The 284,370-nt window shown below is 45.0% G+C and overlaps 7 protein-coding genes and 1 long non-coding RNA gene across 12 annotated transcripts; 3 read left to right on the forward strand and 5 right to left on the reverse strand.

Annotated features, from left to right (window-relative positions):
- Positions 1–16,985: 16,985 nt before the first annotated feature.
- Positions 16,986–21,040, reverse strand: LOC309329375. The gene is made up of 3 exons (XR_014151098.1): positions 20,932–21,040; positions 19,887–20,176; positions 16,986–17,065 (listed from the first exon to the last, which is right to left on the reverse strand). It is a non-coding gene; the product is annotated as an uncharacterized lncRNA (long non-coding RNA).
- A 259-nt stretch (positions 21,041–21,299) lies between these two features.
- Positions 21,300–61,254, forward strand: RAB40C (RAB40C, member RAS oncogene family). The gene is made up of 7 exons (XM_081840043.1): positions 21,300–21,459; positions 24,585–24,938; positions 50,656–50,716; positions 54,290–54,350; positions 55,120–55,197; positions 56,127–56,349; positions 59,622–61,254. Exons 2-7 carry the CDS (start codon positions 24,785–24,787, stop codon positions 59,900–59,902), a joined length of 858 nt encoding a protein of 285 aa, XP_081696169.1. The 5' UTR covers positions 21,300–21,459; positions 24,585–24,784; the 3' UTR covers positions 59,903–61,254.
- Positions 61,255–78,940: 17,686 nt separating this feature from the next.
- Positions 78,941–89,213, forward strand: WFIKKN1 (WAP, follistatin/kazal, immunoglobulin, kunitz and netrin domain containing 1). The gene is made up of 2 exons (XM_081839791.1): positions 78,941–79,985; positions 87,305–89,213. The coding sequence occupies exons 1-2, from the start codon at positions 79,737–79,739 to the stop codon at positions 88,796–88,798; spliced, it is 1,743 nt and encodes a 580-aa protein (XP_081695917.1). The 5' UTR covers positions 78,941–79,736; the 3' UTR covers positions 88,799–89,213.
- Positions 89,214–90,207: 994 nt separating this feature from the next.
- Positions 90,208–103,372, reverse strand: METTL26 (methyltransferase like 26). Its single transcript, XM_081840108.1, has 6 exons — positions 102,907–103,372; positions 100,059–100,221; positions 96,379–96,438; positions 95,008–95,075; positions 93,918–93,996; positions 90,208–91,984 (listed from the first exon to the last, which is right to left on the reverse strand). The coding sequence occupies exons 1-6, from the start codon at positions 103,110–103,112 to the stop codon at positions 91,937–91,939; spliced, it is 624 nt and encodes a 207-aa protein (XP_081696234.1). The 5' UTR covers positions 103,113–103,372; the 3' UTR covers positions 90,208–91,936.
- A 7,211-nt stretch (positions 103,373–110,583) lies between these two features.
- MCRIP2 (MAPK regulated corepressor interacting protein 2) lies at positions 110,584–118,882 on the forward strand. Of its 2 annotated transcripts, XM_081840093.1 has the most exons (5): positions 110,584–111,041; positions 111,433–111,526; positions 116,193–116,320; positions 117,276–117,377; positions 118,421–118,882. In XM_081840093.1, exons 1-5 carry the CDS (start codon positions 110,987–110,989, stop codon positions 118,489–118,491), a joined length of 450 nt encoding a protein of 149 aa, XP_081696219.1. In that variant the 5' UTR covers positions 110,584–110,986; the 3' UTR covers positions 118,492–118,882. The 2 variants fall into 2 exon arrangements, with proteins under 2 accessions (XP_081696219.1, XP_081696218.1); XM_081840092.1 differs by lacking the exons at positions 110,584–111,041; positions 111,433–111,526 and adding an exon at positions 112,030–112,423.
- Positions 118,883–119,960: 1,078 nt separating this feature from the next.
- ABCA3 (ATP binding cassette subfamily A member 3) lies at positions 119,961–193,899 on the reverse strand. 2 transcript variants are annotated; one of them, XM_081839503.1, is made up of 31 exons: positions 193,765–193,899; positions 170,506–170,599; positions 166,534–166,792; positions 166,073–166,200; positions 165,340–165,505; positions 160,621–160,880; positions 159,842–159,958; positions 159,567–159,687; positions 154,846–155,019; positions 150,369–150,550; positions 148,545–148,691; positions 148,305–148,434; positions 147,552–147,706; positions 146,846–147,001; positions 146,126–146,336; positions 144,564–144,714; positions 144,034–144,132; positions 143,045–143,237; positions 141,616–141,919; positions 140,613–140,886; positions 139,054–139,258; positions 137,690–137,909; positions 135,769–135,927; positions 134,329–134,501; positions 133,893–134,027; positions 132,715–132,909; positions 131,736–131,923; positions 131,132–131,302; positions 130,636–130,823; positions 129,472–129,545; positions 119,961–126,661 (listed from the first exon to the last, which is right to left on the reverse strand). In XM_081839503.1, exons 2-31 carry the CDS (start codon positions 170,557–170,559, stop codon positions 126,530–126,532), a joined length of 5,121 nt encoding a protein of 1,706 aa, XP_081695629.1. In that variant the 5' UTR covers positions 170,560–170,599; positions 193,765–193,899; the 3' UTR covers positions 119,961–126,529. The 2 variants fall into 2 exon arrangements, with proteins under 2 accessions (XP_081695629.1, XP_081695630.1); XM_081839504.1 differs by lacking the exon at positions 193,765–193,899 and adding an exon at positions 189,141–189,261.
- Positions 193,900–202,344: 8,445 nt separating this feature from the next.
- Positions 202,345–217,764, reverse strand: VRK3 (VRK serine/threonine kinase 3). 2 transcript variants are annotated; one of them, XM_081840507.1, is made up of 14 exons: positions 217,493–217,764; positions 215,807–215,934; positions 214,033–214,179; positions 213,566–213,712; positions 212,821–212,873; positions 211,760–211,826; positions 210,732–210,816; positions 210,067–210,169; positions 208,569–208,661; positions 207,952–208,084; positions 206,372–206,492; positions 205,553–205,611; positions 203,337–203,485; positions 202,345–202,825 (listed from the first exon to the last, which is right to left on the reverse strand). In XM_081840507.1, the coding sequence occupies exons 1-13, from the start codon at positions 217,594–217,596 to the stop codon at positions 203,337–203,339; spliced, it is 1,389 nt and encodes a 462-aa protein (XP_081696633.1). In that variant the 5' UTR covers positions 217,597–217,764; the 3' UTR covers positions 202,345–202,825. The 2 variants fall into 2 exon arrangements, with proteins under 2 accessions (XP_081696633.1, XP_081696634.1); XM_081840508.1 differs by lacking the exon at positions 217,493–217,764 and adding an exon at positions 216,767–217,222.
- Positions 217,765–220,092: 2,328 nt separating this feature from the next.
- CCNF (cyclin F) lies at positions 220,093–245,355 on the reverse strand. 2 transcript variants are annotated; one of them, XM_081839711.1, is made up of 18 exons: positions 245,164–245,355; positions 243,149–243,329; positions 241,562–241,716; positions 239,717–239,823; positions 238,386–238,453; positions 236,767–236,960; positions 234,383–234,436; positions 233,479–233,583; positions 232,741–232,818; positions 231,844–231,995; positions 229,758–229,922; positions 228,034–228,157; positions 226,366–226,546; positions 225,935–226,022; positions 224,638–224,737; positions 223,098–223,222; positions 222,244–222,413; positions 220,093–221,854 (listed from the first exon to the last, which is right to left on the reverse strand). In XM_081839711.1, the coding sequence occupies exons 3-18, from the start codon at positions 241,664–241,666 to the stop codon at positions 221,418–221,420; spliced, it is 2,253 nt and encodes a 750-aa protein (XP_081695837.1). In that variant the 5' UTR covers positions 241,667–241,716; positions 243,149–243,329; positions 245,164–245,355; the 3' UTR covers positions 220,093–221,417. The 2 variants fall into 2 exon arrangements, with proteins under 2 accessions (XP_081695837.1, XP_081695836.1); XM_081839710.1 differs by lacking the exon at positions 243,149–243,329.
- Between the last annotated feature and the right edge of the window lie 39,015 nt (positions 245,356–284,370).

The raw sequence follows: 284,370 nt of genomic DNA on the forward strand, positions 1-284,370 counted from the left end.
AGCACTCTAGAACTCTTAAGGGGGAGAAGACGTGCAGCCTGATCTTCTCTGCCTGTGTTGTCTTCTGCCAAGCCTTGGAGAACGCCCAGGAACTCTTGCCCTGGCCTGGCATTGCCAAAACAGGACTTTACTTCTCTGTTAGGATACTGCTGCCAATAAAAATGATTTATCTGAGCCTTTCTTGCAAAACTATGTTAGTGCTTCACTTAAAAGCAACAAAACCGCATCTTAAGCAATGATTATGGTCTAGAATCCCTACCGTAAGTAGAAATACACCACTACTACTACTCTTGCTCAAGCGCCATGTGATGTTGTCAGCAGGAAATATCTCCCTCCTTAAGTTACATAGAAAGACTCTGCTTGTGGTTTCTGGGGTTTGCCTTCTAATGCAGTCCAACTGTTTGACTCAGTCCTCCAACCAAAGGCATGAGCCTTGATATAGTGTCACCCATGTGTGCTCACTTCTATTCTGCTAGCATAAACAGGGGCCCCCGACCACCATCCTTTGCTGCCCCAGTTGATGCTGCTCTGGATTCCCAACGGATGGGCTTGTTCTCTAAGATTGCAGTTCCAAAGTGACAGTGGTAAAAAGGTAAAGGTAAAGTGGTAGAGCATCTGTTTTGTATGCAGAAGGCTCCAGGCTCAATCCTGTGCATCTCTGTTGCCAGTTAGTGTAAATCAGTGGTTTTCAATCATTGTGCCATGAATGATTGTCAGGGGTACCACGGGCAACGCTGGCCTCTGTCCTTCTTTCCTTCCCTCCCTCCTCTGATGCCCTCTTGCATCTCTGCCTCCCAAACGCTTGTGCAACTGTTTGTTGCAGAAGCTCTGGGGCTGGCCAGGGGGAGCTTCCCAGGCCCCTGTGGGACAGTGTGAGGGGGCACCTCTTTTGGGGGCAGGGGGGAAGCTCAGAGACCAGGAGCAGCAGCTGCAGCTGCCCAGAGGACTTCCAAGGAGAGGGGAGAGGAGACTGAGGGAACACTCCACAAGGGAGGACGTTTGAAAAAGGGTGAGAGGCTGGCAGCTCTGCAGGCAAGGGGTGACATAACTGGGCTGCTGAGCCCCACAGGGGTGCTGCAGAAAGAATGTTGTTGGTCAAGAGAGCCGTGGACTCAAAAAGGTTGAAAACCTCTGGTGTAAACTCTGAGCTAAATGGACCAAAGGTCTGACTCAGTATAAGGCAGCTTCCTAAGAGCATCTATCCTTGTTTTTATATTTGGCTTTACATTGTTTCTTTGAGACTTTTTTCTGAAAATGATAAAATTATTATTATTAAGCAATATTAGTGGTCTGCAGTAGTTTGAAATTCCTCGTTCAGATAGCAAACTGCTTTCTATTGGTGCTGGGCCAGTGTCATGCTTTGTTTATCTTGAAAATCCACTGCAGCATCAAAATGATTTAATCTTCCTCGTCACTGGAAATACAGAGGGATTAGATCATGCAGTACGGTCCACTGAATGAGAAAGGACTCTATACCTGCCTCTCGTTCCTCCCCTTCCCCATGCTGCTTCTGCTGCTTTCAGTCTGGATTGGATTCAAACCGCTTAAACCATCTGGTGAGTCAGGGTTGCAAACCATCTGATCTCATGAGCTTTCTGTTTGTCTTGCTTATGTGTGCCAGCTGGCATGTGCTTTGGGGGGAGTGTAGATGAAGATTTCCAACATTTATTTCTGCTGGGTCTCAAGAGCAGCTTTTGTAGGCCTTTACCAAACTGAGTCTGACATGGGTGGATCAGGCCAACAAGTTGGTATTGCGTGGACAAATGGGTGGCATTAATAGCATCATCACCATTTTCCTTTCATTTTTTAAATATACGAATGAGAGGCAGGAGAGGGAGAAGTAGAATGGAGGAGGAAGTGTGATGACAGGAGAAAACAAAGAGAGAGAGAGAGGTGGGCATATCTGGTCAGAAATTTCAAAAAGGGGATTCCAGGTTCTGATCACAACATCTGAAACATTTGCTGCCATGTTGGTGTTTCTGAGGATGCCTTGAGACTCAGTGTGGATGCCCAGGAGCCAATGGAGTTCCTCTCGAATGTATGGAGAACATTCTGAAGATCTTAGCTGACCTGTTCCCTAGCTAACTAACCCCAGCGCTCCACATTTTCAGTAATAAACTATGAAGAGTTGCAAATGTCCATGCCAGTAACCAAAGAAATGTTTAACTGGTGATTATGGTTACAAATGTTGGATGACTCTACAAAAGTACTTCTCTAGTCTTATTGGCCTGAATGGAAACTCGCATTGTGATTCATATATACAAAGGGCTAGAAAGGCATTTGAGTCTGTATTTGTTTTAAAGCTGAGGTCATAAAGCGATACTCAGTGAACAAGACTAAACATAGATGGCCAATGCAACTTCAAAGTACACAACTGAAAAGCCAACCAAGCATGCAGATTTGTCACAGCATGTGGCAACCGAATGCTTTGGATTCCAACTCCCATCAGCCCCAGCCATAAAGGGAGTGGAGGGCACCAGGATGGGGAGGGCTACCCTATGTAGAATATTAGATCAAAGAGTCTCCATACCAACCAGCTGTATTCTGATTCACAAAATCCCCTCTGATTTTTTTGGCTTCCACTCCAAACATAGTCACCTTGCTTTTGATATGCTTGCCTTGATTTGCCAGGAAAGGATTTTAAGTTCATCAGGTCAAGTCCTCAATTGGGAAATAGACTTCTACTTACTAAAAATGCATGGATGAATTGGTACATACTGTTATGGACTATTACAGTGGTTCTCCTGGGAGTGGGGAAGCTATGGTGCTCCAGATGCTGTTGTATTCCATCAGCCCAAGCCAGCATTTCCAATGGTTGGGGATAACAAGAGTTGTAATTTCAGCAACAGCTGGCAGGGCACGGGCTCCCTATCAGTCTTGACCCTGGGATCAATGAACTAGAGCAGGCACGTCCAACAAGTAGATTGTAATCTACTGGTAGATCACTGGACGTTTGTGGTAGATCACTGGCAGATCACTGGCTCCCCCTAAAGAAGCTCAACAAGTTTGGCTCCCATATAAAAAGCTCAACAACTTTGACCTGAACCCAAAAAAGGGGGTAGATCACTGCCAGTCTGTAACGCCATGAGTAGATCGCAGTCTCTTGGGAGTTGGCCACCCGTGAACTAGAGGACTGGATCCAAAGGCAAACAGCATCCCAGTCCAGCCATAGAAGCAAGTCCACAAGATGAGCTTGTAGTACCTGTGCCCCTCCTACCTAAAAATGTGAAATTGCCATTCCCTGACTCAGAAGCCTCCTTCGCAGAAGCCCTAGGACAATTCTGCTCAACTGGAGTAAAAAAAAATATATGCCAGAGTGGACTGTTCCTTATGAGTCACCTTTCAGGAAAGGTGGAGATTACCATTGAGATAGTTCTTCTGCTCCTATATAAGGCTCAGCCAAAGGCTATCTGATGCTGAAGCAGCATTACAGTTTTGTTCTCCTATAGTGCAGCCTGAGCCCTACTTGGATGTCAGGGTTGCATCATAACACCATCCCTACCTCAAGGGTCAGTGTCCTCAAGTGAGAGGTCAGCCCCCATAATGAAGGGGACAGTGGTAAGCGTTTGTTTCTTCTATTGATCAGCTGTTTCCCAACTTTCTTCCATCATGGAACTCAGGGTAGTATGCAGAGGTTTCCCAGGGGGCTTCCCATATAGGTGGTTGCTTTGCAGACACCTTCCAAGGTGGTGATGGTTTTATTTCAATTAGGAATGAATTGCTTCCTGCGAAGGGGAAGGAATGTAGCTCAGTGGTAGAGCATCTAATCTGCCTTGTGTGCAAAAGGTCCCTTGTTCAATCCCCAGCATCTCCAAGCAGGGTTGGGAATCACAGAATTGTAGAATTGTAGAGTTGGAAGGGACCACAAAGATCATCTAGTGCAACCCCCTGCAATGCAGGAACCCACAACCTTGAGATTAAGAGTCTCATGCTCTACTGACTGAGCCATGTCCCTTGTCTGAAACCCAGAAGATCTGCTTCCAAACAGTGAGGTAAACAGACCAGTGGTCTGGCTTGGTATAAGGCAGCTTCCTATGTTCCTATATTTGATTATTCTCCCTTTTAGAAGCCTATGTAGTGGTTAGAGTGTTGCACTAGGACTTGGGAGACCACGGTTCAATTCCCTACTCAGCCATGAAACTCATTGGGTGAGCTTTGGCCAGTCACTCTCTCTCATAATGCTGGAACTCATGAATATCCAATGAATGTTGGGAAATTCAGGACAGATAAAAGAAAGCACTTCTTCATGTAGCCCATAGTTAAACTATGGAGCTTACTTCCACAGGAGACAGTGATGGACAAATTCACGGAGAAGGCTATCAGCAGCTACTAGCCATGGCAGAGGCATCTGACTACCAGTTGTTAGGAAATGATGAGGGAGAGGGCAGAGTGTTCTTGTGCTTGGGTCCTGCTTGAAGGTGTCCCAGAAGCATCTGCCACAGTGAGAGCAGCACACTGGACAAGATGAGCCATTGGCCTGATCCTGAATTCTCTTCTTATGCTCTTACGTTATGTTCTTCTAGAGTGCTATGATGTATCAAAGGATCTCTCCAATGGGGCTGGGTGGTTGCTTTTTAAGTGTCAGTCAATTTTACATCTGATTGCCTTGTTGGATGCTGAGCTGCCAAGCGCAGGGGAAAGTTTCACATGTGAACAAATTGAGTGTTTGTTTTAAAACACCACTCTTTCTCTACTTGTAGCCGAGACTTCCTTCCTGGCCTGGCGTCGCTTTAAAAAATCTGCCCGGCTTTTAAACAGTTTGCTGAACAGCTCCAGCCTAGCAGGCAGAACAGGCTAGGGTTCATTGTCCTAACATGTTATCATAACAGCAGCTGCGGGGGGTGGGGGATGGACCATGCCTGTCCGTTCCTAGCTGGATGCTCTGCAAAACTCTCATTGCATAAACAAGGCTAAAGAGGGTTAAGATCAACATTGCCTTTAAGAGAAAAAAGTGCAACCTGGAAAAGATCTTTGCACATCCCAAATCTGATTGCATTGCCTACTGTTTCTTGCAATTGCATCTTTCATATGCCATTTAGTTTGGCTGTGAACCATGTGATCAGAGTCTGCCAGAGCAATTCTACCACAAGAAACCAAATTGACAAGATCCATCCATCCCTAATCTCCAGTGTAAAGGATCTCGGTTGCTAAGGCAAGACACTTGTCTCTTCTGGAGATCAGGGTAAATGGGCTGGTGGCGTAGGAAGTTTCTCGGATTCAGCCATTGGTCATCCAGGATGGAAGCATCCTGTTCAAATACCCTACTAGTTTCAGTGAATGGTGGTTTTCACATAGAATGCTTTGCTTTCCCTAAAGAGAGGGGATTTCTATAAGCAAGTGCATGTGCAGAAATCCCTGGAAAGCTCACCAGCTTTATCAAAGCTGGGTGGATTAAAGCTACACATTCTCTCTTCCTCACCCCCTGGCCTCCCCCCCCCTTATTTCCCAGACTGCACCCCCCCCCCCCCGTGCCTGTAATTTCCTTTCTCTATCTTGCTTTCCCTGCACCCCTCTAATATCAGAGAGAGTATTATCTGTTGTGGTCTTTTAATCTACAATCCCTCCAATCCCCCGAGAAGGCAATTGGCAGGAGGGGTAATGTGAAAGAGAGGGAGCAGCAGAAGCGCCAGAGGATCCCAACTAGGCAGCTGCTGCTGCTTCGTTTCTCTTTTGTCAATACTGTGATGAGCCGATGCTGTTTTAAATAAGATGTTTTGGACCTTATCCAGAGAAGCATTAGTTGGGCTAAGGACTAGCAACCCAATACAAGTCTGTGTAGGACAATGGTGTGGCTACAGACTTATTTATTTTATATATTAGGTTTATATCCCACCTTTCCTCCAAATAACTCCTTCACCTGTCCTTACAAAACAACCCTGTGAGGTAGGTTAGGATGAGATACAGTGATTTGCACCAGGTTACCCAGGGAGCTTCGTGGCTGAGTGGGGATTCAAACCCTGGTCATGGCCCAACACTTACACCACACCGGCTATCCAGTGTTACCTACCAAGTACATGAAAAGACAAGAAAATAAAATGGTCAGGGAGAACAGTGGGACAGACTCTTCTGCCCAGAGCAATACTGCAGGATGGAGTAAGATGCCTCAAACTGGTCGGTGGTTAATTTAGCTCAGTACTGTTTGCAGCTGCTCGCCAAGCTTTCAAGTAGGTGGATTTTCCCAGGTTTACCTGGAGATGCCAGGGATTGAACCTGGGACCTTCTGTATGCAAGGCAGATGCTCTGCCACTGAGCTAGGGCCGTTCCCCACCCACATGCTATGTGAAGTGGTCCTGGTGCTGGTAATTGTTAAGCTGCCCCGGATCTCTAGGAGAGCACAAAGATGCATCTCAACAAAGAAGTGAGTTTGAAGTCAACACTGGTCCTTTCCAGTTATACAACATCTTGGGCCTTTTCACATCTAGAAATGATAGGCGCTGTTTCTCTAGGGGATATTTTGTTTATTCTGAGAGAAGGGTGGGGAAAACACTTCTCAGAATAGAAAAGGCCGTGGGAGAGAGTGCACGTGCCAACAGCTCCTCTTAGAGGCTGGGAAGTGGGGGAAACTTATGTCCTTTGGTTAATAGAGAAAGGACCTCTCCTGACCTTTGCTCTGCTGCCATCCTCCTCCTCCAAGGCTCTGCAAAAAAAATGAGTGAAGGCAGCATCCAAAAAGTCAGCTTCTGCAGTTTCTCTGTCTCCCTCTGATCACATGTAGTTGAGACCTCTCTCAGGACCATTAGAGCAGGGGTGAGGAAGCAGTGACCCTCCAGATGTTGCTTGACTATAGCTCCCATCATTCTTGGCCCTTGGCCATGCTGGCTGGGACTCATGGGAGTTGGGAGTCCAACAACATCTGGGGGACCACAAGTTCCCCATTTCTGTGTGAGAGAGAAACCAAGGTTGTCTTCCAAAATGAAGAGAGTGGCAGCTGTAAAAATGGTGAATTCCATGTTAGAAATGGTTATGAAATGGGTTGAAAATAAAAACACTGATATCACAAGAACCTGAGAACATCAGAAGAGCCTGCTGGGTCAGGCCAATGGCCCATCTAGTCCAGCATCCTGTGGGAAACTAGGAAGCAGGATTTGAGCACAAGAGCACTCTCTTCTCTGGCAGTTTCCAGCAACCGGTATTCAAAAGCATTGTCTCCTCCAGCTGTGGGCACAGAGCATAGTCATCATGGCTAGTAGCCCTCAGTAGCCCTCGCATCCATGAATTTGTCTGATCCTCTTTTAAAGCCATCCAGGTTGGTGGCCAGCACTCTGGCCTGTGGGAGTGAGTTCCATAGTTTTAACTATGCATTGCATTAAAAAGTCATTCCTTTTGGATGTCCACAAGTTCTAGTGTTATGATAAAAACTTTTCTTTATACACTTCTCCATGCCATGCCTAATTTTATAAACTTCTAGCATGTCAGCTCTCACCTTTTCTCTGAACTCAAAAGTCCCATGATGCAACTATGACAACTTGATAATCATACAAATCTGTGGTGTGACCTCACTTGGCATACTGTCTAAAGTTCCAGCTGCTGCATCACACAAAAGTTACTGTAGAGCTGGAAAAGTTTCAGAAAGGGGCAAGCAAAATGATCAAATGGCTGGAACAAACACACCCCCACCCCATGAGGAAAGGAACTTTTTAGAGGGTGAGGGGACAAGATAGAGGTGTATTAAAAAACTATGCACATGATGGAGAAATATTAGAACTTAGGAGCCACCCAATGAAGTTGAATGGTAGAAGATTCAGGACAGATAAAAGAAAGGACATCACACAGCCTATCGAATCCGCTTCCACATGAAGCAGTGATGGCTACCAGCCTGGGTAGTTTTAAAAGAGGATTAGACAAATTCATGAAGAAGAGGGCTATCCATAGCTACTGTCAAATAACCACTGTTGGAGGCAGTCAGTATGCCTCTGAATAGAAGTTGCTGGGGATTGCAGGTATAGAGAATATTGCCCAGTGAAGTGGGGCAGCTGGGGCTCTGTTGCTTTTCCAGCTTCCCAACACTGTGGGTCACTGCCTCTTACTGAGAGGAGGAAGGCTGAGGTACAGGGACCTCAGCGTGGTGCACTGTGTAGCAGCAGAACCAGCCTGATGCTCCTTCTGTCATGCAGTAGGCTGATCTTCCTGTGCTCCATCCCTCCCCTTCTGGTAAGTGGCAGTGACCCGCCATGTTGGGAAGTCAGGAGAGCAAGCGAGCCCTTGCCACACTGCCTCACCAGCCACCAATGAAGGAAGGTGCTCTTTTGCTTGTGTCCTGTTTGCTAGTTTCCCACAGGCATCTGCTTGGCCACAGTGGGGACATGATGCTAGGCTAGATGGACCTTTGGTCTGACCCATCAGGACTCTTATGCTCTTAAGACACCCACATGTTAAGTCCTCCTCTAATCCCCAATTATGGAGAATTGTATTTAATGGCATGACATCACCCTGCAAGGAGTCTCCCTGCCAGCCAGAGAGAAGGGACAGGGAAGCCCGCAGTACGATGGCATCACATTGTGCCTGGAGAAAGGAGCCATCTGGCCCCAAACACATTTGCTGTTAATATCTTGGTGAAATAAACAACCTAATTGCTTTGCTGAGAAGAGAGGTTTGCCTCGTTCCCAGCAATCGGAAGCTCCCATTGGTAACAAGTGACCTCAGTTTCTTGGGGTCAAGCAAGCACCTCCCTTGAGTCGTAACATAAATCATGGATGCTTTGGAAATTGTCAGGAGAGAGACCAGCTGCTTGACCTGGAAGAGGCACCCAATAAAGCTGAAATCTGCAAGGATCAAGATAAAGGAAGTCTTTCTCACACTGCCTCTGACTGACGCTAGGAGAGAGAGATGTACTGTACAGAATGAATTTGGTCCTGGACAAACCCCCTATGGAGGCACCAACAGAATAATCAGCAATGTCTGCCAGGTGGAAAGGAAAGGAAGGATGGTTCAACTGAGCCACACTGTTGTGGCAAAATGACATTGGGAAGCCTATGCCACCCCAAACATGGAAAACTGGATACAAGACCTCCTGCAACTAGCAGCTCATAAGAAAATTCTGCTCCATAAAGGACATAAAAAGTCAAGCTTCCATGGGATTTGGAACATGTTTTTGAACTTTTCACTGAGTAATGCCCACAACCAGGAGACAGAACATATTAGTTGAATACTACCCTTAAGTTGCAAGGGAGAGTGGCTTGTTGCTTTCAGTCTTTCTTCTCACTCCCTCCTCAATTTAGTGTGGTTTTAAATATGTATAGGTACTTCCAGATATCTGGAGTTTTAGATCAGGTGCCAGTCATTAATTTTCCAGGATTTTATGAATTCAGGGGCAGGGAGTGGATTGTCCCCAGTGCAGAAGGTCCTACGTTATTTTTGTTGTTGTTTTTCTCAGCAATTTTCAAGTGGTATGTGGAAAGAAAAGTTTAGCAACCACTGGTCTGCGTTGACAGGCAGTGACACTCTAGGATTTCAGGCAGGGACTCTATCTAGCCCTACAGGGATTGAACCTGTGACCTTCTGATGCTCTGCCACTAAGCTATGGACCTCTCCCTTTGCCTTTCAAGCAAGCAGCTTGAACAAGAGTCCAATCTGGCCGCCCTGAAATCTGCAGCCAATGTCTGACTATATATATGCATTATTCCTCCCTGGGCTATAAGTCAGTTCTCCAGCTCTGATTTCCATCCGGCCTTTTGCTGTTCTCTGCTTTCCTTTGTTTCTCCCCCTCCTTTGAGTTTTCCCAGCAGCAATGGCAGCAAATAAAAGAATTTTTTGACGTGTATGAAATATTAATAACTGATGCTCGGAGCAGTCTTTGCCTTGTGTTGCGCTGCACCTTTCTCCTCTTGGGAGCTGGACGCACTTGGCAAGGCAACTTCAAGGATGCCGAAGCAAAGGGGCTCATAATGGGTGGTGTTTGGAGTGCAGCTGCTGTTCCCTGGGAGCATCAAATACATACGACCACTAGTGACCGGGGCTCGTGGGGTCTGGGAGCCCAACAGCAAGTGAAGCAAAAGCCAATGAGAGGCAGAGGCAACTCATTCTGGTTAGCTCCCCTATAAGGAAAGGCTGCAGCAATTTGGACTTGTCATTTTAGAGAAAAGGCAAGTAAGAGGTGACATGGAAGAAGTTTATAAAGTGATACATGGCATAGAGACAACGGATAGAGAATGGTTTTTTTCTCTTTCTTTCATTAACCTAGAACTCGGTGAAGCCGAATTGTGGAAGATTCAGGACAGACAAAAAGGACATTTTTTTTTACATAGCACGTAGCTGAACTATGCTAGAGGCAGGGATGGCCACCAACTTGATTGGCTTTAAAAGAGGATATTGGACAAATTCATGGAGGAGAAGGCCATCAATGGCTATTAGCCACAATGGCTATGCTCTGCTTCCACGGTTAGAGGCAGTAATGCTTCTAAATACCAGTTGCTGGAAGCCACAGGAGGGGAAAGCACTGTTGCGCTTGGGTCCTGCATCTGGTTGGCAAAACATCTGCATCTGTGAAAACAGGATGCTGGATGAGTTGGGTCACTGGCCTGATCCCACAGGCTCTAAAGTGCTCTTCTTGTCCCCATCATCCTCTCTGCTGAGTTCTACAAGGGTGAAGCTGAGACTAGGAGATAGAAGGCAGTTCCACCCCCTGGATTGGTTGCAAACAGGAAGGTAGGCTGATGGGTGCTGGTTAAGGGAAGGCAATGGTTGGTGGGGCAGTACCCCATTTGCCCTAATACACAACTTTCCACTGCTTACTACCAAAGCCAAACATATGAACAAGGATGTGCGCTTAGCTGGTAAAACCAAGCTTGCCTTTAGGATAGGGATGTTTGCATTTAAAGGGAAAATCTACCAAATCCACACTTTTTGAAACAATATGCAAACTGAAACACAGCCAGCCTTTGAAATTCACACACCTCCGAATTTTGCAATTCAGTTTACCAGGCCAAGTAATGTGTACCCTCCCCGCCCCTAAAAAAAAGTGTGGAAAAATGCATATATTTGTGAAAATAACATACAAGAACTGTGTTCTACTAGGAGAAACTGTTTGCCAAAATGTGCATGTTAGTCAAAACTGCATACAAAAATATGTTTATTAGGAGAAATTTCATAAATCGCTGGGGAAATATGGAGAGCTGAATTTAAGATTAGGAAAATTAGAAACCTGGAAAACTAAAACTGATGGATGTGTCCATCTTTCCTCCAGGACCAGCCTTACTATGCAGCTGTTATGCAGGGCTGCAGATCCCCAACTTTCAGTTTCCATGTTTTTGTGTGTATATTTAAGGGTGCAGTTTTGATGTTTTTGAGCACGTCATTTTGACTTCTTGCTTTAAATAGCCATGGATTCCCCAAAAGGATCCTGAGAACTGTAATTTGTTAAGTTCTCTGAGGGTTATTAAGACGCAACCCACCACATTTCCCTCACAAAGCTACAGTTCCCTGGGAAAAGGGATTGATTGTTAAACCACTCTGGAAATTGCAGCTCTGAGAGGTGAATAGGGGGTCTCTTCACAACTCTCAGCATCCTTAACAAACTGTGGCTCCCAGGATTCTTTCAGGGACTGCTTAAAGTGGTATGATACTCTTTAAATGTATAGTGCATATGGGACCACACACACACACATAAGTAAAGAAGGTGGTGTAAAGTGGTTAGCCTATCAAACTAGGACAGTGCCTCTCAGTCTAGCCTACCTCACAAGGTTGATTAAATGAGGAGGGGGAGAACCATGTACACAACCCTGAGCTCCTTGGAGAAAAACGGAGATTTTAATGCAATAAATACATACCATTTTCAATACGAATATTTCCATAGAATATGTCTCTGTGTGTATAAATATATATGATGAGAAAGGCCTTTTCTGGCTGTAATCTTGACCTCTTAACATATATCCTTCATCTAAGCATCATCTTGTCTCAGTGTCAGAGCAAAAGCACTAATAACAAGGGGGGGCAGAATGGAGCTGGCAGCAAAATAGGAGATATATAGGATATCTATCTATCATCTATCTATCTATCTATCTATCATCTATATCTATCATCTATATCTATCATCTATCATCTATATATCATCTCCCTGGGAATGCAGCCCATTTATTAACATCTACATGGAGACCTGACTCAATAGTCAATCTTTATCATATGACGCACACACAAATCAACATGCCTTGGTCCGTATCCTCGAGAAGAGGCAACAGCAGAGGTTGCATTTCAAAAAGCTGGGAGTGAATTTTTGAGTGGGCTGGGTTATAAGTATTTCATGAGCTGCCAGGTCACTTCTCTGGTGCACTATTAATAATTCACTCTTGCAATGCTCTATTTAGCATCTAAAATTATCCCTTCCTTTCGACAGTGCAGAACTAACAAAGCCCCGGGCCGCCTCTCCTGGCGTTTCTCTGTTTTCCACAGCCGCCTCCTTTTCATTTCCAGACTCCTCAGCTACTGTTTGGCTTAGAAAAAGCCAGGCTCGGGAGGGAGCAGAAGAGTCCCTGCAGCGAAACGACATGCCTGGTGGAAGGATGCTTTAACAATCAAAAGAGCCTGTCCTTCCCTGATTCAGAGGGTGGCAGGAGGAGGAGCGCGATTCATTTGGGAGCAATTGAAAAACGGGGGACCAAATGGAGCCCATTGGTTGATAGTGTTTGATTGGCGAGAGTAGCCAATGGATATGAAGGGGGTTTGCTTTAATTACCTCGTTCATCACATTCATAGGAAGCTGCCTAATACTGAGTCAGACCACTGGGTCTATCTAACTCGATCTTGTCAATACTGACTGGCAGTGGTTCTCTTTAGGGTGAGTCAGATGATAAGTCTCTCCCAGTCCTACCTGAAGATGCCAGGGATTGAAACTGGGATGTTCTGCTATTGAGCTAAATAGCTCAATATTCCCCTAAAACCAAAGCAAGGTTCCAGTCCTCATGAGTCTGAATTAAGGACAGGTTTAATTATAAATACAGGAAGTCAGATCCTGGGGTTCATCAAGCTCAGTCCTGTCCACAAAGACTAGCAACAGCTGTCTGGGATTTCGGCAATGAAACATTCCCAACTCTACCTGGCGACACTGGAGACTCAACCTGGGATCTTCTGAATGCAAAACAGATGTTCCGCCACTGAGCTACAACTCCTTCTCTGAAGAATCTGGCCTTGCTCATTTCCTCTTCCTTTCCTTCTCTCTTTCTCTATATCCAATGCACAGGGAACTGTCCCTGGTTAAGGGACAAACAAGTAAAATGGATCCTGTGGTGCTTGAGAAGATCAATTCCTAAACCTTCCAAGAGAAATCTCTGTAGCTGGAGCTCAGCAGCGTCTGGAGACAAAGGCTCACCCCTGCTCAGCTCCTATCGGTGACAAATCCACGCCACAGACAATGGTTTCTGGGCTAATCCTTTTATAGCTGCACAACCACTAATTAAGACTCCAAAGCCAGCCTGCCTTGCCATATTGAACAATGACGCTGTTCTAAAAGGCTCCTCTTGCCAGGAAGGCAAGAGAGGCCGCAGAAGTTTGGGAACTGGCTCCCTCTGGCACGCCCCCCCCCTCATCAGTATGCTGCACAGGGCCATTTTACTTGTCAGTTTGGGTGCTGGGATGTGGGCGGCGGATGAGGAGGGTTGTTAGTAGCTTTGGTTTTCGCTGAGGCGGAAGCGTTCCCGTAAAAGAGAGGGGAAGCATTCTGGCCGCTGCTGCATTAATGGACATTAATATGAGGGACCAGGCCTAAAGGGTTTCCTGTCACAGGGAGGAGGGTGTGCATTGCACAGATTCATGGCACTCAAACTTTCACCGCACAGTTTGACTCCAGCCAACTCCTAGCAGATCCTTCTGCAGTGTCGCGGCAGTCTGCACGGTCAAGAAACAAGGCTGATTGCAGGTGATCATTCCTGTAGCTTCTCCCTTTCATCACTGCAGGGGAAATAGTCCTCACCCACCAATGCTCCCTTATGGTATATTCTATCACCACCTGCTAGCAATGCCTTCTGCATTCTGCAAAGCCCTCTCAGGGCTTGAACAAGACATTTTGGCCTGGGAAGTAACGCAGTTCTGGAGGAAAAGGTTGCCAGTTCACTCCAGAATATTAACTGTTGAGATCTGTCATGTCTGTTGCAAGGCAGAATATGGAAAGCTCACAAGTAATTAAAGGAATGGTGATATAAAAATTAAGAGGGGCATAAATGGTAGGAGCTGAGTAGCAGAACTTGGCAGTTGCAGCATCTAAGTTCATAAACACATTAAGAGGCTTTTTCTAATAACAAGGAATCCACAGTGGAAGAGTTATGGGTTTTGGGAGATCTGGTTCATGGAATCAGGAGTACTTCCAGGCTCCCCCTTGCCTAGCAGGTTTATCTGGCTGGGTGACTGTTCATTTTGGTTCCTCTCTGTTTCTTATTTTTTCAGTCTTAAATTCAGTTCTCCACATTTCTGCGTCAGTTTGCAATTAAAAAATCATCAGCAACTCTCTCCTAATATATCCATTGCAATTTTGCGTAATATGCATTTTTCACAAAGCAGTTTTCCTCAATATAATACCAGTTTATGTTATTTTCATTTATATGCATGCTTTACCCCAGTATGTACACCTTACTTGGAGGCAGAACTCCATTGCAAAATTCAAGGAAGTGCAAATTTCAAAGGAGGGATGTTTCCATTCATGTATTGTTTCACAAAGCAGAAGTTGGATGGCTATCTGTCATGTATGCTTTAGCTGAATTTCCTGCACTACAGGGGGTTGGACTACATGACCCCCAAGGTCCCTTCCACCTCTGCAAGCCTATGATTCCATGATTTTATGTGAACTAAATCAAATTTCTCTCCCATGTCCTTTAATCAGAAGTGGATAATCACTATGAATTTCTATTCAAAATGTCCTGGAGTGCTGGTAGAGCATCACTCTGCGGCACTGGCAATATTTTAAATAGCAGTTTGCATCTGTCTGCCACCCAACAATTGGGGTGGTGGCAGTGCCAATCAGGCTGGCCAAGTCACTGGGGCTCCAGGAAGCTGCATAGAGTCACTTTCAGTCAAGATGCAATGATCACCTATTCCATGATCAGCTGGGTGCCTGTGAGCCAGGGATGGGAAACAACCTCAGGCCCAGGTGCCAGGTGCCAGATGCATCCCTCCAAGCCTACCTGGCCCTTGGGACCCTCCCCAGACCACCCCATCCCCAGGTGGTCCTGCTTCCCAGCCTCCCCAAGTGTTTTTGCCTGGCTGCAATGAGTCCTCGAACTCTGATCAAGTTTCTTGTTCAACTGGATGGAGGATAGGGAAGAGTGCGTGTATACAAACTAGCCTGCTTTAGAAAAGCAAAATTTACATGCATTGCTCTGCCCTCTTTTACCTTTGACTCCACCTACTCCTGGCATGTGGTCCCCAGAGGGTGCCTAGAAAGGAATGTCACCCTCCAGGTGAAAATGGTTCCCAATGTCTGCTATATTCATGGGAAATGACTGCCAAGGGCACCGGGTAGCTGCAGAGTATTATGCCTGAATTCGGTCTAGCAGCCAGGCTGGGCTTCATGATGAGGCGGCAGTCACCAAAACAAGACTGTAGGAAGCCGTTCAAGCATTGCTTTTGCCAGATAGGGTTTAACCCCCCGGAAAGCAGACCCCCCCCCTTCAGTCCTCTTGGCTGAATGTAGGATCTCAGCCTCCCCTTTTTTCACAATAACTCTCCTCGCTTCCCAGCAAAGAGGCACAATAGCTGTATCGCCTGGGCTCCTGGCCTGGCTGGGCTCATTTGCATCTCAATATTTGGCCTGTTCTTTCCTCGCTCACCAATTTCACAGCAAGCCTGTTGTTTTAGCTGCTTTGGGAACAGCGTCTGTCCATCCGGTGCTCAGGAAGGCGTTGTGCCTTGGGTGAGCCTTTGCAGCAGCAATGAACTAGGGGGGAGTTGTGGTCCGTCAGATTCAAGACTTCACAGGGGTGGGTGAGAGAGGGGTAGCACATCATGGTCCCCATGTCATAAGGATGTACGGCATACCCTCTAACATTCCTCAGATGACAATAGGGACATTTCTCACTCCCCACAACTGACCCTCCTTAACCCCCCCCCCCAATTTTTGTGCGGCCCCCAGCAGAATATTTGTTATCAGAAGAAGGGTGAGTGCCACCACCACTTCACTAATGGGACACAGCACACATGTCCTCCACCATCCTGAGAAAACCCCTTTATCCCAATTTTATTTTATTCTTAGGTAGATTTACAAAAAGAAATACACACCAATAAATAAAATTTAGAAAGGGGCAAGAATAGACACGGATACACAAAGTATCTTTTTTCACATCAAGACTCCTTGCACTCTGCTCCACTCCCCCATTCTTCCCAACCAAGGCAACTGTGCTCTCTGCCTGCACCTCAGAGCCAGTGCGTGACATGGGGCTAGGCCTCAGCAGCAGCATCCTCTCCTCCTCCTTGCCCACTCTCCAGCAGCCACCATGAGCTCCCCAAGGGAGGATGCCAGCAGCGGCCATGGAGAGGCAACAGGATGTTGCCTTGCCACCGCCATCGCTCGGGACAAGCACTGGTTCATCCATCTCCCTGAGCTTGGTTGCGTCAGCACTGGCAGGGGAAATGGAGACATTCCAGGATCAAATCAGGGGTTGGCTTTTGTAATTCCAGGACTGTCCCTGGAAAATCAGGACACTTGGAGGGTATGGTATGGGGGACATAAAGGCCAAGATGCAGCATGTGAAAAGACTCCAGGAAGTTGTTGTTGCTTTTAAAAGTGAATGTGTTATAGGGCTTTTTTTGAGGAGCATTTAGAACCACCCTTTTGGTGGCCTGGTGAGAGCAGAGAGGCCAGAAGGGTCACATTTGGCCCTGGGCCGGAGGTTCCCAACCCCTGTTTCATACATCAAGTGCCCATGTGCCATGATATATTCTGTATTTGAAAGGCTGTCCAGTCCAAGCTGGCGGACTTTAAAGATAAGAGGGGAGGGGTTCAGGGGCCTTGAATTGCCCATGGCAGACTAAGCAGGTGCACAGGTCACCTGGTCATATTTGCCACTTCCCTGCATAGGCAGATTTAAGGGAGCGCGACCAGTTCACTTGCACTGGATGCAGAGCCAAGAGGGTCCTGCAGGGGGTGCTGCAACAACAACAAACAACGGAAGGTGAGTGGCAGGGGGCACCAAATTTTGGTGTCACATAGGGTGCCATTGAAATTTTAAAGCCCAAAGCCCATCACTGTTCCCTGCTGTATCACTGAGTTGTATAAAAGTGCTGGTCCTACTCAGAATAGACCTACTGAAACTAACAGACATGCCTATCCCAGGAGTCATTAATTTCAAATGTTATTTTAGGCAGCAAAGGAGGATGGACTTACTGCGAATTTCAGTTGCACTGAATCCAATGGAACATATTTCCAAGTAGGGATGGGGGATAAATTTAATTCAGTTCACATTTAAAGGCAAACCTACTTGATTTGAACTTTCCAAAACAATAAGCAAACTGAAACATAGCCATCCTTCAAGATTCACACTTCCCAGGATTTTGTAATGCAGTTCCCCAGCTGAGTAATGTGTGCAAAAATCCATATACTCTGGGAAAGTGCATAAATGTGCATAAATGAATGTATTAGTGAAAATAACTTACAAAATGCATTATATTAGGGGAAAGTGTTTTGCAAAAATGTGCAGATTTGAATAAATCGGCTCTAAGTTGCTAATAAAATCACAAACTGATGTGGCAGTATGGAGGACTGAACTTAAAATTGGGGGAGAAACAGAGAGAAGCCATAATGGACTGATTTGCACATCCTTATTTCTAAGTGTCTGTGGTTAGGATGAGGTTAGTGTGCCACCGCCAACCAGCAGGGGGCACTTGGTCCTTTTCTAATTCATCAGTACAAAAAGATGTGCCATGACTAAACCATGAATGGATTAACCACAATGCCAACTAAGCTCTAGAGCTGACCTCCCAGACAAACTGAAGCCCCTGCTGGGGCATCAGTGTATGGGCTGGCCTGGATAATATTTTCCCCCAGTCTGGCCCACATGCTCCATGCAGAGAGCTCACATTCTTATGCCAGTCGGGATCAGCAAAACACAACACCACTTGATCAATTTTCTTAATATAGTCTAATAATCAACCACGTCGTTTTGGCCTAGGCACATTGAATGCTGTGCAAATAAGCCATATTAGAACACTAGGCGTATGGGGATGTTGCAGATGGGACAGGTAAGGTGGGAGAGCAAGTGTGTGTCTCTGTAGGAAAGAGCTGGAGCTCAGCGAGCACCTAGTGCGCATGCAAGCCGCGTTGGTATCTCCAAGTAGAGCTGGGACAAACTCCAGTCTAGAACAGGAGAGACTAGAGCCACTGCCAGCCAACATAGTAGATGAGTGGTATGAGGACAATTTTCAGTCTGAAGGTATCTTTCCATTGTGGACAACCTTCTAGGGCCCAAAGGGTGGGTGGGGCCAGATGCAAAAAGGAGCAGAGCAATGGAAGAGCCCTGCTGGATCAGGACCATGGCCCACCCAGTCCAACATCTTGTTCTTACAGTGGCTAACCAGATGGCCATGGGAAATCCACAAGCAGGATCTGAGCGCAACAGCACTCTCTTCACTAGTGATTCCCATCAACTGGTATTCAGAGGCATACTGTCTTTGACAGTGGAGGGAGGAAACATAGCCTCCTTATCCTCAGTGAATTTCTCTAACACTCTTTCTTTTGTCTGCCCTGAATCTTCCAACATTCAGTTTCATTGGATGTCCACGAGTACTAGTGTTATGAGAGAGGGAGAAAAATTACCCAATGACAACTTGACATTTTTGATGCTTTTATTATTCAGGGAATTGGCTGTGTTTATTTCCAAGGGATGTCACATCTACATTTTGATTACTCCTACTCAATGAATAATATCCTTAAAATAATCATGCAATAATATCCTTACGCTGTAGAATGTTGTTGCTGTGCAAAGGTAATGATTACCTTTTTAAGGTCAAATAACACTTTCAGTTTCCTGCTCAATACCTTCCTTTGCTCTCTACCTTGCCTGAATGTAATACTTAACCAGCCTTGAGAGATGTTAAGGTTTTGCAGGGTATGGACCTATCCAGATTGATGTTTTATTGCAGTGGTATTCTGCAACATGTTCTTGTAACCCCAACAGTGCATTAATGATGGGTTTATTCTGCTTTACAGTGGTACTTCAGGTTACAGGTGCTTCAGGTTACAGACACTTCAGGTTACAGACTCCGCTAACCCAGAAATTGTACCTCGGGTTAAGAACTTTGCTTCAGGATGAGAACAGAAATCACGTGGCAGCGGCGTGGTGGCAGCCGGAGGCCTCATTAGCTAAAGTGGTGCTTCAGGTTAAGAACAGTTTCAGGTTAAGAACGGACCTCCGGAACGAATTAAGTTCTTAACCCGAGGTACCACTGTAGTTTGTTCTGTGATGCTTCCCTAACGCTATACCATATTATTGCTATCCAGAGGGCCTGCAGAGCAACAGACGTGGGACAAAAATAAACCAGATCTGTGGTATAAAAAGTTACAGGATTTCCAGTTATGGCATATGCACTGATCAGAACTGAAGCCCTCAAACTTTTGCAGATGCAAGCAGTATTGAAAGCGGGATTATCTATTACCATCCCAATAACATTATGGAAACATAATGAATACAGAATTAAAAAGATTTCTGATGAGCCTCTGTCACTGACATTTTTAAGATCTGCTTGTGCTGCTTGACAGTCTTGCTGTGTGTCTTTTTAAAACGGTTTCTGTTGTCTAATTTGTTGTTCATGCTGCATTTGTTTTTTTTATTAGGTTTGGATTGTATTTTACTCTTTTCACAGAAAGCCACCACAAGGAGTCTGCTTATGGCGAAGCAAATACATGTTGTAAACAAATAACCAACAACACTTAATAGAATTCAGGGATAAATTGTTATCAAAGCCTTTCTAACCTCAGCTTATGATATCTCTGATGTTCCATGGAGCAGTGCAATGCGAAACAAGGATCCCCTCTATTGTGTCTGTTGAGCCCTTGGATGAGCTGCAATAAAGGACAATCCTTTTTACATGAAGGATGGCTTTTGAAATAAGGGACATCTGGCAACCCAACTGGGGAATCTCCCCTGCTGTAATAATCATCTCTTGTCCAGGCGGTGTTGTTGCAAACCGTAAATGAGGGTCTCTGCTCATCTTGAGAGTCCAGGGCTGCATGTAATCTATTCCCACCTCCTTTTGATTCTACCTTTTAAAAAAACCCAAACAGTTCTTTCAGATTTTTGATGTGTCATAAGTATAAGATAAAAGCAAATAATAAAAATAACAAGCCATCAGCGTTATTTATTTAGGAGAGTGATTCACCTAATGCTTTGAAATATAATTGATTGACCAGCTGGGGCACTGCTTGGAATGAATTCCAGAGGGGTAGCAGTGGCAGTCTGCTGCAATTAAAAGGTGGGGGGAGCCTGATTTGTCAAATATTATGCACAGTTACTGGGAAGTAAGCTCAGTGGAGCGTCTCTCTGAAAATTAGCCCCATTGATCAGTGGGACTTGCACCTAAGTCAACATGCAGAATTGATTTGCACTGGCAGGCTGCTGCAATCCTATGAATAAACCCTACTGCACATACACAGAATACTGTAGTTTACTTTGGAGCACCGGAAGTTGGGTGGGACCTTAAAGAATTCACACAGCTGCACTGTCTTTACACGTTTCCTCAGAAGTAAGCCCCACTGGATTCAATGGGGCTTTCTCCCAGGCAAGCAACCATGGTAGGACGGATCGCCACCACAGTGTGTCATAAGCTTTTGTGCATCCCGTCGGCTGCCTAGTAAATATAATAATAATAAATGAAGAAATGCTTCATTACTGATGACGAGAGCTCTGCACTTCCAAGAAACCAATGCCGCAATGGATCTCGTTAGTCTTTTAAAGTGCCCAGTCTTATTTCTATTCCCTATAAAACACGGTTCGCCCTCGCATATAAACTCTCACTCACTCTCTGTCTCTGACAGAGTACTGTATAGCCAAATCCCAATCCAGGCAAGAGTAGGCAGGTGATCGGCGCGTCCTTTCCCTCACGCGCCGGCACCACAACTCCCAGTGAGCTTTGCGCTAACTCGGGCGCTGCCGTCAGTGAACGGAGCCGGCGCGTTGCGTGTCGGGACATGTAGTCGTTTGTGGATTTTTTCCTCCTCGCGTTAAAGGTCTCGAAGGCAAAGTGAGAGGAGGCTTTTTCGGATGCCCCCTCGTGATAGGCCGCGCCAACTTGACGGGGCGGGAAGAAGGAAGCCTATATAATAGGGAAGAAGGTGGACTGACGTACGGGAGAGCCTATGGTGTGCCGGCAGTGTCGCTGGGCGGGCGGACCGTGAGGGGGAGGCCTGTGGCGCTTGTCTTCTTGTCCCGAGCTTGAAAGGAGGTGGAAACAGCAGCAGCGGCGGTGGCGGTGGCGGTGGCGACGTTCGTCGTTGGAGACGCAACCTGAGGCGAGTCCCTTCAGCGGCGGGACAACCGAAGGAAGAAGGTGAGTGTCCGGAACGGCGAAGGCGGCCGTCCTGGGCCTCCTTCGCTCGCTTCCTCCCGCCTCAGAATTTTACCTCAGAAGGACGACGACGCCCCTATTTCGAGCGGAGGGTTATGTTTTGTTCCCGCTCCCCGGCATATCCACACCTCGGAGGACTGCCGTGTCCCTCCTGGCGCCCAGCCCCTCCACCGCATTGAACACCCCCCCCTCCCGGCTCAGTTTTTTGAGGCCTGCTTCCTCCGTAATGGTTTCCAAAAGTGTTTGTTTTCTATACTGGTTCTCTTCTTCATAACCTCTCTCACTCACGCACACGTATTCTTTCTTCCTTAAAAAAAACCCCCAACAACAACTTGGCACCCTTGACACGCGTCGAGGGGGATCCACACATGCACACTCATACTTCTCTGGAAGGGAAGGGCGTGCGCTACCTTCCCATGTGTTGACTTGTTTGTTTCTTTCAGTAGAACCACGCACCTCTGAACTTGGCACGCTTGACTGGCGCATGTGCCCCCTTCCTCCTCCTCCTCCTCCTCCTCCTCCTCCTCCTCCTCTGGGAGGGATGGTGGTGCCTTGTTTGCTGCTCCAGTGTTATTTATCTTGCCCTTGTATTTAAGGACTAGCCTGGTAGCCATAGGTGGCTGGCAATTGTGTGCTGGGGAGCCCTACTCAAGTGAGCAGAGTTGGTGGAGAAGAGATGGGAAAGCACCCAGCATAGAAACTAAGAGGGGTGTCATAGGAAGTCCCCTTCTCTGTCCCCTGGTCTGTGTCCCTCCTTTGCCTGAGTGGGCAAGAAAAACAAAATAGTAGGCTAGTAATTTTTACAAGGCTGCTTTATCTTTACTTCTCCTGCATGCAGAATGTTTATGGCTTGATTTGATTTGCAGGGGTTGCTAAAAGTGCAAACGGTCACTTGTGAGGAAGTCATGAAATGCTTCTTTTCTTTCTTCCTCCCCAAACTGAGCCCAGTGGATTGTGCATAAGTGCTAAATCTGTTTATCTTTACTGCAAGAGTCTTCTGCCTTAAAAAAAAAGAAAGTTGAAGTACACTAGATAATGGGAGGAGAGAGGGAAAGTTCTGTCTTGTGGTTATAGAAGCTGGGTTGGCTGCCTCAGAGTTGCAAGTCATTGCTTGATGTTAACAGCTGTCAAGCAGTGGAAATGGGTGTGTGAATGCTCTTGAAGAGAGAAAGATATAGGAACCCCAGAAAAGTGGTGTGGGGTAGTATAATGGCCAATGCTGTGATTCTTAAACCCACTGGGAGTAAGCCCCATTGAATTCAGTAGAACTGAATAGCCAGTTAGGATTGCACTGTAAGAGGCTGAGCCGTGAGTTAAGTCCTTGGTTTGAATCTTGCCTCTGTCATAAACTTGCTAAGTGGCCTTTGATCAGCATGGCACTGTCTTGCCTCCTAGCTTCCCCTACTCCACCTGCATTATGGAGGTTTATAACACTTAACATACCTTTGGGGATTGTTGTAAGGATTAAAACTATATAGTACATGAAGCACTTTGCATGCTTGAAAGAACTATTCAGATATTAAATATTTTTATTAAGTCCCCTATTCCCCACACTTGTTTCTGTTGCTTGTGTTGACCCTTTGGTGAGGCACCGTTTAATCTAGTTTCTATAATTACCATCCTTTAGACCCTTATCTGGATGTGCCTGCCCCCTTGTCAAAATCTTGTTATTTTTCACTGGGCCACTAGATTAGTACTACCAGTACCAGCACAGAACAGAATTCTCAGCTTGCCCATAAATATACATAAGATATTGCAGGAAGGGGGAAACCTGTTCTTTAGGCACCCTTTTCCTGATCAATAACAGGAGTTCAAATACTAGTATGCTGCCACAATCTCCTCTTCCATCAGCTCTTAGTCCCACATCCTTTACTACCCCACACTTCCTCTTGTAGACTCAGATATGTCTTCTGTTCTGTAGTCTGGTGTCCTGGACTTCAGCTTTGGTGCGGCATTCCTTTCTTTGCACACTTTCCAATCTCTGTGGCTTTGTGCTTTTGTCTATACCTTGGTGTGTGTGTGTGTGTGTGTGTGTGTGTGTGTGTGCCTTCCTCCTTCCCCATTTTTTTGGACCCCTCCCTTGCATGATACATACAAGTTCACACCCTTGTTAATTTAATGTTAAACTACCTCCCATTTCTTCAGTGGCTGACATGGAATATAATCTTACAATTTGCAAGCCTGTACAGAAACTCTGAGAACAATTAACAAGTTTACCATGTTACAAAAACAGGTCACTAGAGTGTATTGGTGTAATCTGATTAATACAGACTGTTTACCCCTTTATAATCCACTTCTTTGGGAAGCATCTTGCTCTAACCTAAGTGGGTACTATGAATGGATTACAAAGGAAGAAAGACTATTATGTTTCCAAGAGACAGGAGTTGGGAAATTGACAATGGAATGAAAATATGGATATTACAAGAGTGTCTTACGAATTCTAATTGCCCACCAATGATCTGGGAAGTTAAATCTTACATACCTGATTTCTTTCTTAATATGTGTAATCTTGTCAGGATTCTTGAGATGTGAGTGTATGGACTAGAAAAGACACTGAAAAAAGTGTAGGAAGCTTAAGATCAACGGTGTGTTTCTGTGTATACAAATTACAGTTAGATATTGAAGAGGAACTCAATCTATTGTTCCTGGCTCAATCTCTTCCTTTACCAGTGAGTGACTATACTTGTACCCCAATCTCCCCCACCTTTAGTAACCTTCAGATGTTTTAAACACCATCTCCCTTCAACCCCAGCCAATGTGGGCAGTAGTCAGGAATGATGGGCGTTGTAATCCAACAACATCTAGAGGTCACCAGGTTAGAGAAGCCTGCTATACCCAGTAGGTTTCATTACACAGTATATATCAGAGGCAGCCCCTTTCATGCTATGTGAATCAATCGCCAATAAGGTGTTTTGTACAGGTGCTGGCCACCTCCCCACCCCCCAAATTGGGTGTCTGTGAGGAGAAATAGTATGGCCATTGCACTTATGTTAGTGTTTGGCAGCTCAGAAAATTTTGAACTGTGCATTTTCTGCCTGATAGTTCAGGAGTATGGAATGGAAACAAAGTAAGTAGGCCATCTTTCCCCACCCCGCCTTCCCTTTCAGGACCCAGCACATTTTGACAGAAGATTATTCACAAAAGATGGAGAGCCTGCTGTGAGAAGAATCATTCATCTCTCCTTTGTGCCTGCCTGTGGAAGGACAGTTTTACACTAATTCTCCCAAGATTGCCTCTGAAAGTTTGGTATCGTGTGCATCTTTCAGTCTGGCTGTGTGTTTAGTATGCGGATTCTACCTCTTCACTAATGAGAGGGAGAATGGGAACCCAGGGCAGCCCTGTGAAGAGCTATGATTATCTGCTCAAGTTCTTGTTGGTTGGTGACAGTGATGTCGGCAAAGGAGAAATCCTGGAGAGCCTTCAAGATGGAGCATCTGAATCACCTTACGCATACAGTAATGGTAAGCAATCTTAATAAAAGCACTCTAGCCAATATCTTGCATTAATTGGGGTGTATTCCTCATTTGTAGGATGTAGTATTGTCTTGCTGTTTATGCAGTTTGGTCTCCATAACCTGAAAAATAACACTTTGCATAAAATAGCTAGAATAAATAATTTAAAAAACCTAACTAGCCTAGATCTTTCATGTTATTTGCTTTGCTGGATCTTGGTGTGGTGTTGTATTTTAGGGTATGTGTGTTGGAAAAGTTCAAATCAGCAGTGTCACATTAATGTGAAGGTTGTGACTTGGTTTCTGAAATCGCCTTGCAAATCTGCCTCCCAGTGTTGTGCTGTGGGAAATGATTCGATTACTGTTTTGGTGTACTTTGAAGTGTTGACTTAGAATTGCAAATCCTGCAGTGCTAAAAAGGTGGCTCAGAAGCACACAGCACTTTGTGTTGTTCAGACTTCAGGTGGTGGGAAAGAGAATCAAACCGTACTCTGTAGGACAATGGTTGGAGGTCCAGTTTAAAACCTGATTACATTTTAAAGTGTGTGCCATGGAACAAGTTAATTAGCTCAAAATTCATACCATTTCTGACTTGAGCAGGAGGAGTACATATTTAAATCTGACTCTTTTGCATAAAGTCTTAAAAAAATTTAAAGCCTCACAAGCCATTAACAGTTAACTAAGAGACAAGATGTAGCATTCCTGTATATTCTTCTGCTTCTTTGGATAGTAGTTAACATGTAACTCTGCCTGGCAGTGACTGTGTCCTGTAGTGATTTTTCAGTCTGTCAGAGCTCTAGCCATCTTAAACTCTGAATGACTGCCTGGGGGGCTTGACAGCAGAAAGGAAGCATCCGCACCAGCTCTACTCCCAGGGCTTCAGCACTTGGCACATGACACCTACACTGAAAGCAACTGGATGTGAAGCTCAAAGTATACAGTGTGGAAGCAGACCTGCTTAAATGGGGCTGCCCCCAAGGAGTAGGGATGTCTCATGTTTTAGTAAAATGGGTTTACAGAAAGCTGACTATTCTGTGCTTTCTGCTTTTGCTACCTTCTAGAATCTCTTCTTCACTGCCCCTCCCCCAATGCGTTCCACTTGCCAAGCTCACTTCTAATATTGTGAGCTTAGCTGAAGAGAAAAATAGCTGAAAAGGACAGGTCAGAAAATTGGGGAAGTAGGCATCAGTAGTTGACACCTCTCATGCATGTACCTGCTTTGCTGGGGGCGGTGTGTGTGTGTGTGTGTGTGTGTGTGTGTGAAGGATTATCCAATACTAGAGGTGACTAGGACAGACCTAGGTTTTAACTAGCCAGCCTACTGTCATCACATGTTTTAATCTGGTGACGGTTTGACTTCCAGCTGCTCAGAGTCCTTGCTGGCCACAAAAATGTACTGTTCCAGTGGCTGCTTTAGCTGCTGTAGGTAGAAGTGGTTGCATGAGAAGAGGCATGACTATGTAGAGCTGTGTTCAGGAGTCAGCTGGGGAATGAACAAAATACTTGATGCCACTGACAAAAAACTTATTTAGGGAGCGTAAATGACATGTTATTTCTCAAATATAGATAACATCTAAGTAAAAACCTCTAGTGACGCTTCAGAATAGCATTTTATGTAGATCTTACAAAATCAGAATCAACTAAAAAAAAAAAAAACTAATTACAGCAGTCTAGACAAGAACTTTTGTCCACAGACAGTTTTTCCGTGTCATGTGGCCAAGCCAGTAAAGCGAGATGAGTGCCGCAACCCCAGAGTCGTCCATGACTGGACTTTACAGTCAGGGGTCCCTTTACCTTTACCTTAGGCAAGAACTTAAAGATCTGAAATGGAACAGCAGCAGTCTTAACATTCTGGAAGATCAAAAGCCTTTCAGAACAAAATCATTTTTGCAGGCTTCCAAAATAAAAGGTGTCAGTACAACATTTCATACTTGCTCCTTTCTTATCCTCTGTTGAAACTGAAACACATTTTGGCTCTGGTATCAACCCGGAAGCTGTCTGCAGATCAACGCCGGCTCCCTCGGCCTATAGAGCGAGATGAGCGCGCAACCCCAGAGTCATCCGCAACTGGACCTAATGGTCAGGGGTACCTTTACCTTTATCAGGATGTACTTAAGTTCTTTCAGACGTGATAACCACCAACTTAGAAGGCTTTTAAAAAGGATTAGACAAATTAATGGAGGATAATGCTAGTCATGATGGCTATATGCTACTTCCAGGATCAGAGGTTCCCTAGCTCTTACCAGCCACTGGGAAAAGCAGCAGGAGAAGGCTTTTTATCCTTGTGTCTTACTTATGAGTTTTTGATAGGCATGTGCTCAATTACTGTGGGAAACGGGATGCTGCACTGGACAGGGCTTTAGTTTGATCCAGCAGGGCTCTTCTTATGTTCATAGCTGCTATTTACTTTACAGTTAGCCTTTATCTGTGGTCATTGCTGCTAGGTTTTTGAACTGGCAGCAATAGTGCTGCACCCGAAGTACAAAATTTAAACATACCAAGGCTCTTGGCCAAAACCTAGAAATATCTGAACACATTCTATTTAAACAGATGTTCTGTCGTGCTGTCCATTCCTCGCCTTTAATGCAATTTTATTTACAACATTAAATCACCCAGACCCGAACCAATTCTAGAGGCCGTTGCTTAAGAATCAGCTGAGGCCTGCTACATGAAATGGCTCATCATAATGTTGATACCATCAGTTTTGTAAAAGCTGTTGCTCTTTTGCAAGTATTGCTGTAATTTGGAGAAGAAATATTGCAACACTTGACTTGCATCACTTGGCACTAGAGCATCTACATTAGTTTTGACATTTCATGAAGGCCTAGAAAGTTGTTGCAGAGGAATACAAAACTTGATCCCTCCAACCTCCCCCTTCTCCTCCTCCTTTCCCCCTCTCTCCCTCCCGGCAGTGTGCAAGTATTATCTCCTATTTGGATCAGATGTCTAAAGGGCATAGGCTGAATGGTTCATATGTAAATCTCATTCCATTAACAGCCAGCTCCTCCATAATGAAGGTCTTCCAGCTGGTGTCTTCAAAACTATTCTGGTGAACCATTGCAAATGTGTCTTTCAATTGCAAGTAGTTGGGTTGTGAGGAGGAGCAACATGATGTATCATAAACCTTCACGTTTGAACTCTATTTGTTATCCAGCTACTTATGTTAGGTGCTTGTCCTTATCATACACCTGATGATATGTCCTATTGCCTCTATTCAGTGTGCATGGTGTAGGAATGAGTGCTATAAAATCATCTTCCTCTTCTATCTGTTGATTGACAACAGCCACAAATGGCAGTGCAGCTGCATGACCAATAGCTAAGTATTTGCAAAGAAACACAGAGCTGGGATCTTTATTATTATTATTATTATTATTATTATTATTATTATTATTAATTCAGTTTCTTACCTATTCTTCACCTCAGTCTCCCAGAGTGGGTTCAGTTTGAAACAATTGCAATCATTCATACATATAAAAAAAAATGTTTGGGGGTACATACATACATTATATAGATATAGTGTCAAAGACCAGGTTAAAGAAATGCATCTATTGTCCTTTCACATTTGCAGGCTTCAAAATGCTTCACTTCCTCATAATCAGTGTTAGCTGCTGTTCCAGGAACATAGCAAGCTGCTTTTTCCTCTTAGGCCATTGGAGAATCTAGCTCACCATTGTCTACACTGACTGGCAGCTACTCTCTGTGATTTTATACGAGGGTCTTCCCCAGCCCTACCTGGCGATACTAGGGATTGAACTGAGGCCTACTGCATACAAAGCATGTGCTCCACAACTGAGCAGTGGCATATCCCAAATCAGAATGGTTAAAGTGTGATTACATAAATCGTGATTCTGTTCTTCCTGTATCGGTACATGTAAATTAATGTTTTCCAGAGTAAATGTAGATAAACTATTCCAGAGTTACAGATAGGTAGCCGTGTTGGTCTGCCATAGTCAAAACAAAACAAATTCCTTCCAGTAGCACCTTAAAGACCAACTAAGTCAGTTCTTGGTATGAGCTTTCGTGTGCATGCACACTTCTTCAGATACACTGAAAGTCACGGTGACTTCTGTTTCAGTGTATCTGAAGAAGTGTGCATGCACACGAAAGCTCATACCAAGAACTGACTTAGTTGGTCTTTAAGGTGCTACTGGAAGGAATTTGTTTTGTTTTTATTCCAGAGTTGTTTAAGTGGTCTGATTTGTGGATTCTGTTGCCTTGATCGTTGCTCTCCCTAAAATCCCTTTATGTGAGAATGCAGTGTAAATAGTCTTTAAGCCTTCAGGATCTGGTAAACTCAGAGAAGGCCATTTATGCAGCTCTGGGGGAACATGAGCTATATCAGTGCAACTAAGTTTAATATTGTGTTGACATGTTGAAGTTTGAAACTGTTATCCTCAGTTGTGAAAAAGTTCTAAAAAGTTTAGAATAATCAATGGGGGGTCATGAGTATTGAAGGTTAACTGTTCTTTTTTTTGTTTCTTGGTTTTGACCCTGTTGAATTTCCCCATCCCCTCTTCATGTGTCAGCATGTAACTTGCAGAGATCAGTTTATTACTTAAAGATAAAAGATAAAGAGGGCATTTCATGTCAGAGGCATCATGTCTGAGAAGGCTCCCTCTCCTGAAGGTGTGGGCCTTATATGATGAATAAATGACTCATGCAAGCTCAGATGGAAGAATATCATTCTCCAAGCCCTTATTGGTAACTTGCAGGACTAACCCAGTGGTTTAAAATATTTTTTCTGGCCTTTATAAATTCAAGGTTTTAAAATGGAAGACAGGTAAAGCAGGAGATTCATTCCAAGTTCATTGGACAAAGTTCCAACAATCAGCTGCTGCCTCTTGGAGCTTGTTTTTTCCCTTCATTCCCCCTGCTGCCTTTCCCTTTTGTAAGCAGTACCCCATTAATATGATAAATACTTTTAAAAGACACTTTAGATACATGAGTAGGCAGACTAATATTTACCCTTTGAGTGCTTTGAAGAAGTGTCATTTTGTCTTTTTAGACACCCTTTTATGAAGCTAATACCAAGGATATTTTGACACTTTAACACGTGATGAGATGGGACAAAAGATTGTAAATAAAGCCATGTTGTCTATATTTTCAAATAGGGGCAAAATGAATCAACAGGGATTCAGTGGAACATCATAGAGCACACTACTAAAAGCTTTTAGCAATTGGATGGTGGTGTTCTACACCAAGTCTGGAAGAATTTCTTTGGCTGCCCGCTCTTCCAAGCCAAATAACAGTTGGGGATCCAAATACCTGAAGGAACACCTCTCCCTGTATTAATCTGCCTATGCCTTAAGAGCTCCAGAGGAAGCTTTTCTTCGCATTCCATTGTTAGGGGAAGTGTTCTCTGTGGTGGCACATCACTATACAGGCATGGCAGACACCAGTGTTCAAATTTTCTTAGTTGGGCATCTTAAAGTTTTCTTTGTGTTTGCTTCAGCTCCCTTTTGTTTTGTTTTTTTATAAGCTTTGTTCTGTTTCTTTCTGTTTTTGTCTATAAGTTGGTGGCTTAATTTTGTGCTGAACCCACCCTGGGGGATATTTATATGAAGGCAGTTCTTCTCCAATTCTAATAGCAGTCTCTCCAAGGAAATGTTTATCTATGGTTTAGCTTGGATAGCTTTCACATAATAGCTAAAGAATCTGGAGTTCACACCAGATTTCTGTGTCTTGCTTCTCTTGAATTGCTTTTTACTACCTTTGTGCTATTCTGTCAAGGCCTCTTACTCAGAAGCAGCATTCCTTTAGAATAATATGTACCCAATTCTCCATTTTATCGTTCCTCCATCACACTCAAGCTAACTCCTAATGTTTTATGAGAACACTATAAAGGGAATTTAGCTTAACCTCAGGTGGTCCTCTGAGGTTAATTTGAGGAGTGGCCCATTGGTTCAAGGGCAAGCAGTTATCTCTACATGAGGATAAGCTGTTGACTTCTGCAAATATTTTATAATCCTTGGGGCATATAATGACTCTTTCAGTGTGCAGCTGTTTTCAGACATCTAGTGATTTTTTGTTTTAAACAAACCTCTGCATATAATACAAGGGTATGAACAGAATTTAGTTGTGATGGCTTTACCACCCATGATGTGGGGATACCAGTGCACATCTCAGCTGAACTGATATTGGGTTTGAGTGGCCCTGGTAAGCTTATCTGAGGGCAGGCAACTGTGCACGAAACAGCTGGGGGAGCAGCTACCATTTTCATTTCCCACAATTCCACCAAAGCATCATTGCTAGACTATAATAAGCTTTTATCTGCTGTCAACTTGTGAATTCCAAAGTAATCTGACAGTGCACAAGCATCTTGGACCTAAGTAGGAGACAAGCCCCCACAGTAATTCCTTGGAAATGTAAAAATATTTACACTGATCCAGAAGATATTAAATGTCTTGGGAAATAGAGTGGTTAGTTATGCCCACTGCCCCAAAGTTAATGGATTAAATAACAGTGTTCTTACCTCTTTACTAGTATTGATTTGTTGTGCTTTTCTGCATAAAACATATCAGAACCTGGATTATTGAAACTAGAGGCTTCCAAAATGCATTTTCTTCCATGTTATCACTTTAGCTGACTACAAAATTGTGTTGAAATTAAAATAAAACTTATCCTTGAAGAGGGCAACCAATAAAGGAATAATAGACATACCTTGTCAATTAGAGAAAATTAAATGCATTGTTGTAATGTGACAGGTTTTATTATTAGTCACTAACTTTGAAAATGCTGCATTTTGTAGGACTGCAGTTTCAATATCTCTTGTGTTTAAGACTGTGGATATCTACAGTCAGCTTCAGACTTCTATAATCTGGCTTTCCTACATGTCTTTTCTTTAATGGCACTTTTCTTTCTAGTGATAAGCGTGAAATTCCGCTTGCAAGAGGTTTTTGCAGGCAGTGTAAAACTCTTTTCAGAAAGCTGCATAGATACCAGAGTACACTGATGTGTATTGTCCTTTGCAGCCTCAGTTTGAGGTTCAAAGGTAAACCCTGTACATGTTTTCCTCCCCACAGAAATTGTACTCCTTTGCTGTTCACTTTCAAAGAATGGTAGGTGAGCAGACTGTAAAGCCACTTGCCCCAGCCACATGCTGTCAGGAAGATATCTGAGCAAAGTGCTGTTAGCTTCCTCAAATAAAAATGTTAAGGCCTGAAAAATATCTCTGCCCACTTCTTTCCCATTTCCCCCCTCCATCTTCACATCTTTGTCATGCAGCTTAGAGCATGTAGCTGTTAGGAAGGGAAGGATTAAATGGTCTTTGTCCCAATTGCCTGGAATATAAAATGCACACAACAGGCTGTAAATTGTGTTCATTACCCCAAGCAGCCATGATCCCCATGTGAACTCCTGTGAGGCATACAATTGCTGAACAGGGATCGAGGAGCCTCAGGGAACATTATGTAAGGAGGCAGCCCAGATGGGCTGTTTTTAACCTCTCTTTTTCTTGCTGTCATGTACTGTGAAGAAGCTCACTGTTACAGACACACTAAAAGAACTTGAGCTACTTAACTGGAAGTTTTGAGGTGTCCCCTATGTACTCTAATGGTGTACTCTGGAGCAGGTAGCTAAAGAATATTTGGCCCAGCTAGCTTACTACATGTGTCCAGGGAATGAGGTGGTGAAGTTCATCACTATAGCCGTCTTGAATGGGGTACATCTGTTTGGTGCAGGGGTAGAAAAACATTGAGATCCCTCCCCTTGTGCTGCAAAGAAACTTCTGTGGCAAGGTAATTAAAGTACTTGAAATAGGTTGGTGCCTCTTTATTGACATTTCTTTTGGTGTGAAGTTGGTAAGCTATCAAGTTACTTCATATATCCAATCAACTAGTTCTTTAGCAACAAAACCTCTTCACTCTTCTGGGTCTTCTCTATGCAACCATGAACTTCACTAATCAAAGATAATATCCTGTTATTGTTCAATTTGACTATTACTGTGGATTATACCTTCCAGGATGAATGGCAGAGGGCAGGGTAGGTAGGTAGGTATGTTTACTCCTTCATGTGACTCATGCCTCTATTGTCAAATCATAGCTACCCCCAAATTCACATGAATCTGTCTCAGAACAGCTGATTATGTAAATTATATAAGCAATTGAGTTAGTGGCAGGCTCTTACAACTTTGGTTTTATGCAGAGTAAACTTGGTTATGTATCTCTCAATGTGTGTACACACACAGACAAATAAATGTTTCTCACTTTCCACATGCACGCCCTCCCCCCCAACTCTTCCTCTACAGTGGTACCTCGGTTGTAAAATGTAATCCGTTCCGGAAAACCGTTCGTTCGACTTCCGAAACATCTGACAACCAAGGTGCAATGGGCGGTCGGCAAATTCCATTGAAAAAATGGAGAAACATGCCTCGAAGCCGTTCAACTTCTGAGGCACGTTCGAAAACAGAAGCATTCACTTCCGGATTTTTGGTGTTCAGGTTCTGATTCATTTGGCTTCCAAACTGCTTGAAAACCAAGGTTCCACTGTATAGCTTTTGCCATCCTAATTAAGCTGTATTGTTCATGTTTTCTTACTGGTAATGTATGCTAGTGTCAAAATCTTTGAAAATGAAACACCAATAATCTGTTTCAGCTGAACTGGTGCTCCAACTATGTTCAAATACATTGCTTAGGAACTGAAGGAAGGAAGCTTTTGTGGTTCTGTTAAGAATTGGATATAGAGTCACTATTCATTAGCATCTGTTGAGGCAGGAGTGCCCACCCATGCACATACTTTGTAGTGTTTCTCTCAGTGTTAAGACACATCTTGCTGTAATGTCTTATAGTTTGAAGTGCACAACAGACCTTTCTTCATACCCAGTTCCATACTCAATTCTGGATGGCGGTATTGATCTTCAAGCCTTACTCAAGTTTCTGAGCTGTGTTGGCTGGCCAGCCTCTGAAGAGTGTCTGAATTATTGGGTGCACATTATTGATGAAAGAACTCACTTGCTTTTGTAACAAGTCTAGTATGCAACACAGTATGGTCAAGATGCTGCTGTGCCATAAACGTCAATATTTATCAGCTTTTAAGGATAGGTAGCCGTGTTGGTCTGCCATGGTCAAAACAAAATAAAAAAATTCCTTCCAGTAGCACCTTAAAGACCAACTGAGTTAGTTCTAGGTATGAGCTTTCGTGTGCATGCACACTTCTTCAGATACACTGAAACAGAAGTCACCGGACCTTTCTATATAGTGAGAAGGTGGGGAGGGGTATTACTCAGAAGGGTGGTGGGAATGGGTGATTGGCAGATAGCTGCGATGAGCCTGTTGACGACTCTTAACGACTGCAATAGGTCTAACAGGAAAAAGCAAGGGGTGAGAAGGTGAAAAATGGCTTTGTCATGTATAATGAGATAAGAATCCAATGTCTTTATTCAAACCAGGTCTCTCCATAGTTTTAAGTTTGGTGATAAGTTGAAATTATTAAGTTTGGTGATAAATTGCAACTTATCACCAAACTTAAAACTATGGAGAGACCTGGTTTGAATAAAGACATTGGATTCTTATCTCATTATACATGACAAAGCCATTTTTCACCTTCTCACCCCTTGCTTTTTCCTGTTAGACCTATTGCAGTCGTTAAGAGTCGTCAACAGGCTCATCGCAGCTATCTGCCAATCACCCATTCCCACCACCCTTCTGAGTAATACCCCTCCCCACCTTCTCACTATATAGAAAGGTCCGGTGACTTCTGTTTCAGTGTATCTGAAGAAGTGTGCATGCACACGAAAGCTCATACCTAGAACTAACTCAGTTGGTCTTTAAGGTGCTACTGGAAGGAATTTTTTTATTTTGTTTTTATCAGCTTTTAAATAATCCTTCCTTCAAAATTCATGGCAACAAACAAATAAGAAATTATACACACACAGGGAGAGAGAGAGATGTTTGTATGCAGTTAAACACTGAAACATTATTTAAATTTGGTGGATTGGTATTTTTTAAACTAAAATTGCTAGCAACTGATGGCCTTCACACTCTGGCAGAAGGGGTGGGGCAGGTCTCTCTAGGCAGGAAATTCCAAAGTCTGGGTATGCACACTCAAAAAGACTCTGCTCTAGTCCTAATCAACCATGATTTTGGAACACATAAAAATACAGTGGTACCTTGGTTTATGAACTTAATTCATTCCAGAAGTCCGTTCTTAAACTGAAACCATTCTTAAATCAAGGCATTCTTTCCCTAATGAGGCCTCCCACTGCCGGTGCCCTTCTACCGTTCGGCTTCTGTTCGTACACCAAGGTAAAGTTCGTAGACCGGGACACTACATCCGGTTTTGCAGAGTTCATAAACCGAATAGTTCATAAACAGGGCTGTTCTTAAACCAAGGTACCACTGTACCCAGCTACCTACTTGGCCATGGGTTATAACTGCAGACATCTCTGAACAGAAACACAGGGTTCAGGAGAAAGCATGAAGTCATAACAGCCTGTAGTCTGTTCCATTAGTTGTGGAGAGGAGGGAGTTCCTTGTCTGACACAGTGCTCTGTAAAGCTTCTGGAACAGGCCTCCATCGCCTTCCAGAAGACAACTGCTTCACACCTGGTGTTTTTACCTGGCTGGAATGTGTCCTTGAAATCTCAGGATGGCTGTTGCGTGCCATGATGGAGTACAGAGAGATGTGTCAGTGTATGTAGGTACTACCCTACATTACAAAAGTAAAGCTTACATTTGTTGCCCTGGGCACACTTGCTTCTGACCCTGCCTGCCACTGGCATGTGACCCATAGAACATTTCCCAGAAGGGAGTGCAACCCTTGGGCTGAAAAAGGTTCCCCATATTTAGATACTTGAAAAAAATATTTGAGAGTATCTGACAAGCTAGCTGGTGGGTGTTCTCTCTTGATGAGTGATATGCCTGCTCAGTGCTACTCCAGTGTGTGTTCCTTATTCCCAGTTGTTGTTCTTTAAGTAAAATTACCCTAACCAGCAAAGGAAAAATGTAAGGAAATGGATAAGAGGGGGGATAAATAAGCAACCAGTATTCATTTGGTTTCATTTTGCAGTCCATGGAACCTCATGAAGACAAAAGCTAACCACAGGCAAAATTACTAAACCATCCTTGAGTGTTGTGATTAGAAACTTTGAATCATCCTTAAACACCTCTCTATTAAAGTGGCAAGTCTATGCATTTCAGACTCCCTGTAGCAGCAGAGGATGCTGCTTCCTGTTGTTCCAAGCAAATCCTGTTTCAAGTACCGTGGGGAACAAACATCCTTTTACAGCCCATATGTTGCTGTATTCATTTCCTTGTAGAATACAATCATTATGTAGGATAATGTTTTCCAAATAGTAGTTGTCTGAAGTATGGTATCAGAGTAATATGTCGAAGTTTTCTATTGAAATATTGATCTGATGCTTCAAACTTCTTATCCTTGTCTCTCTATATTAGTGCAGAGTGCAGAGAAGTATATATCTAGATAAGGGTTGGTGCCTTCAGTAAGCCTTTGTGGAATGCATAGTTTATTAAATGTAAATGATAGCTTTCATACTCCAATCTTGTCTATATAATAAAACAAATCCAATATATAAGTAATAACAGTACTAGAGTATAATTTATAGACTTACTCAAATTCATGAATATGCCTTCTGGTCATAAGATGGATCTTTTAATTATGCATCTACTTTATTTGGCTCCTTTACTTCTTTATAACTCACCCTTCTGTAAGAATAAGGAGGCTTAATGATGAAAATAAACAGCATCAAAAACAAAAATAAAACCACCATACAAAATACAGCAAAGCAATAACAAGCACGACATTATAGAAATGGTGTCACTCCTACTACTACCTGGCCTGCCAGAACAAATAGATTGTAAACTGCCTCTTGAATGAATTTAGTGTGGGACTATGACTGCTGTCCTTGTAGACTAAGGATTGTGAACATAATATGAGTGATGCTGAAAGAAGGAAGAGTAGCAGAATCCCTTCCTATCTACCTGATCCCGAAACTATTCCACAGTTGGTTTGAGGCTGTCCTGAAGAACCTAACGAGCCGTGCTGGATCACACCAAAAGGCCTGTTTAGTCAAACGTCTTGTTGAAACAGGTACTTGTGGAAAGCCTGCAACAGCATTCTCCCCATGTGTTTTCCAGCAGCAGGTAAACACAGTGCTAGTAGCCATTGATATACAATTGTTTTCATGTATTTGAGGATTACCCTTAAAATTATCCAGTGTAGAGGCTAATCTTGGGGGAAAGTTACAATTCAGATTCAAGTTCTTCAATAACTTTCAGATGGATGCCATTCAGATCCGGTTATTTGTCAATTCTTAATTTGTCAGTAAGGCGTAGAATTTCAACTCTTGGCAGTGCTTAACAACACAAACTCACCAACAGCATACAATTCAATAAGGCAAACTTAACCCAACAACTCCCCCCACAATGCACAAACAAATCTCACTGCAGCCAACCAAAGACAATCAACAACACTCTAGACCACTCTGACCTCTCTCACCACTAAGGAAACATAACAAGCGAATAGAAAGAGAACCTACCCAAGTAACACTGACACAAAACCCCCACACATACACTAAAAGAACATAAGCTTTACCACCACCCCCTCTCTTCTGCCCTCCCTTTTCTTCCCAACCCTATACTGCATATAACACCAATGTCTCAAAATAAATGTAACTGATCTGTAGAAAGAAACAATACATATGCTTTTATAAACGAGGAAAATCTTTAATAATTTTTTTTAAAAAAACAACAACATTGGCAATGCTATTTTCCCCAGTTCCTCCGAATTGCTCCCTGATAAATTTAATTCTGGTGCTGGGATCTGCTCTACATCTTATGCTGTAAAGGCAGATGCAAAGAATCTGTTCATGGCAATCCTCTTTTCCTCCTTTAGCATACCTTTGACTACTTATTTGTCCAATCAGCTTCCATGCTTCTAATGTATTTAAAGTTAGTGTTATTTGCTCTTTGTTTTTAGTGATGTGCATCTCAATTTCTTTTTTTGCACCCCTTATTGCATTTGCTTGCATTTCTTTTGCCAAAATTTGTCTTCCTTTTTGCTCTCCTCATTTTCTTGTCTCTCATAGCTTCCTTGCCTCTACTTGTTAACCATTCTGGCATCCTCTTAGCTCTGGTTGTACCCTTTCCATCAGCAGGTATAAGGGAAGAAATAAGAACCACAAAAATGAACATGGCATGAGTTTGTATTACCTCTTGTAAAATTTGGTGGTGGATAAACACAAAAATCATTGCTAATACTGTACTCGAGTCGCTAGAAACACTTCTATTTAGAACTAGATGAAATTATCAAACAAAGACAAGGCACCTTATATCATAACACCAGACTAGCCACCTTATCAGTACACAACTAATAATAGGATCATAGTTGCAAAGTTGAGTAGCTTAGATCTCAAATTCTTTATGTATAGATCCAAAGCACTAGATATACTTCAGCCAATAAATACCAGGGGGGAAAATGATATTAGCACGGTGTATTTTGGGGTGTGTGTGTGTGATGGTGGCTATCACTATATCTTATGAGTCTCTGGTCTAATCTAGCAAGCTGTTCCCATATTGTACCAGCATGGCATGTGGCATGTGACTCTGATGTGAGTGTACATTAGTTATATGCCCCACCTTTCACCTTAAGAAGCTCAAAGTGGTGTGCATAACACAGTTATCTGTGCAACAGTTGATGCAATACAACAGTTCAAGAAAGTTGATGAGAGTAGAAAAGCTGACCTAGCAGGCAAAGGGTTGGTCTAGAATGTATTTGCATGGAGTGCTTTATGTGAGTATCATTCAAAAATGTTTATTCCGCTATCTGTAGTCTGAAATAGTAATCTATTCTAGACTTCATTCCAATCTAATTCTTCTGCATGGGTAGATCCACTTAAACACCTATCTGTTAGCCTGTGCTTATTTAACTTTATACTGTGAGATTTGTAGAGCTAGTAGTCAACATACTCTTGCACTTGATCTGCTTTTTGTCCACTCTTTCCCGCCTCCCGGTTCTAGTCAAATACTATCCAGCTTGTGGATCACAAAACAATTGTTGTTTGTTTATTTATTTAAATGATCTATAAGCTGCCCTTCATAAAGTAAACAATCTCAGGGCAGGGTACATTGAAACTAATGAAACATATTCTGAGATAAAACATGTTTTCTCCCTCCAGCCATTTGCCTTTTTTCATTTCTATAACTGCATGGTGGTTGTCTGTGGGCATTCCACATATATAGTGATAACTGAAACGTCCCTTAGGCTGTATCTTCAGGTTTCTGATGAGTGAATGTGTGTGTGTCAAGTGATAAGGAAATACTGACAGCTGTTTCTGTACGTCACTTGGGTCAGCTGGTTTGTATGATCTTACATGTTGGTGGTTTATATAACAAAATTTTAGAGATGAGGAAAACAAAGTTAACAAATTGCCTACTATTGATCTTTTCTCACATTTAAGTGGCTTTAAAATAAATGAATATTTAATGTATTTTTGTTGCTTTTGTTATCTACTCATGCTGGCTTATGTTATGGTAGACTGAAAAGGTACCTTTCTGAAATACTCATGCTGTCTGAGAGCCAGTGTGGTGTAGTGGTTAAGAGCGGTAGTCTCGTAATCTGGGGAACCAGGTTCGCGCCTCCGCTCCTCCACATGCAGCTGCTGGGTGACCTTGGGCCAGTCACACTTCTCTGAAGTCTCTCAGCCCCACTCACCTCACAGAGGGTTTGTTGTGGGGGAGGAAGGGAAAGGAGAATGTTAGCCGCTTTGAGACTCCTTCGGGTAGTGATAAAGCGGGATATCAAATTCAAACTCTTCTTCTCTTCTTCTTAAGTCCACATTGTGTCTAAGGGAAGGCACATATGTTAAATTTGTGTTAACACATATGTATGCTTCTTGGGAAACGGGGATTGCCTGCAGCTGCTTGTCAAGCTTGCAGTCAGTGGCAAATGTAAGTTTGCTGCCATGTAATGTATGCATTGACTTATGTAGCTGTTTTTGTAAGAATATATTTAAGGAACTCAAAGTACAGTAGCTTATAACCACTTATGTTGATGTGTTGTTCAGAACTTTGTGTATTCAGGTATATGGCCCACAACAAATACAGTGCTGTGGTCTCTAAAATACCTAAAATGGGTCAAAGAAACATCAACTTGCTTAGAGGACTCTTCAGCAAATATTCTGTTACTTCTCCTGTGCCTTATGCAAGTCTACAGATTGCTGACATCCTAAGCATTCACATCTACCAATGTTGTTTTGTAAGGTCGTCGATATTTCAGTGAGCTCTAGTTATGGCCAAACTATATCTTCTTATGAAATGAAGCTGTGGTCCATCAGCTGTTGCTTCCTCCTCCTCTTACAATACAAAACAAACCATTATATGAAAGTAAAGCTGCTGTTAATGTCCCTGTGATGACAGGATTTATTGTGAGGCAAGAATCCTAGTGCATTAGCACTTTTCTCTAGAGGCTGTTGTGGATGAGCCTCTTGGCTTATTCTCTGCCATCTGCAAGTCCCAAATTCAATCCCAGATCTGCCTCCAGGGTCCTGGAACAGTGCACCTTCTGGTCTGATTATGTCTGGTATTTGAACAGCAATCTGCTGATTTTAAAAAGCCAGATTTATTTGTGTCTACCTAAATGACTAATTCAAAAGAACTACAGTAGTGGCTCGCAAGACGAAATTAATCCATTCCGTGAGGCTCTTCGTATAGCGGTTTTTTCGTCTTGCGAAGCAAGCCCATTGACAGCTTAGCGGATTAGCGCTATTAGCGGTTTAGCAGCTTTTAGTGGATCAGCTGATAAGCGGCTTAGGGCTTAGGAAAAGGGGGGGGAAGGGGAAAAACCCCGCAGGAACTCGCAAGACATTTTCGTCTTGCGAAGCAAGCCCATAGGGAAATTCGTTTTGTGAAGCGCCTCCAAAACGGAAAACCCTTTCATCTAGCGGGTTTTCCGTCTTGTGAGGCGTTCGTCTTGCGGGGCACCACTGTAATTCTAATAGTCTTTTCATAACTCCTGGTGGTGTATCTTGTTGTAGGGGCTTTGTCAGACAATGTCACAAGTCTACCCCTGTTACTGCAAATGCACATTTTCATTATCTAAAATGCTCTGAGTAGGGTTTTTTGTTTGTAATTATGGGGTATGACTACTTTAATACTTTAACAATCACAACATCTGCTAGTGAAAATAAGATTACAAATAAATGTAAACATCCCAAACCACTAGCAAATAAAGTACTAGACCCCAGTGACTTTCCCTAATAGAAAACTTTTGTAGCCCCTTCTGGAAGCTATAGGAAAGGTGTTCTGGCAGATCTTTGGGAAGTCATTTAACAGCCCCAAGGATGAAATAACTCATCCAATGATGGGACCTGAAACAAGGCACTAAATTCTGATTTTAATTATATAGGAGGCTGGTACTTACAGGGAGAAGCAGTCCCATACATCTTTCTTCTATGGCGATCACTCATAGCCAAGTAAGATTGTCTTCCATGAAAACAGTCTTAACAGTGAGTCCGTAAGTGACTGTGGAAGCCAATTCTGATAATAATTACTTTTCACTTACAATCCAAAAATAACCTCATTATAACAATACCAATTTATAATAGAATTACTAATACCAATTGTTCAAATACTGAATTATATATAGTGGTACCTTGGGTTAAGAACTTAATTCGTTCTGGAGGTCCGTTCTTAACCGGAAACTGTTCTTAGCCTGAAGCACCACTTTAGCTAATGGGGCCTCCCGCTGCTGCCGCTGCCGCCGCGCAATTTCTTTTCTCATCCTGAAGCAAACTTCTTAACCCGAGGTAATATTTCTGGGTTAGCGGAGTCTGTAACCTGAAGCGTATGTAACCTGAAGCGTATGTAACCCGAGGTACCACTGTAATTTAGATAAGGTGGTTTGATGGTTTTCTTTATTTCTGCGTTCCAAAATCTTGTTGTTGTTGTTTAGTCGTTTAGTTGTTTCCGACTCTTCTTGACCCCATGGACCAGAGCACGCCAGGCCTTCCTGTCTTCCACTGCCTCCCGCAGTTTGGTCAAACTCATGCTGGTAGCTTCAAGAACACTATCCAACCATCTCGTCCTCTGTCGTCCCCTTCTCCTTGTGCCCTCCATCTTTCCCAACATCAGGGTCTTTTCCAGGGAGTCTTCTCTTCTCATGAGGTGGCCAAAGTCTTGGAGCCTCAGCTTCAGGATCTGTCCTTCCAGTGAGCACTCAGGGCTGATTTCCTTAAGAATGGATAGGTTTGATCCCACTGTGAATGGTTCATTTTGAGAGCCATTGTAAACAGTCCCATAAATATGTGGGTCCAAGGGTATGAAGAGTTAGATTCTAACAATCAGCTGCTTGTCAGGGCTTGCAGGGGTGAAAACAAGTCACCTGATGTCATTGTGATGCCAGGCGATTGACAGATATCTTCGCACCCTGTCAGTTGACCTGCAAGCGGGGAGGGACTTTGAACTGATCCCAGAAGCTGGTATTCAGGATAATCATAGTGGGGTTGGTTGCATATGCTCCTGCCACTCTCCATGCTCTAGGAGATGAACATTTTGTACTAGCTGAAGTTTCTAAAGGCAGCCCATGTGGAACACATTACCATAATTCAGAGCTTTCCAAACTGTGTGTCGTGACACATTAGTGTGTTGGCTGCAGTGTCTGGGTGTGTCGTGCAATATGTGACCATATATCTTATAAGGGGTTAGTTTTACCTCTGGTTTGCTAGTAAAACTGAATTACTGTGTTGCTAAATGATGCATATCTAAAATGTGTGTCACCAACATGAGAAGTTTGGAAAGCTCTGCTATAGTTGGTCTAAGAAGTTAGAAGAATTGGAGTTTGAGGAAAGTTATTCCTTCTTCAATAATGGAGTGTAGTCTACAGCTGTTACCTGTTCTTGTCACGGGCATCTTCTGCCTCTACTTCAGGTGTGTCTTATAGTCCAACAGGGCATACAGGCAATGAAACAGTTCTAATGAGCTAATATCAGGTTTATCATTCTCTTGCTGGATCACTGTTTACTGTCTTTGGTTTTTTTATATTGTGTATAAACTCCTTTAGCCTTCACAAGACAGCATAATAGCTGGATCTATTATTTTCCCAATGTGGGAGCTTCCTGTGCAAATAGTGCCTCTGTTTTGCCTCATATGTAATGCAGCCTTTGAAACACAGTGTTGTTAATTGTCAACAGATTGAGCAAAGTACAATGTAAACAGATCATAAGAACAACTTTGAGATGGGCAGCTGCAGGTGACCATTTTCCTTTTTCCTTATATAGATACAACTGAAAGCTTGCCAAGAATTGAGATTATTACTTGACTACAGCAAACATAGGTGTAGGGCCTGGTAAATACAATAACTTTAAGAGTTGCTGGGTGTATTTGCGCATGAACAGATTCACAACATTGTGCTTATGACTTTTGCTTTAGTTGTGCTAAAACTTGGTAAATAATAATATGTATAAAGAGCTTAAAGGGCCCCAAAGTCTTAATAAACTAACTCCTCTTTAATTGCAAATTCAGTATGACTAGAGAAGCAGAGTTGGAATGTGGGCTAAGCTGAAAACAGCTCAGACCGGTTTTCTGTGCCTTGCCAATGCAGCAGTTCCAGCAGGATATGGACAATATCATTGGTGTTCAATGCAGTGCCTGCATTCCTACCTTGCCCTCTAGATATGTAGTTACCAAACAGAGTTTCATACTTGGTGGATAACTAAGGCCCAATTCTGACTTTAATTTCTTGGTATCCTTTTGGGACAGACACAGAGAAACAGAGAATTGCTACAGGCATGAGAGTTCCTCATGCTCCAGCAGTGATTAGACACACAAATCTTGGTCCACTAGATTCAGAACAGGCAAAAAAGGAAGTGTGAAATAACACATTCACTACTATATGATGTGTTGATGGCCACTAACTTGAATCCTTATTTAAAGGGTTATAAACAAATGATTGAGGAGACCTTTGTTGACAACTTTTAACCATGATCATTAAATGATACTTGCATGTTCATAGACAATATTCCACTGAAAACTAATTGCTTGAAAGGGAAGGGATAACTGCTTTCAAGTCCTGATTGATGGATTTCCAGCGGCATCTGGCCATTGTCAGCACAGTGAAATCCATTAAACTTCATTACTGGATGGGCCCCATTATATTACTGAATCAGGCAACCTGCTGGAGGGTGTAAAGCCAGGGCCGCCATGCTACAGCACAGGGCTCTGCTCCTTGCCAGCTTTCTTTCTACCATGTGCACACGAAACCACAACTGCAGACCATCTTCTGCCTTCCAACTTGGTCAGAGAACCCTTCCACAATCAACCATGGAACGCAGTGCCTCATGGTTATTGTCATCTTAGCATGGCAGCTGAATATGAGCTGTAGGAGTGGAGACAGCAGTGACACCTGCTGGACCCTAGACTCCCCATTCAGTGAAGGCTCAAATCCAGCAGGAAGAAATCCAGCAGATGATGCTCTTGTGATCATGACTTATAAACAAGGATGTTGCAATAATGTTTAGCGGAGGAGTTTGATGGGGATGCCCAGAGTGCTGTCTTACAGTGTGACCTGAAACACCTGTGCTATGTTTGTCTTCCTGACTGAGAACATGGAAAACTACACCTGCAGCAAGTGCAAACTGGTTGCCTTGCTGGAAGAGAAGATATAGCAACTTGAGGCCCTCCTATCCACACTTCATGCTATCGGGCAAGATGAAGAAATTCTTGCTAGACCAGAGTGTACTGTCCTGGAACAGAGATGCAGGTAGAGTGCCCTTAGGGGGGAGGAAGATCTCCCAATGCAGGAGACAAACCCCAGGAGGAACAAAAAAGCAGGACTGTCGGGAGCTATGCCATGTCAAGGGTCTGGAAACAAAACCTTATGAGGAACTGTTGAGGAAGTTGGGTATGTTTAGCCTGGAAAAGAGGAGACTGAAAGAAGATATGATAGCCATCTTCAAATATCTAAAGAGCTGTTACATGGAAGATGGAGCAAGCTTGTTTTCTGCTCCAGAGGCTAGGTCCCTAATCAATGGCTTCAAGTTACAAGAAAGGAGATTCTGACTAAACCTAAGTAAGAACTAAGGGTTGTTTGACAGTGGAACAGACTCCCTCGGTAGGTGGTGGATTCTCCTTCCTTGGAGGTTTTTAAGTAGAGGTTGGATGGCCGTCATGCATATTTAGTTCGAGATTCCTGCATTGCAGGCGGTTAGACTAGATGACATTCAGGCTCTCTTCCAACTCTACAATGATATGATTCTATTATTATGGTTTAGCATTATAATAAAAACTTAATATTTTTCAAGGCCAGGGTTCAAATCCCTACCCATTGGATGACCTCGGGCCAGTTACTGTTTCAGCCAAACCTACCTCACAGGATTGTTGTGAGAATGGAATTCGGAGGGGGAGAACCATGTACACCATCTTTTGTTCCTTGGAGGAAAAGAAGAATATAGATGTAAGAAATAAACATTTGCAACCATAGCTTACAAAGAAATATGTTTTTCCATTTGTCTCTGTTGCTAGTTAACAACTTATCAGGCCCAGGGCTTTTTCATTTAGCACAACCTGCAACATTAAAACAACTTTTATCATACTATTATATCTTGTTAGTCTCTTTCTCTGTGCCTTGTTTTGTGCTCTCTCCTAATTTTTTGTCTTTTACTCTCTCTCCCCTTCTACCCATCTCTTAAATGATCGTGGATCTGCTGCAGTGACCCATATTCAGATGGAGCAAAGCCCCACTGTGTCTTCCACATAGCTAGACACATTAAACCACATTTGTGTAATTTCCTGCCACTGAATTGAGCCTGGCATGTCAGACATGAAGCCAATTTGGCCTAGTGGGTAGAGAGCTGGACTAGAACCTGGGAGACCAGAATTCAAATTCCGACTCCATCATGAAGCTCAGCCTAGCCTACAAGGTTGTTGGGTTGAAACTGAGAATGGGGGAACAGTATACGTTGCCTAAAGCCTCATTGAAGGAAAAGTGGGATATAAATGTAATAGTAAATAAATGGTAAAATGGTAAACTTTTTTGTTTTCATGCCTGAGACTGCAACATTTTCAGGCATTTTATAGGCTACAATTGCATGGCTAGTGGCTTGCATTTTATGTTAGAGTGTCATGTTGGGTAGACCTGCTATAAGCAATAGAATCAAACTGGTTTGTACATTGTCTACCAACAGAGCATATCCATGTGACTGATTGCTTCAACTTCAGTTTTTAATTTCATAGTTTGATCCAATGGTCTTTCTCACCGAAAACTCTTTAATTTGTAAATTCATAATGTCCAGCCCAGGGAGATGTGACCGGCACATAAACTAGAAACAGAGTAAATAAGAAATCAAAAATGTAGCAGTATAGTGAAATAAAGTAACACAACTCCTAATAAGATCAATCAACAGACTGGTGCTTCTCAGTATGCATATAAAAATATGGATATTCACAGTTTGTTTGCTGAAGAAAACACCAACATTTCCCTACAACAGTTGTAAAGATGGGAGTTTAAGGAGAGGCATTTAAAGCACTCAGGTATTTAAAGGCTGACTTTCAGCAGTATCCCAAAAGCCTCTGTGCAATAGTGCCACCCAGTGGCACAAACATGTCAGTTTCTGCCTTATTCATTTGAAAGTTTGTTCCGTGTTATGTAACATATACATGGTTGGGGCAGTTGAGCTGTGCTCCACCTCATGAACTTGTCTGAACAAGCCTGATGATTTCAAAAGTGAAATACTTGCTGCTGAAATGAGTTCCTTTTTGTGATACGATTCCTTATGAGACATTGTAATCAACTGTTTATAAAAGCTGAAAAGTGTGAGTGTTCTGGAATGCAAAGCAGAAGCAGAGGCTGGTTGCATCATTGACCCTGAAGGAAATATGTCTAGTGTAACTGTGAAGGAGTTGCACTGACGGCCTTAATATTTTAAGATCAAGTAGTGATGTTGCTGCCAGCCTGAGATTTGGATTACGGAAGCGTTGCATTCATGGACAGTCCAGCACTGTGAAGATTTACCTAAATAGGAAGGAAAGCCTTTCACACTGACTGGAACCTTTCCTTATATTTGCATAGGGTCAAACTATAAATTATGTTAATTGTATCATTGCAATTCTCATCTACTTTTTCACATTTAAAGAGAAGATGCAAGGGGGTGGGGTTGGAACCATGGCACACAATGAGGGGATTTAGCTCTTCCCCTCATACCCCAAGGTATTGATTTCCCCAAGCTGCTAATAGGTTTGGAGAAAGGAAGCTTCATTTGGCACTAAAGGAAAGCTTTCACAATTAGCACCATGTCTGGCTTGGCCAATGATATCACTATGAATTAAGTCGGCCCAAATAGTGACTGAAATACCATGAATTAAAAAGCAGCCAACCTGAAGGCCTAAAACTATTCCTTCCTAGGAAACTGAAATATTTGTTCAGCTTTGGGCTGGGCAGCTGCTTAGGAATTGGCAATAAATATTTTCTCTCTCTGCCAGGGCAAAGAACTGTGCTACCTTTCTATTGGTACATAAGGTAGCTACAGCAATGTATCTTCCAACGTGGGGGAGGTTGAATAAGGTTGCCCCATTTTTGTGACTTGTTGGGTTACTTCTGGGTGTGGTTGCACACATATTGAAGCGTAATCAGTTGCTACCTGTATATTAAAGACAGCTTTAAAGTGTACAATTACAAAAATAACAGAGTGGGCCCTGAAGATATACCGTACTTTTCTGTGTATAAGACGGGTTTTTTTTACTGGAAAATTATGTTTAAAATAGGGGGTCGTCTTATACATGGGTAGTGCCCAGGGGGGACATGGGATTGGTTGATGGCGCGAGCCAGAGATGGTCTGCAGGGTGTTATTGGTGTCTGCAGCAAGGGATGCTGTTGAGTGGGTGTCGCTGTGGCAATTGGGCAGGCAATAGGCTGCTTCTGCTGGTGAGGGGACAAACGCTAGGAGGCTGTTGCAACATGTGCGAGTGTTAGCGTCGGCCATGTGGGTGAGTGATTTTTGGCAACACCTCCCCTAAAAAAAGCTCAAGAACTCTCTGCAATCCTCCACAAAAAAAGCTCCACAACTCTGGGCAATCTCCCCCCATTTTCTTAATTTTTAGTCCTCAAAAATTGGGGTCATCTTATACATGGGGGCATGTTATACATGGAAAAGTACGGTACATCTCAGATTGAGCCTGAGGATTTTTAATCAATGGCTGTAAGTTGCTTTTTTTCTATAAACAAAAGTAGTCAGGTTGTCTTGTCAAACAGGGTTTTAATAGAAATGACAACATAAAACAAAATCTTTATTTTACATTCTAAGAATATATGGGAACTATTGTAAGTCGTGTGAGAGTTTGCCAATGCAGGCGTGCAACTTAAAGGCTATTCTTTGGAAATAAATATTTTAACATGTTTATTGGGGGATACTTTGGTAGGCTAAGTGCCCAGAATGTTCCAGAAGCATAGACTGCTCCTGGGCTGAACAGGAAGCAAATTTTCATTAACAGTTGGCAATCTGTAACTCAGGGTTGGCAGCCTGTGGCTAGATGACGACATGTGCCCTTAGCCTACTTTCATGTGACTGGAGCAGTGGGGAAGGGGATTATCAAAAGAGAAATGGCCTTGCCTACTTTCAGCTGTGGTTCCACCCACCACTGGCTTGTGTCCATCAACAGATTGCAACCCCCACCCTTGTTATAACTTATTTTGAGATCTGAGCTAGCTGTAGATACTAGATCAGGGGTAGCCAACATGGTGTTTCCCCAGATATTGTTTGACCTCATCTCCAGCCAGTGTAAGCTATGGTCAGGGAAGATGGGAGGTGTGGTTCCACTGCAGCTGGAGGGCACTACACTGGTAACTTGCGCACTAGATAGTTGGAGGATATTAAAACAGGAGTGTGTCGCCAACTATACTGGCGAGACACAGGACAGAGTTTTCTGGAGTTAGGGCTGCATCCCAGTAGTACTTGGTTGGCTGGCATCCATCTGTCTCTAGACAATGGAGGAGTGCGCCTTTGGGGATGAAGTCTAACCTTTGGAGAGTTACAGCATGTTTTGTTGCAGCTGGGGCAGATGAAGATAGCCAGTTCACTTTCCTTGAAAGAATTTTTCCTCCATGATTCATGCTTTACAGAGAAAATGATATTTTTTAGTGTGGGGTGTATTTGGATCAAGTTAAAGAAATCATATGTAAAAATTAGTTTTTGAAGCAAGCTGTTGAAAAGTTTACTATATATTTCAAAGTCAGACTTCTTATACTTAAAGTCTTCAGTTCTTATGCTACCTGATAGGTTTGAAAGCATGTGTCCCTGGAAACAGTGAATCAGATGGGATTTCTTTCTTAAATTAAAGGAAGTGGTGCTTGATCTCATGTGGGGCAGGACCAATTGCCAGCAGTCAGCTTCCTGTTTGAAGTTTGTTAACAATGGACTAATTAATATGCAGATTAAATCATTGGGAGGAACAGGAAGAAAAGTGACCAGCTGAGACCTTATTAGTGCAATATCCAGGTCTCCAAGGATATTGACACAGATGCGTGGCAGGGAAATGAAATCTCTGTGTCAACACAATTGAATATGTATGAAGTATTTTGGTATACTTGCTAATAACAAAGCTGCCTAGTTAGAAATAGAACTCATTGACCTGGCATTTGACATACCAATAGTGCTGTCAAGTTATTGTTAAGATGGCAGCAACATGACTATATAGTATGAATTGTTTTTGAGAGTTGATTGCTACCTTTTGATGGTGGATATGGCTGTGGCGGGAAGGTAAATAGCATTTCCATGCGCTCCAGCACTCATCACGATGTCCTGTTGTGCCAGAAGTAGTTTAGTCATGCTGGCCATGTGACCCGGAAAGCTGTCTGTGGACAAACACTGGCTTCCTCAGCCTGAAAAGAGAGATGAGCACTGCACCCCATAATCACCTTTGACTGGACTTAGCCATTCAGGGATCCTTACCTTTACCTTATGGTTGTATGTCCTTTTGCTTGCATACCAAGACTGTAATGCAAAGCTGTAATGTGCAGATCTTGGCCACAATTAGATGCATCCTCTGAAATTAAGCTTCAAAATGCAGATATCAGACTCTGTTGAGGTCCATGTCCCAATGATCCACCAACAGGTTCTCTGGTCAGTTGCCGCTGCTAGCTAAAAATCTAAATTTTTTTGGGTGGCATTCAACTAATGAGTAGACCCACTGAAATGAATGAACATGATTGAGTTAGGTCCATTAATTTCAGTGGGTCTAGTCTGAATGTAACATACCTGAATGCCACTCCTGGCCTTCACATTTCAGTAATAATACCTAGACAAAATACACTGTACTCAAAGTGAGGGTACAAATCTTAAGTGGATGAATTCAACATCAAGTTGAGGGGGGAAATGTAAACAGTTGGTAGGGTGTTGTTTTTTACAATCAAGTGGTATATAAATTTTGTTGTTGTAGTTTTTTAATTTAACGTTATGCTAAATATGGTGAAGAAATTGTATTTAACTAGAAGTAGGTCAGTTTGACAAACAACTCTTGGTTCCTCATTCCTCACAGCTAACTTTTTTGTGTTGTAAGAGACCTAAATATCCTTGCTACCAGATAAATGATAATTGTCTGTTTACTGCTTTTCTGAGTTGCTTGTTTTGTATATTAAAACTTACTATGCTACCACCACAAGCATCATTCCTCCAAACACTTGGTGTTGTGACAGCTTTTTCTGGTTATGAACACTTACATGTCACTGAAATAGTGCCGTTATGCCTGGTTTTTGTGTAATCACACTTCCTTTGTTATTATTTACAGGAATTGACTATAAGACCACAACAATCCTGTTAGATGGCAGACGAGTCAAACTGGAGCTCTGGTAAGGTTGCATTGCTGAAATCTTCCCAAAGTATTAAGAGTACCTACATGACCTTAAGCCAAGAAAGAACTTGGGTTCATCAATATAATGTTCTTGCAAGCTTAGAAGTGTCTGCCTGGGCTTATCTGGAGACGTTCATAGATACCTATTTCATTTAATTATATTATAGCATGTAGATTACATTTTTCCTTATCCCATCCTTCTCTTGTATGGCCTGGCTTCACCAGCTCGGCTTCACAAGACCATCTCCTCCCTCTTCCTTCTACTGCTGCTACATGCTGAAAAGAAAACAAGGGGCTTACAGCATACAACAGGCATAGGCAAACTCGGCCCTCCAGATGTTTTGGGACTACAGCTCCCATCATCCCTGACCACTGTTCCTGTTAGGTAGGGATGATGGGAGTTGTAGTCCCAAAACATCTGGAGGGCTGAGTTTGCCTATGCCTGGCATACAACATAATTTAACCTTGCATACAGATTTACAATGTGAATGGAAGACATATGAAGAAAAACAAGGAAGTAAAGGAGGACAGTAGGAGAAGATATGCTAAGTCACTTTTCCCACCTTCAGTTTGTGTGTGTTTGGGCAGATTTTATTTTTTGCCATATTTTTTGCCCTGTGGCCTAAGGACAGTTTACCTTTAAATGTGTACATCTGGTCCTGCATGAAAGCATTTTCAAAACAGTCCTGGTTCCTACTTAGTGTTCATTCTAAGAGCATTGGTTTTTGGCCACTTATGGAAATGGCCTCTTGCACAAGGAGGATGGTGTGTGAACTTAGTCACAAAGTCTCTACCACAAGAGCATCCAGTGTGGTCCCCACTAGATGTTGTTGAGCAGCATCAGCCCCAGCCAGCGTAGTCTATGGTTGAGGATGACTAGAATTGTAATCCATTGCCCTGGTCTACCATAATGATTACCACTCTCTCCCTCACATTATGCTGTTTGCAACAGGATAGATGGAACAAGCTTCTAGTTTGTGTAGTGACGGGTGTATAAGAAAAGTGCCAGCAAAAATCTGACCCTTTAGATATTTAGTAATGCCTCAATTGCACCAAAAATCTGATCTCCCTGGGAAATCTGATGCAGGGGAATGAGGGTGGTGAGGCTTCCAGCTGTTTGTCATGCACCCCTCCCAGGTCATTGGACACAGCAGAGACCAACAAACTGCAACGTGTTCTGTGACTAACCTGACCGCAGCTTGCACTTATGTAGGCACTTGCTTAGGTCAGCACAGCACTCCTCATAGCATCACAGATGTCTGGTGATGCCCCTTGGTGTGCTGTAATGTTTAAATAGATGAGAAGGCATGGCTTAAATCTACACACAAGCTCTGAGGCAGCTGGTGTCCTTAACACACCCTATGTTTGTTTACTACAGAACACGTTGTACTCCTAAACAGAGTTGTAAGAATTCCTCAGTGTAATATCAGCCTCTGGAGTAGCCATTGAATGCTGAACTCAAACATATCTTCTCCAGCCAAAATTTTTCCTTTGTTTGTTTTCATAGCAGCTTTTTAAATGAAGAGCTAAGAATTCTCTCTACATCTAGGCAGTACTGAAGGACTGCTTCCAACACTTTTCTTTTATGTGTATGTGGAAGTTGGGTGACAGAGAGAGTTCACCAACTTGCCATATTCATTAAAGATAGCCTTGCAGGTCCATTTTTGTGGGTTAATAATGTTTTCTGAACCCACACTCCCATCCATACCAATCATTTGTAGCACTTCTTAAATCTTCAAGAGAATATGTTCTCACTCACCTAACAAAAAGTTAACTGAACTTTAGACAGGCCTATGCAGTTTTTTTTAAAAAAAAAACAAAAACGTGAACATTTTAATGATTGTTCTGTAGTGCTCCTAATGGAGGGATTTCTTATTTTGCTGCAGACTCCCTAATGCTTTCTGAAAGGGTGGTATATAAATACTTTTATAAATAAATAAATTCGCATTTGACAGCAACTTGTAATCACTGTAGATCAGTACATAAAAGGCTCTTGGCAGGAAGCACATCTGGCATAACTTTTTCTAAAAAATGTGTAAATGCAGAGAGAACAATGAGAGGGGCAGGCAAACTTTTCACTGGAGGAGGTTTCTAAAGCTGAGGTGTCCTGGTGAAAAAAGCCTTCATCTTTGCACCCCACCCACCTAACCACCAAAGGCGAGACAGAGTTCAGCCATTATCTTAGAATGGGCAGTTTTGAATGAGAGGGTGTGTTTTGTTGTTGTCTAGGTTGTTGTTGTCACTAAAAAGGGGGGTTGGTGCTAGTAACTTGACAAAGGCCTCCTGGTGAAACCATGACAGTTAGAACTTGAGCCCTGGTCTCTCTCATCTAACTCTCTCTAGTGGAACATATTGACGATCCTCACGTTGAACAGTCAAATCCTGTCTCCAGTGGTAGGAAGCTGGAACATAATACCAATGAGCATCTAGTCCATCTATAGCAGGGACAGCCAACTTCCAAGAGACTGTGATCTACTCACACAATTAAAAACTAGCAGTGATCTACCTCTTTTTTTGGGGGGGGGGTTCAGGTGAAAGTTGTTGAGCTTATTTTAGGGAGAAAAATCCCATGGGGGGGGGGCAGGTCGAAGAAATAAATAAAAATAGGAGCTCACCAAAAGATTGTTAATGAAACGGTCAGCCTCACAGCGAGAGCTCCGTCTTACAGTATAATGATCTAGAGGGCAGGGCGAGGGGACAGGGCTGGATGGAGGAGCCCACGATCTACCAAAACATCGCAGGAATCGAACAGTAGATCATGGTCGACCTGTTGGACATCCCATGTCTATAGTATATGTATGTAGCATGTATGTCTCTACGTACCCATTTATAGGTCATAGGAAGTGGGAACGGCTATGATGAATTTGCACACAAAGGCTGGAGGGCTTGCAAAATGGATTTTACATACATAGTCATTGTCTTTGAAGCATTCAAAGTGAGGGCAGCTGGTGTTGAGCAGGACCTGGAAGTGTCTGCTGTAGCTTCTGTTGTGGTTGAATTCTGCCAGTAGCAGCCTCCAAGAACTGAAAACAATGAGCTGCATCAGTAGATAAAATGGGAGTAATGAACTTGAACCCAACTTGAGAGTATGGATGTTCTGGATTGATAAACAGAGCTGCAAAAATTTTTTTAGTTCTCAGATGCTAACATGTAATCTATATTCCTGAATAACCAGTCATTTGGGATATCTTTTGTATGTGTACTTGCATGGAAAAGATAATATGCACTCTTACTAATGTTTATTAACATGTATGGTAAAATTTTCTTGTGTATATTCTTCTGCAGGAAATATATTTGTGGGTACACAAGACTGGGATAAGTTAGAATGTTCTTTTTAGGCGTGGAGTATGAGAGTGCACTCTACACAAATCCATATGTGAAGCACAGCATTTTGGGGAGAAAAATAATGACTTTTGTACAATATCCTCTTGTATAGTATGTAGTTCCAGTTTTAACCAACAGATCACTGAATGGAATGGTTTTGTTATTCGCTAAGGATTCAATGAAAGGGTTGGGAAGGTGGAATGGGAAGGTCTGAAAGCCATCTACTTTTTTCCCTCCTTCATTGTAGGGACACATCGGGCCAAGGGAGGTTCTGTACAATTTTTCGGTCATATTCCAGGGGAGCTCAGGTGAGTACAGTCAGCAGTGCTGCTTAGCTTCTGTTACTTGACTCCAGGCAAAGGTGCCACCTGCAGTCATTGCTTATCAGTTTCTTAATGTCTGGAAGTGAGCCAGGGAGAACCATTGATTGTGTTTGGGGCAGCCCTAACAATGCATCCATATTGGTTTAGGCCAAGGATGGTGTCCTCCAATTCCCATCAGCCTCAGTCAACATAGTCAATGGGCTGATGGGAGTTGTAGACAAAAACATCTGGAGGGCACCATGTTGGCTACTCCTGGCTTAGGCTACAGAATGATGGCTGTGCTGAAACTAGAGTCTTGCCATGAGGAAAAAAGCATTTCTATTTCTCTTCCACTATTTCTTCCACTTCAGACTGGGAATTCTACTTGTGGCCTGGGTCCTAATTTATCTCTGAAAACATCCAGCTTTTTGAAACATCCCTCTTGTATTTCTTTACACACACACACACACACACACACACACACCCAAAAAACTTTGTTATATTCTATAGGTCAGGCGTGGGGTTGGAGGGAGCCTTCAGTAGCCTGGTAAAAGAATGGTTCTCAGAATTCCTAATCATATGACTAGAAATGGGTAGAATACTTTGAAAACCTTACAGTAGAAGTGAATTACACGGCAAAAAGGCAGGAAAAGAACACACAGTTGGGTGTGAAGTCACCATTGACCAACTTTAGGAGAATACCTTCTGCAAGTAAGCAACTTGGAATTTTTTGTTTTTGTTTTAATTTGAACATTTGGTGTTCTCTTTCATACAGGGAATCCTCTTGGTCTACGACATTACCAATCGCTGGTCTTTTGATGGAATAGACAGATGGATCAAGGAAATTGATGAGGTAAGAATGGCAAAGACTGCATTAGACTTCCATAAACTTGGTCTTTTTATCTTTGTTCATCATCTACAAATCTGGTTCAGGGAGTGTCAGAATTTTTGGTTTCCTGTTGGGACCTTATACTGTATTGAAGCAAACTGTCAGTTAGGTACTATTGCATCCTGCTGCAGGCTGAAATGCTTCTATAACCTTCTATTGAGACCAAACACCTAAGTAAAAATCCCTGCACTAAGAAAACTCATATCCAGGTGGAGTCTAGGTTAGAATCTTTCTCCTTTGACAGGTGTTAGTCACATGGGATCATTATAATGAGAGGTTATGGGTTGCAGCCTCACCTGCTTGTCAAAGTTAGCCCATGGAGGGGTGGGAAGATTTTGGGATTCTGCTCCCAAACAGATCCACTTCCCAGTCCTGCCCAAGTGCACAAATTCTCTTATGTGCAGGGATTTTTATATGGCAGAGCAATTATTAATATAAACTCTGGCCTGTAGTCTGGAGTAGGATAGCCCAGACACAGGTTTACTACTTCAAAAAGGCCTAACATAGTTATCAGAAAATGTTATCTGTTAATTGCCAAGCATTAAGAGGAAAATATGTTAGTACACTTAACACTAGAATGTAGAAGGGATGGAAGGTGTGGGCAGATACTGGGATTTGCCAAGCTTAAACCAGTTTCTAGTACCCATTTCCTCCTTGGAATGCCAGCAGTGTACTAGACTTTGCCTTCTCTAGATGCCAGCTTCTTCTATTGGACCCTGTGCCACGTCCAGGTTAGGAGCACAGAACCCGGCCTGAAAAATGAAAGCACAGCATTGTCTTGTAAATGAGAAGTGCCAAATAGGTATTTTGCTCCCCAAAGGAAAAGGATTGGAACATGAGCTTGGGCTGGCATGGAAGTGCGTATGTTCAGTGATTTGTTTTTCTCTCTAAAGCATGCTCCTGGTGTGCCCCGCATCTTGGTTGGGAACCGGCTTCATCTGGCCTTTAAACGGCAAGTGCCAACAGAGCAAGCCCGCTCCTATGCAGAGAAAAATTGCATGACGTTCTTTGAGGTCAGCCCATTGTGCAACTTCAACGTTATTGAGTCCTTCACGGAGCTGTCTCGTATTGTGCTAATGAGGCATGGCATGGAGAAGATCTGGAGGCCCAACAGAGGTGAGCAAGCACCCACACCATTGTTCCTGCCATGCATTAAAACAGGAATAGATGTTCCAGTTGTCAGTCTTCCTTCTAAGATTTGGTCTTTGGTACACATGGCATTTCCACTATTGCTCTTAGAATTTAGCTACGGTAATTTGCCTCAATGTCATGTGTGACGTCTGTCATGTAAGTTACTGTGACTTAGCTTGCTTAATGATGATTTGCTCATATTAGTACGAATAGGGGAAATCTCACTCTGCAAAAACAATGAAACATCTGAAACAGACCTTATTTAGATATGAAACAAAAATGGGGCTCTATGTGCCTTGAGTCTTCTCCTCTAGAGACAATACCTGCCTATCTTCTTCTTCACTGAGCCCTGTAAATTTATTGAACTTGCTTTATGCCCCAACAAACCACCCTGACTTGGGGTTCTCTCCATTGGTGTCATTATCCTCCTTGTATATAGAAAAGAAACTGATTAAAAATAGCTTTTTGCATGCAGCACTGAACCAACTAGGCCAGTTTTTATATCTCCCATAGCTGTGAAAATAGGATTGAAAAGGCTTGGATGTTGCAGGCTTGATCTTTTTATTAGAGTATCAACTTTCCCACTCCAGATTTGATTTCTTAAACAAACTTTATAGCATAAGCTAGCCATCATTCAGTGAGTTGTTAATTTTCAGTTTTATCAGTTGACACTAAAATTTCTTGTTTTCTTGAGACCTCTATTTGACCTCTCTCAAAGCAGTTCAGTCATGGGAATCTGTCCAGCATCTTCCATGGTAGTGACCACTGCAACTAATGTATTCAGCTTGTTTGGATCACAGACTTCTGGTCCCCCCGTGCTGACTTTGGGGGTCTTAATATAGAACATGTGTGATATATTGTTCCATCCTTGTCAATCATTCCCAGCAGCTTGATGTTTGAAGAGGCATTGTGGACAAGGGAATATGAAGAGCAGCCTTACACTGAGCCATTCAAACAGCACTTGACAAAGCCAGCTTCCTGCTTTCCCTGTGGGGTGCAGTTTTCCTTGTTGTCAGAAGATGGCATGCTATCATTTCTGTGGTGGAGGGATTCTTTGACTCTGTCATAGCTGACCTGCTCAGTTTCAAAAGAGCTCCCCTTCCACTCTCACATGCAAGGCTGGCAGATAGTTCAGCTTGCAAAAGTCTTCTTTGTCCTCAGCCCTAAGGGCAACTGAAACAAAAGGAAAGTCAAGAGGGCAGAGGTTCTCATCCTAGTCTCCACTAGGAGAAGAGATTGCTGCTAGCTCACATGTATACAGGTATTCTGAGATGCCTGGTAACAGGAGCACAGATGGGGAGGATAGTAACTTCAAGCACTGCTTCACAGCTGACAAGCACAGAAGTCTGGTTTAGTGTACTTACTTTTTTTGGTAATATCTGTTCAAGTCAGCCTGAGATTTGTGGACTGAGGTTTCATAGCAGATTTCAGTAGCTTTTCCAGCTGCATCCAAGTGAGCGATTAGTTGCTCTGACCCTTTTGGCTCCCTGTGTGAAACTTTCCTGGTGACCTGAACTGTGTCAGGCCCTCAAGTAACAGAACTAGAATGCCTTCCTCTCTTCTCCCCCACCTCCCCCAGCAGTGACCTCATCAAAGCAAATTTGCCCCACCCCAGAGTAGTTGTTCTGCTTTGCAAAGCAGATGTTACAAGATTTTGCACACTGCTTAGAAAGAAACATGGGGCCACAGGTTCTCATGGGTGTGAGTGAGTTTGCTCATAGGGTCTCAGTCCAGTTGTGGGAAGGGATCAGAGTTCAGGGCTGTTTGCCTCAGGTTGCCAGGGCTTGTATACTTGTCAAATCGGAATGTGCTCTGTTCTGAGGCATGCAGCATGTCTGCTCACCTCTAGACCAAGCCTGTCCTCCCTCATTGAATTTTCAGGCAGGGAAGCCCTCTTCCAATTTTAATTGCAGTCTCGAGGGCTTTGTCTGGAAGGGAATTTATATGCAGTGTGTCTTCTGCAGACATGACTTAGCCAGCCAGTCGGCTTTCCCGCCAGCCAGTTGTGGGGAGGCATTAATTACTTTGACAATGGCCCAAGAAACCTGATTAACACACAAGAATATGATTTGGGAGAAGATGCGGGTTCATTCCCAGCTCTAAAATTCTGTTGGGCATGTCACTAATTCTCTAGCTTCAGTTTCTTGTCTGGAATGTAGAGAGAAAGAGAGAGAAAGAACTCTGCCTCCCTAGAAGAGTTGTTATTGAATACTGAAACACATATTAGAGGCTATAGGAATGTAGCCATATAAACTGATCAAACAGCCTAAACTCAGTGTTCTGTGCAAAACCTGGGGCTTCTGCTTCCCAATGCTATACTTGGTGTTACTTGGGGCTGCAGAGCCTTGCATAGCTATTGGGATAGTACGGAGTTCAATATATTAAATGTTTTGAAAATAAAAGCATGTTTCTAGTCCTCATAGTTGTCAGGAACCATCTTATGGGGAAATTAGCAGTGCCAGCTGGACTGGACTGTTGAACCAGGCAGCTTTGCTTGATGGCATGACTTGATGGTGTCCACTGTGCTGGAAATAGCGCACAAGTCAAGCTTTGTACTTCTGGCCAGTTTGGTTGGTTCCCTGTGTAAACTGATGTCACAATAAGTTCTGGTGTGTGCTATCGCAGGGTGAGGAGAAGTATGTGTGTCAAGAGCTGCACTTTCAGGTTATGCAGCTGAACCCCTACATAAAGATGTCTATCTAATGAATGGGTATATATGATTTTATGCTAAATATTCAAAAAATGTTCAAGGTGGATTACAAACATGAAAAACAATTCCAATTGATAACTAAGATAAAACCAGGTAAAACAAATTCAGGGGCTGAAGTGAATTAACCAGATCCTGATATTGGAGAAGGGGCTGAAGGATGTCCCTGTGGTGTTGCACTTCTTGAAGTGTTAATTTAGATAGATTGTGGGTTGACTTATTCAGTGGAGCACTTACAAAAGGAAACTGGTAACCAGAAGTGGGGATACACTGATCTCTTGGGCTATTTCCCCTGCAAAGAATGTATGAAAATGTAGCTTGCTGCAGGCATACCTTTAAAACTACAGGATTTGGGATTTATAGGCTCAGCTCATCCATATACAGGTCCACGATGCTAGCTGAGACTGGGGAAGTGCCTGACACCTGAAGAACTAAACATTTGTTCATGGAAAATGGTATACTCGCACCAGAGCAAATGATACAAGAACTGTCCCAATTGTACATCCTTTCTAATCCTGTATTTCTTTTTTATTGCCTCCCACATCCACAGTGTTCAGCCTGCAAGACCTCTGCTGCCGTGCCATTGTTTCCTGCACGCCCGTCCACCTTATAGACAAGCTGCCCCTTCCCGTCACCATCAAGAGCCACTTGAAGTCTTTCTCCATGGCTAATGGCATGAACGCAGTGATGATGCACGGCCGCTCATACTCCTTGGCCAGTAGCGGAGGCGGGAGCAGCAGCAAAGGCAACAGCTTGAAGCGCTCCAAGTCTATCCGTCCGCCACAGAGCCCACCACAGAACTGCTCGCGTAACAACTGCAAGATCTCTTAGCAAGTCGGTGCTGGGGAGTGTCTCCTCCAGCCACGCCCGCCCACTCGCTGATGTACAGATGTTTACACACACGTAACCCATTCCACTGGGGTCTCTCCTGATGTTCCTCTGTGTCTCTGGCAACAGTGCCTACAGGATTGGCATGGGGCTTGTGGGCTGACGTGAGGTTGGCAGGATCCCACATGGCAAGGGGGTGCTGAGGCAGCCTTCCCAGAATGCAGTAGGTGTGCCCCTCGCCCTGCTCTGAGGGGCAACTGCATGGCTGCCTCAAGGGAATGACTCTCTTCCTCCTGCGAGGGAGGAGATGGGACTCTGTGCTGCAACTTTAACCTTGGGCTCCCAAGTGGACTGCTGGTGCTACAGTGAACATGACTCTTTTTTTAAAAAAAGGGGGTGAGGAGGCAGGAATTATAGCAACTTCAACCCAGATGGAGTTCTGCCTTTACCCAACAGAAATACCATGATTGGCTGGGGATCCTTAGAAAGCAGGCTGCTTGACATTTTCACTTATTTATAAATATAAAGAGATTCTCACTACTTTTTTCTTCTTCTTAGTTCTCCTCCATTCCTGCCTTTTTTTTTTTAAGAGAAGGACATCAGGGGGGAAATGTTGTGCCGCCTTGTAAATAGAAGTACTGAGCCTTGAACCCTAGGGCTAATTGAAGTAGGAGGGGGGTTGATGGGGGTCAAGGAGCAAAATGATCAAACACTCTGAGAATTGTATAAGACTCACAGGGTTGCTGTCATTTTTTTTTTTATTATTCTGTTTGTGAAAGGAGGTAGGGATTTGTTCCTCCCTTTTCTTTTTGACTTAAATTTTCCAGACATTCCTGGTAACAAGTGCATGGCTTAAATGGACAGCAAGGGCAGGGTTTTGAATCACACTGCTGTGTTTGTGGGGATGGGGTGGGGGGGGGGAGAATGAGGGTGGGGGAGTCCTGACTACATCTGGAATTGGTTAATGACTGATCAAGCCATCCCTGCCTCCCAGGAGGCTTAAGGCAAAAGGTTAGACTGTACCAAATCTCAAAAAGATCATGGCGGGGGGGGGGGGAGACGATCATCAGTAAATGCTGCTCTTTTATGGCTGTTCATAATTACTGGGTTGTGTGAGGCATGGGGAGATCTGGGGCTCCTGAACAAAACCTCTCCTGCAGCATGTTGTCTGGCTGAGCAGAAATCCTCGCATGTTATTGCGCTTTTGCTTTTGTAGTCAGCTGCTTGCTTTTGATGCTCTCTAGCCCTGTGGTGTTGTCAATCCTGTTCATACAGCTCCTCTGAACTACAGAGTTGCTCAGGGAGCCCAAACGGTCTTAGAAATCCAGGGCACACCTCCCCACCCATCCCACCCCGGTTAACACCTTTTCACTTTTCAAAAATCAATATAGTCACCAGAATTGTACACAGATAGTAAAAGCCTCTCTTATAGCATGCATAAGAGTATTAAGATTGGTGGGGTAAGGTGGGAGAGGTGGAATACTGAGAAACAAATTAGTTGCAGCTTCCGTGGCTCTTTCCTTTGTGCACTGCCCTGCTCTCTGTTCACTTAGAGTACCCTGTGCTGCCACAAATGCACATTGGGCTGTTGCTTTAGCTTTGGCTGGAGTTGAAAGTAAGCTCATTGGATGTTTGGGGAATATCTTCCAGCCTGTCTCAAGCTAAAAGGAGAGGCTGGTTTGATGGGAAATGAAGCAGAAGTGTGCACACCCTCTGCACACTTCTGCTTCATTTCCCATCAAACTACACTCACCTGTTGGCTTTATTGATAGAGCCTATGAATTGCATTCTGGAATCTTTGATTTATTCACCTCCTTCACCACCTAGTTCCCCCCCTCTCTCTCCCCCCCCTGCCAAATTTATCTATCTCTCCCTGGTGAATGTCTCCACCCAGGTGGCTTTCCTCAATACCACCCACCATCCTGCCCAGGACTGGCCACTTAACCTTATTGCAGATTGGAAAGGGTAGTATGATGCTGCTGGTTGTTTGTCATGCAGCTGACTAACCCATTCTGTTCAGGAACTTTGAGAGGAGCCTAGCTGGCAGAGCTGCAGCTTATTGGCTGCTCCAAGATGGCTTGGCACGAGGGGTGAGCCAAGCCCCGCTGCTGGCATGAGCTCAAAGAGGGCGGCGGGGACAGGTCAAGGGCAGGGGAAAGCCTTTAGCGGCATCTCATCGGGCTGTGAACAAAGCCAGAGCCAAATCCAGGGCAGGAGCATGGAAGCTTGGAGATTTACAGGGCATGTCGGCACAGCCACGACCACCTGTTGCCGCTTGCTCTAAATGGAGTGGGAGACAATCACTGACTCAACAGCCTGGCATTCTGGGGATGTGCAGTGAACAGGTGATCTAGGAGGCAGCCTGGACACAGCCATCTTTCCACCCTTGGTTTTAAAATAGCTACTTCCCAAAAGAGCTATAGAATGTGCATTGTTTTTCTGAAGAATTGCAGGGAGTGCCCCCCCCCATGCACCCACCCCTGCTTGGTAGGCTGTAAATCCTCCTTATTGTGTCTCCAGCATCTGATATCACTTGTACATAATCTGCTGAGACAGGGTGGCCATGGAGCTTTTCTTACCAGAGTAGAAGAGTTCAACTACCTGCACTTGTTCTTTCTTACTTGTACATGCATAATTTTCAGTCTCACCTAAATGCCTGTCTTTAATTTTCCCTTCTTTTTTTTTAAATCATGGCAAATTCTGTGGAATGAGACTCTTTGGAATGTCTGTCAATCAAAGCTGAACTTGTACCTTATTTTATTAATGTTCAACTCAAAGAATGTGATCTGATATCAAACACTAGAAACTAGCTGCTCTCCCACACACGTACCATTCCTCTGTTTTTAATTCCTTTGTACAGTAAACGTTGTTAAACTGATGGTTTTTATATAAATTAAAAAAAAATTATCTTGTTTTAAAACCACCCTGCAGGCTCTGGAAGTTGTCATTGACAAGCAAGTGAGCTCTTTAAAGGGGTGTTGCTGAAGGACAGTGGGAGGGCAGCAGAGAAGTGGGGGAGGCTGGGCAGGATGGATTTAAGGGGATTAAGGGGGCTTGTGGCTCTGGGATATTCCCAGGAGGAATGGTGGAAAGCACTTGCTAACTGCCTCATTTGAAATGAACAGGCATTTGGCCATGGACTGAAGGCTTGGATCAAAGCGGAATGCTTTCTTCACACTTGCATGACTTGAGAGAATCTCTATTCTGTGCCAAGGGCATGGATGTTTGCACACCAGCCCATGGATCCCTTCTGGAGTCTTTAACCGTGCTTATTTTAATTTTTTAAAGAAAAGAACTTGTTAGCATTGCAAAAAAATAAATAGATCTGGCCTTGGTACAATTTGATGGAATTCAGACAATGAAATCCTGGCTTAAGAAACCAGGATACTTAAACACACCATGTGTCCACTTCATATACAGCTCATGTACACTACATATACATGAGCAAGGAAACGAGCCAGGAAGCCGCTGTTAACCATGGTTTCCCATTATGTCCAAACCAGGAAACAGTGATTAATGGCTTCCAATCAAGGGTATGATGCCATGGTTTAAAATTTGGCTTATGAATCCTGACTTGTTTAGAAAGCAATTATGCACAGTTCCCAGGGTTCATGCAATGAAAAGCATGTCTAACTGCAGTTATACACTTTACTCTTTTCCTATGAGTGATGGGGCTGCATGCGTGCTGGTGCACAAAGCTCATGCATTTCCATGCATATTAGGATTTGCGCATCTGAAGATTTTACATTACACGTTACATTACAGTAATTGCTCTACGTTGGAAAAAGGCAAGAAAATGCGTTTAAAAGCGCTTAAAAGATTCTTCACTTTTATTATGTGTGCATCCCACCTTCTCTCTGGGAACACAAGGCAGCAATACATGGCATTACAAGTTATTTCCCATTCTGGCCTGGGCCAGCCCCAGACTGACTTTGTTTCAGCAAGGTCGCTACCTCGTGGACCTTCAGACTGTTGCCTGCTCCTTATCAACTGTACCTCTGAAACTGAGTAAAACACATGTCTGATACAGAGTAGACACTACAAGCCTTCAAAACTACAAACTACAAGCTTTTGATATTGTGGTTTTAAAGCCTCTCTGCCCCCCATTACAAATGTGCTTTTCTGCTGCTGGGGAAAGATTCAAAATGATGGGGGGAGGTACACAGAACAGAGTAATATAGCACATTCATTTGAATGCCTTTCAAGATTAAGGTTTAAATCCACCCAGCATTCCTGCCTATGTAGTTATGTACTGGTTAGAGCCACGGTTACAGCATTCACCCATGAGAGGAAGAAGAACCCAATCCGTAGATGTATTGTATAGCAGAGTGGCTAAGCCTTAAATTGCGTCCAGTGGAGGCCTGAATCAAGTTCCACTCCACCGCAGACCTCCCCATCATCTATAACACTGAGCAATAACAGCAACCTACCTTTCTGAATTGAACTCCTTTCCACAAGTTTCATGCATGTGAAATAAATGAAAACACTTTTTAAAGAAGCTGAGTATGGGCATGTTTCCTTCTTGTAATCCACTCTGGAACTTCAAAAAGTGGCCAGGTTATGTTCCAGATCTTAAGAAATTAGCCTTCAGTTCTGCACCCATTTTGCTAATTTCTAGTATGGAGCATATTGGAAAACATAATGACCCAATTTTGTGTGTACTGCTAAATGGTTTAGTGTTACATGCATGAGCCTGGGGCTACTAACAAAGGAGAACAGGGTGGGTATAAGCCCTGGCTCACTCATGTAGCACTAATACATAGTTTAGCACTGTCTCTAAAATAGCCAAAACAAGCTGCTTAAATTGGCATCCTAGGTTGCATTCAAGTTTCTCCACACTGCCGTTTGAAAGAGTGCATCAGGGACTGCCTACTCTAAAAAAATGAATATTGATGTATTCTTTCTTTTTTCAGTCTTTCCAACAGGTATGAAAGCAGCATTTTCTCTTTTTCTTCTCACCATGTCTGACCCTCCAAGTGTCCCTATTTTCCAGGGGTAGTCCTAGATTTACAGAAGCCATCCAGGTTTCTGATTTGATCCCAGAATGTCCCACTTTTCCTTAGGACGTCCCTATTTTCATCAGAGAATTGTTGGGAGGGTATGGAGTTATGCGAACCCCGAGCCAAGGAGATAAGTAACTATACAACCTTTAAAAGACATATGAAGGCAGCCCTGTATAGGAAAGTTTTTTTAATGTTTAATGGGCAGCATATAAATAATAAAATTTTTATGGAATAGGACGCCCCTATTTTCACTGGAGAAATGTTGGAGGGTATGCCATGTAAGCTGGGCTCAAAAGGAGAGCAAGGCAGAGACACTGTGCTTCGTTCCATTGCTGCTGCACATCAGTGGTACAGCGCATGCCTTAACACAAAACAATTGCCCTAGTAAAATCCATGTAGGGCTGCAGCTCTGGAGAGCAGCTATCAGTCAGTGTTAGACAACATGGAGCATTGAATTCTGAATTTATTGTTATTCACATTTTATACTGTATCTTAAGCTGTTTTTTGTTGCATCAATTAAGTGTTTTAAATTTGTTGTTAGCCGCCCTGAGCCCAGTTTTCTGAACCGGGAAGGTATTACAGTGGTACCTCGGGTTAAGTACTTAATTCGTTCTGGAAGTCTGTTCTTAACCTGAAACTGTTCTTAACCTGAAGCACCATTTTAGCTAATGGGGCCTCCTGCTGCCGCCATGCCGCCGGAGCACAATTTCTGTTCTCATCCTGAAGCAAAGTTCTTAACCCATGGTAATATTTCTGGGTTAGTGGAGTCTGTAACCTGAAGCGTCTGTAACCTGAAGCGTATGTAACCCGAGGTACCACTGTATTATTACTAGATGGAAGGTCTTCAGGCAGGGGTCAGCAAACTTTTTCAGCAGGGGGCCAGTCCACTGTCCCTCAGACCTTGTGGGGGGCTGGACTATATTTTGAAGGGGAAAAAAGAACAAATTCCTATGCCCCACAAAGAACCCAGAGATGCATATTAAATAAAAGCACACATTCTACTCGTGTAAAAATCCGGACCGTCCGTGGGTCGGATTTAGAAGTCAATTGGGCTGGATCCAGGCCCTGGGCCTTAGTTTCCCTACCCATGTCTTAAGGCATTCTCCATTGCTACTAACTTAAGCTGCTCTTCAGTAGTTTTAAGTGGTGGTAAAGGGCAGAATGATAGGGAAGAGTAAGCAAACAAGTGCATTAATGCTCCCCTTGCGGCTTCAGGAAGTACCCTGCACACCCTCGCCCCACGGAGCCTAATCAAAGGAGCTGGTGTGATTTCAGGTGGGTTTGGGAAACAAACAGTCGGAGCAGATGACGCTCTCCTTGTGCAGGACGTTCTGTTTTCTGTACAGATGTCCTCTCTATGTAAGGGGGTGTGGGGAGAGATTTGAAGCAAAACTTAACCATTGCATGCCTTGGTCGCCTCTTCCTCCTTCAAGCACTCCTTAACTGTAGCTGCTGAGAATGGGCTTCTGGATATTTTTTTTACATTGAAATCCTCCCAACAAATCGGACAATACAAATGTCTGCTTGATCTGGTTATTTGCAAAGCTCATTTTAAGGGGAGAAACGTGTTCAACTATCCCCAGGCGATTCTTATCTTTCAAATGCACCGAGAACTGTTGTACCATTTTTGGTTTTTTTCTTCAAGATCCAAGAAGATGCCCAATGGTGATAGTTTGGGTGTTGCTGGTTTTGGGGCTGCTTTCAGTTGATCTATAAAATGTATGTGTATAAACTGCAGTGCTTTGCGGGGCTTTTTAAAACAGAGAATCCCTGTCAATTCTGCAAAGAAGCTGTAGATGTTTCAAAAGCTTACACTGAAAATAAATTGGGTAAGAACTGGCTCATGGAATAATCACTGAATCATGCCTGCTGAACTGTCCTCTGCTCGTATTTTAGTGCATTATCACGTAATTATACATCATGCTAGTGTGCATTTGCCCCTTGAGAGACAGACTTGTAAAAACAGATCCTGAGTCTGGCCTGGCTGTCACTCAGGAATACTACAGCCCATAAAATCTCACGGCAGGAGAAATTGCTTCCCTTCTGCCAATTACAGTTTTTGTACTTTTATTCTCTCTCATCACTTGGAGCAACTGCAGTAGTTAAAAACTGAATTGCTCCTGTATTATTATTATTATTATTATTATTATTATTATTATTATTATTATTATTATACAAACATCTCTCTTTTTATATACCTACATTTGAAGGATTTATCTAATGTTCAGCAATGAGTTGACATGTTGTAAGTGAATGACATCATAGGAAATAGATATAAGGAAAGAATTATATAAACGGGACCCACTCAGCTGCGGGCTGTTGTCACTCTTACAAAGTTCATTTGAGTGTGGGGCTGGAGGGGGCATTTTTGCCAGCATGAAGCAAGAAAGAGGTATAGGGAGCATGGATTAGCTGGTTGCCTCTGTCTTCATGATGTATCCTCTCACAAGAGCAATTTTACAGCTAAAAGCCTAAATCCTTGTCTGTCTGTCTGTCTGTCTGTTTGTTTGTTTGCAATGGGTCACAGACTGATCCTGAAGTGGCAAAAAAGGGAGGGATGGCTCCTGTTTTAATATTAAGCACCATTTAAACATTATTTAATGCATGCTATTATTATTTTGCAATAGCAGACATGATCATGCTGCATTAGAAGAGACTTGCAATTGAAAAATGGGTGTAAGGTAAAGACAGAAAGGGTAAGAAAATGGGAAAACAGGGGTAAATAGGAAAAATATTTTATTATGTCAATTACACTCAGTTTCTGTTCTTGGGTGCTTCCAGACCTGAAGTTTATTGTGGAATCAGTACTGCTTACACCCACAAGCTTTTTGCAGTGCCCACACAATGTCGTTGCTGTCAGAATGTCTGCCCATGCTGCTGATCCGCCCCCCCCCCCAGCTAACCCAAATTTCTCCTTACTACAGAAAATTCAGTGTGCAAACACCCGTTTATACAGCTGAAGTTGTTGGCGGTGTTAGAAGCTTGTTAGCACATTGTGGGGGGATTGTTGGGGGCAGTGCCTACTTCCATTTGCTCCCTATCTGAGCATTACTTAGCCATGTTTCCAGTGGCCCCCAATACCCTTATCTGCACTGATTAACACCTGCCAAAGACACCCCCCAATTGTGGAAGATATTCTCTCAAAAACTCTACAAGGTAGAAGTGGGGGAGATGGTAATCACAGTAATCACGTTTGTCAAATGTTAAATCGATACAGACATCTTGCAAAAGGCCTCTGTTGTCACTGCTGCACTATTCTGCACTACCTCAGCATTAAAACAATTTTAAAAACCCAAATATCAATGTATACTGTAGCATCCCACCAAAAAAACCAACCCACAAGCCTCCATTTTGCCCCTTGTGATACAGGAAAACTGACTGGATAAGGCTGGTAACATTTGTTTGTGTGTATTTCATGGGGATTTTTAAATGGTTTAAAAGGTGAGTGTGTGAAGTACGGAAATACTATTTTCTATTGTTTGTGTTGCACACAGGTAATTGGGCTGTGGGGCTGTGGGGAGAGAGAATCATGGAAGAGATGTTCAAAAACTGCAACCCCAAACCAGCCTACATACATTCTGTCATGCTTTGTTCACAGGTCTGGTCAGTAAGTGGGGGAATAGCAATGAATATTATGCTTGGAACCTGCGGAAACCTAACATGCAAAATGCATGCGCAGGGGAAAGAATTCATCTGGACCTAAGATTCCTCACCCTTGATCTATAGGAACTATAGGAAGCTGCTATTGGCCCATCTAGCTCAGTATTGTCTACACTGACTGGCAGCAGCTCTCCCAGCCCTGCCTGGAAGACACCAGGAATTGAACCTGGTACCTTCTGCATGCAAAGCAGTTGCTCTACCACTGAGCTTACAGCCTTTCCTCCATACTTCCTTTAAATATATTTTTTCTGCTGAGATTATAATCTTGTGCTCTGAATGTTTAGAGTAAAAGTACAGGTTCGATCTAACTGAGTGGCTGGGGTATTTATTATTATTATTATTATTATTATTATTACTACTACTACTGTCACAGCAGATATGACTGTGCTGCATCTCATTCCCAAGCTCTCCTGTGGTGCCTCGAATGATGCAGGTGATGTGATGTCAGTAATCCTGAGAGTTTTTCCTGCCCTAAATGCCACCAACAATGGTGGGGGAATCTGGCAGTACAGTGATTTGTTTGTTTATTTATTTATTTGTATGTTTATAATACGGCGGGGGGGCATTTTTGTTTGTTTGTTACGATGCTTTGTGGTTTTGGTTTTTGTGGACAGAAGTACCAAATATTATATGGGATAAGTACAGGCTATGATCTCTCAAGAAACTCTAAAATTACTTTTGATACTTCGTCCTGAAGCCATTAGTACTGATTTTCAGCTATCATACTGCTAACAGCAGCAAAATAGTGTATTGCACAAAAATGGAAAAAGAAAGATCCCCTACCATAACTGATTGTTTAAGGAAAACTTGGCAATCTGTGTTAATGATAAAACTTACAAATGAGAGAAACACAATACATAATGATCAAGAAAACAAAATTAATGAGAGGCAGGCCTTGTTTTTACATTTCTGGAGTGACAAAGTATATGTCAACATTTTCTCTTTTAATTTATTCATGGTGCTATGGAGTTTTGGTTATGTTGTCCTGCTTCCCTCTTCATATACCATTTCTTTGTTTTTTTATTTTCTATTTCACATGTTTTTTCTTTGTTTCTGTTGCATGAGAAGCCAGGCTGTTAATGGTTTTTGCTACATATGGTTACAACAATTTAATATTACTAAAATTTAAAAGGAGAGGAGCAGGAAGAGCCCTGCTGGATCAGGCCAAAGACCCATCTGGTCCTTCTTCCTGTTCTCACAGTGGCTGCCCAGGTGCTTGTCGGAAGCTTGCAAGTGGGACCTGAGTACAAGAGCAATTTCCCCTCCTGCAGTTTCAGCAACTGGTATTCACTGCCTCCAACAGTATTTGTCTAATACTGTATTTGTCTAATCGCTGCCCCCCCACCCACCCAAGAAAGAGTCCTAGCCCCAGTTATATGCATTTTGAGCTGGGCTGTCCCAGACACTGTTGGGCCTGAGGGTGTGTGTGTGTGTGTGTGTGTGGATATGGATGTGCTCTCCTTAGTCTCTCTTGTTGTTCCTCCTCTGAGAAAGAGGACAAGCATCCTGGGTCAAAGGGTCACGGCAGAGGTCGTCGGAGCACCTCTGGATCAAACACCAGAGGCAATAACTTCCTGTGGTTGGTGGGCCCCTTTCTCTCTCTCTCTCTCTCTCTCTCCACCCCACCCACCCCACCCACCCGCCCTGCTCCATTCCTCCAGCGCGGCCTGTCTCAGCTCCCTTGATCCTGCGCTCTCGCTTTTGATCTCTGTGGCATGGGTGTGAGGCATCTAAGGATTGCTTGTGAAACGCAGGCGTGGGGCAGGGGGAGCGTCCAACTGCACTGCTGCTGCTGCTGCTGCTCCTCTGTTAAAAGGCCCTGTTCCTCCTTTCTCTCTGGACACAGTTTCTTCCCTCTGTTTATGAAGTTTTTTTACACCAGTGGAAGAGACCACAGGGGAGATTTTGATGGATTGTAGAGAAGGAAGGTGTTTGATGTGAGCTAGGCTTTGCCTGGGAAATCCTCTTCCCGTCCCCCATTCTATTAATTTGTAACTAATATCCTCCTATTACAGTGGTACCTCAGGTTAAGTACTTAATTCATTCCAGAGGTCCGTTCTTAACCTGAAACTGTTCTTAACCTGAAGCACCACTTTAGCTAATGGGGCCTTCCTGATGCTGCCGTGCCACCGGAGCACGATTTCAGTTCTCATCCTGAAGCAAAGTTCTTAACCCGAGGTACTATTTCTGGGTTAGCAGAGTCTGTAACCTGAAACATCTGTAACATGAAGCATACGTAACCTGAGGTACCACTGTATATGGGGCCCATTGGGCTGACACCACTCAACTTTGCAAGTCTGCAATTTCAGGTCCTCCTCTCAAATTGCTGTATTTCTCCCTTCCTCCTCCTCCTCCTCCTCTACCCCCCCAGAGCCCAAAGCAGGTGGTCTCTAAACATGTTCAGAGTGTCTCTCACCACTAAGAAGCTTGATGAAGACAAACCAAGCACCTTTCTCACAAATCCGTGTGGTTTTTTGCTTAGGGAAGTTCTCAACAGTAATTTTAGTCTGGCTTACCCATCGCTAATGTATTCAGCTTCCAGCCTGAGAGCTATGATTCTGGCAAAATCCTCCTTTTCTTTGCACTCAGGAGTGCGTGTGTTTGAAAAACTCTCTTGAGCAGGAATCGGGAACCAATAGCCCGCCAGATGCCGTCACTCCAACTCCCATCAGCCCCAGCCAGCATTGTCAATAGTCAGGAGCGATGAGAGTTGTGGTCCAAAATACTTGCAGGGCACCAAGTTGGCAAAGGCTGCTTTCTGCTCCCAAAGCCTTCTACTTGGGTTTTACGCTGCCATAGCTATCTGTATGTTGTCAGGGACAGATTGAGGGGCAGGCGACTCAGGTGCCCGCCTTGGCTGCCAAACTCGGGGGAATCCTATCAAGGACTCTCTGGTCAACTATTTACTCAACAGCTGAAACAAAAATAGTACAAACCTTTGTTTGACCCACAAGGGCAGCATTGCATTAATGCTTTGTGTGTTTTTTGATTCGTGGGAAAATTTACGATGTGGCTGCCTGCTCGACAAACTCTGTGTGTGTGTGTGTGTGTGTGTGTGTGTGTGTGTGTAAGAGAGAGAGAGAGAGAGAGAGAGAGAGAGAGAGAGATTTGCACACTAGGATCTCATCATCTTAAATGACAGGGATAAGCCACTTGCACAAATCATGCATCCAAGCCTGAAAATGCAATTTTAAAAAATGAAAGAGTTCAAAAAGTTGTACGAATGATGGAGTGTGTGCATGTGCAAGATGCATCTCACCTGGGCCATCATTTGCTCTATGGCTGGTCCTGTATGCTCTGTCTCTGCACAAGAACAGAATATGCTATTGGGTGTCATATTAAGGTCCCCAAGAATCTCTGCTCTTCCTTGATTAAGAAGTCAAGTTTCTAGCTCTTATTGTTCATGTGTGTGCACACATTAGTGCTTTCTGGCAAAATCTCAGAAGCTCAGAGGGATTGCTGAATCAGATCAGGGAGTGGGGTTTCAGTGGCTTAAAGCTCTGCTCTCTGCTTCTCCTCTATCTCTTGCAGAAGCAGAACAAATGATGAAAAATGCTTTTAAAAGGAAAGGGAAACGAATGCAGCTGTGCAAATTTGGATGTTGAGTGACAACAATGCATTGGTGACACATAAGGTGGCCCTTTTTGCTCTGGCGGCAAAAAAGATCAGGAAGAAGGAATTGGATAAAATAGCCATCAACTGTAAGGGGGATTCAGAGGACTTAGTTGCCACTCAGTAGTGTAGACGCGGCGGCATCCCTGTTACTGGATATCTTGCACTGCCTCTCTACTGCTTTTATTTGCAGGTGGCTGAATTATATTTTAAACCAATTGGGATTGTATAGAATTGTCATGGCCTTTGACTAGTACAATAAACTTATTTTGAGGTGTGTAAATTAAATAAATTTGTGTAATTAATGCATGTCATGGAATATGGGCTCAGGCTTCCAATTGTCCCTTTTTTTCACAGAATGCATTCAAGACACACTTTGCACTAGGGCTGTCCCTATTACAGTGGTACCTTGGGTTAAGTACTTTATTCGTTCCGGAGGTCCGTTCTTAACCTGAAACTGTTCTTAACCTGAAGTACCGCTTTAGCTAATGGGGCCTCCTGCTGCCACCACGCCGCTGGAGCATGATTTCTGTTCTCATCCTGAAGCAAAGTTCTTAACCCGAGGTACTATTTCTGGGTTAGCGGAGTGTGTAACCTGAAGCGTATGTAACCTGAAGTGTATGTAACCCAAGGTACCACTGTAAAGGTAAAGGTAAAGGGACCCCTGACCATTAGGTCAAGTCGTGACCGACTCTGGGGTTGCGGCACTCATCTCGCTTTATTGGCTGAGGGAGCCGGCGTCCAGCTTCCGGGTCATGTGGCCAACAAGACTAAGCCACTTCTGGCAAACCAGAGCAATGCATAGAAACGCCGTTTACTTTCCCGCTGGAGCGGTACCTATTTATCTACTTGCACTTTGATGTGCTTTTGAACTGCTAGATTGGCAGGAGCAGGGACCGAGCAACGGGAGCTCACCCCGTCGTGGGGATTCGAACCGCTGACCTTCTGATCAGCAAGTCCTAGGCTCTGTGGTTTAACCCACAGTGCCACCCATGTTCCACTGTACTACTATACTACCACTGTACAACTCCAGAAAAAGAAGCTGTAGTCAGAATGAACCTGCAAGTGTGGATGCATGCATGCACAATCACCCCCAGTGTTTGCTGGCAGTGAGGCTTTTGTGTGCAATCCTCCAGTCTGGTCCCATTAACAGGAGGACATTGGTGCTTTCCATAAGCCACTTCTTTAAACAGGAGACTCCTGGAACAAAAATCATTCTCTGGCCCTCTGCAGCTGAGACGGGGGGGGGGGGGGAGAGAGAGGCATCAACTTTGCAATGGAGCAAAGCTGAATCTCCAACCAGCAGGTACGTTGAAGCTGTTTTGTTGGCTGATAACTCTTCCTAGCAACAGACAGCACACACACTTCTCCCTGGGGATTTATTTTAGCTCTACCAACTGTTATATGTAGTGCTAGACTTTCTTTTTCTTTTTCCATCACAGCTCTTTAGAAGCTTAACAGCAGCCAACAACAGGCTTTCCCAGGCAGCTCTGTCCCCAATCCCTTAGCAGGCTATATTGCTACTTTCCCAGGGGTCTGGAAGGAACCCAGCTGTAAATATGACGCCTTTGATTTAAATTAGCAGCAGCTCTCTTGATGAGAGACAGACAGACATATGCTATATGTCGTTACAAGGATGTCCCACTTTTCCTGCAAGCAGCTCAAGGTGGCATATGAAGTTCTTCCCATTTTATCTTCACAACAACCCTGTGAGCTGCTTTAGGCTGAGAGATGTTGCCTGGCCCCAAGTTGCCCAGTGAGTTGCAATTTGAACCCTGGTCCTTTTCCAGTTTACTCCTATTAGCTAAATTCATGGAGGTACGACTATCAATGGCTGTCAACCATATTCCTGTGTGCACGCCAATCTCTGAGTGCCGAGAAATTTCAGGGGTGCTGGCGTATACCTCAGACTTGGTTTCCTTAGAATGGAAGTCACTGGAAAAGGCAGCGTCTTTGTGATTATGTGGTTTTATTTACACACAAATATATAAGCCGAGCATAAGATGGAAGGGCTCACACAGCACATCAACCAGATCTTGCTCCCCCACCCCTCAGGTTTTGGGAGTGAGATGGTCCCAAAATCATAGTCTTGGAATCGGCATGGAGAGCAAGTCAAGTTGTTCTCCAGCCAGGTGAGAGAAGGGAAGACCTGCACCCTTTGGAAAGCATCACTAGCTAGTCATTCCTATGGCAACACATATGTACTCGGCCAACTCTTTAGTCATGCAAATGGGACTTGGTTAGGGCCATTAAGAAAACAGACTGGTGTGACCATTTCAGCAGGTTTCTCCTTCTGCTGGCTTGAAGTGGCCCCAAAGATGACACCCAAACTAGTCCTCCCAGCCTGTAACGATGTCCAATCCCCAAGTTCAGAGGCACAAACTGAAGAGCAGGCTGTAGATTATAGGCCCGGCTTGTGTGCTTGCCAGAGGCATCTGACTGGTTACTGATGGAAAGGCGATGCTACTAGCTGGACCATTGGGACAATCCATTCAGCAGGGTCCATCTAATAGCCTTGGCATAACTCAGTAGCATCGCATCTGTCTTGCATGGAGAAGATCCCAGGTTCAATCCCTGGGCATCTCTCTTCAGGCAGAGCTGGGCAAGACCCTGGATAGCGGCTGCCAGTCAGTGTAGAAAGTACTGAGCTAAAATAGATCCGATGGTTTGACTCAGTGTAAGGCAAATTAATTCCTATGTTTATATGATGGTTTTTGGTTATTGATTGCGCATTGTGATTAAGTTGATTGTGTCAGCTTTTATGTAGTAGGAAGAGTTAGAGGTGCGCTCTTTTTTGTATTTATAGATAATATTTTTGCTGTTTTTATTTTAAATTTTGTATATTTTATGTATTTTTTTTGTAAGCTGCCTTGAGTCTTCTTTTTTTGAGATGGTGCCTGCAAAAGATATTCCCAGGGTAGAATTTCCCCCGTGAAACCCTCCTGACCCCTTCCTTGGAGGCATTTTGGGTGCATAGTTTTCGCAAAGCTCTTGGACAATGCTGCAGTTCATCACAGTCTCTTACATTTTCTGGTCCCTTAGCTATGAATTTCAGGAGGTGGGAACAGGGTGATTTGGTGAAACCTGGGGAGAGTAAACATGGAATTTGCTTATTTAATTAAGGACTTCCCTAATTCCCACCCCCTTAATAATCTAAGCACTGGAATGCTAGGCTGGTTAATGTATTTATCCAGGCTAAGTTAGTTGAAATTAACTTCCACTTATATACATGAGATAAGTTAAACATCTCTAGGGATGAGGAAGAAATTCAATTCAGTTTGCATTTAAAGGTGAATCTACCAAATTCTCATGTTCTGAAACAATGTATGGTCAGAGTAATGTATAAGAAAATGCACATTGAGGGGGTAAAGTGTGCATAAGAATACATATATTAGTAAAAAAAGAAAATACAGAAGTGCAATACACTGTGGAAATAGCATTGCAAAAATGTGCATAATAGGCAACATTGCATTAAAAATTTGTTAATTGGGAGAAATTTGCAGTAAAACGTCAATGAATTTTCATGAGCATTAAAAATCTTGTGTGTTTGTGAATGTGCAAATTGATGCAAAGTGCTGGGAACTGAATTTAAGACTGGGAAAATGGGAAACTGGGTGAACTAGAATTGACAGTGCCTTCCTTCTTTAGCCATGATTAACTTGGAACTAATTTCTAAATGAACGACTCGGATGCGTTTTAAGTCTGAATACACAGCCCCAGATTGAAAGATGGAGTAAAATTGTTGAAGACAGGGGGTACTGCCAACTTGAAGAAAACTTAGTTGATTAATTGTATGGTTTTTAGTTGATTGATCAAATGAGGGGCGGAACTAGGCTTTATTTCACCTCAAAGACCCTGTTTGGCAAAAAAGAAACCCCAAAAAACCCCAACCACACATTTGTGTACAGACATACACAGGCTGGGAGCTTCAATGGCACCCTTCTGGAGGTTTCACCTGAAGCAAAAAAAAAAAAAAAACCAGCAAAAAAATCCACATAGGAGTAGAGAAATACCAAGGAAGTTGGCTTGGGTTTTCTTTGTTTTTGGATCATGTGTCAACCCTGTTGCAATGTGACACCATTTTAGAAGAGGCATCCTGCTGTGTGTGTGTGTGTGTGTGTGTGTGTGTGTGTGTGAATGAGAGAGAGAAAATGACTCTCCTAAGAAGGTGCCTGCTACTCACATTTTTGTCAGTTCATGAATAAAAATCATAAACAAAAAACGGTGTTACAATTACAGTGAGCTCAGCAGCAGAACGGTAGAGCTTTGCATGCAGAAAGTCCTAGATTTCATTTCAGGCATCTCCAGTTACGGCTGGGAGAGACTGACTCCCTGAGACCTTGGAGATCCTTTGCCAGTTAGTTGACAATACTGAGCTAGGTGGACCAGCGGCCAGACTCAACATAAGGCAGCTTCCTATGATCCTAACAGGGGATAAGAGCCTTGCTGCATCAGGCCATCTATGTATGCCTATCTAGTCCAGCATTCTGATAGGAGCACAATAGCTCTCTTGACCCCCAGGAACTGGTATTTTACCTCTCCTACTGGAGGTGATAGCCTTGTCCTCCATGAATTTATCTGACCGCCCTGTAAAGTTGTCCGTCCTGAATCCCCCAGCCTTCAACTCAATCAGGTGACCATGAGTTCTTGTATAAACGAGAGAGACAGATCCGATAAATAGTTCAACCCTAGTCATAAACAAAGCTGTCTTGTCATTCTTTTAAAAGGCCTTCAGTTTGAAACACCCTTGTTGTGGCTAAGAAGAACAGTACATGCCGGGTTTAAGCTACGCTGAGGTGCCTGTGGTTGGCTGTTAAAAGCCGAATCAGAAAGTCTTGTGGGTGAAGCGGCAGCGGGAGATGTTGCTATCAAAAGGCAGCCAAGGTAAAAGTGAGTTTTGCGGCAACCCTTTTCTGGCAATGGCCTTGCAAAGCTCACTACTCCTGTGCTGCCCTAACCTGTGGTGAAGGGTGCTATGACAGGTAATCTCAGTCTCATGTGTCTAGCTGGGATGTTCATCAAAGAGTCAAATGCCCATGACTACGCGCATACAGTCGTACCTTGGTTTTCGAACAGCTTAGTTCTCGAACGTTTTGGCTCCCAAACGCCGCAAACCTGGAAGTGAGTGTTCCAGTTTGTGAATGTATTTTGGAAGCCGAATATCCGATGCAGCTTCCCATTGAGTACAGGAAGCTCCTGTAGCCAATCGGAAGCCACGTCTTGGTTTTATAATGTTTTTGGAAGTCGAACGGACTTCCAGAACAGATTCTGTTTGAGAACCAAGGTACGACTGTACAGTGTTTAAAGCACATGACGTCCATCCTCCCCAAGAATCCTGAGAACTGTAGTTTTTGATGCATGCTGAGAGTTGTAGCTGGGTGGAAGAGTTTTGCTTGCAGTTCATGGCTAGCCAGAGAGAAGCACTCTGTACATGCTCAGGTGAACTTCCTGCTCTGAATACTGGAGAGTGGACCCCTGGCATTTAAACAAATTTCTAGGTGAGTAAGTTCCAGTACTGAATCCTGACCTAGATTTACACTTCATGATCCCCAGCAAAGTAGATGAACTTTTTCACATAAATCGGCTGTGACTTGCACAGCCTGGCTTAGCACCGGAAACAGAACTTTGTTGCAAATGTGTTGCTAGGATGATTAACAGACATGCTTAGCATAGCGATTCAGTCCCAGCCAGCATGCTCAGTAGTCAGGGATGATGGCAGCTGTAGTCCAAAAACATCTGGAGGGCTGCAAGTTTCTCACCCCTGCTTTAAACTAAAGATGAGCTGAAATGAAGGGAGGGCATCTGGTTTGCATGCTGCTGCAGGTCAGTGTAGACAATACTGTGCTAGATGGACTAACTTGGTCTTGGAGTAAGGCAGATTCTTATGTTCCTATCCCAACTTTTTACTGGCTCCCTTGGCCAGTAAAGCGAGATGAGCACCGCAACCCCAGAGTTGGTCACGACTGGACCTAATGGTCAGGGGTCCCTTTACCTTTACCTTAGGCCTCGATACAGGCCCATCTAGAGAGCCAGTGTGGTGTAGTGGTTAGTGTGTTAGACTAGGACCTGGGGGCCTGGGTTCGAATCCCAACAGAGCCATGGAGCTTGCCGAGTTACCTTGGGTCAGTTCCAGTCTGTCTGCCTAACCTACCTCAAGCGTTGCCACAAAGGATGGAACGGGGAAATGCAGAGAACGATCTTAACCACCTTGAACTCTTTGGAGGAATGATGGGATATATATGTACAGAAAAATAAAATACAGAGTGATTCCCAGCTATCCATGCTGGGCCTCTTCTAGTAGGCTTTCAAACTTCCATTCCAGCCTCTTTGATCCTATATCACCTGCCGTCACCTCAGCCCACCTGCCTCTTGCTGCGGCTACAGATTACGGCTGCCGCAGTGGCTCACCTTTTAAAGGAAAGAGAGGCAATTTGAGTCCAAGTCTCCAAAATGCCCTATGGAAGAGGTCTGGGCTTGCCCGGGCCCTTGGAGGCCTGGTATGGTCAGCATCGCTGCCAGTGGCCAAGAGGCCTTTGGGATGTTCTCTCATTCTGAAAGAATTCCCCCCACTTGGTGGGTCTCGGTGGTGTCTGTCTCTCGGTTTTGGAAGGCTCTGCAGCTCCCTCTCTCTCTCTTCTCCCCCCACCCCCCTTTGATCTCCTCCGAGTGTTTGCCCAGTCGATCAACCCAGACAGGGTTAGCGTCTGAGGTCAGTCGCTTTTCCATTCCAAACTCCCAGCCCATCGGTGAGAGGGGAGGAGATTCCGGTTACACCCCCCTCCTCGCCTCTCTTTTTCTGCTCACCCCAGACACACACCCGGGAGCTGCTTTATAACTCTGTTCCTCCCTGACCCAGGAACTTAATTTCCCTGTTGATGTGCTCGCTCGCTCTTTCTCTTTCCCCAAGGTTGTTCACCAAGCCATCTTCCTTTCCTAGAGAACCTTCTTCCCCATAGCCTCTGGCCTGCTGGCTCCAAAAGATCCAGCACTTTGCCATTTGCCCCTGGGCCTGGATTTTATTATTTTTATTTAAAAAAAGAAACTGGAAGAGAAGGCATTGAGTGAAGAGAAGAAGAGGAGGAGCAGGAGGGCAAACCCCACAACTGGATGAAGTTCGAGGGAAGAGACTGGGAGCCCCATTTGCTGATGAAACATGGACCTTTCCCTCTCGACGGCTGCACTTTAAGTGATGCTGCTTTTGGGAAGGCCTCGTGTCTGGCTGCTGGTGGCAGAAGGCAGAATGGACACTGGGGCGTCCAGGACAGGCGATAAAATGAGGAGTGTGTGCTGGGGGGTGTAAGAGCGGAGGGGAGGGGAAAAAAGAAGAGCTTTCTTTGGTTTCTTGTTATTTCCCCCTCCTCCTCCCTTCCCTTCACCTTCCTCTCCCCACTCTCTTTCTCTCTCTCCCCCCCCCCCCGCAGCCTCCTTGCAAATGTGATTGTTTTGTCTATCACACAAGGCAAAAGTGGAAGACTCTTCCTGGGTTTTGGGGGTGGGGGAACACACACAAAAAAAGGAAGGAGGCGCAGCAGTGGCTGGCAAGAGCTTGGTGGCGCGGCTGGATGCCTTTTTGGACTTTCCTCGGGAAGGGCTCGAAGCGAGAGGGCGGCCAGCGACGGCTCGGAGGGGAGCAGCACCTTCGCGACCCCATGCTGCCTTCACTCATCCTGTCTCTGCTGTCTCTCCTGGCAGAAGGGGCCAGCCTGCAGCCAATCAGGATGAGCCACCTAGGGGTGTGCCCCAACCAGCTGAACCCCAACCTGTGGGTGGATGCGCAGAGCACCTGCGAGAGGGAGTGCCAGGCCGATCAGGTGAGTCGGGGACGCTGTAGGTGAGCTCTCTCGCCCACCCGCTTTGCGAGAGCTTCGGCGCGCAGTTCCGGGCCTAGCCAGCAGGGGGTGGTGCTGTGTTCCCCTCGGGTGAAATGCCCTTCTATGGCAAAAGAGTAATAGCTCAGCCCGGGAGGTCGCATCGCTCAAGGGTTTGTCACCGAGGGAGGCTTAGGAAGGTGCCTCATCTGAAAAGCGCAGGAGTGGCTCCCCTGCATTCGGGATCTCTCGGGATTCAACCTGGGACCAGCTGCATGTAAAGGAGATGCTCTGCCCTTGAGCCACAGCCCTTCCCTGGTTTGTAGGCAGAAGGTCTGAGGGTCAGCCCCTGGCGTTTCCAGTTAAAACAGTCCCCGATAGGCATCGTCCATTCCCAGCTCTGCTGAGACCACTGCCAGTCAGAGTGGACACTGCTGTCCTAGACAGACCAATGACCTGACACAGCATCAGGCAGCTTTATATGTGCAATAAACTTTATGGTGCAGCTGAGAATCTGGCTTCCCTCGAGTTTTTTCGTTTTTGTTTTTTAAGACCTTCTGTTAAGAGGTCTGGAAAGAACCCTACCTGAGACACAAGAGAGTCTTGATAGACCCAGTGGTCTGACTCAGAATTCAGCAGCTTCCTGTGTTTCTTCTCCCTGCCAGCAAGGGCAAAGGGACGGTGCCTGCATTTACTCAGCACTCTGTACATGCTCAAAGGATCTATTTTATTTGCTTCTCTGGATGCTTCAGAGATACTGCAGATTGTTAGGCTAATAAGCCTACACCATTTTAGGATTATTTTTCCATTTCTTTTCAGAAGCTACACACCTTCCCTCTTTTGCATAAAACTCAAAACATCAATGTGCCTATGTATAAAAGTTGCCGCTGTAATCAATTCTCCCTCCATTTGTTTTGGGTGTGTGTGTGTGTGTGTGTGTGTGTGTTTTGCGCACCTTCTCTCATGCGCAATTCCCAGATGCAGGATGTCCTTTAGTCTAGATGGGTCACAGAAATAGGGGAGTCCAATCAAGACATTGGGGCAAGTAGTACCCCCTCTTCACCTAACGATATGTTGTGCCCCTGGAGCAGTACAGGGGAACTGACTCCTGAAGTGGTGACAGGTGTTTGGGTGCCAGTAAGGATGGCAGAATGGGAGAGAGAAACAGTTCTGACCCATGGGGCACAATCAACCACAGAACTCTTGTGTGCAATGAAACTCGCAGGAGCTTTGGATGAGCGCAAATGATATTTGCACAAGAGAACTCCCCAGTGCTAATCTGTCATGGCTCAGTGACAGGGCACATATTTGCACACCAAAGAACTCTGGTTCACTTCTCCAACATCTTCAAGTTGGGCTGGGAAATTATCCTGTATGGGAGCCTGGGAGCCGGTTTTAGACAAAGCTGAGCTAGATGGATCAATGGTCTGAGTAAGGCAGCTTTTGGTGTACCTCTGAGAAGGAGATAATATCTTGGGTCATCATTGAGCAAATGCTGCATTTCCAAGGGGGTCGGCAGTGGAGGAGCCAATGCTCGTGAATGTGTGCATGAATACATTCCAGTTTGGGAAACTGTAACATTTTGCTCAGCCTTAGGACTAAGCCGAAAGGCTGGTTCACATTGTCCCTTTTTCTCCTCCATGTGGACAGCCAGGGTCATAGGAACTTCTGCACCTTATCTGTATGCAGCCTGCAGTGTGCATGGGTGCCTGCGAGCATGATAGTAGGTATATGCATAGCTCAGAATGAGCCAGGCGGCTGAAGGAGAAAAGGAAGTTGCTTTGTAAACCACACAGTCCAAGGGCAGTATCAAACGGTACTCCATCAAGTGTGGAAGTTGCTACACTGTGCCTCATTCCCACACTCCTGAGACATGTGGAAGAAGCCAACATTGTGACTCTTTCTCACACTTGCATTGCCCCAGGACAGGTGGCGCTGGCATGGCAAGTAGACATATCACTGGTGTTGTTAGAACAGCACTGGTGGGCATAGTGCCAGTGCCCCTTGGGACTGGTGGGGTGGAGAGCAGAGAGGCGAATGGTAGGTGGAGCATGAGGCAATGACAGGCAGTGCCAAATAATTCTCTCATGCACCCCACCCCACCCCATCCTCTCCTCTGCTGAGTTTTACAAGGGCAATACTGAGACTCAGGAAGCTGATAGGCAGTACGACCCCCTAGATTGGTTCTAAGTAAGAAGAACAGTGGAAAAGAGGCGACTGAGAGGAGATATGATCGCCATCTTCCAATATCTTAAGGGCTGTCACATGGAGGATGGAGCAAGCCTGTTTTGTCCTGCTCTAGAGGGACATGAACTTCAAGTTACAAGAAAGGAGATTCCGACTAAACATCGGGAAGAACTTTCTGACAGTAAGAGCAGTTTGATAGTGGAGTGGACTCTCCTTCCTCTGAAGTTTTTAAGCGGAAGTTAGATGGCCATTTGTCATGGATGCTTTTGTTGAGATTCTTGCATTGCAGGGGGTTGGACTAGATGACCCTCAGGGTCCCTTCCAACTCTACAATTATCTGATTCAAAGAAGGCAGGCAAGTTGGGTGGGCAGACATAGGTTGGTGAGGCAGTTCCCTGTTCTCCCTAATGGAGCTGTACCCATTCATGTGAATGGTGCAGTCACCACTGACAGATGGGAATGGTAATTGCTGCTGAGGGAATGGAAGCCCCTACATCACTTCCATGGGGAGAATTCCATGCATCGTCATCATTTTCATTATTACATTTGAAACCATTAAGGAGCTCAAGGCAGCACACATGCTTTCTTGCTCCTCCTCCCACCCACCCTTATCCTCACAACAATCCTGTGAGGGAGGCTAGACAGACAGAGAGAGAGAGAGACTGAGACTCAAGGGTCACCCAGTCAGCTGAGTGAGGATTTAAACCTGCATCTCCCCACTCCTAATATGACACAGTATAAACCATCACATAGGAAACAATACACAATATGTTTCCATGTAGGAAAGTCTTTCTTGTGTGAAGTGGTCCTTCCTTCCTTGGGAGGTACAAGCGGTTGCTAGGAAACCAGAATAGGATCCTCCCTGACTCTGGCTTTAACACCCACCCTCAAATACTTGGTTAAGCCCCATCCTCTGCTTTTGCCATCCATCTCTCTTATCAGTCCCCCGCATAACTGGAAATTTATATATTTGCATATGTGATGGCAACTGGAGGAGGAGAAAGAGAGGGCAGAGGGTGAAGAAAGAGCTGTGAGTGGAGGGAGGACCTTCTTCCCAACCTTTGGACCTCCTGGGAAACTCAGCAAACCTGCTGTACCTGGAACTGGGTGTGGAGAGTACAGTTGAATGGGACACAGTTGTGGGTAGCCAGAGAAGGTGCCACCCACCTGCCTACAGAAAGCAAGTCTAGAGTGAGAGACTAGGGTGATGTCTGCTGTATCCAGGAACTCTACTCCCTGTAATACATTTGTGGATGATCTGAGAGTTTGTTTGGACCCTGGGTGAGAACCTGGAGGCTGAGAGGGAGGGCGTGTCAGAAGGAAAATGAACTGATTTTAAAAATATATTAGTAACTTTCTATTAATTTTTATATGCAGCTGTTTATTTTTGTAATATTTTGATTAAGTTGTCTGTTGTGGCTTCAGTTTTCTATAAACCGCTTAGAAATATTTTTTAACATATTAAGCGGTATAGAAATCAGTCAATCAGCTTTGTCAAATTGTGGCTGTGCTACCTCGTTTTTGTCTGGGAAGGGAGTTGAAAAATTCTTTCCAATTAACCCCTCCCTTCCTCTCACTCCCTTGTGTGAGAGACCGTCCAAAAAAAATCTTTTTTACTCAAAGTGGTAAACTGGTTCCCCCATCCCCACCCCAGTCAGGATCAATTTCAGTCAAGCAACTTCTTATGTGATAAGGAAGCAGCAATGCCCCCCCCTGCCCCCCCCCCCGTAAGAGCACAAGTACCTCAGACGTAAAATTGTACCTCACAGCTTAGAGCATGGTTGGGGCTTGTGGTCCTCCAAACGTTGTTGAACGACACCTCCCATCAGCCCATCATGACCAATGTGGCCAATGGTCTGGGATGATCGGAGATGGATTCTGACAACACCTGGAGGGCCACAGGTTCCCCAGGCCAAAGCCATATCTAGAGGAGCACAAATGGTTCAGTTGCACTAGGTGCAGAGCTTCTGGGGCAGGTGCCGCAACTATGAAATGCAACAGGAGGCAAAGGGGCAGATTTTGGCGTTGCACAAGGCACCACTGAAGTTTGAGGTTCCAAGGTCCTCCACTGCCCAGGCCTGGTTAAGGGAACTGAAGGGTCAATAGAGCCAGAGCCAACTGAATTAAACTGCAAGCAGAGCCACTAATTCTGGTTTAGTCCCCCTCTTCCTCCTCCTCCTCCCTGTTGAGTTCTACAGTGACAACACTGAGACTCAGGAAGGAAGAGGAAGATGACAGGCCGGACATCTCCCAGGACTGGTTGCAATAAGAATGCAGGCAGGTGGCTTCAGGCAAGCTCAGATTGATGTGCCACATTCACCCTTATGGACCAGCCTGCACTGTAGATGTGTGTATTAGAGGCAGGTTGCTTGACAGCGGCATATATAGGAAGACTTTGGGATGCTGCTTCTGCGAGGTCACAACCATAGCTGTCAACGTTTCCCTTTTTTTAAGGGAAATTCCCTTATTCTGAATAGGATTCCTCACAAGAAAAGGGAAAAGACAGCTGTGGTCACAACCCAGAGGAGGCCCGTAGGCCCCATCTGCACTATGTGCTTAAATCACTATCACTGATTTTTAAACATGACTTTTAAACAGTCATGGCTGTTTAAGGTGGTTATGCTGCTGCTGTAATTGCACCGAGGAGATGGGCTGCTATGTATTTAGACACAGGGGCAGAGCACAGGTGAAGCAGCCTACTACCGGGGCATCCATTTTGTTCTCCCTCACACACGAGTTGATTCACAAGGTTAAAAAAAGAAAAAGGTCCTTTCCGCAAAAGCTGGGAGTTCGCCAGGAGATGCTTCTCCTGTCTGAGCCTCTCCTGAGCTCTCTCTGCCTCCCTTTTTTGCTTCAATGGGATGCCAGAGGGAGGTGCTGACAGCCCTAGACAAGCCATGCTGTCTCATCTGGAGATGGGTGGCATTCTCTGGACCACAGACTTCCCTCCCTTCGAGCCAAATAATTCATCCCTGAACCTGCTCTAGTTCTCACTGAGGTGTTAAAAGGTTGTTGGGGGGAAACCGAAGGGGCCTCAATATTCGAATTTTTTTAATCCCCCTTGTGTGTGGAGGTTTACTCCATCAAGGCCCTTTCCTTCCTTGCTTGTTTCAAGGAGTTTGTGGTTTAGGCCGCAATCCTAAAGCAAGATGAATGTCAGCTGAGGGGCCAATAGATGCTGCTTAACTGCTGCTCTGCCAACAGAGGGAGGCTCCCACGCAGAAAGGCACTTAACATCACTGGCACACCTACAGAAAACCCTCAGAAGCTGCCTTATACTGAATCAGGCCCATTGGTCCATTTAGCTCGGTAATTTCTACATTGGCTGGCAGTGGCTCTTCAGCCTTTCAGGCAAGGATCTTCCCCAGCAGCACTTGGGAGAGGCCAGAATTTGAACCTGGGACCTTCTGCACGCAAAGCAGATGTTGAGCTATGACTGAGATACTATGGTCTTCCCGCAAAAGCATAATAAGCTGCCTTATACTGAATCCATCCAGCTCAGTAATGTTGACACTGACTGGCAGCCGCTCTCCAGGGGTTCCAGGCAGGGGACATTCCCAGTCCTAACCTGGAGGTGCTGGGGATCGAACCTGGGAGCTTCTACAGGGGTGGATGTATCCGTGGTAGTGCGTATATGTGTGGAAACAGGGCACTTTGGGGGCAAATGTGAATCAGCAAGACCTCTTTGTTGACCTTCATGCTCCCACAAGGGGCCCTCAAGTATGCCAGTCCTGCAGCTGGTGTAACTAATTCCCTCCCATTTACCACAACTTGTATGGGAGAAGCGGAATGTGGGGGTTAAGAAAAATCATGGCCACAATTTAGAGAAGGAAAAGGCACCGCAACACCACTCTGGCTGCAGTGAGCCAGCAAGGTTTTGAAAACCACCATAGAAGTGTCCCCTCAGCACCAGCATAGAATTAATTTATTTGCCCAGGTTTCTCCTGACCCATGAAATTGGGCCCTGGTTTATGTGTATGAAGCCGCTGAATCTGTTTTATTTGCTTTTTATGTTTGTTTTATTGATTTTAAGCTGTACAGTACATTAATTGTTGTTTTTTGTTAGGCTGTTTTAATGGGAGCTGATTTCATTTTGCACTTAGTGTGCACTCACTGCTTACACACACACACACACACACACACACACACACACATATATATATAGTGGTTTAGAATAAAGGCTTCCAGAATAAAAGTAAGATACAAAACCACACATAACTGATTAATAAGAAGCCAGCCAAACCACCACCCAGCCCCCAAATACAAAAATCCAGCTAAAACTCACCAGCTGTCCAATAAAACAACAGGATTACTCTGCTAAATAGTTGCAGGGGTTTTTGTTGTTAAACTTCTGGTTGTGAACTATTTGTTAATGTGATTTAATTGTTATAGGAGACACCATTTCTTGCATATTTTGTTATTTCCGTGGAGTGGGAACTGCCTTGAGAATAGCTGCAGTTCCGTAATAGAGCATCTGCTTTGTATGCAGAAGGTCTCAGATTCAATCCCTGGCAGGGCTGGGATAGTTCCCTGTCTGAAATCCTTGTCTGAACTAGTTGGGCTGAAGTTGGACTCCAGTATAAGGCAGCTTCCTATATGCATATTTATTTCTTGAATTTAAATTCATATCCCACCTTCCTCCCTAAGGGTGGCAAACAGTTACACAACTTAAAAACAAAGCAGAAACATTCTTAAAATGTTAAAACTTACAATTGAAAACATTCTAAAAGCAATAGCAGTTAAAAGCATACTTCCATCCAGCTATCATATAATTGTAAAGTCGGAAGGGATCACGAGGATCTAGTCCAACCCCCTGCAATGCAGGAATCTTTTGCCCAATGTGGCACTCAAACCCAAGACCCTGAGATTAGAGTCTCATGCTCTGCCAATTTAGCTATTTTATCTCAGGATTACCAGGAACAGTATTCTTCAGCTACCAGATATGCTTGTGTGAACAGGTGTGTTTTAAAATTCTTCCCAAAAGTTAATGGGTGGAGACAGGCTCACCTCACAACAGAGGGCATTCCACAACTGGGGAACCACCACCGAAAAGGCCCTGTCACACCTAGTTTGATGGGGGAAACGATGCCTATTCACTCAAATCTAAAAGTTCTGCTCCTCCTCCTCCTCTGCAGGACTGCGAAGGCTTTGAGAAATGCTGCACCAACGTCTGTGGCCTGCGGAGCTGCGTGGCAGCCCGCTATGCGGACGGAAGCCTCTCCTCGCTGGAGCTGGTGCAAGAGGCCACATGCGAGAGCTTTGTGTGCACGCAACAGGGCTCGGACTGTGACATCTGGGATGGGCAGCCCGTCTGCAAGTGCAAGGACAGGTGCGAGAAGGAACCCAACTTCACCTGCGCCTCCGACGGACTCACCTACTACAACAAGTGCTACATGGACGCCGAGGCCTGCATCCGGGGTATCAGCCTGGCTGTGGTGCCGTGCAAGTACATTTTCACCTGGCCCAACACCAGCCCGGTGCCGATGGAGACCACGGCTCACCCGACGCCCGGCGCAGGCACTGAGCTGCCCATACCGCCAGCCCTCTACAACAACCCCTTCCATCAGTTGGTTTACGTGGGGGGCACGGTCAGCTTTCACTGCGATGTGAGTGGGCGGCCGCGCCCCGACATCACGTGGGAGAAGCAGAGCGACCACCAGGAAAACTTCATCATGCGGCCCGACCAGATGTATGGCAACGTGGTCGTGACCAACATTGGCCAGCTGGTCATCTACAACGCCCAGCCGGAGGATGCCGGGATCTACACTTGCACAGCCAGGAACTCTGCCGGCCTCCTGCGGGCAGACTTCCCGCTGTCTGTTGTCAAGAGAGAGCACTCCAGAGGGGAGCCGAAGGCATCCAGCCCTCCTCAGCTCCCGCCCGGTGAGTGCCTGAAGGAGCCTGACAAGCAGGAATGCGAGGCCTACCAAGTCCGCTGGCATTTTGACTCCAAGAGAGGCTTGTGCACCACTTTCCGCTATGGCGGTTGTGGGGCTAACCAGAACCACTTCGATACCTACGAAGAGTGCCAACTGGCCTGTGTCAATAACGCCGTCAACCTCTGCACTCTCCCCATTGTGCAGGGCCCCTGTAAGAACTGGGAACCCCGCTGGGCCTACAACCACCTGATGAAGCAGTGCCACTCCTTCATCTACGGCGGCTGCGAGGGCAATGAGAACAACTTTGATGGCAAGGAGAGCTGCGAGGATGTCTGCCCCTTCCCCAAGACGCTGCAGTGCAAAGCCTGCCGTCTGAAGAGCAAGATGGTGCCCAGCCTCTGCCGCAGCGACTTCGCCATCGTGGGACGGCTGATGGAGATCATCGAGGACCAGGATTCTGGCATTGCCCGCTTTGCCCTGGATGACATCCTCAAGGACGAGAAGATGGGCCTCAAATTCTTCAACATCAAGTACCTGGAGGTGACCTTGACAGATATGGACTGGAACTGCCCCTGCCCCAACATGACCACCGAGGACGGGCCCCTCATCATCATGGGCGAGGTGCAGGAAGGCATGGCGGTCCTCGACCCCAACAGCTACGTCCGGGCCGCCAATGATAAGCGGGTCAAGAAGATCCACGAACTGCTGGAGAAGAAGACGTGCGAACTTCTCAACCGGTTCCAGGACTAGCATGGGCGGCAGTGACAGCTGCTGCTTGTCTGTGGCAGAGAAGGGAAGGCAGATGAAGGCTGACGTTCCTTTCCCCGAGACTCTGCTCTCCTTTTCTTGTGCTGTGCTGCAGCTATGCAAGGACTGGGTTGGAGACTGGCAGGAAAAATCTGGCGCTCCTGGAAAGCCCATGAGCCTCCAAGTGGGTCCAGAGTGCAGAGGGGCGAATCCTTATTCCATGCCACCTCCACGGACCTGCCTCTCATTTTTAGATGTTTTCAGTTATTATCACTACTGTTTCAATGAGCTCCATTATTGCTTGTAACTACCTATTGTCTGTTTTTGTGTGTGAGAGAGAGCTGTAATTTATCTGCGCCTGTGACATCCCTCCAGCCCAGCCTATGTGGAATTAATAATAATAATAACGAAAAGGAAATCCTGTGTTCCTTATACACTGGAGGTTGTTCTCTACCAGCCCCTTTCTTTCCTGTTGTAAATGCAAATTCTGCTTTTAGCCCAGCATTACTAGCTAAAAAGGTCATGAGGACTAGCCTCCCATCAAATAATGGCAAAGGGGAGGGGGAGAAACAGGCTTACTGTAGCTGCATGCGGGTGGGGAGCAGAGTTTGCAAAATGTGAGAGGGACCTTCCTAAGGAAGGAAGAACAACTGCTAAGGGAGAAACAGAAAATGACAACCACCTGTCCCAAATGTGGCTTTGGCATTGATTTGCAGTGCTCATGTGGCTATTCCACTTTTGGACTTGTTCTTAAGCCCAGGATGGGGAAATTGCCCTCCGCATGGCCCGGGATGGTGGATGTTGTAGTTCAGCAGCATCAAAGGACTGAAGGATCCCCAGCCTGTCTTAAAGCAATATTGTGGGCCTACAGCAGTGCTAGCCAAAGCAGAATTGCCTCACAGTCACAAGCAATCCTATGCAGAGCCACACTTATTTGGATAATCAGTTTGGGGTTATTTTGCTGTGTGCAGCAATGGACGGAAAAACAACCACTTAAAGTCTGCATGAACCCTTTCTGGTTCTACTGTGGGAGGGAAAATGCTTCTGATGACTGCCTGATGCTGGAAGCTCAAGAGCGGAGAGTGCTCTTGCTCTCAGGTCCTGTTTGAGTCTCCCTGCCTGGGCAACTGTCAGAACAGGATACTGGACTAGGTGGGTCATTTGCCTGATCCAGTAGGCTCTTATATTCAGAGATGGATTCTGGATCAAATTTTATCTTCTCAGGTTACATATTGCAAGGTTTACTCTTTTGTTATGTAAGCTGCTCTGAACATTATTATAACAGAAAAGTGGGGGTACAAATATTTAATCTAAACTTTGGCTTTGCTTGTCATCAACCTAGACTACGTAGGAGAGTAAAGCTCTGGTACTTCAATCGAGTACAGTAAATGAATACATTTCTCACAAAGCAATACCCAAGCAATATATTTATTTGCACTCAAATGCAGCAGAGTCCACACAGTATTACATCCACACATATCTCCCTGGCAAAGTTCTTCCTCCTTGCTATTCCCACAAGCTCAGCCCTTAGCTATACATTGTTGCTGCTCTAGTGGCTGATCACCACTAGAGGGAGCTATTACTTCATACAGATTTTTTTAAAAGATGTGCTGGAGTGATTTGCTACCTCTTTTGAGGAACACTTGGAACAGGCAAAGAGGGGGGAAATTACTCAGCTGAAGACATGTTAAAGCTGCTAGACTGTAAGCTAACCTACAGGTGCAGGTGGGTATGATGTTATTGGGGTGGTAGCGTTTCAGAATACAGGTGTGGAATTACATTATTGAATACCCAGTATTTTAACAACTTTGTTAAAACTCTCTTGAATTCAGAAAACGAAACTCTTGGGGGGAAAGGCTAGCATAGTGCCATTTCCCTTCACATCCTAGTTTTCCCTGGGTAGGGAGATTTTGAAGGGGGGGGGATTCAATTGTGCAACCCACACCTGCAGTCCCAAATGGTACAGACCCAGCAATCTCATAACATGCCATTTATCTGGATGTGTCTGGTGTTGTATTGTCAGAATTCATGTGATGTAAAATCCTAATCATGAGTGCAGAGGAGGAATCTGCAGGACTACATATTGCCAAAAAAAAATATATAACAAAGTCTCCCCCACAGCCACCCTTTCATAAGCAGAGTAATGAGGCTGATGAGATTTTGCCCAGGGAGATGGCTAACCTGTGGCCCTCCAGATGATGCTGGGGCTGATGGGAGTTGGAGTCCAACAACCACTGAAGGGCCAACGAGTTCCCATTCTCCTTTACTGGGTGGGTTGTTGGCACATTGTGGCATTGACTTTTGCTCTAAGGAGCATGGGAAGAAAAGGAACACAGCAGAATTTGGAGGGCGGGGTGGGAAGAAGGAGGAAAGGAAAATAGTCCCAGCCTCTTCCAATAGGAGGACTGTAAAGAGTACTAGTCATCAAATCCATCTAGCTCTGCATGATAGCCTCCAGTTACTTGGGGGAGTGTCATTCTGAGCTTTCCTTTCTCCCATATTATGTAATATTTTCTACTCTGAAATCCCCTCTTAACCCAAAAGTCACAGTTACAGGGTCAAAAGACATTGAGGTCTCCATCAAAGAAGGCCTGAAAACAAAGCCTTCACTGAAGCAGGCAAAAGGTAATAATCATGCACAAGAGACAAAGGTGGTTTGAGATGGGTACATGGATGCCCATGTCTAACCCACAATGTCGAAACCAGCAGCAAATACCAAAATCAAAGCATGAATGGGCTAGCTGGAGGACCGGCAGGCCCTCCAGATGTGCTTGGGCTCACAGTTCCCTCCATCCCTGCCTCCTCCCCTGGCCATGCTGCCTGGGGGCCAATGGGAATTGGGAGTCCAAGCACATCTGGGAGGACTGCAGCTCCTCCATCCCTGTGCCAGCTCAACACTGGCCAGAAACATTTGGGCAAAGCTCCATTCTCTGTAAAGGCTTTTCTCTCCTGATGCAGATCTTCATACAGGACATCATTCCCATCTCACCAAGAGCTATTTTCACCCAGGAGCTGAAGAAGCTACTAGAAACCTGGTGGGCTTGAGCACGACAGACACAGAGCAAATTTGGCGATGGCAGATGACACTTTGACCATCCTTAGTGGTCCCTTCTCCTTGGCAGAGAAAGTGGGTGGGCTGGCTTAGTGTTTGCGGAAAACAAGACACTTGTTGTTTGCAGGCATGTCGACCTGGAAGCAGAAAATCCTGAGGTTACTTGAGATACTTGGCAGCCACATTATACGGACGCAGGCACACAGTTCAACCAAAGACACCATTAGGCCTCTTCAGGTGTCTCCCCCTCCAAGCCAGATTCTCATTGCAGGGGGTGGGGAGAGTGAGGGGCACATTTCCTAGACCAGTGTTCCCCAACCTTGGGTCTCCAGCTGTTTTTCGACTACAGTTCCCATCATTCCTGACCACTGGTCTTGCTAGCTAGGGATGATGGGAGTTGTAGTCCAAAAACAGCTGGAGACCCAAGGTTGGGAAACACTGTCCTAGACCCTCTTCCTCCCTTGTACGACTTTCTCCTCTCCTGCAACTCTCCACATGTTGGAGGCTGAACTTCTGCACTGGCAAACCTGCCCTGCTCCTGTAGACAATGACAATAGTTCGGTGGTAGGGCATCTACCTGGCATGCAGAAGGTCCCACACTCAATCCCTAGCATCTCTGGGCATCCCTGGCACAGAACCATTTCTGACATTCTGGAGAACCAGTCAAGTGCAGGCAATATAGAACTGGGTGTACTAATGGTCTGACTCAATATAAGGCAGTTCCTTAAGCTCTCCATGCAACTCAGAACCCTGGAGGGTCAGGAACCTAAACTGCTTGGAGAGCCCAGCATGTGTGGGAAACCTCTGGAAGAGGCTGTTGTAGGGTGGTGGAACCGGTGCAGTGATACTGGGTGCCACACTGCAGGGCCGCCAGAACAATGCTGAAGAATGGAAGGTGGGGACATCGAATTTTAGTGCTGCACTGGAATTTAAGAGCCCAAAGTCTGCAACCCCCTTTAGCCATCCAGCTGTTGAAGAACTATACAACTCCCACCGCCCCTGGTCATTGGCCATGCTTGCTGGGGCTGATGGGAGTTGTAGTCCAGTAACATCTGGAGGGCCAACGGTTCCTCACACCTGACCCACAAGAATGTCTAATACACTGCTTCAGAACATTACAAGATGAGCCCTGCTGGATCCGACCAAAGGCCCATCCAGCCCTGCATTCTCACCATGGCGAACCAGAAGACTGCCAGGAGAACTTCAGCTACACACTCCCTCCAGCTGCTGTTCCCAGCAACTGATTCCCAGTGGAGGGAGAACACAGCCATGGTGTTTTCATAGTGAAGGCACTCGCCAAGAGACAAATTTGCTCCTCCCAAATCTATTTGCAATACGTATTTCCCCCTCCCTCACCCACAGACATCCTGCTGCCATTCGCGGGGGTGTGCTACTCCACACCTGGCCAACAACACTTCAGTGGTGGGAGAAACCAGCTGGGGAACCCCAAAGGAACTCCCAGGGGAAGAAGGCTCAGAGCCAAGGGGTTGGTGGTGGGATGAAAAAGAGTAGTCAGAGGCAGAAGAAGGAGCAAACTGGGAGGAGGTGTCGGAAGATGGAGGGGCAACAGGGTTTGGTTAGCAGGAAGAGGCTGTGGCAGAGAGCAGTCCAGAAGAGAGGAGAGGGGCCAAGAAGCAGAGATGAGTCAGGCTAGTGAAGAAGTCAGGGTGTCACCTGCTCCTGCTGAGACCAGATCCCCTCCCCACTGGTCTCCCAGAACCAGAATAGGGAGGAGCTTGGGAAGGACCCTGGGGAGGAGGAGATTTAGAGAGCTGTGGAAGGCAGGGGCCTTCAGTTATCGCAACTGCCTCATTAGGGCAAGATCTATTGGGAAGAGTTGCTGTGATTATTACGCCTTAGTCTTCTAAGGAGAACTTGCTTCCTTGAATAAAGAGTCAACTTTACTGATGCCGTGTGACTTATGCTCCTGACACCCATCCCTGACAGGTGCCCATCTTCCCAGATCCTTGAGCCACACTAGCCGGAGCTAATAGGAGCCAAACAACAGTTGTGGGGCAGCACACTCCCCCTTCCCCAAAACCTATTCTTTAGGTTCCTATGACCACCTACCATCCTCTCCAACCACATCCTATTGATCTCAGCAAGCTGCTGCAGCAAAGCGGTGTCCCGAAGGCCCCAGGCTGGGTTTCTGTGGTTGGGAGTGGGGTGAGAAGAGAGAGAATGAAGTCAATCACTGCATTTAAGAAGTGCTTCCATACAGAGAGCAACACTGCTGCCTCCACATGAGGGTTTCCTATCCACACATGTCAGAAACCTGCTTGAGGTGATGTCTACAATGGCTTAACAATCATTCCCTCTTCCCAGGGAACTCTGGGAATTGTAGCTCTGCGTGTGTGGCTAACGATGGCCTGAATTGGGCCATGTCTGTGCTTTATATTCCAAGCAGTGTTATACCGCTTTAGCAGTCATGACTTCCCCAAGTGTGGCCAGGAGACCCCAACTTCCCTCACAGAGCTACAGTTGTCAAGAGTGGTGTAACTGTCAATCCCTCTTCCCAGGGAACTCTGGGAACTGTAGTTCTGTGAGGGGAATGGGGGCCTCCTAACAATGCTCAATGAACTACAATCTTGAGGATGCTTAGTGGTAAGCCATGACTGTTTAAAGTGGTATAAGAGTGCTTTGAATGGATGGTGCAGATGTCAACCAAGTAAAACTCAGGAGTAGAGCCACACTACTCTTCCTTGTTTTATATACTGTTCAATCAAAAATAAATAAATCTCTAAGCCATTTGCATAAAATGGTATAAAATAAACATTTAAAAATAGCAAAGATAACCCCAAAACATAAATAAAACCATCCAAATATACATAAAAAAACCAACAGATCTTTGAGCCTGATAAAATTACATGTCTGGCTAGACTTGCTAAAACAAAAACAGAAAAGGGTTGTTGTTGGTTTTTTTTACCAAGCATCAGCCATAGTGTTTAATATCAGCAGGCAGGGAGTTCCTAATGGTACCAACTGCCATGCTAAAAGTGAAGACTCCTTGCAGTTGCAGAATGAACATTATGCAGGACTTTTGAAAGTGCCTTTTCTGCAGATGGAAACAGCCGAGAGGGCACGGTAAACTAGTTCCAAAGCTGCTGAGGGCTTTATATGCTATGAGTAACTCCTTTGATTTGGCCTAGCTCCTCCTTACCTCTGCCTCAAGTAGGAATCAAAGTCCACGTTGCTCTGTGGGTAGATGCAGCCATTCACAGCATAAGGCTTGGGGTGGAATCAGGCAGGGGGAAAACACACCAAACAGTTTAAGACAAAGTGATATCAAACAATCAAATAATTTTTAAAAAGTGTTTTGTTTTTTTAAAAAAATCAAATAATGTGTGGGTTCTTTGTCCTGCCACCCCTTAACTCAGAACTGGAAAAAAAACTAAGAATTGAAACAGCTAAGTTCCTCTTAATGAAGCTTTCAGAAGTTACGGGGGGCTTAGATTACAGAAAGCTTAAAAAAAATCAACAGCAACCGGTTACTTCAAAGTTGCCAGTGTTAGAAAATGCACCTTGGATTTTCCGCAGAGCCAAGGGTTGCCACTAGGGGGGGACATGGCATACTGTTGGCAACGAATGCGACCAACTTCAAAAAAAAACCAAAAACCCAAGACCGAAGCAAAACATCACATGAATCTCTATACACAGAATCACTAGGCTGTTGCAAAGGACAGTGGCGTAGCGTGGGTTGTCAGCACCCGGGGCAAGGCAAGTGATTTGCGCCCCCTAACCCGTGGATTTGCGCCCCCTAACCCGTGGATTTGCCCTAACCCCAGAAGTTGCGCCCGGTGCGGCCGGCCCCCCCTGCACCCCCCACGCTACGCCACTGGCAAAGGATAAACCTGCAGCCCTCAAGAGGTGGTTACTTCAGCTGCCCTCATTCTTAGCCAGAGTGACCAATGGCCAAGGATGTTGGGAGTTGTGGTCCAGTTACATCTGGATTGGCACAGGTTCTGCACCACCACCAGAGGCCCAAGAACAGCAGCTTTGCGTTCTGGTTACTTTAGAGCAGCCTTCCCTGAGCTGGTGCCGTCCAGATGTTTCAGCCTACAATTTATACTCCAAAACATCTGGAGGGTGCCAGATTGAGGGAAGGCTGTCCTAAGGAGACATTATCTAAAGGAGTACAGGGTCCTTGTACCATCACGCCCAGGGTCAAAACTAGATGTGGCATTAAAAGCACCTTTTGGGGGGGGGGAATTCAAGGGTTTTTTAAAAGAAGTAAATATAATTTCCCCCGCTCCTTTTTAAGTCCTGAGAAAAATCCTTCCTCTGCTGCTACTTGCAAATGGAAGGAAATTTCCCAGTGCATTAGCTGTATGTAGCCAAATTCATACAACAGAGGGAGAATTTAGCAAGTTGGGAGGAACTGCAAGTTTTGCACAATGTTTTTTGTTTTCTTTAACTGCTATCTGGAGCTGATGGGAGTTGTAGTCCAAAATATTTAGAGGCCACCCCCTTGACAAAGGCTGCTTCAGCAAAAGCAGCATCTAGATTACAAGGATCCTGACTGACAGCTTACCCCGTATGTGACCATCACTGCTTTAGGCTTTAACAGCTTTCCTGCTCCTCTGAACAAACCCTGTGGTTGGGGGCGGGGGAGGCAGGGAATAATTAAACAAAATGCAAAGGAAATAGGTTAACAAGCACATTTGGAAAGAGCGGATTTCATGAGAATCACAAAGCATTTGCAGGATATGTATAAAAATTAGCAAGAAAGTGACAACTGATCTTTCCAGTAGGATTTTTCCTGTGTATCTAAATTCTGTTTCTTGCAGATTCCTTACGGAATAGTAAAAGAAAACAATGTAAGTTTTGCAAAATTGTGATTGGTTTCCAGAGCAAGAGGCACCTTAGACTACCTCCTTCTCCATAGATGCAGTTGGTCAACAATGGGAAATGGACTTTTATGTAGACTCAAGGGTGCTTCCTCTAAGCATGTGCAGAGTGCATTTCTTTCACTGTTGGATCAGTTTATTTGTAGGAATGCACGCAGGTCCCGCTTTCTGAACATTCAACGTGTGAACATTCACTTATCCAAACACAGGGAATTAGTACTCAAACCTTCCTATACACACCACAGATTCAGATATCAAAACAAAACATTTCTTTTTTATTTCCTTGTTTGCCTTTTACTGGTTGGCTGAGGAACAGAGGGAAGAAGGGAGGGATTGGACAAAATCAGAGAGCTTTTTTATATATTTTTTGCTTTCGGGGGTCAAAATTCTGTGGGCAGGAGCACATTATAAATTTCCCCACAGGAATCAATGGAAATTATCAACTCATTATGCAAACACTCTCATAACTAATAATTTCTAGGAAACGCATTGTTTTCAGTAAACGAGACCTGCGTGTACTTCTAACCTGCCAAATCACTGAAAAAGGTCTCATGGCAGTGTAATAATAAATTTGTTAAACCACCATAAAATTACAAAATCATAAGATACAGGAGATATGACCAACACTGAATCAAATTAATTCTCTAAAATCACTTGGGAAAACAGAAGCATTTTCTGCAGGCAGCAAAATATCAGAATTGTTAGTGTTGGTCTGATTTCAAAGGGAATGGCATTCCAAAGGCCTGGTGCCGCTGTACTAAAAGCCTCAGCTGGCCGTATGGTGCACCATTTGTAGGTGTATAAGCAACTGGGAGCAACACACTAGATTTCTGCTATTGGTGAAGCCGGTTCCCTAAATTAGCAAACAGCCCAGGAAAGGTTGTTAGCTAGAAGTACATCCGACCAAGAACCACAAGATGGCGCTTGCATTAGCTACACAGAGACCACTCAAATCCAAAAGCAAGGAAAGTGTAACTGCCTTCATTGCAACTCGCTGATGGGAAGCTGGAGAAGGCGCATCCAATCAGGGCAGCAGCAGAGACTAAGGGTTAAAGCCCCCAACTCAACCTTCTCCCAGTCCAGCTCACTCCCCTCTGTTTGCAATGACTATTTGTTTTTGAAAAATCTTGAATCCCATAGCTGACCATTTGGGCTGCAAAAAGTCCAGGAGTTGGTAGGAACTCTTGGGTTGAAGATTAAGCAAAAATACAAAAACAAAAGTGGGAACTGATAGGACTAATACCCTTAACTCCACAGAACACATTCCCCGTTCCATTATTCCAATGAGCAAACTAAGGTTTGTCTCCTTCCTTCCAGTTTCTGTTTGGGCCCTTAACATGCAGCCTGCTGAAGAACCCAAACAAACCTGAAAGCTTGCTTTCTCTCACAGACCATTTGATATGAAGGGATTACTCTACTGTTATTTTGGCTTTCATCCCCTCTCAAATGGATCATTTTAGCATATTCTGAGAATTTTCAAATCAACCATCTAAATCAGGGGTAGTCAACCTTTTTATACCTACAGCCCACTAACGCATCTTTCTTGATGGTAAAATTTCCTTACCGCCCACCAATGCTCAATGGAAGGAGGATTCAGCTTGTGCCGTAGAACCCCCTACTGCCCACCTAGAATCCTGAAACACCCACTAGTGGGCGGTAGGGACCAAGTTGACAACCCCTGGTCTAAATGGATGTTGCTTCATTTAAAAGCAGATGGTTAAAATCTTATCTTTTGGGGGGGAGGGAATTAAGTGCCACCGTTCTTGGCGCTGTCTATGATTATATGAACAAGGCTTGGTAACATAAGTAACTAGAGACTACAAGGTTCTGCTACTAGCACACAGCTAAACATGCATCTACTACTACTTCTTAGTGCAACACACACTTACTGACTTTAAAAGGAATTAAAAATCACTTTTTTCTTCCAGTTTATAAGCGTTTCCTGACTTAATGGCCTGTTGTTGCTTACCAGTAGAAACCAGTTAAGGAATTTACTTAGGTATGATTTGGACCTACTGCCAGGAAGAAGAAGAAGAAGAAGAGTTTGGATTTGATATCCCGCCTTTCACTCCCTTTAAGGAGTCTCAAAGCAGCTAACATTCTCCTTTCCCTTCCTCCCCCACAACAAACACTCTGTGAGGTGAGCGGGGCTGAGAGACTTCAGAGAAGTGTGACTGGCCCAAGGTCACTCAGCAGCTGCAGGTGGAGGAGCGGAGATGCGAACCTGGTTCACCAGATTACGAGACTACCGCTCTTAACCACTACACCACACTGGCTCTCAGTGTGGAAGCTTCTAAGATGTCAAATCAAAACAGTTAGTGTCATCTTTCCCCAACCTGCAGAATTGGATTTAGGGTTGTGCAGGTGGTTCCCCTGCACAGGGCATTGAGCCAAGGAGCCATAAAATTGAGAAGATCCATACTTGAGAAGATCCAATTGACCCCTGCAAACCTCATACCCGCTTCCAGATGTTGCTGGACCACAACTCCCACCACCCCTGAGCAGTGGCAATGCTGGATGGCGCTGATGGGAGTTGGAGTTCAGCAGCATTTGGAGAGCCAGTGTTGGGCCAGGTACTTGGTCCAGCAAGCATTTGGCTCAGGTGGTGCTTGGCAGTCTGATTCTACAGGTGGGCGGGGTCAAAGGCAAAGGTGGGTGGAGTCATTAATGTAAATTTTACCTTTGTACAGCTGACTACTTTCTTCATTCACACCCCACTTTTTCTCTCTTGATCAGGCAGGCAAAAGGCATTATCCAAATTGCCCCAATAGAAATGGACAGAAAAAAGTTCCCCGTTCCCACTATATGCACTTACCTGGGAGTAAGAGGTGAAGACACTCCTTTTTACCTTCTGGCACCCTAGATGGATATTTTAGGGCCTTACCTTCTTCCTGTGATTGCGTTTTAAATTTTAATAAATTGCTTTCTTTTGCCACATATAACATTACAAACTTAAAAGAGATACAGAAATGAACAATGGCTTGCCTGTTTGGTGCCATATGGTCCACAACTTTAAAAAGAAAATGATACAGAGTGGACAAATGGTTATTGCAGAGACATAAATCCAATGCTACAAATAATATTATGATTCCATGGAAGCGCAACGGAGCGGTCGTTAATAAGTCCTGGGATGCAATCAAATTCACATAAAATCACACTTTGCAAGAACTTCCTGTAGCACCACATTTCAAACTGTTTTTGCATGGTGTTTCTGTTGTTCTAACCCGCCCTGGCACCTTAGGGTGAAGGTTGGGTAAATAAATCAGAATAATATGAAGTCCCATTCAGCTCAGTGGGCTTGACTTCCCAGCAGACACAGTACAGGCTTTCACTGCCAAGCGGGCTGACAGGAGCGTGGCCTCACCTCCGTGCAGCTCATGTCCGAGATATGAATCATGTTGATGTTGACAATGAGGTCCAGAGAGTCCGGGCGGAAGCCGCCCCACGTCTCCCAGCTGCGCGATGCATCCAAGTAAATGGGTGGTTTGACATTCGGGAGGCGGTACGCCCTGATAAATTCAGAAATGCTAGAAAGAGAAGGAAGAGAGCCAGACTGCAGATGGGGCAAGGGTCAATGGTAGAGCCGGCACCAGCAGTTTGCTCTCAGTAGGGACAGGGGTGCCATGAGGGTACAAGTCCAGGGCCCTTCTCAGCAGGAGAGCCTCCAGGCAAAGCAGGGATGGATGATCTCATGTATGAGACGCCTATTGCCATTTAAAGAGGAGGCCTTGCACCAGTCCATTAACTGCACAGTCTGAATGTGGGAACATAGGAAGCAACTTTTGGTCCACCAAGCTCAGTATTTTCTACAAACTTTGGCAGCAGCTCTTTGGGGGTTTCATGCAGCCCTACCTGGAGATGCCGGCGACTGAACCTGGGGCCTTCTGCATGCAAGGCAGATAATCCTGACACTGAGCTAAAGGCCCATTCCTAAAATGGCTTCATTGCACCACCGAACCAAGCAGTTGAAAGCATAAAGCAAATCCAGCCGATAAATGAAGTGCAAAGGAGGTTGGTTGTGTTACCAGCAAAGCTGCTGAAGAGTTCAGAAGAACCCTTCCAATTAATCAATTAAACCTGCGTAAATTGTGCATGGGGGGAAATGACCCACAGCCTTCCTAAAAAAGGGGAAAAGCAGCAAATGTTGCCCTTAAAGAGGGGCTTCTCGCAGACAGAATGCCTCTTCCCAGATCACACTTGCCATCCACAGCTTTTATAAACACTTTTAAAATGAAAAGTACTCAGGCCTCTACCAAGGGCCACTGCGAGGCTGTCTCTCGCCCCCCCACACACACACTAGAAAGGGGAGGCTAACCTGTCCTCATCCATTGGCCAATTAAGCAGCAGCTCCTCTCCCTATCCTGTTTCCCTTTTATAGCATGTCTTTCAGAGTGTTAGCTTAATATATGAATGTTCTTAGGACATTTTAGGTGCCAATGGAAACTTTGATTTCAGTGGAAAGAGCAAGTTGTTTGGGGGGTTTTGGGGGGGGGCTGTTTCTGGATCAGAACTGCAGTGGGAATGAAGTAGTAAGGCCCCTGTACCCATCAACGCATCCTGCCAGGAACCCAATTCAGATCCTGTGACTATAATTTACTTTAATTAACAACAACAAAAAGTGCCAACCACTAAAGCAATTGCTAAATACACAAGTGATGTAGTATTAGTTTGGTACTAAATTCAAAGAATTATAGGCCTGACACTAAACTATGGTCTGCGCTATCCCCTAAACTAGGGGCTGGGCTGACTTCAGCCATGCGTGGTATACTTTCCTCGCCAGCCCCACCTGCCCCAAGGATATGTTTCAGATTTGCAAAACCAGAATGAATACTGAGATTTGCTGAAGAGTTAACGTGTAACAGAGCAGTGCTCAGTGATCCTGTATTTAGAGGCATAGGAGGTTCTTTGCTGGACCTGGTCAAGGTCCACTTAGACCAGCCTTCGTAGCAAGAATCAGAGCAACCAACTAACCATGAAGCTGGCCAATCATTATGGACAAGCTCACTTTCAAGTACAATTTAAGGGATACTTTTTAAATACTGCTTTACATTATTTTGCCCTCCCTTAACTGTCACCTAGGAACAGCCATTCGACCAGGCTTTTGGATTTGCTTCCATCCCTGCTGGCCATTTTTAGAACAGCAGCTTCAAAAGCTGGAGCTTGAGTTTGCTTTTTTCCTCCTCCTTCCCCACTCTTTTTTCCTTGCGTGTTATCTCTTTTTTGGTATCTGTTTTATTTTGTTTTGTAAACCTGAAGGGAAAAAAGAAAGAAACCTTCAAGATGCTCTTTCAGTTAAAGACCAGTTAAAGATGCTTAGAAGAAGAAGAAGAAAAAACAAGCAAACAAATACAATAACGCTCACTACACGGGGTTGTCTTTAAAGGCAGCTCAAAAACACCATTTGGTACAGAACACAGCTGCCAGGGTGAAGGTAGGAGCTAGAGACCAGACTTATTATGCCAATCCTGTATCGCTTACATTGGGTGCCAGTTTGTTTCCAGGTTCGGTTTTAAGGCACCCTTAATTTAAATCCCTTTAAATAAATACAAATGAAATATTTTATACTGACCACAGCCCTAAAACCATTAATTTCCAGCATTAGTCTTACAGGCGGGCAAAGGCTAATAAGACATTTATTTCTTAACTATTGTCTATAATACAGAGAAGATTCTGTAAGTCCATTCTGCGGGGTGGGGGAGCGACAGAGAAAGAGAGAGACCGGAAAGCCATAGTGCCATCCTCTTATGGATGCAATAACTTCACCAAGGGTGGGGAACTGCTGATCCCTTTCCCCCTAAGCAAGCCCACCTGCTGTCAATCTGCTGGTGTCATTGGGTGACGTCAGCTCATGGGCGGGGTAGTGGTGGCGGTGGGGCTCAGTCCCGCCGGGCATGGCTGCTTCGCCAGTGTGTTTCCTGCACGGAACTCACGGACAGAGCAGACTCCCGCCCCCGCCAGCCAGCTGTGAAAAGTGGGTGGGAGGAGCAACACCCACCAGCCACATGGCATAGGCCGTGCATTCAATGTATATGGTGCACATGAGGCCTGAAGCGCGTCAAGAACACGTTTCAGACGACACCCAGGATGCAGGGAGGGTCCTCCTCGTGTCCAGACTGGACCGGCGGGGAATCCCGTGCAAGTCCACTCCGACGATCCATCCGAACAGCCTCCCAGGTCCGCCCCAGCAGCGAGGCTCTTACGCCTCGCCTTACCTCTCGATGCATTTCGGATCCACATCCGAGGGCTGCCAGAGGACGTTGGGCATCATTTGGGCAAAGTGGGCGGCGTGCTGCCCGGAGCCTGAAGCCACTTCCAGCACCTGGACTTGCGGCTGGCAGGGGTTCACGTAGTCCCGGAGGACTCTCAGGATAGGCTCCTTGTTCCTCTCCCCCGCCGCTGCTACGAACGCGGCACTCATCCTGCAAAAGAGGGGTGAGGGGGTCCTTGGAAGGGACTTGCCGCTTGCAGAGCAGACGGAGAGCCGCAGGGCGCCTTGCAACAGTTTGGCTGCAGGATCCGCCTGGGTGCCCCTTGCAAGCAGCCTGCAAGGACTTTCCTTCTCGTCCTCTAGGTCTACCTTTAAGGAGGCTCGCACCCCCGCACCCAAGGATTGCAGGCTGGGAATTTTGTCCTCAGAGCTGCTGGGAGGGAGGGAGGGAGGGAAGGAGATCGAGGAAGTTAAATGAAGCCACAAAGCAAAAGACTACGATTCCCAGAATGCAGCGCGCGGGGGGGGGAGCGTGGCTATTGGTTCCACTTCTGCCCCTCCTCCTGGTATAGATGGTTTTGTAAGTGGGTGCTTGGAAAGTCCGGAAACCAGGTTTCTGGGGGGATCTTGATTTTCAAACGATAGGAAGCGCGGGCTTCTTGAATGTGTGTTTGGACTTAGCAAATAAACCATAGATTTACTCCCTAGTAAGTACCTGCGCTGCTGTAGCTAATTCATGCCTTACAGGTTCCTTTGAAATTTCGGCTGCAAAAAAGAAAAGGGATATTTCAAGGTGCCAGTCCGCAGGGCTCTTTATTCCTTTTTGCTGCAGTAGCCGGTGAACTGGTGTACTCCTCTGAGACATTGTTGTTAATAATAAAAACAATTTATATTATTAAGTTTTATTGTGTTGAAAGACTTCATCTTCATTGTCTAAATTATAATACAACTACCCTATAAGATAGGTTTGTATTATCCTTTACAAATACTCTAAAGAACTAAATTGTATTGGAAAACAGGTTATTCTGGATGTAATGAATAGGGGGTGAGCCCTGAATACAGATAGCTTTTTCCCGTTCGTGTATACTCGAAAGTAATGCCCTTCTTCTGGGTTTAAGTGGGGGTTCTTCCCAGCTAAAGATGCACGTAGAATTACAGCTTTAAAATCATGAAGCGGATATAGACGCAAAGCAGGCGCGTGACACAAAGGAGGAGAAGCGGGAAACTGTTATCACGAGTTTGCGCATGCAAATATTATATACTTATAGTGCTTGCGAAGTAAAACGAAACCAAAAACAACAAAAAAAAATCCTGCGCCGCCCGGGAATCGAACCCGGGTCGCAAGAATGGGAATCTTGCATGATACCACTACACCAGCGGCGCGGTTAGGAATTTCTTGCTCTGGGGGTTCCTATCAAGCCGTAAGAGGGAGCCACCTATAGGTACGCAATGGTAAGTATCTTGTAATTTTCTCATTAGTTTCATGAAAAAATAACATGCTCCTGACTTTTCAGTGTTTTTTTTATTTTCTACCCAAAAAAAGGGCAAATAACAAAATGTAACTTTTTTCTGAGTTTGCAAACATTTAAAACTTACTTTGTTAATGCCAATGTAGATAAAGTCCATCATTATTAAACCCCATATTTTTCAGGGGGAAGGACGGTGGAAGGAAGTATAAGTTATGTCAGACTTGTTGTTATACCCATTTTGCTGAAGGGACCATCCTGGAATGTCTTAGTATTATTATTAAATGTCTGTATCCCTTCCTTCCTCCCAAAGGAGCCCAGGGCAGCAAAACTATACAGCTTAAAATAATACATACTTTAAACAATTCAGACTCTCCTAAACTTTTAAAAACTATTATGTTGTTAGCTGTTGTGGCTAACGTCATAGGCCAGTGGTTTTCAAACTTTCGTTTTCTGGGCCACAGTTTTGGAATAAAAAATTGCTTGCATCACGCCAAATGTTTTATCGGTAAGAAATACATTGGAAAAGAAAAAGAAAAAACTAGCAGTGCTTGAGAACACAGAACACAACTATTTTATAATTTGATCATGGGGCATCCAGAAAGTATAAAACAATGCAGCTACATAAGAAATGAATTATTCCCAAAATATAGTTATAAACAAGCCTCTTACATATGTACCTTACAAACTAAGAGATGTGAGCTTGCTTTTTCCAGGTAACCTCATTTATACTGGGTCTGATTTGAGACAAACAAGCTCTCATCTCCTCATCAACACAAATAAGACTTTCTCTTTTCCGATCTTTAAAATTTGTTGGAATTGAAAATCCCCGCTCACAACAATATGCTGTGGAGAATCATAGTAGAGTAGCCAATGCTCTTGAAGAGAGGCGCAGATAATGTTTCTGATGGTATATCCAAAAAGATTTATTTTGAAACTATAGGATAGTACATTGAAATGTTTAAATGTTTCTTTGACTGTCCTTGAATCTTCCTGCCACACTTGCCATCCTCTCCTGCCACATCCTTTGAGAACCACTGGCCTATGCACTTGGCTTCAAACGCCAGCAGTGGGAGAGCACTGGAGCCAGAATGAAAAGTAATGTGTGCACAGCCATAATCTCTCAACTGGACAACCCTGCAACTTAGAAGATTGTCGCCTATAATGTAGGACACTTGTTTGTGTCCCCCTGCTCCCAGAAGGGTGGAACTCTTGGATTAATTTTGCATCCGTATGAATAGGGGGCCCGATACATAAGAAAGATGATCTGCCCACAACTTACGAAAGCTTCCGCATACCTTGGGATAATCTGTAAACTGTTTTCACCTATGGCCCAGACATTGGTAAATCCAGCTCTGAATCCACTTCATTCATGTAAACAAGCTCAGCTTCTAGGAGGACATGGACCTTGGAACATTTCCAGCTACTGGTGCAATTATATAATTTTTAAAGCACCACCAACATTGCTCTCTGATGTGAATCCAGCAGACCCTCAAAAATCCATGCTGTAAGAATTGGTGTTTCATGAGAATTGGGGTGCTACTGCAAGCACACACACCCCTGTTGTCATTATGAAATGTTGAAGGGTCTGTACTGTACTGGGATTTCCCTTTTCCCCAATTGCTCAAGGGTCAGAGTAGACATCTTTGCATCAAAATGCAAGTTCCCATTTCCATTTACTCCACATCCAGCAGGCTCCCATGGCTAAATTTTGAAGCCACATTCGCACAAACTTAGCCACAATCCATATTGATCCTGTAGATTCTTGACAAATACTGCTGTCTTTTTCTCAAACCAACTCCAATCCGGTTAGAAAAGCAGATGCAGGGTAATATGAACATTTGAGCCAGCTGCTTGGCACAATGCACGTTTAGCTGAATAGGTATGCAAAGATGACAGCTTTGTGGATAGATTTTGTTTGGGAGGGGGGAGCTGTAGGGGCAGGGAAACCAAAAAGGCCAGCCTTCTCAGTAGAAGACCTCCTCAGCTGCTTTCTGATGAGATGAAACTTTGTGCAAATGTGGCTTGAAACACAGCTGTAAGAAGGGATGACAACGTGATAGCTCAGTCAGTAGAATACTATATGAGATTCTATATCTCTGGGTTGTAGGTTTGAGCCCCATCTCGGGCTAAAGATTGCTGCATTGCGGGGGGGGGGGGGTGTCCCTTCCAGCTCTACAATTCTATGGCTCTAGGACTTTGCTGTGTCTTAAGTCCAGGGCCATCTTTAGCAGATGCAGCACCGGGGTGCAAATATCTGCCCAGCGCCCCCAAATTACAATGGATAATGGGGGAGAAGCTGCGCACTGCCAGCCATGGGGGGGGGGCGCAGCTTCCATCCTAAGCCTCTGCAGGGATCGCTCTCCTCCCGTAGAGGTTTGGGAGGCAAGCTGCATGCCCGCCAGCCATATGGTTGAGGGGGCGCAGCTGGCAAGCATGCAGGGAAAGGGGAGGCCACCAGCAAAACCGTGCAGCTCTCCCCCTCATTGTGGTGCCCCTGAGAGGCCCGCACCCTGGCGCAACGCACCACTAAGCCCTATGGGAAAGACGGCTCTGCTTAAGTCACTAATGTGGACATAACTTAACATGCAGCTTTTGTTATATTATTATTAGGATTGTAGCAGGAAGGGAGGTGAAACGTTTGCAGTTCCAAGGGGGAAACCACCCTTTAAAAAAAACACAAAACAAAAAAAAACTGCCACTTGTTTTTGAGTGGGTGTGCAGGGGAGTCACTGCATCTCGGCCAAAGTGGGGGGGGGCACTTCTTCTCAATGCAAAATACTGTACCAGTTTCAGAAGAGTTTCCCCAGCGCTGCAGAAGGGGAAGAAAGGCTTAAAATCCCACTACATATGGTCTTGTGAATTACCAGCCCTTCCCAGCTGTCGCAATCTACATTTTAAATATATATTATTTATTAATTAATTAGTTAATTAAAAACTGCTTGTGAGGTGCAAAGAGGCATCCATCTAATTTAACTTCTTCTGTAGTTTGGCCTCGAGTGCTCGTTAGGTAGGCTGGATTTGAATAGTAGTCAATTGACTAGAGGGCATGCAATGCAACAGAGGGAGGAAGGTGGCACCTTTCACCTACAAACAGACAAAGTCACCCTTGCAACACTGCCGACCTTTGGCTAGCTAGAGCAGGAATTCCCAAGGTCATCTCTGAACTTGGCTCACCTTGGAGCACATGGAGAAAGGTGAAGGCAAGGCAGAGCCCACTGGCTTTCCCATGAAGCACTTCTCTTAATATACATAGGAATATAAGAAGATGCATGATACTGGCTGAGTCATACTATTGGTCCATCAAGCTCTGTATTGTCCACACTGACTGGCAGCAGCTTTCTGGGATTTCAGGCAGGGTTCTCTCTCCCAGCCATACCCTGGAGAGGCGGGGGCCTGAACCTGGGACCTTCTGCACACAGAAGCAGCTGCTCCGACAGTGAGCATCTGCCATCCTTCTTGAAGGATCTCAGACTGCAGGAAACAGCAGCACAAAAGTCTAACAGGTTTTATTTCCAGCTTTGGTGAGAGTAGAATCCTCTTCAGCAGAAGCGCCTTTGGCAGAAAATGCAGGAGGGGGAAAATCATAATATTTTGACGAAGCATTGAATTTGATTAATCGTGTTTTTCCTTTCATTTATGTATTGCTTCCTACAAAACATCATGAAGCAGTTTTACAATAAAACTGCAAAACCATAAAGCAATGTCATGTATCAAAACAATGAAAATTATTTCACATATTCACAGAGTGAGATAAAAAAAAAAATCACTTCAAAGGTTTGCTGAAAAGGAAGGTATTCAACAGGCACCAGACAGCAGAGACTGCGCTTGTCTGGTATATAATGGGAGGGAATTCCAAAGATATGTTCTGCTGCACTAAAAGCTGGTTCCTGTATCATAGGAAAGGTATCTCCTAATGAGATGATGTCTGCAGAATGCTCTCTCCTGTAGAGCTCAGTGATAAGCTGGCTATATTTTGTTAAATTTATATGCAGCTTTTTGGCCCAAAGACTCCCCAAACAGTAAACTGGTGGTGTAGCAAGAGAGGATAGTGTGGCAGGAAGATTCAAGGACACTCAAAGAAACATTTAAACATTCCAGTGTAATATTGTATACTATAGTATCAATTGCTTTTTTTAATTTGCAGAATATGGATAGAGATATTTTCAAAATGAGAACAAGAACATAAAGTGATCACAACTAGGATTGCCATTCAAACAGAGTTTGAATACAGAATTGCCATTCAAACAGAGTGCTGGAAAAGACTAATTTATAATTATATTTTGGGAATGGTTCTTCAAGAGCATCCTACAGTTCTCCATGACATATTGCTGTGAACAGGGTTTTTCAACAAATATGAAAGGTCAGAAAAGAGAAGGGCTTCTTTGTGTTGGTGAGGAGTTGAGAGATTGCTCGTTTCAACTTAGACAAAATATAAATGAGATTACCCAACAAAAGCAACCTCACAGCTCTCCCTGAGTTTGTATACGTACGGAGGGCACACATGTACATATTACAGAGTGTGAAATACTGTTGCTTTCCTGCTATTGTCATCATTATCACAAATAGGATGCAACAAAATATTGCATGTCCTGAATTCCAGCCACTCCATTCCACTCTCCTCTCCCGTTTCTTTTATTCTCCCCTGAACACAATCAGGCAGCATTCCATGGTCTCCAAACATTTTCAGCCCTCCCTGTCTGTTTTTGAGTCCCTCCTGTTCTACATTCCCCACGGCTGTTGTGTTTTGTGCTTCTGTGAATCATGGGAAGCTGCCTGCTACTGAGTCATACTGCTAATCTATTTAGCTCAGTATTGTCTGCACTGACAAGCAGCAGCTCTCCAGAGTTTCAGGCTGAGGATATTCCCAGCCCTACCTGGAGAAGCCAGGGATTGAACCGGGGCCTTCTGCATGCAAACCACTGAGTTACTGCTCCCCCCACTGCAGGCCAGCTGATGCCTCCCATTTTGTGTTTGTGTGTGGTTCCATATTTTGGCAACATAAGGAATGGCACTCACAGCCTGAACATCAGAAACAGAGCGAATTTTTTATTATTATTTTATGTTAAGAATACACAAAAAGCAAGCTGGTCTATGGGACCGTATTGCTTGACCCAGCAGGCTCGTTCTTAAGATGTTTTCACTGCACACAGGAACATTAAAGATTGATCAGGAAATAGGAAGAAATGTCTGCTGATTGGCACATGCATAAACATCCCTTGATTTCTCTGCATTCAAAACAAAACAAATTCCTTCCAGTAGCACCTTAAAGACCAACTAAGTCAGTTCTTGGTATGAGCTTTCGTGTGCATGCACACTTCTTCAGATACACACTTCTCTGCATTCAGTTCCTCTACTCCAGCCTGGCTAGTAGAGCCAGCTCACACATTTGGCCCTGAATCAGCAAGTAGAATAACTGCTCTCTCTTCTCTAGGCATGGGGCAGAATAAGGGGGTAAAACAGAGCACAACGCTTAGGAACAGAATGAAATTTTTAAATCCTCCTTTCCATTAAAGATAAATTAAAAACATAGCCATCTGTGACACTTTAAAGACAAACGCTTTTATTATGTGTCCCACAATCCACTTCATCAGATGTATGACGTGTTATCCCAGTTATCCCATCAGTGTATACCTGCAACTCAAGATAACACTTACCTGAATCTGCTAAAGTGGACTGTAAGACCTGAAAGCATATGTCATAACAAATGTGTTAAGTCTTGTAAGGTGCCACAAGACTCCTTGCGTTTTTTGCTGCAATAGTTCACACAGGAGGTTACTCTCCTTAAGAGCAGATATCTAGTATGTGTGGGTGTACTGGACTACAGCCCTGATGTGGTAGTTTTCTCCTTGCAGGGAATTATTTACATAATGAAACATCCCAGATATTATTCCTGGGCAGCTGCCATGAAGCGGTCCAGCCCACTTTTATGCAGCTCAGGATTGCTGTTGGGGTGCCGAGAATCCCAGAAACCTGCTGCACTCGCGTGCTCGTGTGAATCAAGCCCAAGAGAGCCAAGAGAGTAGCCTAGCGGCGCACCTTCTCCCGCAGTTTCAAAGCCTGCTGTGCAATTGCGCAACGCATGAAAAGGGACCTCTGACTTCGAAAAGTTCTTGCACCGTCATCGGCAGACCTCCAGGCTGAGCCAAGCGCCTCGCTGCGCCTTTAAGAGGCGCGATGGGCGGGAGGGCGTGTTGCAGGCATGCCTCCTTCGCTCGCGCTCCCACTCGCCTAGTTAAAGGAGAACCGCGCCGCGTCCAGCTGCCGCCGCCGCCGAGAAGTTAAAGTCAAAGGCAAGCCGGGAAGACTTTGCCATTGCAACAGGCGGCAGCAGCAGCAAAAACAACACAACAACACCTGGGAAGGTTTGCAGGGGAACCACCATCAGCGCAACGTGGGGGAGAAAGGAGAGCGCACAGAGGCATCTTATTATGATTATGTATTATTGCTTTTGTTAAAAAAACACCTTGCCATGTAAAGTTGTGTGTGCAGGACACACACTTTTTTATTTTTAAAAACTAAACTATTCTAGTTGGGCGCGCGCGTGCGGCAGATCGGCCCCCCCCTTTCCCTGCCTTGACCCACATTTCATTCATCTGGTGCTGCTTGGAGACGCAGATGATGTACACCATCACTAAGGGACCTAGCAAGTTAGCCACCCAACGGAGGACAGGTAAGGACGGGACAAGGAGGTGGGCGTTTATGTGTGGGGATGAATCTGCATGTGCGTAAGTGCCTCCTCTCTCGCCCCCCCCCCCGCTGCCAACCTGGTTGTGCTTTGAGAGGGAGGGAGGAGGGAGCAGGACCCTCCGGTATCCTCCCCAGCCCGTGCCTCTGGGAAACTTCCTTCCTTCCTTTGCAAAATTGATCCGTGTGTGTGTGTGTGTGTGTGTGTGTGTGTGTGTGTGTTGGGGGGGGACGTATTCCTTCCTTTAAGCTTCGATCATTCAGCTCTCCCTCCAGGCCTGATGGGGCTCCTCTGGGCGGGAGGCCGCGCTGCCCTGGCCCTGCTCGATCGCAGCCCCCCACCCCTTAAGGATGTTGCCTCGATTTCCCCCGCGCAGGTCCCACGCAGCAGGTGGAGAGCAAACTGGCCGACCTGAAATGCCGCCGGCGGCAGCAGCAGCAGCAACAGTTCAGCGAGTGGCCTCTGTCAAGGTGAGCGAAGGCGGCCCTGGGGTTCCCCCTACCCACGCGCAGCCAGGGACGGGACCGCGGAGCCGCGTCCCAATGGCCGCCTGGGCAGCGGTGGTGGAAATCCTGCCCGGGCGGCCGGAGAGGACGATCCGGAGCGGCGGTGACCTTGCGCGCCGCGTGCGAGGCGATCTCCTTAATGCGGCGCCTCCTCCTCCTGCTGCTGCTGCTGGGCCCTTCCAGTGACAGCCGTCCTGGGGAGGAGGAGGGGTGTGCGTAATCGCTGCCATCCCGCCTGGGCCGACTTGCTTGGGGAGGGGGCGTGAGTGGGGGGGAGGCATCGCTGCGGCATGCAGCCCTCCGGTGTTTGGGGCGGGGGGGGGAGACGGGGGAGGGAGGTGACCTTGTGCAAAGGTTACCGGGGTTGTCCTTGCCCCATGGCTCCCACGTGGAGGGCGGGCTGCTTTCGTAGGGAACGAGTAAGAGGCGAGTCGGGGGGGTGGGCCTGTGCGGGTGGGAGTGGGCGCAGGGCCCGCTGGGTGCAGCAGGGAGGCCAATGGCACGTGCGCGCGCGTGTTGGGCTGCGAGGGGATCTCCTTCGCCACGGCGGGGGTGTTTGGAGGCGACGTCATTGGAGCTGGAGAAGGGGGCGCGCGCGCGTGTTTCCAGATCGATCGCGAGCCCGTGCCCAGCGGGCGACCTTTCCCCTGGAAAGCGCCGAGGAAGCGGACACACCCCCTTGCAAGGGGGCGGGGCCAAGGAGGGGGTCCCAAAGACGGGGCGGGGCCAAGCCCAGCGGGACCCCCTTCGGAGTTGGTGCCGGCGCAGGAATCTGGAGCGGAGGAGATCCTTGTCTCTTCCATCCTTGACCCCTCGGAGGCAAAACGTCCTAGGAAACCGCGGAAGTGGTGCGCTCGCGAGGTTTTGTAGAACCGATCTTGTGAGCCCTTAATGTTAAAGCTAGCTCATCTTCACTCTCTGTTTCTATTTATCCTGTTGGCTATTGCATTTAGCTCACACCCTTCCTCCAAGGGGCTCAAGGTGGCAAATTTGTATTTTTATCCCCCCTCCCCTATCATAATTAAATTTGTTACTCACCCTCATGGGTGTAGCCAGGGTTGGGGGGGCAGAACCAACGTGATTTGGTCAGTTAGATAAGTATTTCTATTGTCTTGCTTGATGGGGGGGGCAGCTGCCCACCTCTGCCCCCCACCCCTTGGCTATATCCATGCTCATCCTTCACTGGAAAGTTATCGTCACAGCAACCCTCTGAGCTTTATGAGGAGCAAGGATTTGAGGAACAGAGGGTGAGGCTCTGAAGTTGTGGTCTGGCACTCCAACCACTAGAGAACTCTGCCTCTATTAGCCTGCTGGGTGGCGTCCTCTTTTACTGTTGAAATTTAACCCAGATGGAACTCCTCAGAGCCAGGACTTTCCTGCTACACACACACACACACACACACACACACACACGTCTTGGATCTTCTTAGAAAGCCCTGGAAATTTGATTTTTAAATGGATAGTGTTAATTTGTGAGTTTCGATCCATCAAAAATTGGGTGAAGTCATGTCAAAGTCACATTTTGGTCTGCCATCTTGATTCAGAATGGCGCCTGGTGTCCAAATGTTGGCAAAGACATCACCCCCACACTGGGAACCCTCATGCCAAGTTTGGTGACAGTATCTTGAGAGGCAGCCCAACCTACAGAAAACAGAGAAACTGTTTCCCAAATATATAGTAGCCAGCAAGATGGATAGATAGATCGAGCTTGCATTACTCTGTCAAGGAACACTGATAGTGTATACAGGAGTTGAGGCAGGGAATATCTCCCCGCCTTACCAGGCAATGCCCAGGATTGAACCCACAACCAAGGATTGAACCCACATGCCAAGCAGATGCTCTGCCACTGAGCTTGGGCCCTTTCTTCATTTCAGTTATCCTCCTTGTTGATTGCATTTCATAATGCAGGTAGCAGCAACATTAACAACTCACAACAAAATAGGCTCTTATTTTTGTTTATTTTTTAAAGTAAAGGGATCTGTGTCATTTGGCCAACATGCCTGGTCCGATAGATCCATTTCACCGATAACCGTAGCTATTCAGAGTGCATAGCCTGTGAGCTGAGGAGAGAGACTGGCAACTTTGAGACTGGCATAATCCTGTACCATAGGAAATGGGGATGAAGGGGTGTGTCTTGGCAGCCCTGTTGCTTTCCCCAGCTCACCTGACATGGTCCACTTGGCTTGCACAAGTGTGTGCTTGTTAATTCTGGATTAATTATTTTGATGATGCAAAATACACTAACATGGGGTTAGAATCCTTGCTCCATACCTAAACGTATGTTGAAATAGTAGGATGAGATGGGGGAATAATCCTTACTCTTTCCCAAAAGTGTGATCACCTATCCCTGGAAGTTTTCCTGACACACGTTTATTCCACTGTTCACAAATGGAGCATGAGTCCAAATCTGTATTTGCCCTCGGTGAAGACTGGTTCATTAGGGCAAATGGGACCCTGCCTCCATCAAGATCAGTCTGCTTTTGGCCACCCCCACCTGCCTGCCTCCGTACTTACAACCAGTCCAGGGGGAGGTCCTGCCTGCCAGCTCCTTCCTCTTTAGTCTCAATGTTGCCCTTGTAGAACTTAGCGAGGAGGTGGAGAATGGGGACCAAACCAGAATGATTCATCTCCGCCTCTCATTGGCTCTTGCTCCCCCTACTGTTGGGCTCCCTGACTTTTGCCCTAGGAGCCCCAGTGGGCACCAGCCTTCCCTGTTCCCCATGCACCTAACATTTGGGAGAGATAGTGAACTGGGCATGGAAGGAAAAGCAAGGAACGTGGCAATTGCTCCATTTTTGGGGACAGCTGGATTTGGCCTGGGGACAATCAGGTCACGGTTGCAGTCTCCTGATCTAGAGAACTAATGGATTTGGAAGATGTTCAGCATTGCATCCTTGATACAGTACATTCTTGAACACAAAGACAGCTCTTTCTTTAAAAAAATTAAATTAACGAGTTTCCTTGTATGACATTCTGGGTTTTTTGTATGAGCTGGGGGAAACTTGGGTGGCCTCCAGACTATTAGGATTTTGCAGCAGGGATTCAGTTGCAGGCCATAAGTTTAAGGTTTGCTCAATTAAAGCACTGCAAAGTCCTATTTTTATAAACAGGCTTTTTGCAGTCAGGAAAGTGATGGGGAAATGCATTGAAAAGTGTGGGGTGAACAAATGCCTAATGGGAAGACCTAAACCACTGTACAAGCAAAGTGGGCTGAATGGCCGTTGCCATATAACCACCCCAAAAGCAAATGAGAATAGACAGTCAATAAAGACTGGATGTAGTTTGACCACTGCATAAGCTTTGTGGAAGCAGATCAGGATGAAAACATAATAAATGGGTTATGTGGAGGAGCCTGGCAAATTCCTTATTTTGTCACATTGTTAAGGTTCCCTTATCAAATCAACTGCAGTTTCAGGATACAATGGGCACCACATGGCTCTCCCCACTTCCCCTTCCATTCTCACAACAACTCTGTAAGGTAGGTCAGGCCAAGAGACTATTCCCAGCAAGGGGAAGTTTGAACCCTGGTCTGCCAGCTCCTAGTCCAGGATTCAAGACACTACATGCCCTTGGCACACCTATTTGTTCCTTGTTTCAAATCTTCAATGCCCTGCTTTACATACACAATTTATCCCTGTAAAATCTGCAAGCAGCGATCTGTAGATCTTTGATTTATTCATGCTGGATGAGCAGATTGCCCTATTTTTTCCTCAGCAGCTGAGTGGATAGTTGAGTATAATAGCTCATGACAGGAACCCCACCCCCACCCCAATCCAGCACCGCCTTGAGCCCAATGCCCGGGGCAACCACCAGGGTTCCCATAGAAATCTATTCTGCGGCTGATCTTTTTGAAGAATTTATAACTTACCCACCTCTGCCCATAGCTAAGATGCTCTGATTGCCCTCGAGCAAGTATTACGGTAGGTGCGAGGCCAGGTTTTGCTTTGTAAGCCCAGCAGTTTACTGAACAATAAAACCATTTTTATTGGGCACCTGAGATGGAGTGTTATAAACGTATTGTGCGTTGCCTTCCCTCACCATGGGCAGGTTGCAGGGCTGCTGTTCTCAGCAACAGCCTTACAGGAGGTGTCAAATCCTTCTGTGCCTTATTTGGGCAGTGGACAAAGATAGACATAATCTCTCCTAGCTGGGGAGAAAGAAAATACTGCAGAGCAGGGAAGCACCACAAACAGGTTCCCCCTCCAAGGGAGGCACAGGGAGTGGCGACAAGCGGCAAGGGCCATTCTCGTCGTGGCTTCCCCTTCTGTGGAATGCTCTCCCCAGTGAGGTCCACCTGGCACCTTCACTGACATCTTTTTAACACCAGGCCTTTTGACAGACTGAGATGATGTTGGTTTGTTATTAGCATCCTGCCAAGATTCCTGTGGGGATTGTTTGTTCTGATTTTATTGCATTATGTACTTAGATTTATGTCTTTAATGTGTCAGTCACTTGGAGACATAACAAGTCTAATAATAATAATAATAATAATAATGAACGAATGTAGTATTTGAGGTGTGTCTGGTTTCCTCACTGTACATCTTTTGGCAAATGCTTTGCTTTGAAAGGTTGAATAATAACAACCATGATGACTGTGGACGAATAACATTCTCTGCCTCTGTTTTGGCAGCCCAGCTCCAAAGCTCGTGTTCAACAGGGTAAATGGCAAGAGACCCCCACTCATGACCCCCCCTACATTGGCCACAGAGGAAAACTACACCGTGGCACATGAAGAAAATGTTCGGTTTGTGTATGAAGGTAGGTGAGCTGCTCTGTTGAGCCCAGGAACAAGGTTTTTAACCTGTGTTTGTTTTCCTTACAGCTTGGATGGAGATGCTTCTGTCTAGGCAGTGGTTGGATTAATTTCACAGGGCCCTCAGCGACACCTGTCTCACCAGTCAATGTGGGCTGTCTGTTGCTCTATGGATTGTAAGGGTTCGTCTACCCTTCTTTTCCTGTACCTAGAAAGCATGTGTCTGCCCCACGACGTTCCCTGGGAAAACCCACTCTTTACCACTGAATCGGAGCAAATGTTAATTCGCGGGAAACCAGATTGGTGTTTGATCTGATTCAGTGGTAGAGAGCAGGTTTCCCCAGAGGAAAGTGGCATGACAAGCGGAAGTCTGGATGACTCCTGGGATAAGAAAACGAGCCGGCAGATGTTAGTGAAGGTCAGTCCATTAGGTCAAGTGGGGCACTGCTCCCAGCCTGCTTCCAGCCAGCCTCTACCTCCTGTTTCCTTCTTTCCAACTGGTCCAGAGGGTGGCACTGGCTGTAAGTCTCCTCCTGCTTAGATTCAATGTTGCCTTTGTAAAACTCAGCGGGAAGGATGGGGACAAATCTAGAATTAGTTGGCTATGCCTGCCTGTTATTAGCTCCATCTACTTTTGGGCTAATGCCCTCCCAGTCCTAATGGGTATTAGCCACCACTGTCTGACATCACTGTGACATCATGTGATTGGCAGGTGAGCAGCCCCACCCACCTGTCAAACTTGATCTACAGGCAAAGGGTGATAAGGATCTGGCCCATAGGCTGGATCTAGTTCCCCACAGAAAGCTACGTAGTCTTTGGCCTGCAAAGCGGCCAAAGCCGCCTTCAGGAAAGGCGTCAGCAGCTCAAGTTCTTGTCAGCCAGAAAATGGGGCCTCCATGAGGTTTGCTGCTTTGGAGTGTCCTTCTCTCCTCATGTGCCCTCCTCTCTCCTACCCTCCAGCCTGGCAACAGGTGCAGCAGCAGCTGGATGGCGTCCAGCAAGGGGACAGCAGATCTGGTCCAGTGCAATACACAGAAAAGACACCTGGCCCTGAATTGAAAGGTAAGTAAGTGCGTGCGGCCTGCCTTCAAGGAGTGGCATGGAATCAAGTGCCGTGGGATACACAAGAGATGTCAGCCAGATCCTCAGAACCAAGAGGCAACCTTTAAAGCCCCTAGATTCTTCCCCGGCTCAGATTAAAAAATCCAAGCTGGAAAATAATTCTCAGCTATCTTCCCTTGCCCGCACACTGTCCCCCATTCCATGATACTTAGAAGAGCCATTGTTTAGTGGTAAAATGCCAAATTTGCATCTATATTCTAGTGAATCCCTACTCAGTTCACTAGGACATATTGCAAGGAGACCCCCTGGTCCACTTCCAGAACCACAGTTCCCAGACTTCCCTGTGAACAGGGATTGGGTGTTAAACAAACATCCCCTCTGGAAATGATTACCAGGATTATTGCACCTCTTTACCCTGGTCTTTGCACTATTATAAAAATCCCTCCAGGCTGGAGAGGCCCTCAGTCTCCTGTTTCTAGCATAGTAATTGGGTTGTTGGTTACAAAATAAGTTCCTTCTTTCTGTGGGCAGGTTGTGTTCTACAGCATTTTTATGTATATACAGTCATACCTTGGAAGTCAAACGGAATCCGTTCTGGAAGTCCGTTTGAATTTCAAAACGTTCGAAAACAAAATCGCAGCTTCTGATTGGCTGCAGGAAGCTCCTACAGCCAATCAGAAGCCGTGGAAGCCCTGTTCGGGTTCCGAAGGAACGTTCGCAAACCGGAACTGTCACTTCTGGGTTTGCGGCGTTTGGGAGCCAAAACATCAAAGTTCCAGGGTGTTCAACAACCAAGGTATGACTGAACTTTTACTTTACTTTATATTGGTTTTAATTTCTATGGCCATTTTAAGTTTGACTCTTGTAAACAAAAGAAACTAAGTTATTTGAGAAGCTGTAGTTTTGATATTTTCTTAGCCTACACTTTTTGAGAAACTGTAGTTTTGATATTTTCTTAGCCTAATCCTTCAGATTTTGCAGGCAGAATTTTGTTCTGCGCGTGCTCTTAAATGGACCCAATCCTCTCTCTCTCTCTTTTTCAGATTTTGTGCCCATAGACCTTGAGGACTGGTGGGCCCAACAGTTCCTGGCAAAAATCGAGAACGGATCTTAACAAGGGGTTATGCAGAAAGCTTAAAACAAAAAAGTTTTAAATTTACCGTAAGGAAAATATGCACCCGTCCAAGCAAAGAGAAAAGAGAGAGAAAATGGGGAACCCCTTGGCAGTCCCCCACCCTGGAGCCCACTTTTGGGGGCAGGAAGGAGAGTGATCGACAGCGAACTGCTTCCTTAGAAGCTCTGGATTTTTTTTCCACCGGAAGATTCAGACAGACTGAATGTCTGGAAGTGCCATGGCAACGTGGGTTTGGGGGGGAGGCTTAGGGGAGGGTCTGGCAACCCTGTCCTACTCCCACTTGGAGCTGGCACCCTCTGGAAAGCCAGCGCTGCCCTGTAAAGCCAAGACTGCATTCTCAATAAAAGCACCAATGTGCCAGTGGAACAAGGCCATGTTGCGTGGGGAGGAATTATGGCTGGGAGCGGGCCAAGGACGCCACTCCTGCAAAAAAGGAAACGATTACAAAAGCCTTTGCTGGTGGTGTTCTGCTGGCTGGCAGATCAAGGGCAGGGGGGAGCTGGTGGCGCAGGGGAATTCAGGTTTGCTTTTGCCTCAGCTGCTAAGTGTTGCGCTGCCGTTTGGTCAAGGCAGGGATGTAGAATCGTGTAGTCCAACCCCCTTGCAATGCAGGAATATGCAGCTGTCCCACACAGGGGATTGAACCTGCAACCTTGGCGTTATCAGCACCATGTTCTAACCAACTGAGCTACCTCTTCTGACAGTATTGTTGCTTTTCACTCTGTACGTCATCCAACTCCCCTCCCCCCCATGCATGTTGGGAGGTAATACAAGTGCTTAGGCAGGAACAACACAGAGTGCAAAGTCCTGCTCTTGCTTCAAGTTTTAGCTTAGGGGAGGATAGTTTCTATGTTCTTGGGTACAGTGGTACCTCGGGTTAAGTACTTAATTCATTCCGGAGATCCGTTCTTAACCTGAAGCACCACTTTAGCTAATGGGACCTCCCACCGCTGCTGCGCCACCGGAGCACGATTTCTGTTCTCATCCTGAAGCAAAGTTCTTAACCCGAGGTATTATTTCTGGGTTAGTGGTGCCTGTAACCTGAAGCGTATGTAACCCGAGGTACCACTGTATTGTTCTATTTAGGAACATCAGGGTTTCCTAGCTGGATCAGGCCAAGGACCCATTTAGCCCACCACCCTGTTCTCACAGTGGCCCACCAGATGCCTCAAGCAGCATTTGAGCACAAGAGAGTTCTCACCTTCTGTTGGTTTCCAATAACTGGTACTCAGAGGCATTCCTGCCTCCAAACTGTGGCAGCAGAGCAGAGCTATGATTCTCACAGAGCAGCAGCTGATGCCATGTAGTTATGCACAGCACACACAGAGACACACACCTGCTAAGTATGTTACACTCTCTGGGATGTCGGTGTGTATGCATGTGCTTGCACACACACAGATACATACCCCCCCCCCCATCTACCATGACAGGGGGAAAATGCAGAGTCATTATTTTGAAAATCCAGTTTATTTTTTGAGATGGGGGAAAATGTCACCACTACAACTGACTGCAGTACATAAGAGCCATTGAAGAGCAGATGGACACACACTCACATGTCTGAGACATGGACTAATCCTGCACCCCTCCCTTTCAGAAGTCCCTGTATCCTCCTTAGTGTTTAAAAATGTATTTTCATAGGCAGGCGCGCACACACACACACACAAAACCCAATACAAATAAAAAGTGAAATATTGGGGGGAGGGGAATCAGAAAAGGGGCACATACATTGGGAGGATGCAATACCTAATGGGTGGCTTTCGTAGTTTTGATTAGTGCTCAGTTTGCCACTGTCGTCATGTGACCAAAAGCAGCAAGAGGCGATCTCCGCTGGTTCTGTTTGCCTTTACAGCAAAAACATTTCAGTACGTTGTGTTTGGGGGGTTGGTGCAACAACAGACCTGAGAAATTTCAGAGCACAAACTGGATCCATAAACACACACACATACAATTGTGCAAAAATGCAGTGACTTGTGCAAGACGAAGGGATTTGCTGTGTAAGTCAAAGTACTGAAAACAACAAAACTGTGACTATTTTACACTCTCGAGACATCTAAAGCAGTGGTTGTCAAAACTCCTGATCCTCAGGGAACCAGTCTGCTTGCATGGAAGCCTCACCATTGCCCCTGTGAAGTAACTGAGTGCATACCTGGGAACATAGTGGGGACACCCCCCCACCCTCTGCTTCACTTATTTATTTCAGGGTTCTGCTGCCATTCACATCAACTGCGATGTGCAGGGGCAGAACCAATGAAATAAAAAAGGGAGAAACACCTCAAAGTCCTCTGTGGTAGCACAGGGATATTGCTAATAGCAGGTGAGCCACCTTCCAAGGAAGCCTGTTGGCCATTAGTGATCTCACTGAGGAAGGCCTACTGAATAAGGTTCCTCAAGAAACCCAGAGAGGTTTATAAAACCACAGATCTAGATCCCATGTGGATGGACAAGCAGGGGGGGGGTCCCAGGGGAGGGGAACAGCTGCAGAGTTTAGTGTATGGTAAAGCAAAAAGTGGACCAAGCAAGAGTGAACCCACCCCCTCCATAAAAGGTACATTCCACATAACACTTGAAGACTTGCACCAGTTAGATGCACCAGCTCCCTGGCAAATATCCACTGTTTATAGAGGACCTGGTGGGTGACTGCCACATGCTTATAAATAGTGGTGGTTGCAGCCCTTTGGGGCTGGTAGGGCAGAAGGCAGGGAGCCCAACAGTAGGGGGAGCCAAAGGACAGGCATTCTAGTTTTGTCCGCTTCCTCCTCTTTGCAGAGTTCTAGAAGGGCCAACACTGCGACAGAGGAGTAGGAGGAAGCTGGCAGGCTGTGCCACCTTGCTGGGCTGGATGAAGTAAGAAGGCTGGCAGCTGGAGCTTGGCAGAAGTTGACGAGGCAGCGCCCAGTATGCCCAAATGAAGCAACCTCTGCTGTTGCCTAGAAAGGCCAGTGTTGAGTGTCTGTAAAAACCTGAAGCAGTTCTGAAAGTGGATCAGCCCTTATTAAGAGCAAAGGCTGTTCTCCAATCTGCTTGAAGCAGATCAGAGTTTCCCTTTGGCTTTGCAACTCTTTTGTTCGCCAGAAAGCACCTGGGGGTGTGTGCAAAAAAAGGCCCAGGGGCCCAGGAGGGAAGGAAGGCAACGGAGCAAAGAAGCACCTGCACAGTCCTCTACTGGCTCTCCCTGCAAAAGGGGAGCTGCTTCTCCACCAATGAACCTTGCAAACTTCAGCTAAGGCCTGCACCAAGTAATGAGCAGCTGAACCTGGTGTTGGCTCTGTCTAGGTTAGGTGAGGTGGCTGCTGCTTCTGGTATATTTTTAATGCTTCCAAGGACGGTGGAGTGGGGGATAAGACAGGCGGACTGAGCATCTCCATGTCAAGAGAGGCCACAACAACCCCATACATTTAAAGAGCATGGCTTTCCCCCAAAGGATCTGGGGAACAGCAGTTGCTGGGAATTGGAGCTCCATGAGGATTAAACTACAGCTCCCAGGATTCCTGGAGGGAAGCAATGCATTTTAAAACGTATGTTGTGCATGCAAGCCATGGCTTGTGCAGGAGAACCTCTTGGTGGACTGTGCCTGGGTTCACTAGGAGGAGTGGCACCTTAGGCTGGCCTTGGCCAAACTGGACGGAATGTGATTGAACACGGAAAATAGAGACAAAGCACTGGAAACGGACAAAAAAAGGACACCACTAATACACTCTTAAAAAGGAAGACAACAAGGAACATGCACCACCTGAAATAAGTAGTTTGAAGCGCCTTTCTTGAGTGGGTGGCTTTGTAAGCCAAAGGCAGGGGTGGTGATAGAAAGGACCGACTAGCTCCCCCCTCCACCCCATTTGCTCACAGACATCATAGGATTGGGTTTCTGCCACATGGAAGAGGCTAAGCAAACGATGCACACAATGCACAGAACTCTTGGATGCACCTAGGGCAGTTCGACTTGTGCCCGGGGGTGACCCAAAGGCACCCCTTGGAAAATGCATAGTTGGGTTATTCTGAAGAGCCCCGGTGGCCAACCTGATGCAGGGAAGTGCTCTACCCACACCGTGATAATCTCACCCCTGTTTCTGCACCTTTCCCAGTACTAGAATAGCCTTTTGTGGGACGCAGCAACCAGAACTCTTATTTAAATAATAACAGAATTATAAAATTGTACAGTTGGAAGGGACCCCAAGAGTCATCCAGTCCAAACCCCTGCAATGCAGGAAATCTCAACTAAAGCATCCATGACAGATGGCCCTCCAACCTCTGTTTAAAATTGTGGCCACATGACATCACAGTTATTAAAAGGGCCATGAGAAGTTTTGAAAACAACAATCCACAATGCCACACACAAGGCTGTTGAGTGGCAAAATTAGCCCTCTGTCTTCCAACTCTTTAAGCAATGTGATACAATCACAACCAGGGATGTTGGTCTGCAGATACACACTTTCTAGAGCACAGACCATCTTCATACTGGTCCTACAGTGCAACCCGTTGACAAACAACTACAAGCACAAAGTAACCCCAGAATAAAGTACTGGCTCCTCCCTCTTTTCCACCTCCAGAAACCTGATCGCTTCCACTCCAGGATCAGCTAACCAGTATGCAGATGGCTAGCTCCTCAAAGATTGGCAATACACACGTCCATATCAAGAGGGGTCCAATTCTCCTTGGCCTGAAGAACCCATTCAGGCAGCTGTCAGTTTTTAAGCCAACTGAAGGCAAGTGCACAACTGCCTTAAGTAGTGTAGTTTGAAGGAGTACTTTTCTGGCACCAAACATGATTAGGAATCATGGCCATCGCCTCCATGGAATTCCCTGTATAAGAAGAACGGGGGCAGATGGACCACTGTGTGCCTAAAAGACCCAGATTCTGCTCCAATGACAGGCATAGCTAACACATCTAGATGTATTACATCAATGTGCCTACGTTTGGCTATTTCATTCCACTTCTGCTAAGCCATGTGCAGGGACGAATTATGAAGAGCACTAGAAACATCACCCCCTCAGAACTGGGGGGCCTGCATAGCCCGTCACACGTCTTCTGGTATTTCAATTGCATTTCCAAGCTTATTTCTGGAGCACTAAGGGATCAAAATGTTGTTTTATGGTAATGCAAATTAAGGATTCTGCAGATGTGGAATTCTCTTCCAGATATCAAATTTTACTCGGCTGCAGGTGCAAGGAAATGCATGAATCCAACAAGGACTAGCCAATGGCTAAGGGTTGGTGGCCAGGAATTATCTCCTTGCTAGAGGGCCTGGGAATGAAGAACTAGGCCACTTCCTGCCTGATCTGCTGACAATCTCCGAGTCTCATTAAAACCTTGAGCACTGCAACTGCCACCATTGCCTTGGCAAAAATAGGATGCATTAAAGGAGGGGCAAAATGGAAGGGTTTGTTGTTGTTTTTTTGCTGGGTTCCCCTCTGCCCAACTTGGAGCTGCAGATTTGGGTGGGTTTTGTTTTTTTGGTGATCTAGCAAGCAGCATACAGAGGGCTCAGTGCAGAGCAGATGCTTAGTTAGCAGGTGCTGTTCAAGTCTTGACAGGTGCATGCAGTTAGGCCCACATTTATCTAAGGCAGGATTTTTTTAAAAAAATTGCCGGGATGGGCACTTGGGCTGCAGCACACCTGGCCCTACAAAACGCTAGTCTCCAGAGTTCCCCATTTGGACAAGCAGAATAACCCCTTGCTAGGACCCTTCACTCTGTTCCTTAATCTTTCCTCAATGCAATACAAAAGGCAGGTTTTAACATGGTGATTTCTATAAGGCGCCCCCATGTGGGGAAAGCAAGGGAAAACCACAATAATGTCTGCTAAGACATGGTGGGATTTCTCTCATTTTTTCCCCCAAGGGGAATGTGCTAACTCACCCTAACAGAGGTGATAAGGCTGTCATGGGGAGCCTGTCTTCCTAATGTTCTTGGGCTGCAGCTCCCATCACCTCCTGCCTGCATGGCCAACGGTTTTGGGATGATGGGAACTGGGGTCGATGAGGCATTTGGAGAGTCTCAGGATTCCCCTGCCCTGCATTGGGAACATCCTTCATTCTGGGGAACCAAGGGCTAAGCTGGCCCTAAGTGGGAACACATCCTGGTCATTTGTTGAGACAAAAGCAGCACTACAACAGAACATATCCTACAGTGCAGGTGAGCACCTTGGCAGCTGCAGGTGCGCACCTTGAAACTGGGCGTGAACTTCCTCTTCACTCCAACTTCTTGGAGGGATTCAAAAGCCCTGGTTCCAGCAGAGCACCTTAATATAAGTTGCCGCCTGTCACCAACACCTTCACGGCCTATTCTTTCCAGATTTCAGAGGAGGAGGAGGACACGGAGATGCTTCCACCTGACAACAGCCTCCGCTTCTGCAAGGCTGACTTGGCTGCTACAAACCCCAAAAGTGCAGAACAATGTCCCCACCTGGGTCCAGAATCAAGCCGTAACAGAGCACATGATTAGTTGGTCCTGGAGCATACACAGGCAAAATGCCAGGCTGCCAAGTGGTAGTTCCACTTCTTTGCAATTGGCTAGGATTTCATACAGCAGAGAACTCTCCCATGATCCGTGGCTGATGGAAGCTTTTGGCTAGTTCTCTAAATCAGCTCTCTTCAGCCTTTGGTCCCCAGATGGTGCTGGACTCTGCCTCCCACCATCCCTAGCCAGCTTAACTAATGGTTAGGGATCATAGATTTGAAGAATTGTAGAGTTGGAAGGAACCCAAAGGGTCATCGAGTTACAACTCAATCATCCCTGACAGATGACCATCCAACCTCTGTTTAAAAACCTCCAGAGAAAGAGAGCCCAGCACCTTCTGAAGTAGCTGAATAAGCTCTTACTGCCAGAAAGTTCTTAGTCAGAATCTCTTTTTTTGTAATTTGGATCCATTGGTTCGGGTTCTACCCTCTGGAGCAGGAGAAAACAAGCTTGCTCCCTCTTCCACGTGGCAGCCCTTTAGATATTTGAAGGTGGCTGTCATATCTCCTCTCCCTTTCCTCTTATCCTGGCTAAACCTACCCACAACCTCTCACAACCGTTCCTCGTAAGGCTTGGTATCTTTATCATCTTGGCTGTCCTTCTCTACTCATCTTCCAGCTTGCTCATATCCCTGCAGGTGATAGGAAGCATAAGCAAACAACATCTGGGGATGACCAAAGGTTGAAGAACATTGCTCTAAACTACAGCAAAACCACCTCGAAGGAGATTCTCTATGAACATTTAAGGTTAGTGACATGGATGAAGGAATGTGCAAGGGTGGTGCCCGTGGGATTCCTACTATGCTAAACTCAGCCTCACAGTTGTCTGAAAAGCAAAATGCATTATCTCCCCCCCGCCCCGGCACCTTGTGGAAAATAAATAAATGATCCCAGATCTGATGGGAACCCCAGAGTGAGGTGGGGACCGTGACCGGTTGCATGCTGCCCTCCTCGTCTCGCTCCACCTGAGGAAAGCGAGTGGCGAAAAGGAAGTCGGGCTGGACGGATACGCCACACGGGGGACGTTTTGTTTCCTCATACAGACATGGGCTGCAGACAGACAGACGTGTGCGTTGCCAGTGCCTCATTTGCAGAGGCACACTGGGCCAATGACATAGATGTTGACCCAGTGGAAGTCCTGGAGGAGAGGATGCAAAAGACAGGGTCCACCAGTCATCCCAGCACCAGGAGTGCATTACCTGCGTGGTGGTGCAACACTGTCCTCTCTGGTTGGCTTAAAGGCGGAGGGAGAGCTAGTTAAGACCCACAGGCTGGCTGTGCTGCCTTGAGATGCAGCCCTTTGCTGCTCTTTCCCATGCCTCGCCGCATGCAGACGTACACCATGACACACACGCACACGCACACATCATGCATGCTCTTCCTCTTGATCCCGGCACTGTGGAGAGCAGGAGATCTCGCCTGCCCCCCCCCCCGCTTCGTTGAGAATGTCTGTCCTTTTGATGCATTGTTGAAGACATGGCTGATAATATAAATTACTGTCTCTATATATACTATGTATAGGCAGCAGGGTCAGTCCGTGCGGAGCAGGCAGAGGGGCTCCGCCTCATTTCCCTTGATCCTCTGTGTAGTGCTGGAAACGGGTGAAGCTCATGAAGACTTGCTCCAAGGAGATTTGGCTGACGGAATAATCCTCCACGCAGTACTTCTCTTTGGCTTTCTCTAGTGCCCCGAACACCTGGGAGAAAGGAGACAGCAAAATCTTGGTGAGAGGCTGAGGAGGGAAGCACCTTCCTTCAAGCAGCGCTTTTGAAAGGTTTGTAAGAGGCCTTGGGTTGCTTTTCCAAGATCTTCCCTTCTCCCCAAGAACAAGCCAGCACCTCCTCTTACTATAATCTATTCTTACTGTAACATCCATAATATGGTAGGGGATGTTTTATCCCATGTTGGTGGCCTTTCACCTGATTCCCTGGTGGCTTGCTGGAATGCGGAGTTAACCAGAACTATCAACTGTCTGGCTCCAAAGCGCCCTCTCCAACTGCATGGAGCCTGGATAGCCCCGTGGTTTTGTCCAGGGCTTAGGGTGATGAAACAATTGCTGAGATGGCTAGAGTGCTGGTGGTGGAAAACTCATTCTGAATCGGACCAGACACAGATTAGAGCACAATGTCAAGCCTACCAAGTGGCGATAGCGACAGTGAAAAGGACCTTCTTCACTGCCTCTATTGCATCTGCAGAAAACAGCAGCAGGAGACTCTTTTAGGTGGTTTGCAATCTAATGGAACCACCTTTGCCATCAGGGCCCGAAAAGGACCCCAAGATCTCCTGCAATTATTTTGCAAATAAAGTCGCTCAGATTCGGAAGGAGGTAGAGAGCAGGGCTGGGGTGGGAGAGTGCTAGAGTCCTGTCTAGTCAAGTTGCGTGGGATCAATTCCAATCTGTTACCTCTGAGGATGTGGACAGGCTGCTTGGACAAGTGAAACCTATCCTTGCCCCTCCTGGCTCATAAAAGAGAGCCAGGAATGGCTGGGTGATGGGCTCTGTGGGGTGGTGAATGCTTCCCTCTGTGAGGGAGCCTTCCCAGACCCACTGAAAGAGGCGTTCATTAAACCGCTTCTTAAAAAAACATCTTTGGACCCGGCCAATATGGCCAACTATCGCCCAGTCTCAAATCTTCCATTCTTGGGCAAGGTGATTGAGTGGGTGGTTACTGAACAACTCCAGGCACGCCTGGAAGATGTAGACCATTTGGACCCCTTCCAGTCGGGATTCAGGCCTCATCATGGGAATGAAACTGCTTTGGTTGCACTGGTTGATGATCTCCGGCGGGCTAGGGACAAAGGTGAAAGCTGGTTCCTAGTTCTGCTGGATCTCTCAGTGGCCTTTGATATCATCAACCATAAAATCCTTCTGGACTGTCTAGAGTAGCTGGGAGCTGGGGGCACTGTTATACAGTGGTTCCACTCCTTCCTCCTGGGCCGTGTCCAGAAAGTGGTGATGGGGGATGAGTGTTCAGACCCCTGGGCTCTCAATTGTGGGGTGCCTCAGGGTTCTGTCCTCTCCCCCATGCTTTTTAACGTATATATGAAACTGCTGGGAGAGATCATCAGGGGGTTTGGGCTGGGTGTTCATCAGTATGCGGACGATACCCAACTCTACCTTTCTTTTAAATCAGAACCAGTGAAGGCAGTGAAGGTCCTGTGTGAGTGTTTGGCTGGAGGATGGATAGTGGCTAACAGATTGAGGCTGAATCCTGACAAGACAGAAGAACTGTTTTGGGGGGACAGGGGGTGGGCTAGTGTGGAGGACTCCCTGGTCCTGAATGGGGTAACTGTGCCCCTGAAGAACCAGGTGTGCAGCCTGGGAGTCATTTTGGACTCACAGCTGTCCATGGAGGCGCAGTTCAATTCCATGTCAGCTCCATTTGGTACACAGGCTGAGACCCTACCTGCCAGTAGACTGTCTCGTCAGAGTGGTGCATGCTCTAGTTATCCCCCGCTTGGACTACTGCAATGCACTCTACATGGGGCTACCTTTGAAGGTGACCTGGAAACTCCACAACTAATCCAGAATGCGGCAGTGAGACTGGTGACTGGGAGTGGCCACCAAGACCATATAACACTGGTCCTGAAAGACCTACATTGGCTCCCAGTACGTTTCCAAGCACAATTCAAAGTGTTGGTGCTGACCTTTAAAGCCCTAAACAGTATCGGCCCAGTATACCTGAAGGAGCGTCTCCACCCCCATCGTTCTGTTCTGACACTGAGGTCCAGCTCCAAGGGTCTTCTGTTGGTTCCCTCACTGTGAGAAGTGAAGCTATAGGGAACCAGGCAGAGGGCTTTCTCAGCAGTGGTGCCTACCCTGTGGAATGCCATCCCATCAGATGTCATGGAAAGTTTTTAATGTTTGATTCTATTTTTAATATTCTATTGGGAGCCGCCCAGAGTGGCTGGGAAAACCCAGCCAGATGGGCAGGGTATGTATGTATGTATAAATAAAGAGATAGATAGACGATAGATAGATAGATAGATAGATAGATAGATAGATAGATAGATAGATAGATAGTATTATTATTAATCACCTACCCTTCACCCAGGGTGGGTGACAACGAAAGCAACTTAGAATCACAGAAATTTTAAGAAATTGAGACCTAATAATATTCATCTCATAGAATCATAGAGTTGGAAGAGACCACAAGGGCCATCGAGTCCAACCCCCTGCCAAGCAGAAATCTCAAGTGTCAAAAGCCAGGAGCTGTATAATGAAGGACTCCCACAACTTAGGGGCTGCTACAGAGAATGCTATCTCCTGCACCACCACCCCAAGCTCAAGAGGGCAGAGGAAAATGCTTCTGGCCCTCAGAAGTTTTTCCAGGTGGAAATGTGGCCCTCGGGCTGCAAAAGCTTCCCCACCTTTGGTCTAGCAACCCTGCCCCCCCCCAAGGACCCCTGAAAATTATCATGAATGGACAATAAGGAGGACATTTAGGTGGGCCTTCAGAGATGGCCACTGCTCAAGCCCACCAGCAGATTCCCTTCAGCCCTTACCTGTGCCCAGCTGAGGTTCTTGTTGGTGAGGTGATAATGGACCATGCTCTGATGTTCATGCTTCAGGATGCTCCCTGGAAGAGGAGAAGCAGAGATATATAGCCAGCATAATAACACCAGAAAATTCCTGCTGGGATCGGGCCAATGGCCCATGCAGTCCCACATCTTGTTTTCACAGTGGCTAAGCTGATGACTCGATGGAAAGCCAGCAGGAAGGACCTGTTCAGAGCAGCACTCTGGCCACCTGTGATTCCCAGCCACTGGCATTCAAGCTGCTTGGTGGTGAGGAGGAGAGGAGCTACAGACAAGTGTAGCTAAGATGCTGAGCTACAAATCAGGAAGCCTCTGCTTCAGGCTGCCATTCATTCCCCAAGTGGCCTTTGGAGACAGAAACAATGCCCCCCCCCCCATCCTGCAATCTCCCAGCTTAAGCTTTCCAACCCCAAATATGAAGGTAAAACAGACCAGCCTTATAGGGTTGTCATAAAGATTTACAAGATAGATAAATAATAAATAAATAAATAAACAAACAAAGTCGATTTCACGTGATGAGTGCTTTTAACTCTCAAAAGCCCTAAGTGAATCCTAAGGATCATAAACAAAGCAATAACGTTTGATCAATTAATTATACAAAACTGATTCAAAAACATTTAAACAGCTAAAAAGATTCTCCCAATTATTCAGGAGGCAGATTTTTAAATATTTAGTTTAATATAAAGCACATACAAACTGCTTACACACACACACACACACACAGTAGTTCCATCTGAAAATGAGCAATTAATCCATGTTCAATCATTTATTTAATACCATATGCTTAAGCATTCTTTACTGCATTTGCTATTTATATATTGTAAAGCTTTATTAAAAATGGATGGAGGCATCTCCCCTTCTCTCACACAATAGAAAGAATGCCCTCTTCTAAGGCAATGTTGGTATGAGACAACACGCATGTGTTTCATCTTGCTTCAGAATCACTTAAGTCACATGCAAATGTATGCAAATACATACGCAAATTCAAACACATTTGTATAGTAAAATTTGTACAAAGTCAACTGATTGTTTAACTAAAACTCCTTTGACTACATAAAAAAAGAGAATTGTTTAATTTCCCGGCACCCTAATTATTATGATTTAGGTCCTCATGAGCTTGTCTGTACGTACCTGGGAAAGTCTTCTCCACAAATGTTTTGAAGGCCTGAAGGTTGTCCTCATCATCGCTGTGGGTTTTTGCCAGCAGGGTGTACCCACTGCCAAATTTGCTCTTCAGGTGCTGTGGGCTCCCCAGGCATTTGAACTGCCCATTCACCATGATGGCCAGCCGGGTGCACAAAGCTTCACATTCTTCCATGCTGTTGAAAGGAGACAAGGATATAAATACTTATAGTCACTATTTTTTAAAAAAAGAAAACCCAAAAAGTAACTCAAACCAAATTATGTTAAAACGAACATACAAGCCATGGAACATGCAGTGGTCGTGCAAACATGCATACAGATTTGGGGAAGATGTGCTAGAGGAGATTTCTGAAATAATAGGTGTACTGGAGCCCAAAGTGTCTTTCATTAATTTTCAGTGGGTTGAATAAGCACTGCCCCTTTTCTCCCTCGATACCCCTTCCCTTCTCACCATGCTAGTGCAGGCTAAGAAAATGGTCCCAACCTGTGTGAAGTGATAATGATGGACTTCCCGCACTCCCGCGTCCTGGCAACTGCATCCCACAGTAGGCGCCTGGCAACAGGATCCATGCCGGTGGAGGGCTCATCCAGGAAGATGACAGGGGGGCCACCAATCAGGGCTATCCCCGCGCTCAGTTTCCGCTTGTTGCCACCGCTGTGGAAGGAGAAGGTATCAATGGACTTTGCCTGCTACAAAGCCATCAAGGGATCGTTCTGCCCTGGCTGCCTTCACCCACGATTTACCCATTAACAATGGACTTGGGTCGAGACACTAAATGAATCTTTGAATCGGCAGCTAGGATTACCCCTTCTCTCTTTTTTTTTAACGAGCAGCTGCGTGAGGAGGAACAGGGGGTGGGAGGCAAGCAACTCTTGTCCCGGGGGGGGGGGGGACACATTCCCTCGAGAAGTTCTCCTGCACAAGCCTCTCTGAAACGAACAGGAACTGCACAAGAGCGAGAGGAAAGCTCTCCAGCTCAAACTGGGGTGGGTCAACCTGGTGCCTGTACAACTGTGTGGTGAGGACTCTCTGGACTGGACCCACGGCAGGGGGCTGAGCTTTGGAAGCCAGCATCTCTCTGCCTCACCTGTAAGTCCTGATGAGCTTGTTCGCATGTGGCTCTAAGAGCAGGCCTCGGAGCATGTTCTCCACACAGCTGCCAATGTAGCGCTCGGGGATTCCTCGCAGCCGGGCGTACATGCTCAAGGTCTCCCTCCCGGTCATGTGATCCAAAAGGGCATCAAACTGAGGGCAGTAGCCAATCCGCTGCTGGACCTGAATGTAAACGATAGACCAAAGTCAACAGAATTGCCCGAGAACCTCCCTATTGATGGTTTCAGTGCCCTACCAAACTCAAAACAGCCACTTCTGGACCTGCCCTTGATGAAGGTCATCCAGGCTGTTCTAGTTTGCTTCTGTTAATCTGAGCTTCGAAGAGAGAAGCCCTGAATGTGAAACAGGGAGGCCACAGAGCCTGGCACCCACCAGCGACTATAGGGTTGGTTCCAGGGTTTGGAGGGGGTGCAGGTCTGGTGACAAATAAAACTAAGGAATCCAGTTTGTTTGTATAAAGCAGAAGGAGCTGCAGAACAGAACAACAACTTGGAAAAAACGACTGGACAAATTCATGGAGGATAAGACTTATCAATGGTTTCTAGCCATGGTGGCCTTGTTCTGCTTTCACTGTCGGAGGCAATATGCCTCTAAATACCAGTTTCCAGGGATCACAAGTAGGGAGAGTGCTAATGCGCTCATTGTATTTATTTATCTATGTATCGCATTTACATACTACCTCCCCCCCAACTCAAGGTGGCATACATGGCCTTGCCCTCCTCATTTGACAACCCTGTGAGGTAGGTTAGCCTGAGAGGCCGTGACTCTCACCCAGTGAGCTTCATGGCAGAGTTGAGATTCTAGCCCATCTCTCTAACCCACACTGGCTCTCTCATGCAAGGCTTGTGGTTTCCCAGAGACATCTCAGAGGCCACTTTGACGACAGGATGCTGAATTGAGACAAGGTCTTTAGCCTGATCCAGCAGGGCTCTTCCTACTGTTTCAACCCTTACCTTTTTGATGTTGGCCAGGATGCTGTGGCCATCCACATAGGCATCTCCCGATGTGATGCTCTCATCCCCTGTCAGCATCTTGAAGGTGGTGGTCTTCCCTGCCCCGTTGAAGCCAAGAAGCCCGAAACACTCCCCTTTGTTGACTGCCAAGGATATTCTGTCCACAGCCAGGCATGAGTCCCTGTTGCTGTACACCTGGAAGAGCAAAACAAACAGACAAACTGCTGGGTTGCAAGATGGCTCCTCCTCATTCCTCCCAAAGAAGTGATGCCATAACTTGTGTGACTGGTGCCCACTGGGACTGGAAGGGTGGAAGGCAGGGAGACCAACAGCAGGTGGAGCCAGAGTAACAGGAAGAGCCACCCCTTGATTGGAAGAAGCTGGGTGGGGAAGTGGTGGGAGGTGGCTGAAGGCATATTGAAGTTGGTGGGGCAGTGCCCCAATTGCCCTAGTGGACCAATCTCTACTGGTATCTCTCCACTTGGAAATGGGACTTCCTCCAGAAGTTGGGAGGACAAGACAGCAAACAATCATCTCACATTGCCTCCAACTGGGAGTATAAATAAATGAGAATAGTGGTCATGTTGTGGTTGTTGGAGCCTGGCTAGTCTTACAGCCTTGAAAATGGTCTGATTTGGTCACATCTACACCATACCTTTAAAGCACATTTAACACGCATGGTGTTGGGCTTTTTCACTGACAGGACCAGTGTTGCAGAATGCCCTCCCTGTTCAAGAGGCCCCCATTGGTATTGGGATTCTGCCGGGTCCTGAATACACACATTTCAGGAAAACATTCCTCTGAATTTGAACTTCCTGACTTAATTGTTGTAGTTGTTTTAAGCTGTTTTTATTGCTATGCTTTTTAACTGGTTTGTTTTATTGTGTATAGCAGGCTTCTTCAAACTCATCCCTCCAGATGTTTTTGGCCTACAACTCCCATGATCCCTAGCTAGCAGGACCAGTGGTCAGGGATGATGGGAACTGTAGTCTCAAAACATCTGGAGGGCCGAGGCTGAGGAAGCCTGGCGTATAGCATAGTACAATTGATTTTATACTGGTAAACTGCTTAGAAGCCATTTTGGCATGTAAGAGGTATAAAAATTAAACAACAACAACAACAATATCTTCAAAGAGAGGCTAAGCTTTAGAAACCACATAGGAGGGCCAGACGTTTACCTTGGTAAGCTCCTTGATGACTAAGGGACTATTCAGTGATGAAAGGGATGCTGTTGGTGACTCCAAAACCTTCTTCCTCTCATCTGCAACATCCCGGTCTTCTGGAAGGACGGGGACTCTGTTCAGCAGCATCACCTGTTGTAGAAAAAGCCAACAGAAAATAGACGATGAGCATACTGCAATAATGCAAGATTCTGGCACAGCTGAACAAGTAATTAGCCTGGTTCACACATAATACTAAGCCATGGTTTGTTTACTCAACTACAGCTTAACCACCCAGAATTGTTTCTCTGAAGCTTGGTTTGTTTTCCAGCTGGTTCTGCCTTGTGACTCTGTAGCTTGATGAATATCTTACACTGTATACACAGCCCACTGGGAAGCTTGGCTTACAATTCTGTCAACCCAGGAACACTTCTTCCTTCCAGGAAATCCTTACCCACTTCCGCCTCCGATGCACGTTGCAGACAAGGTTCTTCAGTCTCCAAAGCATGTTGGTCTCAATGAGGAAGAGGAGGATGAGGAACACAAGCCCCTGTACAGCCATGGCAGTCAAGTATTTGCCAATCCCAGGGTTCTCCCATGCAAAGTAATTGGTTTGGAAAGTAATATCTGGAATGGTAGGAGAGAGAGAGAGAGAGAAAATACTGAAGGGCACTGTCCAATCCCAAACAAGTACTTTTAACTCCCCAAATCCCCTCACAGAGCTACAATTTTCACATGGTCTAGTCCTTCCCCTGCCCATCCCCCCTAATATTCTTATGAGGGTCTCTTCTCCAGTCTTCAGAGAGTAGGGGAGAAGTGGGGAGGCAGAAAAAGGTCCTCCTTTCCTTTTCCTTTACTTCCCCCCCTTCCACTCTGCAGTTTTAATCTGAAATCTTAAGTGCAGTACTGTGCCCAGACCTCAGAAACTGTTTGTGCTAATGAAATCCCCTGCTGCAAAATGCGCCTAGAACAATGGGAGTTTCAAACACTGGATAAGATGGAGACACTGCTGATAAGAGCAGCCCTGATTGAGACCTTTCTCTTCTGCAGTGCCTGAACATCAGGACACGGGTAACACTGAATATGCACAAGGGAAGGGAAGCAGTGAGCTTGATGCAAGGCTGTTGTTTTCAGTGGCAGTCCTGGGGTGGGGTGTGTGTGTAATGACTGATATCTAATGCCCTTTTAAATGTGTTGCAGAAGGGGGGATTATTGGGTTATCTTTGTTTTTATTATGTATTTTGAGTTTTTTAATATTGCAATTTATGTTGTGAACCACCTTGAGATCTATGAGTATAGGGCACTATACAAATTTTATAAATAGTAATAGTAATAATAATAATAATAAGAAGAAGAAGATGTTTTGGCTTGCCACAGAAGCCAGAGACGAAAAGATTACCATATTTTTCGCCCCATAGGATGCACCTTTTCCTCTCCAAAAATGAAGGGGAAATGTGTGTGCGTCCTATGGGGCGAATGCAGGCTTTCGCTGAAGCCTGGAGAGCGAGAGGGGTCGGTGCGCACCGACCCCTCTCGCTCTCCAGACTTTGCGCAGCTCTCCGCAAGGCGCAGGAGCCCTGCACTGGGCTCCCATGTCTTGCGGAGAGTTGCCTGCATGCCGAAGGCTGGGCGCACTGAGCTCAGTGCGCCCAGACTTCGCGCAACTCTCCGCAAGGCGCGGGAGCCCAGCGCTGGGCTCCTGCAGCTTGCAGAGAGTTGCCAGTTCTGGGGCCTTGGGGTCGGGGGAAGCTCGGGCTTCCCCCGCCCCAGCCCCATGCCTGGGGGGGGGAAATAATTTTCCCCCTTTATTCCCCCCCCCCAAAAAAAAACTAGGTGCGCCTTATGGGACGGTGCGTCCTATAGGGCGAAAAATACGGTAATTCTAGATACTCACTAAACACTTTGCAGACAAGGAGAGACTCGATCGAGGAGGTGCAGAACTGAATGAACTCATAGTTCTGGTAGAATTTGCTGATGCTTTGTCCCAAGCAGTAATTGGGTAGGATTAAGAAGACTTTATCCAACATCCTTGAGAGATCCACCATTCCAAGTTCTGGAAGAAAAACGTGGGAAGGTCAGGGAAGTGGCCTTTGATAGTCAGGTATATTAATGAATCTGCCCTGTTCATACATAGAGGATGGCTATGCTTGTGTCTAATAATTCTTTTTCTCCTCCTCCTTTTTACATCAGGCTCTTTTTTCTCCTGCCCAGTTTTGGGAGCTGGGCTGCGTACTTTAAGAAACAGAGCACAGTGATTCTGAAAACAATGACAATTAAAAACTTTTTAAAAAGTAATTCAGCATTAATACACACATATTATGAATATACAAGTATACAAATATACATTTCATACAATCCTTAAAAATGTTGAAACATACCTGAATTATTTTAATAATAAAACCTTTTTAAAATAAAATAATAATAATAATAATAATAATAATAATAATAATAATAATAATAAATTTTATTTATTCTTCCATCCAATGATCTGAGGGTTACCAGGAGCAGTATTTTGCAACCATCAAATTGGTGGGTTTGAAAACAAGCAAGGTGTTCAAATTCATCTTGAAAGTTAATGATAGGGACACATCACTAGGGAGGGCATTCCACAACTGCGGAACCACCAGCAAAAAGGCCCTGCCATGGGTCAGTGATAACCAGGCAGCCCTGGTTGTGACATCTCCAATCTCGATTGTGATAAAGCTTTAGGATTTGTAGGTGTTTTGCTTTTATGGGGTTGGCTTATATACTTGCATTAGCCATTAGGAAGGGACATAATTATAAATATTTTAAACAAACAAACAATGAATGTTAAAATGTATTCTGGATGGTGTTAAAGCTGGACATTTGCCAGGACCCCACAAGATCAGAAGTAGTCCCACCATGCTAACAGCATTGCAAATTTCCACCTTGTAGAGAGTATCAAATACAGTGGTGCCCCGCAAGACGAACGCCTTGCAAGACGGAAAACCTGCTAGACGAAAGGGTTTTCCGTTTTGGAGGCGCTTCGCAAAACGAATTTCCCTATGGGCTTGCTTCGCAAGACGAAAATGTTTTGCGAGTTCCTGCTGGGTTTTCCCCCTTTTTCCCCCCTTTTCCTAAGCCCTAAGCCGCTTATCAGCTGATCCGCTGATAAGCCGCTTATCAGCGGATCCGCTAAAAGCCGCTAAACCGCTAATAGCGCTAATCCGCTAAGCTGTCAATGGGCTTGCTTCGCAAGACGAAAAAACCGCTATACGAAGAGCCTCACGGAACGGATTAATTTCGTCTTGCGAGGCACCACTATATCAGATCTAGCCTTAGATATAGCTCCTCCAGACTAGTGTTTATATTGCAAATGTATTCTGCAGCATGGCCCTGACATAATAAAAGTGTGTGAAGGGTGGGTTTGTTCTGCTTTTTTTAGTTGCAACAAGGCTACCTCATTTATTGCCGTCCAGAGGGGCAATAGTGCAATGAAAGTGGGACACACACACTCGCCCTAAACCCCAAATCCTTTGTGGTGTGAAAAGTTATAGGAGTTCAGCAACATACTGCATAATTTTGCACTGATTGGGAATGAAGCAGTATGACTGCCCCAAAACTTTCTCAGGCACAAACAGCATTGGGGGGAAAGGCTCGCATATGACTAGTCCAATAGCATTATTAGCAAAAATTGTCATAGAAAGGATGCCTGGAGTTTTCCTGCCTCTTCCAGGTTAGAGTCCCATGCCCTGGAAACAGCACTGACTGGAATCACTCTTTGTGTGCACAAGGATATTGCTGAGACTAGGAAACGTGATCCGCAACAGGGATGGGGGTCCCTGATCCCTTACCTTGAATGCTCATGATAGTGACTGCCAGGAAGGTGGCTGTCCCTGAGAAGATGTTGAAGATGGTGAGGCGTGTGTAGGCCGTAGAAGCCACAGAGAAGAAGAAGCTGAGCAGATACATGAGGGGGATAGTGGCCCAGCCGTAAAGGAGGAAGATCTGCATAACATCAACAAGGTGGTTGTCCTGGGTGAAGGCTTTCACGTCAAAGGCTTGGAATATCACCTGGAGGGAGGGATCAACCAATGAAGGGGGGGAGTAGTATTTCAGCAGAAAATGCACACAAAAATACACATTTTAGGGGGAGAAATTCATACAAATTCATATGTAGTTTTTTTTTTGGGGGGGGGGTTAATTGCAGAAGAATGAGCACATAAAAGACTGAGATGAACTAGAAAAGAGTTTGATCCATTCATCCCTGTCAGGTATAGGGCTTTCCCATTCCTGATTCTTTTAACTGAAGATCATGCAACCAGACAGTTTGAAGGGATCCTGAAGGTCATCCAGCCCAACCCTGGAACTGCAGATGCCTGAAACTGAGTGTAGGATTTTCTGGATGCAAAATGTCTGTCACTGGCCCAGTTTGGGACTGATATGAGCACCATGGCTATAAGAGCAGCAGCAGGAGGAGGCGTATGAACTTACACCTCTTAGGAATAGTCAGCGTTCCTTTGCTTGAATGTTCAGCTTTCATTTGGCGGGGGGGGGGAATGGTCACTAGGATTCTTTGGGGGGGGGGGAGAGAATACATCCAGGCAGTATTCTATCCAATTGCTAAGTAAATGAGTTTTTGATTCAATTTTTAGTGATTGGTTCAGTCATTGATTTACTTAATCTAATAAACATAAACAAATCAGAGTGTTTGAATTTATGTTTTGCTGGTTTGCACTGATTATAATGCTCTTCCCCACACAAATCTAGAAATTAGGAGCACAGGAAGTTGCCTTAGATTGAGTCAGACCATTGGGTCCATCAAGTTCAGTATTGCCTACACCAGGGTTTCCCAAACTTGGGTCTCCAGATGTTTTTGGACTACACTGGTCCTGCTACCTAGGGATGATGGGAGCTGTAGTCCAAAAGTAGCTGAAGAACCAAGTTTGGGAAACCCTGGCCTACGCTGAATGCCAGTGGCTGTCCAGGATTCCAGACAGGGAGTCTCCCCCAGCCCTACGTGAAGCTACTGGGGATCAAACCTGGGACCTTCTGCATGCAAAGTGGATTTCTACCACTGAGCCAGTTTGCTTATGTGCCTGATTAGCATGTCCCACCCCTGGCCCTCGGCTAGATTCTTTCAGAATACATCTCCTGGTACATTTTTGCCAAACCACCGGCAAAGAACTTCCTGGGGACTGCAGTTGAGCTGACTTACCAGCATGAGCACACAAGGCGTGAGGTAGTTGATGAGGTCCCACAGGAGGGCCGAGAGCCAGAAATTGACGACATAGACTCCGCTGACAAACTGGACGTGCTTGGCCTTGATGGCCCTCTCGCTGACGAGCAGGAGAGCGAAGGTGCTGGACAACGATGCCATTCCATAGAGCAAGTTGATTGCAATGGCGAAACCCGTCTGGCCTCTGATCGGACATTAAAGACAGCAAGGTGAGCAGGACCAGGGATGTTTATTTAAAGGAGCAGCCCACCTACCCAAAAGGCTTAAGGCAAGCAAGAGCAAGAAAAGATCCAATCAGGGGTTTTATAATGTAGAACAAGTATATTCTAGGAACTTCAGCGCAACAAGGTGAGCAACTGGCAGGCCCTGGACCAAGTCTAGCTCATGAAGGGGTGACACTTGCACTTTCTCCGTCTTCCCAATCCAAGGGGAAAAGGCAGGTGTGCAGGGAGCAGCAGGGATGAGAAAGGGATAAAGCCAGATTTCACCAACCATTGGACGCCATCAGGACTCCAACTCCCATCACCCCCAACCAGCAGGGATGATTTGGGAGTCATCCAGAGGGCACCAAGCAGGGGAAGAGTGGAATAAGCCCTGCTGGGGGTGGGGGCAATCCCCTTCCCCATCCTTAAAAGGACCCCCTGGAAGAACATTTCTATCCTGCTATTTCAGCATAAAGGCACCCAAAGCAGTTCACAAAACAATTTAAAAACAAAACACAATTAATACAGTAAAGGTAAAGGTAAAGGGGCCCCTGACCATTAGGTTCAGTCGTGGATGACTCTGGGGTTGCGGCGCTCATCTTGCTTTATTGGCCAAGGGAGCTGGCGTACAGCTTCCGGGTCATGTGGCCAGCATGACTAAGCTGCTTCTGGCGAACCAGAGCAGCACACGGAAACACCGTTTATCTTCCCGCTGGAGTGGTACCTATTTATCTACTTGCACTTTGACGTGCTTTTGAACTGCTAGGTTGGCAGGAGCTGAGACCGAGCAATGGGAGCTCACCCCGTCGCGGGGATTCGAACCGCCGACCTTTTGATTGGCAGGTCCTAGGCTCTGTGGTTTAACCCACAGCGCCACCCGTGTCCCAAATTAATACAGTACAAAGTAATAATTTTAAAAAAGACAGCCATCCTTCACTATTTTTGCTAATATCAGGAAAGTCAGCTCTTCAGGTGCCAGGCCTTGCATAGCCAACAGAACTGCAAACGCCATGTGTAAGAGAGAGTGGTAGTGACAGACTCAAGAATCCTGAGGTTTGTACGGGGGAAATTTTAGGAGAAGGGGGAAAGGGAACTCTCCAAAAACACTGAGTATGCTCCGTGGGCATGGAATGGTGGCTGACTGCTGGGAGGGAAATGGAATAGAGTCGCAGGAGAGCTGCTCTCTAAGTGGCAGCCTCAGAGGGTTGTTGTAAGGCTAAAAAGAGAGGCGAGACACCACTTTCAGCTCTTTGGAGGAAAGGCAACACAGTATATAAAGGAATTAAATAAAGAGTGAATTTATCGTTGTTCAAAAGAGAGGAAGAATCAACTCACTCCATGAGCTGGTCCTTCGCGGTCTCTGTTGTGTTGCGGGGCTGTGGGTAGTTAGCCACAGAGATAGAAGCATTGGGGTCAACCAGCAGCTTCAACAGGGCGTTGTCAACCAGGAGAAGGGCTGCGGCAGACGAGTGGAATGCCTGGTTGTTGAAGAAAGCCGTCACCTTCACGAGATCCCCGATTTCTTCGAAGGAAGCTGCCGCAATGTAGCGCTCGTTGAAGGCTCCCCCTTCTTCAGCTGCTCGAGAAATCAGGTATTCCTGCAGGTCACCTGCAACAACACTTTCGTCAATGCAGCAGGCCTCCTAAGTGGTCCTTCCGTTGGCCAATCAGATGCCATTTGAGATGGGCCATTAGGAGATATTGCTACAGGTGTTTAGTGGAGGAAGGCTTTCTCTGCAACCCTGAGGTCTAGAAACTTGCTGTTTGAACAGATATGGGGATTTCCAGGAAAGCGAAAGGTGCCAGAATCTGGAAACTAGGCCAAATTTTGGCATGACCTGAAGCCTCAAGTAAAGCAGAATATCTATAAATAATGTCTATGAACAGCCTACTGAAGCTTGGTATTTGCTGACAGAATCTTGTTTTTAAGACTCCAGCAGCCACAAAGTTGGCTGGGTGTTTAACTTTACATGGAAGTCTATCTTCCTCCTCTTTTTGCTCCCTTACTCCCCCACAGCCTTCCGCCCTAATCCCTTGCTCCCCAGTCTCCCTATCTGCCAAATGCACCAAGGCTGGCACATACCAGTCACTATCATTCTCCTCCACCCCTTCCAGCATCTACTTTGATATTGTACATTCTGGACTGGGCCTTCTCCCTCAGGTGCTTCCAATGCCCATGAGCATTTTGCCATATCCCAGCTGCTGAGCCACAGCAAACGTTTTGGCAGAAGCTCCTATTTGTTCTCTTGCAACCCAGAAGATTTGGAACATCTCTTCTTGCTGAAAGGCCTTAAAAACAGACTAGATATCTGTTCTCTGCCTTGGTTCGGATACTCACCCACTACCTCCAGTGGCCCTTGGTGCTGAGAGTCCACGATATCCTTATACTGCTCTCCTAGTCTCTGGGCCAGGGTGAATTCTTGGGAGACAGAAAAGGGCACTGTAGTCTGTCCATACGGATTTAAGGTCATCTTGAGCAGGGAAGAGTCTCGTGGGCCTGGAAAGGTCTTGGCCACAATCAGGGCGAAGGCAGTGAAGATCAGAGGCACCAGGAACTGTGCTGCCACCATCTTCCAGTTGCGCCAACTGTAGACAGCCCTCTTCATAAACATGGCATAGAACTGCTGGCAGCAGAGGTAGAACTATGAAGACAAAGAGCAGGCTAAGGATACTGATAAGGTGGGTCCCCTTGGAAGATTAGATAAACTTTGATATTAACAGGGCATTGTTGCTGTTATTATTTATATGCAGGCGGTGACCATTCCTTGTGGGGGTTCCATTCCTAGCCCCCGCGTTTGTCGGTGGAGCGTATATAAGCACACCCCACTCTGTCCCTGTTCTGCCTTCTTCTGGGTCCAAAGGACCTGCACATCAGCAATCACACATCCAATGGACACCACCTGTATTTTGTTTGTATACTGCTTCAATGTAAAAACCTTTGAGGGGTTTACATAAAATATGCATTAGCAATTATTGATAAAAATTGAAGCATTCCCCCTTTTCATTTAATATGGTTTTTTAAAAAAAAAAATAGTGATGTGTTTTTAAAACTACAACGCCATTCTTGGATATGTTTAAGTACACAGTTGCGCCTAACACTTCCAAGAAATTTCACACCAGCCGTCAATAAGCAATATTATTATGAATCATAATAATTTTTCATAATTATTATTATGAATTTGTCTGGCTTTGTATACGTATGCAGCAGTAATGAACACTCATTTAGGTCATATACAGTGGTACCTCCAGTTGCGGACGGGATCTGTTCCGGAGGTCCGGTCGGATCCCGAGGTTTCCGCAACCTGAGGACTGCTTCTGCGCATGCGGCGAAACCCGGTCAAATACTTCTGGGTTTGCCGCTTTCTCATCCTGAAGTTTACGTAACCAGAAGGTTATGTAACCGGAGGTACTACTCTATTTGCAAAAGCAGTTTGAGCATGTGAAGAACCATGGGTGAGAATTTTAGTCAAATATAAAATCAGGCAGTTATCCTAGAAACAATGATAATCTTCCCAGGAGGCTGAAGACTCCAGTGTCCTTGGTGCTCTGGCTAATGGTAGAGGCTGGATTCAACTTTAGGAATAATTAGGAAAGGGGCTGGAAACAAAACTCCTCAGAACTAAGGCATGGCCACATTCGGGGTACTACTCACTCAAGCCATACAGTATGGTGAGTTCCATTTTTGTCAACACCCACGATTAATCAATTGCTATGTTCACAAGGGCTGGTGGGTCCCCATGGCACCAGAGCAACCAATCAGAGCTCACCCCCGTGTTCAGCTTGATGTTGGAGCAATCTTCCGTGATCAGAGCCCCGCTGTCATCCGTCATGTCGGTCATCCCACTCAGGCTGCTGGAGTCATCCATGGCCCAGTCGTTGGATCGCCGTTCATGCTGGTACTGCAAAGCTGGCAGCTGGATGGCTTGGATGTCCATGCTGGAATCAACCAGCTTGCCAACTCTTAAAGGAAGAGAGTGAATCCATGTAAGCGAATGCCATCAGCATTAGGTGGAGTTTGTGGGTTTTTAAAAATTAAGTCACCCCAGAGGTTAGCTTCCAACAACCTCAGCGTCATACCTGTATACAAGTTTTAGCAATGAGCCTCTTCTGGAAGCTCACTTGCCACATTTCTGAGTCATGCACAATGTTCTGGACCCATTTCTGCTTGAAGCAGAAATGGGCTTTCACAGAGTATGCATTGGGCAGGTCTGATTGGTTGCCCCTTTCTTCAATCTTAGAACAACCCTCCCTCTTTTCAAAGCATGGCTGTGCAGGATGCTGATCGATCAGCTGTGATGCCAATCATGAAGCCACTGCCCCTCCTTCTCTGTGCTTCCCCCTCCCCCACAAATTGTACCAAAAGGTGGCAGCGCATGTGGGTTGCTCATCTGATGCAGAGGGAGAAGCGAGCGCAGGTTCCTCAGACTGCAGAGAAACAGGGATTTGACCAGAAGTTCATGGCATTGACCCATAATTTGAGGAGAAATGTTTTCGTGAAATTATTCCCGCCACTGCCAAATTTTGTTTTGCCAAATCATCTCATCATCTTGTTTACTTGAGTCCCAATGAACTCAATGGGGATTTCTTCCAAACTGCACTGTTAATAGAACTGCACTGTTAATCTCAGATTCCCTCCCCCTCAATATACATCCGAATCTTATTTCAGAAAGAAATTAAATCCAACATGTTTTAACTCACACTTACTCCTGCTGAAAGAGCACGTTTACCTTCCTTGCTAGTTTCCCCAATGCCCTACCTGAGAAAAACTTCCTCCATAGTGGTGACTGAGGCTCCGTAACTGGCAATGCCCAGCTCTTCCCGGCGTAACTCCAACTCCGTGAACAGAGCCTCAAACCTGGAAAAGCAGCAGGAAACAGGAAAGAACTTCAGCATTCAAAGCATATCCCTAACATTCCCTATATTACACAGAGGAAGCGCTTCCTACCCCTTTGTCCAGGGGTTCTTGTGGGGAAGTGGGGAATGTGCTTTCCATGCACTTCCAATGTACGGTGTGCAGACAAGAGTTTACCAGCTGCGGGGAAAGCAATTTGCAAGGCAGTTTTTGCCAGTCCAATTTCACAATTTGGCCACACCCACTCTTGGCACGTGATCCTTGGAGGGTGAAGTCTTCGCCTAGAGAAGGTGAGCTCTCACTGGCTTAGACACATGCCCCAAATTTGTAAATGCTAGAGAGAGACCCGGAACTGCAGTTTCACAACGGACAAAGCTCCCACACCGATGACGACCTGGCAAGCCATCATCAGTTCTTGCAGAGGGTAACACTACCTGTGTGTACTCTCCTTGGGAAGGATGAAGGACAGCTCCGCCCCAGCGTTGCTCTCCAGGGTGGCGTTGGGCACATAGTGATAGATGAGACGGGAGATTTCGCCAAGGTTGCAGCATGGCTCCTTCACCATCACCATGTGGTATCCTGCACCTGAAAGGGAACAGATGGGGGGGGGAGTGCAGGAGAAGAGAAGAGATTTTTGTGTGCACATAGAAAGCTGCCTCATGCTGAGGTTGCATTTATTTTGTTCCACTTCCCTGACATCTTACCTAACTGTTAATTTCCGCATTATGTTGGAGCTTTAATGTGATGTAAAACCACTTCTGGAAATCTAATGGAATGCAGTGATTTCTTTGTTGATTCCATTAAAAAACTGTCTGTGCCCCTTAACCCCTAAAATCACTAAAGTGGTGAAATTTGGGGAAGGATATTGGCATACTATTTTTAATTCTCTGTGTTTGTTCATCAGGAAAACTAATAAAAAACAAAAAATAAAAATAAAAAGCGTATTGACATACAATTCTTTTCTGCCCTTTTCATGGGGGGAATCATGGGGAAACAAAAGCAGGTATATGAGGAAAGGGTTGGGGAGGAACACTATTGTCCAATTATGTTGGTTCTTATGTCACTGCACATCCACTTGGTGTGAATTTAATTTAGTGTGACATGTCAGTATATCAGTAAAAAAGCCACAGTCCCACAACAGGCACTGCAGTGTGAAAGTGACATTGAAAATATTTAATAACAACAACAACAACAACAACAACAACAACAACAACAACAACAATAATAATAATTTATTACTTATACCCCACCCATCTGGCTGGCTTCCAACAGGAGATTAAAAATACATTAAAACATCAGTCATTTTAAAAAAAAACCTTCCTTAAACAAGACAGAAGTGCTAGCGTTATAATCAGGAAAATGAACGAAATATTTCCCATGTCTGAATGCACCAGACTGTTGGTCTATCTAGCACAGCACGGTTTAATAGGACTGCCTGGCAGCAGCAATCCAGTGTCTGAGACCAAGGATCTTTCCCTGCTTGAAGATGCTGGGGATTAGATTATAGAAATACAAAGGTGGAAGGGACCACAGGGGTCATCTAGTTCAACCCCCTGCAATGTAGGAATCTTTTGCTCAACCTGAGGCTCGAACCCACAACCCTGAGATTAAGAGTCTCATGCTTGAACATGGGACCCTCTGCAAACAAAGCAGATGATCTACCACTGAACTCCATCCAGTCAAGAAGCATTCAGGGGTGTTCAAACTACATACCAACAGGCTGCCCTGCAATAACAATTGCTACGCTGAAATTGCCAGGTGCCTGACAGGTTTTTTAATTTTTTTTAATGCAGAATATATACACACCATTGGTGAGGGCACCCACATTTAAAGCCCCTCTCCCATACAGGTCACTAGGCTCTTCCCCTTCCCAGTCTCATACAGAATGAAATAATTCTGTGAATGCTACCAAAGGGGAATGGCACCCACTGCAAGGTCCTTATTTCTTTGTGGGTTTCTTCAAGTCAGGTGCTGGCACAAGGGGGATTCTCCTTACCGTATTTATGCTTGAGAAAGAGTGAAGACCCACAGCACTGGAGCTCCCCCTTTGCCATAATCGCAATGCGGTCGCCCAGCAGATCTGCTTCGTCCATGAAGTGTGTGGTGAGCAGGATGGTGCGAGTGCTCCGTTGCTGCTGCAAAAGCTCCCAGGTGGCCCGGCGGGAAACTGGATCCATGCCTGAGGTTGGCTCGTCTAGCATCACCACCTAGACAGTGCAGAGAGAAGAGGCCTCAGTGCAAGGTGAAACACAGCTGGTGTAAGATATGAAGGGCACATACTGTATTTTTCGCTCTATAAGACACACTTTTTCCCTCCTAAAAAGTAAGGGGAAATGTGTGTGCGTCTTATGGAGCAAATGCAGGCTGCACAGCTATCGCTGAAGCCAGAACAGAAGAGGGAGAGCTGAGCAGCAATCCCTCTTGCTGTTCTGGCTTCAGGGATAGCCGTGCAAAGCCTCTTCAACAACATTTGATTCAGAATATTTTTTTTCTTGTTTTCCTCCTCTAAAAACTAGGTGCGTCTTATGGTCCGGTGCGTCTGATAGAGCGAAAAATACGGTGCCTAGAATACAGAAGAGAGAGAGTTTGGCGCAATTGTTAGAGAAGTGGGGGGCAGCCTGAGGCCTAATTTCATGCAGTGGCAGGGGGAAATGGAAGCAAATGGGGTGGCAGAAAGAATAACGAAGAAAGAAAACAGAGGACTCTCAAGACTCACTTTGGAGTCTCCAATGAGTGCGATGCCAATGGAGAGCTTCCGTTTCATCCCCCCAGACAATGCTTTAGAGAGAGAGAAGCGTTTCTCCTGTAGGCTGAGGATGTGCAGGATGCGGGTAATCTCCTCTAGACATTTCTCCGCAGGAAAACCTTTCAACTGAGAGGAAATAGAATGGAAAAAGAGTTAGCACATGGGATGACATGCTGCTGCTGCTTTCATTTAAATCAGGGTTGGGGAATATGTGACCCATCCCTAGCTATTGGTCATGCTGGCTGGGGCTGATGGGAATTGGAGTCAAACAGCATCTGGAGGACCAGAGATTCCTAAACCCCAGTTAGACAAAAAGGTTCAAAAAACCCAAACAGGTTTCTAGTCCCTGTAGTTGACAGCTGCCGACCCCAGAACCCTATTGCACTTTGTCCACATTGTGGCACCAGCCTGAAGGTGCATCAATGCTGCACATAGGAAAAGCTCATGTGTGCATTCACAAGCCCAAGAAATGCGCATCCACCATCTGCATCTCCCTCCAGCCTGAGAGATAAGCTTGGTGTTTGCACGGCCTTTGCTTTTACAGAAGATTGTGATTGCCGATGTTCTAAGTGAGAATATACACCATTCATTTAATGTGGGGTATCTCCATGCTATGTTACACCATGCTATGTAACAAAGGGTTAAAAGAAGCCTTGCAATATTTATCCAAGATTACCCCAGAGTAGAAGTACAGGTGCTCTTCCACTGTCATTTGGTCAAAGAGGACATCATGCTGAGGGCAGAGGCCAAGACTTTTCCGGATCAGATTCATGTCCTGGGAGATCTCATAGCCATTGATGTATGCTTGGCCACTTGTTGGAGGATACAGTCCTGGGGAAAAGGAACAGCCTTCAGATTAGCAGCCATTAGATTAGATGGATCCCCTAAAGTCCAAGAAGGTTTAAAAGGCATTTTATAGTATCCCTGCCAAGACTGTCCACAACTCTCTCTTGGGTGTATCCAATCCCAGTTTGCTGCCTGTGTGGTACATAAACTGAATCTCAACCATTTCAAACCCTGTTAATTGCTGTAACCTATTATCAGGTAGGGGTTGTGAATTCCCACATTTTGTAAGCAAATATAGCGCATTTCTCTATCTTCATTAATATGCTCCTTTTTATGCACACTTGCTCCTAACAGATGTGTTTTTGTAAATATAGCCTTGACTCATTATTCAGGCTCAGCATGGTGATGATGATGATCATAGGCGCCTAGGAAGCTGTCTTATGCTGAGTCAGACCTTTTGGTCCCTCTAGTTCAGTATTATTTACACTGACTGGCAGCCGCTGTTTAGGGTTTCAGGCAGGTAATCTATCCCAGTCCTACCTGGAGATGATAGGGATTGAACTTGGGACCTTCCACATGCAAAGCAGATAATCTACCACTGTGCTACAGGCCTTCCAGCCTAGTCCCAACAGCCCAACCTCACCTGTGAGCATGGACAAAGTCGTCGTCTTCCCAGCACCATTGTGCCCCAGAAGCACTGTGATTTGCCCCTCATACATGTTCAGGGTCAGGTCCCTTACGGCTTCCTTGGTTTTGTTCCCCATCTTGAACACCTGAGGACAGCCAAGTGAGATGTATGCATAAACAGGCATTCAGGTGCTCTTTCCATAAGCTGCTGTTGCACAACTCAGCTTTCAGAGTGCGGCATCCCAGAAGAACCCACCTTGGACAGGTGCTTAATTTTGATCCCTGAAACCAGGTCCGACGGCTCCTCTTCTATGTACTGGCTTTTCAGGGCCTTCTCTGGGTCCTCCTCCTCTTCTTTCTCCTTTCCCAGCACTGTCTGAGGACTCCCACACCAATATGAAGGCTAAGGAGAGACAAACAGGGAGGCTCTTATTGTTGCAAACAATTGGAGTTTGTCAATTATTTCATTGATGGGGTGAGGCAGCTTTTTCAGTCTGAGGGCCACATTCACCCTTCCAGGGGCCACATACCAGATGCTCAAAAGAATAAATTGCAATAAACTATTGACTTGCTTTTGTTTTAGTATGTATTTTGTGTTCTCATTTTGTATTTTTACGTTGTAGACCACCCTATGATCTTCGGATGAAGGGTGGTAAACAAATCTCTCACTCTCTCATACTCTACTACTTATTTATGCCAGCTGAGGTCCTCTGTCTATTTTGTTTGGTTCCAATGAAACAGGGTGAACTTCTACCCCCAGTACCAGCCATTCCCAATCTGGTGTCCTCCAGATGCTTTGGACTACAGCTCCCATCAGCCCCAGCCTGCATGATGCAAGAGTAAGAATGAGCATCAGGGATTCATGAAGACTCAATATTCATTTTAGCTATTCATAGATACCAAATGGAGCTCACATATATCCAGGTCAGGAAGCCTGGTAGCAGAACAAATTGTTGCAACTAATTGCTATTATGATGTCTTCTAATGAAGACAGAAATAGATCAGCTACTATGCCTTGTTTGTTTGCCTAAAACAGAGGTTTGAAACCTATTTGAGTCCATGGCTCCCTTGACCAACTACATTCTTTCTGCGGCACCCCTGTGGGGCTCAGGAGCCCAGTTAAATCACCCCTTGCCTGCAGAGCTGGCAGCCTCTCACTCTTTTTCGAACAACCTCCCTTGTGGAGTGTTCCCTCAGCCTCCTCCCCTCTCCCCTCTCCTTGGGAGTTGTCTGGGCAGCCGCTGCTGCCACCCCTGATCACTGAGCTACCCACCCACCCCAAAGAAAGGTGCTTCCTCACACTGTTCCACAGAGGCCTGGGAAGCATCCCCTAGCCAGCCCCAGAGGCACCATTTGCCTGGGGAGCTTATAACCAGGGATGCTGCAACAAACAGCTGTGCAAGTCTCTGGGAGGCAGAGACGCAAGAGGGCATCAGAGGAGGGAGGGAAGGAAAGAGGGACAGAGGCCAGTGTTGCCCACAGCACGCCCAACCATCATTCAAGGCACCCTAGGGTGCTACAGCACACTGGTTGAAAGCCACTGGCCTAAAACAATGGCCTGGCTCACAAGCCACGCTGGGTCAAACCAAGTCCCGGCATAAACATGGCCATGTACTTCCTAGAAGAGGAGATCACAGTTGCTTTGCTCCTCTTCCAGTCACTCCTCTGCTGGTTTGGTTTAGCCTGCCATTCAATCCCAGAATCATGGCTTGGCTCTCTGGACAAATCATGAGCTGTAAACCATAAAAGAGACCTTGGTGGCAGCTTATGGCTAGTCCAGAGATAGTAAAACCAGGTGTCCAGGTTTGGGTGACAAACCAAGTTTCTCTGCATGTGTCTTCACAGCGTCAAACCCCACCACAAACGTTCCATTTCTCAGTTCCACAACTTGCTCTTTTTCTGTGCTCCTGAGAATCGTCACAGCATAATCTGAGCACTGGATTCTTCCCCGTTACTAAGCTCCAGACGTTTTCAATTACCACTTGCGAGTTGTCGTCCAAAGCAACTGGAGGGAGCAGGTTGGCACAGGCTAGGCTACACAACAGCTGGTCATTGGGAGAAAGAGCAGCACAGGACTCACCATCAAGAAGAAGTACCAGGGCTGTGGGATGCCATACTCTCCTGGGAAGACGGCCTCCACATACCAGGCCACCAAGCCATACAGCACCGAGTCCAGGAGTAGCATCCCTAGGACGTGAGCCACAGTGAAGTTATCGTCCACGCTGACTGGTTTCAGAAGGTCCCTCCACTGCACCCCAGTGCCTGGAAAACAGAATAATAATAATAATAATAATAATAATAATAATAATAATTTATTATTTATACGCCACCCATCTGGTTGGGCTTCCCCAGACACTCTGGGCGGCTTCCAACAAAATATTAAAACACAGTAATGCATCAAACATTAAAAGATTCCCTAAACATGGCTGCTTTCAGATGTCTTCTAAAAGTTTGGTAGTTGTTGTTCACTTTGACATCTGGTGGGAGGGTGTTCCACAGGGCGGGTGCCACTACCGAGAAGGCCCTCTGCCTGGTTCCCTGTAACTTGGCTTCTCGCAGTGAGGGGAACCGCCAGAAGGCCCTCAACGCTGGACCTCAGTGTCCGGGCAGAACAATGGGGGTGGAGATGCTCCTTCAGGTATACTGGACCGAGGCCGTTTAGGGCTTTAAAGGTCAGGACCAACATTTTGAATTGTGCTCAGAAACGTTCTGGGAGCTAATGTAGGTCTTTCAAGACTGGTGTTATGTGGTCTCAGCATCCAAGTTCTGTTTTGCATCCAACAGCGCAAAGTGAAAGCAGGCTGCTAATACATTACTGAGACCTGAAATGTGAGGGGCCAGGGTGGGGAACAAGACATCCCTTTCTTCTGACCCTCTCCTCCCGAATTAGGATCCCAAAGTTGTTTTTGTTTGAAATATTTAATGCTACATCATTGTGGAGGATATTTACTAGCCGGTTTGGAGTATACAAGAAATATTTCAACACAACAAAAGATTCTGAGTCTTCTAACCACATTGCATGCACTATCTTGGGTAGCTTTACAACAATCTTACGAAGTAGTCCAGTATGATGGTGGATTAAGAAGCTAAGAATGTGAAAAGAGCCTGCTGGATCAGGCCAATTACCCATCTAGTCCAGCACCCTGTTCTCACAGTGGCCAAACAGAAGCTTGTGGGAAACCAGCAAGCAGGATTCAAGCACAGGAGACCTCTCCCCTCCTGCAGTTTCCAGCAAATGGTATTCCGCAGCATTTCTGCCTCCAACCGTGGAAACAGAGTGCACAGACTTCATGGTTATTGCAGATAAGGACCTGAGACAGGGTGGGTGGCTAAGGAGAAGATGGGGACAAAGCTAGGATTAGTTGCCATGGGCTCTGGCTCCACCTGCTGTTGAGCTCCTTGCCTTCTGCCCTGCCACTCCCAATGGGCACCAGCCGCCACTGATTGTGGTGGATACTTGCAGACCTGATTGACTCTCCCTTGATCCTTCACACTCCAACATCTGCCTACGAGAGAGCCTCCAGGCCATTGCCTTCTCAAAAACCGTTCTTCCAGGAATCGTTCAGACAAGGGGCAGTCAACATGGTGACCTCTCATCAGCCCTGACCATCAACCATGCTGGCGGGAGTGGGTGGGGATTTGAACCCTGGTCTCGCAGGTCCTAGCCTGACACTTTAATCACCACAATGCCACAGGTGATTCCAAAAGGCATGTTTATCAGCTGACAGGCTCCTGACTGTGCGCTGGAAGCCACATTCCTCTCTGCCCCCACACCTGACATCACTTGCGACATCAGGTGCTGAGCAGATGGCCATGGTTTTGAGGAAATGGCTGCACCAGCTAAACTTCTTTCCCTGTTTATCCCTGTCTCCATTATTCCTCCCTGTACTTTCCCTGTACGTGTTTTAGACTGGAAACCTCTTGGACTAGATACCTATCAAACCTGTTCTTTGCAGAGCACCATGTGAGGCAGTAAACTGCGGGAGGCAGTGGAAGACAGAAGTGCCTGGCGTGCTCTGGTCTATGGGGTCACAAAGAGTCGGACACGACTAAACAACAACAACAATGTACACAGAATACACTTATAAATAAAAAATATTTTAGCCCACTCTAGCCCAATGGTTGCCATTAATTTGATTTTGAATTGATTTTAGAATGAATTGATTTTAGAATGTATTTCAGTTAACTGGATGTGATTTTATATAAACTGTGTTATTTTTACTGTTGTTAGCCATTCTGAGCCCGGCTTTGGCTGGGGAGGGCAGGATATAAATAAAATTTTACTATTATTAATTATTATTATTATTATATGCTGCACTTTTGTTTGTATGTGTTTTTTTCCAGGAGAAAGAAAGAAAAATTGAAGAAATATTCAGCCCGCTTTTAATTCCAGCCAGAGCTGGAACAACAAGAGTATTGCAGCTGAACAAACATTTACCAGTTGCTCAATAACCAGCTGGTAAGTCATGTGAGTTGGTCTCACACTGACTCCTGCTTGCAGGAGATACAGCAACAGATACAGAGCCCAGCCCAGGACAAACCTATGGCTGCCTGTCTCCTGATGATAGTTAGGCAATTCACACCGTGGGTGAATACATTCTTTCACAGAGTACTAATCTCACCACCCTCTTTTTGGAGCTAATCACAACCAACGCAGCAAACAATCAACATTTCCTGCCATTCTGTTATGGTACAATCTGCATTAATACAATTAAATTCCAACTTTCCTCCAAGGATCAAGGTTACTGCTCCAAGGTTTCCCAGGGTCCTGGGCCATCATTCTAACCACTACACCACACTGGTTGCTGCAACCCATGCCATGCCATAAAGATATAAGAAGAGCCTGATGGATCAGCCCAATGGCCCATCTAGTCCAGCATTCTGTTCTTGCAGCGGCCAACCAGATGTCTGTGGGAACCTGAGCACAAGAGCACTTTCCTTTCCTGTGGTTTCCAGCAACTGGCATTCAGAAGAATTGCCTATGGCGGAGTAGGGCTGGCCGATATCAGCCTTTCAGCATCACAGTATATCACCAACCAAACATCGCGGTCTGGCGATGTTCAAAAACAAACTGCATTGGCCTCAGCAACTAGCAAAACTGACTGGAAAACTTAAGAGGAATGTCAAACCAAAAGGTATTTAGGGAATGGAAAATATATAAAGAATACTTGAAAATGTACTGTACGAACTTGCAGAAATAAGAGTGATACTGATAACCAAGAATTGTTCAAAATGTAATAGTGGATTATATATCTATATACAAAATAAAATAATGTGAATCTGTGCAAGGAATACAGATAACATAAGTAGTATAATGAGAATTGTTGGAAGTTACATATTTTAATTTGTTATGAAAGTGTAATATATTGTATTTGCTTATGTTTGTTTGTCTAACTTACCTTACTTTATTGTTTTTATTCATTTGTATCGTCTTTTGTACTATATGTTATGTATATTTGTCTATGTGAAAATTATTAAAGATTTTCAAAAGAAAAAAGAAAAAAAGGAAAGAAATTGCTGCAGCTCTCACCGTGGGAGCTGAGGAGGATTCATCGCAGCGCCTAGCGGGCTGGGACAAGGCCGCTTGTTTGTACAGCTCACCTGGGGCACAGGAGGACTCCCAATCCCCAGCTCAGAAATCCCCGGTGCTCTCCCCGCTCACGGATGAGTAGGGAGAGCAGCGGGGCTCCTTTGGGCAGCTCTGCCAGCGATGGGGAGGGCTCCCCTTCCCCAGCTGAGTCATCCCTGGTGCTTCCCCCACCCCCTCTTGCGCAGGAACCAGCGCTGGACTGGGGGATCCTTTAACTGCTCAGCTGAGGGGAGCAGCAACCACACACTCCTCAGCCAAGCAGTTAAAAGATGCAGAGGAACAAGCTGTTATCGGTGCCTCGCCAATGAAGCTTTTTTCTCCTTCTGCGCAGTATGAGGGCAGAGTGTGATGGCAACACTCACTGGAAGAAGTACAGGGGTACCTCGGGTTACAGACGCTTCAGGTTACAGACTCCGCTAATCCAGAAATAGTACCTCGGGTTAAGAACTTTGCTTCAGGATGAGAAAAGAAATTGCACAGCGGCAGCAGGAGGCCCCATTAGCTAAAGTGGTGCTTCAGGTTAAGAACGGACCTCCAGAATGAATTAAGTTCTTAACCCGAGGTACCACTGTAGCTAGCAGAGGGACTCGGAAGTGGTGGCGGTTTCACCAGCAATATACCACTGAGTGAAGCTGACATCATGGTCTACTCCTTGTGCCAATCCTGGGTGATATATTGATCAGGCCTACTGTCAGAGCACTGCCATCATGGCTAGTAGCCATCTATAGTCTTATCCTCCATGAACTAGCCCAATCTTTTTTAAAAACCACCCAAGTTGGCAGCCACATTGCCTCCTGTGCGGCAGAGTTCCATAGTTTAACAATGGGCTCTGTGCATTCCTGCACGTACACAAAGAGCAAAAGCAGCTCGACTGTTTCTGCCAAAGGAGGATTTGCATCCACAAAAACTGGCAGCCAGCCAAGAGGGTGGGATTCTCGCCTGGCCAGAAGCATCCTAGCCAACTCACCTTTCCCTTCGAACATGCCGATCAACTGCGCTCCCATAGCCATGGCGACGTTGGAAATGAGGCATGATGAAAGCTTCTGGTTGTGTGTCATCGTGTCGTAGCGTGGGGAGATGAAGAAGTATGGAATGTAGGAGAAGAAGTAGAGGAAGCCCCCAGCAGCTGCCGCCACGTTTGCTGGGAATGCAAACGAGAGAGACAATATTGAGAGAAAATAACGGCAAGGATTCATGTGCACTAACAAATTCAACAGGGGCTCTTTGTTTCGTGGAAACCCAACTCACGGCATCAAAGCCAGTGTATGAAGGGAGGGGCAAAAGAGGGCCATGCGGTCCTGACACCTTTTTTCCTAGGCTCCTTAAACTCTGGCTGAAACTGTGGAGAAAAATGCAATATGAAGGGGGACCTGCAAAAAAGGTTTGCAGCATGGAGTGCTCCTGCTCAGGACCCCAGCAAGATAATGCCTTTTTCCTGGACACTCTATTGCAGTCTCCTTTTCCTTCCCTGTTTCCCCAAAATAGTCAGTCAGCATTCTGCGTACACTGAGCATGCTCAATACTCCTATATGTGGTTCCAACCCCCTGCGCCAGACTTATACTGTATGTCTAAATCTTTTTTTAAAAAAAGAAATATATATATGTATACAGTGGTACCTCGGGTTACATACGCTTCAGGTTACAGACTCCGCTAACCCAGAAATAGTACCCTGGGTTAAGAACTTTGCTTCAGGATAAGAACAGAAATCATGCTCCTGCGGCGCAGCAGCAGCAACGGGAGGCCCCATTAGCTAAAGTGGTGCTTCAGGTTAAGAACAGTTTCAGGTTAAGAATGGACCTCCAGAACAAATTAAGTACTTAACCCGAGGTACCACGGTATATGGCGTCTATAACACCTTTCCAGGAGTGTATCACTTCAGACTGCAGGTGGGGCAGTCTGAACATGATCTGAACACTCTGCCAAGTTAAAACACACATACACACAACTCTCTGCATTTGGAAAGCTAGCACATCAAGGAGGAGGTCAGGCTCCAACCCTTCTCCTTGACATATTCACATTCCATATGCAGGGAAACTTTTGACTGGACGCATGCTTGATACACATTATATCACTGTTTATATAATAAGTAACAATGTTTTTATTTGTTAACTTTTTCATCTGTTAAAAACGAACAAAGCACAATTAAAAATGGCATTGCTTTTGTGATTTGATGTGCAGTGTTTTCTACTAAGAAGAAAGTGTTGTTAATGCACAATGACAGGTACATTAAACTTGTAAAACTCAAATGAATTAGTGTCTGCTTGGCTGGAAAGTTTCAGTATAAAAAGCATCAAAATGAAAAACTCTTGCATGGGTGGGCTGAACAAGGGTCTGTGTCTGCATTCCCATAGCGACAAACTTCTTCACTGTGCTTAGTCACGTCCTGCCTCTTCCAGAGAGTGAATTACAGGCGCAACTCTGAAAACCAGGGGCAAACAAGACTTTCAAGTTAGTGACACACTAGACCTGGCTGTTTTTCACTCTGCAATCAGTTCCTAACATAGTCACTGCTTAGGCCTCAAATTCCTGGAGTTGCTTTTGACATGTAAACATTGCAATCCATTAAACTGCTAAAAGTGGGGATGGGGTGTTGCTGCTGGCACCTTCAACAGGGACTAGCTACATTTGCAGCTGATTCCAGTGGGATTTCCAGGTACCGGGTGCAAATCCGGATTTAGCAGGGACCGGCTGCACTCGGAAAAAGGACACCTACCAAATCAGGAGCCTTGTCAGGCCTAATTAGGCTCATGGGCTAGAAGTCCCCAGCACCGCATTAAAGCAAGGCATACTATCCCAGGGTTGGCTTAGAGTATTACAAGAAAATTTGTAGTGCTGAAAGTTCTGGTTTTCTTACTCCCTACATATAATTGCATTTCCTCCCCTTACAACTTGTGCTTTAAAGCTGTGATCCAATTAATACTATAAGCATGCCATGGGGGAGGGGGAGGGAGAACAAAGCTCAAAGCCCTCTGATGTTTCCACAGGCAGCTGCTTCAAATGCTGAAAGAGGCTAGCCACATTTCATTTCAGATTTGAAAGTGGAAAGGTGGCTTGCCTCTTCAGAATGCAGTGGCTGAGTCAAAGAAACCTCTTGCTCTTTGGCATCTTCCTGTGCGATGATAACCGAGGTCTTGGGACTAGTTGAAAACACACCAGGGACTAGCGGTGGTTCCCAGGGCAGCACTTACGAATTCGTCTGAAAGGAAGCCATGTACAGCTCCTCTTTCTTGGTATTCTCCACCCAAACACCCCACTTAATAATAATAATAATAATAATAATAATAATAATAATAATAATATAAATAAATAATTTTAATAATAAATAAATAAATAAATAATTTATTATTTATAACCCGCCCATCTGGCTGGGTTTCCCCAGCTACTCTGGGCGGCTTCCAACAAAATATTAAAATACAATAGTAAATTTAAAAAACAATGTAAGTTAAATCTGGCATACTTTGCAATGCTCAAATCTAGCAATGCCATCATCTCAGGGACCATTCCACACCCTGTTTTTTGGCACACTGCATGGGAAAAAAAAATGATGGGAGTGGGGATGCATAATGTTGCAAAGGAGGGAAATTCAGTGTTATCAGCTACTGTGGGAAACAGAATACTGTACTGGACTAGCTAAGCCTTTGGTCTGACCTGCAGGGCTCCTTTCTTATGCTTTATTTAGGGGGAGAAAGCTGAGCCTACTATTCAGCAGTACAGCAGCAAATACTATACGTGCATGGATATTATTGAGACCTCCCAGTTCTTAATTCACTTCTACGCCAGTATGTGATGGTGGGGAAGCAAAAAGGCATCAAGGGACATGACAGTTAGTTTTGCAAAAAAAAAAAAAAACCTAGAAAAAAAGTCCTGAGCTGCTCTGATGCTTGAAATAGCAACTTGAACAAATGAGCAGGGGAAGATTTTGCAGTTCCAGTGGCAACAAGCACTATCGACTACAAATCGAGCTGCCATAGGAACCATGGCTAAGTTACATGCAATGGGTAACCCAACCTACTTCCCTGCCTGGGACAATCCTGTATCTTGAGCGGGCCAAAGTAGTAGAAGAAAAAGGCATGTGTTTTTAGGTTTGCAAAGAGGCAGTCCACACCCCTGGGGAATTTCCACTCAGCTGCTCGTCTGTTATCAGCTATCCTACACATCACTGATGCTCCTGCATAACCTCATAATTAACATTTCAAATCCAGAATATGACAAGACAAAGTGCCACCAGCTTCCTGGCCTTATGATCACCCTGGGAAACTAGGAGGGGGAAATTGCCAGGCCAAATGCAAAGCAAAACGAAACAAAACATGGCTTCTTGTACTTTCAACTTGGAAGCAATAAAGCTGTGGAATGCCGCACCAGGGGGCTGAATAAACAGGAGTTAATTGCCTCTGCAACTTAAAAGCACAGTCCTACCCATATCTGCTCAGAAATAAGTCCTACGGGATTCATTTCGGATTGCCTACAGATAAGTGAGGTTAAGCTTGTGGCTGACTCTTTGTGGATTGCAAGAGGACATCCTATCGTTGGGCTAAAAACAAACAAGGGATGTGCATGTGCTTCCGTTCCTCCCCACAACCTTGGGCCAAGAAAGGAACCATCATGTGAGCCCCAGAATTTTGAGTACCAGAACTGAACTGAACTCAAAGCCCTTCCAAGCAAAAATCCATGGCTGGCCACCCTCTCTTTCCCATCGCCTTAGCTTACTTCATCTCACTAGTGTCATAGCTGTCAACTTTTCCCTTTTCTTGCGAAGAATCCTATTCAGAATAAGGGAATTTCCCTTAAAAAAAGAGAAACGTTGACGGCTATGACTAGTATAATTTGCAGGGAGAGCAGTCATTTCCTTCTTTTTTCCTTTCAAAACTACTTATTATCCTTAGACACCGCAGTATAGGAAGAAGAAATCACAGCCAAGCTATAAAATGGAAATCAAATAGCTGAAAACCATAAAAACCAACAGGAAATGGGACCCCCCCCCAAAAAAAACCACAGGTGAGATTATTACACATTACTGCTGATAACAATTTGCGTGCCTTTGCCGGCACAACAAATAAACTGACATTAGCCTTTCCCTGTCTTGCTAACTGGACAAGAGAGTCAACCAAGGTCAATCAAATTGTTTTCTGCCAGGATGGTGGATTCTCCCAGTATCAGATGTTGATGTACACAAAAAGGGTGCCCAGACTGCACTGTGGTTCATAGGGTTTGATTTGCCTTTTGTGGTTCTTATATTATTGGTAACCTTCTCTAACAGGGCAATAATCCAGCATCTGTCATACCATTTATCAACAGAAATTTCATTATCCGCTTTCTAGTAATGTGAAATTGCGAGCTTAGCAGCCATTAACATAATATGAATGTGATCTTTATTGGGGAGGGCTTCATTAGGGAGGTCCATTTTCTCGCTGCCATTCTTGGAATATTTCCCAATCTCCTCCAGGCACCCTTGTTTATCTGCTTCGAAGCACAAAGGGATCTGCCAGCAGATCTGGGTCTACTTTCTGCCTTCCACTGACCAAAAGCAAGGCCTGAAAAGCAACAAGCTTTTCAGCAAATTTGGCAACAAACTTTTCAAACACAGGCTAAGCAGCAGCCAGCAGATTCTGCCAGCCTGAGAGAAGCGGTTATGCAAATCAGTCACTCTTTCATCCTGACGGACAAACAGCCAAGGACACTTTGCTTACCTTTGGAGAAGAAGGTGCTGACCATGAAGCTGAAGGAGATGGATGCGATGGAGAAGACTGTCAAGAAGGTAAACACCAGAGTGGGGTCACTATTTGTGAGCACCGCTCCCTGTTTGCTCACCTGCAAAAATCAATACCCTGCGGTTAGTCCCATTATCTACTCAGAACTCAGCAGCAACTGACAGACTGAAGAAACCTTGAAAATGGAAGACACTGAGTGTGCTGCTAACCCTGATGTGTGTGTTAAGTTTCAACACCAGCTGGGAGATGCTCACCTTTACGCAGAAGAGGATGGTGACAAAGAAGTTGGAGACCAAGAGGAAGAGGAAGAACATGAGGAACCAGGCACTCCAGTGCAGCCAGTTACTGAGGCCCATCATTCGCATGTATTCCTGCGGATGCAAAAAATCAGCATTGGGTTCTTCTAACATTGACTCCTTCCCAACATTATTCATCCCTTGAATCCCATAGCCAGGAGCACTTATGAACGTTTACAGTTCTTTTCAACAGATAAGGGCAATCAGCAAACACTGGACACATTCTTCTGCCCCAGTTTGTCTTTTCTAATCTTTCAAAACCAGCCATACCCCTTCAGTTCCATGCAAAAGACTGGTCAATATAGATTGCTCTTCAGTTTTCCTGCTCGCTGTAAGATCACTTACTGTTTCCAAAACATATGCAAGCAAGAAGCGAGTAGCTACCTGCCTTTTTATGCGAAATATGACTGCTTTAAATGTATAGTGCAGATGGGACCTCAATCTCTTTCCAAAAAATGGATGGAAGCCAAGGGTGGTATCCAGCTCAGTTCTACTCAGAGTACACACACTGAAATTAACACGACTAACTCAGGTCCAGTGGGTTTACTCTGAATAGGAGCTAGCTGGAACCAACCCTATGATTCTCCAGGAGTAATAAATTCTGGGATTAGAGTCCCAAAGTCAACAGGTGTTCGGTGCAACTGCAAATTCAGTTATATACCCGGCAGATGCAGAAATCCACACAGATAGACTTGCTGCCTAGTCTGGACTGTCAGAAGCACTTATCACTGCATTACCTTCAGCTTCTTCTCTTTCTCATGCACCACAGCACGGACTATGTTGAGCGAGGTATAGGTGAAGCTCAGCATGAGCAGCAGGGGAAGCTGGTTCTGAATGGCCAGCACAAAGAGGTCATTGACGTAGGGTGGGTAGGGAAAACGGCGAATGACCACCATGAACCTTTCCAGCAGACTTTCCGCAGAAGTGTTGGTGTGGGACTGTAGGATTGCCTTGTCCACAGCATGCTGCACTGCCAGGAAGCCTTCTCGGTAATACCCTAAGGAAGAAAGAGGAGGGGGTCAGAAAGGACATCACAGGAGTTGTCTGATACTGAGGCCACATTCACACCACAAATCACTATCATACCACTTTAAACAATCAGGGCTCTTCCCTCCAACCCCCCACCAAGCATTCTGGGAACCACAACTTGTTAGGGGTGCTGTGAGTCCTTAAGAGACCCCAGAGTGGTTCTACAGCCAATCCCTCTTCACTGTGAAATCTGGGAACTGTAGTAACTCAGTGAGGGGAATAGGGGTCTCTTAACATCTCTCATCACTGCTCAGTGGTGCAGTCACCTCAGGTGGCAGGCTGGGGACAGCCGTGGGGGGCAAGTCTGGGCCCTCAGGAAGGCACTGCTTGCTGCCTCCTGCATTTCTCCTCCTCCTCCTCCTCCTCTTCCTCCCCCTGCGTGTTCCCCTCTAGCCTCCTTTCTTTCCCCCTCCAGGCCTGGATTAAAACAGCTGGAGGCCCAGGGCTAGGAGGTCTCCTGATCATGAGAAATAAAACCTCGTCCTCTTCTTTATCTGCTCAATGGAAGTAGAACGTTGCTGAATTTTCAGCATTAATTAAAATATTGTTTATACATTTATAACCTTTAATAAGTTTACAGAAGTATGGAATTAATGAAGACATTCACACAGAACATTCATAGGGGAATCATACCTATATTATGACATTTCACTATATACAAAGTCAGAACAGTTTCCTTCAAGCTCTTTTTGACGCAAACTTCTCCATTATATCATTAAAATCAGGAAGTTACAGTTTATCATTTTCGATGCAGTAGAATGCTTAGATCAGACAACCATTCTGTTTGTAACCATTAAATACAAGAACAATCTGAAAATTGCTTCCACATTTGGAAAAGCGGTCCAAATTTTCTCCTGGAATATTATTTGATATATATCTTGGTGGCTTTTCAGCATGAGCTTGTACAGGTGTACAGGTGGGAGTGCAAAAGTTCATCTTTGGATACTCTTGCACCAACATCTCAATGCCATTGTGAATCTGTTCCTTGGTTGCTTGCAGCTTCAGCAAAAATGAAAAATTGCCAGTCACACTCCTATTCACTGCTGCTCTGCTGCCTAGATTGCCTTCAAGAGCATCCATGACAGGGATAAATGAATTTACCCTAAACTTATCTCTTGGAGAAAGTTCATCTAGGACTATGGGTGCTGTCCCATCATTAGCTTCCCCTCCATACTTTCTGCCTTCTTTTGAAAGTTTTGTACTCTACATCCGGTACAGTAAATTTTGCTTGCTATTCATTCTCATCACAATTTGCCAAATAACTCCCTGAGGTATGTGCCTCCAAGTAATCTTGCTATGCTTTGATTCACTCTTTGATTGTTGATGAGAGCATTTGACCACACTTGCTTAAGTATGTTAGCATCGAGTTCATATGATTTTTAGAGTTTGCACAAGATAAGCCTGATGCCAATCAACGAATCCAGTAGAAGCTAAAGCTGTAGTTGAGGAAGTTTAACTAGAGAAAAGTGTGCACACCGAATTTTCCCCAGTCTCCTGCAGTGACCTCAGGCCGAGAAGGAGGAGGCACCATTTTCTTTTTTGCCTCAAGCGGCAAAACATCCTGGGCTGGCCCTACTCATCATCCTAAACAAATTACAGTTCCCAGAATTCTCTGGGGGAAGCCAAGGCTGTTTAAAATGGTATCATAGTGTTTGGGTCCTGCCTGATGGTTTCCCTTTCCCACAGGCATCTGGGAGAAGGGGATGCCAGACTAGATAGGCCATTGGCCTGACCTAGCCAGCTTGTTCTTATAATACAGAACTGCTGACCTAGCCAGCTTGTTCTTATAATACAGAACTGCTCCATAAACAAATCAAAATGAATGCTCAATAAAAATGAGATATAATCTAATCCCGGCATAAACTTCGTGTAAGCAAATCAGGATGAGCGCTGAATAAACAGGTTACAAGGAGGTCAAGCGCCTCTCAAGAAATGACCAGGCTCCCATGCCCTGTATCATTAACTGACTTATTTTAACTGTGGGGCTATCTTCCTCCATTCCCTTCCTCTTGCCTTTGCTTCACATGTCTATTTACACTACAATCCTACAGGCAAGATAGTGCAATTATTGTTAGTAATCAACAAGGAAGGCTAAGTTATAGTAGGATGTTCAGACTCTAACAAAATACGGGAATTTATTTAAAACAAGCAACAAGGCTTCAGCCCAAACAAAGCCTGTAAATCAAGCAAATACATCTCACATGGCAAACATCTGCATAACCTCTTATGCCAGTTACTGAAGTTCAGTGTGGAATTACAGGCCTCTCCTAGCCGCTCCCACAGTTTAAGGCCTATTAGTTCCAGCACTCTCTATGATCTCTGCTCACAATTATAATTACATACTCAATTGCCAACCTAATATTTTATTACAACAACAAAGTAATGTCTCACCATTTACATCACCTCAACAGTTTATACTATTGGTGGTATATAAATATTTCTGCAAATGCATACATACATGCGGACATGAGACTTAAAAGGTCACATCCACACCAATGCATTTAAAGGACATTTAACACAAATTTAAAGTGCATAAAGGTAAAGGTAAAGGTACCCCTGCCTGTACGGGCCAGTCTTGCCAGACTCTAGGGTTGTGTGCTCATCTCACTCTATAGGCCGGGAGCCAGCGCTGTCCGCAGACACTTCCGGGTCACGTGGCCAGCGTGACAAGCTGCATCTGGCGAGCCAGCGCAGCACACGGAACGCCGTTTACCTTCCCGCTGGTAAGCGGTCCCTATTTATCTACTTGCACCCAGAGGTGCTTTCGAACTGCTAGGTTGGCAGGCGCTGGGACCGAACGACAGGAGCGCACCCTGCCGCGGGGATTCGAACCGCCGACCATGCGATCGGCAAGTCCTAGGCGCTGAGGTTTTACCCACAGCGCCACCCGCGTCCCTTTAAAGTGCATAGCTTCCCCCAAAGAATCCTGGGAACTGTAGTTTACTCATCCCAGAGCTGCAATTCCCAGCACCCTCAACAAACTACAGTTTCCAGGGTTCTTCTGGGGAAGTCTTGGGTGTTAAATGTGCTTTAAACGTATAGTGTGAGTGTGATCAAAAGCTGCAGTGCGCTCTCTGGGATCCTCAGACCTCTTGGAAACCTAAATTCCTACAAGTTAGAATCACAGCTGAGATCTTATCTGTAATATCTTGAGTGGCCTTGAGTCCATGCCAGGGGAAAGGGCAGGGTATAAATCAATATCACCATCACCATCATCTCTGTATTTTCTTTCCAAGCCCCCTATCCTCCTACCCCCATAAATTCCCTTCTATTGTTGAAACGACATATCCATGCAGTTTGCAGCTAGACCTAAGATGTGCATATTAGCCACCTAATGTCATTGTGTCTTTGCAGCAGAAGAATTTCACCAACCCTGTTCCAATTAGGAGATGACTAACATGAAAACATGCCAAGCCTAGGTGCCAGCAGTTCTGCCAACTCTCTGCAACTGCAGCCATTTGTTAAGCTGCTAATTAAATGCATTCCACCGCTCACTCCTCCAGCGTAAGTGAGCCAAGGAGACAATGAAAGTGGGTTCAAGAGAGAGGCAGGTGATGCACACAGCTTGCCCTTTAAATGATAAACAAGCAGGCATCTGGAAACGAGACCTCCTGCTTCTCACAGCCTGTGCCGGCCAGCGATGCCCTAGTTTTGTGCCGGTGCCTGCCACCAGAGACTTCGTGGAGCAGCGTGGCTGTGTGTGTGCAATGCAGAGTGGGCCTGCTTTTAAGCAGTTTCTAGTTGCTTTGGGAAAAAAACAGTCATTTATAGATTGTGTATTTACCCAAAAAGCCTTGCTTGCCATCTGATGAGGGGAGCCCTCACCCACATCTATAGCCACACAGTTCATTAAGTTAACAGCACAATTTGTTCTAGGAAGATCATACATCAGCTATGACAGCTGAATGCAAATTCCATTTTTAAAAATAGTGGGTGGGTTTTGTGGGGGGGGGAGGGAGGAAAAATGGAGGAATAAACAAGGATGATATGTTTTTGGATAATATGTCTTGTTATAATTTTGAATAATTAAAAAAAAAAAAGTATTAGCATGCAAGGTCCTAAATGGCCTCAGATGCAAGAACCTAAAATAACAACTTCTTCATTATAAACCGCAGAACAGAATACATACTCACACACCAAAAATCAGCCTGGTAGGACGATCGTTCATGTCACAGATAACTTTCTTTGCACACAAGACGTCCCAGGTTTCATACTTGTCATCTCTGGTTTAAAATGTACTAGGCGGCATGGAATATGAGAAGCCTCTGCCTGAGACTCTCCTGAGCTACTGCCAGTCAAGGGGAGGTTGTGCTAATCTATGGTGCTCAAAGAGTCTGACCTGGTCTAAGGCAGCTTCATCTGTTCCTGTGCCTTGATGCCCATGTGGTTAACTTTCTCCATGAACTCCCAGCCCAGAGATTACTCACCTGGTGTTCCTCCATCGTGCAAGTTGGGTTCTCTGGGTCCTGGTAACTGGAACAGTGGGAAGAGGTAGCTGGTGTGCCAATCGCGGTCCAGGTTAGGGTTCAGGCCTGTCTGCTCACTCCGAGGGGCATTCCTAGGGCTGTATTTGAAACGTAGTCGGTAACTCACCTGCAAGAAGAATTATTTTTTTAAAAACCCACATAACAATATAGAAAAATGGGCAAAAGCCAATCTCCCAGCAAATAAATCAGAATGATTACTCATTACAGTGGAACCTTGATCCCCGAATGGCTTAGTTGCTGAACAATTGGCTTCTGAACGCTGCAACCTGGAAGTAAGTGTTCCGGTTTTTGGAACGTTTTTCAGAAGCCGAACATCAGACGCAGCTTCCGTTTGAGTGCAGGAAGTTCCTGCAGCCAATTGGGAGCTGTGCCTTGGTTTTCGAATGGTTTCGGGAGTTGAATAGACTCCTGGAATGAATTAAGTTTGACAACCAAGGTACCACTGTAAATAGCCAACATCATCTAACCTCCCTGCAACAAAGCAAAATGAATGCTCACTATAACAGGCTGTCTGGAAGCACCTGCTAATTAACTGTGCATTAACAGCTGCCACTCACTGGCCAAGTTAAATTTTCCAAGATGGCTCCCAGCCACACATGCCCACAAAAGTCCCCCACCCCTGCTTTATCAACTTGAGGAACCCTGGGTGAAACCTGCCCCCGTAACACCTTACCTGCAGTGGCAGGGGCTCTTGACTGTGAGCTAAGAGGTTTTCGAAGACAATGCCAGCCAGAACATTGCCAGAGCGGTTGTCAAACCTGATGTAGTCTTCAAAGGCTTTCTCAGAAGGGAAGCCTCGAACTGCAAGGAAAACAAAATACACAATGAGTGTGCGAGTTGGGGGGTGGGGAACAGGAGCAGCAAGGTGTTTCATTCAAGAAGTGGTGACTGGTGTCTATGGGTTTTTGTAGGGAGGAAGGCTGAGAGCCAGATCCAGTGACAAGCAGAGCCAGCTAACTCCAGACTTTCCCCCATCCAGTGGCAACTGGTGCCCATTGGGACTGGTTGAGCAGAAGGTAAGGAGCCCAATAGTAGGCGGAGCCAAAGCCAAAGACTAAGAAAGAACACCAAGGGGGCGTTATGCTACAGAGGAGCAAACATTTGCACATGCAGACAACCTGCCTAGTTCCTGACCTTTGGTATTGATTTCCAGTGCCTTCGCCACAGTCTCCACGACGCTCTTCACAGCCGTGTTGTTAGCGGGGACATAGGCCAGCTCCAAGTTGTATGGGTGCCAATGAGGGGAGACAGGAAGCTTAGACACCGGAAGGCTGTGATAGGTGGTAGCATTCGGGTGGTCAACTGCCTGTACTCTGTGACGGAGGGCAATGAGGATGGCAGCAAACAACAATGGCAGGCAGATCTCTATGATCGTGACCAAAATCTGTCGCTTCTGCAAAACAAACCAGGTATATGTGTTTAGCTTGGCATGGAATCCTTTCCCCTGGGTGGGAAACGGCTGCAAGTGTAGATCAGGTGTTGCTATCCATGCTGCACCCCCAGCAAGTTACTCTTTGCTGCTGCTAGAGCTTAAGAATTGACATGCTGAGCCATCAACGAGGGGCTGTCTGCTAGCAACCGACATGAGAACAGGCCTTCTCAGTGCTGGCTCCCTGCTTATGGAATGCTCTCCCCAGGGAGGCACATCTGACACCATTGTTGCCTATCTTTAGGTGCCAGGTCAAAATGTTTCTTTTATGCCAGGCCTTTGTTGTTGGCATTCGTCTTTAATTATCTATTGTGCCCTTCAGTGGGTGTGACGTTTTAGCCCTCATTTTTTTTATAAATTTGAATGTGTTTTTAGCTTTAAGTTTCTTTTTAGTTCTATGTTGCTTTTATTGTATGTGCTATTTTGTTGTAAATCCCTTTGAGTTACATTTTGTAAAAAAAAAAATGACTAAGTTCATTAATTAAAAATATTAATAACGATGACGACGACACAACTTTCTGTTTCTGCAGTAAATTATTTGCCAACTTATTGAACTATTTCTAAAAAGCAACTCCAGGGCACTTAATTTTCATCTTGGCCATTTCTCTTTTATACCTGCAATCAAGTGAGATTGAGACCGTGTCCAAGGGATCACCTCTAAATCAAGTCCAAAGAGCACTGTAGCATCTTTGGGACCAATAACCTTTTCAGCTTAATAAACTGAGATATGGGGATGACTTGCTCCTCTGCATGTAGCCATTTCGTGCCTCCTTTGAGCTAGCAAACAAAGTACAGAGAGCCAGTCTCTGCTCATGCGCCTTTACAGCAACTGCAGATAGAACTTGCCAAGGCATCTAGATCTTCACCCATGGAGAAGAGCTGCCAATCCAGCCATAAATGCTGTAGACATGCGATCAGGAGTGACCACAGCTTTTGTAATTGCCTTACATATGTATTACTACACTCTCTACACAAGACTTTGCAAGCAGGTCAAGTTACAAGAAATGGGGCTCTGGGGGTGGGGTTGGTTTGGATGAAAAAGGTGGGTGGTATGGGTGGATTTATTCATTAAGTAAAGTACAGGCAGTTCTGCAATCTCCAAAACAAAAACGATAATGGTTAAGCAATGAATTGCCAAGGAAATTCATAAAGCATTTAAACCATTTGCCTATTCCTCCTCTTTGCTTGGTCAATGTGCAGTGTACGTAGGATTTCTTGTACCTATCAGAGTGGGCTAGGAATCCCATACATTCACATAACAGGCTGGGATCAAGCGGAACCTTTTCCTCTGCAGTCATAATGCAATTCTCTCACCTGTGGCTTGAATCGGGATAAATCACATGGACACACTACTTGAGCCAGTTACCTAACAAATGTCAGGATTTCTGTGTATTGTGGGATTGGTGCATGAATCATTCTCCCCCCTCCCCTCACAGCATCCACATGGCACTGACAGCATCAAAATGCCACCCTGTAGCGCACCCCCCCCAATGAATCAGAATTTACCCTTTCCATGGAAAATCCAGTAAGCTCAAGAAACTTGTTTACCAGTAGAAGAACTTCCTGACAGTAAGAGCTGTTCGACAGTGGAATTTGCTGCCAAGGAGTGTGGTGGAGTCTCCTTCTTTGGAGGTTTTTAAGCAGAGGCTTGACAACCATATGTCAGGAGTGCTCTGATGGTGTTTCCTGCTTGGCAGGGGGTTGGACTCGATGGCCCTTGTGGTCTCTTCCAACTCTATGATTCTATGATTCTAGTAACTTGTTTGCAATAGGTGAATGACTTGTTTGAAGTATTAAACCCTTGCCTGGAGGTGCCTTCTGTGAATGGTCATTGCTTATTATATAATTGTTACTGTCAAACTTCAGTCTTAATAATCTGGATTGTTGGTACTCTAGGGTTTGGCAAATTGCCCTTCTTGACAAGAGTGCTCATAAACTAAAAGTATCTAAATGGCAGAACTCAAATGAACCTCCCGCCACCCCATATGGCATGACGTAATTTCTTATACAAAAACTGAGGCACATACTCACTCGGTAACACTAGTATATATAAAATGTCTGGCTCATTTATGACTTTATAGAACCTTTATTCTCAATGATGGAATTCACAGGTGGAGAATACATTGATTTTTACATATCTTTATTATTTGTGAAGGGAATATTTGTATGAGTTAATATTTTATTATCCCTTTGGAGATATCCCTTTGTACTTTTGCCCTTCCTGGTTTTGACACTTTATGGCTGACATTTCTCTCCCTCTCCCAAGCATGTGTATTTATACTAGCAACACAGGAAAATGCTTCATGCATTGGGTAATTTAAGCTATTCTCCACTAATTTTGTTAAATGTGCCACAAGATTGTTGTTTAAAACAGTGGCTCCCAAACTTTTTCCCCCACTTGAAAATTCCTGAGGGTCTTGATGGAACAAGGAATAATTTTTCTGCCTGTTGTAGCAACTGTAATGCATTGTGCTAGATGCTGTATGATTTTAATTGCATTTTTATGGATGCCACTTGAATAAACCCTGTGGTTTGGGAAGCCTTGGTTTATGCTACCTTTGTTTCATATGCAGTGTACAATCATCGTTGGGAGGAAGTCACAGCTCTGGAGTGGAGCACATGCTTTGACGCAGAAGGCTCCATGTCCCATCCTGAGCACCTCCACTGAAAAGGATTTCAAGCAGCAGAGCTTGGAAAGGTTGCACACAACCCTTCAGAAGCTTTGCCAGTCCCCTGGTCAAGGGGGACTGATGGTCAAGATGGACTTGGTATAAAACCAGCCTTCTATGCAAACTGACCTCTGATACAGTGCAGATGAGGCAGATGAGTTGTGCAACTAACACAGTGATACGCAATTGTAGGCCACCACCTTATGACCTAGTGGGCTCTTTGATTTGCAATGGAAGATCCATTTACACCTGACAGGTGCAATAAGAGAGAGACTAAAGGAGATTAACCTTGGCAAGGGATCATAGGATTAGTCCATGGCCAAAATCTCAAGTAAGCATCTTTCAATCCAGCCCACAGAGACATATCAACATTTAATACAAAGCAAAACAAACACACCTTAGTTAGATATGTTTGCATTGCCCAAGTCTTGTACAAGCTACACAGGAAGAAACACCTAGAATCATAGAATCATAGAGTTGGAAGAGACCACAAGGGCCATCGAGTCCAACCCCCTGCCAAGCAGGAAACACCATCAGAGCACTCCTGACATATGGTTGTCAAGCCTCTGCTTAAAGACCTCCAAAGAAGGACACTCCACCACACTCCTTCCTTCCCAACTGTTCGCATTGGTTATTTGCTTTGCTTTGCTCTTGAAATAACGCTTTTCTGAAATTTTATTATTTCATTTATCGCTAGATCAGGATGGCGAACAATTCCCAAAGTGGTTTAACAGTCAATCCCTCTTCCCAATGAACTCTGGAAACTGTAGCACTATGAGGGGAATAGGGTCTCCTAACAACTCTCAGCAGCCTTAACAAACTACACTTCCCAGGAAGCAACGACTACTTAAAGTGGTATGTCACGGCTTTAAATATATGTACTGTATAGTGCAGATGGGGCCTTAAAGCGAGGTACATTGGCAGCAAGAATGCAGAGGTCTGACCTCCACATCTCTGTTCTCCATTTCCACCCTCTTGCCCATGTTGTACGACTCTCTGTAATCTTACCTGCAAGATGTAATTCTTCCAGAGAAGAAGCCCAAACTGCCGTAGCAGAACCATCTTTCCCTTCGGAAGGGAGGAGCCACAAGCTTCCAGGACTCTGAGGAAGAAAATGGTTTGAGCTTTCAGTTAATCATGCAAAGCAAATTCACAACCAGACAGTCATCTTATAGAAAGACCTACTCCAAGAAGTGTTCTGCTGTCTCCTGTGTTGGAAGAAATGGGAAAAATTACAAAACAAAGAGTTGCATGTCTCAAGAAGAGCCTAGGATTAGAGCTGGAAAATACTCTAGATACTACACTTAATCTTAGCCAAAAGAGCTGGAAAATATTCATTTAGCTCAAACTGTCATCACCTTGGCTACTGGAAGTTTCAGGAGAGATAAAAGGAAGTAGCTCTCTTCACATATAGTGCACAATAAACCTATGGAACTCACACCTACAGGAGGAGGCAATGGCCAGCAATTCAGATGGTTTTAAAGGAGGATTGGACAAATTTGTGGAGAGTAAGGCTACGAATGGCTACTAGCCAGGATGACTATGTTCTACCCTCACTGTCAGAGGTCGTATGAGAGTTTAGCCCCTGCTAACTCCAGCATGAAAGCCCTGAACAATAGACTTGGGTGTAGATTCATAGGAATCCCGGCAGCAAAACTGATGCAACAAAATAGCCTGCTTTAATAGGAAGTAAGACAAGGCAAGTCTGAACTCGCCCTGTATTCAGGAGCTGGCTGGAATCAGATATCAGTAAATTCCCTTTTGGAGATAGATGTTTCCTAATTCAGACAAGGACTGAGAGAGAAGATGAGAAACAGAACCTGCAACAAAATGCTGCAGTTTAGATCACACACATCATATGGGGACTTCCGGCGAGGAAAAACGGTGGGCACCATGGCAGCGAGCAGCTCCTGAAGCCAGCCAGAGCCAACTGCGCTACCAGGCTGGCTCCGGGCTGCTGAGGCTGCTGCTGTCACGTTTCCCAGGGACAGATCTGCAAATCCGGGGACTGTCCCCGGAAACCGGGGGCGTCTGGTAACCCTATACCAAACATGCTGTGGCTTCATTGGGTTGGTCTGTTCTTTGCTGGGAGTGTGTGTGAGAGAGACACCCACCCCTTCAGGGTTTTTTTCCCCCTGAAGGATTTTTGTGCTTCTGTAAACCTCTGTCATGGGACGCAGGTGGCGTATGGGACACGGGTGGCGCTGTGGGTTAAACCACAGAGCCTAGGAACTTGCCGATCAGAAGGTCGGCAGTTCGAATCCCCATGATGGGGTGAGCTCCCGTTGCTCGGTCCTTGCTCCTGCCAGCCTAGCAGTTTGAAAGCACATCAAAGTGCAAGTAGATAAATAGGTACTGCTCCAGCAGGAAGGTAAATGGCGTTTCCGTGTGCTGCTCTGTTCGCCAGAAGCGGCTTAGTCATGATGGCCACATGACCTGGAAGCTGTACGCCGGCTCCCTCGGCCAATAAAGTGAGATGAGCACTGCAACCCCAGAGTCGTCCGTGACTGGACCTAATGGTCAGGGGTCCCTTTACCCTTTACTAAACCTCTGGCATTTTGCTGAACATCTTCCTTCTGTCTGGGTGGTGTCATTTTGGCTACATTAGGATCAGCGCCAGCAGAATGAGCTTGTTACGAGTTACGTACGATATTTAATCTCTGGAACTTAAAACATTACACCAGTCCTCCATGACAAGGACTGCTTCTCTTCCAGAAAGCGAAGCAGAGAAGAACTCTTTGGTCACATTCGCACTATACATTTAAATCACTATGATATCCCTTTTATGGTCATGGCTTCCTACAAAGAACTCTGGGACCTGCCGTTTGTTAAGAGGGGTGGGGATAAGTTGTTAGGAGACCCCCTATTTTCCATCAGAGAGCTACAGTTCCCAGAGTTCCCTGGGAAGAAGGACTGAGCATTAAACCACTATATAAGGAAACACTGTTTCCCAAAAATATGTATTTAGCTTCTCCTACTGAAGAGGCTCTTCCCTAGGATGCAGATTTGGCGTTGGAAGGTACTGCTGAAAGCACTCTTGGGTCTCAAGCTATTTGGGGCTTTGTACTAACACCCTGAATTGGACCTAGTAGCTCAGAAACAGTTGGAGTAGTGGTACAATGACAGGCAGTGCTATGATCTCCATTTGCTGCACAGTGCAGTAACTTGGAAATTGCATTCTGCAGTATCTCCAACTTCTAGAATATCATCCAGGGAAGTCCCATGAAGAGTGCATTACAGTACCTGAGAAATTACTAGAGCATGAATCTCCGAGGCTAAATGCTCTCAGTCCAAGAAAGGCTGCAGCTGGTGAACCAGGCAGAACAGGGCAATGTAGGGAAATCCTTAAGTCTGAGAACTTCTGATCTGGGATGCTGTCATTTTTTATTTATTTATTTATTTATTTATTTATACAACAAGAAAAACACACACAAAAAAACACAAATACCAAATTACACACAAATTACAAAAATAACCATAGACACATAATTTTCTTGACAAACAATAAAACATCTATTGGTCTTAACACTAAAGGCCCAACTTCCCGTCTATTCCATATTCCATATTTCAAATTCATATTACTTATTGCCAATACACATTTTTTTCATAATTAAACTTATTCTCAATAAATCTAATTTCTTCTATCTACCTAGCAACTATTACTGAAGTTCCTCGAATGCTGCAACAGAATTTAAACTACTATATTTATTTTTCAGATATTCTTTGAAAACCTCCCATTTAGAAACAAATTCCTGTTTTGATTTATTCTTTATTTTTTCTGATAAACCATCTAATTAGGCATATTCTGTCAGCTTTTGGATCCAATCTTGTATAGAGGGGATTTCATTACTCTTCCATTTTGCTGCGATCAAAACTCTTGCTGCCGCCGTCGCATATAAAAAGATACCCTTCCTCTTTGGTGGAATATCCAAATCTGTTATTCCCAGGAGGCAGGCCTCTGGTTTTTTATTGAAAGAGATCTTTAGCATTTTTTTGCAGTTCTGCATGTATACTCTCCCAGAATACCTGTATTTTCCTACATGTCCACCACATATGGTAGAATGTTCCTGAGTCTCCGCATCTCCAACAATTACTTGACACATTTTTATACATTTTGGAAAGTTTCCATGGTGTTAGATACCATCGATGTTGCATTTTTTGAAAGTTCTCTCTAATCGTGTAACAGTTTGTGAATTTCCAATTGATCTTCCATAAATTTTGATCTGAGATGCTGTCTAAAAGACTGCACTGAAAAGGTCAAGGGGAAGGGGGGGAAGGGGGGAGACATTCAGTCCAGTCATTCCAGATGCTACATTGATCAGGATCAAAGCACACCATACTTTCATCCCACCACAGAATACATTTGTACCATTTGTACCATTTTGCATGTGTCTGTGTCTTCTATATTTATGCAAAGTATATTTATGCAAAAGGGAAATAAAGTGGAATTCTATTACCATGGGCTTTGATTTCAGCACAGGCTCCTTTTTTTGTACTGTGCAGGCAAAATGAAAAACACTTTGCAGAACCAATAATAAGAGACTTTATAAACTCTGACGGCCTGAGAGACAGACGGCACAAACCTCCACAAAACACATCTTTGCACAACTAGTCTCCATGTCCGGAGGCAACAACAAACAGCCATCAAAGATAAAGGCCAGCAACAGTTTCAAAAATAAATTAACAAGAGACACAACAGATGAAAACATCTCGCTCCCTAAAAAGGTACCTGAAGCAAGGAAACCTCTTGTGGGCCCCGAAGCCACATCACGGAGTGTGTAGGAACTATACGTTGTAGACCATAATGATATATTTTTATGATACAGTGGCATATAAATATTATTTTTACAAATTCCATACTGGCATTGGCCCATGTGTTGCTACATCCTCAGCCTGCCTACTAGTGGAAAGCTCATCTAACACCAGCGTCACAGGGGAGAAGGGCTGCAGCTCAGTGACAGAGCCTCCATCTTGCATGCACAAGGTCCCAGGTTCAATCCCCAGTATCTCCAGGTAGGATTGGGAGAATGTCTCCTGCCTGAACCCCTGTAGAGATGCTGCCAGTCAGTGTACACAACACTGAGCTAGATGAACCAATTGTCTGACTCAGCATAAGGCAGCTTCCTATGATCCTATGCACTATAATAACCCAAGTATTATTTTGAATTCTTAATTAGACGTTGTAAGAAGAAAAGACACCTCCTACACCTTTCCACAACAACAGAAACCGCCCTCTTGTCTTTCAAGCCAGCTCAGGGTAGCTTACTGAAGAGGAAAGAAACACAATAGGCTAAGAACTTCCTTCTGAGTAAGAGGAGACAGCCCAGGGCTTGGGCGGAATAGGCTCCAAACAACATTTCTATCTTCACCTGTGTAGTGTCCTGCAGACCAGAAAATGCTCTTTGCAACACCTGGAACATTATACAGTGGTACCTTGGGTACAGACGCTTCAGGTTACAGACTCTGCTAACCCAGAAATCCTCGGGTTAAGAACTTTGCTTCAGGATGAGAACAGAAATTGTGCGGCAGCAGCGCGAGGCCCCATTAGCTAAAGTGGTACCTCAGGCTAAGAACAGTTTCAGGTTAAGAACGGACCTCTGGAATGAATTAAGTTCTTAACCTGAGGTACCACTGTAAAATGCTTTGCGGCAGGAAGTTCTCAGGTGGTCTCCAATGGTGTACAAAGGGGGGTGCGGTGGGTACGAGCCGCCCCGGGTGTCATCCCTGAAGGGGGTGACAAAATGGCTATGGGCTATGTGACACAGTGACTTGGGCACCTGCAGGCTCCATGCTGCCCAAAATGGCAGCATGGGGCTTGCATTGGCCGCCGCCTCTCCCTCAGCCACCCTACAGCTGGGGGGGGTGACAAAGCTTGATGCCCCAGTGCACCCTGCCCAATGGGTGGCTTGTCCCGCCCCTGAGCGGAGGGCGCATGCGACGCTCCGCGTGCCTGAGCGCCTAGCTATGCCGCTGGTGCTGGTTGCACCGATTTAGCAACATACTCAGGACTCGTGGTCTTGGTGACAGGAACATTGGAAGCTGCATTGACCCACCTCCAGTACTGTCTGTTCTAGAAGCAGCCATTACCTCCTACCTGTACTGGGATATTTGGCATGCAAAGCAGCATCTGCTGCCACTGGGCTAAAGGTCACTTTCAGACAACCTGTTTAATGAGCAGGCATCCCAATTTGCTTCTAAGGAGAGCAATTGATGTTGCATCAAGCAAGTCTTATCCCTGTCTAGTACATCTCCCCATCATTTTCCTTATTGCACAAAAGCCAGTCTTTTGGACGAGCAGGGTTCTTTCACAAGAGCTCCATACAGTGGTACCTCGGGTTACATATGCTTCAGGTTACATACGCTTCAGGTTACAGACTCCACTAACCCAGAAATAGTACCTTGGGTTAAGAACTTTGCTTCAGGATGAGAACAGAAATTGTGCTCCAGCAGCGCGGCAGCAGCAGGAGGCCCCATTAGCTAAAGTGGTGCTTCAGGTTAAGAACAGTTACAGGTTAAGTACAGACCTACGGAACGAATTAAGTACTTAACCCGAGGTACCACTGTATTTGTTTTAAGTGTGCGGTTTGAGAGTACATTCACACCATACTTCTAAAGCACTACGATACAACTTTAAACTGTCATGGCTCCCCCTAAAGAATTATGGGAGCTGTAGTTTATTAAGGGTGCTGAGAGTTGTTGGGGAACCCCTATGCTCCTCCTAGAGCTCCAGTTTCCAGAGTGGTTTAACAACCAAATCAAATGCAGCTCTGGGAGCGAAATAAGTGTGGCCCAGCAACTTTCAGCGCCCTTAACAAACTACAGCTCCCAGAATTCTTTAGGGGAAGCCATGACTGTTTAACGACATATCATAGTGCTTTAAACGCATGATGTAACCTGAATTAGCCAGGATAGGATTGAATTCCAACCCAAAACTGTGAGAGTCTGGTATAGCCCAGTAGTCTAATTCCTTGCTGATCTTCACTCATCCAAACAGTAAAGGTAAAGGTAAAAGGACCCCTGACCATTAGGTCCAGTCGTGACCGACTCTGGGGTTGCGGTGCTCATCTCGCTTTATTGGCCGAGGGAGCCGGCGTACAGCTTCTGGGTCATGTGGCCAGCATGACTAAGCCGCTTCTGGCGAACAGAGCAGCGCATGGAAACGCCGTTTACCTTCCCGCCGGAGCGGTACCTATCTATCTACTTGCACTTTGACGTGCTTTTGAACTGCTAGGTTGACAGGAGCAAGGACTGAGCAACGGGAGCTCACCCCATCGCGGGGATTCGAACTGCCGACCTTCTGATCGACAAGTTCCTAGGCTCTGTGGTTTAACCCACAGCGCCACCCGTGTCCCTATCATCCAAACAGTACTTACTGGAGAATTAGCAGAGTCTGCATAGAATGGGTAGAATTTCAATGCAAATAGCTTACCCAAATAGTTCTTGCACCTGCAAGGTTAGTGCTAAATAGCAATAATAAGCAACAAGAGGCTGTTTGAACAAAGTCCAACATTTATCTTATTATTTATGCTGCCTGGGTCAGCTCAGCTGAGAACAGCTAAAGAGCTACTTCCTAGCGATACGAAATCTAGAAAGGCAGCACCAGTCAGGATCCCTTTGAAAGTGCACCTTTCTGGAGTGGTGGGACAGATAACAGATCCTGGGTGAAAGGCAAAACACAGTTTTTAGAATGGCAAGGGCTCAAGCAAAGCCATGCGCACTGGCAACACCTGTGCAACTAACTGGTCTAAATTGGACCAGATGTCTACAAAGCAGAGTACTTTGAACCCTAGCCCAGAAGCCTGTGACATTGTGTTGCAATTAAGCAAGGCTAAATAATGTACTGTAATCATGCAATGCAATTTTCTCTTACCAGACTGCAAATCCACAGCATGGATGTAACACCCGCTCAGGTGACACATATTGCCAATAAGAGCAATATTACAAAAAGTTTAAGGGAAGAGCCACTGAGGGATGAAAACCTGGTTGAAGTAACACCAATGGGAAAAGCTCTGTGGTAACAGCAGCCTTTAAAACTTTGCATCTGCTCAGCAGTATTTTATCTCTTATTTTGAAGTTCGACTATTCTTTCAAAATGACTATGCGGTGGAGCAGGAGACTGGGATAAATGAAGCAGGTAATGTTTAGCACCCATGCACTACATTTGCCAGCACTGACAGGTTGCAAAGTTTTTAATTTTGATTGTTTCACATTTTTAATACCAGAGCTTTTCCTGATCCCAGTATAGCTATTTTATGGCCTATGAAAGTCAAGTGCTTTGGTCTCTCACTATAAATCACAACGACTTCCATAATCTTCCTAAAGACATTTGGGGTAAATAATTTTTCTATTTCGCAGCTGTTATGTTTCAGCATACTGTTGGTTGAGTACAGTGTTTATTTTCCCAGAATATAATTCTAAGGCTCTTGCGTAACAAGTACTTAAGGGGTTTATAAATCCTAAGGACTATGCTGGGTTTGCAGGTCATTAACCAGTTGGAAACTGATACAGTCCCCTGAGGTGTGCCAGAGGCAAGCTTCACCTTGCCCACACTATTTTTTCACCAACACAAAGGGATAGAAAAACTAAAAGAGCAATAAATAGAAACTATTTTCTAAGAAGGGAATACCATGAAGATGATGCTCAAGATCTCAAGGCCAGGAAGGGATGTGAGGCCTGCCCTAAAGCACCTTCTGATGCAGACTTGGCTGATATGTCGGGAGAGTTCAAGGGGCGGCCATTTTGAAGTCAATCCAGTGGTTAATTTTCATGATTGAGGTGGGATGAGGATACCATCCCACTTCTTTTCAGGTAGACATAATTTAATTTGGCTTCACTATCATCTCACTTTGAGCCATGCTGCTGAGTGACAACATCCCTCGCAAATTCACCAGATTTTTTAAGGTTGAACTTCTGAAGGGTTTATGGGGCAGGGCTAAATAACAGTTCCTCTGTCTTGTTCCTCTGTTCAATTTATTGGCCCTTACCCAGCCCATAGCCACTTCCAGGCACTGATTTAGGGATAAAGTAGAACCCTGAAGGAATGCCAAATGCAGAAATTCACCAACAGCACCTTCTGAGCCAAACATTACCCATATAGTAAACAGGATTCCCCCCCCCCTTGTGGAGCAAATAAGCAGCATCAAGGTGGAAAAGGGGGAAAGTCAAACCCGCCTTTTCCCAAATGTTACAGTCCCATTCTGACTTCCCCTTGCCCTGGGACTGTTTTTACCTTTTGGGGGGGAAATCCCCAGGACAGAAGAGCCAGCCAGCCCCAGGCCTTAGGTTTTCAGCATTCAAGAAGGATTTATTTTCTTTCTTTTTAAAAACATGGTTACAGAGAAATATTAAAGCATGCACCCCCACCATCTGAAATGGTCTAGTTTTGGGAGGACTATATCATGCAATTTCTCTAAACAAGTAGACCGGCGCCAAGTCCAACATTACAGATCAGGGTTGGGAAATTTTGATCACCCTGAGGACTACATCCCCTTTTGGGCAACCCGGGGGCTACGTGGCAGTGGTGGGTGGGGCCAGAGGCAAACATAGGCAGAGCAACAAATACTGCCTCTGTACAGTAGGCTAGTTCCTACACACATCCCTTTCTGTCCTCTAACCAGGGAGGCAAGAGGCATGATCAGAGTGCAAGGACGAAATCCAGCCAGGCAAGAACACACAAGGAGGGCAAAACAGGACTTGGGATAGGTATGGCCTGGGACAAAGGGGAGTGGCTAGGGAGGAGGTGTGGCCTCAGGAGATTCCCAAGGACCAGATAAAAAGGATTGGAGGGCTGCATTTGGCCCTGGGGCTGAAACCCCCCACCCGTATTCTAGATCTCAGCACAGCTATTTCTGGAGTTCTCATAAGAAATGGAATGGTGCTGTAAAAAGTGAGTGAGAGAGCTCCTTTATCTCGCTCATGCATTTCCCCCTCTCTACCTGTTTCCCAAAACCAAAATAGCCTCATCTTTGCTGCAGGAAGAGAAGTTGTCAACTTAAAGGGAAATAAAGGAATAGCAGCTTGCCCAGGCCCCCCCTAATATCAGACAATTCTGCTATCCTCCTTTCACAACACAAAGCTTTCCTCTTATTGATTTAAGCGGGTACCCATGAACCGACAAGAAGCCTTAATGTTACCTTTTCCTTGTCTGAAAACCAAAAATGCCCTCATCAAAGAGATGGGCTTCCAGAGACAAAACCACCATAATCTCACTTTAAGCCTCAAACCACCAGAGGCCCACGCTTATGGCATCGAAGGAAACCAGACAAATCAATGAAAGGCTAACAAAGCACCATCTCTGATCTTTCACGAGACAAAGATGCTACAGAGGCAACAAGGGATGAAGGAGGAATTTGATTCAGTTTGCATTTAAAGGCAAACCTACTGAATCCAGATTTGCTGAAACAAAACACGAACTTAAACACAGCCATCCTTTAAAATTCACATTTATCCAAATGCTGAAAGCAGAATGCACAAAAATGCATCCTATCCCCTGTTTTAGACATGATTAGGAAGGGGGAAAGAAATTTAATGGTTTGCACTTAAAGGTGAACCTATTTAATTTTCACTTCCTGAAATAACACACTAGCTGAAACACAGACATTCTTTGAAATTTGCACTTACCTGAATTTTATAATGCAGTTCTCCAGCTAAGTAGAGTGTACAAATATGCACAGAATGGGGGTAAAGAGTGCATAAAAATGCATATATCTGTGAAAGTAACATACTAAAAAGCATTACAGTAGGAAAACTGGTTTGCAAAAAAAAAGTGTGTGTGTGTATAAATTAATACTATAATGCTGGTGAAATTTCATAAGGACTTTATTTTATACTGCAAACCGATGTGGAAATGTAGAAAACTGTACTTAAGATTGGAAAAATGAGAAACTGAAACAGACAAATCCACCCACTTCGAAAGGCAACACTTGGCAGGTCTTTGCAGCCTGAATTGATTTGATCTCTGAAGAGATTCCCATGGCAAAGAAGCAAAAGCAGAAAGAGCAGCTATCCATGCACAAAAGAGCCTTTTCTGTGGCAGCATCCTGGTTGTAGAATCACAAGAACAGCTCCACCCTTGATGACAACAGGAGTCAAATAAGCAAGATTTCCACAATGGAGGTTTCCTCTCAATGCAAAGAGGGATGCCATTTTTACCAGGACTGTGGCACAGGGTGGAAGGAATAGACTCTCCCTCCTCCATGGTTCTGATTCTGCTCCTTCCGTCCCCCACAACTTCTGTGTGGAATTCACACAATCGCATCTACTCAGCCCTGCGGCTCAAAAGACATGCATAAGAAAGCAACCTTGATTATGCCCTGAGTTCCGTTACCTTGATTCATTATGCACATGAACATGCATAAGTTTATTCTGCATAAATAATCGGTTCTGCTAGTAACAAGGAGAGGTTAAGAGATATGTAAAACCCTCAGTATTAATAACTAGAATCCTTTCCTATGCAGCTCACCTAAGATTTTAACGAGAACCACCCATGCAGGTCTCTTCATCAAGCTAACCTTTGCAGGACTGAGGACTAGAAACTTGCCTTTTAGAATAAAAGCAGTCATGCTCAGGTGCTGCTGTTGTGGGTATGTAATGCATCTCTGCATGTAGTCAGAGGTTTCTACACAGCCATACACAGGCACAAACTTCTCCAATCTTTATCCAAACAAGCAAGAGGCATTATTGCAACTCAGAAATGCACTCCAGCCAGTCAAAAGGCTCAAAGAAGGACTGGTGAGGAGTGGAGGCTATGAGGGTCCAGAGGGTTGAAATTTGGAGGGCTGCATTTGGAACCTGGGCTTGAGATTCCCCACACTTGCTTTAACCAAAAATGCCATGTGTCGAAACCTGGGCAACTACTGAGTTATGGACCCACCAGCTGGGACAGTGGGGGCAGATCAGGCTAGAGAAAAGAGCAGTGCTGCAGCTAGGTAATTTTAGACTCCCTACTTCTTTAGATGGTATTGTTATTTATTGATTTATATACAGCTTACTTGCCAAACATAGTTATGTTTTTAAGTAATGTGTACAATTTCACATTTGGGGGGCTCATTATGCGGAATGAAACTTGACCTTCTGTTGCAGAGTTCCATAGCCGCCTGACCAGGAATTCTCATGGGCAAAGTCTTCCATTTCTGTCAGCCCTAAAGAGGAGATGGATCCGCACTCCCTGGTGTGTCCCTTGTGGAGCTGGGGATCCTGAAGCCCTTATCTTCTTCCCCAATGAGACCCCTCTGCCACTAGATTCTCATTACTGATCCAGCAGTTGTAGGGAAAAGTACTGCCCTTTTAACTGACCAAGTATTCAGTATTCATGAGGTAAGCTGGGGCTTCTAGCAATTGAATACCTAATCATGTGATAAAGATCTGCCAGTTATTACAGGACATTGCTGAGACAACATCTACTTTATGTCTCAACTGCAGACTCACCGGCTGTGGTCCTGAAACCCATACCATGATCTCTCTCCAAGGTGCTGATCTTGCCTTGTCTTCCCCCCTGGGAATGACTGGCCTCCCTTTGCTTGGGTCATCACTTATCTACAGTGGTGGGAACCCCTGTGGATTAGGACACAAAGTCCTGACCTGACAGCACCACTAGGAATGAGACACATGTGCACTGCACATGTTGAATAGTTCCCCTCTCCTTAGCCCTTCATAGCCATCCTCTGGGCTCACCTTTGCCTCTCCACATTATGTGTAAGCTCTGCTTTCTCAGCATCAGTAACACACTGATGCAATAGCTAGAAATCCAAAGGCTGCCATAAGGACATACAGCACTGTATTATTCTGCGCTGGAAATAAATCACAAAAGATGTGTTCCCTGAAAGGAATTAGACCATTTCTCTACACAGCATTTGATCTATATAGCAATCTTGGAAAAGATAGCATTCAGACTGAAACAGGGTAAAGCAAAGCTGCAAGGACTGCATTCAATCTACCATGGATCAAAATATGTACATCTCTTAGCCAGAAATAGCCAAGTCTGTGTGAACATTATAGATTATGCCTACAGACTTTTGATGGCTGTCCCACTTCCTCTCTGTTACCTGTACAGCTGAGTCAAAACAATAGCTTTTTAAAAGAGAGAGAACATTTATTATATATAACAATAATGCATTAGATTCTCAGCTACACCAACGTTTGGTTATATGCCTTTTCTTCTTCATATCTGTAGTCTTATCTTGAAAATCAATAAAAATACATTAAAACACAAAATATGAGTTCCCAGCCACATGGCTGGCTACAGATGAGCTCTGCTGCCAAGCTATCGCATTGCAAGGAGGGCAAGCAAGTTCAAAAGCAGCTTGTGGAGAGACAAGAGGTTCCTTTAAAGCCCTCTCCACGTTCTTCACTCTTCTGATGCACCGTTTCCATAGGAACTGGGGCTGCAAAAAAGGCAGCGTTTCAGCTCACTTTGATGCAGCCGTAAGGTCTGGAGAAGCTGGGATTCTGACCTGAACGGTTACACCAGACAGCCTTGCATCATGGGAACCTCATCTCTGCCTGTTTTAGCAGCATCAGGACCACTTCCTGTCAAGTTTTAGGGGCTGGGAAGGCAAAGGCAACCCTGAGGCCAGATAGCCTCTCACAAGGCACCAAGAGCCATCAAGGAGAAAATAATGGAGTCATTTAGCAACACTTGTGTACCGTGGGTTATTTTGCTCCCTCCCCCTTTTGGTCCCATGGGCCTTGAGCATTTAACAGGGTACAGATAGAGCATTTAATGTGGCACAGATAAGAGAGGTCAGTACAAGCATAGAAAGCTGCCCTTACAATGAGTCTAGACCATTGGGCTCATATGGCTTAGTACCATCCACACTGACCGGCAGCAGCCCTTCTGGTTTCTTTCTCTTCCTTGGAGATGCCAGGGACTGAACCCAGGACTTTCTGCATTCATTCATTTAATAGAATTTATACACCACTCGATTGCTGAAGAACCCTCAAAGCAGGTCTCTTACTCAGAGCTTTGGGCCTTCTGCATTGGGACATCAGCGTAAGATGAGCTTGCCGCCACCACCAGCAGCAAGCAGGCTGAAGAGGTAGAAACATTCTTTTACAGGGGGACCCTTGAAAAACTCCAGCAAATATGATGGGAGGGACATCACTTATGTCTGGGGAATTTCAACAAGTTAGTACACATTGTACTCAAGATCTCTGGAACAGAAGGAAAACAGGGATTCTTTGTTCTGCTTTTAAGAACACATCTGCTTGGGAGAGTCAAGAGCCATGTGGTTGCCACATAAGAGGCAGAGAGTCAATTTCCCCTGGTTTTGCTAGAGACTTCCTCTCTGGTCTTCGGCAACAGACCCTGTAGTGACACACTTCCCCTTCTGCCTAAAGAAACAAGTCCTTGGGAAAGGTACAGGCTCCCTCACCCTCTCCAGCTCTCTCATCCGGCTCTCTTAACAATAATATGGTTTAAAACAGGGGCAGTTTGTCCCTTATCACCAAATCATTTATTTCTGTATTAAATTTATATCCGGCCCTTCCTCCCAAAAGGAGCCCCAGGCAGCAAACAGCAGGAGATAAGACTTTAAAACAATTCCAATATATAGACAGTCTTGGAAAGATCTCAACTTAAAAGGCTTGTTGAATGCCTTCAGTATTTGCTGAAAAATTCCATGCCTCTAATTTTCCAAGGGCAGGTACCGCAACACTAATGGTCCAATTCCTGCTACAGTACATTGTGTGGAGCAGACGTCCTGATAAGATGGCATCTGCAGGAAGCCCTCGTCTGCAGACCACAGTCATCAATTGGTTATATGATTACAATGTGTGGGACAGAGACTGTTAACGCTCCAGATGTAAGCAAAGATGAACAGTCACAACATCTGCCAAAGAGAGAGACTTAAGATTTGGAATCTTTTTACATCCATTTGTTTACAGAGACCAAAGCTCTAGATGGGCAACCTGTGGTGCTCTAGATTTTGTTTGACTCCAACTCCCATCAGCCCCAGACAATGTGGGCACCGGTCACAGCTGATAGGAGTTGCAGTTCCCAAAAATATATGGAGAGCCACAGGTTGTCTCCATCCCAGGCTTAGCTTGCATGCTTTGGTATGTGGCATGAATAAAAAGCAGCAGGAGGACTTTTGGTTCAGAGATAGCTCTTTAGCCAGTTTTGTGTGAACTCTCCCCAGCACAGTTGGTTTTGCTAGCATAACACTCCATCATCAAGATCCATTACGCTGGAGATAAGCAACAGCAATGAACGGATGGACAGACAGAATTTTCCACTAAGGACACAATTTCTTTCTGTCCTGCTGGTCAAACAGGTTTTGTAGGTTTCTGGAGCATGACAGAAACCTGCATACAACCTGTCAACAAAGATAAGACGAGGCCAATCCCTCCCTCTCAGGGGAAAATAAAATCAGTTTCCATCTTTACTGCTGTCTAAATTTCACTTAGAGTCACACAGCACACTACATAATTACAGTAGTACCTCTGGTTAAGAACTTAATTCATTCTGGAGGTCCATTCTTAACTTGAAACTGTTCTTAACCTGAGGTACCACTTTAGCTAATGGGGCCTCCCACTGCTGCCATGCCGCCGCTGCATGATTTCTGTTCTCATCCTGAAGCAAAGTTCTTAACCCAAGGTACTACTTCCGGGTTAGCAGAGTCTGTAACCTGAAGTGTCTGTAACCTGAAGCGTCTGTAACCCGAGGTACCATTGTACTCACAAAACTGTAAAGGGAATAGGCTTTTCAAACAATGTGGCTCCAAGGAATGTGTTCAGCAAGAACTGCAAACTGATCCAGAATCAATTCCCACTCAGGCATGAACCCTGGACCAGTCACTGCCTCTCAGCCTAGCCTACCTCACAGGGCTGTTGTAATGATTAAATGGGAAAACCACGCAGGCCTGTGCAGAGCTTGTTTGAGGCCCCAGGAGGGAATCTAATTCTTGGCCTGACATCGTAAGTCCAGCAGGCCCCTGGCGGGGGCACCCAGCTAGCTTTTCCCCTTTGAGGTCCGAGACAAGTGTACCCAGCTGCCCCTGCCTTCTCTGCACAGGCCTGGAACCACATGTACTGCTTTGCGCTCCTGAGAGGAAACACGAGGATAGTCACAAGTGAGAGAGCTCTGCTGTCTTGTTTGCAGGCTCTCCATTGGCGCAGCTGATGGTCCACTGTGAAAACAGGATGCTGTGGCTAGACAGGACCTTTGGCCTGATCCAGCAGAGTGAGAAGCAATGAAAGCATTCCCAGTGCCCACGTGAGAAAAGAGGAAGAAGATGTAGCTAAATAGAAAGTGGCACAGTGTGGTTACTGTTGGAGACGCTCGGCAATACAGTGGTACCTCGGGTTAAGTACTTAATTCGTTCCAGAGGTTCGTACTTAACCTGAAACTGTTCTTAACCTGAAGCAGCACTTTAGCTAATGGGGCCTCCTGCTGCTGTTGCACCGCCGCCCCGCGATTTCTGTTCTCATCCTGAAGTAAAGTTCTTAACCCGAAGAAATATTTCTGGGTTAGCAGAGTCTGTAACCTGAAGCGTATGTAACCTGAGGTACCACTGTACAGGGGTTTCCAAAATGTTAAAGGTGCTGAGAGTTGCTAGGAGACCTCTATTTCCCTCCCAGAGCTACAATTCCCAGAGGGGGTTTAACAACCAGCCCCTCTCTCTAGGGAACCCAGCAGACTATAGCTCTTTTGAGGGAAATAAGGGGTGTGTATGTTTCTCTCAACAACTCTCAGAACCCTTAAAACAAATCAGAGCTCCCAGGATTATTTGGGGGAAGCCATGACTGTTTAAAGCAGTATGTTAGCGATGTGAATCTGTAGGTGCAGATGGGTTCTGAGCCAGATTTTGACACTGGTGCAGCAACTCAGAAAAGCAAGAGTGATAACTGCATGTACACAGGGACTGGCAGGCAGGCTAAAGAAAAGGAAATCAAAATGATTTATTCAATTAATAAGATTTACGTCCTGCTTGATTGTGAATAGGGGTTTATCTCAGGGGTTTATCAACAAATAAGTTGTACATCTTCCTCCATTTGCTGAAGGCATTCACTAGGTCTGGTATAACTTACGCTCTTGCATTATGAATAAAATTGGGAACAAATCCAGGAAGAAATAAAATGTTCTCCTGAACACTCTTATTATCCAATGACATACCTCTCAAACACACACTCTCTCTCTCAAACACACGCACACAAGCTGTGGTTTAAAAGGGACAGCAAATGAATAATTGCCACTCCAAAAGTAGTATCTGGAAATCTCCTGACAGCAGGAGGAAGAGATTAAAACTGTCAGTCGCACAGAGAAGTAGGTGAGGTGTTCTAAGGCCAATGGGAAGGAGATCTTAAGGGAAACCTGTAACAACTTGCTGAAATATCCCAGACATATTTGCTGGTGTTTTCCAGGATCTTTTAAAAAGAATATCCTCAGCCTGCCTATTACTGGCAAGATCACCTATCACTGATGTCACAGTAGGGAAGGCCCATAGTTCAGGGGCAGAACAGCTGCTTCACATGCAGGTCTCAGGCTCAATTCCTGGCATCTCTAGGTAGGGCTGGAAGAATGTCCCATGCCTGAACCCCTGGACAGCCACTGCCAGTCAGTGTAGACAATACTGAGCTAGATGGACCAATAGTCTAACTCAGTATAAGACAGCTTCCTGCGTGTTCAAAGGACCCATCCACGTGGCTGGAATCAATGTCACAACTCTTGCAGAATCAAATGGGCTGGTCAGGAATTCACACCGAAGAGCTTGCCGCTCAGGACCAAATGGCATGGTGTATTAAATATGTTATTGCTAGGGAGGAGCAGATCATTCTGTTTCCAGACTTGCATCACTCGTGATCATGTGCTCACCCATAGGTATGCTCCATCCCATCTCTGCGCATATAAGAGTCTCTCTCTGCTGTGAACATACCCTGAAAGAATATTCCACATCCATTGGTCCTAAGTATTACATATTTTGGAAAGTGGTTTGCCTGCCTGTCTCTCTGTCCATCCATTCTCTATGCATTTAGATATTGTTGCCCCGTTTGGCAATGAGGTTCCCCGGTGGAGAAACTGGTTTCTGTCTTTGTTTGGAAACTGGTAGACCCTCCATATGGGGTTTTTTAAAAACCCTAATTAAACAGCATCCCTCCCCCAATAATTATTTGACCCAGATGCAGATTGGGCCAGTCCATAGCTCCAGATCGGGACCCTAAGTCAGGTGTGCACAGCCCTAGAAACTAGCAAATGACACTTTCTGAGCCACACCAGGTGCTTTCCACTAGTAGTATGTAAGGGGAAATTGTATCTATCACTCTGCATACTATAATTTCCAAAACAAGACATCAAGCACAACCGCTGCATTTTTAAAGGATGTAACTCAGGTCTAGACAGCTGGGGGGCAGAGGGCAGACAACCCAGCAATCAGGTTTGACCTTACATTCAGTTCGCTGCTCTATCATCACTGGCTCATTTCTTTTTCAGAATATCAGAATGATGCTTTCAGCAAATACCCAAACAGCATCTGGAGACATCAGCTGGTTCAGAATATGGCAGTCAGATTACTGACAGGGACCCATTATATTAAAAAAAAGAAGAAGCTTGTTTTATCAGCATTAAGAGATCTACCATGTGCTCCCAGGTGTAATTCAGAGTGCTGATGATTGCATTTGAGTTGGAAGTGATTCTGGGGGTCATCTAGCCGAAAGCTACCTGCACACAATCTTAATGGAGGGTATGGTACAACTGCACTACCCCTGGGAAATGGCTGACCAGTCTCTGCTGAAATGCCTCTCATGTTGTGGCCCCTGTATCCAGAAGTGGCCTGGACAAAGAATTTATTCAATTTCTTACTTTTCCTTCACCACAAGGTCCCATGACATCAATATATATATACATACATACACCCAAAGTGGAAAAGCGTTTTAGTGATAATTATAATGATAAGATCAATTACCAACTATTAAATTAAATGATGATTTAAATGTCGTAACATGTTACCCACTGGAAGTGTTACAAGGAATGTGGGCAGCGTGGTGATAGATTAACTTTTCCAGTATGTCCCTGCCCATATCAAAAGTTTCCCTTTCCCAATATGTCCCTGCCCATACCAAAACCCCACCCTTAAAACAAAACGACAGAAAAATAGAGCTGAAGGCATCCACATCTGTGGAGATTGAATTACCCTTCAGTTATTCAGTGTGGGGGTGAGGTGGGGGGTTGACTTTCTGCAGTCTAAGAAAAGTTGGAAGAACCACTAGGAAGTTAAGACACGAGTGGACAAAGCACGGCAATTCCGCATTAAATGCCTGGGAGAAGCACCTGAGCTAGACTTGAGTTCATGAATGCTTATGCCAGGGGTTGCCAGTGTGGTGCCTGAAAGCACACATGTACCCAGAGAGGCATTCCCTGGTGGGTGGTGTGCTCACAACAGCTTCTCCAGTTTGCAAACATGCCCAAAAAGGTTAATGACCCTTCACTAACGCCATAATGAATTTGTCAATAAAGCATCACAAGACTCTTTAGTTGCTTTTGCTACACATACTGGCATGGCTACTTCTCTGGAAATTGTTTTATAGTGTTGTTGGAACTGATTTATTTTGCTTTTTTATATATTAAAAAAAACCCAGTTAACTGCCTTGCACAGCTTCTTTACAAAATGAGTATTTCCTGACCTATTATTTCAATTTGTAGTACCAACCTGGAAAATTCTCTGTGGTCTCCCTGGGATGCTTTGAATTCCAGTGGCTTTGAAGTCTTCTATTCCCTGCACTTTTGCATGCCTAGCTTGCTCGCAAGGAAAGAGCTTTTGCAGCAGATGGAACTCCAAAGTAAAACTGCAGAAATCTACATTTCCTCCTCCCCCAACCACTGTGCACTGCAGTATCAAGATAACTCGCCCTGGAGTAACCTGCAGTAAAAAGGCAAAAGGGAAATTGTGCCAGAGGAGGAGGAGGAGGAGGAGATGGTGGTGATGATGATAAGCGCCAATGCAAACCACGGCTCCAGACCAGGCGGCACATTTGAGATGGGTTTTATTGGAAATTACGAAACCAAGGCTGTGTGGAAGAGCCTGGAAGAGTGCAGATGGCATAAGACACTTGACATTTCAGAGCGCATTGTGTGTGAGAGACAGTGACCTCATTCAGAGACCTATTGCATCCTAATGAATCCCACAAGGAGGAGGCCCAACGTTACCTTTAGTTAAACACCACGTTCCACCTTCCTCTCCTGACAAAAGCTCTCTTTTATTCCCAAGGGACTTGTTCCCTCTTAAGAGCCCAATTTTCTAGCTGTTAAAATATTGATCCTTTCATCAACGCCCTCTTCACATTTCCCGGAGTGTTTATTCAGTTGTGCAAGCCACTGAACCCAGCAACAGAGTGTTGGCTCTCTGGGGATGGGTCTCCTCAACCTGAAGCCTTCAGGGTGTGCCAATCCGTTCTCCACCCCACCCCATTTGCTAAGCTCACAAAGGCGTCTGACCTGGAGCCTGGATCCATAGAGCTCAGTAGGGCTACAATCCATCAAGCACAACCCCCTCACATACATCCAAATCAATCTACACTACAAACTAGGAGCAGAGCATACACCATGCATTTAGAGCACATGGTCTTCCCCCAAAGAATTCTGGGAATTGTAGTTTGTTAGGGCTGCTGGGGACTGTAGCTTCTGTGAGGATGAAACTAAAGTCCCCAGGATTCCTTGGGGAAGCCTATGTGCATTAAATGTATGGTATGGATCTGCTCTATTGCAAAAGTCCACAGAGACAGGCAGAAATCAAAATCTCTATATGAATCTGGGAGAATGGAAACTATATCACCTGAAATTCAAAAAAGAGGAATTATTTAAAAAAAAAAACACACACACAATTACTTTTGATGCCCTCCTTGTTCTCAGACTCTCAAGGGCTTGGAACTATTTTGTAAACAGAGAGCTTTTCTCTGTTTGCATCAGGAGACAAACAAGGTAGATAAGCCGATCTCTGGGCGGGGGGGGGGGGGGGGGGCTTTCTGCAATAACCTCTGCTATTCCAGTCTAGAATTTTAAACTCAAATAGAGAGAGACAAAGTGCAAACTAATATTACCAGACTGGAGCAAAGTGCATATGGGTAGATAGACAGACAGACATATACACATATACACAGGGCCATTGGCTGTCCTGGCCTGAGATGAAGGGAGTTGCAGAAACAACATCTGGAAGGCCACCAATTCCCCATTCCTGATACATGTGTGTTTCCTTTGAAGCTAATAAATGCTGGTGGGGACCAAAAACACCATTGTCACCAAACCTACAACCAGGTAAGAATCATGGTTGGTTTCCAAACAGGGAAACTGATGGAAATTCAAAACTGTCTAGAAATTTCACCCTCAGACTCCCTGCCTATTATCTCCAATGAATGGGGGCAGGCTTTGGTTACTCAGCAGTGAGAAAAGAGCTTTTCACAGGCTCTTCAGAGTCATTCACTGATGTGAACTGAGCCCTAGCATTATAGATATTGAGGCAACCAGCACAAAACATTCCAGGGCCCAAAGTGCAAAAAGAAGAAGAAAAAGACTACATTTCCTGGTAACACAGGAGCTGATCCACTGAGAAGTTCTGCTTTGCAAATCCCCACTGAAATGAGTGGAAGTTGCACAAGAATATGGTCAGGAAACATAGAACCCATTTCCCCAAGAAACTTCTCCTACACAAGTCTAGTTGGAATAAAGAATAGTTATGCTCCTGCTGAAAGATCTGAACAGAAAGACCTGGAGAAAGGAAGGTAGAAAGCTGTATACAGAGTCAGACCATTGGTCCATCTAGCTTAGTACTGTCTGCACTGACTGGCAGAAACTCTCCAGGGTTTCAGGCAGGGAACATTCCCTGCCCTATTTGGAGATGCCAGGGATTGAACCTGGGACCGTCTGCATGCAAAGCAAATGCTCTACCACTGAACCTTGCCACCCTACCCCCAAAGACCATAGCTCAGTGGTAGAGAACTTATGTTGCATGCAGGAAGTCCCAGGTTCAAATCCTGGTAGTTACTTAAGTTTTAAAAGGCCAGTGGACTAGACAGAGAGGCCAATAGGGCTGCACCTGGCCTGCAGTCAAGTTGTGGAAAACCTCTGCCAGAGATGGAGAACTGCTGCCAGGGAGGATAGTGAGCTAGATGGACACTGTGACCCAGTCTATTCCTCTCACTCTGTTGCCATTACGACACCCAACCGATCCCATCTGAAGCAGCCACTGTGGCCAACCACCTGACCTTAAGAGCAGATGCCAGGGCCCAGGCAGAACTCTAGGGACACAGGAAGCTCTTCATAGCAGCTCAGACTATTTGTCCAAGGACTGTCAAATCTGTCTAGCAGCTCCCAGGCAGAGAAGAGTCCTTCTCATCAACTGCTGTTGTGACATCTTTTTTAATGGAAGCTGCCAGGGATGAGCGATGGTCCTTCTCCACAAGTGTTATGGTCCTGAATAAAACTTCTCCAGCACGTACCTTACATAGTCCAGCTACTCCACCTCCCGGAGAATCCTTCTTCCTTACAGAAGTGATATTCTCCTCCCACCCAAAACAAATATCAAACACAGAACTGGAATTATACCTCTATTCAAAATATTATATTCTTCCTCAGCAGGGCTACTTTCAGTGGCGAAGTGGTGGGACTGGAGAGGGAGAAAGTGCAATAAAGAGGAATAATTCCCTTTGAGTTAGTATTGATATTGCTGAACTAAGGAACTCACATCTTATCTGTTACCAGCTGCAAAGATGTTAATGGCTCAAAACTTGAAAGTTGCATTACTCCTTTCTTGGAAAGAACAGTTTTAAAGAAAGTTTGGGATTTGGCTGTAATGGCAACAGTAACCTCATATCTAAGAACTGCAAGAGAACATATAAATAAATTCTGGGGAAAGTGGTTGCCCTGTACAAATATTGTCAATAAAATAATTCCCATGAATGCAAATTCAAGGAGGTTTTGATTTTCTGGCAGGAAATGTTGTAATTTTATATTAAGTCATATTTTCTTACAGGATATTATGGTTTGATCCTTGCAGCCACCCCCACCCCAGAGTGGCTTTGTTCATTGTTGTTAATAACTATCAAATTGTTTTAAAAAAATAGAAAAAAGGAGTAAGAAAGGCAAAAGGAGAGGAAGCTGACACCTAGTGCTACCCCTGGCCCTGTGGTAAGGACGAAGGCAGACAGGCAGAGGCTGGCTGAGAGCACAGTGAGGCTGCTGGGGCACTGCCCCACTTGCCCATATGCAGCAGCCTGCACTGCAAGTCGGGGAACTGCTTTGTTTACAGCCCAAGCCAAAGTCTTTAGCCCTCTGGCACAGGCCAGCCCCAGCCCCAACAGCCGGAGCAGATTCACCTGTAGGAGGAGCTCCAGCCGTCTTGACAGGCCCTCTGGCTTCCCCCTGCCTTTGTGTCAGAGCAAAGCAGGCCCCGCCATCCTACCTGAATCTAGACAGAGGGAGGCTAAGCCAATTCCCCCAAGGTCCTACCTGGGTAGCAAGGAACTGGGTCGACACCCCATCCCTGGATGAGGTTCTCACGAGCAGAGGAGGGTGTGACGTCATAGGGAAGGGTGCATGATTCATGCGCTGCTTAGAAAATACACCCCCCTCTCTTTGAAAGCGAGGGCGCCCGTGGGGGAGGGGGGAGGGGAGAACTTGCAGGCCGACGACCACCTCTGAACCCCCTCAATGCACTGGGGGAATTTCTGGACAGCAGGAGGAAACACGAACAAAGCACAGAGGAGGAAAGCGATGCTCCACGGAAATTGAAATGTCTCGTAGGAGGGCGGGCAGGCAGGAAACAGAAGCAAATTACCTAGGGGAAAGGAGGGAGGCAAGGAGGAAAAGCATTTTGGGAAGCCCTTTGTATGCTGGCAACGCAAGGTGGGTTTTCAGAACGGATAGGGGGGAGCAGAAGTGCGGGGAACGGGAGGGGGCTTTCCTTTTGATATACAGCACACAGCCTCAGTCCTGGATGGAGAGGGTGAAAAGGCGAATTCCTCTTTATGGGAATTCAAGAGCTTTCGGGACCAGCGTATTACAAAAGCCACACACACACACACACACACAAACATATAACAGCAGAACAAAGGGGAATTCACAGCAGCTGCAAAACCCGGTGAGGGGGCGCGCACACACAAGCAAAGGAAAGGAAGAAGCAGGTGGGATCGAGGCCGGGCAAGGTTATCTAAGCAAGGCAGAGGCAAGGCAGGCCGCCCGGGAGTGGCTGTGCCTGGGACGCCGGGGGAGGCTGCATCGCTGGCTGGAGAGCCGCCGGCAGGAAAGGCGGACGAGGCGGGTGGTGGGCCGGCGCCCCTTACCTTCTCAGCACAGCTCTCGGGGTCCCGCAGGCGACGACTCCCCTTTACCGGCTCCGGACGCTGCCGGCACCGTTGCCATCCTGGCTCTGTTGGCTCAGGCCGGGGAGGCGGCCGCTCGTTGCCAGCTGATGCGCCCGGGCGCCGCCTCCCGTGACGCGCCGAGAGGGGAGGACGCTGGAGAGGGAGGTGGGTGGGGAAGGAGGGGTCAGAGGTGCGGGGGCGCAGGCTTCTCCTTCCCGTCTGCTCCGCCCCTTTGGGTTGCTCTCAACAAGGGGATCTGCCGCAGAAAAGCTCGAAGAGGCACGTCTGTAGGAGCTTTGGGGACCCCCCGCAAATACCCACCCCCAGAAGAGAAGGACTTCTTGAGCAAAGCTTGCAGAGCAACTGTTTCGCATGCAAAAGGTCGCAGGTTTAAACCCAGCTGGGTTTTGGACCCGAAGCGCCTTGTGAAAGCTGACTGGCCATCGAAATTAGTGGGTTTATTATGAAATGGGTGCCAGTGGCGTAGCGTGGGTTGTCAGCACCCGGGGCAAGGCAAGTAATTTGCGCCCCCTAACCCTGGATTTGCGCCCCCTAACCCTATCCCTAACCCTAACCCCCAGATGTTGCGCCCGGTGCGGCCGGCACCCCCTGCACCCCCCACGCTACGCCACTGATGGGTGCTTATTATACATGCATTTATTTTGTAGCGTCCTCGTCCTCGTTGGCAGGGAAAGATCTCTCCCCCGCCACACAATTTTTAATCCGGATTTACCCTTTCCCGGGGAAATTCCATGTTTAAAAAATCTGTTACCAGTGACCCACTTGTGCTTTGTGAATTATTTTATTAAGCACCAAACAGAACGGCAGCATGTGGCCTTAAGTGCAGGGAGCGGGGGACAAACACGAGCCTGCAGTCCTTAGTTGGATCCCACACCTTTATTTTTGCTTGCAATTTGCATAGGAAAGAATAAAATTCCTGACACGCGCAAAGTTGTTGAGCTTTTTGTAGGAAGACCCCCAAAAAAACCTAGTTTTAAGATTTTGGAGCTGTTTCCACTGCTTTTTCCATCACACATTGCCATACATCCGGGTTTTCACAGACATTTTGCCTATTCGGCAATTCTTCCCCCCCCCCCCCCCAAAAAAAAATTTTTTTGCACTCACAAACCTGGACATGTCAGGAATTTTCCTGACGTATGGCAAGCCTAGGAAATAAGAGTTCCATTTGCAAGAATGTAAAGTCGTTCACTCGTTCTCTTTCCTCCACCCGCAGCCAATCCTAAGAGGAGGCGGGGGAGAACTGAATTGCCCCGCTCTTGCGCTTTAAACAGCAGTTTTATATGACAGATCACTCTTTTAGTCCCTGTTAGCAGTTGTGCAGGGATGTACGGATATCCTCTGCAGGCTGTAGCAATAATATGGATAATCTAACCATATGACATGCCAGTGGAACAAAAAATCATTCGGCACCAAGCTTATTAAAATAAACTATAATCACAGATACTGGGTAATAAAGTTTTCACCTGCAATTTTTCATAGAGCGTTGAAAGATAGCTCACTAGCGCCCCTAATGGTCATCAAGACCTAGGAAGCTCCCCTATTCCATGTCGGACCATTGGTCTATGTAGCTCAGTATGGTCCACACTGACTGGCAGCAGCTCACCAGGGTTTCAGGCAGGGAGTCTCTCTCAGCTTTACCTGCAGATGCTGGAGGCGGAACCTGGGATGTTCTGCACTCAAAGCAGATGTTCCACCACTGAGCCATGGCTCTTTCTATTGCTGTTATGTAAAATACACACCTGTTTCAGAGTGAGGGGAGTTAAGGGTGGCGAAATGAAGAGACATTTCTACAATACATTTCTACACACACCTCCTTCTACCACAAGTGCATATATTTTTTAGTAACAAACACATGTTTGATCTTGTTTCAGACACACAATTCTGCCTGCATGGGAAATATGGAGAAATAGGTAGGGTTCTCATTTGATAAAAGAAAGCATGCTCAGTTAAACAAGGAGGTATCTCAGCAGAAATAAGCCTTGCTGTGTTCAAGGTGGGCTCACTACAAGGTAAGTATGTCTAGGATTGCAGCCTTATAGCACAATTCTAACTGGGTGTACTCAGAAGTAATTCCTATTGAATTCGAGAAGCTTATTCCCAGGTAAGCAGGGTTAGGATCGCAGCCTTAGTCGGTCAATGGGGGGAAACGACAGTTCTGGAGCAAAGAACATACTTTGATTTCCATAGGAAATGGCATTCCCTCCTTGGAGTATGAAAATGGGGGTGGGCACGCAATGGCAGATTAGATGGGCGCAGTGGTGCAGTAAGCCCCCAACATGCACATTTAACTTGTGTGCATTCAGCTTTACACACATGGGAAATTATTATTATTATTGTAATTAAAAGGGGGTGGAACGCAGGTGGAAACAAGACTTTGGCAATTGTGTGTGTGTACAAAATCTAGATGCCATCTTTTGGGTCCCCTCTAAACCTGTGATTTATTTATTTTTTACATGGAAGATGGAATTTCTGCTATGAAAAAGGAACTGCCAAAGTGACGGAACCAGACGCTCTGCCCAATGCACTGCCGGCATATATATCACTGTGCCTCCCACTGCCAACCTGCAGGGCCAGCCTGGATGGACATCGTGCGGGATGGTACCAAAAGCCACTGACTGATCAAGGACATGCCACAGCGTTACACTTAGGGAAGTAAAGAGGCAGCCATTTCTGTCCCATCCTGTGTCTATTGCAATCAGCACTGTTTCTGTGCTACCCGTTTGGCTTCCACTAACACCTACATTGTTCACCTGGCTATCCACTATGCCAAAAACTAGCATAATTTATTACGCACCCAATTTCAATTGATGGGAACTGTGTCAAAAGCACAGCAGAGAATAATGAAATGATTTACATAATACTTTGCAGGCCAAAATGATAGCCAATACCACTCATGTTCACTTGTTTGGTTTACGTTCCTGATCTCTGACAAACATGTAAACTGTGGAAATTTCCGCTCCCGTTTCTGATGGAATTCTCCAACGTCCCTAGTTGTACTCTCTTCTCTGTCTCTCTCGCAACAGAGTTCATCCATCACACTCCATGGTGCAATGGCAGGAAATTAAAATATTTACTTGCACAAAACATTGGGTGATGCTCCCACCTGACCCACCTCTTGGCACCTGAAATCGATGAGAGAAGTTATTGTTTACTTATTAGATTTATATTTTCCCTTCCTCCCGAAGGGGCCCAGGGTGCTTAGTTTCATAACATTATTTCCCTGCCTTTGGGTATCATTTCTGTAATCGATGGCTGATTCTCAAGTTACAAGAAAAAGGTTCAAAAGCAGATGTAACACAATCTCTCCCATAGAGATAGGTGCAGGTTCTAGTTGTGTATGAATCCCACACTTCCCTCTTTGGAGATGTCATCATTCAATTCACAGGAAACATAGGAATACAGAGCCAGATCATTGGCCATCTAGCCCAGTATCATTTTCTGTGCTGACTTGTGAGTTTCAGGGTTTCAGAGAAGGAGTCTTTCTCAGCCATACCTGGAGAGGCTGGAGATTGAACCTGGGACCTTCTGGATGAAAGGCCGATGCTCTACCACCGAGTTACAGCCTTTCTTGCCCATAAACATGCAGCAGTCTTGAAGGCTGGATCACACATTTATGTCAATGTATCTATCTACACACAAACACACATTGCTCTTAAAATAAATTTATAACACTTCACTATATAGAACTATATAGAACAATGCAATACACAATTGATACTAAGGTGACAATTGATGCAATCCTGTGCCTACTTACTTGAACTCAATGGGACCTACTTTTGACCCTACACATCTAGGATTGCACAGGGTACGCAAATGTCAAGAAGGTGAACAATAACAATCCATCAATACGTAACTAAATAATTTAAAATGCTAATCCCATAAGAAAACAATCGTTCCTAGATGCCTTGAACAACAGCTTTTTGTCCATGTGTGTGTGTGTGTGTGTGTGTGTGTGTGTGTATTTACCACCACTCTTTGCAGATAGTGAAAACCTGTTCACAATGGCCTCAGGCTGGAGGGGAGTTGTATATATAAATAACCCTATCATTTCCTTAGTTTATTCATATGAGGCATCTAGAAGTGTGTGCTCTGCAGAGGTTTGGGAAACTCAGTCATATAATGAATGCAAGTGGGACTCCCAACAAAATATTGCAGTGTAGGAGACTCCCAGACCCTCCAAGTGTCCCTATTTTCCAGGGACAGTCCCAGATTTGCAGAAGTCATCCTGTTTTCTGATTTGATCCTGGAATGTCCTGCTTTTCCATAGGACGTCTCTATTTTCATCAGAGAAATGTTGAATGGGTATGGAGTTATACGAGCATCCTGGCTGAGAGGGCATTTGAATCCTGGTCTCCGAGGTCCTAGTCTGACACTGTAAACCATTGTGCCATACTGACACTCTTTTTTGTACCTTCTGCAAACCTCAGGGTTCTCCCAAGCATGCCAATGCCTCCCCCATCTTAGCTGCTGTTTTGGCAACAAACCAAAACCGTGTAAGTTTATTTTTCGAGGGAGTTTCAATGAAACTTTACAGTTGCAATGCCAGCAACGGGCAGAAGATGGTGATGTGATGTCACAAATCTAAATAGAATTGGCAAGAATTTCCCACACATTAAAACATAATGATAGTGGGTTTATTTGTTTGTTTTTAATAAAAACACACACACCGATGTTTAGCCTATCGGGATTTTTACATACCAGTTATACAAGCAGCATCCATGACTCCTAAAACATGGTTCCTATTACGACTCATAATTTGACAGGTGTGGTTTAGGCACTTTGCACACTGGACCAGAAACTGTGTGTAATATTCTGCAAGGAATACTGACAACATTCTACTCCTCTTCTACCCATCTTGTATTCAGTAGTGATCATTAGTTTTCAGCCATGTTCTTCATCATGTTTTGAGTTGGAAGAAGTACTAGTTCCTTGGGACAGATACAGAATAAGAACGCTATCCTCTATCGTCATCAGTCTTCCATGGGAATTTCTTGCTCAGTCTGCTTCCTGTGGTTAAGTGAGGCTTTAGAGGTTTGCCCTGCATCAGATTATGTCTTACTCATCTGCCAGTTGGAAGTAGGGCTTCCTTTCTCACATTTGCCCATTCCTTCCCTACACTGATAAGATTATTCTGCTTTTCCTGCTGGCTGACTTACCAACACTCTGAATTTCCCTGAAGAAGGCAGCGTGGATAACACTTGCCTTAAATCTGTCCATAGGGTTTGAACAAAACACACCACCACCATCATAAAAAGAAACCTCCAGTTGGAAAGCAAGCAAAACAACTCAATTATGTTGTTCTTCCCCAATAAGCCGCTGCAGGAGCCCGTCTCGTTGCCTGGAGACACGCCTCAAGAGACTGGCTTGGAACCAATAGAATAGTAAGCACTCATGTAAAACAAAACAGGCTGTTCTTCAGAGCTACATGCAGAGAGGCTGTGCTGGCTAAACAGGGTCTAACACAGGCATGCCCAAAGTCTGTTTCAGGGCCTAATCCGGCCCACCGGTTGATTTATCGGTAATCTGGGCCCCCGCGGCACTATATGTCCTGTGGTAAAAGCCTTCAAAAAGCTCAACAACTTTGGTCAGCCCTCACGCATGTGCACTTCTTCAAATCTGGCCCTCTTTGAAAAAAGTTTGGGCACCCCTGGTCTAACAGGACAAAATTCGACATTCTCATCCCAATAAAAGACAGGTCTTGGGCTATGTTAACAAAAAGCAAAGCAAAACGAGCAACAAAACCAAGATGTTCTTGGGCCTGAGAACAGAAAAAAGTGGCAAGTTGGTTCTCTAGATGATGGGGATGTGAATGATATCAAAATGGCAACACACTCTTGGGTGCATCGTTCCTTCTATTACCAGTGTTCAGGTGTGAGTGCCAATCTTTATATAGCCAAAGCAGGACCATACACACACAAGAGGAAAGATAGCAGCAGCTTTGCAGAAGTACAAAAAAACCATTTAAGGAAAAACCCAAGGGGGACCCTACCCGCTGTAGTCTCTCTCCCACCCCTGCTCTGCAAAAACAACCACCACCCAGCCCATTGAGGACTGGGTATGCTCAGTGATCACAGAAAGCTGACTGACTGCTGGCGGGGGCAGGAGAACAGAAAACTGTTGGGAGGGGAAATGGAATGGAATGTGCTGGAATAGGGCATGGCTGGCTGACATGATCAGTGAACAGTAGAACTTCACCCTGCAGCATTTTGTTACAGGTCCCACCTTACAAAGTCTGAAGGAGATATAGTACTGCAATATAAATTACATTCAACTGCTCTGTTATAATAGTGGATTTCAGCACTTCATAAAGATTAATCTATGTCCTCCTATTTAACAAATACTTTCACCATTACCTCTCACTGCATTTCAATTTGTCGCTTGTCACCCTTTGTCCCCGGGGTGTTCTTTGCATTATACAAGACAGGGAGACAGACGCACAGACACACACACAACCCACTGCTCCCTACAAGTAGTGCACATACAGAGATGGGGGGAAAGAGGAAGAGGTTTGAACACCAGAGTAGGGTGCTGTTTGTTTTGTTCATGGTTTTTTTACAGGAGAACAGGAGGAGGAACAGAAGGAGGAAAGGGGCTCCAGAAGTCCAGACTAGTAAGGAGCCAACTCTGACCAGCCTTCTTAAGCAACCTACCAGATTTGCTGTTTAATCTTTTTTTTTTTATTGCCAGCCTGCTCTCTTGATAGTTGCTGCTGCTGGAGGAAAGGGAAACCGGAGGCGGAGTAAACGCTGCACACGGTTTCTCCATCTTTTCAGCCACAAGTTGTAATTCCCAGCTGGCATGGAGGAGCTTAGGTGGAGTTAGCAAGGGCTGCACAGGAGGCCCCCCCAGCTTTTCCAATACTGTGCTTGATTCACGATAAATTGTCTTTTTTTATGGTTATCACGATTTTCTCTAAATATTGGTTTTAAACAATATATTGATATCTTGCACAGGCCTTCTCCTCACCCCAATAGTATGAAGGATAAGAGAAACACACAACAATTGTTGCATGAATTTTCTTGAGTTTTTCAGAATCAAAGCTGGAACTGAAGTCCTAACCAGGGATGCTGCCCATCATGAATAACAGATGAAATGAGTTGCTCCTGGAATGTCCTGGCTATATCTTAGGGGGAAAAATATCCTCACTTATTCTGAAAGAACCACTGTTGGGCCCTTTCCACATCCTTGCAGGGTGCTTCTGGGTGAAGAAAGATCTAGGATCTTTTAAACTGTGCAGCTAGTTTGGAAGTATCCTCACCACTTTCAGTACAAACTTTTTCATCTCCCCCCCCCCAAAAAAAAGCTCTGGGAGGGGGTGAAAATCAGCTTTGCGAGTCTGCAGTGTGATCCAATTTAAAACAAGTAAAACTGGCTGTGTGGAGGCCCTAGTGGCTTGCGCCCAGGATCTCAGCAACACACCACTCCCTCCTATAGCCTCAACAATATCAATATATATATATATATATATATATATATATATAGCCAATCCATAGTGGCACCTCCGGATGCTGCACCCCCCTGCAATCCCTACACAGATCTGGCTGACACAAGCCACAAAACCACAGCTCGCCCCTATACACGAAGCCACGCCAGAGCACAACTAAGTACAGTACAGCCATCTTCTCAGGAAAACTCTTCACAAAGTTCAAGAGGTCAAGACACAAAGACTTTAACAACTAATCCACACCTAATGACCCACCTAAGTGGTACTCAGGATATCACTCAAGAAATCACTCAAGATATCTCTCAAGTAATTAAGGAACAAAAGAAGAAAAGGCACACTAGCCTGGGAACTTCCTCTCTGCCCAGAACATTGGAGGCTATACACCACACCCCCTCTACAGTATTTATAGGAACTCAAACACTGAGATCCTGCTCTGTTCCAGTAACAAGAAGCCGAAAGCATCAGCCTGAAGATGACGAGTGAGACCTCGTCGAAACGTCGCCTAGACACCCCAACTTTTACACGGGAAGACACCCGAGGACACCAAAACCTGCATTCCTGTACCCGTGAAAATCTACGAAAGCATATATATATATATATATACACGTGGTTTTGCTGTTTTTAATAAATAAATAAAAAGTTGACAGGCGATCAAGTGTGCCTTTTTAAATTAAACAATAAAAAGTCAGAAAGCTGGCCTGGTGCATGAGTGGGAAGGCAAGACTGATAGCTGAAGCATCATTCAGCTGGCTGGTGGTATGTCTGTTATGTAAATTGTGAATCCAGGCCTATGTATTGAGCTAAAAACCTGCTGTGCCTGCTCTTCAAATATTACGCTGTTTCTGCACACCAGAGAGGGAGGAAAAGGCTGCTTCTGTTCTAGGAAGCAGAACACAGGGCCATTAAAAAGTCCCTTACATAATTTCACTGAACACCCTCTCTCCTTGTGAATCAAAGCAGGGAAATGTGTGAACAGTAAATAAATACGATGCCAGCTCCTGAATATTTCCTGCAGAAGAACCCAATGTCGTGTGTCTTTGTTGCAATGAGCAAAACCACAAAATACCGCCCATGAGCTCACCCAAGATAGCTGATTACAAGATCAACAGAATATATATCTTTATTTAATATTCTTATTAGACTTTACAATACCTTCTACCTGATAAAAGGTCTCCAAGACAGATTAGAATAAAATAAAATAAAAATACTATTAAAGACAATGAATGTAAGATTGCAGTTTTCCCTCCTTTCAAAACAAAACCAAAGCAGCCATCACTATTTACAAGGTAAAACACATGAAAAACAAATTGGGGGATTACTGTTTTAAAATACTGCTCAAGCAGTTGTCTATAAAATAGGGATATGGGATTTACGATAACCAGAATTCAGTGCTGTGCAGCAGGATAGGTTTGATTCTATATAAGGTCACAACAAGGTCCTAACAAACAGCTGCAAGAAATTCCACTTCCCTCCACTTTCCCTTTGTGAAAAAATAAGGGAAATTGTGCTCCCAGCCGTTCCAGGATATTCCAGTGGGGTTGACTCTCTCTACCATCTTCTCTGTGTTTCCCAGATCTGCAAAGCACAATAGGACTTGTTACTCTTGCTATGCTGCAATTTGTTACTTCAATGTTTACCTCCTATGTTACTGGAAGCCTAAATAAAGCCTAAATACAAGCTACCAGATGACAAAGGTTTGTATCTGTTATCAGATACGGCCATGCAGAGTACAACATTTGCCTAAAGCCAGCTCACAACTTAGCATGACAACAAAGACGTCTGCTACAGGGCAGTAAGACAGCACACTCTCTATAGCTACTCCAATGGAAAAGTCATCTGTTGACATTGGTAGGGAAAATATAACAATCGATATATTAACTTGCAGATCTAGCTTTTCATCTAAAAGCTGTCAAGGTTGCATCTCTGTAGCAAAGGGCCAACTCTAAAAACTTTGTAGAACACCCAGACCACAAAACAAGGTGTTTGTACCCAACACACAGGTTTGCCGCTGCCATGTCTAGTTGCGACCTGTGTTTTCTCAGAGAGGTGAAAGCTGAAGAGAATGCAACCAGTATTAGCACATTACCTAGGGTACCACCTTGAGATCCACTGAGTCATAGGCAGATGTTCTCATCAGCTCAAGAGGCCTCCTCAGAACAGTGCGTAGCTCTTCATAGTCTGGCTTCTCTTCATATTTCAGGTACATCACTTGCAGCAGGTAGCTCTTCAGGGCTTCTAGAAAAGGTCAACATGGTTGTCAAATGAGACTAGCCGGCTCCTACAAAGCAGTCATTCCAGTATTCCCACATGTTGTTGACCCAGATGGCATCTGAAAATGTGGCTGACTTGGCTCGGCTGTGGGCTCAATACCCTTCATGGAAACCACGTTGCAACCATAGTGAGCTCATAACGAAACCACAAGCATCAAAGAGAGCAAGCTAGATGTGTTATTTATGTGCTCACAATAGTTTTATCCTGGCATTCTATGTAAACCAGTTCAAGGCACTCTAGCAAAAATTTTAAATTATCAAATTTAAAAAATCACCAAATTACAGTAAAGCAACTTTACGGTATGGTTCAAACCAGATGGAACACACGGGTAGTAAAAACCTACTTCTAGAGAGCGCCTAAAAACACTCGCTGGAAACGAAAGGCCTTACCTGTCTGTAAAAAGACAAGCAGCCACAGGGCTAGAGGAAGATCACTTTAGAAGATCATTTTAAAGGTGATCTGACATTATCTGACATCCCACATTATCTGACAGCAGAGCTGGAGAAACAGCACAGGTCGCCTGGCTCCCAGCCCCTTTGATAGGTCCATCAGAACCTAGGTCTTCAACCTGTGGGTTGGGATTGTGTGTGGTCTAGAACACTCTCTTCTGATGTGACACTCATTTTATCAATTTTCATGGGTGCAAAGTGGCAGAAGAAAGGCAAGAGCCTTTTTCAGTAAGAAAGGCTTTTCTGGCCAGCTGTATGCCCTACTTTCCTATAGCTGTGCCTGAGGCGTGGAAGCACTCTATGGAGCAAGGAAACTATTTCACTTTCCAGTCTGTTTCTATGGCTTTCTAGACTTCGTTCAGGATGGAAGTATGCTGGGGACTAGGAACACAGAAGTGTCTTCTGCAGAACAGAAACAGAAAAAATCTACCCCACCACATGCAAACATACACACACAGAGCTCCCCACATTGTCCTTCCCTTATAAGCTCACTAGAACACACGCTAAAAAGCAATTTGTGTGAGGGTGTATCATGAGTATAAATATTGTTCACTGTGGACACACTGAAATTAAGATCTGAGCTGCAGAAACAATTCCATGAGCTGTCTTGGGATACAACCTTAAAAGTTAAATTGGATTTCAGTTAGTAAAAACAACAACACCAGAATTGGCAAGTGAAGCAGTCATCCCTGCCATTTGGTACCACCTAACTTTATGAGCAGGCTTCTCAGCAATTGTGACCCTCAAAACAGTTTAGCGGCACAAAATTAATTGTAAGCCTTTCTGATGTCACCTTTCAATATAATGAAATCTAGAACAACACTCAGGTGTCCCAATGAAATTGTGAGTCTTTTTTAAAGAAACAAAAATCACTGGCTTTCAATAGCTTCTCAGCTTTTGGGCTAAGAACAAGTGTAGAAATCACTGGCTTTCATTTAGTAGCAGTGCTAAGATAGCACTGCATTAAGTATAAATCAAAAGTAAATATATGAAAGTGGGCCCCATGGTTCAGGGTCAGAGGTGGGTCTCGAATCTGGACCAGTTGAAGGCCACTGCACTAGAGCATATTGCCAAATAAACCATTACAGGGACATTGCAGGGGCACTGATGTTGGAAAGTGTCAAGAGAAAGAACGCAGCAGGAGTAGAAATCTTGGTGCATATCACATTGGCTATTTCTTTATGCAAGGAAATACAATCCCTCAGTGTTGCTATCAGACCAAGCCAGTTAAAACTTCTAAACTGGTCTCACTCAAGTCATTACCCCCTGTACAGGGAAGCTTTCATCTCACAGGAAAAGCAACTGCTGGACTGTCTCAGTAAGAGCTTTGAGAGGCTGTCTATTTGCTTTGTGTGAGGAGACAAAAAAAAGGCACACACTAGAACAAGTCATATTTAGGACAGCTTTGATGGCTAAGGAGAATTAAGAGAAAATGAAAGTGAATATGGGGACCTGTTTACCAAAATCATAACAAGTAAATAATAATAATAAAATAATAATAAAAGGAAGAAAATGAGACATCACAACATACACCACATGGTGTCCCTAAAAGAAAGCTGGGATGCAAATGTGAAGCTCGTACCTGGATTTGATTTCCAGTCAAAGGAGAGACTTGGAGACTTGATAACATCTGCTTTGTACCTACAACAGAAAAATTGGTGAGCCCCTCAAAGAAGAGGTAGAGAAAAATAAGGCTGAGTTGATAATTTTAAAAAGACACCCTTATTCTCTCCTACTCAAAATGCCCCAAATACAGATGCACAAGCTAGGGCCCATCTTGTAGGTTGGGTAAATGTGATATTTGTCCCACACTGTGCACTGCAAGTGACACAATAGTTGTCAAGCAGTTAGTTACCAGACTCTGCTGCTGCCTTCAACCACGGGTGTCAGCCAATCTAGAAAACAATGAAGCTTGATGGCAGTTTCAAGGAACAATATGTGTTCTCTAACTACTGTATTTACTCGAATGTCATGCACATCTTCTTTGGCCTAATTACGTCGTGGAAATTAGGGTGTGCATTAGATCTGATGGCGCATTAGATTAGCATAAATATGGTACTTTGGGATTGTGAAGGAGGGAGAGTATAAGACCAGCAAGGAGGCAGAGCCAAGCACCAGTATACCAAGTGAGGGAACTCACAACGGCTAGTCTTGATGACTGTTGCAACTGACCAAGGGAAACCTATACTAATACTAGTTTGAAAGCCCTAGCACAAGGAATGGGGAATCTATAGCCTTCCAGATGCTGCCGGGGGCCCAGCAAGCATGGCTAACAATCAGGAGGGATGGCAGTTGTATCTAGCAGCTTTCAGCTATCTACTACAAGTTTTCTTTTTCACATAACAAGGACAGAGAGGTGGTCATGATGAAACCCGGGACATCTCCCATGCACAGCGCACACCTTTCCTTCTTCTGCATGACCACACAGGGACAGTCAAGGTCCTCAGACCAGGGAAGACATCTGCACAGCCACTTCACTAGACAGTAACCCAGAGACTCAAGATCACTACGGCGAGATGGAGCTAACAGGATAGAAAAAGAAAGCATATCCAAGTATGGAACATCAATAGCACAGTACAGAAATTGGGGTACAGCTTTATAATCACAGTGGCTCACATGGACCGCAGTCACGTCTTGGGTAAATCACTGCCTTATCATGTGCTTCAATTTTCCACTATTTATTTCAGGGTTTTACTTGCCTTAAGGTCTCCAGGCAATTAATAAAATCTTACAACACCTCCAAAAGACAGGCTGTAACTAAGATGATCTCTCTGCATCTCCTTTGCTCTGTGAAAAATACCAATCAAGCAACTGAATGACGACATTTATTTGCATATTACCTAAATATAGAATCCTTTTTGCAATAGGAAGTAGGAAAATCACACCCACACCAAAGCACATTTAAAGCACATTTCTTCCCCAAAATGATCACAGGAACTGTAGTTTCTTAAGGGTGTTGGGAATTGTAGCTCTGCGAGGGATAAACTACTGTTCCCAGGATTATGTGGAAGAAGCTATGTGCTTTAAATATGGTTTAATGTATGGTGTGGATGTGACTGAAGTGCAAGAAAAGTCAAAGTTTTAAAAATACATGAGCTGCCTCTTGCTGTTAGAACATAAAGCCAACTTCAACATTTCCTTTTTCCTCATGCACAAAAAACAAAATAGCCTCAAAAATTAAATATGCTAGCCTACAACCCAGCCAACTAGAATTAGTCCTTAGTGATTAATCACTGAGAGCATGTAGACATAGGGAAAAGTAAGATATTGACTGCCAAGAGCAGCCTCTCCCAATATGTTGCCTTCCAAATACTTCTGTGCTACAACTTGCACAATTCCTGACCATGAGCCATTCTGGTTGGGGCTAAAGGGAAGTGAAGTCCAAAACATCTGGAGGGTACCAGGCTGGGGAAGGTTGGCCTAGAGGAAGCACAAAAGCATGGAGATACAGTGACCTCTTCAAGTGCACAACAAGTTAATGCCACTTTTGGATTGTTGCCGTGCAGTTAAAACTTACTTGGAGGCCGTGTGTAACAACCCCCTCCCCCCCCAAAAAACCTGGGCATTTTGTGATAAGGAAAGTGACATGAAAATGCACTGGAAAGTGTGGAATAACGCTTGATGCAACATTGTCTAACCTTCCCGCAAACAAATCAGAATGAAAGTTCAATAAAAAGCCAGTGTTGCTGAACCCTCTCCATAAGCAAAGTGTAAATGAAGCAAGATGAGTGCTCAATAAACAGGTCATCTCAAAGCTTTTGAAGAAGAGGAGAAGCTGGAGGCCAGGCAAACCGGAAAGCTTTATTCCACAGGAATAAGGTAGCACTTCTTTTGTGCAAGGGACCAACAAGTTAGTCAAAGAAGGGCCAGCTCTTGGAGAAGTATGATCAAGGGCACAGGAGAAAAGACCACAGACTGAATCAAAACAATGGCTTATACTGCCCACCCAGTCTGTTTCTACAGTGCGACATTATCACCCACCGGCTCCTTTGTGGCTATCAATGCTGATGAACTCTATGGTGCCCTCGTGGGGTGTCCTGCTGCCTTCGCATTCAGGTACATGCTTCCCCCCAGGGCTGTACCGGAAAGCAAAGCAGTAATCTGCCAGGGTGATCTGGGGGAGGAAGAGGAGGAGGAGAGAGTGACCCAACAGCAAAAAGACAAAGATCTACCAGCCTGGCCTTGCAAAGGACCCCTTAGTATTTGCTACTCAGCAACATTTGCAATTGCCTTGTGCCCTTAAGCAACAGCCAGGAAGGCACCAAGGTCAGAATGAATGGAACCAGAAGGTGCAGTCATAAGAATCACTTCTCCCTAAGAATCACTGCTCCTTCCATGCTATGCAGTAAGAACATAAAAGGAAAGTACATGCTTCTCTCACACAACCTAGAATGAGCAATAGTCTAGGGTTTGCAGGCAAGATGAGAGGAAAAGGAAGGAACTTTTTGGACTGGCTATTCTTAGCAGGAGGGATGGAAGAGAGTCTCTTATGTCTATACTTGGGGGAGCTCTGTAGAACAAAAATTATGTTCTCCTATCCTACAGAAACACCCTTCAGCAAGGACACATTCCTTGTCTGTCCCTGCTCCATTCCTTACCGCAGCAAGGTCAGCTGGATTCACATATATGTGCTGAGCATTGATGTCCCCATGGGTATACTCATTCTCATGGAGGAACTCCAGAACATCCACCTAAAGACAAAATTGAAGGCAGAGGAAAAATGACACCTTTGGAATGCCTGCATTTCTCAGAGTTATTCCTAAACAGAGTATTTTCTGCTGGTGATGGCGCTTGGATCTTTGCCATATAGCCTCTGGAAAAGCACAGCCGAAACATTCACATAGCATAAGCCACTCTATGTCTGTTCATAGAGAACTGTACTCCTAAAATCCATAGGCACAGAGCTGATCATGCCACATAGTGCGAAGAGAAGTTCTGTAAGGACTGGAGATAATTACCCAAACCCTACTGTGCAAACAACCTGAGAAAGATCCTGCACAGCACTGCACTCTAGTCATGCTAATTTGCAGTTCTGAGGACCAAGCTTAAATGTGACAGCACAGCCACATGCAACATTAAACTCACAGAGGCTTCTCCCCTGCAAAACACCTTCAGGAAGGGATTCATTTTGATTAGAGTTTACCAGATTTAACACTCTGCCTGGCAGAGTCACTGTATCTTCTGGTTCCTTCTCTCCACAACTGCAGGTGGCAACTACTCTCACAGAGCAGCAGCCTTTGCTTCATAGGGTCTGCTTCCTCCCATCTTGCCTGACCTAGGAGTCAAGCTCCTGAAGTAGGCCCTTGGCTTCAAAGCCCTCCTTCTCTGAAGAGAAGGGAGAAACATTTGAGAATAACCCGAATCTTTGAAGGAGAAACATGGTGTTGGCTATGCAGTCCAAAGCTCAACCCTGCCCAGGTACAGATGGGAGAGGAGCAAAGCAGAAAAAAGGGGCATGTGGGTAGTGAATGAGCAGGCAGAACTGGAAAATGGGTGGGGACTCTCTCTCCATTCTGATGCTGGGTGCGTGGCAGGGAGGAGGAGATAACTGAGGCTAATATTAATGGTTCCATCTACCGGACCAAGAGGGAGAAGTAAAACCTTCCTCCTCTAAAGGAGAAGGGTGGGCTGTTGTGCAAGATTCTTTTCCTGTCATCCAGTTGTTTGCAGCTCCCCTCATCAGTTTCCAGAACTTTTCTCATCTTGGAAGCACTGGCTTAGAACTCTGCAGGGCACTTGGTAGGGAAGAAAGTATGAGGGGTAAATGAATTGGGTGGGAAAGGGTTAAGCATCATCTGCTGCGCCACTTCTGACGCAAATCTCATCCTTGCAAGGCCACTTTGCAAGAATGGGGGAGGGGGGCAACTGTCAGATTTAAATACAGCAGCACTGTATTATTTCTACTTAAAAGCATAGCTTTGATCAAGGATGAAAGGAATGAAACTACTCTCCAGGTTATTCTTGTTGAAGCATGGCAATCACCCATAATTCCCTGGGCCCAAAGCTGGCCTGCAGTGGCAAAAAAAGCCTCCGTTTTACAAAGAGACTTTTTGAGAAGATTCCTTTTCATCCATTCTCCTTTTGGGCGTTTCATACCAGTCTGACTGCAAGCTGCAAGGCTGCTTTCTCCGTCATCTTGTTTGCACAGTCATCCAGGATGGACTGAAGGGAGCGGCCCAGATAAGAGAAGACCAGGAACCTGCCAGTCAAAAGAGATAACACCGCAGCATGTGAACTGTGCTATTTGTTAGAGGTTTGCATCCACTATTGTCAGACCTCTAGTACCCACCCCTCCATCTGTATATAAACTAACTCCTCTTCAGATCTGTGGACAACAAGAACTACCAGTAATCAGGATCTGTAATGGGAGAAATTCAATTTCTTTCAGCTCACCTTACTGCAGCACTACGACCATGACCACACTCCCTAAGCTAGCATATTCAAAATGCAATACTACCAGAGATCTTAAGTAGAAGAATTCAAAGCAGGAGGTAGACTGACAAAGAAAGTCAAAAGCACAAAAAAGAGGTTCCGGAAGTAAAATCATAAAATCAATGTCTAATTTGCTCTTCTGGGAAAATAGAATAGCAACTGAATAAAGAAAACGGGTTCAGCACCAGAACAAAAGCGAGCCAAAGGGATTGTGAGAAAACAGCAACATTGATGGTGAAAGTAAGGTGAGATAGCATAGCACAGAGGAAGGATTTGGGCAGTGGAGGGAAGGATGGCTCGCAGGAGTTCCCATGGCAAAGCTTCCTAACCTGTAGTTACTATTGTGGAGGCCAAAACCAACGCAATTAGGGATCCCCAGCAGTGGTACTGAATGCTGTTTCTTCCACTTCTCCACTACAAAGAGAGACAGAGAGAACATTGGTCTTACTTCTGTTAAGTGATTTCCTTGTCCATGTTGCCTCCTTCCACTCACTCCAGAGGTCAGGACTATGTTAATCAGGATTGTGTTATGCACAGTGTGGAAGAGAGCGCCACTCCCCATTTCAAGACAAAGCTAGTTCCAGTGCTATTTTTCTAGAAAAAAGAGGCAGAATTCACCATGAACATCTCCCTTGTTCTCTCATAATGGCAACAGCCCTCCCCTGAGAGGTGCAGGAACTGAGTTTCAGAAAATTCAGACTGAAAAAAAGCCCTGACTAGTTTCTAGAATCAGCCTACTAAGGCTTAATAATAGCAGAGGGAGAACAAGAGAGAAAGACAGTAACAGGAAGATTAAGGGATTTCTGTAATAAAACATCACACGTCTTTTTTGGGGGGAGGGGGTTCATCTCCATCCATCAGGACCACCACTCCTAATACTAGGGCTGATTACAAGCTATCCCACCATTTGACTGGACTTAACCGTCCAGGGGTCCTTTACCTTTACTTTTTATAAAAACAACAACAGAGAGACTCCAAGAACTCACTGGTGAACCCTGTGTCCCTCTCCTGAGACACAGTCTCCATCTACACTATAAGTTTAAAGTAATACCGGTGTCATGCCACTTTAAACTGTCATGGCTTCCACCAAAGTTTGTTAAGGGTGCTGAGAACTGTTAGGAGGCCCCCTTTCCTTTCACAGAGCTGCAGTTCCTAGCTCCCTGGGGAGAAGGATTGGCTGTAAAACCACTCTGGAAATTGTAGCTTTGTGAGAGGAATAGGGGTCTCCTAATAACTTTCAGCAACCTTAAAAAAAAAACTACAGTTCCCCAGACTCTTTGTGGAAAGCCATGACTACTTAAAGTGGTACTATACTGCTTTAAACATATAGCCACTATAATGACTCATCAATTCCTACCTGTGGCTTTCTTAGCAGCTCGCTGCATGAAGTTCTGTTCATTGAAGAGCCGTCCATCTTTGCAATCCTGAGAAGGGAGAGAAACTGGCACCGATATTCTTTTTATTGCCTCACTGCACTTCCCCACCCTGCACTTTAATTACCATGTTAAAGCGATCCTCTTTACATAGCTTCTCTAACACTCAATAGACTTCACAAAGGCAAGTAAAGAATTCCATTTCCACTTTACAAATGGGAGAAATCAGAGAGGAGCAGATGTAGTAAGTTAGACCAGAATACAACCAGGAATGTCATCTCAATGAACCACAGTGCAATTATAATACAACCCACATGTGACAAGCATTAGGAATAGAATTTGGGTTGTATTCAATGCTAGTCCTACTGAGAGTAGACACACTGAAATCTATAGACATAGCCCATCAATTTCATTGATCCACTCAGAGGAGAACTTGGATACAACCCTGTGTGTTTTTCTTTTGTGTATGAGTGGTGATTTGCTTATTTTTTAAAGAAAGTTGTCAATCCTTATAGATAGGAAAATATAAAAATGTTAAGGCTCTGATGGTCACAGAATGAAGCTACTATGCCTTACACACAGCTCCTACCACTTCAACCATCGGGAGATAGCTAATGTTAGCAAAACTCAGAGAAGACACATTGAAACCAATCTACTCATTAATTTCAATGGCTCTAGTTTGAGCATGACCAATGTTGGGCATCACCTAGCACCCAGTATCCTACTTCTATTGCCATTCTAGGCTTAGCAGCCTCTCTCTGTTCCTTGCCTTTTACTAGTCCTGTTCTTGAGAAAAGACTGTGAACTCTTCTTGTAAAGCACAAGAGAGTCTGGGTGCTCTGACCTGCTTCCTCTATGTATAATTTCATACTTCAAGTCCTTCTTTGTGTCACTGATTATTGGAACTATTTGGAAGAGACAAACTCCAAGTCCTCCTGCTGTGTTTGCCTTGTTGTACCTTTGACCTACATCTTGCCAAGCTCAGATCCCAGTTCCAGCACATAGAATGATCTAGGATACACCTAACAGAGAGAGCTGAACTCACAAGTTTGAGGGAGTATTTCAGCTGGGAACGGCAAGCTTCAGACGCACACATTGCTGTGAAAGGATGGAATAAATTAAGGTTAATAGGTAACCCAGGAGATCTGCACCTACAATATGAAGACCAGCAGGTTAACTTTATTTCACTCTTGTTATATGGATACAGTACCACCTCGGAAACAATAGGTATCAGAACACTTAAATACACTGAGCAAGGAGCAGATCTGGACAGCAAAGCCAACACTGCACCCTTCGGACACAACCTTTGTATGACCACTGCAACCACAGCAAAGGATTCTAGGAAATGGTTAGCACAAATCAGAGATAGCAGTGTCAGCAGCTCAGCATACATACAGCATTTGGCGGGGCGGGGGCGGGGGAACGACACACAACTTGTTGAGCTACGTTGACAGTTAAGACAATGAATGACAGATTATGAAGATATGGTTATGACAGACTTACAGTTTTAGAAACCAGGAAAAGACCATTAAATAAAATGGGATATAGATTTTATTTGCTGAAAACTTACAACTAGGCAGTTATAGTCAGTGTTTTATTTTTGCTGTTTTTCTGCCACTCATTTTTTTGTTGTTCCTGCAGCCAGTTGATTTGATTTGATTTATCTATAGGAGCAGATATAGCCCTTTAAAAAAAACACCTTAAGGGCAGATTTTCCTTAATAAAGTGGGACACAGAAGAGGTGGTTGCATTCTCTCCAGAATCTAATACCATGCAAGCACATATTGTACCTTCATACATCAGTCCATAGTCACCCTCGCCCAGAAGTTTCCCAAGCTTCCATTGCTTGTTGTTCAGGTCTGTTAGGATCTCACCCTCTGGGAGAGGTCTCACAGTGGCACTCCTGTCTTTCCTGGGAGATCGGTAGCTGGGCTTTGCTTTACAAGAGAGACACAAGTATTTCTTACTTAGATTTGTAGCCCACTGTGCTAGGAATTCAGAGTGGGGACTCACTCTGCCCCCAATATTGCTCCCTTTGCCCTCAGTATTGGGATGTGTAAACTAGGAAAACTAGTTTTGGGGGCAAATTTCATGAAAATGGTTAGCGTTGTTATAGCAATGGGTTTTAAATAAGAAAATGCAGAAAGTGAAGCACAATAGGAGTTTGTGCAAAAATTCAAAGCCAGCCAGCCAGCCAACCACCCACCCACCTGGAATCATTGCCAAATACAACCATATGCAGAGCTAAAATCCTCACCTTTTGCCTTTGGTGATTTAGTAGGTGATACAGAAGGTGACCAGCTCCATTTAACTGCAGAAGCAGCGTTTCCTTTATCTGGCAATATTTCTGCCTTTTTCTTTGCAGGAGACCTTGGCAGCTGATCTTGGTCTTCCTGGCTTAGCCCTGATAAAAGGTAGCACTGTCAGAACAACAAAGGTGTTTACAGGCAGGCCAACTGCCTTTACTCATAGATCTGCACTGGTTGCTTATTTGTTACCTGGCCAAATTCAAGGTGTTGCTACTCCTTGCTTCAATCTGCAGAATTGGTACTGTCTGGTTCAATGTTTTTATATTGCTGTAAACAGCTGTGATATATTTTTATGATACAGTGGTATATAAATAAAAAATTCCTTCAAGTAGCACCTTAGAGACCAACTAAGTTAGTTATCGGTATGAGCTTTTGTGTGCATGCACACTTCTTCAGATATGAAAGCCCATACCAGTAACTAACTTAGTTGGTCTCTAAGGTGCTACTGGAAGGAATTTTTTTATTTTGTTTCGACTATGGCAGCCCAACATGGCTACCTACCTGTAACTGGTATATAAATATTTTTTATAAATAAATAGATTTTATAAATACTGTTACAGGTACCAAATAATACCCGTTCCACACTTGTATGAAATTGGAACTCCCTGTCTATTGACATCAGACAGGCACCCGGTCTAGGGATGCCATATTTTGAAGAGCAAATTAGAGGACACATCTGCCGACTTCTGCTTTTGACTATGGATCGCTGTGATGACTCTCACAGGCAGGGCTAGCTGCATGCGGGGGGGGGGGTGCTCCAGCGACGGTAGCCTCCCAACCCCCCGGTGAGTGGCATTTGCACCCCCCCAGCAGGCAGCGCTCGCATTTTTTACAATTAAGTGGTATAGAAATTTGGCTAAATATCTTTTTACAATATTTGGGCAATATGGTATACCCACAGATATACTGCCCTGCTGCTGCTATAGTAAACCAGCTGGTCTCCTGTCACCCCATGGCGGCAGCCTGTGGGAACTGTGGGATGGCTTGGCAGCAGCAACAACCAAATCTTTAGGTCACAAACCCACACTCGCTGACCCCATCATCTTAGTTACACTGCCTCCACTTCTGATGTGTGTATATTACGGACGCAAGTTCAAACACACAGATTGGAGCTCCCCCTGGCATTGTTGCTGAGTTACCACACAGGAGACAAACTACCTGCTTGAGAAAGGGGCATGGGTGGCAGGGCAGGGAAGGCAGTCTGGCAGTGGTACTGAGCAAAGATCTGCTTAGCGCTGCGATGACTGGCCCAGCTGCCCTTAAATAAGCAAAATCTGAAAGGTGAGGGAAGGCTCCAAAAGCTGGTGCTGGGCCCTGTTTACCATTCCTGTCTACGATCCCTGAATGGTTCCGGCTCTTAACCTTCATCTCTCCAAAGCAAACAAGGACCCATGTTCATTACTGGGTGACAAAATGTCATGCTTATAACTAACTTCCCTACAACTATTTCCACTTGACAGCTGTTGGGTTAGGGGGTGGATTGGCAGACAGTGAATTCCTAACAAAATCAGGCATAATACGGAGATCAGTATCTTAGATTTAAACATCACTCACTATATGGGTTTACATCTCCTTTTTGTGCCATCCATTATCCCTGGCTAATAAATGTGCTTCATGTTAAATAGGAACAATAAGTTAGGAGGTCTAGCTGCAAAGGACTTTCAGCTGGGTCATCAGATAGGTAATGTTTGTCAGCTGCCACATTTGACTAAACATTCCTACCTTTCATTGAAGAAGTTGGAGTGATTTGCATGCCCTCTTCTTCTGCAGGAAGTCTGGCCCCACAGGAGGCACAAAAGTTAAAGGATGCCTCAACCCTCCGTCCACACTGCGGGCAAAAATTGACCATTCTAGAAAAACAGTGGGAGAGAGAAGAGGGGAGTGGGTGAACATAAATAGCTGCAAGCCTCAAAATTGGAAAGAGATATTCATAATTTGGATTTGGTTCTTGCATCAGTGAATATTTTGATAGAGTTCAATTTACTGACTATCTAAAACTCCAAAGGCAATTTATAAGAGCAAGTAATTAATCTTCATGTGGTAAAAAGGAGTGGGGAAAGCAGCAGCTAATAAAATAGGGGGCGGTGCTTTGGGCTTTTGTGTGTGTGTGTGTGAGAGAGAGAGAGAGAGAGAGAGACCAGTACCAGGTAGAAACACATGCATACCTTAAGTGCATTAGAGTAAAAATGGGAAAGACGTGCAATTAATAAAATAACTCAAGGCCCCTAAAACTTATTTAATATTCCATCTTAGTTCACATAGTTCACCTGCTCCTCATTTAATCCCTGCAACAATCCTGTAAGGCAGGTTAGGTTGAGTGAGTGCCCCAAGATCACCCAGGGAGCTTTATGGCTGAGTGGGGATTTGATCCATGCCCTAGTCTTGACACTCTAACCTTTACACCACACTTGCTCTTTAAAAACTTTTAAGGGGGTGGGGAAGCACCAAGACAGACAGTCCATGTTTTTGGAAGCTGTTTTTAATACATCCTCTCTCTCTCTTTCTCTCCTAAGCCATTTTATTTTATTTTAATTGAGGGGCAGGGTAAAGGTAGCACTGTGCGCCCAAACACATTTCACTAAGGTTCCAGTTTTGGTTTCAAAACACACATTTTAAAGGGGCAACAAAACACAGGAAGTGTGCTCTTTAAAAAAGAAAAGAAACAAGAGTAACCTGGCTTACCTTCTTTTTTTTAAAGAAACACAGCAAATAAATCTTACACGTTAAGAAACGTTATGAGGTGGCCACCCTCGCCTTCGGATCCAAGTGACCCTCTTTCCTGAAGTCACTTCCCCTCCCTTGTCAGGAAGGCGGCCCTGTTTAGGGAATTTTTTTATTCGGTTGGAAGCCGCCCAGAGTGGCTGGGGAAACCCAGCCAGATGGGCGGGGTATAAATAATAATTATTATAATTATTATAACTCATAATCCTCCTCGCTGGGAGGCATTTTGAGCCACCACGAATTCTGCGAGAGAGCGCTCCTCTTCTATTTATTTGTTTCAAATAAAAACAGATCGAAAATCCCGGGGGCAGCCCCCTGCAGATCCACACCACACTCGATCTAAGACACATCCCATCGGACATCTAAAGCTCATGGCTCCCCCCTCCACCCCCCAAACGGCGCTTGGTTTAAGGGTGCTGGGAACTGTAACTCTGTTGCGTTGGGTGAAACTACAACTCCCAGGATTCTTTGTGGAAGCAATATATATGACATATGGATGTTATAGAAAACATCGCTGTCTTATTCTGGAAGGACGTTGCTACTACCGGGCTTTTCCGGCTGCAAGAAACTAACGCGGCGCCTCTCCCGCCGCATAAACAGCTTCACACAGCGGCGGCGGCGGCGGCGGCCATGCTGGGCCACACGGAGCTTCTTCGGCTCCCCGCGACTGCTCGCCTTCGTACCCACCCAGCGCCGGCCTTCGCCCGCTTGTAGGCTGGAGCAACAGCGGCAAAGGAGGCGTCTCCCTCTTCGGCCTCCGGCCTCTCGCGTCCTTTGCCAAACCTGTTCATGTCGCTTGCAGTGGGGCTCCGGTCTGCCTGGGAAGAAGGAAGCCCGTTACCTCGTCCTGCCCGGCCCGCCGACCTCACGGAAGCGCCCCCGCGAGTCTTTCTCCTGGCAGGCCGCCTCCAGCGACGCCCTCAGGCGGCTCAGCTCGCCAGCCCACAGGGACCGCTTGCAGAACCTGCCCGGCCGGTTCATACCTGTGGCGCTTAATCCCCCTTTGTTCAAATTCATCAAGCGCCACCAATCTTTCACGCGTGTTTTACTCAGTGGGGGCACCAGGAAAATAAAGCAAAATCTGGGGCTTACTGTATTTCTAGGTGGGCAAGAAATATGCTAAGATATCCAAAAGAAAAACAGTGTATATGTTGATGACAGGAGTCCAGCAAAAGGTGCGCGGGGCGGGGGGAGGGGGGAGACTTGCTTCCCGCTCTGGCACAACCCCCATAGTCTTACCCCATTTATTCTTTTATATGGGGGTCTTACTCCAAGGTAAGCACATATGGGATCGCAGCCTTCGGCCCTTTAAAACTAGCCGGAGGATTGTACGCAGAGAGGAATCCCAATTTGGAGATGTTTTTGCACTGAGGACCCTGTTAGGGATATTGTTTGAAGCGGCAGGGTTTTATCCTCTTGAAGAGAAAAACTTTAAAATTGTTAGTTGGCATCCGTCCATCTCAGGAGACGATGGAAGAGAGCGCCTTGGGGAGTCAAGCCGCTGGAGAGTTAAAGCGCCTGCTGTGGCTGTAGAGACAGATACAGGTGAGGCATGTTTTATTGCAGATGATGATGGCATCCAGTTTGCTGCTACAGGTGTGCCATGGCATTTCTTCCCTCTGTGCTCCTCAGTGGTCATTCCTCTGGTCACTGCTGTGGATACACATCAATAACTACCAGCACAAGTTTACTAGGAGGGAATGAAGTATCCTCCTCAAGGGTAGACAAGGATTCTTCAACAAAATGGCAATTCTTTATACAGACACTGCCCACAACTGTAGCACCACACAACATTCTGGAGGCATAACAACAGCTGCTTGGCACTGCTGGAATACTTTTTTTAAAAAAGTACAGTAGCTTTTCCTGCAGTTGCTGGGACCTGCAAAAATGACTGAGAAAGGATGCTGCCAGCAGGCGTCCATTTTTTTAAAGAGCTGTCCGTCATGAGGTCTTATCTGCATCTCTCCAGCCCCCCTTTTGCAAGTTGGTCTTCCCAATATGGTACTTATGTTATACACAAATGCTTACTAAATAAATCCCAGACCAGAATGGTCTGGTTACTAAACCTAAAATACTTCCTTTCCTAAAAAATCAAAATGGATTCCAGGATGGCTTCCAAGTTTTTTTAAAAAAGCTAATAAAAACAATGAACAACTGAAATACATGAACAGGAAGATTTTTGGCTGCTATCCCAGAGTAACGTTGGTACCAGTTGCCTCAAAAAGGGGTTGCACAGCTGAAAAAGCTAGAAACATGAAGCTGCCTTATAGTCAGACCATTTCTCCAACTTGCTCAGTACGGTATTGTCTATACTTGCTGGCAGCAGCTTCAAGAGTTTTAAATCCAAGTCATACCTGGAGATGCCAGGAAATGAAACTGGGACCTTTTCTCTGCATGCAAAATAAGGTCTACCACTTAGGCTATAACTCTTTCCATCAAAGCTATAGTCCATACCTGTTAATATAATTCCTCCAAAATATTTTCCAGTTTTTGGCTATGCAGAAAAGTCAATCAATCTTTGTGTAAGATACCTGTCACTTTCCCATCAAATACCAAGAGCAAGTCTGCTGAAGTACTGAAAAGTGATTGTTTGGTAATAATTCTTCCCTGAAAATAGCCACCCACGTAACCTACAACCCACATGTGAAAATAGATACCCTGGGGACAAATATGTTCTAATATTTTACTTAAAAAATGGGGAGACGGGTACCACCTTAAGAGAATTCTGTAATGTGAGCCTTCACTCTCACCAAAACCACAGCCTAAGTCAAGTGGGCAGATCTGGAGTTGTATATCTCTGTGAGATTTGCTGGTGGATCAGCATAATACCCCAGATTTTGATGGCAGTTTAGCAACAAAATCCCCATGCCCCGCCCCCAATCAGGTTGCTGAAATAACAAAGCTTGGGCAACCAGGAATGGATTTGGGTATAGAAGGACTTTGAACAAAGATCACTTCTGGTACTCAAAACATACCTTGTGCTAAGCAGCTTCTGTGCAGGTAATTTCTTCCAGCTTTTAAACTGATTTTACCAGATGCAGCATACCTTAAGATACTGAATTCTGATGGGCAGCTAACAAACCTTACTAAGTAAATAAATGTGTCCTGTGTCTCCTTGCTATCCACCTGCTATGTTTCCAAGAGGTGCGGATCAATAAGCAAGTTAATCATATACAGTAGCTTTTCCTTTGCCAGTGATAAGACAGTCTCATCTATGGAGATCCTCTTGTAGTTTTTATTAAACACCTCAGAGAACTCTCTGTCCACTGAATAAAGTCAGGAGTCTGTTATATTTTTAAAAAATTGTTTTTTATAAAAAAACATCACTAGCCAACATGAACTGTCATTGACATTACCTTCAGAAGAAAAAAAAAGAGAGAAAGAAATCATTTAAGCCTGTCCAGTGTTTTTCAGATTCATGTAGTTAATTCCAAACACACAAGTTTTGTACCTGGGTATACATTCTAAGGAGGCATAATTGAAAGAAGGAAGCCAAACCTTATTTTGTGTCCCTGTTCAGAATCCTTAATACCAGTACAATTGTCGCAGAGGGTTGCAGGCACCATTTCAAAGTTTTGCACATGTTGGTGGTTCGGTCTAATGGAAGAACATTCAAGTCCACATGTCCAAGCTATTGGCTTCAGACTTTTAGTGTGATCAGCTTTGTAAGACGGATGGTTCAATCCATAGATCCCATGAACCAAATGAGCTTTTTCGGACAATGGGACAACTGAAGTGGTAACAGTTAATTCAAGTAAAATTAATTTCCATCATCAAACTTCTGTGTAGCAATAATTTTTCAAGCACCACTGCAATTAGAGCAGAGGTAGAACCTTAACAATTTAGTAATCAAAGGGGCCTAGTATAAAGAAGCAGATAACAACAGAAAAAGGGAAAGGAGAAAGAATATTGAGAGGAAAATAAAGAGAAAAATAAAAAATATAGGACACTTAACCAAATTATTAGAACATATTACATCTCCCACAGGTAGCTGTTTACCGCTAGCTCACAAAAGCCACTATATTGCTTAATATGCACAGAAGGGCAAAAATAGCCCCCAGCCTTAAAACAATTCATTGGTAAACAGGTTCACTTTGCTTCTTAGTAAACTACAGTAGATGCAGCTGCTTTGAAGTAGCAGAAGCAATGAAGAGGCAGTGCAGATCTCAGCTGTCAGACCAAATACTTCACAGGCAACAAAGGCCTCAGATGGGCCAAGCTCAACACCACTAACAGGGAAGTATCCACCTCTTGGGATACTGAAGAAAGGCATTCGAGCAGAGCCAGGAATGACACTGAACCTTAATAAAGAATGCTTGATCATGTCATGGGGAGACATAGTTTGCATGGAGCAGAAGGGAAGAGGGGAAAGGAAGACTTTTTTGTGGGACATATTCTGCAGGGGGAATGCCACAATTATGCCTGCTAGTGCCTGAATCTTGTTTTGGCCACAGGATAATATGGGGAAGACAACAGCAACAAGTCTTGGGGGAAATTCTTTCGGTAAACATTCAGCGAGACCAAGGCAATGCACCTCATGAGCCACCATGTACAGTGCAGCCTTCAACCATGTTTGCACCTGTTTGTTGTTAAAGTAAACAGCACCAGGACATCAGAGGCTTAAGAAGCCCAAGTTCATCTTTTCTTCTTCATTGTACTCAGCCACATTTTTCCGTTTTGCTTGCCTTCTGCTGGAGTGTAAACATAATTTTGAGTCATGAGGAGATCCGCCTTTGTTCTTGGCAGGGCTCAGAGGCTGCACTGAGGTAGCTTTTGGAGATGCTCCAAAGTTGCAATCTATAGTGGAAGTAGGGCTGGTACTGTTGACGGAAGAATAGCCAGAGCTGGCTTCAATGGTGCCCTTTGGTTGGCTGTGGTGCATTAGCCATCCCTTGCCAGCACCTGGTGGGTCATAATTATTTAGGTCAAATGTAGATCCCTCTTTGGCAATGCTCTCTTCATCACTGGAGTCTTCACAACAGCCATAGCAGTGTTCTTCAGGGCCTGTACAGACCACAGTTACATCCAGAACTCCGCTTGGAGCTGTAACTATACAGAAAAGTTGGTTGAATATACCCTACTGAAAAAAATCAAGACTAATATTTGTAGTGCACTTTAAGTGCCCACTTTTTGTGCTTTAATTCTGTCAAAGTTTACCCTCTTACAGTAAAATGCTAATGTTTAGCTTTGATAACCCCCTAAAAAAAACCTCTTCTCACACATGAAATTAGCTTAGCAGAGCTAAATGCTGTTCAACCAATATGCCAGTTTTCTATGTTGAGCAAGGTTTTGTTTCTGAAGTGAAGCATTCAAACATTCAGTCTCAAGTATTACTATTCCACTGCTTGATTGTGTGCCCTAAATTCAACTCCCACCCACCCCAAATGCCAGATGGTAATACCCCCAAATAACACACCTCCTCCCAAAAAAACCCTTACCATCTCCCTCCTTCTCTCCTTCACTTTCTTGATCTCCTTCATAGCCAGAGCAGGAATCCAAGCTCCAGTCCAGGAAGTTGTCTAGAAGGCTCTCCTCCTGGTTGGACAGTTCAGCTGTTGGTGTCGTTACAAAGCTTCCCCTGTCTTCCTGGATGCTGTCTTCTCTTCTCCTGTGGAAAGAGTATCTATGGCCATTAATAAAATACTGTCAAAAGGGGGAGAGAAAATGGGGCCTTGGATCAGCTTTTCCACAGTCAGTGCTCAAAGTTGAGTGTTATGCTACCCTACTTCTTTTCAAGCAATCATAAAACCATTCCACCCCTTTCCATTAAGCACAACCTAGTCTAATAGTAAACAGGCCTATTCTAATAGTAAACAAAACCACCACCACCCATTTTGAGCACTATCTATAACCAGTTAGTTATTTGACACATGGAACCTTTTCTTGGCTGGACCTGGAAAGCTAGGAAGATTCCATTTTCAACTGTTTGCTGAGCTGCCCAGCACTGATAGCTTGCAAGAGGGCAGTACAGTTAACACAGTGGTAGACCACATGGCTTTGGATTGCAACTCTAGGAAGGGCTGAAAAAAGCCCCTTGGTTTTAACTCCCAGAGGAGCTTCTGCCAGTCAGTGTAGACATATTGAGTTAGGTGGAGCTGGAGTCCAGCAACATCTGGAGGGCCGCATGCTCTCCACCCAATAGATGAGCAATGCAGAGTAGCAGCTGAGATCCATGCTAGGGGTGGTAGAAGCCAATACTCCAGTTTGTACAAGGTTACGAATGCCAGAGGACTTGTCTAGTAGTCGGTGAATACCCCATCCCATCCAGGTAAGACAGAGGGACCAGACTTGCCTTTTAGTTCTCTTTCCCGATGGAGAAGTGAGAAATGTTTCCACTGTGTTCATGTACAAGGAGTCGGGCTCTGGATCTTCATGTTTCACTCCTAGCAGCGAGCAGAGCTGGCTGTAATTCATCACCTAAGACAAGTGAGCTCAGTGAGACAGCATAGCTACAGTCACACATGCTCTTAAAACTCATCCACTGATGCCATAGTAGTTTTCTGGATTTTGCCCTAGTCACCCTCCCCAACAAAACAAAAGCAAAGAAACCCCATACCACTCTTCTCTAAAGTACTAGTTACAAGTGCAATCTTGCACATCTTTACTTGAAAGTAAATCCATTGAACTCAACTGCGCTTAGTTCCACACAAATATAGATAGGAATGAGGCTATAATAAGTTCAACAAGAGGTTTTGTGGATGGAAATTGGCACAGGCTAGTTTTAATCAGCGAGTCTGCAAGTTAAGGGCAGGTTTCCAGTGAACCTACTTTGGATCAGGTCTGTAAAAGGAAAATATTAAAAAATGGCATTGCTTCTTATTGGTGAATGGTAGTTTTTATTAAGTTCTTAAATATTAGATGGCTTACTGAAGGAAATGTAAAGTTATTTATCATTATGCGGACATCACGTTTTTCCTCCTAGGAAAAGATATACAGTTCTCTTCCCATTTTATTCCTCACAACAATCCTGTGGTGTAGGTTAGTCTGCCAGTCAGTGACTGGCCTACAGTCACCCAGTGAGTTTCATGGCTTGAATGGAGTTCAGAACACTCGTAATCTAACACTTTATCTACACTAATATAGAGGTTCTAGAAACTTGCAGATCAACTATATTTTTAAATAGTTATGAACTCAACGATCAGCCACCAATAAGAACACACCATTTTAATTCTCCACAGTGTCTCCAGGGCTCCAGCACAGCATCACTCCAAGGACCCCAGAGGCATTGTGGGAGTATTAAAACAGTGGCTGTCAGCAAAAGTGCTTTGCTTGCTGCATATAATGGCTGCCAACCAGAGAAGGGTTTTTTCCTAGTTCTCTATCCGGCAAGAAGCAACTTCTCCATTTCTGCTTTGGTAATGGGAAATGATGGGAAGAATATTTTCCAGTGATTTTTCCGGGGGGGGGGGGGAATCCATTTTATAAGTTTATTAGTAACAATGAATAAATGGATGCTAACTACAAACACAGTATTAGGGAAAGTTTGCCAGCTTAATCGTTTTTAACTTTGCCTGCTAAAGGCTAGTAAAATAAGCATGCTGAACTAGATCACTCGCTAGCACATCACATCAGAAAGTTTTCCAATGCAGACTGAAAAATTTCCAACACAAATTTGCATAGAACATGTCCCCAGAAAATCTGCTTTGTCACCAAGGGGTTCCACTCCAGAAGGTGGGCAGCCTATGACTCCACCAGACTTGGTGCTGCCCATCCAACACATTTTACTGTGCTCCATTTCCTTATAGATTTACAGTACAATCCTATAAAATGCAGTCCTGGAAAGTTCAGATACACTGGGACTCTCCCTTTCTCTTTCCCCTCAAAAGCAGTACCTCTTCTTTGCCAATTTCTTCATAGCGCTCATCTTCAAATCGTTGTTTCACAGCAGTAAGGGACACCTGCCTATAATCTTTTGGGACATCCTCATGGAAACTGGGAGACAGAGGGAGGGATTGTAAGTACACCCCTTGTTTAGAGTCACTGGATAAATTTAACAGAACCACCAAGCATTAGACAGAACCAATGGCTGCTGAAGTTTCCCTTTAGGTTTCCAAACCTGGCTTCAGACTCCAATTGTACTACTGACAGCCTTGCTCCCAGATCACCATTTTATATTTTATTCTGTGGGCACTGGAAATAGGAAGTGTCAGCAACCCAACTTGTCTTCTGGGAGAGCTTTCCAGCACTCACATTGGCAGCAAAAAGACTTAAGCAGAGCCTACGGAGGGTAATTAGAAGAAATATCTATGGCTTTCCTTAGACAGAAAGCATTGGTTTCAGCCTGATTAGCATTATTTCCATTTTTTGCAACACATCATGGGAGCTGCTGGTGAACAGTGGGTAATAAATTGAAAGATGCAAATAATTATGATAGCAGTGCTATTATTATGGATCAGTCTGCGGGCAACATTATCTAAACCCTGGTTTTGAGCCTTGTGCTTGCTTAAGCAATTAGCTACTCCCCCTTTCCTACAAACCAGCCTGTTTTTACACCTGAGACATCCACCTGCAGCTTGCACTTGCCCTCCACTTCAGGAATACAGACCAGCTTCAGGTACTTCTAATCAGAGAAGCCAAAGAGGAAATCTGGACACCTTTCTGCATGCAAAAACATGTACCTTAACCTCTGGGCTCCAGTCCCTCCCTCCTAAGTGGAAGACTAAAATGTATGTTGTTGACACAGCTGAGGATGTGATGAGAGAGGAGGCATCAGCTGGTGCAAGAGGAAACAGAGGGGAATGAGGAGTTAACCCTTTACTATCTGCTTCATTCCCTTCTTGACAAAGAACTGTACAAGCCTGCAGTAAGGAGAGTCGTTCATATCCTATGCAAATCTAGGAGAGCAGAAGATGCTTTTGTGGCCTGGGTGGGCCAGGCTGAGGATAAAACTTTCTAAGCCTCCCACCCCAGCTGTGAACACTATACACACTTTTTAAGTGCCCCAAGTAAAGCACACTCTTGAGCTGGCAATCAGACCAACTCATTACAATCAGACCAACTCATTCTGTAGGAAGTTCAAATATTATTGAAGCTGCATGTTACAAGCATGCCAAGGAGTATTTTGCAACAGCTGGGAAGACTAAGCTATTATGGCTCCCCCCACGGTATATTGCTACCCCATTTTTTTACCATTTTTTGTGGATATTCAGTGCACAGGGTATCAGTTCTTCAAGGGAAAACCCTGTGGCTTCACATAACTGGCTTGTCCAAGGATGAGCTGGAGAGAGAGAGAAAAGACATGAACAAAATAACCAATATTGCTCACTGGTCTCTAACACAATGTGTTATTTAACTAAACTCTCAAATGAAAGCATTCAACATAGTGACAACCAGTTATGCTCCCAAGTACTCCAATGGCCACTGCCTGAGCTTTTTGACTGAAAACTGTTCACCCAGATCCTAAGAAGCCTCCACCTCTCCAAACTGAAGCTCTCCCTGTCCTCCTTGCAATCAGTTCAACCCCTACAGTAGGAGAACCAGACAACAGCTAAAATGGGACTATTTCGCTGGATATTGTTCCCCAAAAGATGCCCGAATTAATTCAGCAGGAAAATTGTTACCTTGCTTGTGCAATACTTTGGCCAGCAGCAAGGCCGCTGCAGACAAACGGGCAGGAGAGTATATGCAAAGGCCTGTGTTTAAGAGTGAAAGTTCACAAATGAAGCTGTAGAGATGCACAGTTCTTCTTTCCAATGGGATTATGTTCAGCAGCACTTCCTTGTAGTCCAGAATAGTAGGTATCTTTTAAAAAGTGGCAGATAGAAGAGGTTACTTAAGGCCGACATATGCAGGAACTATGCAACACGGTGTACTGTTCCAGGAACACCCTCTTTGCTAAAGGTTTGCTATTCAATGCAAACAAACAAACAAACAAACTTCTTATTAAAGTCACATGGATTTTATTATTTACATTTCTATCCCATTTTTGAGGTGAGGGTTACTCGGTTTTTGTTACCAGAGTTGTGGGTACCAGAGTCTGTTAGTGAATATTAGAAACTAATAAATGGTAGTATTTAGATAATATTTAGGATACGATGGGAAAATACAAGCTGCAGAACTGTGCCAGACAAAGAATTCATGGTTAGCTTATACAAACCAGCATGGCTGGGCTAGCTAAGTACCTAGCCATTAAGGGACATTGGCAACGCAAAAGAACTGCTCTCCCCAAAGAGTGGATAGAGGCGGAACTGGCAGGCTGGCAAGGCGATGAAGGGTGCATGATATCACAGAAAAATGTGTTCTTTTTGAAATCTAAAGGTGTACTGGGAACAAGGAGGAGGAAGTAGGCAGAATTCCATGCAGTGCTAGCTGGATGAGGCTGCACTGAGAGACTGGTAGCCATGACTGACTGCTGCTTTCAACCAAGATTGCTGAAGCTAGCAGAGGGGCAATGAGAGACTCTTGGGATATGATGTTCTACACCTTCCATTGAAGACTCAGGTATACATATGTGTACAATAAACCATAAATCAACTCACTGCCATATCTTTATACATTCCAAGATGTACATCAAGAGTTGAAAGTCAGCTGGAAGATAATCACTCACCCCAAATCAAGGCTCTTGATCCAGCACCGTTTTGTGCTAAGATAAGGGATCATTATGAACACTAACTATTCCCAAAATGTATGCCAGAGCACATTGGTGTGGGTGCAGGTACCAAAACAGATAGAAGCAAGGGAAATATGGAAAAATAGCCAACTATTAATTATGAACTCTTAGTCCAGGAGGCCAAAGGCCTATCTAAGCAAAGCTTTCACCAGCCAAGAGGCCACCAGGAAGGGGACTAAGCAGGTCTCCCTCAGAAGAGTGTTCAGGACATGGGCACAACCACTGAGAATGCTCCATCCAAGCAGATTAAGTTCTCTCCAAAACTTAGGAGGCAATATTTCAGTCCACAAGAGAACTTGTGAGCAGACCTCAGACTTGTTCAGTCCCTCCCCTCAAATTACAGGGCAGTATGAGTGAGCTGAATGAGTGGTCTCTCAACCCCGCAAGATAATCTGCTTTCCAAAAGCACAGATAAACTAGCTATTCATCTTTACCACCATCAGGAATATATCAGGTAAGAGGAAGCCAGGAGCAATGCAGAATTACAAGAGGAATATCCCCTAATTTGCAAGGTAGTTCACGGAAAAGGCAAGGTAAAAAGCAGACCAGCATTTATTTAGTCAGCATTGCATTAATGGCAGCTAGGTTAGAAAGGCTCTCACCATCTCTACAAGCTTACCTTTATCTTTCCTTCCAGGGCAGAAATGATCTCCCCCATCATCCTGACAAGATCTTCATATTTGTATGTGTTGTCTGTTAACCAAACAGCTTCCCGTATTGTCAGAATCTCTTTGCTGATAAAACTGTAACAAAAGATGGATTATCACCAAGGCCCAAACACATAGTGGATCTGTTTACTCATCCAACGCCAGATAGAATGGACAAGTCTCTTTCTGTGTATGTACACACATTATTTAAAGAAGCAGTTAAACCGGTAAAAGCTGATCTGCTGGTCTGATTTGTAAGGTTACACTGGAGAGCATCTGGGAAACGTGAAGAAATACTTTTAATCTCAAAGCAGGAATGCAAAATATCAGCGGTGGGCATCAGCTCTGTGTGGTCTCCAAATTACAAGGCAAATTAGGGTAGTTTCTCAGGTTTCTGAGTCAGATCACACTGTTGACAAGGTATGTCAAGGTGGATCAAGGATTTCCTAAGCTTCTGAGGGGCAAAGTAGCCTTGGCTGCCCTAAACAACAATACACAGTAATTGTTTCCCGCACACTGAGAAACTAAACCAAGCAGACTAAGGAAACGATCATAGCTCAAGAAGGGAGGACAGTTCTAACTTTTAATCACAAAAATAATTAATCATTATTTTTCCAGGGCACTCCAATCAGTTAATTTGAGATCCCCACTGTATCCCCCAAAATCAGTTAGGGACAGCACCTCACCCATGACCCTTGGGGCAACAGGTGCTTGCAGGTGTGACATTTTCCACACCCCAGTCTTTCCTGAGGACCCATGCTGCCCCACCCTATGGTTCCATTGTACCCATCCCCAGTGTGGTCTGCCCTGTAGGAGAACAACAGCAGCTGTCATTGTGAAATTGAGCAGGTTCCATATATTCAGAAGGCATGACCATGCCTGCAAATCGCAACCAGCTCTTGTAGAAGATGAAGTCACTTTTCCTTTGTTATTAAAAAATAACATTTTAAAAGTGCCCTGCAGCTAGCAGGGTGGATAAAAATCAATGATTATTTTTTTTAAAAAAATTGATTTTTGTTTGTTTGTTTTAAATTGGATTTTTTAAATAAAATACTTTTGGAGGAAAAATCTTTCTAAAGATAGTTTTCTATTTAAGTTACATTATAGCACAAAGGCTATTTATCAGGAAATAAGGATTTGTTTTAAGTATTTCATGTCTACTAAAACTCAGTCTAAGTTTTTTTAAAAAAAACGTTTAACCACATCAGTTAACAAACATGGATACATATGCTATAATGTTATTACGTTAGTTAAATAAAATGTTATTAAGGAAATGATTTTTTTCTCCTTCCAATAAAGTACAGCAGAAAAGTTGTCCAAATATAAACAGTTAGCTTATTAAACCTCACAATATTTCCATAATTATCTGTCTATGTACTTCTAATAGTATAACCAAATCAGTAATAACTGTAAAAACTACTCTGAAATTTTATTCCAAAAAGGAAACCTTCATCTGGTTGTAAATATTAAGATTATACCAGCAAGAATGAGTCTTTCTGTAAAAATAAATAAATGATTTAAATCAAATCTTACTGACTAGTGATTTAAATTGATTTGATTTAAATCAAATCCACCCTGTTAGCTAGTACTGCTACAACTTTCAGAAAAACTTTGCAGACCATAATTTTGTCCTGTAGGTACATTCCTCATTAAGAAGAGCCCAGCCATCACTACTGCCAATAGTCAAGTTACTCACCGTGTACAAATAACCATGCAAGCAATCCCCAAAAGCTGAAGACAAGCCCGGGATACAGGTCTTATTTTTAAGTACCGGTCCACACACCCCACTGTCATATGGAGACAAAGGCTTGAGAAATCCTTCATGGTGGCCACTTCTACCAGCCAGTCAATCAGAATGTACCTAAACAGAAGGAGCAGCCATTTAAAAGCAAGCAGACTATAGCTGAGCTATCAACTTCATTCAACTACAACTACATATGTGAGTTGCTGTTCCTCCAAAAGGAGCTGGGAGCAACATACGACAGAAGAGAAAACAAGACACGAGATGAATAAAACACATGCAAATAACTAGGATATAACACAATGTTCTTCCATTACAAATAATTATAACTAAAAATTGAACATGCTGGGATCCTTGATTGAAGCCACATTTTAATGCAATACAGTGGTGCCCCGCAAGACGAATGCCTCGCTAAACGAAAAACCCGCAAGACGAAAGGGTTTTCCGATTTTTTAGCGGCTTCGCAAGACGAATTTCCCTATGGGCTTGCTTCGCAAGACGAAAGCCCATAAGGAAATCTCCGGGGATAGCGGGGAAGCGCAGCGCGCCTTCTCCTCTGTTCCCGGACCTGTCCTGAAGGCTTGCAGTGGGAGGAGGGTTTTTCCTCCCCACCGCCAACATTCAGAAGGCTGTTCTGAAGGCTGGCGGTGGGAAGAAAAGCCCTTCTCCCCCGCCAGCCTTCAGAAGAGTTCCCCGCAGGGCTCTCCAAGCTGCAGATGTCTGCCCCGCGTGAGGGGCGCTCTGCTTAAGAGCGCCCCTCACGCGGGGCAGCAGGCTGCTATCTGCAGCTTGGAGAGCCCTGCGGGGAAGTCCTGCAGGGCTCCCCAAGCTGCGAATGTCTGCCCCGCGCGAGGGGCAGCAGGCTGCTATCCGCAGCTTGGAGAGCCCTGCGGGGAAGTCCTGCAGGGCTCCCCAAGCTGCAGATGTCTGCCCCGCGCGAGGGGCGCTCTGCTTCAGAGCATCAGCAGGCTGCTATCCGCAGCCTAGGCAGCCCTGCAGGAACTCTTCTGAAGGCTGGCGGCGGGAGAAGGGCTTTTCTTCCCACCGCCAGCCTTCAGAAGGCTGTTCTGAAGGCTGGCGGGGGGGAGAAAAGTCCTCCCCCCCCGCCAGCCTTCAGAAGAGGTCCGGGGACAGACCTGGTCTGAAGGCGGTCTCCCTAGGAACGCATTAATTGATTTTCAATGCATTCCTATGGGAAACCGTGCTTCGCAAGATGAAAAACTCGCAAGAAGAAAAAACTTGTGGAACGAATTAATTTCGTCTTGCGAGGCACCACTGTAGTAACAAGAGAATGAAGCACATCCATATTATGGCTTGGAGCAGTTTTTTACAGGCCAGTAAGTTTTCAATCAAATCTATGAGTGCTTTTTGCTATTTAGAGTGTTGTTGTGGGATGGGGGGTGGGGGGAGGCAAGCAAAACAATGCCAGATTGGCATGGTCCAAACTGCCACCAACTGGAGAGCTTAAATGCTATATTGTAAATAATTCTCTTTTAAAAGCAGATCACTGTAGCTCAGGTGTGGGGAACCATTGGCACCCTAGATGTTGCTCAACTACAACTCCAGCAAGCATGGCTAATGGTGAGGGACGTTGGGAGTTGTTGTTCAGCAATATCTGGAGGGCCAGAGGTTCCCCCACACCCACTCTAGCTAATAGTTGATGTAAGCACATTAAAGTAGTGGGCAGAAACAATGGGAGGGGGAGATAGCTTACGGCTTTCCTTCCACCGAGTATAACACATAGTTGAATCAGACAGAAGTAAACTCAGCTCCTTAGCAGTTTAAAATATCTTTCAATATCTACTAGTTTTTTTAAGAAGTTATATATTTGTTCACCTGTGTGTCTTTTCCTGTAGGTGGCAGTGCTTCCCCCCCCAAAAGAGCAATTAAATTCCCAAAAAGAAAACCCACCCTGTAGCAACCTAGCATTCTGCACAGCATGCTATGGAGAACTATAATACAAGCATCTGGCAAAAACAACTTAGCAAGCAGCCTTTTCTGCTTCAGCAAACAATTCCCTCAGCCTGTCCTATGACTCTACCTCATTGTCTCGTTCATTCCCTTCTGAACAGTGAAGATGCTCTGCTTGCTGAGAGGGAGGGAGGCCTGGAAGAGCTGAGACACCATCTCATTGGAGGCTTTTGTTTCCAGCCCTAGTTGGTTTCCATTCCCACAAGCTTTGGCTAGAGCAATCTGTGTAACAGAGAGAAAAAGAACACAAAACAAGAGGGAAAATAACTCATTTCCAGAAAGAGCTAGTTCTGCTTTTTCCGAGACACCAATAATTCAAGTAATAGTTGATGCACTTGGCTTATTTTAATGACACCATCTTCAATATTTCGGGGAAAGCAGGGCTGGGAACAATAACTTGTCCTAAGGGGACCCGCAATAACTAATAATGCCTGCTTTGGTTCTTCCATTCATTCTGCCATCTGCAGGCACCATTTAAAAAACCACCAAAGTACACAATATAGCATCACTACAAGCACCGTGGGAAATTAAAATAGCAGAAAACTTCTCCCACCCAGTCAATGGTGCCAGGTAAGCTCATTGGCTCAGGATCCCACTGAGCAGCACCATGCTACAGGCACACACAATCACATCTTGAATCTGCCCTGAGGGGGAAAGAGTTTTAAGTCTGGCCGCATTAGAATCAGCATTAACTGTTCATAATGAAAATAAATTATGGGACCACCTGAACCTCAAGTGCTGCCTGAACCCTTATATCCCAACTAGATCACAGAGGTCATCTGCAGGAGTGTTATTCCCCAAGTTGGCGAGACTCGTGTGACAGCAAATAAGAAAGAGTATTTAGTATTATTGACCCAGTATTGTGGAATACTCTGCGAAGAGGGATTCAGCAGGTACCTTCTGCTTCAACATTGAAAGCAGTTGGACAAAGTTGGGAAAAACAAAGATTCAGGAGTGACAGTCTTACCTGGGCTTCCCAAGAGCCCTTGGCTGCATAATCCCTGAGTTTCCTGAGGCTTTGAAGGTATCTACCAGGGTCTGACATCTACAAGGAGGAATGGAAGCAAAGTAAGATACTGCATATTTTGTGTTATTAACAAACTATCTTCCCTTTCGTACTTCCTATACAGTGGTACCTCGGTTTTTGAACGTCTCCGTTGATGAACATTTCGGTTTTCGAACACTGTAAACCCGGAAGTAAATGCTTCGGTTTTTGAACACGCCTCAGAAGTCGAACATGCCACATGACTTCCGTATTGAGTTTTCGGTTTTCAAACGTTTCAGAACTCGAACGGTCTTCTGGAATGGATTAGGTTCGAAAACCGAGGTACTTGCAAATTTGAGGACTGCTGTTCAGAATTAAACTGGGACTCCCAAAGACACACACCATTTTCTCAGCACTGATACAGTATTTACTTGGGAGATAGACCATGATTATGCACTTTTATTCTATCAAGGTTGTCATCACGCTCAACCACCCACAACTGTACACATCAGCTCTCAAAGGAAGAGTTCTTCCAAGCACCCAACAACATCCAAATCCCTGCACCAAGCCATGCTACTGCCTTCATTCCATTCTTCTCAACATCAGTTGTCTGAGTAGAGTTTTTTGTCTCCTACCAGCAGCTATAAGACAACCATCTTTTGCCTGGCTCTTCAAGCCTTGTTTACCTGCCAGTATGATATTAGTGTCATATATACTCACAGAAGCTTTTCTGTTATTTTCCCAGAGGAGGTAGGCGCTGTGCAAGCATCCTTGCTTCGATGAGTTCTCAAACATTTCTAGAGCTTCTTTTCTTTTCTCTTCATCCTGTGAATAAGGGTGACATTTATTTATCCCCAACTATTCAGTTACGCCCGCACACAAAGCCACTGAGATCCAGTGTTCTCTATAATGGTCTCAGCTGCAAGCCCCTCCAAGGTTTAATGATTCCAATAACTGAGAAGCCTACAGTTCGGGGGAAACTGCAGCCTAAATAATTTGGTGAGCAGCATACAAGGAAATGCAAGAAGCCCCTGCTTTCTGCCTTCCAAACCATTGTGCAAGCTTTAACTCAATAGCGTGATCCTATACGTGCCTGCTTAGAAGTCTCATTGAGTCCCAGGCAAGTGGGTTTAAGATTGTAGCCTCAGAAGCATAAAAGAAGAGAAAAAAAGTACATTTATGTTTAGAGACTGTGCAAGATTGTCTCTCTTTATTATCTGTGCAAGTGTTTCCTATCTGTAGAAAAGATATCTAAAAAACCCCAGTCTGGAACAAGACAAAATTGGTTGTTCTAATCTTTCATATTTGATCTTACTAAGCGTAAACATAACATGGTTTCATATTATGATCCAACACTTTCATTTCCGGCTGCATAGTCCATTTATATCCCACCACCACCACCACACCCACTGTCCGCCTAAAATGACAAAAACAAATATCAGTTTACCAAGAAAACAAACTTAACCAGTCAAAACCATTTAAGAATAAGATACAGATTCAACTGGCTACAGCAATCAACAGACACTCTGTTAACATGGCTTGAGTAGTTGCAAATACAAAGTCCCACAATAGATTTGGTAAATTTGGCATGGTAGGACAGTCACAATGGGGGTGGGGAACTTACCTCAAAGAGATTTAGGACTTTAGCTAGGCAATACAAAATTGATCCTCTCTGAGCCTAAAAGAAATGGAGAAGGGTATATTTGTTATAAAGAGAAGCCAAGTAGCAAGGATCTTCAAAGTTGCCCTACATAAGTTTTCCTTCAAACTTACAAAGTCTGGTGGATCCCTGAACTCATCACTTTTGTAACATAACAACATGAGATCAGTTTGCCTTCCAGATCGCCTTACCCCAACATGTGCCCAGTCAACCATTTGATCGGTGGAACTGGCACCACTACAGGTGCCACATCATACCCATCCCATATTTGTAATAAATATATCATTAAGGGTGGCAGCACTTGCACTTGGGAACACCCTGCCTATTGAAATCAAGGAGGCGCCTTCAATGTACAGCGGTACCTCGGGTTAAGTACTTAATTCGTTCCGGAGGTCCGTACTTAACCTGAAACTGTTCTTAACCTGAAGCACCACTTTAGCTAATGGGGCTTCCTGCTGCTGCTGCGCTGCCGGAGCCCGATTTCTGTTCTCATCCTGAAGCAAAGTTCTTAACCTGAAGCACTATTTCTGGGTTAGCGGAGTCTGTAACCTGAAGCGTATGTAACCCGAGGTACCACTGTACTCTTTTCAGTGCCTGCTAAAAACATTCTTTTTTACACAAGCCTACCCAAATGCTTAGAAAGTTAAGGTAATTTTGATTTGTTTAAGCATTTTAACTTTCGTATGTTTTTAAGTATGGTTGCAATTTTTTTATCTTTTTGCAAACCGCTTGGAGGCTGTTTTTATTTTTTTATTTTTACAAACAAATGGCATATAAATTTCATGGAATAAACAAATAATCCAGAAATACACTTAAGTCAAGGAGCTATTTTGCGGAATCAAGCAACAATGTTTGCAGTAAGTTACCTGAACTAGCGGGGGACAGCAAAAAGAAAGCAGGTTTTTCCCTTACTAATTCCTACTCTTTTAGTAACCACTTGTTGGTGAAGCAGATCACTTCCTTTCAGGTTTTACTTCCTTCTTCCTCCTCCAGTTCACTCAGTGTGAGCTACCATGTGGTAGTGTTACCTTCTTGGCTCCATATCAGCTACAAGCGAAACGTATACTTAGAATGGCTTTGTTTGCCATGAGTAATAAACCTTGAGTTTTATTTATCCTTTCAACCAGCAGTCTTACCAGACTATTTCTGAACACCGCTGCAATATGATCACCAAACTCCCAACACTGATGAAGGGGAACAGCATGCCTGCTCAGGGAGCACGTAGGATCAGTTCTTAAGAAGTTCTAATGCAGAGTCTGAGCAACTCAAAGAAAATTGGAAGGAGCGGGTGAGGCCCCTCATGGCATCAGTGGGGTGCCTAGACTTCATTAAGAGGAAACTATTAACTGGCTCAGCAAAGAAAGAGGAACTGCAGGACCTGGGGGGATTTGGAGAAGCAGCAACTGGGGCATGTTCACGGTTCATGAGCAGGAAGAGCTAGTGTTTAAGGATGCAATCATATACACACTTATCTGGGAGTTAGGCCCACTGAAATCCATGTGTCTTATTTCTCCAAGTAGATGTACCGTATTTTTCGCTCTATAGGACGCACTTTTCCCCCTCCAAAAATGAAGGGGAAATGTATGTGCGTCCTATGGAGCGAATGCAGGCTCCTTGGCTTCAGCGATAGCAACGCGAAGCCTCTGAAGCGCAGAGGGAGCGCTCCCTCCCCACTCCGGAGGCTTCGCATTGCTTTCGCTGAAGCCTGGAGACCAAGAGGGGTCGGTCCATGAAGCCTTTGGAGCGCAGCGCGAGTTCCCGCATAAATCCTTTCGCTGAAGCCATGGGAGCAGAGGGAAAGCTGCGCAGTGCCCCTTCAGTGAAGCGGGAGGAGAAATGGAAGGGGCTCCGTTTCTCCTGCCGCTTCGCTGAAGGGGCACTGAGCAGAGAGGGGGAGAATTTTTTTTCCTTGTTCTCCCCCTCTAAAACAAGGTGCGTCCTATGGTCGGGTGCATCCTGTAGAGCAAAAAATACGATATGCAGGATTGCACTGCAAGTTAGTTTGCTTTTTTCCTGCTACCAATGGAAAGTGGGGACCAACGATGCATATCTTCCTGATATTTGAACTGAGCCCTGTCTAGGCTTTACACATTTTCACAGGCCATTTTCATAGTGGCTAGAAACATGACTTTTTTTTAAAAAAAAAAGGAAATAATATTCTCAGGATGCTCTGTTGTATGGCTTGCAAACTCCACCCCCTACCCTCAGAAAGTAAGCACTCAGGAAAATTAAGATGCTGTGTCTTTGGCTAGAATGACTAATCTTTCCCTCTGCAACAGAAGCTTCTAAGGTAAGTCTTAGGTGAAAGAGAGATCTAAGTCTGAAAGCTACAAAATAAGCCAGTTTACTTTTTGCTGCTGACACTCTGCTTTGAGGCTCTCGTAGACCACAGCTTTACAGCAGCTTCCACTCAGAGACCAAGGTGGGCGAATGAAAAGCCAGACAAAGGGGGCTGCGAAGGAGTTCAGACGTTCTGCCAGGCTGAAGAAGCGAGATGCTTTTAACCCATTCACTTCTGCACGACCCTCATCAGAGACTGATACTGAAGGAGTAGAAAGGGAAAAAGTTTTCTTGAAACATGAATTGTAGCAAAGCTTGGTTCTCTATACTACTACTCCTGTCTCTATGCAAGCTGAAAATCTGGCGCTAAATGTCGGAAGACCTACTATCCTTGCAACCCTTTTTCTACCTGGCCTGGGAGAGCAGGATCTGACTGACTCCAGGTACAAAAGCTGAGACTGCTAAACAGGCTCTTGGGCTGGGTGTTTTGTTGTGGTGGGGCTGTTTATTTTAGATCTTGTTGGGATTTATGCGGAAATTAATCAGTTTGGATGTGTATTTTTTAATGTTGTATTTATTCCAACACTGGCTCCGGCCTGGTGGAATGCTCTGTCTCTTGAGACCAGGGCCCTGCGGGATCTGATCTCTTTCCGCAGGGCCTGTAAGACAGAGTTGTTCCACCTGGCCTTTGGCTCAGAATCAGTTTGATTCCCTCCCCCTTTTTCTTTTTCCTTTCTCCTCCTGTGATGAGATTGTTCCCTAATTGTTTTAATGTTGTATCGTAATCTTTTAAATTGTATTTTAATCAACTTGTTTTTATTATTGGTTGTTAGCCGCCCTGAGCCCGGTCCTGGCTGGGGAGGGCAGGATATAAATAAAAAATTATTATTATTATGATTGTGTATGACTGCTTTTGTTATGTTGTGGTTATGTGCTTTTTCCATGTTGTAAGCCGCCTTGAGCATGGTTTGAACTGTGGAAAGGTGGCATACAAATTAAATCATGTACGTATGTACAAAATTACCGTACATAAAACAGTGCACGTAAAGGACCAACACACCATGCAAATAGGCAACGTCAAAATGGAAAGAGAGGCACCTATTCAAGTGTTGCTGCCATTCAGAACATAAGAAGAGCCCTGCTGGATCAGGTCAATGGCCCATCAAGGCCAGAAGCCTCTTCACACTACAGCAAACCGGATGCCTATGGAAAGCCCAAAAGCAGGAGCTGAGTGGAACAGCACTACTCTGCCCACCTGGTTCCCAGCAACTGGTATTCAGAGACACAATGCCTCCAACGGTGGAGGGAGAACATAGCCGTTGGGGCTAGTAGCCTTCAATAGCCTTGGCCTCCATGAATTTCTCTCTCCACTTTTAAACCATCCAAGCCGGTGGCCATAAATTGTATAAGTCCAAACAACTCTTAGCAAACACAGTACAGAAAGGGAAAGTTCCCTTGATATGAAAATTGCAAGACCAGCAAGACTATATATAGCAGAACCCTACTGCCAACTTCTTACCCTCTAGCTTATTGTTGGGGAACCTGTGGCCCTCCAGAGGATGGATTCCAACTCCCATCATTAGAAACAACGGGGGGGGGGGGGCGTAGGCTTCCCCCTCCTGCGGCAGTTACACCATACTCCCAAATATTTTCCATGCATGCATTTCCACGTATACCCATGACTTACAGCCTTCATTGTAGAGGTAGGCAATGCCCAGCTTCACAGCAGATTCAAAGTTACCCTTTTCTGCAGCCCTGCACAAATATAGAGAATTTTATGGGGGGGGGGGAATACAGGTTTCTGAAAATTCCGTATTTTACCAAACACAGCTTAGATTCAATTCAGAAATTGGTGATACAATTGTCACTTATTCCACTGCTTGCTAAATAACCTTCCTGAGAATGCATTTTATGTGCCAACTTCTGTTCTCTGCCTAACGAAGACAGTGAGTTTCAGTAAAACCTGGTGAGAGATCTGAGTAACTGTTGGATTTGTGTTTTGAAAGACAGGGATTGCCCATTGCTTCTTTGACCCAGAATCGTATGTGTCCATCTGAGACCAGTAGCACCTGGCAGAGACCAGTCAAGTCTGCCACCTTTATTTTGATACACACCTTCTCTCTACAACATCCAACTAAGTATCTGTTCTCAGTCTTCCCCTCCTTTGTGTTAACATCAAGGCTGATCACTATTTTATGACATTTTGGTTGGTCCTAATAAAGGTACTGTCCAACTGAGGTCTTGTATTTTTCCTCCATGTGGCCCAACACAGCTTCCTTTGATTTGTATGTGTGTGAACTGACATCCAACCTGCAACACATCACCACTGCCCGTAAGACAAAGCAGGGGCAGATTTTAGTATGGCTGCACTCTCCATGTTTCCTCACTGTAAACTCAAAATACAGGTAGAAATTTTAGACCTTCTGCAGTAAGAGGATGATACCCCCAGCCTCCAATTAAACAACATGAAAGCACTAGATATTTACTGTATTTATACTGCAAAGAGATGGATGCAGTGTATTTTGTCTTAGACACTCAAAGAACAAATGGATTCTACCCATTGTAGGGGGCGGGGAGAAATCCCTCTATCTCCGAAGACAATAGTACATATTTTACCAGAGTATCCTAGAGAATGGATTGATTCATTTTTGTATTATGGATGAATTCCAATACGCTGTTTGCAGTGAAATACAAAGCAGTGTTTGTCCATCAAAACATAATAGCCTCCAAAATATAGGTAGGCAAGAAGTTCCACACAGAGGGTGTCACTCCTCAGGTCCTTTTCTTGCATTACTCCAGCAGTTTGCAAAAAAGATTAGCTGAAACACCTGCTTTTTCCAGAGAAAGAGATCTCAATTTAAGGCTCTGATTTAAAGGGCAGACAAGCACACAGAGCTCTCGAATAGCGCAGTTCATGGCTGAATAGTTGACCACCCCCCCCCTGAAAATAATAAGTGTCTGATCTTTGAACATCTAATTCTCCTTAATCTTGAAGTTTCTAAAATTCATAGGAGTTACCTTTCAAACATTTTCAAGTTGCTGGGAGAAGGCCACACATCTTGAAAACTTGCACAGGCCCAAACACTAGCATGGTTATCTACAAGGTACTTAAGATGAGAGTGAACCTAGAAGAGAGACAAGCAGGTAATTACAACAAAAGGGCTTCAAAATGGCCCTGCTCACGGTCAATTAACCCAAAGACGGTGGCACAGCATTACACTTTCCATTTTCAAGCAATGAGGTCCAAGCTAGATATTATATATCAGGGGCTGTCAGCACGGTGCCCGTGAGCACAGTGGTGCCCTTGAAGTCTTTCCCTGGCACCCCTCCCACCCACTGCCCCCTAACTCGTTAGGTGGTGACGACTGTTACATTTTTTCTTCCTTGAAAGGTTCATAAAACTAAAAAAGGAAGTTGGAAGAATGACACTCTTTCCCACTTTCTTTCCCAGCTTTTCAAAGCTCAGATTAATTCTACTGGATTTCCTGGAAACTGCATGTGCAAATAGTCAGAAATCCAAATATGCCTGTGGGTCTAAAAGGGCTGGCGACCCCTGTGTGAAATGCATGCATTAAAATGTGCTTGTCTTTTCTGTAAAGGAGAAGGCAGACAATCAGGACTGTGGCATGTAGGGAGGGGGAATCAAACCTCCTCTATGCAATGCTGTGGGCAAAAATTGCTCCCTCACTCCAACTCTGTTACTTCCTGTGAAGGGTGAGCTGCTAACCATATTCCCATAGGACCCTCGCCACCATATAAACGAAGCATTAACACTTAATTTACAGTATGAACTAATCTAGCCCTGAAAGCTGAAGACGTTCCAGCTTCCAAAAAACTATTACATAACTCCAGAGCCCCAACAGATGTTAAAATCCTAATATGAGGACTCAACTTTGCTGTGACTCCAAAAGACAGAGCAATCCACAACAGACTTTAAATTTGGTTCAGAAACTTGACTTGGGGAACATGCAGATACCCAAGTGTCAGTAATAACAGGTGGCCAGATCATATAACACTGATAGTGTACCATCTGCACTGGCTGTCAGTGGGTTTCTTAAACCAACTTAAAGGGCTCGTTTTAATGGTTAAAAGCCCCAAACGGCTTGGGTCCAAATTATCTGGAGAACAACCTCCACCCATACTAGTCTGGTTGTAGAAAGAGAACAGGAGGAAAAGCTTTACTCCAACTCCCATCAGCTTCAGGCAGCATGGTCAATGGTCTGGACTGATGAGAGCTGTAGTCCAACAATATCTGGAGATCCTCAGGCTTTCCCAGCTCCAGGCTGACCATTTAGGATTCATTTTTCCTGTCTTTTAATGATTTTATTGTTAGACAGCATTATATTTTAATCACATGCTGCCTTGGGAGGATTCTGTAAAGCTATCCTAAATAAATTACAGTATTTTTCCATGTATTGGACGAGGTTTTTTTGACACGAAAATCATGTCAAAAAACTGGGGTCATCCAATACACGGATAGTGGCACGGGAGGGAGATGCCGCTGCGAGCGGGGAGCGATCGGGGGGCGCTGGCTGAGGCGCGCAGCTCCCCCCATGCTGCTGCGCATGGGAAGCACTCCCTGGATCGTTTCCTGTGTGCAGCGGCATGGGGAAGGTGCCCTCTGGCCAACTGGCTGGAGCGCAACTTCCCTCGAGGGAAAGACTCTCTACCTGCGTGCAGGAAATGATCTTGGGAGTGTTTCCTGCCCACAGCTGTGTGGCGGGAGAGGCTCAACAACTTTGGGCCATCTCCCCTCATTTTCTTAAAACTGAGTCCCCCAAAATGGGGGGCGGGGTGTCTTATACATGGGGGCATCTAATAGATGGAAAAGTACGGTAGTATTCCTGCAGGGGTTAAACTTACAGCTCGGAGGGAAAGGATGTCTTCAGCAGGCAGCCCCTTAAGAACATGAAACAGAACATCTTCCGGGAGGCACAACAGCGTCAGGACTCTGGGTCTCTTCCTCATTCTTCGCTTTGAAGGGACAGAGAAGCACCTGGAGCACCTGCAGTGGGTCACTAAAGCAAGTGCAAGGTATTTCATCAGACAAGAGGTGCAAACATAGAGGCATGCATCAGAATAAAAATCAGCACGTCTGTGGCTGGCAGTACATTCTGTGCTCTCCTGCAGAAGGAGGACAGAAAAGACCACATCACAGCTTGTTCCAGCTGGACTCTACACACATAAGTTCATTTATGATAAACCACCCTGTGGGAAGGGTGCTAAATGGCTCTTTATAGACCAGTATTGTTTGTTGCTTGTTTTAATAATGTAGCTTAATGTTTGGCAAAACGTTTGGGAGGATTTGTATGCAAAAACGTTTTGATTTTTGTTTAATGACTTAATATTTGTTTTCAGCTTTTCCAACAACAGTGCTGAGCCCAAAGCTCAAAACAGCAACATCAGTATTAAAAATTACAAACACTGCAATCTTATTAAAACACAACATATAAATAATGCAAAAACCAAAAGAATTATGAGGCAAACGATACAGCCAAGTACAAACTGATAGTGATTCAAAATATCATAAATAGCTACTGAACACCAGCTCTGTGCCAGTTGATAAAAGCAGTAAATAAAGGTGGGATATAAATACTACTAATAATAATGCAACATATTTCATCGGCTCAGCTGGCTGTAGAAATGTTTAGGGTGAGATATTAGGACAAATAAGGATCAGTATTCTTAGCCTGGGATATCAGTAACATGTAATCCCCAAAACTGTTTGGCTGGCGATTTGTAGAGTAGATCACTCCATTCACACATGCTTAAGAATGTGCTGCACATTTAAAGGATATCAACTCAAGAGAATTACAGTGCAGTCTTATATAGGTTCACTCAGAAGTTAAGCCACATTGAGTTCAAGGGAAGTTAATCCCAGGTTTAAGAGATAGTGTGGTGTAGTGATTAGAGTGTTGGACTAATATTTGGGGGTCAAGGGTTCCTAGTGCCCACTCTGCCATGAAGCACATTGGGTGACTTTTCTTAGCCTAACAGACCTCACAGAATTGCTATGTGGATAAAATGGAGGGAGGGAGAACCAGGCATGCCAGCTTGATCTTGCTGGAGCAGGGGTGCACAACCTGCAGCCCTCCAGATGTCATTGGACTACACCTCCCATCACCCCTGATCACTGGCTATGCTGGCTGGGGCTGGTGGGAGTTGTAGTCCAGAAACATCTGGAGGGCTGCAGGTTGTGCACCCTTTCTTTGGAGAAAAGGTGGGATATAAATGTAATAAATACGTGCATACAGGATTGCAACTTCAAGCATCTCTTGCACCATCCCATTTAAATCAATGGGATCTGAAACATGGAATGACACTGTAATGCCATTTCTTACTTTCGTAAATAACCATAGACAAGCAAATCAAAATGTTGCAGAATGTATGAATGGCACATAAAGATAAATTGCATAATTATGCCATTGGGAGTCAAAATGTAGCACCCACCTGTAGAAGCAGAAGTGGTTACTTTGCCTGCCAAACTATCCTAATTCTGTATGAAGTTAATAGATATATGCTTTTATACAAAAAGCAAAATATTGATTTAAAAAACCAATCCACTTTAAGGGAAGCTGTTGATAGAAGTTTCCTCTTCTTTTTGATAACAGTTTTAAGCTATTCATGTAACCTGCATAAATATCAGTACAAAAATTGATCTGTTGTTTTTGTCTATGAAGTCTAAAAACTGTTGCCCAATTAAAATAGAATGTTGTGCTTCTGACCCACAAAACACAAGAGAATTAGAACACTTCTCTTTAAAATTGCTTTAAAAAACCCAGGCATTTTTCGATTACCATTTTTCAGACAGAATATCCTACCCCAACACTTTTGCCTCCTAATAATGATAATCCTGGCTTTTAAAACTACCCATTGCTTTTGGGTCCGATGCGGGGGATCCAAGGGACCGCAACAAGCACGAAGTATTCTGCAATTGTGTTTCTTTAACATGAAAAAGACTCAAGCCAATCCCCAGCCACTGCATTCAACTCCTGCCCCACTATAGGCTCCGCTTCCTTTTTAAATCCACCCGCCCAAATTACCGGGGCGCCCTCTCCTTGAGATTTACATTTTTAAAAAAATAAACCCCAGCTTCGTTTTGTTTTGGGCAAAAGCAGGAGAGAAAAGTCGGGAAGGAAACCTGAACGTGTGAAGCAGGTCCCACTTAGACTGCCTAAAAACAAATTGCTTTGCAACGCACAGCCTGCGCGAACTGTTGAAACAGTTTGAAGTTTTTACTAGCTGAGCTAGCAAAACAGAAGCCATTTGGGGACAGTTCTTTCACACATGGAAGGCGAGGTTAAGATAAGCAGTTAACTAGCAGTCCCCACTTTCTATTAGCCTAGATACCTTTCCACCCCATTCATATTTTATCCATCATTCCAAAATTTATGTGCCTAGTACTTCCGGTGCCTCAATAGAAAGTATGTACTGTATAGTATAAATGAAGCCAATTCAGATTCATGAAGTGTTATCCTAAACTGGCAGGCATATATAATATGCATATATATGGGACGGGGGCCAGCTGGCTAGAACCCGGAATGACAATTACTTGGAACTAAGCCTCACTTCCATTCTGAAGGAAATCAGCCCTGAGTGCTCACTGGAAGGACAGATTCTGAAGGTGAGGTTCCAATACTTTGGCCACCTCATGAGAAGAGAAGACTCCCTGGAAAAGACCCTGATGTTGGGAAAGATGGAGGGCACAAGGAGAAGGGGACGACAGAGGACGAGATGGTTGGACAGTGTTCTCGAACATGAGTTTGACCAAACTGTGGGAAGCAGTGGAAGACAGGAGTGCCTGGCATGCTCTGGTCCATGGGGTCATGAAGAGTCGGACACGACTCAACGACTAAACAACAACAAGCCTCACTTATTGTCTTCTAAATAAGGGCTGGATCCCTTATGCAACAGGATTTCCGAGTAAGGACTGAACTGCTAATCAAGCTCTAAAATTAATAGGACTTAATTAGGCCCGGAACTAGTATCCTGTCATATATTTCAGTGACTCCATTTTAAGCATAGCTGTCGTGATCCAGCCCTGCGTAAGTATAGAAGTGAAGCCTTAAACCATACGACCATATGTTAAACCTGCTAAGAACTACGGACCACTAGATTAAAAGGGATTTACTTCCCTAGTAGGAGTATTTTGGGCTGCACCTCTTTCAACGCTTACATAGGAGAAAGCCCCCTTCAGCCTAGAGGGGGCATTACTTTCCTGGCACTAGTAACCAGGATTTTGGCTCAGTAGCTCACAGGTAATCGCTACGGATAAATCCCAGTGATTGTGACCAATTCATTAATTATTAGTTACTAATTGGACCCCCAAACCCCAATTTACACCGGAGCAAAATGGAGGGAACATCCAGGTTTGCTCAGTCAGATCTACGAAGCACCCCCGTTTAAAGACACCCACCCACCCGCAAAGGCTACCCAGGCCTGACGCCCCGGGGATGGGCACTCACCACCCGCTTTCATTCCCGCTGCTACGCCTGTATCTTCGGGGAGCGCGGAGTAGCGCGGATCTACCGCCAAGTAGCTAATTCGTAGTAAGCGCCAATACGGCGAGTGGGAGGAGTCCCAATTAATCCCGCCCCTCCCCTCTCAAACTCTAATTCAGCAAAAAGAAAGCGCCTTCCTTTCAAGCCTAAAGCCCCGCCCCGCCTACGACCGGACTAACCAATCGGCTGTGAAAGCGCAAAACCTGAGTCCGAACCCCGCCCTTTCCTTTCTTTCTTTTAAATCCCCCGCTCCCCGTGCATCACGCCTAGCAACCGCGCGCCCTCTTTTTCAAACCCATCCGGGCTTGTGATTGGATAGTGGGCGGAGCAAAGAACGTGGTTGGGCAGGGACCGGGAAGCCGGCGTTTGCAGAGGCCGCGGGATGGTCATTGGACCAGCCGCGATGCAGATTCGAATTGGGGGGCGGTTGGCGGTTCGAATGCCTCGCCGTGAGTTGCGTTGGGGCGCAGGCGCAAATAGAGGGAGCGCCGCTTCGAAATGCCGCATCGGCCGCGGGCGCTACGTAAGCAGTCTTACGCCATCATCGCAGACTCGAATAAATGCGTTGTAGCCTAGGTCGGTTATACACATTGAAATCAGTGGACCTGAGTAAGACATGTCCACTAATTTTAATGGATATACAGTAACGTTGGATATAATCCATAGTTTTTGCCGCCTCATATTGATATTTAGTAAGTGTGCGTTCTATATACACGTAGAAAGAAACAACAACCCACTGATATATAAGTATGTTAAGCCCTTAACCGGGGCGCGGGTGGCACTGTGGGTTAAACCACAGAGCTTAGGACTTGCCAATCAGAAGGTCGGCGGTTCGAATCCCCGCGACGGGGTGAGCTCCCGTTGCTCGGTCCCTGCTCCTGCCAACCTGACGAAAGCACATCAAAGTGCAAGTAGATAAATAGGTACCACTCCAGCGGGAAGGTAAACGGTGTTTCCATGCGCTGCTCTGGCTTGCCAGAAGCGGCCTAGCCATGCTGGCCACATGACCCGGAAGCTGCACGCCGGCTCCCTCAGTCAATAAAGCGACATGAGTGCCGCAACCCCAGTCGGCCACGACTGGACTTAATGGTCAGGGGTCCCTTTACCCTTTACCTTTAAAGCCCTTAACAGCTTGGGATCAGCTCACTTGTGAGATTGCTTTACCTCAGACGTGTCCACTTGATTTCTTCCAGCAGAGGTGCCAAGTGATATACTTTGGAACTGCCTGCATCTTGACATCAAGGAGCCTTCTCTTCTCTTCTCTCTCTCTCTCTCTCTCTCTCTCTCTCTCTCTCTCTGCCTAATACTGTAAAAACATATTTCTTTAAGCAAGCCTATCCAGGCACATAGAATGTTGACACAGGTTTTAATGCATTGTTTATGTTGATTTTAATTATCTGAATGCTTTAAATAGTTTATAACTTTTTTACTGATGATTTTGTTGTTTCATCCTTTTTTGTAAGTCAAGCAATATATACACCTTCCAAAATAAATATGTAATAATGATAATAATAAGCCCAGTCAGTGAAGCTTCTGAGTAGGACTGCACAACACTGTACGTCTGGAGTAATAAACCTCCACCCTAGCTTGCTACTGACAAATTAATGACAGCAAATGTTGCAGCCTTTATTCTCTCGTTGAGAAGGATAGTGTGACTGAAGGATGTTAGTTGAATAACAGGTGTGTAAAAACAAGGAGTCCTGCAGGAAAGGTGAACAAATTACGGCACAGACTCAGAGATCTGAGTGTGGGCTGGGTTCTTTCGTGTGTGTGTGTTTTGCTACAGCAGACTAGCACGGCTTCCGCTGTGGAAAGTAAAATGAGGTGGTACAGTGGGCTGCATCAAATCAGACTTTGGCCACATTCACACCATACATTTAAGGCACCCAGTACCTCTTCCCAGGGAATTCTGGGAATGGTAGCTCTGATAATAGAATAGGCAAAGCCTAGGACTTGCTGATCAGAAGGTTGGCAGTTCAAATCCCTGCAACGGGGTGAGCTCCCGTTGTTCGGTCCCTGCTCCTGCCAACCTAGCAGTTCGAAAGAACGTCAAAGTGCAAGCAGATAAATAGGTACCGCTCCGGCGTGAAGGTAAACGGCGTTTCTGTGCGCTGCTCTGGTTTGCCAGAAGCGGCTTAGTCATGCTGGCCACATGACCCGGAAGCTGTATGCCAGCTCCCTCGGCCAATAAAGCAAGATGAGCTTCGCAACCTCAGAGTCAGTCACGACTGGACCCAATGGTCAGGGGTCCCTTTACCTTTTTAACAAAGCTCTGCACCCTTAGCAAACTACAGCTCCCAGGATTCTTTGGGGGAAGCCATTATTGTTTAAACCTCTTTAGATGTATGGTGTAAATGAGGCCTCTGTGTGAGTGTTTATGTGGGTCACATTTCTGAATGGTTTCTGGTTGTTTATAATATTTATATCTTCAGCAAAATAAAAATAAATCTCCAAACAGTTTACACAGTGAAACATGGCAACAATTAAAATGGCATTAACATCCCTTTACTGTAAATTTTCTGCTACAGTTTATGTTCCGCTCACTTCCTTGAACAGAATGTTCCTCATGTCATGTAGGCCACACTAGACAGATGATATCAGCAGCAAATCTCAACTCTCGCCTGTCCTTAAAAGGAGGCTGTTGCGGGGAGCGATTTAATGATCAATCCCTCTGCCCAGGGAACACTGAAAATTGTAGCTTTCGGATCTCCTAACAATTCTCAGCATCCTTTACAAACTACAGCTCCCAGGAGTCTTTGGGGGAAGTCATGACTTTAAAGTGGTATCATAGTGCTTTAAATGTATGGTGTAACTATAGCCTAAGTTTGTGGGGGGATCCCCCTGCCCTCCGGAACATAGGAAACTGCCTTATACTGAGGCATACAGCACACCATCCAAAATTTCTGCAGTGAAAATAGGGATGTCCCATTCCATAATGATAATTTTACTGTTTATACCTGACACATCTTACTGGGTTGCCCTAGCCGCTCTGGGCAGCTTCCAACATAATAAAAATTAAACACTGAAAAAACTTTCCTATACAGAGCTGCCTTCAGATGGCTCAGGGGTGGGATAACACTATACCCTCCAACATTTTTCCAATGAAAATAGGGACAACCTAAGGAAAAAGGGTACATTCTGAGATCAAATCAGAAACCAGGACTGCTTCTCTAAATCAGGGACATCCCTGGAAAATAGGGACACTTGGAGGGTCTGCAGATGGTCTGCAGACCCTTGGTTCATCTAGCTCAGTAATGTCTACACTGTCTGGCAGCAACTCTCCAGGTTTCAGACAGGGTTCTCTCCAGTGCTTTTTTCCTCACCATGAAATTGTTACACGAAATGCCACACTTTTTAACAACAACAACAAAAGGTGCCAATACTGCGTACCCTTGAGTACCCCCTGAAAAAAAAGCACTGGTTCTCTCCCAGCCCTACCAGAAGATGCCAAGGATTGAACTTGAAACCTTCTGCATACAAAGCAGATGTACTGTCACTGCACTATAGCCCTACCCCAAAGAGTGAATGTTCAGTCCTGTGAGCTGTCCGCATCAGGTGGTACAATACTGACACAGGTTTGCCACCTCAGTGAAAACTAGGTTTATGTCAGCGCACACATTCATCTGTGAGTCACCAAGTGCTGAGTAACCAAGTGACATATATATATGTGTGTGTGGTGAAATTAGTCCTAAGTGAGGGGGATGAAATGGCAACATGAATTTTGCTGTCAATCTTGGCTCTTCCCTATCCCTATGGCCTGTGCCATGAAAGAGAGAGAAGCTCTCCAGTCAGTCCCCTTTCCAAATTACAGACTCCCACTTCCAATAACACCCTTCATTTTAGAGAATGCCAAGGTCCTCTTATCTGCCACTGTTGCACTGCCATGATTCAGTGGTCTTACAGTACAAAAGCTATGGCCCGATGTGGGGGTGGACAATTTAACTTTGACAGAAATACAACCTCCTTCAGATGGCCTAGATGGAAATTGTATTTACAGAGTTTGAACAATGTTCTAGTGCCTCACAGATAAAAGGGCCTAAATCTTTCGTAGCAATTCAGTTCAAGGCAAAAAGAGAGATGATGAAGGAAATCAATGTTTTAACTCTGTCCCTGGTTAAAATTGTCCCCTCTCCCTATATGAAGCTACTACTAGTCCTACAGGGGCAATTCAGGAACCTGCATCTTAATACTATTTTTTTTTTTAAGTGCAAAGATCCAGTCATGGATGACATATTTGTTTTGGCCATTTATATATTCTTTCAAATGCATTCAACTAGGTTTTATTCAGTGTAAATCAATGGACCTAACTTAGCCATGTTCATTAGTCTGGTCACCTAAACACACACACACACACACACACACACACACACACACACCCCTCCCTCACCAATGCCCCTTTTAAAGTATTCCAACCATTTGGTTTTGGTTTAGCTCATAAGTGAGGAGACCTAGTTTCCTCAGTAAGAAGGCTGCTGTAATGATAAAATTTAGAGGACTTCAACTGGTGAGAAGACTGTGGGACTTGTTGGCAATTTTGGTTCAAATATCCACTCAACCACTAGGTGTTCTTCTCATGTGAAATAGCCACACAGGGTTTGTCGCATGTGAAAATAACACAATGTAGGGGAATCACGCCACTTCTTAATCTTTGGGAGATGGGTAGGATAAAAATATATTAACTACAAGTAATTTGAATGAATATGTTATGAATCAAAATGATTCCCGATTTACTTAGGCCCAATTTTCACTATATATCTAAAGCAGTAATGATGGATTCCCTCAAAGAATCCTGGGAACTGTAGTTTGTCGAGAGTGCTAAGAGTTGCTAGGAGACTCCTATTCCCTTCCCAGAGCTAATTTCCAGAGTAGTTTAACAACCAATCCCTATTTCCAGGGAGTTCTTGCCTAAATAAATTGCCTTAAGGGATCCTCCAGAATTATGCTTTTCCCGGATATATTTTGCAACATGTTCTTGACACACGAATAGTTCATTACAGGGGATGTATTGTGCTTTAATAGTTATCTTGTGGTGCCTCCCAAGGCTGTCCAGAGGGGCTATAGCACAACAAAAGGGGGACCAAAAACAACAACCCAGAAGATTTGTGATATGAAAAGTGACAAGATTTCAGCCTGATTGGAAATGAAGCAGCATGTCCACCTTTAAAATTTGACAGGCACAAACAGTATTGAAAATGGGATTGAATATGGCTACCCCAACAGCATTGCGAGGATAAAGCATCGTGAATTTAACCAAAGCCCTTATATAACCAGAAAAACAGGACAACAAAGCCACCAATCAAACTGCCACCAGGTGGCGTCAGATTCATATTCTATTGCATAACTTTCCTGCTGCTCCACAGTCTGGTGGGGGGGGGGGAACAATGCAAAATAACTGTAAAGGTGCTGTCATTTTTTAACGGAGTGGGGGTGGGGAGTTCTCATTGTGCAAATCTTTGCTCATCCTGATGATACTAAAAAAAGGTAACTTTTGCTTTTAGCAGAACTTAAAGTGCATCTGTTAGTCAGTATGAGTAACAATGTGAGGGAAAAACTCAAGTTATGAAAGAGGGAACTTTTATTGGTGTTGCTCCAACATGTTGATCAAGCACTCTGAAGCAGGTGGAGATCTGGGACTGTAGAATGACAAGTGGGGGGAAAGTCCTAAAAGTAGAGTGGAAATGTCAGGGAATAAACAAACCCTGTGCTTGCACATTCTCCACTGCACAGACTTTTTAAAAGCCCTCCCCAGACCTCTCTCTATAACCCTCATAACTCTCCATAGGTCACACCCTCCCCCCAGACAACACCCCCTCAAGAGCCTCCCTACTTCATATCCTTGAGTGTTTTTGCCTGGCTGGTACATGCCCTTCAACTCTGATCCTGCTTCTTTCTTGCCTGGGCAGATCAGAGCACAAGGGTGTGCAGAAAGCAGCCTATTGTACAAAGGTCAATTTTACATTAGTTGCTCAATGACGCTTTTGCCTCAAGCCCTGCCCACCACTGGCAGATGCCCCCTGCAAGGTTGCCCAGAAGGGAATACAGTGACTAAACAGCCTGAAACAAACCAGGATGCTAACTCTGCTCTAGGGCAGGAAGGTTATTTGCACTTTCAAAGAGACATGTACACTCCCCAATTCAGGCGAGGCACAGACACTACTAGGCCACCAGTTCTACCGACTCCATGGCAGGGTACATTACTCAGCTTCCCTTGAGTAAAAGCACCACCCAAACCCACCATCAACTCTGCTCACTCTCTGCTAGGGATGGGGGAGAACTTTGGTTTAGTTTGCATTTAAAGGCAAACTTACTAACTTACTGCATTTTGCGAAGCAATATCTGAACCAAAACACAGCCAGCCTTCAAAAGTCACACTTCTCCTAATTTTGCAATGCAGTTCTCCAGCCAAGTAGTGGGTACACAAATCAACATACAAAGGGAAAGTGTGCATCTGAATGCATATATTAGTAAAATAACAAACAAACAAAAATGATATTATGGGAAATTGCTTTGCAAAAATGTGCATGTTAGGGAAATTGCATATAAAAATGTGTATAGTAGAAGAAATTCACACAAAAATGCCAATAAATGTTCACAAGGAATATAAAAAAAGAAACAAAATGCAAACTGATATAGAAATGTGGAAAACTGAACTTAAGATTGGCAAAATGAGAAACCAAAATGGCCACATTCACCTGTCTCTACCTAGCTGCTCTGGTTTTTTACTGGTTTGCTCCAAAGCCCCCTCATTTATGGGCAGATATTAGCCTGAATTTTGGTAGGCTGGCCTTGTGTCCCGGGATGTTGGAGGGTATAAGGATGCAGCCAAATTTCCTTTTGCATGACCCACATTCTCCATTTTCTTAAAGTGGAGGGATCATGCATTCGGGTGTCAACATAGCCTTATTTATTTGGAGGATCGGTGATGATAGCATACAACGAAGAAAGCAGGAAACAGTAAATCTCACCCAGATATAGTCCAATTCCCTTCCAGTAGCACCTTAAAGACCAACTGAGTTAGTTCTAGGTATGAGCTTTCGTGTGCATGCACACTTCTTCAGATACCATGCACACGAAAGCTCATACCTAGAACTAACTCAGTTGGTCTTTAAGGTGCTACTGGAAGGAATTTTTTTATTTTGTTTTGACCATGGCAGACCAACACGGCTACCTATCTGTAACTCCAATTCCTTTGAAACTCCAGCTATATTAAATACTTTCTAGTAAGTAATTAATCAACATATGTTAGAGTTGGGGGAAAGGACATTTATGTGAACAGGAAATGCTTGGAATGGAACCAGCCAACCAACCAGTTTCTCTAATTGGGAGAAATAATTACACAATATGGGCAGACAGCAGTCCTTTATCGGGCAGACAGGCGTCATGTGTTACTGTAAAGAGCCAAAGGGTTCTCTGCTCAGCCTGATATTTTTATCCAAGGTAGAAACTCCCTCAAGCACTTTTGATAATTCAAAATCTCAACACACACCAAAATTAAAAACAAAAACATCACACCAGAACCCAAGAAATTTATGAATAACGTAAACAAGTTTCTTTTCACAATCGAAAGGGAAGTGGGTGACAGTTTGGGTTTTGCCACTAAGAAATGACACATGGAACAAAAAGGACTCTGAGCCAAATGTGATGATCTATTTATTTATTTGGAAAAAAACAATAATACATAATAATAGTAACAGTAATAGTTAACTCATTCTGCAAGTGCCTATCTTATGTTGCCAAAAGGGCACCCGCAGTAACTGTGGGAATAGGCAGTGCGGAAGAGAAAACCAAGTGGTGGGAAGGAATAGCATGAAGAACCCTGGAAGGAGGCATGCCTGGCAGGAACCCTGAATAGGATTATTCAGCACTGCTGTCATGTCCCCTCTGAATCCAGCAGCAATCCAGGTACGGTGTGGGAGGCAGCAATGGCACCAGCTAAGGAGTGGGGCTACCTACATTTGGGGCTCTAAATTGACTGCTAGAAAGCAGGAGACCACTGCAGCCAAGCCTGATGGACAGGAAGCTCCCAGTAGAACCTGCTGTGCCATCAGGGCATGTAGAGAACCATCCATTGAGGAACCCAGTGCCTCCCACACTACCTCACCAACCCAGCACTGCAAGGCACACACCAAGTTGGAAGCTATGAAACAGGTGAGAAGTGTCCATCTTCAGGCCAGGGGGTTGGTCCTTTAAGAACCTGAAGTTCTCCACAAGGGGGTGGATCCCGGAAGAAGTAGTCCAGAGGCAGGGGCTTCAAAGTCCTGCTCAATTCTGTTGGAGCAAGTTGGTCACTCAGAGCTGTCTGTGGTCCTACAACTCCTGACCCACCTCACCACGGCCCTATTCTGTGCAATCCGGCTTCAGGCTGGAACATGACAACTACAACACTTAGTTGCAGGTTGCACTTCCAGCAACTATTTGCGCCCATGGCAGCTTTCCACCAGGGCAAATAGAAGCAATTTTGGTCTAGAAAATGGATTGGGGGGGGGGGAGAAGGATTGCACTCCCTCCCTCCCTCCCCCCATTGTAGCCCCAAACCGAATCACTGGTTCTCATGGTTGGTCTTTACATAGTGAGTGGATGAGCGTGTGGGTGTGTATGAAAAGACAACCACACATTTGCCTATCTAGTGTAGCCCTCCAAATGTTAGCTGAAGCAGACCATAGGTTTATAGGAAGCTGCTAGATTCCATGACCACTGGCACATTTATTGTGCCCCTCCATTCTGGCTCAAAATGGCTAGGAGCCCACCTGTGCACCTGTATGCTTCTTGGGCTGCTCCTCTTTGCTGGTCTGTGTGGCCAGGTGAGGTCCACAGGCTCCTCTGGCAAGGGCACCAAGGATGGAATGGGGTGGGGGTGGCAATACAGCTCCTTGCCAAGGACACAAGGGAGCCCAGAAACCTTAAACATGGAAAGCAAATGCTCTACCACTGAGCTTTGGCCTGTCCCTAATTGCTAAGTATAGTCCCCCCCCATTCTTTATGTATGGCAAAAACTGGCTTCCAGGAACTCAAAGCTCAATTATGAACTGAACAATAATTTCAGATTATTAATAATCCATTGATTAAAAAAATACCTGGTAACTGAACACAGTGTGTAGGTTTGTTTGCCTTTCAGGGTAATTGAGGAATATAATGTTTCGGGTGGAAGTGGAATTAGAATGACAACTGTGTGTGTAAACATTTCAAAACCTTCCGCATATTCTTACAGTTGTTATTTCCTCCTGCGTATAAGATTTGAAAGTCTTTTATTAATGAGCGCCATGGCAATATTTGGAATGCCTGTTTTCATATGAAGGGGCTGCAGGATTAAGAACTGCAAGCCTGTAAGTCAATGGATGTAACACAACATGAAGTGGCTATCACAGGGTTTGAGGCTCCCCACATCAGGGTTAAACTAGGCAGATCTGTTCCCATGACATCACATTTAATACAGTCCTCAAAGCATTAAGAGAGAGGTAAGTAACTGGATCGAACCAGTGGGCCAAATCCTGACCTTCCCCAACCCCAATTAATCAATCACTAGATGCCGTAATGAGGTCAGGAGACAACTTCAGAGGGTCTCGCAATTTTCACTGATCACAACAATGAAGCTTTAGCACTGTGCTGCCCCTTCAGGTCACTGCTGCCCGCTTTGCAAATAAGATGGACTGTGTGTGCCATTTATTTCAGTTGTTCTGTGAATAGTTGGGTCAATCATCCACGAAAGGTGACCCCTCCACCCATAGTCCAATTCAAATCTGACAGCCCAATCCATCACTGGGTTGCCTTCCACTAAATCCAGCCTTGAGCTTACGCCAACCTACTATAGTCAACAAAACATAGCTAGGATCTTCCCAGCAGAAGAGATGAGTGGGAAGTGAGAGCACAGCAAACAACGCAGAATGGAGAGATTCTGACAGCTGCTTCACCACTGTATAGGAAAACATGGCCAACTCCAGCTAATCATGCAGCAGCCAGGCATGGAGGGAGTAAAACACATGTGGTGAGAGAGAGATGCCTCCATGACATCACTCCCCAAGATCATGCATACCACACTGTCCTATCCCACCACCTCACTGGAGAACCAGTCCAGGTCTGGATGAGATTTCAGAGGAAAAGGAGGACACTGTTGCTGGCCCCAGTACTAAAGGTGTTCCAGGGGAGTTCATGGAAACCTGTCACACAATGGTAACGCATCTGCTTTGTATGCAGAAGGTCCCAGATTCAATCCTCAACATCTCCAGGAAATGGAGCTTTGCATGTTCCTACATGCCTAGCATCTTTCTCTTGGGTTATCGTTATTAGAGGCACTGCCTCTGAATGCCACTTGCTGGGAATCAAAATAGGAAGAATCCCGTTGTGCTCAAGCCCTTCTTGTGGGCTTCCCAAGAGACATCTGGTTGGCCACTGTGAGAACAGGATAGTGGACTTGACGGGGTGATTCAGCAGCTATTCCTCCAAAACCATCATCTGGTTATTCTGCTCAAAGGAGCCATAGGTTTGAAAGAACTATTACACCCTGACTGGTTCTGATACCAGGCTTGAATGCAGTCCTTTCCTAAGAATCTTTTGTAAGCTGCTTGGAGATGTAATGTGGGCTGTAAGTATATTCTTATGCGGGGTACTCCTGGCAGAAATGAGATCTGTACCCAGGACTTTCCTGTCCATATCTCTAACTCTTAGCCACACAAAACCTCCGTAACCACAAGTTAGGAGCCTGATCTAAATAAATAAGTGTCCTGCTGACTGGATTGAAAGGGTTTCTGGGCTTTACTGGAACATCTCTAAATGCCTGTTTCTCTTGCGCTCCATGCTGCTGGTGTGCTGTTTGTAATTGCCACCATCAATTCTCCTCTGTGAGTCATAGCAGATGGCAGCATAACAAACCAGGAGGGAATCTTCCCCTTCTTTTCACAAGGGCACTTTATACAGTACAGGGATAGATTTCAACATTCAGTGCCCACACCCCCAAGTCATTCATACTACAGTATTGTCACAAAATAAAGCAAGGAACACAGCATGTTCTGTTAAAGCCTGTATAAATGTATCTCAAGTTGAACACAGTGTAAGGAGTTAAAATGGCCCATGTTTGTGATCAGGCTGTAAGCTGACAGCGTGGAACGTCTCACCTGCAGTGATCCGGCTGAGCAGTGATTCACCTTTTGCCTGCAAGGCTGCTTTCCACAAGTTACCTGTCCTATATCTCACGTCTGCTACTGGACCAGTTCCAGGTTCTTGCACTAGTGTACAAAGCCCTGAATAACTTGGGCCCAGGATACCTTAAGGAAGACCTTACCCTGTACACTCCAAGTCGATCCCTGAGATCATCAGGGCAAAGAGGGAGGCACAGTATTAGTAGTTCACCATGGGCCAGAAGCATGTTTCGATGTCAATGAGGAGTCGTGTCTTCATCTTCTAGCTCCAACTCTGTGGAACTCCCTACCACAAGAAGTTAAGGCAGGCAACATCCCTACTTGCAAGGCCCTGTTCCTTTGCACATACGGTTTGATTTCAAACCACACAGGCAAAAGAAACCACTCTGCCATTCTCACATCATGGTGACATCTGGTGATAAATAGGCTGGGGTGGATCTGTCCATTTTGGTTCCCTCCACTTGGTTTCTCCCCCCCACCCCATCTTTAATTCAGTTCTCTACACTTTTGCAGCAATTTGCAATGTCTTTTCTTTTTTACAGATCCTCATAGAAATCAGTTATCTGTTTGCACTTTCGCCTGATATACCTATTTTTGCAATGCAATTTCCCCTAATATAATGCATTTTTGAATGTTATTTTCACTGTTATATGCTTTTTATGGACTCTTTACTCTAGCATATGCACTTTTGGTACAGATTACCCCTACCACCATTACTAATAACAGGTGAGTGACCCTGCCCAGCTGTCCAAGTGGCCTGCAGAGGCTAGCGGATGTCAGGATCTTGCCAGCCAGTCAGATCCAGTTCCTCAACCCTGCCATAAGCAATCCAGAAAGTAGAGATAAATAAGTTTAGTAACAGCATGAATAAATGATGTTTTCATTCTACAAGCCAGGATGCACTTCCCTAGCTACTATAGGCCTCTGGGGAAAACTTGCTGTTTCCTCACCTGCTTTAGAGGTGAACAGGCAAGCACATGTCTGTAATAAGCACAGACACATGTCTGGTCTGGTCCTCAGTACCTACTTTCAGTAAACTTACCTAGGATCTAGCTGTTGAAGTACAGGAGCATCTTGAGCTGTTTGAGAGATGCTGCCCTGTTTCCGCATTGAAAGTTAGTCTCTGTTGTGCAATCATAACACATCATAGTCATTCCTAAAAGCTGCAAGAGAATGTAAGTCCTTAAGGATGTAAGTCTCAGGTAGTCAACATGGTGCCCTCCACATGTTTTAGACTACAATGCCCATCAGCCCCAGCCAGCATGACCAGTGGCCAGGAGTGATAGGAACTCTAGTCCACAGAATCTGGAGGGTGACCCTGATGCAAGTTATGAAGAAATGCCATGAGAATATGCAGATATGCCTAAGCAATGTGAGTAAGAAGATTATGCTCCCACAGAGATGCTTTGGAAAGGATCACTGCACCATTTAGGTCACCATGTCCTGACCCCAACACCTGGCAATCCTAAAACACACACCCTATTTTAAACCAGCAGGCTTAACTCTCCGACCCAAAACCTTCCCATCCTTGCTTGCTCAGGACTTAGGCTTTGCAAAAAAACCACGAATGGCAGTTTAATGGATTTCAGCCGCAGGAGTTCCTCTGAAATTGCGACTGATATAGCAGCACTTGTTCGAAAGGAAGTGTTAGAAGTGATTGACCAAAGCCTGGCTTAGGAAATTGCCTAGTCCCCAGCCATTAACCAGCCATCTCCAGTTCATCATGGCCCTGCTGCACACTCCATTAGCCTCCGGGAGATGAGCAATTAATGCACACGTGCAAAGAACACAGTAATTGCTTTAATTACACAGCCTCAGATTAAACATTTTCCATTTATCATCTTTCTGGGGGAAAACACAAGGGAGGGGGAACATGCTGCTCCAGAGTAACTATTCTGGGGAAGGGTGGTAGCTCAGTGGCAGAACATCTGTTTTGCATGTAGAAGGTCCCAAGTTCAATTCCAGGTAGGGCTGCGAGAATATCCCTTGCCTGAAACCCTGGAGACTGCGAACTATGTCCCAGCTCCTAGGGAGGTGTGTGCAATGGGGCTGACTTACGAACACACCACCAGTGCTTTAAGTGCGTGGGGTGGGAGCCACCTTTTCTCTAGCTCCTCTCTAGGGTAATCATATGCCCCATTTAATAGATGACAATCCTCTAATTGGGAGGCTGTCTGGTCCAAGCCTAGTTTAAAGATAAAGTACTCTATGAATAGAGAGCAGGAGAGGAGAGGCCTTCAAGTTGCCCCTCCACAGTTATCAGCACCTGGACAGCACCCTGAGCAAGCCTACACAGGTGACCTCTTCAAAGTCTTTCCGTTATGGTAAGACTTGTTGTATTTCTCTTTAATTATAGTCATGATTTATAAATCACACATATACATGTGTGCAAAATCTGTGTTCTCTTCCAGTGCCTAAATGCCTCACTGCCTTCACAATCTCTTCTTGCTTTTGTGTGCAGTCCCTGAGACATACAGCAAACTTCTTGGTGGCACCAGGAGGACACACATTACACATGGTGACTCATCCTAGCCTCCTCTTCTCTTTGGAAGGAGAAGATCGTTGAGACGTTACTGCCCATCTGCCAAAAGTGAGGAGGATGGTGGGTCCATTCATTAGGAAGGAGGTGAAGACTGTGGATCTGCTAATTATTCCCTACTGGTTGCTAAACAGCCACTAATCAGCCCATTGCATTGCTTCAAGCATCACTGGTACGAGATGTTCATCCCAGTCGCTGTATGAACACAGAGTGCCCTATCAAATGTACTAATGTACTCTGTATGAGAAACTCTCAAGAGATTGGGTTACTGGGGCCATTTTATGAGCAGGGGTATGGTTTGAAGTGCCTTCTGAGCCCAAGATCTCACCAAAAGGAAGAGTGGTAAGACAGACATAAAACAATCATGATTACTCTCTCTAAAGCAAGGGCAAAGAATCTGTGGCCCACAGAAGGCATGCAGCCTGAAGATGGGGTAGTACAGAGAGGAAGAGATGGGATGGCACAGCTATACAATCCTGTAATGCTTCAATTCCACCTGCTTTGGGCTCTGGCTCCACCCACTAGTTGTTGCAGCCCCCTGATCAACTTTTCCTTCATAGGAAAATGGCTCCTCATCCCTGCTCTAAAGTGTTGACCTTTGAAGGCATGTACCAAAGATCACGGAGTTGAGGTGCCAGCATCTACTCCTAGGCATAGCTCCTCACGCCTTTAATCCATTTTGGCTTCCTACCGGCCATAGGACAAACATGGAGTGCTACTTACTCCTGCTGGATGAGGAGAAGGGTGTCTGAAAAGTCCAAGAGAGCAACAGGCAGGACTACCATGTCTCCTTGATTTTTCAGTAAAAAGAGTCCTACAGTGAGCCGTGTTATGTGAATAGGGGCGATGCAAACAACCACCTGTTTTCATCAGTGATATGTTAGAAGATATGAGCGGTGGTCTGCCACAGTCTTCACAGCTTTTGCAGTCTCACGGAGGCAGCAAAAATAGAGTTTTATCAACCATGCATGACTGGCAGGTAGCATTTGGCTTAAATGCTCACAAGTTAAAAACCATGTACGCCAAATCGAAAGTAGCCGAAAAAGACACAACATATGAAAAGCCACAACCTTGTTTCCATACCAGAGCTTTGTCACATCAATTATGCGGAAGGCAGGAAAGCCAAGCCGCACTTTCTCAGACATACCGCGAAGGAGGCACTTGATATTTAAAACACACACACACACACACACGTAAACAGTTTCATCTGAACACTTTGTACTTTCAACAAAAGCCATTGGAATATATAAATATCCCAAGTTCTGAGGCATTTCTGGGTTCCAGAGTACAGTGGTACCTCGGATTACATACGCTTCAGGTTACATACGCTTCAGGTTACAGAATCCGCTAACCCAGAAATAGTACCTTGGGTTAAGAACTTTACTTCACAATGAGAACAGAAATTGTGCTCCGGTGGCGCAGCAGCAGCAGCAGCAGGCCCCATTAGCTAAAGTGGTGCTTCAGGTTAAGAACAGTTTCAGGCTAAGTACGGACCTCCGGAACGAATTAAGTACTTAACCCGAGGTACCACTGTACAGTGGTAGATTGAGATAGATTGGGGGGAGGGGTATGACAACAAGAGTGGAGGCAACATGGGGAGGGAGGGAGACTGGGGAACAGGAGGTGGGGGAGGCAGGTAGTTTTCCCTCCCAGAATATGGCTGCACCAGCTGGGGAAGCAGGACTCCCATCTCTCTCCCTCCTTCCCTGGAAGCGGGACACAGCAGCAAGGGGCTCTGTGCAGGGTGACTATGGTGGAGGAGTCAAAAAGGGAGGGCAAAGCCTGATCACCCATGAGTCTCATGAGTGGGCACATATTTGAAAGACTGGCAAGTGCGTGTGCCAACCCATTGGGACCGCCCTATTCCGTCCATACATTTCTGAAGTCCTTGCCCTGATCCTGGACTCCTTCAACTTGGACTACTGTTTCCAGCCAAATAGCCTTTCTTTTCTTGTCATCTAGCCTTAGCTTAGCAGCTGCTGTGACACATTACCTGTTGCTGAGTCTGCGTATGTTCTCTGATTTAATAAAGTTGTCTTCCTTACTCTCAAGTAATGGCCTCTGTCTCTGTGGTCTGGTCAGGAGCTGGGAAAATGAACTGCAACTTGTGTCCTGCCATAGACAAGGTAATAATATGTTACTCAATGAATCACAGGCACTTTTAGTAATGCTCCACTAAGACTAGGTGTGGCAGCACCTGCCTTTTGCAATGTGTTCCCAATGAACATCAAGAAGAGACATAACAGTACTGGCATTTAGGCACCTGCTTAAAACTCATCTGCTCACCCAGTCGTTCCCTGAGGAACAATCCCGCTATGTTTGATGTATTAATTTGATCTACTGATTTGTGATGTGTTTTGCAGTTGCTTTATGAATGTAGTTTTATTGTTGATCAGGTCCTGTTCACCACCATGAAATACAGATATAGATATTTATTAATGTTGGTAGTATATACGGTAAATGCTTGCAAATAAATAAGTAAGATAAATACGATGACTAAAATATTGTTTCCCTTAAAAAAGAAAGTGCTTTATTAAATCAAACCCTGTTTGTTTGTTTTTACTGTTTGATTTTTATTAAATTAAACCAAAACCTCTTTAAAGCGGTTAAACCCAAGTGGGATAGACCCTCCTCTTCCTGCCCTCCTTCTCCTCACTGCTGTCACAGCTGGAAGAATATATTTCAAAGCAGATCTAGGGAACCTGTGGCCCTCCAGACGCAGTCAGATTACAACTCCCAATAGCCCTAGCAAGCATGATGAGTGGGGTGAAATTATGGAAGTTGTAGACAACCACTGGACAGCCACAGGTTCCTCACGCCTGTTAAGGAGCACTTGAGCAGAGGCAGAGATGGAGAGAAAGAAGTGGGATTGTTATGTACGGTAAATGGTGAGTGATTAATGTAATTACACGTTCGACACAAAATAATAATATTGAAACTCTTAGTAGATAATTAACAATTCACCAGTAGAGAGTTAATTTAGATTTTAAGAGAGTTTGATACTCTTGATACTCTGCATTTCATAATGGTTATTGCAAATGTATGAAAGTCTCAAGTACCCACAAGATTCTCTGGAAGACAATGTGATCTATTGGTGTAGAGGACATCCACTGATGTTTGGCATTAGTGTTTCTGCTACATTATCCTTTGTGGATTGTCAGCAGAGTGCCTTGGGTGCTGATTTACATAAATAAATTAGTTTTCAGAGTGGAGGCCCTTAGGTGAAAGGAGCCTTTTTTCTGCTTAATTGAAACCACCCCCCATTGAGTCAACCTTTTGCTCGCCTCCACCTGTAGGTCGATGCAGCAATTCAAGTTATAGAATCATAAGGGGCCACAAGGGTATTCTAAGCCAACCCCACCTGCAATGCAGAAATCGTTTTGCCTAACTTGGGGCTTGAGCCCACGACCCTGAGATTAAGGGTTTCATGCTCTGACGGGGTGAGCTCCCGTTGTTCGGTCCCTGCTCCTGCCAACCTAGCAGTTCAAAAGCAACTGCAAGTAGATAAATAGGTACTGCTCCGGCGGGAAGGTAAATGGTGTTTCCATGCACTGCTCTGATTTCACCAGAAGTGGCTTAGTCATGCTGGCCACATGACCCAGAAAAACTGTCTACGGACAAACATCGGCTCCCTCGGACACAACCCCAGAGTCGTTCGCGCCTGGACAACGGTCAGGAGTCCCTTATCTTCTTCTTTTTTAATGGTTTGTGAGGCAGAGACAGCCAAGAAGCAAGCAGGCCGTGGCAGCTCCCCTCCCCCATGTTGTCTGGGTAAGAGGAAGAGATGGGTGAGTAAACAAGCAGGTTTTAGTGAAGAAGAGCAGGTGCAAGGTGCGTCCATACAGCATCTATAGGTGAACCGCAGATTAACACTCAGCACAACAGCTAGGACTTGCTTGTGCAGGCAAGACTAAGGTTCCAACTAGTTCCAGCCACACCCAGAGAAGGAAACCGAGTTTCTATGATATACCAGGCATGTCTCTTAAAGAGGGAGGCCACAAACACTATTCTATCTATCTATCTATCTATCTATCTATCTATCTATCTATCTATCTATCTATCATCTATCACATTTATATTCCCCCCCCTTTTTCCCCTCCAAGGAGCTCAAGGTAATGTACATGGCTTTCCCCTTCCTCATTTAATTTCCACAAAAACCCCATCAGGTTAGGCTGGGAGGCAGTCATTGCCCCAAGTGGGGATTTGAACCCTAGAATCATAGAATCATAGAATCATAGAGTTGGAAGAGACCACAAGGGCCATCGAGTCCAACCCCCTGCCAAGCAGGAAACACCATCAGAGCACTCCTGACATATGGTTGTCAAGCCTCTGCTTAAAGACCTCCAAAGAAGGAGACTCCACCACACTCCTTGGCAGCAAATTCCACTGTCGAACAGCTCTTACTGTCAGGAAGTTCTTCCTAGTGTTTAGGTGGAATCTTTTTTCTTGTAGTTTGGAACCATTGCTCCGTGTCCACTTCTCTGGAGCAGCAGAAAACAACCTTTCTCCCTCCTCTATGTGACATCCTTTTATATATTTGAACATGGCTATCATATCACCCCTTAACCTCCTCTTCTCCAGGCTAAACATGCCCAGCTCCCTTAGCCGTTCTTCATAAGGCATCGTTTCCAGGCCTTTGACCATAGTCTCCCTGGTCTCCCAGGTCCTAATCTGACACTCTTACCACTATACTGCCAGATTCTGCTAACTCTTGACACCGACCTGGGGTGGATCTAGACACAGGGGGTGGGGAACACTATAAATAAATCAGAAATTAGATTGTTATAACGAAATAAATTTCTAGGGAAACCCGTGTTTTAAAATTCCCTGCTCTCTGGTGCCATCTGGTGTTGCATGTTTATAGCACATTGAAATCGCTGTATTACTAATTACTAATTACTACTAATGTAACTGAATCCTGTCTGTGTTAGATCAAGGCTGCAAACTTATATACACTTAACATGGAAGTGAGTCCCTCTTTCAAGCTACCATCACATTTTGGTGAAGGCTTTTGTCTGCCTCCAGCCTTAAACCACTCTTTCTTTCTTTCTTTCTTTCTTTCTTTCTTTCTTTCTTTCTTTCTTTCTTAAAAAAGAATATCCATGGGAAAATATCTTCATGGGAAATTCTACCTCCTTTCCCAGTCAAAATATTAATATGTCTTCATGCCAGGAAACAGTAGGAGGTAAATGAAAGTGAACCAATGCAAACACAAACACAGAGAGCTGATTATTTTCTAACTGGGAATGGTTGTATTATTGAGATTTATTTGCAATATGAATCTTTCCATTTATAATGTTGTAGCATGAGAGGCAGTAAGTGCCAGTCTAGAGCCAGGCTCAGTATGCATTTTAAGAACATAAGAAGATCCATGTTGGATCAGGTCAAATGCCCAAATAGTCCAGCATCCCATTCTCACAGTGGCCAACTGATAAAAGCTCGCAAGACAGTTGCGGCAGAAAACAACAAAAAGCCTGCGACAGATTCAGCTACCCCATTCCACTCATGGAAGCCAGTGCAAGGACCCCCACAAGCACAATGGGGCTTCCTTCCCCCCCCCCCGTTGAATCCCTCATATCTCCCCCAAATACACTCTGCAGACTTGGGAGAGCCTCAAATTAGGAAGGGGGAGATCATTCCGTCAGGCAGACAGAAATCCTTGAGCTGACAGAATGATTTCCTTAGCACTAACACTGAATTCCACCTACAGATCACAACACAATGGTTTGGTTTTACTTGAACAACCCCTGTGCTTATTTCTCATTCCCCTCCTGCTCTTCACTTGATAAGTAACTTTCTGGGTTTTAGGAAACAATGGTTTGCTATTACATTCAAACTGCTGAATTGTGCTTTGCTCAAATGCAAGGAGGGTGTACAGCAGGGAGAAAAGGGGTGTGTATGGCCTAGGGGAGAGTCTTGAGAGCCAAACAGAATAGCTTGAAGGGAATGTGTCCACCTTGAACTCTGATCATGCATCTTGTTTCCTCGGATGGAGGGCGGCGGGGGTGGAGAGAGGGGTGTTTGTAGAAACAAACCATGGACTCAGCTGTACAGCGGCAAATAAAATATTTTAAGTGTGTTGTAAAGTGCAATACAGTGGTGCCCCGCAAGATGAATGCCTCGCAAGACGAAAAACTCGCTAGACGAAAGAGTTTTCCGTCTTTTGAGGTGCTTCGCAAGACGAATTTCCCTATGGGCTTGCTTCACAAGATGAAACGTCTTGCGAGTTCTTGCGAGTTTTTTCCCTCCCCCCCCTTTTTCTAAGCCACTAAGCCGCTAATAGCCGCTAAGCCGCTAAGAGCCGCTAAGCCGCTAATAGCGCTAATCCGCTAAGCTGCTAATAGCCGTGCTTCGCAAGAGACTCGCGGAACGGATTAATTTCGTCTTGCGAGGCACCACTGTATACAAATGTGACACTAGGTGGTATGGTGAGCTATGGTAAATTCAATACAGTGTTACCTCTGGTTACATACTTAATTCATTCTGGAGGTCCGTTCTTAACCTGAAACTGTTCTTAACCTGAAGCACCATTTTAGCTAATGGGGCCTCCTGCTGCCGCTGCACCGCCGGAACACCATTTCTGTTCTCATCCTGAAGCAAAGTTCTTAACCCGAGGTATTATTTCTGGGTTAGCGGAGTCTGTAACCTGAAGTGTATGTAACCTGAGGTACCACTGTATATTTTTCGCAGTGTTTTTTTATATGTGTGTAGATGCCACCCAACTGAACAAAGGTAACCTTTGCTGCTGCATCCACTTTTGTCTCTGACCCTGCCCACGACTAGCTTGTGGCCCTCAGAAGTTTGCTCAGAAGGGAATATGGCCCTCTGGCTGGAAAAAGTTCCCCAGCCCTGCATTATAGGCTTGGTATTAGCTCTCTTGATGCTTAATCATTGCAGTGGTCAATTTCACATCATTATTATATTCCATATTTCCCTGCATGAGTCCTTCAGTACCATCTTTTCAACCTTTCCAGTACTTTGAAAATACCATTCTGCACAAGCTAATAAATTACTCGTCAATGTTCTGTGCTTTTCCTCTTACACAACTTCTCAGATCATTTAAAGTTAAATTGTGGTGCATGTTCTAAAACATTCTCAGCCATTTCTTTAATATTTTTCTAATATGCTTTTATTATGCTGCACCACCAATAGATGTGCAAAAATCCAGCATAATTAGCTGGATATCTTCAACATTTTCCAGAAAGGAACATGATAATTTACAGGCATACAATAATAACACAGCATAGTTTTATATGGATTTTTCCTTAATTGGTACATCATTTTAAATTGCTGGTTACTTTGCCCTCTCCCATCAGATTTAAATCCATTTGGTACATGAGATCTGTTCCTTTGTTTGCTCATTTCTGATATTTTCCTACCTACCTTCATGCTAAGGTCCCTAGGCAGGTTACATAAACTAAAATACAGCCACAGCATAATGAATAATCAACAAACCACAAAACAACAACAATGAAAGCATAAAAGAGATGCAACTAAAATGCATACTTTTTTTGCTTTGTAATGATGTGTCCATTAGGCTAAATTGCAGACAAAAAGTATAGATTAGGTGAAATTCGTAATAAAATGCTGGTGAATTTTCCTGAGGAGTTTAAAACACTGTTCCCTAAACATTGTTCCCTATTAGAAACATCATAGCCAGACACTGGAGAGACCTGTCAGGAGTAAGCATGGACCAATGGTACCAAATAGTATGGGAAACAGCCCTACTAGAAAAATTAACCAATAAACTGAAACTGACACGGGGACAAATAGAAGAAGATACCTCCCCTTTATGGCTCCCCTTTATCACATACACAGCCCAACAAGACAATGACAAGAATCCACCAACAGCATATGAATCAATATGGCTAACCTGATTCAAAAACACCCACCCACCCCACTCACACACGAAAACAAAGTTCATCACAGCCAATCAAAAACAAGCAACCGCACCCTAAGCCAACCCCAATTTCTTTCACCACCAAAGGAACACAAGCGAATAGCAAAGAGAACCCGCACAAACGACGCTGACACAAAACCCACACATACAATTAAGCAAATTAGAAACATCGCCTCCCGACCCCACCCCCACTCGTCTTTCCCCCCTCCACCTCTTCTCCCCCTTTTCTTCCTAATATACCGTATTTTTTGCACCATAACACTCACTTTTTTCCTCCTAGAAAGTAAGGGGAAATGTCTGTGCGTGTTATGGAGGGAATGCCTACGGGTGGCGGGGGGATCTGCTGCAGTCGTGAGCAGAGGATCCATGGTTCCCCTTCCTTCCCTCCTCCGTGGCTCGCTTTGAAACAGCAAAGCGGGAGAAGAGCCGCTGAGTGGGGAGGAGAGAGGGACAGAGAGCCTGCTTCTTTAAAAGAGCAAAGCGGGAGAGGAGAGGAGCCGCTTACACGAGTGTAAGCGGCTCCTGTCCGGTTGGTTCCTTTAAAGCAAGCAGGGTCTCTGTCCCTCTCTCCTCCCCACTCAGCTCGCTACATAGCAGCAAAGTTTTTCAGCTCACTAAGCCGGGGATGAGCGGGGAGGAGGAAAAAAAGCAGAGCCTGCTTGCTTTAAAGGAGCAAAGTGGGAGAGGAGAGGAACCTTCTCCCCTTATACCCCTCTTCTTCATTATTAGCAGCATCCTTCTCCACCCACCCCACACATGTTCCTTGTCCCTTGAGTGCTTTTCCTTCCCTCCCCACTTAAAATGTGGTTACAAAGCACGGATCCACATGGATCCTCAGGATGTTGGCATTGGGCTACTCCAAACTCACTGTCAGATCACGTCTGTGGCCACAGCATGAACCACAAAAATCATACATCCACTGTTTCGTTTAGAATATTTTTTTTTCTTGTTTTCCTCCTCTAAAAACTACGTGCATGTTTTGGTCGGGTGCGTGTTATAGAGCGAAAAATACGGTAACTGTAATATCTCAACAAATGAAACTGACCTATGGAAAATGTAACTTGAAAAAAGAGACATTGCACATACCTTTGTAAACCAAGAAAACTTTAATAATAATAATAAAAACAAAAAACACAAAAAAACACTGTTCGCTATTGGGACTGGTAAAGGAAAAGGCAGCCAAGAGTACGCGGAGCCAGAACCAAGGAAAGGCGGAGCCAACTAATTCTAGTTTTGTTCCCCTCCACCTCCCTGCTAAGTGCTGCAAGGGCAACACTGAGACTAAGGAGAAGGAGGAAGCTGACCAATCACCTTCCTTGCACTGGTTGTACAGTGGTGCCTCGCAAGACGAAAATAATCCGTTCCGCGAGTCTCTTCATCTTGCGTTTTTTTTGTCTTGCGAAGCATCCCTATTAGCGGCTTAGCGGCTAAACGGCTTAGTGGCTAAGCGGCTATTAGCGGCTTAGCGGCTTAGAAAAAGGGGGGGAAAGCGAAAAAAAGTTGCAAGACTCACAAGATGTTTTCGTCTTGCGAAGCAAGCCCATAGGGAAATTCGTCTTGCGAAGCGCCTCGAAAAACGGAAAACCCTTTCGTCTAGCGGGTTTTTCGTCTTGCGAGGCATTCGTCTTGTGGGGCACCACTGTAATTAAAAAGACAAGCCAGGCCAGAGGTGGAGGGAGCAGCTAAGTGAGGACAAACTGAGCCTGGTGGGACATGGCCCCATTTGTATTAATGGACCAGTCTCCACAGAGTATTGATGGGGGAAAAGGTTGCTTGCTGTGAAACAGAACAAAACACCCTGGGCAGCAATGACAAAATGAAAAAATATTTTTCTATTTATTCTGGATGCCTGGCAATAGTCTGAGAAATGTGTGTCTCATCCCTTGTTGTTTAATTTGATCCCCTATACAGAAACTGAAAATAACAATATCTGAAAAGGGGAAAGCACAGTGGAAGAACCAGGGAATGTTTCAAGATGGTGAGGCTAAAAGAATTACATAGCTTGCAAGTGTCATATTCCATGGGCTATAAATGTGTTCCAGCAGCGACTAATCTGTTCTGATGTTATAAGGCAGATGGCAATAGCCCCTCTCAGTGGCATTGGCTTAGCTATTCTGATGTCACAGAAACTATTGTGTTTTGCTTTATTCTGCGATGCTTCCCCAAGCCTACCAAATTATTGCTGCCCGGTGGGGTGGGGAATAAACCAGATTGTTTGTTATGGGATGTCAATGGGATGTTGTGGGGTGCAACTGAACATGAAGCACTGTGGCCACTCCAAAATATTTGTAGGCAGAAACAGTATTGAAAGTGGCATCATGTGCAACCACCTCAGTAGTACCACGAGCACAAGTCATCATGAATATGCAATAAAATATATGAGCCCCAAATGGAGCAAGATGGATATTGACAAGCTGGAACATTTGCAGAGGAGGGCAACCAAGATGATCAAGAGCATGGGTAGGCAAACTAAGGCCCGCAGGCTGGATCAGGCCCAATTGCCTTCTGGATCCGGCCTGCGGACGGTCCGGGAATTGCCACGTGGATCACCAACATGTGCGTTCTTTCCCTCTCCCTCCCTGTCCCGCACACGGCAGTGGCTCCTCCTTCCATCCTGGCTTCTCCCCGCCCTGCCTAGAGGAAAAAGGGGGCTTGGCTTTGTTGGTGCCAGCAGCACCAACAACGGAACGCTTTTGCGCGCCACTCATCATCCCACCGCCGCTCGCAAGACACAGGTAAGCAGCCACTGGGGCTCGTGGTGCTCTTGCATCATCCCCCCCCCAAAAATATAGTCTGGCCCCCACAAAGTCTGAGGGACAGTGGACTGGCCCCCTGCTGAAAAGGTTTGCTGACCCCTGATCAAGGGTTTGGAAACCAAGCCTTCTGAGGAATGGTTGAAGGAGCTGGGTATGTTTAGCTTGGAAAAGAGGAAGCTGAGAAGAGATATGCTAGCCATCTTCAAATATCTTAAAGGGCCGTCACATGGAAGATGGAGCAAGCTTGTTTTCTCCTGCTCTGGAGGGTACGACTTGAACCAATGGCTTCAAGTTACAAGGAATGAGATTCTGACTAAGCTTGCTAACAGTAAGAGCTATTTGACAGTGGAATGGATTCCCTTGGGATGTTGTGGACTCTCCTTCATTGGAGGTTTTTAAGCAGAGGTTGCATAGTCATTGGACGCTTTAGTTGAGATTCCTGCATTGCAGAGGGTTGGTCTAGATGATCCTTGGGTCCCTTCAAACTCTAATATTCTGTGGTTCTATACCCCAAGCCTCCTGTGGCTGGCTGGCAAGAATTATAGACTAGACTTCTAGAGCTGGAAAGAGGCAAAATGTTCTTTGAATTTCTGGCCTTGGGCTGTCCCCATCTTATTTTTTTATTAGTTTTTCATGATACAAACAAGACCATAAAATGGAAGAAAATTACAAATAAACAAGAATAAGAGTAACGCGGGATGCGGGTAGCGCTGTGGGTTAAACCACAGAGCCTAGGACTTGCTGATCAGAAGGTTGGCGGTTCAAATCCCTGTGTCAGGGTGAGCTCCCGTTGCTTGGTCCCTGCTCCTGCCAACCTAGCGGTTTGAAAGCACGTCAAAGTGCAAGTAGATAAATAGGTACCGCTCTGGTGGGAAGGTAAACGGCATTTCTGTGCGCTGCTCTGGTTCGCCAGAAGCGGCTTAGTCATGCTGGCCACATGACCCGGAAGCTGTATGCCGGCTCCCTTGGCCAATAAAGCGAGATGAGCACCACAACCCCAGTCGGCCACGACTGGACCTAATAGTCAGGGGTCCCTTTACCTTTTAAGAGTAACACAGAATGGCATATATATTCATAGTATGACTGATCATCAAATACAGAACCAAAGCAAGTCAATTGATGTTCCAATACCCAAACTATAGTGATGATTGGGATACCAAAAGAATACAAGCCACATTTTATCACAGTGATCACATTTCGAAGCTACTTGAGCCATTGAACAATGCTAACGAAGATGGTCATAAAAGGGTAAGTCCCATATGTTATTAAACCAACGTCCTGGGGTTTTAAAGCAAGTTGTAAGATATGTAAAACAGGCAGGCAATATCGGGGAAATGGAAAACTACAGAAGAACCAAGAGGGGCTTTCGTCGGTCCAAAAGAGGCCAAGGAAATTTAAAAGATGTGTTACTATAGCAGCCCGGATAGTAATTTACTGCACGAATAGCTCCCATTATTTTTCCTGCCTATCTTTTCTGCAGCTGTACCAAAGGCAGCCTCATCTTTACCAATTATTTCTCAGTGTTCCTGTGGCAGCCTATGTTTATTAGCCTTGCAAGAGGAGGGGAGGGGGGAGGAAGCACAACAATGACATGGCAGCAGGCCTTTCAGTGCCACGGAGCGAGAGAGAGTAAAAGGCCTTGCTACGCAGAAGCAGAAAGCTAAAAGGAGGAAGGTAGTTGAGTACAGGCACATCACCAAAAGAACAAAAACTGCACAGAATTCACATGTGCTGATTTGCATGCACAAATGCAAATTTAAAAATAATTGCTACAACTCAGATAGAAAGACAATTCCATCTTGGGGACAATTGTGAGCGGGTGACTTGCATGGCTCCTCAGTCTGTTGTCCACGGGCACCTCCAGACTATCACAATCTTTGGGTGGGATTTAATTGCATGTCGGCAAATTCCGGTTGTGTCAATTATAGTCGATGGGGAAGTCTTGCGCAACAAAAGACTGAGCTGTTTGCAACAAGGAAAGTGATGGGGAAATGCACCACAAAGTGTGGGATAAAAATTTGCCAATTTGAGGCAAAGTCCTCCAGCCTCCCTGTAAATGAATCAGAATGAATGTTCATCAAATAGCCAACATCATCTAATTTCCCTGCAAACAACTCAGGACGAATGCTCAATAAACAGGTTGTTTGCCAACTGTGGGAGGTAACCTCAAGGTCCTTGTTTCTCTCCCTTCTCTGGTTATCTCCCTCTTGGACTACTGCAACGTGTTCTATGTGGGCCTACCTTTGAAGGAGACTCAGAAACTACAACTAATCCAGAATGTGCCTGCTATGAGATCTTGCTGGAAATTGTCGCTGATGCTGGTGGTGGCTGCTTCCCCTGGCTGCATGGGTGGGTCAGGCCTGCTCCCTGTCACTCTGAAGCTGAGGTAGAGGATGGCCAATGGCAGAATGGGGCAGAAAGAGGGGATCAGGGCCAGCTCTACCACTGGGCAAAGTGAGGCAACTGCCTCAGGTGGCAGACATCAGCAGGGACAGCAGCAGCCCCTGGCTGTTTCTCCTGAAGCTCCTCAAAATTTCATTGAGTTTATTCATACTTGTGACAGAAAGTACAAGAATCCTGGAAGCATAGAAAAGAGCTAATTCTCCTTGCTGGTTCCTCTCCCACAATTCTGCTTCCTTCACCCTGTGAACCAACGCTTCCAGTGGGAGTTAATGAGCAGAGAGAGTCAAGTATCTCCAGAGAATGATTGCTTGGCCTTTAAATGGGGGGGGGGGAGCTCTTCAGTTGCAAAAACTAGATTGGGTAGAGACAGCAGCCCTGATCACACTTTCGCCCTCTGAGCACTGACTTTACACAGATCTCAGAGACGGAAACAGGGTCTGTTCCTGCTTGTACTCATTTTCCTTTCTCTGACAGGGCTTCTGTGTAGTTTCAACGTAGGACCTAGAAGGCAGATGCTCAATTTAACCATATTGTACAGCATAGCTCAAAGCGCTGCTCCTAATTATATTACCACTTAGCCTCTTCTCAAAAGGCGCCATCCTTTGTGTGCCTGGGACTTTGAAACGATAGGAGAATTAGACGATTAGAATAGCCCAGCTGCCAATGGCCTCTTCTCCTTTCCTTTTTGATTCATGGTTTTGAGCTCATCATTCCACAATTAGCCAGAAGGTTACGAGTGCTTGTAGTTTGTAATAATTACACAGAGGAGTCATTTGTCTCATTGGCGAACTGACTCTGATGCAATTAGCCCAGGGCTGGTGATGACTGAAAAGAAGCAGTCAGCTTTGAATTATCACCCACAATGGGAGAATCGGGCGAAATCTCTTCCGACTTTCAGCATCGTTGGAAGACCCTGAGTTCTAGTCTCACGAGAGTTGGTGAAAAAACCTCTCACTTTCCACCTCCTCTGTAGCAGGCATATTCCTGCCCAGTACCAGGTCTCTGGCTGCTTGCCACACTAAGAGCTGTGCCTGCCCTGTTGTTTGGGCAGAAGGTGCAGGCAGCATGTCTCTTGTTGGGATTAATCTTAGTCATTCATCTATCTCTTTTAGGTGCCTATCGCCCTTTGTAACCTGCACCTGGCTTATGTACCAACCTGATTTGTGCATTTCCCCCTGTCTTCTGTTTCAAGTACATCTACGCTCTTCAGTGTAGGTTGCTTGAAGACCTGTTTGATGACAACCGACTACAGTGGTACCTCGGGTTAAGTACTTAATTCGTTCCGGAGATCTGTTCTTAACCTGAAACTGTTCTTAACCTGAAGCACCACTTTAGCTAATGGGGCCTCCTGCTGCTGCTGCATCGCCGGAGCATGATTTCTGTTCTCATCCTGAAGCAAAGTTCTTAACCTGAGGTACTATTTCTGGGTTAGCGGAGTAACCTGTAATCTGTAACCTGAAGCGTCTGTAACCTGAAGCGTATGTAACCCTAGGTACCACTGTAATAAGTTTAATAAATAGTTGTGTATCGTTTTGGTTACCTTTCCTCAAAAAGGATATTGTTGAGCTAGAAAAGTTTCAGAAAAGAACAATCAAAACGATTGGGGTGGTAGTGGAGCAACTCCCCTAGGAGAGGAAAGCTTGTGGCATTGTGGACTTTTTAGTTCAGGGCGGGGGAAGATGAGTGACAACTGACATGCTAGGAGTCTATAAAATTATACATGGCATAGATAAAGCGAATAGAGAAAAGTCCCTCCTCCTCCTCTCACGGCACTAGAACTTGTGGACGTCCAACAAAGCTGCATGTTGGCAGATTTGGGACAGATCAAAGCACTTCTTTGTGCAGCACATAGTTAAACTATGGAACACCCACAGGAGGCAGCGATGGTCGCCATTTTGTGTTGTGAACAGCCCTGAGATCTACAGGTATAGGGTGGTATAAAAATTCATTCATTCATTCATTACAGTGGAACCTCTACTCACGACCACAATCCGTTCTGGAGGCCTGTCCGGAAGTCGAAATGGGTCGCTGGGAGAGGCGCTATTTTGCACAGGTGCTGGCGGCGATTGCCCGCTTCTGCGCATGCGCAAATGGTGGCAAACCCGCCGGTTACTTCCGGGTTTGCTGTGGATGTTGGGCGAAATGGATGCAAGCAGAGGCAGACGTAAGAAGAGGTTTGACTGTAATTACCGTATTTTTCGCTCCATAAGATGCACTTTTTTCCTCTTAAAATCTAAGGGGAAATGTCTGTGAGTCTTATGGAGTGAATATGTGGTTCCTGGGGCTGGGGGAGATGACCCGGGCTTCCCCCGCCAGCCCCGACCTGCTCTTTGGGGCTGGGGCTGGGGGTGGGGGAAAGCTGGGCTTCCCCCGTAAGCCCCAACAAGCTCCTGAGCAGCTCTGGGGTAGCCCGCGAAGCCTTCATCCCGCTGTCCTGGGGAGGCTTCGCATAGCTATCCCTGGCTTTTGCGGGAGGTGGGGGAAGGGACAGAGCGAGGCTCTCTCACTTCCCCCACCTCCTGCAAAAGCCCCCAAGGGCCGCATATTTTTTTCTTGAATCCCCCCCCCCCCAAAAAAAGTAGGTGCGCCTTATGGTCAGGCGCGCCTTATGGAGCAAAAAATACGGTAGCTATAAAGGAGAATTCAGCAAGTTCATGGAGAATAAGGTAATCAATGGCTACTAGCCACAATAGCTTCGTTTCCCCTCTACTGCCTGAGGCATCATGCCTCTGAATACCACTTGCTGGGAGTGCCGGGTGGGCAGCGTGCCCTTGTACCCATGTCCTGCTTGTAGGTTTCCCACAAGCATCTGGTCGGCCACTGAGAGAACAAGATGCCAGACTAGATGTGCCATTGGCCTGACTCAGCAGCCTTGTCTTATGGTCTCACGCCTCCTTATTTGCCTTCTTTTCTAAAACTTAAAAAGGCCCAAATGTTGTAACCTTTCCTCATAGGGGAGTTGCCCCTTGATCATTTTGATTCCCCATTTCTAGCTCCGCAATATCCTTTTTTGAGGTGTGTGGCAACCAGAACTGTACGCTACACACTGTGTTCCAATTGCAGCTGCACCAGAGATGGTGCTAGCAAATTGGCAGTTTTATTTTCAGCCTCTTTTTCTAATGATCCCTAACATGGCATATGCTGCACTGTTTCGCTTCCACCAATGTTACCTGTCTCGTAGCCTGTTGTGAAGAAATTAGATTACTTCCGCATTTAATGTACCTAATTATACTGTCATTATATATTATTCCATTCCATTCATGTCACTGTAAACTGGAAGCACAGTGCAAATAGGGATGGGGAGCAGTCAACTATATGCTGTTTGTGGACTTAAACCAACAACAGTAGTCAATGCTAACATTTGATGGATTGATTTCCATTCTGGCCATGAGAGGAATGAGTGAATATCGGCAATTTCCTCTCCCTTTTCCAACACCCCTATCCTGAAACCCCTGTCTTGTGCACATCTTGGCTCCTGTTTTTCCACTCCTTCTTCCCAGACCCACTTTATTTATTTCCATACATTTCAGCAGATCAGTTTCTTCTGACAGCCAAAATGCTTGCAAGGTCATATCGCTGCTTCATGCTGTCACCGGGTCCTTTTTCACATAACTGGGGCAGCTCTGTAGCTTGCTGGGAAGTGAGTGGTTGATGTACACAGGCAGTAAAACTGTGGAAAATCTCTTAACATTGTTTTCTTCCAACAAGATTTGTTTCCCAGTTTATAAAAGTTGTTCTCGGGGAAAGCCGGGCCGTTTTCCAAGGGTTTCTGTCAGGACTGGGATGATTTAAAGCAATGGCCACTACTCTGTATTTCTAGCTTGAGCAACAACTGTCCAGCAGCTAAAGTAAAGGCAGTGTGCCATGACAAGGGAACATAGCTGCCTTATACAGAGTCAGACCGCTGGTCTATCTCACTCAGTACTGTCTAGGCTGATTGGCAGCAGCTCCCCAAGGTTTCAGGCAAGGGATATTGCAGCACCGCCACCCCCTGATCAGTTCAGACAAGTGCACAAGCAGGACTCAGAAGCTTTTAGTAGAAACTAGAGCCATTCCGTATTAGTTCACTTCTAGATGCCATGTGCGCAGAATGCATTTTGCAGGGAGCTTAGGCTACACTGACTATTTATTGAGCGTTCATTCCAGTTTGCTCGCAAAGAGGCTAGATGGTGTTACATCAAGCAAACGTTATTCCACGCTTTGTTGTGCATTCCCCCATGACTTCACTTCTTGCAAAACGTTTTTAAGCATGCCAGTGATCCCCCTTGCAAACAATAGCTCTTAAACTGCAAGGAATGGTGTGTGTTCCCTGTTCCTCCTCCCCAGGTGAAGCTGGCATGTCTCACCACAAGAATCAGGGGCTGCTCTTCCTCTCTATGATACTTTTCCTGCCCATCAACTCCATCACAGAATGTTCCAGTCTCTCATAAAGCGAAAGGACGTCTTGAATGCACTGTGTGAAAACTGTGATTAGGTTATTTATTTCATACATATTTAAAGATCTCACCATAACTGACAAAGCTTTTATGCCTCAGTGCAGAATACAAATGGCCATGTGTTTTACTCATTCCTGCATCCATTCAGATGTTTATATCTTGCCTTTCTATGTAGATTTTAAAAAACACCAAGAATAATATTTTAAAACTGTTTGTTTATAATTAAATGAAACAACCAGATAAATCAGCATAATGAAAATGTGTTTGCAACAGCAGACGAGAAACATAATCAGTGGTGCTGATACACACACAAAAGAAAATACCTGCTGGGATAGAATCAAAGAATTGTAAAGTTGGAAGGGACCCCAAGGTTCATCTAGTCCATAGCTGTCAACTTTTTCCTTTTCTTGCGAGGAATCCTATTCAGAATAAGGGAATTCCCCTTAAAAAGGGAAACGTTGACAGCTATGATCTAGTCCAACCCCCTGCAATGCAGGAATCACAGCTAAAGAATCCCTGTCAAATGGACACCCAAGCTCTGCTTAAAAATGACAAGTGAAGGACAGCCCACCACCCTCCAAAGCAGTCAGCTCCACTGTCAAACAGCACTTACCATCAGAAAGTTATTCCTAATATTTGGTTGGAAACTCTTGAACAATGAATCCATTGACTCAGGTTACCTTCTGGAGCAGCAAAAAACAAGCTTGCTCTATCTTCTATATGACAGCCCTTCAGATATTTTTCTTCAGTCTTTTCTCCAGGGTAAACATACTCAACTCCCTTAACCGTTCCTCCTCTTGGACGTCCTCCTCTGCACACGTTCCAGCTTGTCAATATTCTTCTTAAACTGTGGTGCCCAGCACTGGACACAGTGGTGTCTGACCAAAGCGTAATAAAGCAGTGCTATGACTTCCCTTGATATGGTCTAAAACAGTCTGACTTTCAAATTGAGATTGGCAAAGAGAAAATTGTCAGCATTGTAGTGTAATGTGGCATGGAACATGTTTATGATTTATGTTTGAAACCAGATTTGTGATAGGAATGATTGGGGCATTTCTCAAGTTCTGCAACACGGACTAGAGCAGATAAAGATATTCATTGGGTGGAATTATTGTGACACTGGAAAGGCTTCCTCCTCACACTAGGTCTGCAGGAATTTGTCAACACTGTGTGCTTTATTTGTACTAAGCTATATTCCTATGTGCAATACCATCTTACTGTTTTATTATTTTTCCGTTGAACCAAACTAATGGTCTTGTCTGCTCAACCCCCAGAGCCTGTCTTTGCATGCAGGGGAAGTCTCTAACTCGCTGAGGGTTTGAGACCAATTGGATATCCTCACTTGGTTTCGCTGGCCAGTCAAAGCCATTCCCGGGGTATGGCCTCTGTCGCATACTGACAGCTTCTAGGAGCCACAGGTGAGAGCTGAATGCAGGGTGGGGACCAAAGGCCAACAAACTACCCCAGAAGGAGCAGGACATGTCCCCCACCAGAGGTACTACCCCTCTGCTAACACTCTATACACTGCCTATAGAGCTCAGAATAATGGCTTCCTGTACTTAGAGCTGATGCCAAGACAGCATGCTGATTTCTTGCCTAAAGCTTTTGGGATTTTTTGACCCAAGAGTTCTAGTACCATGTCCTAGGGTGAGAACCAGGAGAGTACCCCTTCAGCATGGCCTCCTTCAGCAAATGGGTTTACAGGCTGGTTAATCTGTGTCCAGTCTTTACTGACAATTCATTCTGATTTGTTTACAGAGCAGTTATCTGACAAGGAACATTCATCCTTATTTGCTTGTGTGGCATTTCCACTTCTTCCTGATAATCATTTGTTCATCCCACACATTTCAGTGAACGTCCCCATCATTTTCCTAACCACAAAAAGTCTGTGGTTTGTGGGTTTTAAGTGAATTTGGCGCACTTGGGCAATAGAGCGCTTTAATCCACCTTAATTTCGTAAAGTAACCTAAAGTTTGGTATGCACTTGAATTCCTCCTGGAAAACAATGACAGTTTGGGAATACCCTGGGTTGGGTGGGATCCTGACACCTAGGATATGTGGAGTAACAGCAGCAGAAGTGTGTGCATATGTTTGTGCGTGAATGAGAACTAAAGGAACGAAAAAATAGATGAACTTTCCACTCCGGGGAATCCATTTGATTTAAAACAAGTTATGTAGCAAAGAAATAGGTTTTCTTGATTAAAATAACACGGGTGCTGGTGGAGGAAGCTAACTCAGCACTGTCCTCCCCAATTTATTGATATGGTTGGTTAGGTTGGTGGTGACTCATCATTCCTGGCTGTGCCTGAGCAGTGACTCAGCTCCTTGCTCTCTCCTGTGTGACAGCAGCTATAATAGAATTCTGGTTGTTTGTTGTGGGGGCTGCTCCCCCTTGTCTTTAACTCTGCTTTCCACCTCTACTTTAGGGTTCAGGACATGATTTACCAGCACAGCTTCAGCCATTGCAGCTAGCATACATATGTAATTAAATGCTTTGTGTAAACTCTCCTTCCCCAACAGCAGCATTTAAAAGAGGCAAAGTGGGCAAGTGGTGCTGAACATCAAGGGTGGTTAGAACACAATAAAATAGAAAAATCAATGCCAGCTCCTACTCATGCTCCTTTATGGGAATTCCCCTTGTCTGAAGCATGGAGAAGCACAGGCCCTAAGGACAGGTACATTATATGGCGCCACGGAAATCAACAATTATATCTGGTAAGGAGAGCAGCATAAACTTCTTCCAGCTCTGGAAATGTGTCCGAAGGGCATGGCCTCCCACATACCCAATCAACACTTTATTGCTAATTATTTTTATTCTTGTTTTCTTGGTCCCCAAAGAACAGCTGGTCCTGTTCTGATTCCAGCCAGTTTCACAAACGGAGGCTGAGGAAGAAGGGGCACAGGTAAGGCGGCAGTGCAGAAAGCAACACACAAGTGTGTTTCTTGCAAAGAAAGAATGGAGCAAAGAGGAAAGCATTTGCAGGGCACAGGTGTGCAGATCAGGCTGTTGGGGTTCAGGGGAGGAGTCAGAATGAAAAGTGGCAGCCACCCCACACCTAAGTTCCTTCTGGCTGTTGTAGTATCTGAAGTGTAGGTGGGTTCCCACAAGTCAAGACACAGTGACAACAGCAAGAACCTTTATTGAACTACAGAACTGAACAACAGGGACAAGGCAACTGCTTAAATACATTTCTGAGGGCCTGGGCCACTCCCACCCCCCAGGGTGATTGGCTGTCTAAACTTCCAAGCTGCAAATCATGACTCAGAGTTTAAGAGCCAATGGCAGACACCCAAATCCTGAAATGTTCTGTGATTGGATATCATGTATCGAATCAGAACACAGGAGCTCAGAATCCTTAGTCCAGATTCAAGCTCAGGCAAAGACAGACCACTGAATACATAACAGTATCACCACTGTTTGATTTCTTCCCATGGGCTCAAGGGGGTTTCACACTGCTGAAGAGTTCCAGTCCATAATTTATTTTAAGAGGTGGCCCAGAGCATGTATCAGCCATTGGCCCTGGCACATGACCCGGGATACTAGTTGCTTGCACCAGCCTTGATTGCCTGAGCAGGTTTTACAGGCGAGTACAAGCATAGCAATCTCAGTCCTTCGTCAGAGCTTGAAAGGGAAACCTGTTGCATCATCAGCTCAGCCAAGTCTGGCCCAAGACCACCACCTTCCTCTTTTCCTGTTCTGTGCCCCACTTTCTCCAGTCATTCTCTTCCCCAGCACTTACTTTTAAAATGTTTAGAGCAGGCACCACTTCTTCAGCCTAACTCTGAGGAAAGCAGGCAATTCCTCGGAGTGAGGCATTCCAGGATTTTCTGCAGTGGCTGGAAATTCTCTTTCAAATTTAGTTTCAAAAAGCAAGCACCCTCTTAGGTCACCTCACCCACAACACCTTGTTCTGAGGAAGAATCCTTTTCATGAGATGAAGGGAAGGCATAAATACCTTACTTTAAAAGTAAGCCCCCGCTCTATTCCGATGCCTCACTCGGAACACAGCTACATTAGTAAAAAATAGGTGTTGTAAATGCATTATAACTCTGTGACCCCTGATGGTGCCATAAAGTAGTTTGATCCTTCAGCAACATGATTTTTGCATTATGAGCTTTACAATGAGTTTTCCTGAAACTTTTTTTTTTCATGTGTCTAGATCCAACCTCAGAGAAAGGAGATCCTTCTGCAGAGTGAGGCATTCTGGGTGAGATGGCTGCCAGGTTTCCATGACAGCTACGAAACTGCATTCAAAATTTGTTTAAAAGAGCAGCCATTCTCCAAGGCCACCTTGCTCAGAATGCCAATAAGGACTCTTTTCCTTACAGTAAGGCATGGGGATCAAGGTGTGTTTTGGAGAGCCCTAGAAGAGCTGAGTAGTTTGGCTGGCTCAGCGAGTGGGGCCCAGGGGCATGAATGTACTGCTCCCCACCCTTGCTGCCCAAAGCTATTGCCTAATGATGGGAAACAGCTTCCTTGGCTCAATAATACCCTGCCACATAAACTACCACCTAGAGTTCAGCCAATTGACTTTGCACACTTTCTTCTGGTCCTTCCTCCTTCCCAGAAGGAAGCGTATTCCCAGTCTTTGGAAATCAATCTCAGTTCTTGGCCTGCTGGCCTTGCGCCAGGCTCATGCGCCCATGACATTTTGTAAAGAGCACTCAGATTTAAGACCATACACTGTCCTATTTTTATCTTCTGGTGGGGATGCACGACACTCTTTGTAGCTCTCTCCTCGACTTCCCAACCGAAGGCATCCAACTTTCCACTCATGAACTAATCTAAACATTTTTTCCCTTGGTGGATGGAAGAGGAGGCAGTGGCGGCAGCAACAACAGCAGAGGCATCTTCTGGCTTTGCACCAAGATTGCTGGAAAGCTTGTTTTGTGTTTCCCCCAAAATACCACCACTTAATGTTCACAATGCTTTACAGTTATTTTCTTATTCCATCTTCACAACAAGCTAGTAAGGTATGTTTTTTCACAGTGTTTGAAAAGACCCTATATCAGTGAGTTCAGCTATTAATCTTGCCCAGGTTTAGTTAACATTGTGCCCCTCCAGATGCCATTGGATTACAACTCCCATCAGCCCCAGCCAGTATGACCAATTGTCAGAGATGGCGGAAGACGGAGCCCAGCAACAATTGAAGATTCACCAATCTTGGCCCTCCAGTCATGCTTCAAGTAAGTCCTAAATTGCCATCACTTGTCATCACAAGGGAGTACTTCAGACTCCCTTCTTGAGGAAGCTAGTTCAGGCACAAAGAGTGCTTAGAGAACTCTTCTTTCTCTTCTTTAGCTTCAATGGAATCTTCCAGTTAAACCCTTTCAGCAATACACATAGTGTCAAGGTTCAGGGAATCCTATCCCTCCCCCATAGGCAGCCAAAAAAGCAGACAAACACAAAGAGTCCTTACCACGTGATTTATACAGTATTCACAGAGAGAAAGGAATGTAGTCATTATTCAATGATGGCGTTGCTCCATGTAAAGCCCAGTCCCCTGCGTCTCTCTTATCCTACGTCACCCCTGCACCGGCTGATCTGGGCTTTCTACCTCTGAGCTTTCTGTTCTACTACTCTCAGTGCACACCTAGTTCTGGGAGAGGGGGGCTCAAGAATGCTCTCCAAAGACACTGAGTCTGTCAGCTGTCTCTCCCCCAGTGTTTCTTCTTCCTGCTGTTCCTCTTCCAATATTTCCCAGCTTTCCCCCTCAGCTTTCTCTCAACTATATCCTTCTACAAACCACTGTTCTAAATCTATAATGTCCTTCTGTTCTTGGGAAGGTTCAGGAGACGGGGAGGCACCATTCCTCCTCTTTTTTTTTAATAATTTTTTTTATTAATTTTCCAATACAAAATAAAAACAAACAAAGCAACATACACACATAAACAAACAAAAACATATAAACATGTATAGTTTCAAATCCTTTTTTTCATGAACATTATTTCTCAGACTTCCCCTTACCTCCCCATCTCTGCATCCCTATTTTTAAATTTTTTCAACAACCCTCCGCACCAGTTAAATAATTACTTATTTTCTTTTTAAATTTCTTCTCATAGTTAATCAATCAGGTACAGCTGTAATTCTAGATTTTCCTTTCCCTTGCCATTTTAGCACTCCTCTATTTTGCAACAGTTCTTAAGATATACTTTAAATTTCTTCCAGTCTTCTTCCACCGTCTCTTTCTCTTGGTCCCGGATTCTGCCAGGCACCATTCCTCCTCAGTCCAGCCCTGACACATAGGCATTCTCTATTTCAGTGTGAATTAAACAATTATACTTAACATAGTCTTTCATATGGTGACTGGGGGCGGCCTCCGAGACCATATAACACCGGTCTTGAAAGACCTACATTGGCTCCCAGTACGTTTCCGAGCACAATTCAAAGTGTTGGTGCTGACCTTTAAAGCCCTAAACGGCCTTGGTCCAGTATACCTGAAGGAGCGTCTCCACCCCCATCGTTCTGCCCGGACGCTGAGCTCCAGCACCGAGGGCCTTCTGGCGGTTCCCTCATTGTGAGAAACAAAGCTACAGGGAACCAGGCAGAGGGCCTTCTCGGTAGTGGCGCCCGCCCTGTGGAACGCCCTTCCAGCAGATGTCAAAGCGATAAACAACTACCTGACATTCAGAAGACATCTTAAGGCAGCCCTGTTCAGGGAAGTTTTCAACGTGTGATATTTTACTGTATTTTTGGTTTCTATGGAAGCCGCCCAGAGTGGCTGGGGAGGCCCACCCAGATGGGCGGGGTATAAATAATAAATTATTATTATTATTATTATTATTATTATTATTATTATTATTATTATTAGTGTGTGCAGAAAGCATGAAAGGGTCCCGTGCATTTCAAGTTACCAGAGGGATGCAGAAAACAGGAAAGGGTCTTTGACTACTGTTGATTGGGCGCTTTAAATACCATGGCAAGCTTTCAGGTGTGGCCATTTCACCCCAAACAAATTCAGCACTCACTTGGCTACTCAGGAACATTTATGATCTCAATCACTGAATTAAATAATCCATAAACCTGGACAGCAAACTGGCTTCCTGCTGAAACACCAATGGTGTTAACTGAGGTAAATGAACTCTACGGATTCTCTAACAACCAGCTTCTTCAAAAGCACCTGCTGGAGTTTTCTGCAGGGTCAAGTTAACAACCCCGTGTAACAAAAAACCGGAACCGAAGGCTTGATTGGTGGGACTCTGTGCTCGAAACCCAATAGTCTGACTGATGTGTGTGAAATGCCTATCTCACAAGCAGCTCTTAGCACCTAGATGTCACTTTCCGAATATAAAGCTCAGAAATTCTGCACTGCCAACTCTGTTAGGCCAAACAGGGCAATGTTAGAGGGAAAGCTTTAAAGACGCCAAGTGAAATTATGATACATCCTATCAAAAGGGCTATTTTGTCCAGATGAAGGGCGCAGATTTTCAGGAATGCTATAAATCTACATACTGAGGACGAAGGAAAATCAGGAGTGCTCAGCACCAGAGAAAACCAGTAGTACAGAGCACAGAGGAAAAGCAAAGAGAGATGAGATGCAGTGAAAAAAAGTTTTAACTTAAGATGCAATTGCTGCATTTCAGTTAGAAAGCTGCATAGGTAAAGGTAAAGGGACCCCTGACCGTTAGGTCCAGTCGTGACCGACTCTGGGGTTGCAGCACTCATCTCGCTTTATTGGCCGAGGGAGCCGGCACACAGCTTCCGGGTCATGTGGCCAGCATGACTAAACCGCTTCTGGCGAACCAGAGCAGCGCACGGAAACGCCGTTTACCTTCCCGCCGGAGCGGTACCTATTTATCTACTTGCACTTAGATGTGCTTTTGAACTGCTAGGTTGGCAGGAGCTGGGACTGAGCAACGGGAGCTCACCCCGTTGTGGGGATTCGAACCACCGACCTTCTGATCGGCAAGTCCTATGCTCTGTGGTTTAACCCACAGCGCCACCCGCATCCCATACCTACTCCGAAATCAGAGATGTAGTCACAGGAGAAGCCAATATCATCAT

The sequence above is a fragment of the Podarcis erhardii genome (genome assembly GCF_964252035.2).
Source record: "Podarcis erhardii genome assembly, chromosome: 14".
NCBI lineage: Eukaryota > Metazoa > Chordata > Lepidosauria > Squamata > Lacertidae > Podarcis > Podarcis erhardii.

Excerpts from the sequence above, each read along its gene's own strand:
- RAB40C (XM_081840043.1), top strand. The coding sequence starts at position 24,785 with ATGAGAGGGAGAATGGGAACCCAGGGCAGCCCTGTGAAGAGCTATGAT. Across the intron at positions 55,198-56,126 it reads GGATCAAGGAAATTGATGAG|CATGCTCCTGGTGTGCCCCG; the intron begins GTAAGAATGGCA and ends TTCTCTCTAAAG. Across the intron at positions 56,350-59,621 it reads GATCTGGAGGCCCAACAGAG|TGTTCAGCCTGCAAGACCTC; the intron begins GTGAGCAAGCAC and ends CCACATCCACAG.
- WFIKKN1 (XM_081839791.1), top strand. The coding sequence starts at position 79,737 with ATGCCTTTTTGGACTTTCCTCGGGAAGGGCTCGAAGCGAGAGGGCGGC. Across the intron at positions 79,986-87,304 it reads GGGAGTGCCAGGCCGATCAG|GACTGCGAAGGCTTTGAGAA; the intron begins GTGAGTCGGGGA and ends CCTCCTCTGCAG.
- METTL26 (XM_081840108.1), bottom strand. The coding sequence starts at position 103,112 with ATGAGTGCCGCGTTCGTAGCAGCGGCGGGGGAGAGGAACAAGGAGCCT. Across the intron at positions 100,222-102,906 it reads GATCCGAAATGCATCGAGAG|CATTTCTGAATTTATCAGGG; the intron begins GTAAGGCGAGGC and ends TTCTCTTTCTAG. Across the intron at positions 93,997-95,007 it reads GATTCCTACTTGAGGCAGAG|AAACCCAGCCTGGGGCCTTC; the intron begins GTAAGGAGGAGC and ends TCCCAACCACAG.
- MCRIP2 (XM_081840092.1), top strand. The coding sequence starts at position 112,059 with ATGGCACGTGCGCGCGCGTGTTGGGCTGCGAGGGGATCTCCTTCGCCA. Across the intron at positions 112,424-116,192 it reads GGAAGTGGTGCGCTCGCGAG|CCCAGCTCCAAAGCTCGTGT; the intron begins GTTTTGTAGAAC and ends CTGTTTTGGCAG. Across the intron at positions 117,378-118,420 it reads ACCTGGCCCTGAATTGAAAG|ATTTTGTGCCCATAGACCTT; the intron begins GTAAGTAAGTGC and ends TCTCTTTTTCAG.
- ABCA3 (XM_081839503.1), bottom strand. The coding sequence starts at position 170,559 with ATGGTTCTGCTACGGCAGTTTGGGCTTCTTCTCTGGAAGAATTACATC. Across the intron at positions 160,881-165,339 it reads GCACGATGGAGGAACACCAG|GGTATTACCGAGAAGGCTTC; the intron begins GTGAGTAATCTC and ends TTTCTTCCTTAG. Across the intron at positions 148,692-150,368 it reads CCTGGTACTTCTTCTTGATG|CCTTCATATTGGTGTGGGAG; the intron begins GTGAGTCCTGTG and ends GTCTCTCCTTAG.
- VRK3 (XM_081840507.1), bottom strand. The coding sequence starts at position 217,596 with ATGAACAGGTTTGGCAAAGGACGCGAGAGGCCGGAGGCCGAAGAGGGA. Across the intron at positions 214,180-215,806 it reads TCCAACTTCTTCAATGAAAG|GGCTAAGCCAGGAAGACCAA; the intron begins GTAGGAATGTTT and ends ACCTTTTATCAG. Across the intron at positions 210,170-210,731 it reads CTCCACAATAGTAACTACAG|GTTCCTGGTCTTCTCTTATC; the intron begins GTTAGGAAGCTT and ends TTTGACTGGCAG.
- CCNF (XM_081839710.1), bottom strand. Across the intron at positions 238,454-239,716 it reads AACTTGAAAATGTTTGAAAG|GGCTGCAGAAAAGGGTAACT; the intron begins GTAACTCCTATG and ends ATATTTGTGCAG. Across the intron at positions 223,223-224,637 it reads AAGAAATTGGCAAAGAAGAG|GTGATGAATTACAGCCAGCT; the intron begins GTACTGCTTTTG and ends CACTTGTCTTAG.